The following is a 288,358-nucleotide window of genomic DNA, read 5'->3' on the forward strand; positions in this document are numbered from 1 at the left end:
ATAGGCCATAGTGGCAAAATAATTACAATTTAGCATTAACACTGGAGTGATAGATGTGCAGATGATGATGTGCAAGTAGAGGTGCTGCGGTGCAAAAGAGCAACAAAAAAATAACAATATGGTGATGAGGTAGTTGGGTGGGCTATTTACAGGTGGGCTGTGTACAGGTACAGTGATCGGTAAGCTGCTCTGACAGCTAATGCTGTCAGTCTACAGTATCTCAGGGCCTGGTGTAAAGTACTTAAGTAAAACTACTTTAATGTACTACTGAAGTAGTTTTTTGGGGTATCTGTACATTCCCATTTATATTTTTGATTACTTTTACTTCACTACATTCCTAATGAAAATGATGTACTTTTTACTACATACATTTTCCCTGACACCCAAAACTACTTGTTACATTTTGAATTCTTAGCAGGACAGGAAAATGGTCCAATTCATGCACTTATCAAGAGAACATCCCTCATCATCCATACTGCCTCTGATCTGGCATACTCACTAAAGACAAATGCTTCATTGGTAAATGATTTCTGAGTCTTGGAGTGTGCCCCTGGGTATCCGTAAATAAAAATAGCAAATATAATTGTGCTTTCTGGTTTGCTAAATATAAGGAATTTGAAATTATTTATACTATATTTTAGTAATTACATTTACTTTTGATACTTAAGTATATTTAAAACCAAATACTTTTAGACTTTTATTCAAGTAGTATTTTACTGGGTGACTCACTTTTACTCGAGTCATTTTCTAGCAAGGTATCTTTACTTTTAGTCAAGTTTGACAATTTGACACTTTTTCCCCCACTGATTTGATTCAGGAGCATGGCACTCTAAAGAGATTTCCATTTAGCACTGACACAGAAAATCTATCCCACCATGCCATAAATGTGCCACTGCCTGTACTGTGACATCCACATCCACCCATCTAGAGGCAGCTTCGGCCCAGGCTGTAGTGGAGAAAAGCCACTGTGGCTGACAGCTCCACTCTCACTCAGTCACAGGGATTGAACTGATAAAGGGATCATATCTAACCCCGAAGGACAGCCGTGTCACAGCCATGACACAATGCTGTATGATCTCCCCTCATGCCCAATGGCTGACCGTGGAAATAGTTATCATAAGAAAACAAAGACAAAAGTTACACAAAGATCGTCCAGTAGTGACCTCTGAAAAGTTAATTAAACAGTTGTGTTAAAATCACTGCCTTGGTTAGAGTGGATCCTGACAGGGAAACCAAAATGCTGCCTTTTCTTCCACAAGACATATTCTTTGGTCACTTGTAACCATATGGAAAGGAATATCCTTGGAGGATATGTAATTTTTCTGGATCTTATACACCCTAGAGCCTGGATTCTTCCCAGAGATTCCTACTGATATACAGTGGGAATGGAGAGTTGGAGCTTTGTCATAAAATTTAACTGAGCTGAAGTTGTAAACAGAATGCTATCAATCACTGGTTGAAAAAAGGTGCTAGTTGCGAATGGCACTGCAATGGGTAGCTGCCGTTTTACGGGCTACTGACCACTTTTTTTGTACATTATGTTCCGCCATCATTTCTAGGACCGAAAAGACCTTCTGAACATCAGAACAGTGTTCACTAAACTCGATTTGGATTAATAATTTCTACTTCAATGAGTCGGTGGCGCAAGACATACTGCTCACCCCAAACCAGGCCTTAATCCTGACCCTCTGAAAAGGAAGAGACGGCGTAAGACATCTCGACGTGCAAGCACCCTGACGAAACTACATCGGCGAGTAAATAAACAGCCTCTACCCTCCGTTCCACTGGCGAACGTACAATCACTAGAGAACAAACTGGATGAGCTCCGTTCGAGACTATCCTATCAACAAGAAAGGAAGAACTGTAATATCCTATGTTTATCAGAATTGTGGCTGAACAAGGACATGGAATTTTTTTAATGTTTTATTTCACTTTTATTTAACCAGGTAGGCTAGTTGAGAACAAGTTCTCATTTACAACTGCGACCTGCCCAAGATAAAGCAAAGCAGTGCGACACAAACAAAAACACAGAGTTACACATGGAATAAACAAGCGTACAGTCAATAACACAATCGAAAAAAAAGAAAGTCTGTCACGGCTGTTGAAAGTAGAGGACCAAGGTGCAGCGTGGTCAGCGTACATTTTCTTTTATTAATCAAATTGACGCCGAACAAAACAAATAACACTACAAAACAAACCGTGAAGCTCAAAGGCAATGTGCCCTAAACAAAGTCACCTTCCCACAAAGAAAGGGAAAAAGGGCTACCTAAGTATGGTTCCCAATCAGAGACAACGATAGACAGCTGTCCCTGATTGAGAACCATACCCGGCCAAAACATAGAATGCCCACCCCAAATCACACCCTGACCAAACCAAATAGAGACATTAAAAGGCTCTCTACGGTCAGGGCGTGACAGTCTATACAAAGTGTGTGCAAATGGTGTGAGGAGGTAAGGCAATAAATAGGCCATAGTAGAAAGTAATTACAATTTCACAAAATTAACACTGGAGTGAAAGATGTGCAGATGATGATGTGCAAGTAGAAATGCTGGTGTGCAAAAGAGCAGAAAAGTAAAATAAAAACAATATGGGGATGAGGTAGGTAGATTGGATGGGCTATTTACAGATGGGCTATGTACAGCTGCAGCGATCGCTTAGCTACTCGGATAGCTGATGTTTAAAGTTAGTGAGGGAAATATATGTCTCCAGCTTCAGCCATTTTTGCAATTCGTTCCAGTCATTGGCAGCAGAGAACTGGAAGGAAAGGTGGCCAAAGGAGGTGTTGGCTTTGAGGATGACCAGTGAGATATACCTGCTGGAGCGTGTGCTACGGGTGGGTGTTGTTATCATGACCAGTGAGCTGAGATAAGGCAGAGCTTTACCTAGCAAAGACTTATAGATGACCTGGAGCCAGTGGGTCTGGCGATGAATATGTAGCGAGATGCCAGCCGATTAGAGCATACAGGTCGCAGTGGTGGGTGGTATATGGGGCTTTGGTGACAAAACAGATGGCACTGTGATAGACTGCATCCAGTTTGCTGAGTAGAGTGTTGGAGGCTATTTTGTAAATTACATCGCTGAAGTTGAGGATCGGTAGGATGGTCAGTTTTACTAGGGTATGTTTGGCGACGTGACTGAAGGAGGCTTTGTTGCAGATTAGAAAGCCGATTCTAGATTTAATTTTGGATTGGGGATGTTTAATTTGAGTCTGGAAGGAGAGTTTACAGTCTATCCAGACACCTAGGTATTTGTAGCTGTCCACATATACAAGTCAGAACCGTCCAGAGTAGCGGGTGGGGGCAGCGAATGGTTGAAGAGCATGCATTGAGTTTAACTAGCATTTAAGAGCAGTTGGAGGCCACAGAAGGAGTGTTGTATGGCATTGAAGCTCGTTTGGAGGTTTGTTAACACAGTGTCCAAAGAAGGGCCAGATGTATACAGAATGGTGTCATCTGCATAGAGGTGGATCAGGGAATCACCCGCAGCAAGAGCAACATTGTTAATATATACAGAGAAAACAGTCGGCCCGAGAATTGAACCCTGTGGCACCCCCATAGAGACGGCCAGAGGTCCGGACAACAGGCCCTCCGATTTGACACACTGAACTCTGTCTGAGAAGTAGTTGGTGAACCAAGCGAGGCAGTCATTTGAGAAACCAAGGCTGTTGAGTCTGCCGATAAGAATACGGTGATTGACAGAGTCGAAAGCCTTAGCCAGGTCCATGAAGACGGCTGCACAGTACAATCTTTTATCGATGGCGGTTATGATATCATTTAGTACCTTGAGCGTGGCTGAGGTGCACCCGTTACCAGCTCGGAAACCGGATTTCACAGCGGAGAAGGTACGGTGGGATTCGAAACGGTCAGTGATCTGTTTAATTAACCTCTTGCTCCTACTTGAGACGCAGACGTCCCAACTAGAGCTCTGGAAATGCAAATGCGCTACGCTAAACGCTAATAGTATTAGTTAAAACGCAAACGTTCATTAAAATACACATGCTTGGTATTGAATTAAAGCTACACTCGTTGTGAATCCAGGCACCAAGTCAGATTTTTAAAATGCTTTTCGGAGAAAGCATGAGAAGCTATTATCTGATAGCATGTAACACCCCAAAAGACCCGTAGGGGATGTAAACAAAATAATTAGCATAGTCTGCGCTACACAAACCGCACAATAAAATATAAAACATTCATTACCTTTGACCATCTTCTTTGTTGGCACTCCTTGATGTCCCATAATCAATACTGGGTCTTTTTTTCGATTAAATCGGTCCATATATAGCCTAGATATTGATCTATGAAGACTGTGTGATAAACGGAAAAAAATAGCGTTTCATAACGTAACGTCATTTTTTAAAAGTTAAAAAGTTGACGATAAACTTTCACAAAACACTTCGAAATACTTTTCTAATGCAACTTTAGGTATTAGTACACGTTAATAAGCGATAAAAATCATCAGGAGGCGATGTAAATTCGATAGGTGGTCGTCTGGAAAAAATGTCTGGAAAAAACTCAGCCAATACATCAAGTTGGAGGTCGGAGGGAATCGGTTCCCTTGGGTCGGTTCTACCAAGAATCAAATCCGAAGCAAATGAGAAGACTCTAGACATCCTGTGGAAGCTGTAGGTACTGCAACCTCGGCCTCATTTAATACGGTTCACCTTTAACAATGGGTTGAAGTGGCGCATGGATATTTTTTTCCACTTTCAGTGATCAGATTTTCCTGCGCTTTTCGATGAAACAGACGTTCTGTTATAGTCACAGCCGTGATTTAACCACTTTTAGAAACGTGAGAGTGTTTTCTATACACACATACTAGTCATATGCATATACTATATTCCTGGCATGAGTAGCAGGACGCCAAAATGTTGCGCAATTTTTAACAGAATGTTCGAAAAAGTAGGGGGTAGGCTTAAGAGGTTTTAACTTGGCTTTCGAAGACTTTAGAAAGGCAAGGTAGGATGGATATAGGTCTTTAACAGTTTGTGTCTAGTGTCTCACCCCCTTTGAAGAGGGGGATGACCGCGACAGCTTTCTAATCTTTCGGGATCTCGGACTATACGAAAGAGAGGTTGGTAATAAGAGGCTGGTAATAAGGTTTGCAACAACAGCGGCGGATAATTTTAGATAGAGAGAGTCCACATTGTCTAGCCCAGCTGATTTGTTTGGGCCCAGGTTTTGCAGCTCTTTCAGAACATCTGCTATTTGGATTTGGGTGAAGGAGAAATGGGGAGGCTTTGGCAAGTAGCTGCGGGGGGTGCGGAGCTGTTGGCCGGGGTTGGGGTAGCTAGGAGGAAAGCATGGCCAGCCGTAGAGAAATGCTTATTAAAATGATCTATTATCGTGGATTTATCGATGGTGACAGTGTTACCTCGCGTCAGTGCAGTGGGCAGCTGGGAGGAGGTGCTCTTGTTATCTGTTTTGAGCCAGTTGTTTGAGTAGGTTAAATTACCTAGCTGGATTTGATAGCTAAGTAAGTAAGCTCCCTCTTTCTCTCGCTACTGCTTCTCCTTACATGTTTAAGAAATTAATTTGTTCAAAACAGTTCAACTATTTCCTTTCAATCTCTTTGAGTCAACTACTAGTCAACTACATTTTATGCACTGCAGTGCTTTCTTGCTGTAGCTGATGCTTTCAGTACTAGATTCATTCTCTTATCCTTTCATTGGGTGGACAACATGTCAGTTAATGCTGCAAGAGCTCTGATAGGTTGGAGGATGTCCTCCAGAAGTTGTCATGATAACTGTGTAAGTCTATGGGAGGGAATGAGAACCATGAGCCTCCTAGGTTTTGTATTGAAGTCAATGTACCCAGAGGACGACGGAAAATAGCTATCCTCTGGCTACACCATGGTGCTACCCCAGATAGTGCTGTTGAGGCTACTGTAGACCTTCATTGGATGTTACAGTCTTGTCCCATCGCTGCTACTCTCCTACAGACTCGGGAGAGGAGAGGGTCGAGAGCCATGCGTCCTCCGAAACACGACCATGCCAAGCTGCTAGAAGCACCAATGTGTCTGTAATGACAAAAGTATTACTTTTTTAATGTTTCAATATTTTTTTCTTCCTGAAATTCACTGAGTAGGATGGTCCTCCTCTGAGGAGCCTCCACTGCTCGACACACAGAAATGCATTCAAATCTCTCCCTCGCCCTCCATTTGGCAAATCTGACCATAACTCTATCATCCTCATTCCTGCTTACAAGCAAAAACTCAGGAAGTACTAGTGAAGAACTCAATGCGGGAGTGGTCCGATTAACTGGATGCTAAACTACGGGTTTTGTTAGCAGAGACTGGAATATGATCCGGGATTCATCCGATGGCATTGGAGGAGTTTACCACATCAGTCACCGGCTTCATTACTAAGTAGATCAACAATGTCGTCCCTACAGGATGAACGTTGGGAGCAATTGCCAAACGCCTAAAGGTACCACATTCATCTGTACAAACAACAGTATGCAAGTATAAACACCATGGGACCAAGCAGCCGTCATACCGCTCAGGAAGGAGACGTGTTCTGTCACCTAGAGATTAATGTAATTTGGTGCGGAAAGTGCAAATCAATCCCAGAACAACAGCAAAGGACTTTGTGAAGATACTGGAGGGAACTGGTACAAAAGTATCTATATCCGCAGTAAAACAAGTTCTTCATCGACATAACCTGAAAAGCCGCTCAGCAAGGAAGAAGCCACTGCTCCAAAACCGGCAAAAAAAGCCAGACTACGATTTGCAACTGCACATGGGGACAAAGATCGTGCTTTTTGGAGAAATATCTTCTGGTCTGATGAAACAAAAATAGAACTGTTTGGCCATAATGACCATCGTTATGTTTGGAGGAAAAAGGGGGATGCTGGTAAGCCAAAGAACACGATCCCAACCGTGAAGCACGGAGGTGGCAACATCATGTTGTGGGTGTGCTTTACAGCAGGAGGGACTGGTGCACTTCACAAAATAGATGGCATCGTGAGGCAGGAAAATTATGTGGATATATTGAAGCAACATCTCAAGACATCAGTCAGGAAGTTAAAGCTTGGTTGTAAATGTGTCTTCCAAATGGACAATGACCCCAAGCATACTTCCAAAGTTGTGGCAAAATGGCTTAAGGACAACAAAGTCCATGTATTGGAGTGGCCATCACAAAGCCCTGACCTCAATCCTATAGAAATTTGTGGGCAGGACTGAAAAAGTGTGTGCGAGCAAGGAGGCCTACAGACCTGATTCAGTTATACCAGCTCTTTCAGGAGGAATGGGCCAAAATTCACCCAACTTATTGTGGGAAGCTTGTGGAAGACTAACCGAAAAGTTTGACCCAAGTTAAGCAATTGAATGGCAATGCTACCAAATACTAATTGAGTGTATGTAAACTTCTGACCCCCTGGGAATGTGATGAAAGAAATAAAAGCTGAAATAAATCATTCTCTTTAATATTAGTCTGACATTGCACATTCTTAAAATTAAGTGGTGATCCTGAACTGAGTTTAAATGTACCTGGCTAAGGTGTATGATAACTTCCGACTTCAACTGTATGTGTGGGAATGAGTGATTATTATTATTATTCTTTTTAGATATGGACCCAAATAGCTAATTCTGCATAAGGAGCGGCCATCCTGAGACTGTAGCAGCATGAGGAGGAGGGACCACAGTTTGATATCCTGTCTGAAGTTCCGCTCCCCAATAGAAAGGAACACAGCAGCGACTTTGGCTGACTGGCACCATATGGTCTCTGTGTTCTACCAGCTGGGCTCAGTTCTGTGTGGCTGCATTTCAATGCTTAGTCCTCTGAAAACAAAACATGGAGCTACTCAACTGCAGCTAGGATGACATTACATTCTTGGGAGAGAGAACATTTGTATAATAATACAACTCCGTTCCCATAAGATTTGCCTTACAGTATGTTTAATTGAGTGGTCTCGTTCTCAAATAAACGTTTCACCCATTTCCAATTGGTATGATAACTGCTACAGCACTGCTATAAATGAGCACATTGCTCTAGACATATTTTACAGTACAAGTACAGTGCTCCTATCCGTTCTGTCTTTGTGTGCAGTGTCTTAGCAGTAACACCTGTCCAGTTCTCCTCCTCCCATTATTTAATTTCCACTCACCCGGGCTTCTCCGGGCATGGACAATCATTAGATCAGTAAATGTCAGTGTTAGATTCATTTCCTGGCACAAGCTGTCGCTCTGCTCTGCTCAGAAAGAACAGCCGGCTGGCCTTTGGGGACGGAACCAGTCATTTCCTCCACTCAAAGTGTCTGGTTAGGGGATATATTTCAGCAGAGAGGTTCGGTGCTTCTCAGTTAGACCCATATGCAGAGATTGAAGGAAATGGAGTGGTACTTTGTGGTATATATGTGGATGCATGCAACAGGAAGCTGATGAGGGGAGGATAGCTCATAATAATAGCAGGAATGGAGTGAATTGAATGGTATCAAAAACATGGAAACCATGTGTTTGATGTATTTGATACCATTCCACTCATTCCGCTTCAGCCATTACCACGAGCCCGTCCTCCCCAATTAAAATGCCACCAACCTCCTGTGGTATGTGCGTGCTGACACACAGATGTAGGATCTTAATTTGATCACTCACACTTTGAGTTTTAAAAAGGCTTCTAAGGTTTGTAATTTCCACATTGAATTTCAGACTTGCTATGCCTTATTAACGAAAAATGTGTCCAGTAAATTAAAATCCACAAAATAATTTACATTTACTGTTGCTATAGGATAATTTTCCTGCTGTAGAAAACTGACTCAAATTAAGATCCTACATCTGTAGTGTGGGTGTATGAGTGTATAATGCTACATGTGTGCAGATCAACACTGCCTGGTGTGTTTATGTGTTTGCCAACATGGATGCATGTACATGCACTAGCATGTGTGTGTGTGTTTACCGGAACAGATGGGTGTTAATCGTGTGTAGGGGACAGAAATAATGGCTCAGGTTAATACTTCTGATTAAGTGCCAGCTTAACAGATGATGTCTGGCTTTGTTGAGCAGTGTTGAGTCAAGGCCCTTTTTGCCAGGCGGATTTTTCCAGGGAAGGATGCACATTGACATATCTGTTACGAATATCAATATGTATTTAAGCCATTTAAAATACTGATTGACTTTCATTCAGTGGTTTCATATAATTATTCACCTATCAGTGATGAGGACCGCAGTCCCATTAGAGAGCATGTGTGCCAGTAAAATTACTGCTTGAGTGACTGGTTTTAAATGTGCTGAAGTACAGTGGTGAAAAAGTACTCAATTGTCATACTTGAGTAAAAGTAAAAAGTACAAGTAAATGCTATTCATCAAATTCCTTATATTAAGCAAACCAGATGGCACAAGTTCCTTTTGGGGGGGGGACAGCCAGGAGCACACTTGCAGAGCACACTTGCACAAAATGCAGTTTTTGTGTTTAGTAAGTCCGACAGATCAGAGGCAGTAGGGATAACAACGCATTATATTAACAGCTGCATGAATTGGACCATATTGCTGTCCTTCCTGAGCATTCAATATGTAACAAGTACTTTTAGGTGTCAAGGGAAAATGTATGGGAGTAAATAGTGCATATTTTATTTTGGAATGTATTGGAGTACAAGTAAAAGTTGTCAAAAATATAAACAGCAAAGTACAGATACCAAAAAACGACTTAAGTAGTACTTCAAAGTATTTTTACTTAATTACTTTACACCACTGGGAAATATCCATGACGTAGTTATTGAACCAATAGTTACAGTACACTTCTCATGGAAACTAAAACATAATGTCACAGACTGGATATGCTTGGATAAGAATAATAAAGTTTAGTAATCGTTGCCACTTTCTTGTCTCTTTCAATATGCATACAAAGTAAATGAGTTTTCAATTATACATGAACCCAATTCAGGTACCATTATTTATCATTGACCGCAAATATGCTGATTTTACATTTTCTCCTTGAATAGGGGAGAGTGGTGTAAATTTAGTTAAGCTGCCCCTTGTTTCTAGGAAACCATACACTAAATTAGTCAGGTGACCAAATATTTAGAAAGAGGTCATCATTTCATGGAGTCTGTGAAGGATGAAAACGTGGAAAAGGTACTTAGCAAGTTAGGTCCAAGAAACAGATTTTCAAGTCAAATGAATGAATTGTAGGTTTAATTGTAGGTTTAATGATGCTTGTATCTAAACCAAAGTAGATTGTTTTAAGAATGTTTTACACATCAGTTGGGGTCTCTATCAGCTACAATATGAGGTCCTAGACCTAGCATGAAAGTGTGCTTCCTTATAACTGTGTTGGCTAATGTAGTCAAAAAGGTTGCCTTGGGGTGAATAGAGTCAATGGTCACCATACCCCATACCAAATAATGATTACAAGAGGAGGGAGAGAGGGAGATGCAGGAGAGGAGATGAGATAGAGATCAGGTGAAAGAGAGTGCAGGAAAATGAAAGAGAAAGAGATTTGTGCTGGATTTGAGCTACTTTGCATATAGGATTTCTCTCATCCCTGGAAGACTCCTACACAGCTGGAGTGAGAGAGTGATGAGAGGGCTTCTTCGTGTGAACAACGAAACACAGACATAAACTAAATGCTGGAGAGAAAAGAAATGCTTACAGCACAGCAAGTGAAACGGAAGCATAAAACAACAATGATTTTTACCATTTTTATAACCTCCGTATTTGACTGACACATCCTACAAAATGGATCTCATAGAGGGATACCACCAAGTTGACTCACAATGCAAAGCATCATTGAGCTCTGACTAGTTAGTTTAACCTGAATAATACATAAAAATACAGAGTTACATATACCACAACCTATATACCTTTAACCCTAATCCTAGAAGGAACCTGTAACCACTTTACTCAAACAGAGAAGTGCCTGTAATCAGCAATTCAACATCAGAAAAGATAAGAAAGATAAACAAGAAACAAGCTATCACTCCTTTACTCATAATTGGATGTTAATCTGTCTGCAAACTCGAACTATTGGCTCGTATGTTATTAGCAAAGAGTAAACCTGCATATCCAATGAAAAGTGCTAGGGAAGATACATTAACAAACTAATAAAACGTGAACAGGTCTTGGCTCCCAGAAAAGTTGTCCAAGGCAAAGACATCAAGCTCCGTAACCACAAAACCTCCTCTTGTATATTCCCATCTTCCCATCTAGGAATATTTTCTCGGCCCCCGCACTGCAGGCAATGCCAAACCACCAGCTTGATCCCAATGAGCCACTGTGCTTGAACCAGCTCTCTCATTTCTCTCTCCAAGAACCACAAATAGAGAAACTGAAACAGATACTACACTAACTCTCTGATTGAGATGAAGGGTTAATTTCAGGGGCAATGTTTTTCAGTTCTGTAAGATGACAGGGGTTGTTTATGTGTACTGTGCATAAGAGGCCATTATGGTTGCAAATCACTTGGGAAGTAGGACTCGTTCCCAGTGAGCACAGAGCGTTGAATCAATGATCTGCCTGTGCTGTAATCAATTTCCATAATGGCCCTTGAAGGCCATCAAAACCAAATTGTAATTGAAAAATCCAATAAGATTTCAAGAGACACAATTACTAGAGAAACAGCAGGTGGGAGTAGGGATTAAGTGGAATATAGTACCTGTCTGTCTTTTCTCAACGTACTCTTCACAAAACAGAACTAAGTGAACACAGTAGATGGTACCTTGGAGAGCTCCCAAGAAAGGAATGAGAAGCCTTCCATTTAAATCTTTTTGGCCACCATTTAGCTTTTGTCCAATGGGAGCAAACACCCCAACAGGACTTATAAACAAATGTTGAGCTCCAGAAGGTGTGAATTAGCCCAGCAGTGTTCCCGTCCCCCCTCCTTCACACCCCCAAACCCACCATTCACAACACACCTCCTCTGGAAACCTCTACAACCTTGGAGTGTGCTAGATCAGCTGCCCTCAGTGAGAGGGAGACACTTAAAGGTAAGACAGGGGCCACAGTGCAGGTGGCCGTGTTAAAACGCTTCTTGCAGGACACCGTCAGTATGATTAGGCTTTAGCCCTGTTGCTGCTGAGTGACAGATGTTTTTATTTTCCAGCAGAAAGCCTTTGGCTCCCGGAGGTGGGCCTCTTGGATATCACACTTCTGTGATATCCAAGAGGTCCCCTTATACATACCCCTCCTGTCAGATGGGGGGATCATAGTGGATGAATTGTGTGTTCTAGTTAAAGTGACAGCCATCCACTCCCTAATGTTGGTAGCCTAGTGGTTAGCGTGTTGGGCCAGTAACCAAAAGGTTGCTGGATCGAATCCCTGAGCTGACAAGGTAAAAAGATGTTGTTTTGCCCTTGAGCAAGGCTGTTCCCAGGGCATCAAAGACATGGAGGACGATTAAGGCAGCCCCCCGCACCTCTCTGACTCAGAGGAAGAAGATTCATTTCATTTGAAGGCATTCAGTTGTACAACTGACTAGGTATCCCCATTTCCCTAAGGTGACCAAGAATAGACATTAACGAGGGACAGACTTCACATCAAAAAGGCTCGCCACAGAGGATTGCAATGAAGACGATTTGTTATTGAGACAAGGATCTACGATGGGTTGCGTGCCCACCTTTAATGAAGAATGACAGTGAAGTAGATAGGACTAGAATAGAATGACTGGGGAAATAGAAAGCATTTAGTTAGGCATATAAGGATTACAGCTACAGATAATATTTTACTATGGCCGTAAGACAAACCATTTTGTTGCTGTCACAGTCAAGTTTAAGATGAGTTAGCCTTGTGTAGCCTACCAGCCATGAAAGATCGTTTTTTTTAAATTAGATTTTACTGCTCGCTTGAGTTACTTGATGTGGAAGAAAGTTCCATGTAGTCATGGCTCTAGGTAGTACTGTGCATTTCTTGGGGACTGTGAAGAGACCCCTGGTGACATGTCTTGTGGGGTATGTATGGGTATCTGAGGTGTGTGTTAGCTTTAAACACGTCAATACCTCTCACAGAGACAAGAAATCTCTGTATGTCAGAAGAGACTGACATACAGTGCCTTCGGAAAGTATTCAGACCCCTTGACTTTTTCCACATTTTGTTAGGTCACAGTCTAATTTAAAAAGTTTTTTTGTCAAATTCCTCATAAATCAAGTATTCAGACCCTTTACTCAGTACTCGGTTGAAGTACCCTTGAGTCTTCTTGGGTATGACGCTACAATACATCTGTATTTAGGGAGTTTCTCCCATTCTTCTCTGCAGATCTTCTTGAGCTCTGTCAGGTTGGATGGAAAGTGTTGCTGCACAGCTATTTTCATGTCTCTCCAGAGATGTTTGATCGGGTTCAAGTCTGGTCTCTGACTGGACCACTCAAAGACATTCAGAGACTGTCCCGAAGCCACTCCTGCGTTGTCTTGGCTGTGTGCTTAGGGTCGTGGCCTGTTGGAAGGAGAACCTTCTCCCAAGTCTGAGGTTCTGAGCGCTCTGGAGCAGGTTTTCATCAAGGATCTCTCTGTAGTTTGCTCTGTTCATCTTTCCCTCAATCCTGACTAGTCTCCCAGTCCCTGCCGCTAAAAAACATCCCCACAGCATGATGCTGCCAACAATATGCTTCACCGTAGAGATGTTGCCAGGTTTCCTCCAGATGTGACGCTTGGAATTCAGGACAAAGAGTTCAATCTTGTTTTCATCAGACCAGAGAATCCTGTTTCTCATGGTCTGAAAGTCTTTAGATACCTTTTGTCAAACTCCAAGTGGGCTGTCATGTGCCTCTTACTTCTGAGTGGCTTCCGTTTCGCCACTCTACCATAAAGGCCTGATTGGTGGAGTGCTGCGGAGATGGTTGTCCTTCTGGAAGTTTCGCCCATCTCCACAGAGAAGCTCTAGAGCTCTGTCAGAGTGACCAGGCCACTGTATTCTTGGGAACCTTCAATGCTGTAGAAATGTGTTGGCACCCTTCCCCAGATCTGTGCCTCGACACAATCTTGTGTCTGAGCTCTACGGACAATTCCTTCGACCTCTTTGCTTGGTTTTTGCTCTGACATGCACTGCCAATTGTGGGACCTTATATAGACAGGTGTGTGCCTTTCCAAATCATGTCCGATCAATTGAATTTACCACAGGTGGCCTCCAATCAAGTTGTAGAAACATCTCAAGGATTACCAATGGAAACAGGATGCCCCTGAGCTCAATTTCGAGTCTCATAACTGAATACTTCGAGTCTGAATACTTATGTAAATAAGGTATTTCTGGTTTTGTGTTTTAATACATTTGCAAAAATTCATAAAAAATATTTTTTCTCTTTGTCATTATGGGGTAATGTGTGTAGATTGCTGAGGATTTTTATTCATTTAATCCATTTTAGAATACGGCTGCAATGTAACAAAAATGTGGAAAAAGTCAAGGCACTGTACATGTTATTGATATTAGCCCTCTGTGTACATTTAAGGGCCAGCTGTGCTGCTCTTTTCTGTGCCACATTTAATTTGCTTATGTCCTTTCTTTGTGGCAGACCTCTCCCCATCTTAGCTACCGTTGCATCAATATGTTACAATCTAGAGTTACACCAAGCAGTTTAGTGTGTTTACTGTGAAATAGCATTTTATCTGGTCAAAAAGGAGGCTGATTGCTCAGCTGTTTCAACCAGTAAAGGTGCTTTGCTATTCTTGGGTAGCAAAATGACACACTGGGCACACACTTTGGATAGGGTACAGAAAAGGGCAAGCAAGATAGCAACAAAAACCAGATACTCCCCACTGACCCTTCCGCCACTAGAGTCGCGAAGAGAGCAAGCAGCAGTAAGATTGGTAACTGGGATGCACCAACCTGACCACCCTCTATGATCTCCTACCACAGAGAAGGGAAGACAGTACTTGCATAGTCCCCCGAAACAAGAACCAACTGTCCAGCATCAACACAAGGACAAATAAGCTGAGCAATTCCACCATAGCCACTTCCAACAGACTTTTTAATAACCAAATGTGACTTTTTTAACTGTCATTTCTTGTAAGATAGCATATTTGTTATTTACTGTAATATCTTGCGTTTTTTAACGTATTTTCTAAATGTGCATTCTGCATAATTCAGTCTTGTCGACTGCAAGCATGAAGGCAATAAATCAAATCAAATGATCTGTGTCTTCTGCAGTTGAATTACTTATTGATGTGGTCCCCTTGTCTGGACTTTGACTTGTTTTTTTACCTTCTGGTTCAGCCTGGTCTCATAGACTAGATGTAACATAGTGAAAGTAAAGCCTGGACACTTAAATAAGTATGATATGTTACGTTTGGTATGGTTACATAAGACAGTACGGTGGTTGGTCAGGGTGGATGGGTGTATTTTATTATAATTTATTTTATTTTATTTAACCTTTATTTAACTAGGCAAGTCAGTTAAGAACAAATTCTTATTTACAATGACGGCCTACCAAAAGGCAAAAGGCCTCCTGCGGGGGCGGGGGCGGGGAATCAAAATATAAATATAATAAATAAAAATATAGGACAAAACACACATCACGACAAGAGAGACAACACAATACCACATAAAGAGAGACCTAAGACAACAGCATAGCATGGCAGCAACACATGACAACACAGCATGGAAGCAACACAACATGGTAACAACATGGTAGCAACACAACATGGCACAAAACAGTGTACAAACATTACTGGGCACAGACAACAGCACAAAGGGCAAGAAGGTAGAGACAACAATACATCACGCAAAGCAGCCACAACTGTCAGTAAGAGTGTCCATGATTGAGTATTTTGAATGAAGAGATTGAGATAAAACTGTCCAGTTTGAGTGTTTGTTGCTGCTCGTTCCAGTCGCTAGCTGCAGACAACTGAAAAGATGAGCGACCCAAGGATGTGTGTGCTTTGGGGACCTTTAGCAGAATGTGACTGGCAGAACGGGTGTTGTATGTGAAGGATGACGGCTGCAATAGATATCTCAGATAGCCTGAAGCTTTGATATGTGCTGAGAGAAGGACAGTGTACCATCTAGCCATACTCCCTTGTATGAGGTGACTACTTCAAGCTCTAAACCCTCAGAGGTAGGAATCACACCTGTGAGGAGAGGTGCATTCTTCTTACCAAACCACATGACCTTTGTTTTTGAGGTGTTCAGATAAAGGTTAAGGGCAGAGAAAGCTTGTTGGACACTAAGAAAGCTTTGTTGTAGAGCGTTTAACACAAAATCTGGGGAGGTGCCAGCAGTGTATTAGACTGTATCATCGGCATATAAATAGATGAGAGAGGTTCCTACTGCCTGGGCTATGTTGTTGATGTAAATTGAGAAAAGCGTGGGGCCTAGGATCGAGCCTTTGGGGGTACACTCTTGGTGACAGGCAGTGGCTGAGACAGCAGACTTTATACACTGCACTCTTTGAGAGAGGTAGTTAGCAAACCAGGCCAAAGACCCTTCAGAGACACCAATACTCATTAGCCGGCCCACATGAATGGAATGGTCTACCGTGTCAAAAGCTTGGGCCAAGTCAATAAAAAATAGCAGCACAACATTGCTTAGAATCAAAGGTAATGGTGACATCATTGAGGACCTCTAACCTTTTTACATGTACCAACAAACGGGTGTGATCATTCTATAGTGGTCCCTGTTGCATAAGATCAAACCGGTGTGATTAGAACGCTTGATTAGAATGCTTATTTAGAACATCCATTTTCAATTGATGCAACAATTAGCATTTGAGCTGGCAACAGAAACATTTTGCACAAACACGGTCATTACAAAGTTATGTCCAGAATGTGATCAGTTTATTTTTGGATGCAATGTTCAGACATTCACAGAAGTAGCTACAGCATAACACAATCATCCAAACCGGAAAATGTAGGTTACATTTGCCCTTGTGCTAACTGAGGAAAGATTGACCTAACACAAACAGTCATATGTTTATAACTCTCGGCTGACAGAAACTACGATATGAATTATCTAATAGCAATTACTATTTATAATTCATTCACATCACGGGCGAGCTCACCATTGATTGAAATAATTGAGTAAAACACTTTAGAACACTAGAAATCAAAAGTAATCCATGCCTGGAATGTTGTTTTTTGGCATCAACCAAAGATAATAAGAGGAGAGACAAGATGACTGGTCTGTTTATAGTATGCATGTTGAAGGGGGTGTGTCGTCTATGATCATCCACTTCCTTTCATTCACTTCTGGAAGTTTACCCGAAAGATGAGTGAACCATTCCTTCACCTCATTATAGCATCTTTGGTCTGACAGATTATGTGACACCCAGAATGCATTGTATAATGCACCATGTTTGTTATCTTTGGTTGATGCGAAAAAACAACATTCCAGGCGTGGATTACTTTTGTTTTCTAGAAAGTGTTTTATTCAATTATTTCGATCAATGGAAGGTAAGCTAGCAAATAGCTTAGCTCATTATAATCAGTACAACCTTTAAAAAAAGTATTTTACACACATCATAGGTGTCCATTACAATATATGCAATAATCAGAATGACTTATTGGTCACCAGTACTTGTGAATAAAACTGTAAATAAATGATGATACATACATACATACATACATACATACATACATACATACATACATACATACATACATACATACATACATACATACATACATACATACATACATACATACATACATACATACATACATACATACATACATACATACATACATGTGGGGAGAACAAGTATTTGATACACTGCCGATTTTGCAGGTTTTCCTACTTACAAAGCATGTAGAGGTCTGTCATTTTTATCATAGGTACACTTCAATACTTATTTTCCACCATAATTTGCAAATAAATTCATTAAAAATCCTACAATGTGATTTTCTGGATTTTTTTTCTCATTTTGTCTGTCATAGTTGAAGTGTACCTATGATGAAAATTACAGGCCTCTCTCATCTTTTTAAGTGGGAGAACTTGCACAATTGGTGGCTGACTAAATACTTTTTTGCCCCACTGTATATGTCTGCCCTTCATATAACCAGACTGGGTATCATCAATGATTTGGTCAAGACAGTTTTTAAGTCTTTCTGCAAAAATGGATGCAATTCACTGATAATGCCATCATTCCCTGGAGATTTGTTCTCTTTTAACTTGCTGATACATTTTTTTTATTTCATTGATAGAAATAATTTCATCACAATACTTTTGGAAGTCTTCAACTATGAATTTTGCATAGTCTTTGACAGAGTCTAGAAAGGCAGATACGTCAGTAGTAGGACAGGCATTAACTGGTATAAACGTTACCATAGAATTCTGAAACATATTTTGAAATATCTTTGGGGTTTTCATTTTCTTTGCCATCTATATTGAGCTTATGAATAGATGTAAATTCAGAATTTTTTCTTTCTAAATTGTAAAAGTATTTTGTATTTCTTTCACCTTCCTCCAACCATCTCATTCTTGATCTTACAAATGCCCCTTTTGCTCTCTCTTCATACATTCGGTCCATTTCTAGTTGTAAAGAGAATAACTGACCTTCTTCATCAAGGTCCCCATAGAGTTTAGAGAAAGTATTTCCTTAACAAGTTTATCTTCCCTCAATCTTTTAAGTTTATCAATTTCTTTGCCTCTCTTCATGGCTGTTTGTCTTATTTCATACTTCATTAATTCCCAATATTTCCCATAAGACTTAAATAGTTGGACTTTCCTCCAATTGTCTTGTATAATATCTTTGGCATCCATCTTGAAATTATAATCTTCCAACAGTCTACTATTGAGTTTACAATAACTCCGATTCGGTTTAACTTCAGATCCAATCATATTTAAAGATAAGAATATAACTTCATGATCAGTAATAATTGATGGTTCAATTGATACCTTGACTAAAGAATTATCTAATTAATTAGAAATCAACCAGAAGTAATTTCTTGACTGTCTGGACATGTCCTTGTTACTCCAAGTGAATTCCTTTTTATCAGGATATTTTCCCTGCCTTTCGAGCTGCAGCCAACATCGGCCATAGTTTCTCTCTTGTGAATTTTACCAATGAGGTCAGATCCTCCGTGAACTTCAATTTTTGCTTGATGAGGAATTCACAATTCTTCACTCGCCTCCAGAGAAGATCCTGTGTAGATCTGTTGGTGAACCAGATGATTGTTGTCCTCGGTCTCTTGTCTTGATACTTGAGTCTCCCAAACGATAGACGATGTCTACATTTTCCATAAGTTCAGCTTTTGAATTGGGAATGATAGCTCCACAAATGTCAACAACTCTGCATTTGATGTCCGCACCCGCCTGCTCTGGAATTTCATGGAGCCTCAGGTTCCACCTGCGCTGGTATCTCTCCGCCTCATTCACCTTTTGCTCGAGTTCAGCCACCTTCTTTAAATTTTCCTGGCAGATAACTTCCACTTTCTTCATGTCACTTTTGAGGGATTTCACTTCTCCAAAGATAAAGTCAACAGATTTTTTAATGGCCCCAATTTTCATCGTATTCTCCCTAACCATGACCTCCAAGCCATTTGCCCTTTCATCTATCTTTGCTGTCAAAAGCATTACAATATTGCTTTGCATCTCAAGAAGTGACATACCCTCTTGGCCTCTCATCTTTTTCCGAACGTACATGGAAACTTCCACGACCAAACTTTGCCTCCAGCTCTGCCTTACAGAACTACCCACTAGAAATGGACCAAGCAGCGTGGTAACCAGGAGCAGATGGTTCTGGACTCCTGGACTTGGGAGGAGATAGTGGAAGGCAAGGGACCCTGGGCACAGGCTAGGGAATATCGCCGCCCCAAGGCAGAGCTGGAGGCAGCGAAAGCTGAGCGGTATGAGGTAAGGCAGCGCAACAGGCATGAGAGGCAGCCCCCCAAATTTTTTGGGAGGGGGCACACGGGGAGATTGTCAAAGTCAGGTAGGAGACCTGAGCCGTGTTATGCGGTGAAGCGCACGGTGTCCCCAGTTTGCATGCATAGCGCGGTGCGCTACATCGCAGCCCCCCGCAAGTGCCATGCAAGAGTGGGCATCCAGCCAGGGCATGTTGTGCTGGCCCAGCGTGTTTGGTCTCCGGAACGCCGTTTCGGCCCAGGGTATCCTGCGCCGGCGCTGCGTGCTGTGTCTCCAGGGCGCTGGGAGGGTGCAGTTCGCCCTATGCCTGTGCTCCGCCTGTGCCGGGCGAATGTGGGCATTGAGCCAAAGGGAGAGGTGCGAGTGGTATGCACCAGATCTCCAGTGCTCACCCACAGCCCGGTTCAACCTTATTTTCCACCATAATTTGCAAATAAATTCATTAAAATTCCTGCAATGTGATTGTCTGGATTTTTTTTTCTCATTTTGTCTGTCATAGTTGAAGTGTACCTATGATGAAAATTACAGGCCTCTCTCATCTTTTTAAGTGGGAGAACTTGCACAATTGGTGGCTGACTAAATACTTTTTTGCCCCACTGTATAACCATACAAACGTAACATTTCAGACTCATTTTAGTGTTCCGGATTTACATTTACTGTTACATCTAGTCTATGAGACCTTGCTGGTACAACACAAACATCTAGCAACTTATTAGCAACTTTTCAACTACTTACTATTTTTTAGTTACTTTGCAACTACTTAGCATGTTATCTAAACCTTCTCCTAACCCTGACTTTAACCATTTAAGCTAACTCTTCCCCTAACTCTAACCCTTTAACCAAACTCCTAAACTTAACTTTAACTTTAACCCCAACTCCAACCCATAGCCTAGCTAATGTGAGCTAGATAGCTAACGTTAGCCATCTAGCTAGAATTTGTAACATATCATATGTTTTGCAAATTCGTAACATATTGTACATTTTTGCAAATTCAGAACACATATTACAAATTGTTATTCATAACATATCATACTAAATGGAACGTCTCGGATTTACATACAGAATAATACTAAATGCTCTGAGACCAGGTTGCCTGGTTGGGTTGCTTCCACAGATCCTCTGTGATTTCCTCAATACTCATACACTTCTTCATGACAGCTCTGTCCATACACAACAACCTGGATCTCAGCTATTTGAAGTCCTCCTCCCCCTCTCCCGCTCTTTCTTTCTCTCTCAACCCCTGTCCCTCTTTACACACAAATAGCCTACTCTCTCCCTCACTCAGACTTTCTCTCGCCCATTCTCTCTCTCTCTCTCTTCATACTTGGCCGAGCTCAAAAGAAGGGGACATAACAGAATGAAAGGAGATGGATTTTTCGACGAGATGTGAGGGGAAAGGTGAAATTAGCAACTCTTAGCCTACGTTGCCCCTATGTGAAACGACAATCTTAATTGTTCAACAGAATGAATGAATAAGAGCGGCGTCTATCAACAAGGTAGGTTATGTAAACTGGTTTATTTCACCCCGGACGTTAGACTGGTTTTGTGGTGACTGAGAAATTACGGATAATATAAGTGGGGGAGTGGGTGATTTTACATAACACAGTGCACCGTTTCCCCTTTTTATCTTTCGTAAATTGTACAAGTGAACAAGAGTATCCAGTTATCATTGCAATGAAAAAGCAACAAGCTTTGAGTGTGAGGTCTCGTTTATAACATGCACTTGCCGCACGTGAAAAAGGAACAGTGGAACCTTATACAGATGGTTTCCACATGATCTCTTATCTATCCTTGCATTCTCATTTGTCAGACATTATTAACAGTAATTGAATAACGTGTGTGCTTTATCAGAAAAATCTGTCAAAAGAGTATTTCCATAGATTTGTGTTGGCTACTTAGCCTATAGGCCTATGTTCCACAGAATATTAATGAAGCACTTTATTTTCCTTGAGGTCTGTGGGTTAATTGTGTTTTCAACCTTTCTAATAATGTTAGTATACCATAAAACAAAAACATTTAACTATCAGTTATTGCATTTTCCATTAAATTGCGTCTTGTTCTTTCAAACACAGGCCTGGCATTTTTTAATGTTCTAGAATATAATCTTTTTCTAGAATCAGCTTCTATCTAGAGAATACTTTCTCATTAAATTAGTGATCACGGCAATAAGGCATTTTTGTCGTCAAAGCAAATGCTGAAGGGGCCGGCTTGGTGAAGCGTTGTTGCTAATGAAGCGATACCTATTATTTTCTGGATAAGAGCTCCCTCCATCTCCATGGCGACGTGGAGATCTTACATTCAAAACCATGGAGTGTGCGCGCAGCTTTCTCGCTTGAAGGGGATCGGTTCGATGGCAGGACAAAGCGAAAGGTAGAGCCCTCTACCTTGCGGAAGAAAAGATAAACGATAGGATCTGTTTTGGGGACGAAAAGGGGAACAATTCTGAGACACAAGTCATCTTCATAGGAAAGGAGCCGGGTGAGTGAACTGAGTAAGGTTAGACTATTGTTTAAGAACAATGCCTGTTGCTTGCTACCCTATCCTGGGAAATGTCATTTTTTTAGGCTATAGGTCTAGCCTCCAGACTGTTGCCTTTCTGCAGCAGCGCAGCCCAGTGGGCATACGATGTGATAAAGACGTATGTTACTGGTTGAAATAATGTTTTTTTGACGTCATGAAAAATACATATTATTTTGGGTAATATCTGTTTTTTGGTTGAAATCTGATTGAACTACTGACCAGTTATCTAAATGCTACACCAATCTTATATAAACATGTGCATAGTGTTTGTAAGCCATGCACCCAGTGCAAATAAGACATTAGAACCATTACAATTATTACAGTTGGAGTAATGTTTTTTTTCCAGAAGTGTTTGCATGATTCAGCTTAGCACATTTGGCAAACAACAGCTGGCAGAGGGCACCAAAGCAGGTTAGGGTCTCATGGCATACTGTACCCAGTCAACATGCTGGGCTCGGCCCTATTCCGTTTTGACACTCTGCATGGACTCGTACTCGGTGGGCTTCATGCAGGCCAAGCTTTTTCAGAGTCTGGCAGAATGATATTACTCTGGGCTCCGGTTAATGGTACTCTGGCCGAGTCCACTTCAGCTTATCCAGCCCAATTCACTTTTTCAGGAGTAGGGTCATTTGAAGCTTTTATTCAGCAGGTGATGAAATACCAATTTTAAAAAATAACAAAGAATTGTGATATTTCACCTCCAGGTCATCGAATTTGATAGGTCATTAAAAGCTAACATTAGTGACAGTCTCTGCGGTCCTATAGCTATCAGAAATGATCCCTAAATTATAGAATCTCCGATGCTATAAATGCTTTTGCTTTTACTACAGGCTATGGCAGTGTTTTTCATAGTTGCAGGCCACCCAATTGAAAAGTGCACATTCACTTCCATAACATTTGTTCTTGGCTACCAGCATGGAAGATAAATATGTACAATAATACAAAAATGCGGTAAACCTGCAGTACATTGAAATAATTGTTGTTTAATGAATGATATCTGGTAGCTTGCTGTGTCTGTTGGCTTCTAATGATAATCTTTTGTTGATGTTAATTGCAATATTTATTGTAGTGCACATTTTCTTCTGTTCCACTGAATGCAATTTGCTGTTCTATTATGACTAACTACATTTGCTTTCAGAATTTAACAAATAACACATAGGCCTATGTCTTTTATTGCAATATCCTACTACAATCCACCAGGATTTACAAAACCCTATTGTTATCCCATTTATTTCCATCAATAATTACAAAAGCATTATTGCACCTGAATTTGACCCTGAGAATATGACAATTGCTTTTAAGCAATTAACATAATGCATGCAGTAATTTTATTTTAATTTCAGTAACTAAGTAAGGATGTAGGCATATCAGTTCCAGCTAAAACTTGGATTGGAATCTGTGCCTCGCGCAGCAATAGATCTGTGAGCGCAGGCAGCCTGCTTGCTTGAGCATATTGCTCGAGCGTCAACATTCCATACAGCATGTTGGGACAAAGTGCCCGGTAGGCTACACAACAACATCACTGGGAAACAACATCAGTTTCTCGAAATGTACACAAAAAAATTTGAAAAGATTAGACTGCTAAGTGGTAGTGCCTGTTCTCCTGCATTCTTGTTTTATTTTAAAGCGGCGGTTTGTTGGGGAGAAGAACATCAAGAAAAGTGTTGCTAGCTAGCTGGCTAGTTTTAGCTAGCTAATGTTAGCTCTCTGGCTAATCCTCCATGGACATGGTAAGTTTAAATTGTTACCTGTTGTAGCTAGCTAGCTAACATTTTGATATCTGTTTAGTTAAAGTGGAATTGTCAGCTTTTTAACTACATTGCAGATATGAAACAAACAGACAATCATAATATCATCCCAAAATTGAACATTTCCAGTTTATGCTACAAAATCAACTTTATAAAAGCTTTTAAAAATAGGTTATATTTGCAGTAACATTTCATGATGTACACTAAGGCATTGTTGGCAGAGTAGATGGATGCAGTTCAATGCATGATTAATATAATTCACCAATGCATTTCTTGGTACTCCAAAAAATATTGCGATCAGGTTTAAATCGACCAGTGTCAGTAAACGTAAGAAAATAAATTAATAGTTAGTCATGAACGCTCTAGATAACATGTAAACAGCCTGACCAGCTTTGCTAGGGTGAGTAAAATGGTCAGTAAGATGTTCTCTCGTTTGTGTCTAGAAGTAGCTAGCTAGCAAGCTAGCCAACTTTAGCCAGTTAGCTTTGGGAACTTGGTTGGGACAAGCATGTATTGTTAGCAGGCACGCTGAAGAAGGAGGAGTAGGCTACAATTCCCCACTGTTTATCAGTGCAATTTTGACTGTCAATTAAATGAAAAAGTTTGAGAGAGTTTATCTAATGTTCCTTCGTTAGATTTTAGCTCACCTTTCTCTGGCTAGCATTAGTTGTTGATTTTTTTGTTGATGTGCATAACTGAGGGAGAGAAAGCCTAACTTTTCATGGTTGTTTGATCAATAGGACTGTTAAGTTCCCAAATGTAAGAGGACTCCCAAGTGGTATTGACATATTTGCAGAAATGTGTTTTGTGACTTTTTGAGACGCGAATGCGTTTGAAATATCTTAAGTCTTGCTGTTGCAACTGCCTGTAAACAAACAGTCCAATTCAAAGTGAATGGCAGGCCTGTGTGGAAAATACAGCTCTACTGTAGCTCTGATTGGCTATCTGCATAGACTCTGGTCCTGGACGAGACAGATGGTTTTATTAGGTTTTATTTACTGCAGTTAATTGTCCAAACGCACGGCCGCTTTCCCACTCTATATTGCTAGGGAATTTTCACAAAAGCCTTAGTATACGTAATTCACAAACATTCTAAGAATGTATGAAAATTACAACATCTAAGTGCTTTCTTGTCAGAATTAATTTGTTTAAGTGTCATATTCTTCCTGGGGGTGTATATGAACAGATTTTAAGATTTCATGTTGCTAAAATGCTGTCAGTTCCACTTGAAATGACAGTACATTTCTGTGTCTGTGTGTATTCTCTCTGTGTGTGTGTGTGTGTGTGTGTGTGTGTGTGTGTGTGTGTGTGTGTGTGTGTGTGTGTGTGTGTGTGTGTGTGTGTGTGTGTGTGTGTGTGTGTGTGTATAGAAAACATTGTCATGTCAATGTTGTCTTGCTATCTATGTGCGTGTGTGTGTGTTCTGTGCATAGTTTCCATTAGCCAGTATTAGCCGGCTTTTGGCAGATAAAAAAAATAGAAAAGCAGATAAACAAAATTGGTACTGGCCAATTGTCTGGGAGAAGAAAAAATCCCATTGTGAAATAATGCTTTTTATCCTATTCATTGATGTTAATACCAGTCGATGTAAATACACTTGACCAGTCATGCTTATCGGTCTATAGGTTTATAGCATACAGATACAGAGCCTTTGAGCAGAAAATCTGTCAGACAGCGCAACAGCTACAGTATCTCAAACCACTTTGTAATGAGCTGGAGGCAGTATGCATTTTGAAAACATATACTTAATGGTTGCTTCAAAGTACCTTGCTTCAAAGTAACCCAGCCAAAATCAGACCATATCCGTGGAGGCAATTATTTTATATAAACTTTCTTTCATTGTCCAGTAGCCAAATGCACAATCCTAGCACCCCATGTTCGTTGTTGTATATCAGATCTCCCCTCTTTCTAAATTTAGAAATTATATTTTAATCTCTGTCACATGAAATGTCTTGTTGGCATCAGAATTCGGTAAGACGGACCGCACATCGTTGCATCCTCAACTTGCAGGTTCTGTTAAGATGAATTACCATAATCTAAATGTGATTTCTGTCATTCTGAGTACCTTGAGTACCTCAAAAGTTAAAATGCTGCCGGTCAAATGTCCGGGGCCCCATTTTCGTATTGGAGAAAGGGGGAGAGAGATGATGATCACAAAAACATATTGAAAATATTTTCATCATGTCAACATTGTGTCATGCCAGCTGTGTGTGTGAGATAGTGTCTGAGAGAGAACAAGAGAAATTGTGTGTGTGTGTGAGAGAGAGAGAGAGATATTTTAAGATAGCCTAATTCTTGAAACGTGTACACCCCATTTGGAAGTGAAGTTTTTCTTGATTCATCAGGGATACTGGTATTTTGTATTTGACAACACAATACATTTAGCCTATCCCAGCTCCCCCTCAACACTCATTCTAACGTTACAACTTTCAACTGCCTTTTTCAATTCTTGGTTTTCTTTTTTGCAGGAATCTTCTAGCTTGGATGGCAGGATAGAGGAGGGAACAAAAGGAAGGAATACAGAAGTTATCCTAACTAAGAAATGTACGTAAATAGCCTATGTTTTGCTGTCTCTCTCTCTCTCTCTCTCTCTCTCTCTCTCGAGCTCTCTCCGTATGTCTGCCTGACTGGCAGATTGCTGAGGGGCAACATAGTCAATGTACTTTCTATGCTAAGTCTAACTTAGTGAAGACCTTAGGTAATGGTTAATCATGATTTGTCTCTGTCGTTACAGTTCCTGAAAAATGTCAATGACCTGATGCATGTCCTCTACAGCAGTGCTTGGCCACACACTCAGTGGAAAGGAGAGAGCAGCACCACCACTCCTTAAATCAATAGTCAAGTTTTGTGTTTTTTTCTTCTGTTTGATACTCTGATCTTCAATGTGTATTGATTCCTATTAGCCAGCTTTGTAAGAGCTAGGTTTGTACTAGCTATGTTAATGATCATTACAGTTTTTTTCTCTGCATCTGGAGAGAAACTGGATTCCCCAAGAGAAAAAAAGATGCCATCTAGAACCTAAAAAGGTTCATCAAAAAAAGTGCCATCTAGAACCTAAAAGAGTTCTCAGCTGTCACCGTGAAGAAAAGGATGGAGGTTTTTACATAATTTTACTGACCACAATATTAAGTATTTTTCTGGCCATGATACAACCAGTTGGTCATAATTGTGACCACTATTATGTGCTATATTATGTACTGGTCATAGTTAAGACCTCATCGTAACCTGGTAATGACCACCTGACTACAGCTTATTACCTACCCTAAAAAGTATTGTAGAGGAACAAGTTGGATATTGAAAACATTTCATATTTATTTGTTTACATAGGCACCAATTAAAGTTTAAATCTGCAACATATTCTTACATTTAAAATAGATCAAGTAATGGCAAAAACAAATCATAACTCACCCACAGACATTATATGCATAGAAATACTGGGAAACAGATGATATAATGGCCCATTGTATTATTTTTTATTAATGATTAATAAGAGTGGTGTGATGGGGTAGATCCTCATCAATTCCACTGTCCGCAACCACAGGGCTCTCCAGACAATGGTGTGGTCAGCCCAATGCATGCCTGCCCACCAGGACATCTACAGCATCCGGGGTCACAGAATGGCCAAGAAGATTATCAAGGACCTCAGCTACCCGAGCTACGGCCTGTTTATCCCACTACCATCTAGAAGGCGGGAAATGTAATTAGCGACAAAACACCATTCTCAAAAGCGCACCGCATGAGAATGGGGAGATCTAAAGATGCATCAACTGGGTTACTGATTTGACTAGGATTATGCCTTTGGCTGCTGGACAATAAAATAACATTGATTTGAAAACCAATAGATAATGCTGGTTTTAATGGCATATAAAGTGTTTATAAAATAATAATTCCCCCAACATGTCTATGATTGTATTTTGGCTTGGCTAGGCTACTTTAAAACAAGATATGATATGCTTCATAAAATGACATGAAACATCCAGGTTTTAAACAATTAAGATTATGGTTAAATAGTTTCAAAATGCTAACCGCCTCCGCTCAGATTCAAGGTAAAATGTTATTTGTTATTTGTCACATGCTTCGTAAACAACAGGTGTGGACTAACAGTGAAATGCTTACTTACGGGCCCTTCCCAACAATGCAGAGAGAAAGAAAATAGATAAATTATAGAAAAGTTAAACATCTAATAATAAAAGTAGTAATAGATACACTATGAATATAGATAACTTGGCTATAGACAATGGGTACCAGTACCGTATCGATGTGCAAGGGTACGGGGTACTGTAGATATGTACATATAACTAGGAATAAAGTCACAGAAAGTAAACAGCAGCAGCACCATATCTGATGAGTCAAAAAAAGTATGCAAAAAGGGTCAATGCAGACAGTCCGGATATCTATTTGGTTAACTATTTAACTAACTGTTTAGCAGTCTTATGGCTTTGGGGTAGAAGCTGTTCAGGGTCCTGTTGGTTCCAGACTTCTGTACTGCTTGCCATTGATGAACGTGAAGCTCTCGACCCACTCAACTACAGCCCCGTTGATGTTGCTTTTCTCGAAGCAAGGCATTTAGCTTGTCTGGAAGGCTTGTGTCATTGGGCAGCTCGCAGCTGGGTTTCCCGTTGTAATCAATGATAGTTTACAAGTCCTGCCACATCCGAGGAGCATCAGGGCCAGTGTAATAGGATTCAATCTTAGTCCTGTATTGATGCTTTGGCTGTTTGGTGGTTCGTCGAAGGGCATAGCGGGATTTCTTATAAGTGTCCAGGTTAGTGTCCTGATCTAGGGTGTAATCATTAGTCAATCTACTGTATAAGTCTATGGAAGGGGGTGACAACTACGCGCCTCCTAGGTTTTGTATTAAAGTAAATTTACCTAGAGGAGAACGGAAACTAGCTGTCCTCTGGCAAGTATTAATGAGGCCGGTGACCGACATGGTAATTTCCTCAATGCCATCGGGTGAGTCCCGGAACATATTCCAGTCTGTGCTGGCAAAACAGTCGTGTAGCTTAGCATCTGCTTCATCGGACCACTTCCGCATTAAGCTCATCACTGGTACTTCCTGTTTGAGTATTTGCTTGTAAGCAGGAATAAGAAAGATAGAGTTATGGTCTGATTTGCCAAACGGAGGGCGAGGGAGAGCTTTGTATGTGTCCCTGTGTGTGGAATAAATGTGTTCAATAGTTTTTTCGTTTCTAGTTGCAGAAGTGACTTGCTGGTAAAAATGAGGTAAGACAGTTTTCTGTTTCCTGCATTAACCCTTTGATGTGTACTAACCAGAACAACCTTCTAAAATGCATTTTACACACATTATATGTGTCCATTATAATCTATGCAAGAATCGGAATGCATGACATGTTACCAGTACTTAAAACAGTAAATAAAAAATGTATTACCACACAAACCAATTTCTGATAGTGATTTATTGATACAAGTGGCCCGTGCCAGTGTTATGAAAACATTACTGAGGATTTGTCACCACAGATGGTCTGTTTAAGTTTCTACCATTGTAGCTAGATGGAGTCGCTAGGCCAACAACAGCTCTCTTTTTTTAAATGTATTTTTTTACCTTTATTTAACTAGGCAAGTCAGTTAAGAACAAATTCTTATTTTCAATGACGGCCTAGGAAGCGGGTTAACTGCCTGTCAGAACAATAGATTTGGGGATTTGAACTTGCAACCTTTCAGTTACTAGTCCAACGCTCTAACCACTAGGCTACCCTGCCACCCCTAGGGGTCATGTCGGAGACAACAGTTGTTGACAACTGTAGCATTGTAATTAAGCCTATCCCGAACCCTCTTCCTAACCTTAACCTCATTCTCGTAACCTCCTATGTTAATTTACCTAACCTGCTGCTTTAGTTATCCTAACCTGACACATTAATTACATTAACCTGCTATGTAAACAAACCATCTGTGGAGACAAATCATCAGTATCACCACACCAGCCAATCACATCACCCCTAACACTCACTTGGAGCCATTCAGTCAAAAAAGCGGAAATTCTGGAGATTTTTGTCCATTCTGACAATGATTCTGACTATGACAGTGAGGAGGAGGAGCAGCAGCCCCCGCCCCCCACCTTGTGGCCAGTGAGAACCCTGATTCTGAGGACACCTTGTCCACCGACAAAGTCCCAGGTCCCTCTGAAGATGCTGGTGGTTTTGGAGGCACACCAAAAGTGGGTGAAGTACGGAAGTCTGCGGTAGCTGGAAGGCCTCCTGCCATTTCACTCCTCCTGGCCCTGTTGTTGGCTTTGATAAGCCAGTCTGGAGTGCAAAGCCCCTTGCCATCTCCCTCTGAGGCAGAATGCTTCAAGCTGATTCTGACAGGGGATCGATCTGGTGGGAGACAGTGTTGGAGACCAATTGCTATGCCTTGGAGCTACAGGAGAAGAGACAGCCATGGGGAAGGTGGACCACCTGACAGGAAAGAGAACGATCAAACCAGACTGTATGCTTGACTTTAATCGCAAAATGGGGGCAGTGGATAAAGCGGACATGATAAACAGCTTTGTGACATGCACTCGGAAAACCACCAAGTGGTATAAGAAGATATTTTTCCATCTGATCTACACTGCTGTCCTCAATGGCCACATAGTTCACCGCCATCTAACATCTAGATGATTACTGAACGTTTTTTGTAATTGGACATAGTTCACATACCAATCAAATGCAGTTCTATTATGCAATTATATTGACAATATCTCACCCACCTCTCCACTCCCTCATCATCCTCTCCACTCCCTCAACTTCCCTACTCCCTCTCCAAACAGTATGTTGCTAGCATACAAAAGCTGACCTCAATCTTCTGCACGTGTTCAGTTCCAGTTATGATGTTGGCAGGTTTTGTTCAATACTGTGTGTATGTGGCTTCTGAAAGTACAGAATAAAGAGGAATTATTAGTAATTAGAATAAAATATATTCAATAAAACAATATTACAATAACTGAAGAGCTCCACAAGGGCTTCACAAGGGGGCAGGGCAGACCTATGTAGACCAAATGAATACACAGGACAATGCAATGGTAATGATAAGGCCAAGGCAGCTTCCAAGGATACAACACAAGCTAATACTTCTTTGGAGCAATTAGCATTGTTTTACAGAACTAATATAAAAATATAACTACATAAGCACAATTGAGTATAACACCAAAGTTTATGAAATCAATACGTCACTTGTCTGCAGTTATAAATGAATACACACATAATACATTATGCTCCATATATAAATATGGTGTGCTACAGTAGAAATGACATAACATGTTACACAGAAACTGTGTTATGATAAGGTAATACGGCACTTACTTTGACAGGGATGCATAGTAATTATTATTAAGGAAAACAACAATGAAGGCAATGCGGGTGCCAGCCAGAAAATGCACCAGGGGGAAAAAGTTCGGGCAGGTTCTGTTTTTTATTTCTATTTATTTTTACCTTTATTTAACTAGGCAAGTCAGTTAAGAACAAATTCTTATGTTCAATGACAGCCTAGGAACAGTGGGTTAACTGCCTGTTTTGACTGGAGATGTGCAAATGGCTGCATACTTGACCTGAGGAGACACTGGAGTGCTTGGGCTATCATCGAAGAGAGAAGTTTCATCTAGCTAATCCTCACCTTACATTAGCATGGCATGTCTCAAACATTAGTTGAAATTGCTACTTCTGTGTGAATTAATAAGGAGGCAGGACATAGCTAATTTCAAACTGCTGTTAGAAAATCATGTAAAATGTAAAAGTTTAAACATAGCCTATAGATAATTAGCAAGCCGTGCCTTGGTTTGAGGGCAGCATGGGTTAACTGTCCTGTTGCGTAACAGTCACAGTGAGTGAATTGGAACAGTGAGTGAATTCTGACATCATGGCATAAGAAAACTCACGCTGGGGGGACCGTTAGAGATATTTGGAACTCATATGTGAAAAGATTAAAATCACCGGCCACTAGGAGAGCTGCCTCTGGATAGGCATTTTCTTGTTTGTTTATGGCCCTATACGTTGAGAGCATGCTTAGTGCCAGCATCGGCTTGTGGTGGTAAATAGATAGCTACGAAAAATATAGATGAAAACTCTCCTGGTAAATAGTATGGTCTACAGTTTATCGTGAGGTAATCTAACTCAGGTGAGCAGAATTTTGAGACTTCCTGAACACTGCTCCCCCTTGAACTTACCCGACGCTGATGGTCTGTCCTGCCGATTCATAGAAATAACAGCTAGATTATTATCCATGTCCTAGTTCAGCCAAGTTTCCAAGAAACATAAGTTATTACAGTTCTTCAGATCCCGATGATAGGATAGTCTCAAATGGAGCTCTTCCAGTTTGTTCTCCAGTGATTGTACATCCGCCAATAGAACAGAGGGTAGAGGCCCACGACGGCCTCTTATATCGCTCTCTTTCTCTTCCAAGTGTCAGGAATTAGGGCCTGGTCTGGGGTGAGCAGTATATCCTGTGCCGCCGGCTCATTGAAGTAGAAATCTTCATGCAAATCGAGGCTAGTGGTCTCTCTTCTGATGTTCAGAAGCTCTTTTCGGTCAAAGGAAACGATGACAGAAACATTATGTACAAAAAAACTTAAGATCAACGCCTAAAAAACACAAAATAGCAGAATTGGTAAGGAGCCTGTAAAATGGCCGCTATACATTCCAGCACCATTCTCCTTTATCACAGGTGAGTGATGTGCAGTGCGCAACAGGCACTGTCCTTCACTCTCCGATTTTGTAACCATTTGATCTGAATGAACCATACCTCAAGTATGTATGTCGACAGAATCAAGCCTTTAAACATGAATGTTAATTATCCTTCATTAGATATATTTTTTTATATAGGACTCAATCTTCCCATGATGTCAAGCAAAGAGGCACTGAGTTTGGAGGTAGGCCTTGAAATATATCCACAGGTACACCTCCAATTGATGTCAAATGATGTCAATTAGCCTATCAGAAGCTTCTAAAGCCATGACAATTTTCTGGAATTTTCCAAGCTTTTTAAAGGCACAGTCAACTTAGTGTATGTAAACTTCTTACCCACTGGAATTGTGATAAAGTGAATTATAAGTGAAATAATCTGTCTGTAAACAATTGTTTGAAGAATGACTTGTGTCATGCACAAAGTAGATGTCCTAACCGACTTACCAAAACTATAGTTTGTTAACAAGAAATTTGTGGAGTGGTTGAAAAATTTGTTTTAATGACTCCGACCTAAGTATATGTAAACTTCCAACTTCAACTGTACATGTGAGAGTTTGATTGAGTTTGAGTGAGGGAGTGACAGGGAGAATGAGCAAGAGAGAAATAGGAGAAACTGCATGACTCACCAAGGGAGGTGTCTGTTGAATTATATTATAATTATGAATGATATACCCTAATTAGCCTACTCCTGTCTATTTTTGTCTCACCTTCTCGTAAGCCTATTATATGGACAATGTTGCTTTTATTGATCTGTTTGTCAGAGTCAACAGTGTAGGCTACCCTGTAATTTGACGTATTAAAAAATATTCTGCTAACGTCTCCAGTCATACAGTGCATTCGAAAAGTGAAGAGGCGACTCCGGCATGCTGACCTTCTAGTCAGAGTTGCAAAGAAAAAGCCATATCTCAGACTGGCCAATAAAAAGAAAAGATTAAGATTGGCAAAAGAACACAGACACTGGACAGAGGAACTCTGCCTAGAAGACCAGCATTCCAGAGTCACCTCTTCACTTTTGATGTTGAGACTGGTATTTTGCAGGTACTATTTAATGAAGCTGCCAGTTAAGGACTTGTGAGGTGTCTGTTTCTCCATCTAGACACTATAATATACTTGTCCTTATGCTCAGTTGTGCACCGGCGCCTCAAACTCCTCGTTATATTCTGGTTAGAACCAGTTTGCACTGTTTTGTGAAGGGAGTAGTATACAGCGTTGTACGAGATCTTCAGTTTCTTGGCAATTTCTCGCATGGAACAGCCTTCATTTCTCAGAACAAGAATAGACTGATAAGTTTCAGAAGGAAGTTATTTGTTTCTGGCCATTTCGAGCCTGTAATCAAACCCACAAATGCTAATGCTCCAGATACTCAACTAGTCTAAAGAAGGCCATTTTTGTTGCTTCTTTAATCAGAACAACAGTTTTCAGCTGTGCTAACATCATTGCAAAAGGGTTTTCTAATGATCAATTAGCCTTTTAAAACAACAAACTTGGATTAGCTAACACAACTTGCCATGGCAACACATGAGTGATGGTTGCTGATAATGGGCCTCTGTATGCCTATGTAGATATTCCATTACAAATCATTTCCAGCTACAATAGTCATTTACAACGTTAACAATGTTTATACTGCATTTCAGATCAATTTTAGGTTATTTTTATGGTCAAAAATTGAGCTTTCCTTTCAAAAACAAGGACATTTCTAAGTGACCCCAAACCTTTGACCGGTAGTGCACGTCTCGTGTTTAAGCCATTGAATTGCGACTCCACTTTGTCTCTATACTAACACTTTGCTTGTTTGATTGCCTTATGGAGGGAATAACTACACTGTTTGTATTCGGTCATGTTTCCAGTCACCTTTCCATGATTAAATGCGGTGGTACGTGCTTTCAGTTTTGCCCGAATGCTGCCATCAATCCACGGTTTCTGGTTAGGGAAGGTTTTAATAGTCACAGTGGGTACAATATCTCCTATACACTTCCTTATAAACTCCCTCACTGAGTCAGCGTATACATCAATGTTATTGTCTGAGGCTACCAGGAACATATCCCAGGCCACGTGATCGAAGCAATCTTGAAGCGTGGAATCCAATTGGTCAGACCAGAGTTGGATAGACCTAAGCACGGGCACTTCCTGTTTTAGTTTTTGGAGCAACAAGATGGAGTCATAGTCAGACTTGCCAAAAGGAGGTTTGGGGAGGACCTTGTATGCATCGTGGAAGTTAGAGTAGCAGTGGTCGAGTGTGTTACTCACATGTGTACTGCAATTGATATGCTGATTGATATCAGATTAGTTTGTTAAAATCCCCAGCTACAATAAATGAAAACCTCAGGATTTATGGATTCCAGTTTGCATAAAGTCCAGTGAAGTTCCTTGATGGCCATGTTGGTATCCGCTTGCGGGGGGTCTGCTAACTGCTAAACTGCCGGGGCCTGGTCTGCTAACTGTTAGCTTGCCTGCCCGGTCTGCTAACTGCTAGCCCTTGCTAACTGCTTGCTTGCTAACCAGGTCTGCTAACTGCTAGCTTGCCTGCCCGGTCTGCTAACTGCTAGCCCTTGCTAACTGCTTGCTTGCTAACCCGGTCTGCTAACTGCTAGCTTGCCCTGGTCTACTAACTGCTAGCCCATGCTAACTGCTTGTTTGCTAACCCGGCCTGCTAACTGCTAGATTGCCCTGGTCTACTAGCTGCTAGCTTGTTTAGCTCCGGCCTACTAACTGTTAGCTTGTTAGCCTGCTAACTGTCTGAATCGCCGTGTCCCCAGCCAGCCCAACCACTCACTGGACCCATATGTTCACTTGGCTACGCATGCCTCGCTCTAATATCAATATGCCTTGTCCATTACTGTCCTGGTTAGTGATTACTGTCTTATTTCACTGTAGAGCCTCTAGCCCTGCTCAATATGCCTTAACCAACCATGTTGTTCCACCTCCTACATATGCGATGACATCACCTGGTTTAAACATCTCTAGAGACTATATCTCTCTCTTCATTACTCAATGCCTAGGTTTACCTAGGATGTACTCACATCCTACCGTACCTTTGTCTGTACACTATGCCTTGAATCTATGCTATCGTGCCCAGAAACCTGCTCCTTTTACTCTCTGTTCTGAACGTGCTAGACGGCCAGTTCGTACAGCCTTTAGCCGTACCCTTATCCTACTTCTCCTCTGTTCCTCTGGTGATGTGGAGGTTAATCCAGGTCCTGCAGTGCCTAGCTCCACTCCCACCCCCCAGGTGCTCTCATTTGTTGACTTCTGTGAACGTAAAAGCCTTGGTTTCATGCATGTTAACATTAGAAGCCTACTCCCTAAGTTTGCTTTATTCACTGCTTTAGCACACTCTGCCAACCCAGATGTCTTAGCCGTGTCTGAATCCTGGTTTAGGAAAACCACCAAAAACCCTGAAATCTCCATTGCTAACTATAACGTTTTCCGCCAAGATATAACTGCCAAAGGGGGCGGTTTTGCAATCTACTGCAAAGATAACCTGCAGAGTTCTGTTTTACTTTCTAAGTCTGTACCCAAAAAATTTGAGCTTCTACTTCTAAAAATTCACCTTTCTAGAAACAAGTCTCTCACTGTTGCCGCTTGCTATAGACCTCCCTCTGCCCCCAGCTGTGCCCTCGATACTATATGTGAACTGATTGCCCCCCATCTATCTTCTGAGCTCGTGCTACTAGGTGACCTAAACTGGGACATGCTTAACACCCCGGCCATCCTACAAACTAAGATTGATGCCCTCAATCTCACACAAATGATCAATGAACTTACCAGGTACAACCCCAAATCAGTAAACACGGGCACCCTCATAGATGTCATCCTAACTAATTCGCCCTCCAAATACACCTCTGCTGTTTTCAATCAAGATCTCAGCGATCACTGCCTCATTCCCTGTATCCGTAATGGGTCTGCGACCAAACGACCACCCCTCATCACTGTCAAACGCTCCCTGAAACACTTCTGCGAGCAGGCCTTTCTATTCGACCTGGCCCGGGTATCCTGGAATGACATTGACCTCATCCCGTCAGTAGATGATGCCTGGCTATTTTTTTAAAGGGCCTTCAGCACCATCTTAAATACATGCCCCTCTCAAAAAAACATGCCCCTCTCAAAAAATGTAGAACTAAGAATAGATATAGTCCTTGGTTCACGCCGGACCTGTCTGCCCTTGACCAGCACAAAAACATCCTGTGGCGTTCTGCATTAGCATTGAATAGCCCCCGTGATATGCAACTTTTCAGGGAAGTTAGGAACAAATATACACAGGCAGTTAGTAAAGCTAAGGCAAGCTTTTTCAAACAGAAATTTGCATCCTGTAGTACTAACTCAAAAAAGTTCTGGGACACTGTAAAGTCCATGGAGAATAAGAGCACCGCCTCCCAGCTGCTCACTACTCTGAGGCTAGGAAACATTGTCACCACCGATAAATCCACTATAATTGAGAATTTCAAGAAGCGTTTCTCTACGGCTGGCCATGCTTTCCACATGGCTACCCCCTACCCCGGTCAGCTACCCTCCACAGCAACCCGCCAAAGCCCCCACTATTTCTCCTTTACCCAAATCCAGATAGCCGATGTTCTGAAAGAGCTGCAAAATCTGGACCCCTACAAATCAGACGGGCTAGACAATCTGGACCCTCTCTTTCTAAAATTATCCACCGAAATTGTTGCAATCCCTGTTACTAGCCTGTTCAACCTCTCTTTCGTATCGTCTGAGATTCCCAAAGATTGTAAAGCTGCCGCGGTCATCCCCATCTTCAAAGGGGGTGACATTCTAGACGCAAACTGCTACAGACCTATATCTATCCTACCCTGTCTTTCTAAGGTCTTCGAAAGCCAAGTTAACAAACAGATTACTGACCATTTCGAATCCCACCATACCTTCTCCGCTATGCAATCTGGTTTCAGAGCTGGTAACGGGTGCACCTCAGCCACGCTCAAGGTTCTAAACGACATCATAACCGCCATCGATAAGAGACATTACTGTGCAGCCGTATTCATCGACCTGGCCAAGGCTTTCGACTCTGTCAATCACAACATTCGTATTGGCAGACTCGACAGCCTTGGTTTCTCAAATAATTGCCTCGCCTGGTTTACAAACTACTTCTCTGATAGAGTTCAGTGTGTCAAATCGGAGGGCCTGTTGTCTGGACCTCTGACAGTCTCTATGGGTGTGCCACAGGGTTCAATTCTCGGGCCGACTCTTTTCTGTATACATCAATGATGTTGCTCTTGCTGCTGGTGATTCTCTGATCCACCTCTACGCAGACGACACCATTCTGTATACCCCTCCTTGGACACTGTGTTAACTAACCTCCAGACGAGCTTCAATGCCATACAACTCTCCTTCCGTGGCCTCCAGCTGCTCTTAAACGCAAGTAAAACTAAATGCATGCTTTTCAATCGATCACTGCCTGCACCTGCTCGCCCGTCCAGCATCACTACTCTGGACGGCTCTGACTTAGAATACGTGGACAACTACAAATACCTGGGTGTCTAGTTAGACTGTAAACTCTCCTTCCAGACTCACATTAAGCATCTCCAACCCAAAATTAAATCTAGAATCAGCTTCCTATATCGCAACAAAGCATCCTTCACTCATGCTGCCAAACATACCCTCATAAAACTGACCATCCTACCGATCCTCGACTTCGGTGATGTCATCTATAAAATAGCCTCCAACACTCTACTCAACAAACTGGATGCAGTCTATCACAGTGCCATCCATTTTGTCACCAAAGCCCCATACACTACCCACCATTGCGACCTGTACGCTCTTGTTGGTTGGCCCTCGCTTCATACTCGTCGCCAAACCCACTGGTTACAGGTCATCTACAAGTCTCTGCTAGGTAAAGCCCCGCCTTATCTCAGCTCACTGGTCACCATAGCAGCACCCACTCGTAGCACACGCTCCAGCAGGTATATCTCACTGGTCACCCTGAAAGCCAATTCCCCCTTTGGTCATCTTTCTTTCCAGTTCTCTGCTGCCCATGACTGGAATGAATTGCAAACATCTCTGAAGCTGGAGACTCACATCTCCCTCACTAGCTTTAAGCACCAGCTGTCAGAGCAGTTTACAGATCACTGCACCTGTACTTAGCCTATCTGTAAACAGCCCATCTATCCACCTACCTCATCCCCATACTGGTATTTATTTATTTATTTTGCTCCTTTGCACCCCAGTATCGCTACCTGCACATTCATCTTCTGCCGATCTACCATTCCAGTGTTTAATTGCTATATTGTAATTACTTCGCCACCATGGCCTATTTATTTCCTTAACTTACTTAGCTTTATCTTGGCCAGGTAACTGTTGCAAATGAGAACTTGTTCTCAACTAGCCGACCTGGTTAAATAAAAGGTGAGAAAAAAAACATGGCTTTCACTATAACTGAGGAGAGTTCTCTTGGGAGATAAGACGGTCGGCATTTGATTGTGAGGAATTCTGGGTCAGGTGAACAAAAGGACTTGAGTTCTTGTATGCTGTTACAATTACACCATGAGTCGTTACTCATGAAACATACACCCTCACCCTTCTTCTTACTAGAGAGATGTTTATTCCTGTCGGCACAATGCACTGAAAATCCCGTTGGCTGTACGGACTCCGACAGCATGTCCCCAGCTAGCAATGTCTCCGTGAAACAGAGTATGTTACAATGCCGGATATCTATTTGGAAAGCAACTCAATGTCAACTGATGTCAATTAGATTGAAGCATTCATGGATTTATGACATTTTTCTGGTGAGCAAGGGTTTATTTAGTCTTATAGGACAGAAGAGAAGCTACATGTATTTAATTATAGACAAGTTGACTAACCAAAGTGTCAGAAGTTTTAAGCAGATACGTATCTAAATTAAGCTTAAAAAAAGATATCCCTACCCCCTGTCAAAAAAATATTCTGCCGTCTCTGGCTGTACAGCGCATTTTTTGATTTATCACATATAATCTGGCGGCTGCGGATGGATTAATAGCAATTGTGGGCGGGTGCGTTGAACAAACAGCTGACCCCCACATCACTGATGTGCATGTGTCTTAATGTGTGCATCTACGTATGCATGCGTGTGTGTGTGTTGCGCAAGTGCATGAGTTTGTGCTTGTGTGTTATAGTCCTACATTTGTGAGAGCACGTGTGTGTGCACCTGTGCATGTAATGGTATAGGCCTACTGTGCAGTATGTACATAATAATGTATCTCAGTCTGGGCTGTGAGGAAATCCATTAGGATTTACCAGGCTAAAGGAAGATGCTGCCTCACCACAGCATGATTGGTTCTGGGGCTCCTCGCCTGGTGGCTACAGCTGATTAATGGCTTTGTGGCTCACTATAGTTTTAGTGAGGGACCGTGGAAATGAATTTAATGTAAAAAGTGAGCGAGTGGAAAGGAAGAGCTTGGGTCAGAGACGAGAGCTCTTAGCTGGACATTATTATTGTTTTTTTAACCCTTTTTCTCCACAATTGGTAGTTACAGTCTTGCTGCATCGCTGCAACTCCCGTACGGACTTGGGAGAGGCGGAGGTCGAGAGCTATGCATTCTCCAAAACACACTTCTTGACACAGTGGCCACTTAACCCAAAAGCCAACCACACCAATGTATTGGAGGAAACACTGTATACCTGGCGACCATGTCAGGGTGCATGTGCCCAGCCCAACACAGGAGTAGCTAAAGCATGATAGGACAAGGACATCCCTGCTAGCCAAACCTTCCCCTAACCAGGATCTCTAACGGCACAGCTAGCTGCAATGCAGTGACTTAGACCACTGCGCCACTCAGGAGGCCCTAAAATGGACAGTTATAACTGCTGTCATGATTTAAGGTCATCATTTTTGGGGTAATTTGTTTTGCTCCCTTGGGCGTGAATCCTGCTGCCTATGGCCCCAGAGCCAGCAGGTTATCAAAAAGATATGCACACCATCAGCTGGCTTCTCACAGGGTGTTAACCCAAGGACATTTCATTACGAAAACCCACGGTTTAAGAAGTGTTTTCGAAGGAAAGGGGGGTTAGGACTAGGTGTTTCAGGTAAATAGACATTGTGTCTCGCCTGGGAGGAAGTGAGAAGTACATGCACTGTCTACTAGATGGCTCCTTATATTAGACCGCAGCCTCAGCATTGCATCTCTCTGGCTGTCCCTGACACATTATTACTGGCAGGCTCATTTCCTTATGAGCGAGGATGATATACTGTTAAACAAGCACAGTACCATCCGTCACACATGCAACAAATATGATTTAGCGCTAGTTCTAACAGTGTGAACACAGTGAGCTAGAATTATAATCTATTTTGTTAATTTCTATGTGAAAAGGCTGCGTGATTATGTTCCCTTGTTGTAATTTTACAGATCTGCCTTTACTTGCTATTGTGCTACGGTTTCATTTGGTGAAAATGCAGCTCTGGTTTTGTTGACTGAGCCACCGAAGGAAGAATATTGATTTTTTTTTATTTCACCTTTATTTAACCAGGTAGGCTGGTTGAGAGCAAGTTCTCATTTGCAACTGCGACCTGGCCAAGATAAAGCAAAGCAGTGTGACACAGACAACAACACAGAGTTACACATGGAGTAAACAATAAACAAGCCAATAACACAATAAACAAGTCAATGACACAGTGGAAAAAAAGAAAGTCTATATACAGTGTGTGCAAAAGGCATGAGGAGGTAGACAATAAATAGGCCATAGGAGCGAATAATTACAATTTAGCAGATTAACACTGGAGTGATAAATGAGCAGATGATGATGTGCAAGTAGAGATACTGGTGTGCAAAAGAGCAGAAAAGTAAATAAAATAAAAACAGTATTGGGATGAGGTAGGTAGATTGGGTGGGCTATTTACAGATGGACTATGTACAGCTGCAGCGATCGGTTAGCTGCTCAGATAGTTGATGTTAAAAGTTGGTGAGGGAAATAAAAGTCTCCAACTTCAGAGATTTTTGCAATTCGTTCCAGGGACTGGCAGCAGAGAACTGGAAGGAAAGGCGGTCAAATGAGGTATTGGCTTTGGGGATGATAAGTGAGATATACCTGCTGGAACGTGTAATACGGGTGGGTGTTGTTATACGTGACCAGTGAACTGAGATAAGGCGGAGCTTTACCTAGCATAGACTTATAGATGACCTGGGGCCAGTGGGTCTGGCGACGAATATGTAGCGAGGGCCAGCCGACTAGAGCATACAGGTCACAGTGGTTGGTGGTATAAGGTGATTTGGTAACAAAATGGATGGCACTGTGATAGATTGCATCCAGTTTGCTGAGTAGAGTGTTGGAAGCTATTTTGCAGATGACATCGCCGAAGTCGAGGATTGGTAGGATAGTCAGTTTTACGAGGGTAAGTTTGGCGGCGTGAGTGAAGGAGGCTTTGTTGCGAAATAGAAAGCTGATTCTAGATTTGATTTTGGATTGGAGATGTTTAATATGAGTCTGGAAGGAGAGTTTACAGTCTAGCCAGACACCAAGGTATTTATAGCTGTCCACATATTCTAGGTCGGAACCGTCCAGGGTGGTGATGCTAGTCGGGCGGGCGGGTGTGGGCAGCGAACGGTTGAAAAGCATTCATTTGGTTTTACTAGCGTTTAAGAGCAATTGGAGGCCACGGAAGGAATGTTGTATGGCAGTGAAGCTCGTTTGGAGATTAGTTAGCACAGTGTCCAAGGAAGGGCCAGATGTATACAGAATGGTGTCATCTGCGTAGAGGTGGATCAGGGAAATCGCCCGCAGCAAGAGCAACATCGATGATATATACAGAGAAAAGAGTCGGCCCTAGAATTGAACCATGTGGTACCCCCATAGAGACTTCCAGAGGTCCGGACAACATGCCCTCCGATTTGACACACTGAACTCTGTCTGCAAAGTAGTTGGTGAACCAGGCAAGGCAGTCATTCGAAAAACCAGGCTATTGAGTCTGCCGATAAGAATACGGTGATTGACAGAGTCGAAAGCCTTGGCCAGGTCGATGAAGACGGCTGCACAGTACTGTCTTTGGTGGTGGTTATGATATCGTTTAGTACATTGAGCATGGCTGAGTTGCACTCGTAACCGGCTCGGAAGCCAGATTGCACAGCAGAGAAGGTACGGTGGGATTCGAATTGGTCAGTGAGCTGTTTATTAACTTGGCTTTCGAAGACTTTAGATAGGCAGGGAAGGATGGAAATAGGTCTGTAACAGTTTGGGTCTAGGGTGTCACCCCCTTTGAAGAGGGGGATGACCACGGCAGCTTTCCAATCTTTATGGATCTCGGACTATATGAAAGTTAGGTTGAACAGGATGGTAATAGGGGTTGCAACAATGGCGGTGGATAGTTTTAGAAAGAGAGGGTCCAGATTATCTAGCCCAGCTGATTTGTACGGGTCCAGGTTTTGCAGCTCTTTCAGAACATCCGCTGTCTGGATTTGGGTGAAGGAGAAGCCGGGGAGGCTTGGGCAAGTAGCTGCGTGGGAGGAGGAGCTGTTGGCCGGGTTTGGAGTAGCCAGGAGGAAGGCATGGCCAGCTGTTGAGAAATGCTTATTGAAATGTTCAATTATCATGGATTTATCAGTGGTGACCGTGTTACCTCTGGCTTCAGTGCAGTGGGCAGCTGGGAGGTGCTGCTCTTGTTCTCCATGGACTTTACAGTGTCCCAAAACTTTTTGGAGTTAGAGCTACAATATGCGAATTTCTGCTTGAAAAAGCTAGCCTTTGCTTTCCTGACTGACTGCATGTATTAGTTCCTGACTTCCCTGAACAGTTGCATATCGTGGAGACTATTCGATGCTATTGCAGTTCGCCACAGGATGTTTTTGTGCTGGTCAAGGGCAGTCAGGTCTGGAGTGACCCAAGGGCTATATCTGTTCTTAGTTCTGCATTTTTTGAACGGAGCATGCTTATCTAAGATGGTGAGGAAATTACTTTGAAAGAATGACCAGGCATCCTCGACTGATGGGATGAGGTCAATATCCCTCCAGGATACCCGGGCCAGGTCGATTAGAAAGGCCTGCTCGGAGAAGTGTTTTAGGGAGCGTTTGACAGAGATGAGGGGTGGTTGTTTGGCCGCGGACCCATAGCAGATACAGGCAATGAGGCAGTGATTGCTGAGATCCTGATTGAAAACAGCGGAGGTGTATTTGGAGGGCAAGTTGGTCAGGATAATGTCAATGAGGGTGCCCATGTTTACGGATTTAGGGTTGTACCTGGTGGGTTCCTTGATGATTTGTGTGAGATTGAGGTCATCTAGCTTAGATTGTAGGACTGCCGGGGTGTTAAGCATATCCCAGTTTAGGTCACCTAACAGAACAAACTCTGCAGCTAGATGGTGGGCGATCAATTCACAAATGGTGTCCAGGACACAGCTGGGAGCGGAGGGGGGCCGATAGCAGGTGGCAACAGTGAGAGACTTATTTCTGGAGAGGTTCATTTTTTAAATTAGAAGTTCAAACTGTTTGGGTATAGAACTGGAAAGTATGACAGAACTTTGCAGGATCTCTGCAGTAGATTGCAACTCCTCCCCCTTTGGCAGTTCTACCTTGACGGAAAATGTTGTAGCTGGGTATGGAAATCTCAGAATTGTTGGTGGCCTTCCTAAGCCAGGATTCAGACATGCATGAAACCAAGGTTTTTTCGATCACAGAAGTCAACAAATGAGGGTGCCTGGGGACACGCAGTGATGATAAGAGAGGTTGAGAGGTTGTATCTCTGGATAAGCTGGTTATAATGGGTGAGGTCACCGTATGTGTGGGAGGTGGGACAAAGGAGGTATCAGAGGTATAATGAGTGGAACTAGGGGCTCCATTGTAAACTAAAACAATGATAACTAACCTAAACAACAGTATACAAGGCATATTGACATATGAGAGAGACATACAGCGAGGCATAAAGTAATCACAGGTGTTGATTTGGAGAGCTAGCTAAGACAACAACGGGTGACACAACAACAGCTAATCAGCTAAAACAACAACAGGTAAAATGGCGATGAATGGGCAGAGAGGGTCGGTTAACTACACACAGAGCCTGAGTTTGCGGCTGGGGCCGACAGATAAATTTTAAAAAAAAATACAAATAAATAAACAGAATGGAGTACCGTGATTAATGGACAGTCCAGTAGCCAGTAGACAGTTAGTAGCCCGGGGCTAGTAGAAGCGTCTGCTCCGACGTCCGACGGAGGCCGGTTGAAGGCATAGCGGATGGCGTATTCGGCGGCAGACCTTTCTTGTTGGTGCGGCCGGGAGCGGTGTCGACTAAGGATCCAAGCCAGATGGCGAAAGAGATATTGTAGTTGTATTAATTTAGTTTGCTAGCCGGGATATGCGCCTGGCTCACGGCTAACTGGTGCTAGCTTCGGGGCAGGGGCATTAGCCACTATAGCCACTCGGTAGCAGCGGTGATCTGGTTGCCAAGGTCCAGAGCTTACGCTAAGGATCCGGTGGAGTAGTGTGTTCTAGCCGTGTTTGGGTGGAGTCCGGGTGAACAACTGAGTAGGCCGGGAGGTGGGCCTCAGGGATAGTTTCGGTACTGGGTAACTCGGTGGGTGCTAGCTAGCTGTGAAGATCAGGAGAATGGTCCAGGGATTACGGCAGGAATCCGGCGTTGTGGTGGAGAGACAGTCCGTTACTGGTAGGCTGGCGAGTACAAGCTAAAAAAAAGGGCTGGTACCTGTGCAGAAGGCAAAGGCCGCTAGCAGTGGCTAACAATGACTAAATAGCTTGTAGCTAATTAGCTGGTTAGCTTCTGATGGCTAGGTGGTTCTAGAAAGGGTCTAAAAATTACAAATATTAGCGGTTCCGTATCACATTGGGTGAGGCAGGTTACCGGAAGGTATAATTGAACTAGAATGGAGAAGAGATTGAAAATAAAATTGAAATATATACAAAAAAGACAAAAAAATACAAAAGTACACAAGAGGACGAACAAAACACGTCTGCACTGCTACGCCATCTTGGAGGAAAGGAATCATCGCATGTGAGCCTTCTTTTGGGTTTTTTTCTTTTTTTCTTTTAGGTTTGGGGGAAGTCTTTGTAGACTGTTTTGCTAACTCTGTGTTAATTCGTCTTGAATACTCCACTGAATAGTCCACAGTCTATGGTTTGATAAAAAGTCTGTTTCAAAAATACTTTAAATGTGCAACATGCTGCGCCTTAGCTTTGTGCCTCTCCCTCAGAAAAGTGTGCAAGAAGTCATTGTGCACATTGTTCAGTCAGATAATCCTTCCAACTCTATTACTGGATTTATTCTGTTGGATCGAAGCCTCTGTTCTGAATGCGTGTTAATTCATTTATGTTGAGACCACTCAACGCTTGCTCCTGCCATGTCTTTCCTATATACAGTATATACTGTATTGTCACAGGGACTAGCCTAGTAAGAGCAACCTGTTGAGTAAGCCTAGAATTCCAGCCTCTAGATGGCCAAATCATATCCAGTGCATGTTCCCTGCCAAAGTATGCTAAATCTAGGAACAGTCATCAAGCTGATAATCCAGGAACTGTCACCAAACTGAGATGCAGCAGTGTGTCCCTGTGCTCTGAGTGGCACTGATTTCAGGGAAACTTCCCTATGCTCCACAATATGTCGCCACAATATTATATCACCCTGCTAATATGATATAGTCAGAGTACCAAGCTTAAATGAATGGCTGAATCATTAATTTAAAAAAGGGGGTGAATCGCTAATCTAATTTCCTATCCCCCGCGGTTCTGTACGTCTTGTGTCACAGCGTCACAAACATTGTGTTTTTCTGTTCTCTCTGCCCCTGTTTCTCGCTTTGGCTCTGGGCTTTTTTTTCTTCAGGACAGTGGTCTAAATACAGCTGTCTGTTGGAAGAGGATTATTCACTCCCATCAGTGTCAATCTCAAACCTACCTACCTCTGTCTGTGGGTCTCTCTTTGTGTGTCTGTGATTGTAGACGCATCCACAGGATACTTTGGAACATGAACATTAAACATTATCTCCCATCGGTGGCAGTCAGTGCCGTTTAAGATGAGGCAGGACAATTTTTTTTATTGAGCATTGCCTTATTTCTATTGTATGACTCTCATTCATATTCCATTCACCCAGTTCAATGTAACCAGGATATATTTAGGCTACTACATGATACTCTACTTTTCCCTATACCCATCATGAGGTTGCTACAACCTAGCCTATTAATGAAAGTTTACAACGTAGGTGCACACAGGTCGAGAGACACATTTGAGGTGACAAACAGTGACATTCAATACCAACTTGCACACTCTTGCTTGCATCTAGCTGATATAGGGTGCTTCTGTTTAAGAAATGTTTTTCAACAGAATCAGCGGAATGAATACACCTCTGATCACACATACACAGTTCACTTTCATAGCAGCCTCTCACCTCTTCCCTTCGCTAGTGGACTTCAATGCACAACAGCTGTACGTGACCAGGCCAAAAAAGCTTTCCAAGCCAAACCGCTGCCCACAGTATACATCGTTGTATTAGCTAAAGCAACTTATAGTCAGCATAGCTAATAGAACTAACGCGTTAGTAAACCCGCTACAATCATGCAGTAACATCAGTAAACAGTTACACCGGTGGGCCCCGGTGGCAATAAGCAAGTACAGGGGGCTTTACTTTTCTTAGGTAGGGGAATAACTTTTGCTTCCCTCCAGGTGTGAGGGCACATACTTTCTAGTAGGCTTAAATTGAAGATATGGCAAATAGGATTATCCTCAGTAATTTCCATCCAAGTTCTCAGACCCCGGTGAGAACGTTTTTTTTTTTTACCTCTTCCACACTTACTTTACAGAATTCAAAATGACAATACCTGTCTTTTATAATTTGGTCAGATACAGTACCAGTCAAAAGATTGGACACACCAACTCATTCAAGGGTTTTTCTTTATTTGTACTAATTTTACATTGTAGAATAATAGTGAAGACATCAAAACTAAGAAATAACACATATGGAATCATGTAGTAACCAAAAGAGTGTTAAACAAATCAAAATATATTTTATATTTGAGATTCTTTAAAGTAGCCACCCTTTGCCTTGACAGATTTGCACACTCTTGGTATTCTCTCAACCAGCTTTATGGGGTAGTCACCTGGAATGCATTTCAATTAACAGGTGTGCCTTATTAAAAGTTCATTTGTGGAATTTCTTTCCTTCTTAATGCGTTTGAGCCAATTGATTGTGTTGTGACAAGGTAGGGGTGGTATACAGAAGATAGCCCTATTTGGTAGAAGACCAAGTCCATATTATGGCAAGAACAGCTCAAACAAGCAAAGAGAAATGACAGTCCATCATTACTTTAAGACATGAAGGTCAGTCAATCTGGAAAATTTTAAGAACTTTGAAAGTTTCTTCAAGTGCAGTCTCAAAAACCATCAAGCGCTATGATGTAACTAGCTCACTTGAGGACCGCCACAAGAAAGGAAGACCCATAGTTACCTCTGCTGCAGAGGATAAGTTCATTAGCGTTACCAACCGCAGAAATGTCAGCCCAAATAAATGCGTCACAGAGTTCAAGTAACAGACACATCTCAACATCAACTGTTCAGTTGCAAAGAAACCACTACTAAAGGAAACCAAGAAGAAGAAGAGACTTGTTTGGGCAATGGACATTAGACCTGTGGAAATCTGTCCTTTGGACTGACGAGTCCAAATTTGTGAGATGCAGATAGGTGAACGGATGATCTCCGCATGTGTGGTTCCCACCGTGAAGCATGGAGGAGGAGGTGTGATGGTGTGGGGTTGCTTTGCTGGTGACATTGTCAGTGATTTATTTAGAATTCAAGGCACACTTAACCAGCATGTTGACTACAGCATTCTGCAGCGATACACCATCCCATCTGTTTGCGCTTTGTGAGACTATCATTTGTTTTTCAACAGGAGAATGACCCAACACACCTCTGGGCTGTGTATGGACTATTTGATCAAGAAGGAGAGTGCTGCATCAGATGACCTTGCTTCCACAATCACCCAAACTCAACCAAATGGGATGGTTGGAGATGAGTTGGACTGCAGAGTGAAGGAAAAGCAGCAAACAAGTGCTCAGAATATGTGGGAACTCCTTCAAGACTGTTGGGAAAGCATTCCAGGTGAAGTTGGTTGAGCGAATGCAAAGAGTGTGCAAAGCTGTCATCAAGACAAAGGGTGTCTACTTTGAAGAATCTCAAATATAAAATATATTTAGATTTGTTTAACACTTTTTTTGGTTACTACATGATTCAATATGTGTTATTTCACAGTTTTGATGTCTTCACTATTATTCTGTAGAAATTTAGAATATAGTCAAAATAAAGAAAAACCCTTGAATGAGTAGGTGTGTCCAAACTTTTGACTGGTACTGTACCTGGATGTGTAGTGTCAGCATTTGTTGCTGGCATTTGAGTTTACTTTTCTTGCCAATTAAAAAATCATTAAAGTAGTTGGCAATATCAGTGTGTTTTGTGATGAATGAGCCATCTGATTCAATAAATGATGGAGTGGAGTTAAATTTTTTGGCCAAAATTTCATTGAAGGTGCTCCAAAGCTGTTTCTTATCATTCTTTGTGTAGTTTCTTCTTTTTATTCAATTATGTTACGTGATTTCTCAATTTGCATTACAGTTTCCAATAGGTTGTAAAGCCAAACCTATTTGCTATCTCTTTTGCCTCATCCCTCTCAACCATATTGGCTATCATCCTGGATTCACCTCTTCACTGTAGACGTTGAGACTGGTGTCTTGCGGGTGCTATTTTATTTTAATAGACTAAAAAAATGCTTTTCTTTAAAAAACAAGGACATTTCTAAGTGACCCCAAACTTTCGAACAGTAGTGTAGATGAAGATAAGATCACATATTTTATGATAAATTTATGCAGAAATCCAGGTAATTCCAAAGGGTTCACATGCTTTCTCTTGCCACTATATGTCCTTAATCAGTATAAAGGAGGACATATTTCTTACTTGTTGAGCAAAATCAAAGCTGTAATGCATCCTATGTCTTTGCTTGCTGGTTCAGGAGGGGCCCCCAGAGACAGCTGCAGGTCTTGACAGATGGTCTTGCAGTCAGCAACCATCCTCTGGTAGACAGACCGCTCACTCTGAACAAGTGCTTGCTTGGACCAGCTCCATTTTTGATGGGGGGCATTAGACCGTTCTCCTTTTATGACTGGTGGAGGAGAGTCAGGCGTGTTCTACTGATGCTGAGAGACAAATTCCAGATACAAATATTTTTGCATTATTATACAATAGATAGCCGTAATCACCGTTGGACACACCTGGCTAACTTGATGGGTCATGTAATCATCTGGCGAAGTGGAGTCTTTTGTTTATTCCAGTCTTGTGGTATGACATTGTGGTCCCAGATCTTGCGAGAGAGGTCAGTCAGCACCTTGGTAGCCTGCAGAGAGTCAATACCTGGTGCTTTGCCACTCTTCATAGCCTTGATGGCTGCTTGGACCTCTGTTTCAACTGGTGGGCCAGTTTCAATACCATCAATCTCATCCGAGGCTGGTGCTTCTGCTTGAACCGGTTAGTCGAGGTAATATGTACAGTGGGGAGAACAAGTATTTGATGCACTGCCGATTTTGCAGGTTTTCCTACTTAGGTTTTCCTACTTTTGGAATGGGCCCTTGAGGATCTGAGGGCCCATGCCAAATCTTTTCAGTCTCTTGAGGGGGAATAGGTTTTGTCGTGCCCTCTTCACAACTGTCTTGGTGTGCTTGGACCATGTTAGTTTGTTGGTGATGTGGACACCAAGGAACTTGAAGCTCTCAACCTGCTCCACTACAGCCCCATCGATGAGAATGGGGGTGTGCTCGGTCCTCTTTTTTCAGTAGATCACAATCATCTCCTTTGTCTTGATCACGTTGAGGGAGAGGTTGTTGTCCTGGTACCACACGGCCAGGTCTCTAACATCTTCTTTATAGGCTGTCTCGTCGTTGTCGGTGATCAGGCCTACCACCGTTGTGTCATTGGCAAACTCAATGATGGTGTTTGAGTCGTGCCTGGCCGTGCAGTCATGAGTGAACAGGGAGTACAGGAGGGGACCAAGCATGCACCCCAGAGGGGCCCCTGTGTTGAGGATCAGCGTGGCGGATGTGTTGTTTCCTACCCTTACTACCTGGGGGCGGCCCGTCAGGAAGTCCAGGATCATTGTAGAGGGAGGTGTTTACTCCCAGGTTCCTTAGCTTATTGATGAGCTTTGAGGGCACTATGGTGTTGAACGCTGAGCTGTGGTCAATTAACTTCTTAATATATAGGGGACGCTTGCGTCCCACTTGGCCAAAAGCCAGGGAAAATGCAGCGCGGAAAATTAAAATAAAATGATATAAAAATCCAACTTTCATTAAATCACACATGTAAGATACTAAATTAAAGCTACACTCGTTGTGAATCCAGCCAACATGTCAGATTTAAAAAAAGGCTTTTCGGCGAAAGCATAAGAAGCTATTATCTGATGATAGCACAACAGTAAACAAAGAGAGTAGCATATTTCAACCCTGCAGGCGCTACACAAAACGCAGAAATAAAATATAAAACATGCCTTACCTTTGATGAGCTTCTTTTGTTTGCACTCCAATGTGTCCCATAAACATCACAATTGGTCCTTTTGTTCAATTAATTCCATACAAGTATATCCAAAATTTCCATTTATTTGGCGCGTTTGATCCAGAAAAAAAATTGCTTCCAATTTGCGCAACATCACTACAAAATATCTCAAAAGTTGCCTGTAAACTTTGCCAAAACATTTCAAACTACTTTTGTAATACAACTTTCGGTATTTTTAAACGTTAATAATCGATCAAATTGAAGACGGGTCTATCTGTGTTCAATACAGGAAGACAGCAAACCAACGCTACTTTTCAAGTCTTGCGCAACTCTCAACAGTGTTACTTCTTCATTGAACAAAGGAATAACCTCAACCAAATTCAAAAGACTGGTGACATCCAGTGGAAGCGGTAGGAACTGAAAATAAGTGCCTAAGACATATAATTTCCCAATGAGAACTCACTGAACAGACAGAGACCTAAAAAAAAAAAATCGGAACGGTTAGAGGTCTGGGTTTTGCCTGCTACATAAGTTCTGTTATACTCACAGACATGATTCAAACAGTTTTAGAAACTTCAGAGTGTTTTCTACCCAAATCTACTAATAATATGCATATCTTATATTCTTGGCATGAGTAGCAGGAAGTTGAAATTGGGCACGCTATTTATCCATAGGTGAAAATGCTGCCCCCTGTACCGTAAGAAGTTAATATCATTTTCACATAGGTGTTCCTTTTGTTCAAGGGCAGTGTGGAGTGCAATAGAGATTGCATCATCTGTGGATTTGGTAGGGCGGTATGCAAATTGGAGTGGGTCTAGAGTTTCTGGGATGATGGTGTGTTGATGTGAGCCATGACCAGCCTTTCAAAGCACTTCATGGCTACATGCGTGAGTGCTACGGGTCGGTAATCATTTAGGCAGGTTACCTTAGTGTTCTTGAGCACAGACACTATGGTGGTCTGCTTAAAACATGTTGGTATTACAGACTCGGTCCTGGTAATCCGTCTGGCCCTGCGGCCTTGTGAATGTTGACCTGTTTAAAGGTCTTACTCACATTAGCTGCAGAGAGCGCGATCACACAGTCTTCCGGAACAGCTGGTGCTCTCATGCATGTTTCAGTGTTATTTTCCTCGAAGCGAGTTTAGAAGTAGTTTAGCTGGTCTGGTAGGCTTGTGTCACTGGGCAGCTCTCGGCTGTGCTTCCCTTTGTAGGCTGTAATGGTTTGCAACACCCTACGAGCGTCAGGGCTGGTGGAGTACGATTCAATCTTAGTCCTGTATTGACGCTTTGCCTGTTTGATAGTTCGTCGGACGCCATAGCAGGATTTCTTATAAGCTTCCGAGTTACTCTGAGTAACGTTCAACAAAACTGCATGCATGTTATCACGTTTTGCTCTCCTGATTGTAGATAACTTGTCAGATTTATCTAGTTTTGCGTGGACATCGTCGTATTTAGTTTTGGCTAAATCGAGTGGATCCTGTAGAATACGATTTTGTTCCTGAAGAATACAATTTTGTTGAAGAATTTGTGCTCGTTCATTGTCATAAGTTTTTGCAAATACATTAATTAAATTGTTCAGTCTTCAAACGCAGTTCCATAGCTAGCATAATTTGTCCCTTTTCTGCTTTTGTCATTAGTTTCCCTGTTCTCTCCACCTGTCCCTTTATGTCTACCATTTCCTGCTCGTGCTTCAGCTGTGCACTGCGGTATTGGCCCGATGTCAATCTTGGATGGCAAGACATCAGGGCTAAACTGGAGAGAACCTTTACAAGGCATGCGCCCGAAGGTTGATTTCGGAAAGAGTTTGTTGTGATTTCTACAGTTTTTCCGCCAATGACATAGTTAGGGTTGGTATCGTTGCTGAGGTCAGAGATCAATCCTTTAATGGGCGAGAGTTCACAAATGAGTGGGGGAGTGGAGACCACCCCCTCTGATAACTTGCACATTATTTGAAAGATTGAGAGGAAAAAGTTTCCTATTTTTTTCAAAGTTTGGGTTGAGAATTCATTGGAAACTGCAAAAACTATTTTAATCCATTTCTAGATGTTAATGAACAATCACTACTGTATCCGGAATGTTGGAGTTGAACGTGAATGAATTTGCAAAGCAAATTGAATTGATTAATCAATGATAATGATTAATCATACCTGGTTAGGCTATCTGGGAATTCAACTTTAATTAACCTGAGAAGTTGGTTCATCTAGGTTAATATGGGAATGTTTAAAATGTCTCATTTAATTGGAAGAACCTGAAAAGGTATGTTCGACAATTTAACTTATTAAATTTCATGAGACGATGACATCTTATCAATTGAGATTAGCTGGATTATCAGAAGTGTAAACAGTATTTTAAATGTTAGGGTACTGTAATGCTCGTCAGAAGAAGTGGAACAAGGTGCAGCGTGATAAGTGTTCATACTTTAATTACAACTGAACACTAAACAGAACAACAAAAGAACAACAAACGTCACGTTCTGAAGGCTACACAGAGCTAACAAAAAACATCCCACAACCTAAGGTGGCAAAACAGGCTGCCTAAGTATGATTCCCAATCAGAGACAACGATAGACAGCTGTCCCTGATTGAGAACCATACCTGGGCAAAACATAGAAACACAAAACCTACAAATAAAGAACATAGAATGCCCACCCAAATCACACCCTGACCAAACCAAAATAGAGACATAAAAAGCTCTATGGTCAGGGCGTGATAGGTACATTCATCACCAGGTTCACATATCCCTAAGGCTGAAGCCACATGGGATTCCTGCGAAGGCGGGACTTCCGTCAGTACTGGGGGTTTGTACTCAATGAGCTTTGCAAAAGCAAATTTGACTGATTAATCAATGTTAACGATAAATCAAACCTGTATAGGTTATTTGGGAATTAAACTTTAATTAACCTGAAAGCGTAGCTGTATCAAGGTTAATGTGGAAACGTTTCAATTGTCTCATTTGTACAAAACAATCAATTTGAATATTATTTCAAATGTCCATTTGAAAAAGGTAATTCTTGCAATTTTACCTCTTAGTTAAATTGAATGAGGCAATGATATCCAGTCAGTTGAGATTGGCTGGATATCATAAGTAACCACTAGTTAAACGTGATACACGTTGGGTGTCACATAAATAATATATATTTTTAGATTACTGCCGATTCTTCACCACCAGGGGTCACTGATCACAGAAAGCTGAAATCAAAAGGAAGTACAAAGCGCGGGACTTCAGTCGCCCAAGACCGAGGAATTTCAACATGACATAGGAAAAACTAAATGGCTGCTCTCCCTTTGTTAGCTCTAGCATCTCGTGCAAGCCAATCCTACTTTGTAGACTTTCAAGCATAATATAGGATCCCCTTAAACAAGGGAACGGTTTTACTAGTAATTGTCTTACATTCTAACGTTTTCTGTGTTATTTTTTGTGATGTATTACCGGAACTCGCGGTAAACAAAGAAATATAATGTGGCCTACTCACGCTACTGAAAACGCGAGGGACAGAGATGATTATCGCTTGGTTAGCTAATATCTCAAATTTCATTTGGCTGGCCCTATGTACTGGGTAGTTTTTAATAGTCACAGTGGGAACAATATCGCCTATACACTTCCTGACGAAGTCAGTCACCGTGTCCGTGTATACGTCAATGTTCTTCTCGGATGCTACCGGGAACATATCCCAGGCTGTGTGATCCCAGTCCACTCAATCTAGAAGCATGGATTCCGATTGGTCAGCCCAGCATTGAATAGACCTTAGCACAGGTACTTTCTGTTTGAGTTTCTGCCTATAGGAAGGGAGTTAGATGGAGTTGTGATCTGATTTGCCAAAGGGATGGCGATATTTGTACTTTTACTCAATTATGACAATTAGGTACTTTTTCCCACCACTGAGGAGTACTTTAAAGTATTTTTACTTAAGAAATTTAAACCAAGGGTTCTGCCTCACTGGCCAATTCCTAGAGAACGGCTCTCTTATCCATTAGAGCAGGTATTCCCAAACAGGGGCACGCGCAATGCCGTCGGGTGACAAAAACCTCACACTCGTTCTCATGTTTAATAAATGTATGGTATAGTGTGTGTGTGGCAGGCAGGCTTACAATAATGGCAAAAACAACATTTGAGAGTGTGCTGACCCTGATGCTAGAGAGGGTACGCAGCTGATGGTTGAATGTTTGAAGAGGTAGGGGACTATAAACATTTTGGATCCACTGCCTTAGAGCACTCTTTTTTACCTTTTTGTCCTTGGTCTTATATTCTTGCTGTGCTCACTCAATCATTTTGTGCTCCGCAGTTTATCTTTGGCCAGCTTTCTCTCATCTAGTTTCTTCCATGTATCTTGTGTTAACCACTTCTTGCCCTTTTTCTTTAAAATGCCAATAACTTTCTTTGCGGTTTCTGTGTACTCATTCTTGATGTTACTCCACGTGGTTTCAACTGTGCCCTGGTCTTCTTCCTCTGCACTGGCTAATGGACTGAAGCGATTTCTTCACTCAACGGTTAAAGCTTTTATTTATTTCAGGAGATGTGAGCTTGTTGATGTCAAACACTTTAATTCGGGCCAGTAGCTTTCAGTTGGCACTGGCAAATTTACCTGAATGTCAAGCTCTGGCTTTTACACTCTTCGGGGAAAAAAAAGGTGCTATCTAGAACCTTAAATGGTTCTTCGGCTGTTCCCATAGGAGAACCCTATGAAGAACCCTTTTTTGTTCCAGGTTCCCTTTTGGGTTCCATGTAGAACCTTTTCTACAGATGGTTCTACATGAAACCCAAAAGGGTTCTACCCGGAACAAAAACAGGTTCTGCCTGGAACCAAAAAGGGTTCTCCTATGTGGACAGCCGAAGAACCCTTTTTTATAAGTGTGCATCTTTTTTTGAAAGGCTTTAGGAATATTAGTTATTTTTGTGTTGTATTTTTCAATTTCTGTCTGTGACAGGACATTGACACCCAACCACATAGCATAAAAGAGGTTAATCATTTGAGCATTTGGATAAAAATTTGCTGGATGTGAAATGCTCATAACAAACCTTAAAAGTTCAGTGTTAGTGTGTAAGAAGAGGAAAAGAGGAAATGCAGCTACAGAACGAGTGTTATGCAGCGAACATTATACACACACACACATTAAATAACTCCCTTATGCATGGCATGATGACATCATCCCTCTTCAGCTCCTCTTCAACAGAAACCAATCGAGTCAGTGTGTCCAAACTTCAATTGCCTCCTATTGATAGGAACATAATTACAAAACCTTTCTGTAAGCCCCTCTTTAGATAGATAGACAGAGGCAGGAGGCTAACAGGAGAGTGACAGGAGCTAACAGATCAGATCTGAGCTGAGGAAAGACAAACAGTTAGCAGGAAAGAAGGAGTAGAGGGTTGTGCCTCAGCATTCATTTCAATCTTCACAGAGAAAGAGGGTGAGAGACAGGGAGAGATGGAAGGAGGGAGTGAGAGAGTGATGACATGAATGTGCTGGACTCAGGTGATGGCCTGCTAAACAGCGATCGAGGAGGGAGAGAGAGAGGGATCTAATTAATCACAACAAATGTTTACACATCTGCTGCTGTGCTGTGACCATATGCCCTCTATTCAATTAGGAGAATGAGACTTACTTCATGGCTCCACTACAGAGAATATAGGCCTACTTTGCTGGTTCATAATGAAACTAATAGTAGTCAATGCGGATACAAAATCAATATGACAATGTAGGTACTTAAGGTTAGAGCTTACCACAACTGGCATAGCTGTTAGATATGAGTACATTTTGCATGATGTTATGTAAGGCTAAATTTTCCAGGATTATCTACAGAATTTAAAAAAATCCTTGCCACTCGTGCCCACGATGCTGAATCTAGCATGCGTTAACCTTTGACGGCGTTGCTATTTTTGGGTCCGTCTCCGATGCTAGTTTTAGTGTTTTTAGCATAGATTTGATTGCTGCTTTAAATCATCTACTCTTTTGGCTCGTTGGAACATCACGATGTCATCCATTGTGGAAGACTAGGGAAACAATCTACAAAAGAAACCTCCATAGGATTTATTGACAATCTCAAAGTTTGATTTGATTGGTTGACCTCACACGATCTAACACAAAACAGCCCAACACATGAGGACCAAAGATAAGAGGATGTTTCTTCAGCTTCATCTCCGCCTCTTGCAGTGCAGAAAAGCAGCAGAGAACACAGACTCAATGTGGTGGATTGTTGCTCCTAATCCTTGGAGTGACGATTGAAAAAGTATACACCTGATACAGGCTATATTGGGTTTCTGAATTCTTCATATCTGAAGTCTTTGCTTTATTGGATTTAGCCAAGTCGGTGCCGTTTAAAATTAGGGAGGCCAGGTTTTTTTGGATGACTGTCATTCATATTCCATCCACCCAGCTCAATGTAAACATCGATAGGCTTAGGCTACTACATGATACTCAAATTTGCCCTATGCCCATCATGAGGTTGCTACAACTGTACTCTCGCCTGCATCTAGCTGATCTGGAATGTAATCATTAGTCCAAACAGTTGCAAAACGTTCCATTCTGAAACTAAAATAATAGCTTCTATTGGACAAATTCGGGTAGGTCCCTCCCCTTTTCATTCCGCTTGCTTCCATTTAAGAAATGTTTTCAAATCGGCAGATGGAATACACCCCATATCACCTGCACACACAGTTCATTTTCATAGTAACCACATACCGCATCATCACTTTGTTTGTTATATAATTCCTTCTCACATCTATGTGCTCTCTTCCTCTCACCTTTTCCATTCGCATGTGGACTTCAGTGCACAACACAACAGCTGTCTGTGACCAGGCGCAAAAACCTCTGAAGCCAAAACTTCATACCATAACCTCTAACCACTACACAGCCTACGTCGTAAACCCACAATCCAATCCATGTGTACAACAGCAAGTGTTACGCCCCTGAAAACAGGGGAGAAATCATCACGAGAGTGATACGGTGTTGTATTCTCAATTCAACTTTTAGTTCAATCATTTCACAAAAGTAACACATTACAAAACAACAGAAAAACCATTATACAAATAACACAGCAAAATATCTTATTAACAACGCACATATTCATTCACAATCGACATAAGATGGCAGCTACTCTCAGTACGATGCTATTCTTCGCTACAACCGAGCAGGGCTAATATTACTCTCTGCAAACTTAACTCTAACTTCCTCAAGATGTTACTAAGACACACCTTAAACACTCTTAACGTTAGCGAGTTATTACATTTAAATTACTCCTTTTTTATCATCAATAAAGTACCTGAAAACAGGGGAGAAATAATCACGACGTTGTTGTATTCTCAATTCAACTTTTAGTTCAATGAGAAAATACCGCGATTTCCCCAGGAAATATGGGTGGAGACCAGAGCAATCGATCTCCGGCTCATAGATTAAGAGCATTTCGTAGATCACAGATTAACACTTTTAGGCACCACAAAATAAAGTAATCAATATAACATTTACACATTACTCTCACAATTCGTACCCTTTGTATGCTTGACGGATTTGAACTTTAACACAATTATATGAATGTTATCAATCTCTATCAACTAATACTGAATGCATCTGTTTAACCTTAGATGTTTTAAGATCCTCACATACTATGAACTTACTAATACTTTTTAATGTATAACAGGCTATGAATATTTCCTTTAACCTGTCACACAAGCAGTACATCAGTTACACCTGTGGGCCCCGGTGGCAATACATTAAGAAAACCAAAAGCTTACCTTGACTTGGAAGAGTTGCTGTGTTGGATAGCCTTAGCTAGCTAGCTATCATAAATAACATTCCTCTCTGTTTGTTGAGTGGGATAAATTTGCTGCATTAGCTACTAAAGTGAAAGGTAAACTAAGAAGAAACAAATACAATGAAATATGGCTAGCTAGCTCTCTCTCTTTCTCTCTCTCTCATTCTGCTACTTCACCTTAATTTTTGAAGAAATACATTTGTTCAACTATACATACACTGTTCAACTATTGTCTTTCTCTCTCTTTGTGTCAACTACTCACCTCACTTTATACTACAGTGCTAGCTAGCTTTAGCCTATGCTTTCAGTATTAGATTCATTCTCTGATCATTTGATTGGATGGACAACATGTCAGTTCATATTGCAAGAGCTCTGATAGGTTGCAAGAGCTCTGATAGACATCCTCCAGAAGTTGTCATAATTGCTGTGTAAATCTATGGAAGGGTTGAGAACCATGAGCCTCCTAGGTTTTGAATTGAAGTCAATGTACCCAGAGGAGGATGGAAAATAGCTCTCCTCCGGCTACATCATGGTGCTACCCTAGAGGGTTCTGTTAAAACTACTGTAGACCATTGTATAACAGCGTGTTTTAATCAGTTATTTGGTAACGTGAATATGTTTAGTATAGTTTTATCCAGTTTATTATTATTATTTTTTTAGGAAATTCACTGAGTTGGATGGTCCTCCCCTTTGTCCTCTGAGGAGTCTCCACTGCTGCAGAAGACTTAGGGAAATTCTAAGACTCAATACTTGAAATGTAATGACGTGATTTCCAGATTTTTTTAATGATATTTTCACACTATGAGGTTGAAATAACACTCTGAAATTGTGAAAATTATGATAATGGCCTTTTAGTGTAAGAGGTTTTGGAGAGAAAAAACTGCCTGTTCAGGTGGGATAGAGTTTTTGGCCCAGAGCATGACATCACAATCTGATCTGAATATTCTGACCAATGACCAGTCATGTTTTATTTGCATATGCATCCTCCTGTTTTGAAGGCGTAAGCAGGATAGGCTTAATAGTCTAGATGATCCCATCTGCCAATCTGGGCTGTGTATGTAAATATATTTCAATTTGTATCAACACGCCACACGATCAGATTGAGCATTTCAATGGCAATACCTGGCTCTGGGAAATAAATTAGAAAAATATATTTAGAGTTATTTTCATGAAATAAACACACACAGAGATTGATTAGACATACATTGATGATTGAAACACTTAAAACACTGCATGGGGGCTTTAAATGTTACTTCAATTGCAATTTCCAGTTAATTCTATGTTTATTTATTCCATACAGTTTACTTTGAGTCAGAGTGAGCACTGCAAAGGGAGACCTGACCTGATTCTTGCAGGTTCACACGATTAGATATATCATCTCATTTGTCTGTGTGCTGCTTAGCATGAATGGTGTGACACCGATAAGGATATCTCTATTTCTTTGGATGTCCCACCAAGCTTTCCCCACTAATCACAATTAATTTAATACACCATTGCCCGCACCCTTCAAACAGGATTCTCTCTTGGCCTCACTCTCACAAGGGTAATAGGGAGGTTGAAAGGGCTCTAGATGGAACCCAAAATGGTTCTACCTGGAACCAAAAAGGGTTCTTCAAAGGGTTCTGCAATGAGGACAGCCAAATAACACTTTTAGGTTCGAGATAGCACCTTTTTTTCCAATCCACTTTGTTAATGCACAGAAGCTAATTGACATTTGTGTAAATGCATGTTATTAACACTATTTGAAAATCAAAGCATGTAAATCAGTAAAGGTATACTGTATAAGCACAATGTGCTAACTGGTAATATTGTTAAAGGAAAGTTCACTTTTTTTTATTAATCAAATGTCTTTTTTTATGTAAATTGGAATTTCACTTAGTTTTGAGAAACTTACCCCACCAGTGATAAAAATAGAGATTTGTTTTAAAAAAAAGATAACTTGACCTTTAAGCTTTTTAACATAACTACACTATACACACATATAAACACAACATGCAACAATTCCAGCGATTTTACTGAATTACAGTTCATTTAAGGAAATCAGTCAATTGAAATAAATTCATTAGGTCCTAATCTATGGAAACCAGTCAGTATCTGGTGTGACCATGAGGTGATGGCGGCAGATGAATGGCACGACAATGGGCCTCGGGATCTCGGGATCTCGTCACGGTATCTCTGTTCAATCAAATTGCCATTGATAAAATGCAATTGTGTTCCTTGTCCGTAGCTTATGCCTTCCCATAACCCCACCGCCAACATGGGGTGCTCTGTTCACAACGTTGACATCAGCACACCACTTGCCCACACGACGCCCACGCTGTCTGCCATTTGCACAGTACAGTTGAAACCAGAATTGATACGTGAAGAGCACACTTCTCCAGCGTGCCAGTGGCCATCGAAGGTGAGAATTTGCCCACTGAAGTCAGTTCCGACACCGAACTGCAGTCAGGTCAAGACCCTGGTGAGGAAGACAAGCACACAGATCAGCTTCCCGAGATGTTTCTGACAGGTGGTGCAGAAATGTGTCTGTTGTGCAAACCCACAGTTTCATCAGCTGTTTGGGTGGCTAGTCGCAGACGATTCCGGAGGTGAACAAGCCAGATGTGGAGGCCCTGGGCTGGCGTGTTTACACATGGTCTGCGGTTGTGAGGCCGTTTGGAAGTACTGACAAATTCTCTAAAACGACATTGGAGGCAGCTTATGCTAGAGAAATTAACATTCAGTTATCTGGCAACAGCTCTGGTGGACATTCCTGCATTCAGCATGCCAATTGCTCGCTCCCTAAAAACTATATCGCACATCCGCATCTGCGGTGAAAGAGCTAGAGCGATGTTTGTCAGACCATGAAACATCTTGAAAATGTTTTTTCTCATAAAAACGTCTGTTGTGTCTTAACGATTTGGCTTACTGTCATGAACGCTATGGTGTTCTCCATTTTGCCATACGAGTGTCTTGGAACTCATCTGAATTTGGTACAGCTGATCTGCCAACTTCTGTCTGTAGCGTCCAAACAGTTTGGAATACACACTAATATAACCACTTTGTTGAAAGGTGAGACTCTCATGAACACGTACATGTCGATTGTTTTGCCCCCTCACAAGACTTGTCTGAAGGTTTCCTGGTGCCAGCTGAAAAAATGCATGGAGACTGTTTAGTGCCAAAAATAAGAGGTTGTGGCGCAGTGGTCTAAGGAACTGCATTGTAGTGCTAGCTGTGCCACTAGAGATTCTGGGTTCGAGTCCAGGCTCTGCTGCAGCCAGGCCGCGACCGGGAGGCCCATGGGGCGGCGCACAATTGGCCCAGCGTCGTCCAGATTAGGGGAGGGTTTGGCCGGCAGGGAAATCCTTGTCACATCGTGCACTAGCGACTCCTTTGGTGGGCCGGGCGCAGTGCACACTGACACAGTCGCCAGTTGTCCAGTATTTCACCCGACACATTGGTGCGGCTGGCTTCCGCGTTGGATGGGCATTGTGTCAAGAAGCAGTGCGGCTTGGTTGGGTTGGGTTGGGTTGTGTTTCGGAGGACGCATGGCTCTCGACCTTCACCTCTACCAAGTCCATACGGAGTTGCAGCGATGATACAAGACTGTAACTACTACCAATTGGATACCACGGAATTGGAGAGAAAAAAAATACAAAAAACAAGGGGTTAAGTACATGTCCTTTTTGTATTTTTTGGGGGACTCTCTGTCGTTCCGTGTAGTGAATTTGTTTTTTTATATTTGTTTTTGATACTTCAAGGGGTCTTAACATTCTAATTCAAATAGCAAAATTATCCTTGGTATGACCTTCTTAAAACAATTCCATATAGCTTAGTAGAACTTAAAAGACCCCAGAAATTCTACTATTTCATCTCATGAAACATGAGACCAACACTTTATATGTTGCGTTTATATTTTTGTTCAGTATATATCCTTCTTTACTTAAAGGGGCAATCTGTGATTGCTGCATCATTTGTTTTATCTTTAAATTCATGATATATACCTATTGATTCTTGAATAATATAACTTATACATGCCGAATGAGCTTAGTTCAATTGTGTTAGCCCATCAGAACCCAAAATATAAGCTTGTTTTACTCCTTTGTTTGTAAACAACATAACCATGTAAACAAACACTGTATTGCCTCAAACATGGGGTTACATTTCTCCAGGCCCATCCTTCAGCTATTTACTCAATTATTGTTTAAACTACATATAGCTCCTTTAAAGAAAAACCTATGCATTTTAGTGCATTCCATAAGTATATTCCATTCTTTCATGCTTTACCAACAGTTGTGTGATATGGTCATTTTCTTCAGAAAGGAGAGTGTGGCTAGCAACAGCATTGTGACAGCCAATGTAGCATTTGACTAGGCGTAAATTTACTTGATATCCATAATATCATCATTATTACATCACTCGCCATCAATGTGGGATGTGTCTTCTCTGTGTCAGCCATGATAAGCCAGGCATTCTGTGTTAGTCCCCATCATCACCTTGTCTGTCACTCAACAATTCCACCATTAAACCATCCTCATGCCTTCTCTCAGATTCTCTCTCTCTCTTTCTCTCTCTCCCCTTTCCATTTATCATGCACTCATTATTCATTTGTTCTCTCTATCTCTTTATTTCACACACACAACCATACAGTGCCTTCGGAAAGTATTCATACCCTTTGACTTGTTCCACATTTTGTTGTTACAGCCTTATTCTAAAATGGATTAAATAAAACCATTTCCTCATCAATCTACACACAATAACACATGATGACTAAGAGAAAAACGTTTTTATTTTATTTTAGCAAATGTATTAAAATAAAATAAAAACAGAAATACCTTATTTGGGGCGGCAGGGTAGCCTAGTGGTTAGAGCGTTGGACTAGTGACCGGAAGGTTACAAGTTCAAACCCCCGAGCTGACAAGGTACAAATCTGTCGTTCTGCCCCTGAACAGTCAGTTAACCCACTGTTCCTAGGCCGTCATTGAAAATAAGAATTTGTTCTTAACTGACTTGCCTAGTTAAATAAAGGTAAAATAAAAAAATGTACATAAGTATTCAGATCCTTTCTTATGAGACTCAAAATTGAGCTCAGGTGCATCCTGTTTCCATTGATCATCCTTGAGATGTTTCTACAACTTGGAGTCCACCTGTGGTAAATTAAGTTGATTGGACATGTGGAAAGGCACACACCTGTCTATCTAAGGTCCTATGGGTTGACAGTGCATATCAGAGCAAAAACCAAGCCATGAGGTCGAAGGAATTGTCCGTAGAGCTCCAAGACAGGTTTATGTTGAGGCACAGATCTAGGGAAGGGTACAAAAAAAGATTATACAGCATTGAAGGTCCCCAAGAACACAGCGGCCTCCATCATTCTTAAATGGAGTAAGTTTGGAACCACCAAGACTCTTCCTAGAGCGCTCAGGACCTCAGACTGGGGCGAAGGTTCACCTTCCAACAGGACAACGACCCTAAGCACACAGCCAAAACAACACAGGAGTAGCTTCGGGACACGTCTCTGAATGTCCTTGAGTGGCCCAGCCAGAGCCCGGACTTGAACTCGATCAAACATCTCTGGAGAGTTGTGCATCTCTGAAAATTGCTGTGCTGTAATGCTCCCCATCCAACCTGACAGAGCTTGAGAGGATCTGCAGAGAAGAAATGGAAGGAACTCCCCAAATACAGGTGTGCCAAGCTTGTAGCGTCATACTCAAGAAGACTCAATGCTGTAATCACTGCCAAAGCTGCCTCAACAAAGTACTGCGTAAAGGGTCTGAATACTTATGTAAATGTGATTTTACAATTTTTATGTTTTTATAAATTAGCCTACATTTATAAAAAATAGTTTATGCTTTGTCATTATGGGGTATTCTGTGTAGATGAATGAGGAAAAATAACACTTTTATGGGGTATTATGTGTAGATTGATGAGGAGCCAAAAATCTCAAGTGTGGACTCATCAGACCAAAGGACAGATTTTCCACTGGTCTAATGTCTGTTGCCCGTGTTTCTTGGCCCAAGCAAGTCACTTCTTCTTAGTGTCCTTTAGTAGTGGTTTCTTTGCAGAAAATCGACCATGAAGGCCTGAATAACAGTCTCTGGACAGTTGATGTTGAACTCTATGAAGTATTTATTTGGGCTGCAATCTGAGGTGCAGTTAACTCTAATGTACTTATCCTCTGCAGCAGAAGTAACTCTGCACCTTCCTTTTCTGTGGCGGTCCTCATGAGAGCCAGTTTCAACATATTGCTTAATGGTTTTTGCAACTGCACTTGACGAAACTTTAAAAGTTCTTGACATTTTCCATAATGACTGACCTTCATGTCTTAAAGTAAAGATGGACTGTCGTTTCTCTTTGCTTATTTGAGCTGTTCTTGCCATAATATAGACTTAGCCTTATTTGGTAAAAGACCATCTTCTGTATTCCACCCCTACCTTGTCACAGCACAACTCATTGGCTCAAATGCATTAAGAAGGAATGAAATTCCACAAATGAACTTTTAACAAGGCACACCTGTTAATTGAAATGCATTCCAGGTGACTACCTCATGAAGGTGGTTGAGGGAATGCCAAGAGTGTGCAAAGCTGTCATCAAGAGTGGCTACTTTGAAGAATCTATTTTCAATATATTTTGATTTGTTTAACCCTTTTTTAGTTACTACATGATTCCATATGAGTTTTTTCATAGTGTTTATGTCTTTATTATTATTCGACAATGTAGAAAATATTAAAAATAAAGAAAAACCCTGCAATGAGTAGGTGTCCAAACTTTTGACTGGTACTGTATATGGAGTTTTTTTTATCCATTAGGTAGCTGTCTTTACTCTTGTTACCACTACTGATTCAAAACCCCAGCAGTGCTTTTATAATGACTTATTTTCAGTGACTTTTGTGTGGAAAAATAGCATATATCTAGAGGTTACAGTAATTAACTGGAACTTTTTTTTTTAACAGAACTTTTTAAATAGTCTTGTGTACTTGGACGTTGGATGTAAAACATGGCTGGTGTCACCTAACTGTTCTCACATTAATCATTCGTTCACACTCTGGCTGCAACAGAGTCATGTAAGGAGAATTAAAGGCTTGTCACATGTCACCATGGCTGACACATTGCTACAGTCACCTTTGTACACAGACTGCAGGAAGCCTTTACTGTGGGAGAGGTGGAGCAGACATGGCTGGCATTGCACTGAGTAGCCCAGAGTGAAATGTCAGTAGTTTTTGTACTTTCTGTCTTTCTTATCAGTGTTCGCTTCCAGACAGACATAAAACCAAAAATATAACCCTCGTGTTACTGAAGTCCGTTCAAAACATCTTCACCATGGCTTGATAAGAAAAATGTAATAAGAGAAAAGGAACAGCTAAGTCTCCATTATTTATTTCACGGAAGTGAAGGAGAAGCCGAGCTCAAATTATTCTCAACCATTGTAATATCACAGGGCAAATCCTGAACAGGTCAGATTTGGTTTGAGGGCTCTTTCACGTTTTCACAGAGATAGAAAGGGAAGAAGAGTTGACAAGCTGGGTTTGAAAATGGCAGCCAGACCGGTAAGCTCTTTCCCTGGCAAAATGGGTGATGTGACATGATATGACGTGAAGTCCGTATTGACAGACAGTATACCGAAAATCTAGGGTTGCAAAGCTATGGTAATTTACCTTCTGTAATTTTGGTTATTAACAAGTAATCTATGGCAATCTATGGTAATTTTGGTACTTTATAAATTACTAACTTTAAAAATATATATATGTTTCCATGAGATTCTTGTGGAAAGACCATATGTTTCAAGAGAAAATGGCCTAATGAAAAAGCATATAATCAACAATGACATTATTTTCAATTAACTCAGCAACTTTGGCCACAGAACATTTACAACAAAGACATATTGACATATGTCATTGTTCCCCAGAAAGAAAAATAATTATCCCGTTAGTTTCTATGGAGAAACTCATTAACTGGTATATGTTGAAGTAAATGGGCAAGAAAATGGCTTCCGAGTCACATACGTTGCGCGCTGTGACAGACATAGAATTGAAGTCGGAAGTTTACATACACCTTAGCCAAATACATTTAAACTCAGTTTTTCATCATTCCTGACATTTTGTCCTAGTAAAAATTCTCTGTCTTAGGTCAGTTAGGATCACCACTTTATTTTAAGAATGTGAAATGTCAGAATAATAGTAGAGAGAATGATTCATTTAAGCTTTTATTTCTTTCATCACATTCCCAGTGGGTCAGAAGTTTACATACACTCAATTAGTATTTGGTAGCATTGACTTGTTTAACATGGGTCAAATGTTTCAGAAAGCCTACTACAAGCTTCCCACAATAAGTTGGGTGAATTTTGGCCCATTCCTCCTGACAGAGCTGATGTAACCGAGTCAGGTTTGTAGGCCCCCTTGCTCGCACACGCATTTTCAGTTCTGCCCACAAATGTTCTATGGGATTGAGGTCAGGGCTTTGTGATGGCCACTCCAATACCTTGACTTTGTTGTCCTTAAGCCATTTTTCCACAATTTTGGAAGTATTGTCCATTTGGAAGACACATTTGCGACCAAACTTTAACGTCCTGACTGATATCTTGAGATGTTGCTTCAATATATCCACATAATTGTCCTCCCTCATGATGCCATCTATTTTGTGAAGTGCACTAGTCCCTCCTGCAGCAAAGCACCCCCACATGATGCTGCCACACCTGTGCTTCACGGTTGGGAAGGTGTTCTTCGGCTTGCAAGCCTCCCCCTTTTTCCTCCAAACATAACGATGGTCATTATGACCAAACAGTTCTATTTTTCTTTGATCAGGCCAGAGGACATTTCTCCAGAAAGTTCTCCAGAAAGTCTGCCTTTTCATGGCAGTTTTGGAGCAGTGGCTTCTTCCTTGCTGAGCGGCCTTTCAGGTTAGGTCGATATAGGACTTGTTTTACTGTGGATATAGATACTTCTGTACATGTTACCTCCAGCATCTTCACAAGGTCCTTTGCTGTTGTTCTGGGATTGATTTGCACTTTTCGCACCAAAGTACGTTCATCTCTAGGAGACAGAACGCATCTCCTTCCTGAGCGGTATGACACTTGCGTGGTCCCATGGTGTTTATACTTGCGTACTATTGTTTGTACAGATGAACGTGGTACCTTCAGGCGTTTGGAAATTGTTCAATACTGAATGAACACTTACAGTGCCTTGCGAAAGTATTCGGCCCCCTTGAACTTTGCGACCTTTTGCCACATTTCAGGCTTCAAACATAAAGATATAAAACTGTATTTTTTGTGTGAAGAATCAACAACAACTGGGACACAATCATGAAGTGGAACGACATTTATTGGATATTTCAAACTTTTTTAACAAATCAAAAACTGAAAAATTGGGCGTGCAAAATTATTCAGCCCCCTTAAGTTAATACTTTGTAGCGCCACCTTTTGCTGCGATTACAGCTGTAAGTTGCTTGGGGTATGTCTCTATCAGTTTTGCACATCGAGAGACTGACATTTTTTCCCATTCCTCCTTGCAAAACAGCTCGAGCTCAGTGAGGTTGGATGGAGAGCATTTGTGAACAGCAGTTTTCAGTTCTTTCCACAGATTCTCGATTGGATTCAGGTCTGGACTTTGACTTGGCCATTCTAACACCTGGATATGTTTATTTTTGAACCATTCCATTGTAGATTTTGCTTTATGTTTTGGATCATTGTCTTGTTGGAAGACAAACTCCGTCCCAGTCTCAAGTCTTTTGCAGACTCCATCAGGTTTTCTTCCAGAATGGTCCTGTATTTGGCTCCATCCATCTTCCCATCAATTTTAACCATCTTCCCTGTCCCTGCTGAAGAAAAGCAGGCCCAAACCATGATGCTGCCACCACCATGTTTGACAGTGGGGATGGTGTGTTCAGGGTGATGAGCTGTGTTGCTTTTACGCCAAACATAACGTTTTGCATTGTTGCCAAAAAGTTCAATTTTGGTTTCATCTGACCAGAGCACCTTCTTCCACATGTTTGGTGTGTCTCCCAGGTGGCTTGTGGCAAACTTTAAACGACACCTTTTATGGATATCTTTAAGAAATGGCTTTCTTCTTGCCACTCTTCCATAAAGGCCAGATTTGTGCAATATACGACTGATTGTTGTCCTATGGACAGAGTCTCCCACCTCAGCTGTAGATCTCTGCAGTTCATCCAGAGTGATCATGGGCCTCTTGGCTGCATCTCTGATCAGTCTTCTCCTTGTATGAGCTGAAAGTTTAGAGGGACGGCCAGGTCTTGGTAGATTTGCAGTGGTCTGATACTCCTTCCATTTCAATATTATCGCTTGCACAGTGCTCCTTGAGATGTTTAAAGCTTGGGAAATCTTTTTGTATCCAAATCCGTCTTTAAACTTCTTCACAACAGTATCTCGGATCTGCCTGGTGTGTTCCTTGTTCTTCATGATGCTCTCTGCGCTTTTAACGGACCTCTGAGACTATCACAGTGCAGGTGCATTTATACGGAGACTTGATTACACACAGGTGGATTGTATTTATCATCATTAGTCATTTAGGTCAACATTGGATCATTCAGAGATCCTCACTGAACTTCTGGAGAGAGTTTGCTGCACTGAAAGTAAAGGGGCTGAATAATTTTGCACGCCCAATTTTTCTGTTTTTGATTTGTTAAAAAAGTTTGAAATATCCAATAAATGTCATTCCACTTCATGATTGTGTCCCACTTGTTGTTGAATCTTCACAAAAAAATACAGTTTTATATCTTTATGTTTGAAGCCTGAAATGTGGCAGAAGGTCGCAAAGTTCAAGGGGGCCGAATACTTTCGCAAGGCACTGTATTTTAACTTAATACAATACATCAATAAAATCAATTTAGCCTCAAGTAGATAATGAAACGTGTTCAATTTGGTTTAAATAATGTAAAAACAAAGTGTTGGAGAAGAACGTAAAAGTGCAATATGTGCTATGTAAGAAAGCTAACGTTTCTGTTCCTTGCTCAGAACATGAGAACATATGAAAGCTGGTGGTTCCTTTTAACATGAGTCTTCAATATTCCCAGGTAAGAAGTTTTAGGTTGTAGTTATTATTGGACTATTTCCCTCTATACCATTTGTATTTCATTAACCTTTGACTATTGGATGTTCTTATAGGCACTTTGGTATTGCCAGTGTAACAGTATAGCTTCCGTCCCTCTCCTCGCTCCTTCCTGGGCTCGAACTAGCAACACAATGACAACAGCCACCACATCGAAGCAGCGTTACCCATGCAGAGCAAGGGAAACAACCACCCCAAGGCTCAGAGCGAGTGAAGTTTGAAACGCTATTAGCGTGCGCTAACTAGCCAGCCATTTCACTTTGGTCACACCAGCCTCATCTCGGGAGTTGATAGGTTTGAAGTCATAAACAGAGCAATGCTTGACGCACAACGAAGGGCTGCTGGCAAAACGCATGAAAGTGCTGTTTGAATGAATGTTTACGCACCTGCTTCTGCCTACCACCGCTCAGTCAGATACTTAGATACTTGTATGCTCAGTCAGATTATATGCAACACAGGACACGATAGATAATATCTAGTAATATCATCAACCATGTGTAGTTAACTAGTGATTATGTTTGATTGTTTTTTATAAGATAAGTTTAATGCTAGCTAGCAACTTACCTTGGCTTACTACATTTGCGTAACAGGCAGTCTCCTTGTGGAGTGCAACGAGAGAGAGGCAGGTCGTTATTGCGTTGGACTAGTTAACTGTAAGGTTGCAAGATTGGATCCGCCGAGCTGACAATGTGAAAATCTGTCTTTCTGCCCCTGAACGAGGCAGTTAACCCACCGCTCCTTGAAAACAAGAATGTGTTCTTAACTGACTTGCCTAGTTAAATAAAGATTAAATAAAGAAATAAAGAATAAAAAATCGGCGCCCTAAAATACAGATTTCCGATTGTTATGAAAACTTGATATCGGCCCTAATTAATCAGCCATTCCGATTAATCGGTCGACCTCTAATACACAGGTACACCTCCAATTGACTCAAATGATGTCAATTAGCCTATCAGAAGCTTCTAAAGCCATGACATGAGAAATGGACAAAAATGAATGGGAAAACATTGGCATTGGACAAACCATATACACGGTGTCCAATACCACCCAATCCAGCGTTGATTCGTGTAAAGTTGATTGCAAATGCCATATGGCAAATGCCAGTTGTAACACTTTAAAAATCCAACAGGGGGCGAGTGCGCTCCACCTTGGTTTTTCATATTGGAAATGCAACACAAGTCAACATCCAAAAGCAAAATTTTGAAAATGTGAATTTTTTTTCAAAAACTTATCACCCCCCCAAAAAGTGCTTTCTGGACCGTTTTTCGAAATTCTTTTGATTTTTTTTGTCAATTACACATGTGTAAGAACTGTATGAATATACTTTTGTCCAATTTTATTATCATAATTTTTTTTTAAATTGTACTTGTGCACAAGGAATATGTTTTGTTCATTTGCAATATGATTTCATAGGAAGTCAAAAGTCAAAAATAGCAAAATTTTATCAAAAACTTCACACACCCTTAAAAAAGTGCTTTCTGGACCGTTTTTCAACATTCTTTTGATTTTTGTGTCAATTACACATGTATAAGAACTGTATCAACATACTTTAGTCATATTTTATTATCATCATTTTAAAAAAAAATTTTTTACTTGTGCATAAGGCATATGTTTTCTCCATTTGGAATATGATTTCATAGGAAGTCAAAAGTCAAAAATGTGAACTTTAAAAAAAAAAACTTATCACCCTCGTAAAAAAGTGCTTTCTGGACCGTTTTTCGAAATTGTTTCGATTTTATGTCAATTAATCATGTGTAAGAACTGTATGAATATACTTTTGTAAAATATTATTATCATAATTTTTTTTTAGTTGTGCATAAGGAATATGATTTGTCCATTTGCAATATGTTTTCATAGGAAGTCAAAAGTCACTTTTTTTGGTGCCAAATGCCATAAGAAATTTGACATGCTCAAAAATCCTGCAGAAATGCTAAATTCACTGGCCTGATGAACTCGAGATGGCCGGGCAGTGATAGTTGTTCCTTTCCATCACTCGTTGTGTTGATTTCATCATGTCCATTTGGTGATGTTTTTTTCACTATAGAATCATTTTGCAAATGCACGTGCATTTGCAATATGTTTCAATGGGCATTTACCATCACGAATTTGGCATGCTCAAAAATCCTGCAGAAATGCAAAATTGACTGGCCTGATGAACACAGGATGGCCGGGCAGTGATAGTTGCTCCTTTCTCTCACTTGTTGTGTTGACTTCATCATGTCCATTTGGTAATGTTTTTTTACTGTTGAATCATATTGCAAGTGCATGTGCATTTGCAATATGGTTCAATGGGCATTTACCATCCCGAATTTGTCATGCTATAAAAATCCTGCAGGAATGTGAAATTGACTGGCCTGATGAACTTGGGATGGCTGGGCAGTGATTGTGGTTCATCTCAATCGCTCGTTAGGGTTGATTTCAGAATGTCACTTTGGTGATGGTACCTCACTGTTTAAACATATTGCAAATGGACAAGAGTCACCAGCAAGTCACCGTCCATCAGTCAATTAGATATCATTCTGACACCAAACTGATACAAACTGACACCAAACCCACTTTTTCCAACTCGTTTAGTAGCCAACTATCGCATACTTCAGAGCTGGCCCAAAATTCACAACGCCTTCAGTTCAAACCATAAAAAAAAACGTAAAACACGTAGTTACGTTCGAGCCGCGGGTCCAGTTCTGATATTATGTGTAGGCCTAGCTGAGGCGACCCCGAATCCCAAGTTTCGGCTCGATAGGTAATTTGGTGTCCGAGCAAGACCCTAATTGGTGCTGAAAATCCACTTTTTTCCATGACTTGCAACGGAGTCCTTGAATGAGCTATCGGACAGAAACGTTGGGGTCCATCTATATGGGCCGAGACGGTCGCAATGCACCTAGTCTTGCGACTCTGGGACATTTCTAAATGTCGTCATTTTCGTGATGCAAAAATGAATTGAAGTCATTGCAAATGTACGAGGCTGTTTCTCGGCCCGAGAACCTTCTAGAGCCACGTAACTCACCACGCACTATCGACCTGAGGTCTAGAACAGGATTCTAAAGTTTTGGAACTCTAGTCCTGACGGTTCTTTAAAAGTTCCAACAAGGTTAACTAATGCAGGCAGTGTATGTCTCTACGCACCCCAATGGGTCCCTCCTTCCAAGCTGTGTGTGTGTGTGTGATTTAGTTTTCCTTTGAAATTTTATGGGAAAATGACTGATTTACAGTTCATGGGGGTTGCCTAATCACACATATGAAGTTTTGGACAGATCTGACTTTTTTAACCCCTCGAAACAGCCCCTGAGACACCAATTATGGCACTTCCGGTTGGCACAGGAAGCTATAAGTCAACACATATCCCCATTGGGGTATGCTTTTACAGAATCCTGAGTTTTAAGTCTTTACGTTAAGAAGGGACTAATTTACACAGGGTTGAATGCACTATGTCTATCAAACTGCAGGCAGGGTATGGATAAACACTTTTAGGGTGATTTTAACCACTTCCGGCTGGTCCAGGAAGCTTAGAATCAACACAGGTAGACCTCGTAGTGTCCTGATGGACTGTTACCGAAGACAGGTTCATACGGCATTCATAACCCATATAGGCTTCAGGTTGAATTTAGGAGTGCAGGCAATGTATTCCTATGGGGAGAGAAGTCGCATTGTGCTTCTCACCCTAACGGTTCTCTCACTGTCACCCAAAAGCAAATGACGTTGTGGGGCAGGCTTCATTTTGGGCCTACTATTCTAATGGTCGCTGCGCTTAGACCGAGCGAGCTACGGTCAAGCGGGATATCTCGTTGAACTCGGGCACGGACTAGGGATTATGGCAATGTCATTGCCTGCTCTCTGTGTCTTTAAGCACCGCACTTTTTCACTCCATCCTTCCTGTGTGTGTGTGTGAGTGAGCTTTTCTTTGAGATCTGTTGGGAGAAATTACGGATTTACAGTTTCGGAGGGTTACCTAGTCACACATATGACGTCTTGGAGAGATGTGACTTTTCTAACCCTTCAAAACAGACAGTGTGACCCAATTAAAGCCACTTCCGGTTGGCACAGGAAGCTATAGGTAAACACATGTTTTGAATGAGGTAGCCTCTTACAGAATCCTGAGTTTTAAGTCTTTAAGTTAAGAATAGACTGATCTACACAGGGTTGAATGCAGTCATTTTCACATTTGCAGGTTATGTACATTAAAATACCTTTTGGGTGAATTTAACCACTTCCGGTTGCTCCAGGAAGCTTAGAATCAACACAGGTAGACCTCATAGTGGCCTGATGGATTGGCATTGAAGACAGGTTCATAAGGCATTATTAACCCACATAGGCTCCAGGTTGAATTTAGGGGAGCAGGCAATGTATTCCTATGGGGAGAGATGTCATTGTAATCTGTGAGATCAAAAAACCCTGTTTTACTGTTAAGGGTTAATGCCACACGGTCAAGGTTGGGCTTGCACAGATCGGGAGGACCTTAGGAACATTCCTGTGGTTGAATTGTCCTTCTAAACCTAACGGTTCCGTCGTTTCGGACAGAAACGTTGGGGTCCGTCTGTATGAGCCGAGCCGGTTTCAATGCACCTAGTCTTGTGTCTCTGAGACTTTTCTAAATGTCGTCATTTTCGTAATGGTCTAAATGAATTGAAGTCATTGCAAATGTACGAGGCTGTTTCTCGGTCCGAGAACCTTCTAGAGCCACCTAACTCACCACGCATCGACCTGAGGTCTAGAACAGGTTTCTAAAGTTTCGGAACTCTAGGTCTGACGGTTCTTTTTTAGCTCGAACAAAGCTAACTATTGCAGGCACTGTCTGTCTCTACGCACCCCAATACGTCCCTCCTTCCAAGCTGTGTGTGTGTGTGATTTAGTTTTCCTTTGAAATTTTATGGGACAAATGACTGATTTACAGTTCATGGGGGTTGCCTAATCACACATATGAAGTTTTGGACAGATCTGACTTTTTTAACCCTTCGAAACAGCCCCTGAGACACCAATTATGGCACTTCCGGTTGGCACAGGAAGCTATAAGTCAACACATATCCCCAATGGGGTATGCTTTTACAGAATCCTGAGTTTTAAGTCTTTACGTTAAGAACTGACTGATTTACACAGGGTTGAATGCACTATGTCTATCAAACTGCAGGCATGGTATGGATATACACTTTTAGGGTGATTTTAACCACTTCCGGTTGGAAGCTTAGAATCGACACAGGTAGACCTCATAGTGTCCTGATGGACTGTCATTGAAGACAGGTTCATAAGGCATTCATAACCCACATAGGCCTCAGGTTGAATTTAGAGGAGCAGGCAATGTATTCCTATGGGGAGAGATGTCATTGTAATCTGTGAGATCAAAAAACCCTGTTTTACTGTTAAGGGTTAATGCTACACGGTCAAGGTTAGGCTTGCACAGATCGGGAGGACCTTAGGAACGTACCTGAGGTCGAATTGTGCTTCTCACCCTAACGGTTCTCTCACTGTCACCCAAAAGCAAATGACGTTGTGGGGCAGGTTTCATTTTGGGCCTACTTTTCTAATGGTCGCTGCGCTTAGACCGAGCGAGCTACGGTCAAGCGGGGCATCTCGTTGAATTCAGCACGGCCTAGAGAATATGGAAATGCCATTGCAGGCTCTGTTTGTCTTTAAGCACCGCACTTTGTCACTCCATCCTTGCTGTGTGTGTGTGTGTGTGTGAGAGAGAGCTTTTCTTTGACATCTGTTGGGAGAAATGACTGACTTACAGTTTATGGGGGTTGCCTAATCACACATATGAAGTTTTGAAAAGATCTGACCTTTTTAACCCTTGGAAACTGCCACTATGACACCATTTAAGGCAACCCCGGTTGGCACAGGAAGCTATAAATAAACTCATATCCTGATTGGGGTATGCCTTTACAGAATCCTGAGTTTTAAGTCTTTACGTTAAGAACTGAGTTATTTACGGAGGGTTTAGTGAGTGTGTGTTATTTCAGAAAATCATAGAAAATCACAGAAATCTCGCAGAGCTCCGCAGCACACTTTAAAAAGATTCGTATGAACACCCTGCAACTGGATCTGTAACTGTTGAATAACCCCCCCACCTATCTTTGAACATCACCAATTTGTCATTGTACGATTTCTCTTAAATGACGATAGATAAATGGCTGGTTCTTTTTTTATTGACACCGGAGGCTCCTTGACTTTGACGTGAAGTGGAAAAATCATTTCTCTATTTTCACTTTGGACCTTTAATCCCAGAGAAATGGCCATAACTCAAAAACCATTGAGGCCTAGACGCCATCTTGTTTGGGGCCAACTGCCCATTATGCCAAACCTACGCTCACCAAGTTTCGGCTTCAAAATATTTTCCGTTTTGGAGATAAGGCCGTCGTGATTCGTGATGTTTTGTAAAATTGCAATACGATTGCTTATGCCCTCTTGTGGGATTTTCCAGGACAGCGGAAAAATGACCAAAATTTGATTATTTTATAAAACGGAAACCGAATGTCTGAGAAAGTTCGTTTGATGACTTCCCGGTGGGTCCGGCCCTACCGCACGGCCCGACGCCGACCGCGAATTTTACAAATGTTTTCGGACGTCTAGTAAGGGACCGTACATTTGCAATATGGACTTTCTCACTAACCATACAGCAAATGTCAAAATGTTCAACTGTATATAGAAAACACATCAAAGCCTGGGATAAATAGTCAACAAATAGGGGATGTCTGCATTTTGAAGTGTTGAGGGCTGTGCTTCATAATGTTTTGTCCCTCGTCTTTGGACGGTACCTGGGGGCTGACATCACTTGACAGGATGTGTGGGTGTTGGAATGTTGGCTGTTCCCTTGGGCAGAAACAGAACACATTTGGCCACCATTCTGTCAAAACTAGACTGCAGCGGTGCGGCAAGCCACCGAAACGAATCATCATCATAATGCAAAGGCAGTTTCGTATGTGCAATGGATGGTATAGTGGTCATTTATTGGCATTGATGTTGCTGCTGCCTGAGCTGTTGCGTAGGTTTGCATCGTTTTGAGCCAAGCTAGAAGTTCTTTGGTGTATGGTATAAACAAGCATGAGGGGAATCTATTAAACATGGCACAGACATATTTTAACTTCTCATATTATACTGTATATTCAAAGTTGTCTGAGATTTTCCAAGCAGATTGTGTGATTGTGTATATACTTTGACTCTAACATGGTCTGGTGTCAGTGACTCAATGCATGCAGCTTTGTCCTCGGCCACTCTGCCTATACAATACTATATTTGTCCAGTTGCCTCAGTGTCATTTAGATCTTCCAGGGCCAACTTGTATTATATATGTCACAAGCTGTGCCTGAGCTGGAGCACTGTAGACATGGATTGGTCCAGCTATGATGACCAAGGTCAATAGCCTCATCAGTACCTCAAAGTGTTGCAGTGGTCTTTTTCCCCGGCTGAGGGGCACGGGACGTGATTGTATTTTCAGGTAGGAAAGCATACTGAAACAGGTTTCCCTCTAGGAATTTTCCTGTGCTTAGCTCTATTCCGTTTCTTTTTATCAAAGAAAATCCTTAGTCCTTGCAGATGACAAGCATACCCATAACATGATTCAGCCACCACTATGCTTGAAAATATGTGTGAGTGGTACTCAGGGATGTGTTTTGATGGGTTTTATTCTGGACATAAAGTTAATTTCATTGCCACATTTTTTGCAGTTTTAATTTAGTGCCATATTGCAAACAGGATGCATGTTTAGAAATGTTTGTATTCTGTACAGGCTTACTTCTTTTCACTGTCAATTAGGTTTGTATTGTGGAGTAACCACAATGTTGTTGACCCTTAGTTTTCTCCTATCACAGCCAATAAACTCTGTAACTGTTTTAAAGTCACCATTGGCCTCATGGTCAAATTCCTGAGTGATTTCCTTCCTCTCTGGCAACTGAGTTAGAAAGGACTGTATCTTTGTAGTGACTGGGTGTATTGATACACCATCCAAAGTATAATTAATAACTCAAAGGGATATTCAATGTCTGCTTTTTAATTTCTACATATCTACCAATAGGTAGCCTTCTTTGCAAGACATTGGAAAACCTCCCTGGTCTTTGTGGTTGAATCTGTGTTTGAAATTCACTGTTTTTGACTGAGGGAGCTTACAGATAATTGTATGTGTGTGGTACAGAGATGAGACAGTCATTCAAAAATCATGTTCAGCACATTTTTACTCCTGAACTTATTTAGGCTTGCCAAAACAAAGAGGTTGAATACTTATTGAACCAAGACATTTTAACTTTTCCTTTTTAATTAATTTGTAAAAATTTCGAACATGGGGTATTGTGTGTAGGCCTGTGACAAAAAAAATCTAAGTTCTGGCTGTAACACAACAAAATGTGGAAAAAGTCAAGGGGTGTGAATTCTTTCTGAAGCCACTGTATAACAACGCTGTATATCACTGTAGGTCAAAATTCACAACAGACTGGAATATGTTCCCGGGATTCCTCCGATTGCATTGAGGAGTACACCACATCAGTCATTGGCATCATCAATAAGTACATCGATGACTTCATCCCCACAGTGACCGTACGTACATACCCCAACCAGAAGCCATGGATTACAGGCAACATCCGCACTGAGCTACAGGCTAGAGCTGCCGCTTTCAAGGAGCGGGACTCTAACCTGGAAGCTTATAAGAAATCCCGCTATGCCCTCCGACAAACCATCACACAGGTAAAGCATCAATACAAAGACTACAAAGGGAAGCACAGCCGAGACCTTCCTAGTGACACAAGCCTACCAGACCAGCTAAACTACTTCTATGCTTGCTTCAAAGCAAATAACACTGAAACATGAATGAGAGCATCAGCTGTTCCGGAAGACTGTGTGATCACACTCTCCGCAGCTGATGTGAGTAAGACCTTCAAACAGGTCAACATTCACAAGGCCGCAGGGCCAGATGGATTACCAGGATGTGTACTGCGAGCATGCTCTGACCAACTGGCAAGTGTCTTCACTGACATTTTCAACCTCTCCCTGTCCGAGTCTGTAATACCAACATGTTTTAAGCAGACCACCATAGTGCCTGTGCCCAAGAACACTAAGGTAACCTGCCTAAATAACTACTGACCCATAGCACTCACGTCTGTAGCCATGAAGTGCTTTGAAAGGCTGGTCACGGCTCACATCAACACCATTATCCCAGAAACCTTAGACCCTCTCCAATTTGCATATCGCCCCAACAGATCCACAGATGATGCAATCTCTAATGCACTCCACACTGCCCTTTCCTACCTGGACAAAAGGAACACCTATGTGAGAATGCTATTCATTGACTTACAGCTCAGCGTTCAACACCATAGTGCCCTCAAAGCTCATCAATAAGCTAAGGAGACTGGGACTAAACACCTCCCCCAGCAACTGGATCCTGGACTTCCTGACGGGCCTCCCCCAGGTGGTAAGGGTAGGTAACAACACATCCGTCATGCTGATCCTCAACACAGGGGCCCATGCTCAGTCCCCTCCTGTACTGCCTGTTCACTCATGACTGCATGGCCAGGCATGACTCAAACACCATCATTAAGTTTGCTGAGGACACAAGAGTGGTAGGCCCGATCACCAACCACAACAAGACAGCCTATAGGGAGGAGGTCAGAGACCTGGCCATGTGGTGCCAGGACAACAACCTCTCCCTCAACGTGATCAAGACAAAGGAGATGATTGTGGACTACAGGAAAAAGAGGACTGAGCATACCCCCATTGTCATCGACGGGGCTGCAGTGGGGAAGGTTGAGAGCTTCAAGTTCCTTGGTGTCCACATCACCAACAAACTAACATGGTCCAAGTACACCACGACAGTCGTGAAGAGGGCACGACAAAACCTATTCTCCCTCAGTATACTGACAAGATTTTGCATTGGTCCTTAGATCCTCAAAAGGTTCTACAGCTGCACCATCAAGAGCATCACCGCCTGGTATGGCAACTGCTCGGCCTTCCGACCGCAAGGCACTACAGAGGGTAGTGCATACGGCCCAGTACATCACTGGGGCCAAGCTTCCTGCCATCCAGGACCTGTATACTAGGAGGTGTCAGAGGAAGGCCATAAAAATTGTCAAACACTCCAGCCACCCTCGTCATAGACTGTTCTCTTTGTTCCCACACAGCAATCGGTTCCGGAGCGCCAAGTCTAGGTCCAAGAGGCCATTAAACAGCTTCTACACCCAAGCCATAAGACTCTTGAACACCTAATGAAATAGCTACTCAGACTATTTGCATTGCCCCTCCCCCTATCTCCCCCTCTTTTACACCGCTGCTACTCTCTGTTGTTATCGTCTATGCATAGTCCCTTTAATAACTCTACCTTCATGTACATATTACCTCAACCGGTGCCCCTGCACATTGACTCTGTACCGGTACCCGCCTGTATATAGACTCGCTATTATTATTTTATTGCTGCTCTTTAATTACTTGTTTCTTTTATTTCTTATACAGTGAGGCAAAAAAGTATTTAGTCAGCCACCAATTGTGCAAGTTCTCCCACTTAAAAAGATGAGAGAGGCCTGTAATTTTCTTCATAGGTACACTTCAACTATGACAGACAAAATTAGAAAAAAAAATCCAGAAAATCACATTGTAGGATTTTTAATGGATTTATTTGCAAATTATGGTGGAAAATAAGTATTTGGTCACCTACAAACAAGCAAGATTTCTGGCTCTCACAGACCTGTAACTTCTCCTTTAAGAGGCTCCTCTGTCCTCCACTCGTTACCTGTATTAATGGCACCTGTTTGAACTTGTTATCAGTATAAAAGACACCTGTCCACAGCCTCAAACAGTCACACTCCAAACTCCACTATGGCCAAGACCAAAGAGCTGTCAAAGGACACCAGAAACAAAATTGTAGACCTGCACCAGGCTGCGAAGACTGAATCTGCAATAGGTAAGCAGCTTAGTTTGAAGAAATCAACTGTGGGAGCAATTATTAGGAAATGGAAGCCATACAAGACCACTGATAATCTCCGTCGATCTGGGGCTCCACGCAAGATCTCACCCAAAGTGATCACAAGAACGGTGAGCAAAAATCCCAGAACCACACGGAGGGACCTAGTGAATGACCTGCAGAGAGCTGGGACCAAAGTAACAAAGCCTACAATCAGTAACACACTACGCTGCCAGGGACTCAAATCCTGCAGTGCCAGACGTGTTCCCCTGCTTAAGCCAGTACATGTCCAGGCCCGTCTGAAGTTTGCTAGAGAGAATTTGGATGATCCAGAAGAAGATTGGGAGAATGTCATACGGTCAGATGAAACCAAAATATGACTTTTTGGTAAAAACTCAACTCGTCGTGCTTGGAGGACAAAGAATGCTGAGTTGCATCCAAAGAACACCATACCTACCGTGAAGCATGGGGGTGGAAACATCATGCTTTGGGTCTGTTTCTCTGCAAAGGGACCAGGACGACTGATCCATGTAAAGGAAAGAATGAATGGGGCCATGTATCGTGATATTTCCTTCCATCAGCAAGGGCATTGAAGATGAAACGTGGCTGGGTCTTTCAGCATGACAATGATCCCAAACACACCGCCCGGGCAACGAAGGAGTGGCTTCGTAAGAAGCATTTCACGGTCCTGGAGTGGCCTAGCCAGTCACCAGATCTCAACCCCATAGAAAATCTTTGGAGGGAGTTGAAAGTCCGTGTTGCCCAGCAATGGCCCAAAACATCACTGCTCTAGAGGAGATCTGCATGGAGGAATAGGCCAAAATACCAGCAACAGTGTGTGAAAACCTTGTGAAGACTTACAGAAAACATTTCACCTCAGTCATTGCTCGAAAGGGTATATAACAAATTATTGAGATAAACGTTTGTTATTGATCAAATGCTTATTTTCCACCATAATTTGCTAATAAATTCATTAAAAATCCTACAGTGTAATTAAAAATAAAAAAAATCTAATTTTGTCTGTCATAGTTGAAGTGTACCTATGATGAAAATTACAGGCCTCTCTCATCTTTTTAAGTGGGAGAACTTGCACAATTGGTGCTGACTAAATAATTTTTTGCCCCACTGTACATATTTTTTTTAACTGCATTGTTGGTTAGGGGCTCGTAAGTAAGCATTTCACTGTATTCGTTGTATTCGGCGCATGTGACTACAATTTGATTTCATATCATGATGCCTAGTCACCTTACATACATACAGTGCCTTTGGAAAATATTCAGACCCCTTGACTTTTTCCCCATTTTGTTACAGCCTTATTTTTTTTTTAAATGTAAAAGGTAAATTGTTTGTTTTCCTCAACAATCTACACACAATACCCCATAATGACAAAGCAAAAACTGTTTAAAAAAAAAATGTGCTGATTTATAAAAATAAAAAATAAAAAACTGAAATATCACATTTAGAGTCACAGGCTTGATGTAGTCATTGCATGCTAGGAATATGAGGCAGAATGCTAAACTTTAGACTACTTTAGTACACTTAAGTGAATTTGTCCAAATACTTATGACACCTTGAAATGGGGGGACTTTCCGATGGCACTGTATATACCTCTATCACTCCAGTATCCCTGTACAATGTAAATATGCTATTGGAACTGACCCTGTTCTTCTTTTTTCTTGTGTTTTTCTTGATTTATTTATTGTGTGTTTTTGTTCTACCTTATGTTATTTTTAGTGCTACATTGATATTGATTACGGCATTGTTGGGTTTGGAGCTTGCACTGTACTTGTGCACATAATATTAAAACTTAAAACTATATCACCAATCACATCTCAAATCTAATCTGCCCGGGGATGAAAGAGGGGGACATTTGGAAAAGCTTGGATCAGATTGCCTTGGGTTGATTTGCCAGATAAAATTATCCAGTTAAAGTAAGATTCTAACAGTAATCAGCACCACTTATTGGCTCCCAAGACAGGGCCTCCATCACACTGTTGGAGTCTGGGCCAGAGATACCCTGAGTTGGTTCAGTTATCCTGCTCCTTGGATATCTGTCGATGCATATATATTCATTTATCCTAGCATTCAAACCTCTTGAGATGCAAGCAATATAAGAAATGTAAATACTTAGTGTCGTGATGGGCAGGTCCATCTTAGGAGATTGGCTGACGGATGAAGAACGAGAGCGAAAGAAAGAAGATAGTTTGTATGGCAGAGATCTGGAGGAGTTCTTCCACAAGGGAGTCATGGTAATCTGTCTCAGTCAGTGTGCCGTTACTGTGAAGGTAGACACTCTGGGACCTGGGCAATAGAGTGGTCATATCTCCTAACTCGTGACTGCATTGGTGAAGAAAATGCAAGGAAGATGATTAGGTGGGTGAGTGAAGTGCAAGCAGATCCGCAGGCAGGTGGGCTGCCCCGAGGTCGGACCTCTTTGACAGCTCGGTGGGAGTTAACAAACTTGGCGTGTGTTGTGACATAAACCTTTGGCCCGGCAGCTTTACAGATGTAGCACAAAGGAGCCATCATAATGTCCCTCAACAGAAAACCCTGCGCCACTAATATTATTTGATTGCCACGTGAAATGGCATGACCTTTAAGAAGAGCGATTGTTTTCGGAGCGTTTCTCCCTCCTCTGAAGCCGAGCTTGAACACAGCCAGCCTCCACACTTGTTCTTTAAAAAAAAAGGAAATAACCGTGACATTTTTGTAGAGTTTATTATTACAAAACTGACACATGTACACAACACACACACACACACACACACACACACACATTTACACTCATAATTTGCTGCTGCTGCTCTATTCTTTATTTTACCATTATCTATCCTGATGCCTGGTCACTTTACCCTGCCTTCATATGCATATCTACCTCAAATACCTCGCACCTCTGCAATTTTATTCCTCGTGTTACTATTTCATTTTTTAACTCTGTATTGTTGGGAAGGGATCGTGAGCAAACATTTCACAGTCAAGTCTACACCAGTTGTATTCGGTGCATGTGACAAATATAATATATTTTGATTTGATTACAGAGGGAGAGATACTCTCTATGGGGTGGGTGAGGGATGTGAGTATGAGCAGCGGCGGTGGCTGATTGACTAAATAAACTGGGTGCAAGATGATTGGAGTTGTCAACAAAGCAGCATCACAGAAATATGATGCCAAGTTTTCAAACTACCGGTAGTTTATTTGAGAAGATATATAAAGCAACCTGTGCATTTCAACAACAGCAGAAATGCACCTATTGCACTTTTGTATGTCAAAAACCGAATGACCACTGCTGCACATGCTGCCACTGTTTTGAACAGATTAGATTATACTATTTAGAATGACCAAATCAGCTCATGAACGAGCGAACAAGGAAGAACGCAACAAGCACGCAGATGCAAAGGGGTCCAGGGTATCTGGGATTAGGGAGTTTGTGTGTGCCATTACCAGCCTTTCAAAGCACTTTTTGATTTCAGATGTGAGTGCTACGGGGTGTTAGTCATTGAGGCAGGTTACCTTAGAGTTCTTGGGAACAGGAACAATGGTGGTCAGCTTGAAACATGTTGTGATTAGACTGGGAGTTAAAAAATGTCAGTGAAGACGCTTGCCAGCTGGTCTGTGCATGCTCTGAGGACACGCGCACGGGTATTCCTTCTGGTCCCGCGGCCTTGCTAGTATTAACCCTTTTAAAAGTCTTACTCATGTCAGCCACAGAGAAGGAGATGAATACACTGAGTGTACAAAGCATTCAGAACACCTTCCTAATATTGAGTTGCCCCCCTTCGCCCTCAGAACATCGTCAATTCATCGGGGAATGGGCTCTACAATTTGTCGAAAGCATTCCACGTGGATGCTAGTCCATGTTGACTCCAATGCTTCCCACAGTTGTGTCAAGTTGGCTGGATGTTGTTTGGGTGGTGGACCATTCTTGTTACACACGGGAAACTGTTGAGCGTGAAAAACCCAGCAGCGTTGCATTTCCTGACACAAACCAATGCACCTGGCACCTACTACCATACCCTGTTTAAAGGCACTTCAATCTTTTGTCTTGCCCATTCACCCTCTGAATGGCACACACACACAATCCATGTCTCAATTATCTCAAGGCTCAAAAATCCTTCTTTAACCTGTCTCTTCCCCTTCATCTACACTGATTGAAATGGATTTAACAAGTGACATCAATAAGGGATTATAGCTTTCACCTGTATTCACCAGGTCAGTCTGTCATGTAAAGAGCAGATGTCCTTAATGTTTTGTACACTCAGTGTATCTATCTATCTTTAAGCTACCTCTGGGTGAAACTATTTGCACCACACCTGAAAAAGGCTGCATTTGGCTGTTGCAGTTGGCACTTCCAGTGTGTGTGTTTTTGTAGATGTGATGTAGTCTAAGCAGCGCTGTATGGATTTTCCTGTTGTGTTTGTGCTGTGGAGAGGGTATTTGATATTTATCGAAGACAGCGGGGTCTCACTCGGGGACAGGGCCAGCGGGAGGGCGTTAAGGTAGGGTGAGGGTGGTGAGTCTAGAGTTGAGAAGCAGTTTGGGAGTGAAGGGAGTATAAAAGTGAGGGAGACGATAGTTCACAGAATGTGTAGGCCATCAGTGGTTAGGCTTTGCTGTGAGTTGACACACTATGTCCTGTCTTATTATACTCAAGCTGCCTTACATACAGTCGGCATCTCAGATACACTGCAGGCTTCGCCTCTCACACCTTCCCTGTAGCACACAGACACACAGACAGACAGACAGACAGACAGACAGACAGACAGACAGACAGACAGACAGACAGACAGACAGACAGACAGACAGACAGACAGACAGACAGACAGACAGACAGACAGACAGACAGACAGACAGACAGACAGACAGACAGACAGACAGACAGACAGACAGACAGACAGAGACAGACAGACAGACAGACAGACAGACAGACAGACAGACAGACAGACAGACAGACAGACAGACATTATGATTGCCACTTCCTTCTGTTACATATATGATGGAAGCCTTGAGTATGTTGCCTCGAGGATTAGTTACATAGCAGAGTTATACGTACATAGCTGTATTAGTAACTTCATTGAATAATGCATGAATGGTTAGAACAACACTGACGCAAAGGTATTTGCTGGGATTAAAGTGACAGAAACTAGGCTGATTCATGTTTTAGTTTTTCATTTCTGATCATGTTCCTGACGATTTTTATTAGATTTCAACCTAGTCCATGGCCATGCATCTAGGGACCCAGGGTTGGAGAGAATATCCCTGACATATTAATAAACCAGAAATATAAGAACGGCATCCAATAGCAATGAATATAAGTACACAACTCCACCATTTCAGGTTTCTGTGTCATCCTATTACCTTTTCCACTGTCATCTATATCCCATTTCAGAGTTGTCAACTGCATGGTCTCAAGTGCCTCTCATCCCAAAATCCTGTATTGTGGGTTTCTGTAGAAATGGAGTGGCACACAAGAGGTAGAAGGTCAGGGGTGGGTTATTTGATGACATTGATTGAAACTGGTGGTCTCTTCTTCAGCTGAATAATCAACGACAAACCCTATAGGATCGATGGATAGAACATGCATCTAGTGCTATTGAATCATTCATCTGTCCATTGCTTATTCTACTATGAATCTCATTGAGATTGAATTGCTTTTTTTAAATGAGATTTTGACCATGAGGTGCCCACGCAAGCATTAGCCTTAGCTACAGTTCAACCATTCATTCTAAAGAATCTCTCTCCTCTTCAGTGTAAATGAGACATCATGCTGTGGCTCTCTGGCTCTCTGATGGTGGCCCGTTATGCGTGTGATTCTGCTGTTCTTCATCACCAACTAAATATGAACAATGGCCTCTTTATGGCCATACTTGTTGTGGATTTCTTCTTCATGTTGATCGGGAAACATAAATGTGGCCTAGACACAGGGACCCTCTTGATTTCGAATGCAGAGAACATGATGTCTTCTCCTATGGACACAGTATTTATGGGCCATTAACTCTCCTACATGCTCTGCCTGTAGGGTTGTTCCATATGATTTCAATCACATTCTGACCTGCACCCATTTTGATTTGAACAAAACCTTCCATAAATGTTTGCCCAGGGCCGGTCCTGGACATTCTGCCAACCTAGGTGAGATAAAAATAAATTCTCAGCTAAAAGTCAGAGGAACATAATAGCAGCCCAATTAATAGGCCTATGCTACAAATTAAACACAATTTTTAACACATCTGGTTAGTAGGCTATATAAACAGTTCAATGTCAATAACTTAACCTAATATTTTCAATCTGATTACATTGATAAAATCACCAATGCCCTGGACTGCTGCTGCCATAGGCAGGACCAACATTATTACATCTTAGACATCCTTATGAATCTAAGCATGGCACTTTCAAAAGTTACCTTTCCACCCAGACAGACTCTACTGATGTAGAAAACTGTAAGCTTCAATTGCTGGCTACTCGTCCGTTGTATAACCCAATAACAGAAGTGCTTCCCTAAAAGCTGCCTGGGTTTAAACAAACATATTATCTTTTCAGAAAGAGAAAAGCTCAAGTAATAGGGACAAATTTGCAAACTCAATGTTTTTATCTCCTCGAATATTATAGGCTGCAGTTTAGCTTCAGATCGTCATAAAGAGGAATCAATATCCCCATATGCATCGGAGTCACGTCTTTCGCGGGCATTTAACAGTTTGTTTCTACCATAAAGGCATCACCGAGTTAAGCATTGTTGTAGAACGCTTGATGTAATCTGGATACGTTTTATGTATTTATTTCAAAATATAAAGCAAACAATTTACATCATTTTTGCCCTTTTCTTTAAAACAAAGAGTATGTGAGACCCTCACTTAATTCGAGCCCTGGTTTTAGTCAAGCACACCAACCCCTTCCCAGACACCGAAGTATTTAATCAGTGCATGTGACAGTATTGGAGTATTTGGCTATACTGTACCGACATCTATGGATTGGATAATTGTGTCTGTCAAACAGGTAGGCTTGACCACTTATTTTTTGGAAGATGAAGAAATAAGCTCCAAGTATATATGTAATTATATGTTTATGCCCATAAAATGTTTGGTGCACGCGTGCACATATAGGAGGTCCCTTACCAGGCAGAATGGATTGTACTGCATCAAAGAATTACAATGTTGCTATCACTATGCAACCTACTACCTATAGTAGGAAAACGAGTTTCTTACATGCTTGACCCCATCGTTGTTACAATTACAATTACAATAAAAAATAACCCTTTATATAACATATTTAACATATATTTTAATATTCCTGTAGAACTGTAAAATAGAGTAAGATCATTTGAGCTTTGGAAACAAGTGCTTTCATGAATGCATGGCGGGCCTCGTTTCGCTGGAGCAGTGTAAAATAAACTTTATGTCAGTGACCCAGCCTTAACAAGGTTTGTTTATTTACATATCCAATTTGATTGTCCAACATCAGTTTCAGCATTTATTTATTTTGTCTCCACCAAGAGTGGCCTCTTTCCTTTCCTGTGGTGCTGCATTGCAGTCAGCGATGTTTTCTGTCGGTAGATGTCCATGGTCCTGAAATCAAATCAAGTTTGCTTGGACTCAAGCCTGATCACCAGCTCCTTCCACCTCTGGAAACTATCTAGGTAGTCATGCGACTTCTCATGCGAGCTGAGGAGGAGGCACGGATTCTTCCAGTCCCTGGTTCCATCCCTGACCATTACAGATTTGCACTCGTGTGAAAACAGAAGGCTGCAACGTTTTGCTTGGAATAGACAAGCCTTGGTCTCGCCACTCTCTCCCGGTTTGGCATCCTCCAATTGTAGTGGGCCACCGACAACTTCCCTTGCTCCTCGTCTCTTCGGAAATTCCCCTCCTTACCCTGATGTGGCCCAGCCTGCACTAACATATCCCGTAAAGATCCATACATATATTTTGGCCACTCACTGGGATCTTTTATGTTTTTTGTCTGGTAGTTGGATTTAGCACCACCACCACCACTGTCATTGGGGACGGGGAGTGACGAATCTGAGTCTGGGCATTGTTTGGAGGTGATTCTAGGCGTGGTGCGACCACCTGTTCTTGTCCAGCCAGAGAGCTGTCATCGTCGGTGGAAGTGCATGACTCGGAGTCCTCCGTTTTGCCGTCTTCGCTACTAGAATCAGCGTGTTCTCTGCGAATGAATGGCCTTTCCTTGTAGGCTTGTCATTCTCCATACCAGTTGATGGACATTGCTGCACGCTGATACATTTCACCAGCAAATGTCTTTGGATTAGAGATTGTGCTTCTTTTATCATTGTTTTTAAAAACATATTCACTTCCTGATGGATTTTGTCTCTTAGACATGGTAGCAAATTGTTTCAAATCTCTATAGATTACTTTTAGCTGAAATTATATCCACTAGTAGTAGTTAGCTAACCTTAACAGGCTAGATTAGGCTACTGCTGTTACGGTTTTCTAGGTGTGAAGGAGAGTCGGACCAAAATGCAGCGTGTAGATTGCGATCCATGTTTAATGAACGAGCGTAAAACACGAATCAATAACAAACACTACAAAACAAAGAACTTAACGAAAACCGAAACAGCCTATACTTGTGTAAACTAACACTGAGACAGGAACAACGACACATAGGACAATCACCCACGACAAACTCAAAGAATATGGCTGCCTAAATATGGTTCCCAATCAGAGACAACGATAAACACCTGCCTCTGATTGAGAACCACTCCAGACAGCCATAGACTTTGCTAGATAACCCCACTAGCTACAATCCCAATACATACACACCAAAAACCCCAAGACAAAACACACCACAATACAAAAACCCCATGCCACACCCTGGCCTGACCCAATACATGAAGAAAAACACAAAATACTTAGACCAGGGCGTGACAGAACCCCCCTAAGGTGCGGACTCCCGAACGCACCTCAAAACAATAGGGAGGGTCCGGGTGGGCGTCTGTCCATGGTGGTGGCTCCGGCGCGGGACGTGGAACCCACTCAGTCAATGTCTTAGTCCCCTCTCCTCGCGTCCCTGGATAGTCCACCCTCGCCGCCGACCATGGCCTAGTAGTCCTCACCCAGAAACCCACTGGACTGAGGAGCAGATCGGGACTGAAGGACAGCTCGGGACTGAAGGACAGCTCGGGACTGAGGCAGCTCGGGACTGAGAGGAAGCTCGGGAGTGAGAGGAAGCTCGGGAGTGAGAGGAAGCTCGGGAGTGAGAGAAAGCTCGGGAGTGAGAGAAAGCTCGGGAGTGAGAGAAAGCTCGGGAAGGTAGGTAGATCTACCAGATCCTGGCTGGCTGGTGGTTTCAGCAGATCCTGGCCGACTGGCAGATCCTGGCCGACTGGCAGTTCTGGCAGATCCCGGCTGACTGGCGGATCTGGAAGAGTCTGGTTGACTGGCAGATCTGGAAGAGTCTGGCTGACTGGCAGATCTGGAAGAGTCTGGCTGACTGGCAGATCTGGAAGAGTCTGGCTGACTGGCAGATCTGGAAGAGTCTGGCTGACTGGCAGATCTGGAAGAGTCTGGCGGATCTGGAAGAGTCTGGCCGACTGGCGGATCTGGAAGAGTCTGGCCGACTGGCGGATCCTGGCAGACTGAAAGATCTGGCTGCTCCACGCTGACTGGCGGCTCTGGCTGCTCCACGCTGACTGGCGGCTCTGGCTGCTCCATGTAGGCTGACAGCTCTGGCGGCTTCTTACAGACTGGAAGCTCTGGCGGCTCCGTGCAGACTGGCAGCTCCTTACAGACTGGCAGCTCCTTGCAGACTGACAGCTCCTTGCAGACTGACAGCTCCTTGCAGACTGACAGCTCCATGCAGACTGACAGCTCCATGCAGACTGACAGCTCCGTGCAGACTGGCAGCTCCTTGCAGACTGGCAGCTCCTTACAGACTGACAGCTCCTTGCAGACTGGCAGCTCCTTGCAGACTGACATCTCTGGCTGCTCCATGCAGACTGACAGCTCTGGCTGCTCCATGCAGGCTGGCAGCTCTGGCTGCTCCATGCAGGCTGGCAGCTCCGGCTGCGCTGAACAGTCGGGAGACTCCGGCAGCGCAGGAGAGGAGAGAGGCTTTGGCTGCGCTGAACAGGCGGGAGACTCCAGCAGCGCTGTAGAGGAGAAAGGCTCCGGCAGGGCTGAACAGACGGGAGACTCCGGCAGCGCAGGAGAGGAGAAAGGCTCCGGCAGCGCTGGAGAGGCGAGGCGCACTGTAGGCCTGATGCGTGGTGCTGGTACTGGTGGTACTGAACCGAGAACACACACAGGAAGCCTGGTGCGGGGAGCTGCTACCGGAGGGCTGGAGTGTGGAGGTGGCACAGGATGGGCTAGACCGTGAAGGCGTACTGGAGATCTTGAGAGCAGTGCTGGCACAGGACGTGCAAGGCTAGGGATGTGCACAGGAGGCCTGGTGCGTGAGGCTGGCACCAACTTCACCAGCCGACTAACACGCACCTCAGGACGAGTATGGAGCGCTAACCCAGGTGCCATCAAATCCCCGACACGTTCCGTCGGGCGAATTCCATGCAAAAAGCACCAACACAGCAACTCCCTCATTTCTCTCTCCTCCAATTTCCCCATTAACTCCTTCACAGTCTCTGTTTCGCTCACCTCCAACACCGGCTCTGGTTCTGGTCTCCTCCTTGGCTCCTCACGATAAACAGGGAGAGTTGGCTCAGGTCTGACTCCTGACTCTGCCACACTCTCCCTGAGACCCCCAAGAAAGTTTTGGGGCTGACTCTCAGGCTTCCTTCCGAGTCGCCGTGCTGCCTCCTCATACCAGCGCCTCTCCGCTTTCGCCGCCTCCAGTTATTCTTTGGGCGGCGATATTCTCCAGGCTGAGCCCAGGGTCCTTCTCCGTTTAGGATTTCCTCCCATGTCCAGAAATCCTTATAGCGCATCTCCTCTTTGGGCTGCTCCTGCCTGTTGACATACTGCTTGGTCCGTTGGTGGTGGGTGATTCTGTTACGGTTTTCATGTGGTGAAGGAGAGTCGGACCAAAATGCAGCGTGTAGATTGCGATCCATGTTTAATGAACGAACGTAAAACACGAATCAATAACAAACACTACAAAACAAAGAACTTAACGAAAACCGAAACAGCCTATACTTGTGTAAACTAACACTGCGACAGGAACAACGACACATAGGACAATCACCCACGACAAACTCAAAGAATATGGCTGCCTAAATATGGTTCCCAATCAGAGACAACGATAAACACCTGCCTCTGATTGAGAACCACTCCAGACAGCCATAGACTTTGCTAGATAACCCCACTAGCTACAATCCCAATACATACACACCAAAAACCCCAAGACAAAACACACCACAATACAAAAACCCCATGCCACACCCTGGCCTGACCCAATACATGAAGAAAAACACAAAATACTTAGACCAGGGCATGACAACTGCCTTAATCACACAAACATGAACATAAATACAACCATTTAATTGGCAGATTCATTTTTATTAATGTTTCACAATTGGATAATCCCATATAAAACACACACATCACCATAGCTGCCAAAGATAATAGGAGTGAACTTCGGGAGAAGCGGGAATGGGGTGGGGGCGGGAACTGCAGCAACGCTATGAGCTGGTGGCTGGGGTGCCGCGGGCGGTGTAGTAGCCGATCAGGGGCTCGGAGGGCGGCCTAATCTTGCCCAATGTTAGGGCCAGCCCTGTGTTTGCCCATGGGGGAAGTGTTGACCCATTTTGACCCAAAATGGACCCATTTTGCACACCCCACTTTACCATGAAACACCCGTGTCTTAAAGAAGGTGTGGCGGAGGTGTGTCTACACCGTATGCTGACTTTGACCTAATTCCCTAATAATTCCACCACCTATACACACGAGACAACCATTTAATAAGGTCTAACAAACCTACCGGTTCCAAGTAGAAAAAGCAAGCATCAACAATAACAAAAATCCAGAAAGAAATAACTCCATTCTCCATGCACTGTAATTTACATCTTGATAAGAACTATTGATAAGAGCTTTATAAATTAGTAATTTGTTTGGATATGGGACTTGTAAATATAAATGACACTTGTTTTAGATCTATTTTACCTTATAGTCGCTGGAGACAAAGCATTTGGCAGCAAACTGAAGCATATTGTCACGGATCCCCCGTACTGTTGCTCATTCCGTTTACCAGCTCCGGAGGTCTAGTCACCGGCCTTCTAGGTGTCACTGAACTGGATTCATTACCACCAACCACGGATTGTCTTGTCTCATTACGCACACCTGGTTCCCATTCCCCCGGATTAGTATGTGTATATATGTGCCCTTTGTTCCCCATTCTCCTGGTCGGTTATTGTCCCCATGTCCGTTGATCTTGTGAGTACCTGTGCGCTGTTGTAGCGGCTTTCGTGCTACGTGTTATTGTGCACTTGTTATTACGGGTCTCCTCCCATGTATTATTTAGAGGTTTTACACCTCGCTCTTTTGTTTGGGTTACATCCCTGTTTTTATATATATGTGTGTGTGTGTGTTTTTGGGCTTATCCCTGTCGTTTTCATTACGTACTTTATTTTTGGTGGAGAAATAAAACACCCTATTACGTATTCCTGCGGCTGTCTCCTATCATTATACAGCGTGACAGAATAATCGACCCAGTGAAAATATAGACGGTGGGAAAGGCCGAGCTGTCGACCGTTGTTGACAGTCCTCATGACGCTGGACTGTCTCAAGACTCGGCAGCGCCATGGACAGCGTGCTGGCAACCATTCTGCGTTTGGAACCGAATGAGCAGCAGTACCGGGGGATTTGTAATACATCAACTTTCCCACATTAAAGTTAATTCCATTATGCAGAATTGAAATTGTACATCATTTTAACTTGCAGGGATGGGCACTCTTGAATGTCTTATAGGCTACACCGGCTTTACAACAGTTACAGAGATTATTGGTTGTGATAGGAGAACTGAAGATGGATCAACATTTTAGTTACTCCACAATACTAACCTAATTGATAGAGTGAAAAGAAGGAAGCCTGTAAAGAATAAAAAATATTCCAAAACATGCATCATGTTTGCAACAAGGCTCTAAAGTAACACTGCAAAGAAATGTGGCAAAGAAATTTAGTTTTTGTCCTGAATACAAAGTGTTATGTTTAGGGTAAATCCAACACAACACATTACTGCGTACCACTCTCCATATGTTCAAGCATAGTGGTAGCTGCATCATGTTATGTGTATGCTTGTAATCATTAAAAACTGGAGAGTGTTTCAGGACAAAAAATAAACAAAATGGAGCTAAGCAACTGGCAAATTCCCGAGAGGAAAACCTGGTTCAGTCGGCTTTCCAACAGACACTGGGAGAGGAATTCACCTTTCAGTAGGACAATAACCTAATACACAAGGCCAAATCTACACTGAAGTTGCTTACCAAGAAGACAGTGAATGTTATTGAGTGGCCAATTTACAGTATAGACTCAAATCTACTTAAATCAATGCAAGACCTGAAAATGGTTGTCGAGCAATGATCAACAACCAAATCTTTTGAAAAGAATAATGGTCAAATGTTGCACAATCCAGATGTAGAAAGCTCTTAGAGATTTACTCAAACTCACAGCTGTATTCACTGCCAAAGGTGATTTTACAAAGTACTGACTCAGGGGTGTGAATACTTATGTAAATTCCATATTTCTGTATTTCATTTTCAATAAATTAGCAAAAATGTCTAAAAACATGTTTTCACTTTGTCATTATTGGGTATTGTCTGTAGATGGGTGAGATTTTTGAGATTATTTAACGCAACATAATTTGGTCAAGTCAAGGAGTTTGAATACTTTCTGAAGGAAGTGTATTCAACTGCCAATGTACTGATAGTTCCATTCCGTTGGTATAGCCTACATTATCATTCCATTTATGTTGTTTGGTTAATTTGTTTCCTCTAAATGCCGTCCTGGCGTGTGGTTGTTGATGAGGACCATAAGTAACAGTTGACAATATTTTAAAAAAGACATGTAGGTTAATTAAATTGTTATGGAGCAGAGCACAGGCCAAGCCGTAACATTTTGAAAGCTACGCATGGTGTAATACTTGGCCATGTCATCACACAGTTCCATGGTTAGTGCAAGCAATAGACAAGGGTATAGCCTACTATTGTACACTATTCTCTCTATTATTATATGTACACTAATCTTCCAATATTACCATGGTTTAAAGAACTGAATGTGGCAATTTGCAGAATGAATCGAACCACCATTTTCTTTCTTTTGTGACTAAAGGCTCTCTAAACCTGTTTTTTGAGATTCATAGAGTAAATACTTCCATAAACGTAAATAATTTACAAGAACAGAGTATTGATGCTGAAACTGAGACAAATATGCATATATTTAGATGGATTTTTCATTGATCCCTAATATTCTGAACCCGTTCTCTCAATACATTCTCGTGAATCTGTCAACAAAAGTCAAACTTGCACCACGAATGGCTTAAGACAAATGTACTGAAAACCCTATTGAATGAAAACTCCACGAGAATATCTGTTGACCAGCAAGTGGTAGGACTTTCAGCGGTTGAGTTAAATTTATTCAGAGTGTGCAAGGTAGCCACACCTGCAGAGTGCTTTACGCCACTGAATAAGATGAGTCTGAATACTAAATACTGAGGTGTGCGTAGGAAAGTCATAAATTCCTACGTCTGAGGCTTAAAAGTCTTTGAGAAGTTCTCACTTGTATGGAGTGAGAAAACTAGTCTTATAAACTATCAAACCAAACATTACTGACCACAACATGGCTTCTTCCCTAATTGACACACCCACTTCCTTTTTCTTCTCCTTCATTGGGGTTTAACTGCGGTTGGCATCCAATATTAATGTTGCATTACCGGAACCAACTGTATCTCCACTTCTTCTACTCTTCTGTTAGCTAGAAATCATCCAAACCCATACAATCCACCCAAACTACATACACTACACTGCCCACTAGTCATACGACAGAGATCAGGTAAATTAATCCCTCCTCTGCCCATGGGCCGGGGAGGGTAGCACTTCTTCTTCTTACATCTTCTGTAGATCCTATAATAATGGCAATTTTTATAATATGCACAATTCACGACCATCGCAATGAAGGCCAAGAACCTGTATTTGTCAACACACAGATTATGTACCCACTTTCTAATTCATTTAAACCAGGAATTGACTATGGATGTGGCTAGGGAGTGACCGGGGCTAAGGCCACAGCCTATACACATCTCAAGGAACCATAGTGTGTGTGGCCTCCACATGCCTGTATGACCTCCCTACAACACCTGGGCATGCTCCTGATGAGGTGGCGGATGGTCTCCTGAGGGATCTCCTCCCAGACCTGGACTAAAGCATCCGCCAACTCCTGGACAGTCTGTGGTGCAACGTGGCGTTGGTGGATGGAGCGAGACATGATGTCCCAGATGTGTTCAATTGGATTCAGGTCTGGGGTACGGGCGGGCCAGGCCATAGCATCAATGCCTTCCTCTTGCAGGAACTGCTGACACACTCCAGCAACATGAGGTCTAGCATTGTCTTGCATTAGGAGAACCCAGGGCCAACCGCACCAGCATATGGTCTCACAAGGGGTCTGAGGATCTCATCTCGGTACCTAATGGCAGTCCGGCTACCTCTGGCGAGCACATGGAGGGCTGTGCGGCCCCCCAAAGAAATGCCACCCCACACCATGACTGACCCACCGCCAAACCAGTCATGCTTGAGGATGTTGAAGGCAGCAGAACGTTCTCCACAGCGTCTCCAGACTCTGTCACGTCTGTCACATGTGCTCAGTGTGAACCTGCTTTCATCTGTGAAGAGCACAGGGCGCCAGTGGCGAATTTGCCAATCTTGGTGTTCTCTGGCAAATGCCAAACGTCCTGCACGGTGTTGGGCTGTAAGCACAACCCCCACCTGTGGACGTCGGGCCCTCATACCACCCTCATGGAGTCTGTTTCTGACCGTTTGAGCAGACACATGCACATTTGTGGCCTGCTAGAGGTCATTTTGCAGGGCTCTGGCAGTGCTCCTCCTTCTCCTCCTTGCACAAAGGCGGAGGTAGCGGTCCTGCTGCTGGGTTGTTGCCCTCCTACGGCCTCCTCCACGTCTCCTGATGTACTGGCCTGTCTCCTGGTAGTGCCTCCATGCTCTGGACACTACGCTGACAGACACAGCAAACCTTCTTGCCACAGCTCGCATTGATGTGCCATCCTGGATGAGCTGCACTACCTGAGCCACTTGTGTGGGTTGTAGACTCCGTCTCATGCTACCACTAGAGTGAAAGCACCGCCAGCATTCAAAAGTTACCAAAACATCAGCCAGGAAGCATAGGAACTGAGAAGTGGTCTGTGGTCACCACCTGCAGAACCACTCCTTTATTGGGGGTGTCTTGCTAATTGCCTATAATTTCCACCTGTTGTCTATTCCATTTGCACAACAGCATGTGACATTTATTGTCAATCAGTGTTGCTTCCTAAGTGGACAGTTTGATTTCACAGAAGTGTGATTGACTTGGAGTTACATTGTGTTGTTTAAGTGTTCCCTTTATTTTTTTGAGCTGTGTATATATGAATGTAGGTGCTACAATAAAATAAAACAATTGTAATCATGTTAAGGTGGGTCAGTCACTGCATTGCTGGGTGTAAAAGAAATGTGTGTCACATTAGATAACAGTCAGTGTAGGTCATTTCATTGACCCATATACTCTTTTGGTGGACGGCTGTAAAAGACCATCATAAACGATACTCAGTGTCTGAAACATGATGAGTGTTGTTCCACAAGGCCACATCCACTGGATCCCCTTATCTTTGGCAGTTTGAATCATTTCAACTGTCGCTGTGAAAAGGAGATTACCCAGTTCTATGGATTTAGAGTGATGGTGACCCAGAGATCGTTTGAAGTCGTTTGAAATAGAAGACATGGCTACGAGTGGAAACAGATGCTGGTCAATCAGGATAAGGGCAGGAAAGAGCATACATACATTCTCTCTATGCAGCCTACTGACAATGCTGAAAATAATGAAGGGGAGAAGAACCACTGTAAGGCGGTTGTAATTAAATTGGGTCCAGCCAATTAAAGCTAAATATAGCATACATTTCTAGGACAAAAATAACAACGAAGTTACAGCAACAAAATTAAATCTGTCCATCAAGACAATACCATTACGCTGAATGTGTTTATTTGTGTCTTTTGAAGACAAAAATGTAAGGACACACTCCATGTTGTGTATTGTACTCATCTCCACAAAGAACTGTTGCTCAACATCCATCTCCATTTTGCCCTAGCTGGAGCTCTGATGCAGATGACAAATCTGAGGGATGTGAGGAGGGCCTAGTGAAGCTGGAGTAATTGAATTACCTGGCTCTAGTCTGTATGACTGCCGGCAGCCAGTGAAATAGGGATAATTCATGGGCACAGAAGCCTCCCTGCCCCTCACTCTCTATGAGCCAGGGCCACAGCTTTGTTTGCCAAGGCATATCTGCATTTTGCTTTCTAGTCTTTCATCAGATCTGTAACGCATGCTAAGCCTTTGCTGACCTGAGCAGTTTGACACTCATGGAGGCCCAGGGGCAGTAAAGGTGAATTGCCCTCTGAAAAGACTCAATTTGTTGTGGCATGGATTCTACAAGATGTCGAAGGCATTCCACAGGGATGCTGGCCCATGTTGACACCAATGCTTCCCACAGTTGTGTCAAGTTGGCTGGATGTCCTATGGCTGGTGGACCATTCTGATACACAGGGGAAACTGTTGGACATGAAAAACCCAGCAATGTTGCGGTTCTTTACACAAACCAGTGTGCCTGGCACCTACTACTATACCCCATTCAAAGCCACCTCAAACTTTTGTCTTGCCCATTCACCCTCTGAATGGCACACACACAATCCATGTCTCAACTGTCTCAATGTTTAAAAATCCTTCTTTAACCTGTCTCCTCCCCTTCATCTACACTGATTGAAGTGGATTTAACAAGTGACATCAATAAGGGATCATAGTTTTCACCTGGATTCACCTGGTCAGTCTATGTCATGGAAAGAACAGGTGTCCTTAATGTTTTGTACACTCAGTGTATGTCTATATTTTCAACAAAACACTTGCTTAGCGACCTTTAATAAAAACTTTGGAGAGAAAATAATCCTGCGATGACTACTTAAAGTTTGTGGAATTTAATAGATATCTCTTCAAAAATATTGTGGAAAAGCAACAAAGGACCGAGACCCCGGTTGAATTCTTGACTCATCCGACTAATTGGAATAGAGTAGCTTTAATTTCAACATAGTGAGCATTCATTTGATCCTTCTTGGCAGTTCTCTCAGAGACAGAATGGACTGTGACCGGTCTCTAATCTGGTGGTATCCAGAAGCGCAGAAGAGGGAGATGTGGTCATGGTTTAACTGGACGACCGTCCATCTGCCCAAGACCTCAAAGGACCCCATGTGGAGAGAGTTAGAGGGTTGGTTGGGGATTGAGCAGAAGCCTCGCTATAACCTTACTCATCACTCCTCTCAGCCCACGATGACCTAACCACTACCAGTTCCATAGTTCTACTGGTGAAAAAATCCCTATAACACTCTCTGCCAGCCTCTTCAAAGTTGAAGCACGACAGAAAATGTTATAAATTGAAGAGGATCTTCAAAAGTGCTGTGGGGATACTGTTTTGGTAAATATCATGGAATTTAGAGAGTAGCATTGGAGAGCCAGTATATTAACCTTTTGACCTTGACAGATTATCTATTTTTTAGGCCCCTCATGATCAAAATCTGTCTGAGATTGTCAGCAGTAAAACATTTGTCAAATAAACATTATATTTACTGTGTTGTGTCTTGCACTGTATGAAGACTAGGAATTTAGAGCACAGATTTTCAAAGAGAAATAAAAAGTCAGAATTGTATAAGATAAATCAAACCATAGCAAGGTCCTACCACAGAACTTGAAGTGTGACATAGTGAGATCTAGGATGAAATGACCATCACAAGGTTTATAGGTCCCACTGGTACACCACATAATTTGGTTGAGACATTGATCAGTGAGATTACAACCAATATCCGCCCACTCAAAAAGACAGACATACATTAATTGAATGTCTAATTTGATGTCACTATGTTTTAACCATCTAAAAGCACAACCAAATTCCAATTGTAAGATTTTTGGTTCAGTGGTCACCCAATTATCTATCATTGCTTATTCCACCATTTAAAACCATACAATAGACTAATATGTTATCACTGTGCTTCAGAAATCGATCAATCAAATTTGTTTATAAAGCCCTTTTTACATCAGCAGATATCACAAAGTGCTATACAGAAACCCAGCCTAAAACCCCAAACAGCAAGCAATGCTGATGGAGAAGCACGGTGGCTAGGAAAAACTGCCTAGAAAGGCAGGAACCTAGGAAGAAACCTGGAGAGGAACCAGGCTGTAAGGGTGTGAACTGGCGGCAGAGAAATCAGACGCAGGAGAGAAATAACTGTGTTTCCAACTGCGCAGTTTATTTACAGGAACACACCGGAAAACATAATAGTAAAAATCAATGAGTAACATAACCCGAAGCACAGCAGTACAGACGTACAGATACACTACAATAAACAATCACCGACAAGGACATGAGGGGAAACATAGGGTTAAATACACAACATGTAATTGATGGAATTGGAACCAGGTGTGATGGAACACAAGACAAAACCAATGGAAAATGGATTAGCGATGGCTAGAAGGTCGGTGACGTCGACCGCCGAACACCGCCCGAACAAGGAGAGGGACCAACTTCGGAGGAAGTCGTGACAGTGGCTCCAGCCCTTGACACGTGGCTCCAGCAGCTCGTCGACACCGACCTCGGTGATGACCTGAAGGGTAAGGCGCAGGGCGGTCCGGATGGAGACGGTGGAACTCTCGCAACATAGAAGGATCCAACACGTCTTCCACCGGAACCCAGCATCTCTCCTCCGGCCCATACCCCCCCAGTCCAGGAGGTACTGAAGGCCCCTAGCCCGACGTCTCGAATCCAGTATGGAATGAACAGAGCACGCCAGAGCCCCCTCGATGTCCAGAGGGGGAGGAGGAGCCACCCGCACCTCAGACTCCTGGAGCGGGCCAGCCACCAACAGCCTGAGGAGACACATGGAACGAGGGGTTAATGCGGTAATTGGAGGGAAGCTGTAACCTGTAACATACCGCGTTCACTCTCCTCAGGATATTAAATGGCCCCACAAACCGCGGACCCAGCTTCTGACAGGGCAGGCGGAGGGGCATGTTTTGGGTCGAAAGCCAGACCCGGTCCCCCAGTGCGAACACCGGGGCCTCACTGCGATGACAGTCTGTGCCAACATTCTGGCGCAGCAAGGCGCGCTGAAGGTGGACATATGTGGCATCCCATGTTTCCAGGGCATGAACGCTGCCCACTCCCCCGGCGGCCCTGGCAATAGGACCTCAGAAACCTACCCACATCCTGGTTAACTCTCTCCACCTGCCCGTTACTCTCGGGGTGAAAACCTAAGGTAAGGCTGACCGAGACCCCCAGACGTTCCATGAACACCCTCCAGACCCTTGACGTAAACTGGGGACCCCGATCAGAAACTATATCCTCAGGCACCCTGTAGTGCCGGAAGACCTGTGTAAACAGGGCATCCGCAGTTTGAAGAGCCGGCGGGAGACCGGGCAACGGGAGGAGACGACAGAAAAACGATCCACAATGACCAGGATCATGGTGTTACCCTGTGAAGATGGAAGATCGGTGAGGAAATCCACCGACAGGTGTGACCACGGCCGTTGTGGAACGGGTAAGGGTTGTAACTTACCTCTGGGCAGGTGTCTAGGAGCCTTGCACTGGGCGCACACCAAGCAGGAGGAAACATAAACCCTCACGTCCTTAGCTAAAGTGGGCAGCCAGTACTTCCCACTAAGACAGCGCACCGTCTGACCGATCCCAGGATGACCAGGGGAGGATGATGTGTGGGTCCAATAGATCAGCAGATCGCGGACAGCAGACGGAACGTACAGACGCCCGGCTGGACACTGAGGTGGAGCGGGCTCTGCAAGTAACGCCCGCTCAATGTCCGCGTCCAGCTCCCACACTACCGACGCCACCAAACAAGAGGTGGGGTGTATGGGACTGGGATCCATGGCCACTCCTCTGTGTCATACAGCCGGGACAATGCACCTGCCTTAACATTCTGGGAGCCTGGCCTGTAAGAAAGGGTAAACAAAAAACAGGTGAAAAACATGGCCCACCTTGCCTGGCGAGGGTTCAGTCTCCTCGATGTACTCCAGATTGCGGTGGTCAATCCAGATGAGAAAAGGGTGTCTAGCCCCCTGAAGCCAATTTCTCCACGCCTTCAGGGCCTTGACGACAGCCAACAACTCCCGGTCCCCCACATCATAGTTTCGCTCTGCCGGGCTGAGCTGCTTCGAGAAGAAAGCACAAGGGCCGAGGTCCGGTGGCGTATCCGAGCGCGGAGAGAGCACAGCTCCTATCCCAGCCTCGGATGCGTCCATCTACACTATGAATGCCAAAGAGGAATCTGGATGGGCCAGCACGGGAGCCGAGGTAAACAAAGCCCTCAAGTGACTGAAATCCCTGTCCGCCTCAGCTGTCCACTGCAAGCGCACCGGGCCCCCCTTCAGCAGTGAAGTAATGGGAGCCGCTACCTGACCAAAACCCCAGATAAACCTCCGGTAGTAGTTGGCAATCCCTAAGAATCACTGCACCTCCTTAACCGTGGTGGGAGTCAGCCAATTACGCACGGCTGCAATGCGGTCACTCTCCATCTCCACCCCTGATGTGGAAATGCGATACCCTAGGAGGGAGACGGACTGAACAGGCATTTCTCAGCCTTGACGTACAGGTCATGCTCCAACAGGCGACCAAGCACTTTGCTCACCAGGGACACATGCTCGGCGCGTGTAGCGGAGTACATCAAAATGTAATCAATATACACCACTACACCCTGCCCGTGCAGGTCCCTGAAAATCTTGTCTACAAAAGCTTGGAAGACTGATGGCGCATTCATCAACCCGTACGGCATGACGAGGTACTCATAGTGCCCAGAGGTGGTACTGAAAGCCGTCTTCAGCTCGTCTCCCTCTCAGATACACACCAGATTGTAAGCGCTCCTGAGATCTAGTTTGGTGAAGAAGCTCGCCCCGTGCATTGACTCTATCGCTGTAGCTATGAGCGGTAGCGGGTAACTATACCTCACCGTGATCTGATTTATACCCCAGTAGTCAATATACTGACGCAGGCCTCCCTCCTTCTTCACAAAAAATAAACTTGAGGAGATGGGTGAAGTGGAGGACCGAATGTACCCCTGACGCAGGGATTCGGAGACATATGTTTCCATAGCCTCTGTCTCCGCCTGTGAGAGGGGATACACGTGACTCCTGGGAAGTGCAGCGTCTACCAGGAGATCTATCGCACAATCGCCCCGTCGATGAGGTGGTAATTGAGTCGCCTTATTTTTAGAGAAGGTGAGAAGCAAATCGGCATATTCAGGGGGAATGCGCACGTGGAGACCTGGTCTGGACTCTCCACCGTAGTAGCACCAACGGAAACCCCTAAACACCTACCTAAGCAGTCTCGCGACCACCCAGTGAGAGTCCTCTGTGGCCAAGAAACAGTGGGGTTATGACAAGCTAACCAGGGTAGGCCCAGCACCACGGGAAACGCAGGAGAGTCAATAAGGAAAAGACACATTTTCTCCACGTGACCCCACTGAGTCACCATATCCAAAGGAGCGGTGACCTCCCTAATTAACCCTGATCCTAATGGTCGACTATCTAAGGCGTGAACGGGGAAGGGCACATCCACAGGAACAATGGGGGTCCCTAAACTATGAGCTAACGCTCTATCAATTAAATTCCCAGCCTCACCTGAATCTACGAGCGCCTTATGCTGGGAATGCGGGGAAAACTCAGGAAAAGGGACAGACACAAACATATGTGCAACAGAGGACTCTGGGTGAGAATAGTGCCGGCTCACCTGGGGTGACGCCAGAGTGCCCTGCCTGCTGCTTCGATTCCCAGAGGACCCCACCTGGCACAGACCGGAAGTGTGACCTCTGGGGCCACAGATGGTGCACGAGCGGGTACCCCCTCCGGTCTCCCTGCGCACCGCCCCTCCCAGCTCCAGGGGTATCGGAGAGGGGGTGCGGGAGGATGGAACCACCAGACCCCGATCTGGACGTCCGCGAGTAGCCAGCAGGTTGTCCAGTCGGATGGACTGTGAGGGTGGTGTCTCTGCAGGCCAGCTCCCGACGGACGTCCTCGCGCAGACTGCAGCGGTAGTGGTCTGTCAGGGCCCTGTTGTTCCATACCATGCCGGCAGCCAGTGTCCTAAACTCCAGAGCAAACTCCTGTGCGCTCCTCGTCTCCTGTCTCAGATGGTAGACGCGCTCACCCGCCGCTCTGCCCTCGGGTGGGTGATCGAAGACTGCCCGGAAACGGCGGGTGAACTCCTCAAAATGGTCCAACGCCGCATCTCCCTCTCTCCACAAGGCGTTGGCCCACTCCAGGGCTTTCCCGGTGAGGCACGGGACGAGGGCGGACACCATCTCGCGGTCCGATTGAGCTGGGTGGACCGTGGCCAGATAGAGGTTTAGTTGGAGGAGGAAACCCTGGCAGTAGGCAGCACTCCCGTCGTACTCCTGTGGCATGGAGAGACGGATCCCACTGGGTTCAGGCGGGAAAGGGGCTCTCAAGAGAGACAATGGGCCTCAGGATCTCATCACGGTATCTCTGTGCATTCAAATTGCCATCGATAAAGTGAAATTGTGTTCATTATCCGCAGCTTATGCCTGCCCATACTATAACCCCACCGCCACCATGGGGCACTGTTCACAATGTTGACATCAGAAAACCGCTAGCCCACACAACGACATATACGTAATCTGCCTGGTGCAGTTGAAACTGGGATTCATCTGTGAAGAACACACTTCTACAGCATCGAAGGTGAGCATTTGCCCACTGAAGTTGGATACAACGCCGAACTGCAGTCAGGTCAAGACCCTGGTGAGGACAACGAGCATGCAGATGAACGAGCATGCAGATGAGCTTCCCTGAGACGGTTTATGACAGTTTGTGCAGAAATTCTTCTGTTGTGCAAACCCACAGTTTCATCAGCTGTTCGGGTGGCTGGTCTCAGATGATCCCGCAGGTGAAGAGGCCGGATGTGGAGGTCCTGCACTGGCGTGTTTACACGTGGTCTGCGGTTGTGAGGCTGGTTGGAAATACAGCCAAATACTCTAAAACTACGTTGGAGGCGGCTTACGGTAGAGAAATTAACATTAAATTATCTGGCAACAGCTCTGGTGGACATTCTTGCAGTCAGTCAACCAATTGCAAGCTCTCTTAAAACTTGAGACATCTGTAGCATTATGTTGTGTGACAAAACATTTGATTTTTGATTTTATTATTATTTATTTTTTTATCTTTTTTCTCTCCAATTTCGTGGTATCCAATTGGTAGTAGTTACAGTCTTGTCTCATCGCTGCAACTCCTGTACAGACTCGGGAGAGGTGAACGTCGAGAACAATGCGTCCTCCAAAACACAACCCAACATAGACACACTGCTTTTTGACACAACACACATCCAACCCAGAAGCCAGCCGCACCAATGTGTCGGAGGATGCACCGTACATCTGGAGACCTGGTCAGTATGCACTGCGCCCGGCCCGCCACAGGAGTCGCTAGAGCGCGATGAGACAAGGATATCCCTGCCGGCCAAACCCTCCCTAACCCGGATGACGCTGGGCCAACTGTTCGTCATGGACCCATGCGGGCGTGGCCAGCGGCGACAGAGCCTGGGCTCGGACCCAGAATCTCTGGTGCCTTAGACCACTCCTCCACCCAGGAGGAGACAAGATATTTTAGAATGCTATTTTATTGTCCCCAGCTCAAGGTGCACCCGTGTAATGAGCATGCCGTTTAATCAGCTTCTCGATATGCCATACCTGTCAGGTGGATGGATTATCTTGACAAAGGAGAAATGCTCACAAACAGGGATGTAAACAAATTATCAGGTTTCAGGTAAGACCCAAATACAGACAAATACAGACAGCAACAGGGGCAGGCAAATGGCAGGTCAAGGCAGGCAGGGGCCGAGAATCCAGAGTTGTGGGCAACTGTACAGGACGGTAGGCAGGCTCAGGGTCAGTGGTAGGCAGAGAGGTCAGGCAGGCGAGCTCAGAGTTAGAACAGGCAAGGGTCAAAACCAGGAGGGCAAGAAAAAGAGAGACTGGGGAAAAGCAGGAGCTGAGACAAAACACTGGTTGACTTGACAAACAAGACGAACTGGCAACAGACAGAGAACACAGGTATAAGTACCCAGGGGATAATGGGGAAGATGGGCGACACCTGGAGGGTGGAGACAAGCACAATGACAGGTGAAACAGATCAGGGCATGACACAAATGTGCACACATATTTAGAGAAATAAACTTTTTGTGCGTATGGAACATTTCGGAGATCTTTTACTTCAGCTCAAGAAATATGGGACCAACGCTTTACATGTTGCATTTAGATTTTTGTTCGGTGTGGATGGGGAGAGGCGGTGAACAGTGAAAGTCTTTCCACAGATTTTCAATGGGATTCAATTCTGGGCTTTGGCTGGTCCACTCAAAGACTTTCACATTCCAGCATTCCAGCATTGCTTTGGCTGTATGCTTGGGGTCATTGTCCTGTTGGAACGTAAATCTTCGCCCCATTCTGAGGTCGTTTGCACTCTGAAGCAGGTTCTCATTAACCTCTCTGGGACCGTTCGGGACGTGAGCGTCCCACCTCTCAACAGCCAGTGAAACTGCAGGGCGACAAATTCAAAACAACAGAAATCCCATAATTAAAATTCCTCAAACATAGAAGTATTTTACACCATTTTATAGATAAATTTCTCGTTAATCCAACCACATTGTCCGATTTCAAATATGCTTAGGTCATCAACTAGTCACAGAAAGCATTCAGCCATTTTCCAACCAAAGAGAGGAGTCACAAAAAGCAGAAATATAGATAAAATTAATCACTAACCTTTGATTATCTTCATCAGATGGCACTCATAGGACTTCATGTTACACAATACATGTATGTTTTGTTCGGTAAAGTTCATATCTATATCTAAAAATCTGAGTTTACATTGGCGCGTTACGTTCAGTAGTGCCAAAACATCTGGTGATTTTGCAGAGAGCCACATCAATGACAAAAATACTCATAATAAACATTGATAAAAGATACAAGTGTTGTGCATGGAATTTTAGATAAACTTTTCTTTAATGCAACCGTTGTGTCAGATTTCAAAAAAACTTTACCGAAAAAGCACACCATGCTATAATCTGAGTAGAGCGCTCAGAGCCTATACATATACCCGCCATGTTGTGGAGTCAACATTAGTCAGAATAGCATTATAAATATTCACTTACCTTTGATGATCTTCATCAGAATGCTCTCCCAGGAATCCCAGTTCCACAATAAATGTTTGTTTTGTTCGATAATGTCCATCATTTATGTCAAAATAGCTCCTTTTGTTAGCGCGTTCAGTCCAGTAATCCACATTCATAAAGCGCGTTCACTAGTTTCAGACGAAAACTCAAAAAAGCTCTGTTACAGTTAGTAGAAACACATCAAACGATGTATAGAATCAATCTTTAGGATGTTTTTAACATAAATCTTCAATAATGTTCCAACCGGACAATTCCTTTGACTTCAGAAATGAAGTGGAACGTAGCTACCTTTCACGTGAGCGAGCGAGACTGAGCTTGTGGCACTCTGCCAGACCACTCACTCAAAGAGCTCTTTTGAGCCCCTCCTTTAGAGTAGAAGCATAAAACAAGTTTCTAAAGACTGTTGGCGTCTAGTGGAAGCCATAGGAAGTGCAAAATTACCAATATCCCACTGTGTATTTGATAGGGGCTGAGTTCAAAAACTACAAACCTCAGATTTCCCACATCCTGGTTGGATTTTTTCTCAGGTTTTTGCCTGCCATATGAGTTCTGTTATACTCACAGACATCATTCAAACAGTTTCAGAAACTTCAGTGTTTTCTATCCAGAACAACTAATTATATGCATATTCTATCTTTTATGGCTGAGTAGCAGGCAGCTTAATTTGGGCACGCTTTTCCTCCAAAATTCCCAATACTGCCCCCTACCCCAAAGAAGTTAAGGATTTTCTGTATTTGGCTTCATTCATTATTCCCTCTTATCTCTACTGGTCTCCCAGTCCCTGCCGCTGAAAAGCATCCCCATAGCATGATGATGCCACCACCATGTTTTAGACAGATGATGGATGAGCTGTACCTGTACCTTTTCTCCAGACAAAGCTATTTGCATTCAGACCAAATAGATATATTTTTGTCTCATCAGACCATAGACTCTTTTGCCTTATGCTCTCAGAGTTATTCACATACCCTTTTGCAAACTCCAGACGTGCTGTCATGTGACTTTTTCTCAGGAGTGGCATCCATCTGGCCACTCTCACATGAAGCCCAGATTGGTGAAGTGCTGTATAGACCTTCTGGCAGATTCTCCTATGGCCTCCCTGTTGCTCAGTTTGGTCGGACAGCCAGCTCTAGTCAATGTCTGTGTAGGTCCATATTTTTTTTAATTTCCCAATGATGGAGACCAATGTGCTCTTGGAAACTTTCAACACTCTAGAAATTGTGTTATACCCTTCCCAAGATAATTACATTTTCCACAGTTGTAGTGACATCTCAAGGATGATCAAAGGAAATTGGATGCACCTGAGCTCAAGTACCAGTCAAACATTTGGACACACCTACTCATTCAAGGGTTTTTCTATATTTGTATTTTTTCTACATTGTAGAATAATACTGAAGACATTAAAACTATGAAATAACACATATGGAATCATGTAATAACCAAAAATGTGTTAAACAAATCTAAATATATGTGAGATTCTTCAAAGTATCCACCCTTTGACTTGATGACAGCTTTGCACACTCTTGGAATTATCTCAACCAGCTTCACCTAGAATGCTTTTCCAAAAGTCTTGAAGGAGTTCCCACATATGGTGAGCACTTGTTGGCTGCTTTTCCTTCAATCTGCGGTCCAACTCATCCCAAACATTCTTAATTGAGTTATGGTTGGGTGATTGTGGAGGCCAGGTCATCTGATGCAGCACTCCATCACTCTCCTTCTTGGTCAAATAGCCCTTACACAGCCTGGAGGTGTGTTAGGTCATTGTCCTGTTGAACTTCTAAAAACATATATATTGAATACATTTTGAACTCAGGCTGTAACACAACAAAATGTGGAATAAGTCAATGGGTATGAATACTTTCTGAAGGCACTGTAGGTAGATGTTTCCTGCAGTCAAATTACCAAATTGCCCTGTAGTGGCCTCATGGGTGAAATGTTATTCATATTTTTCATAATTTCATAACCCACCGAAAATCCAGTGTTTCTATGTCAAACGGTTTGGTTATATTTCAGTGATGTATATAGAGTGTAATATTGGGATGCAAACTCAAAATGTAATACATATCCACGCTATACAGTGCCTTGCGAAAGTATTCGGCCCCCTTGAACTTTGTGACCTTTTGCCACATTTCAGGCTTCAAACATAAAGATATAAAACTGTATTTTTTTGTGAAGAATCAACAACAACTGGGACACAATCATGAAGTGGAACGACATTTATTGGATATTTCAAACTTTTTTACAAATCAAAAACTGAAAAATTGGGCGTGCAAAATTATTCAGCCCCCTTAAGTTAATACTTTGTAGCGCCACCTTTTGCTGTGATTACAGCTGTAAGTCGCTTGGGGTATGTCTCTATCAGTTTTGCACATCGAGAGACTGAAATTTTTCCCCATTCCTCCTTGCAAAACAGCTCGAGCTCAGTGAGGTTGGATGGAGAGAATTTGTGAACAGCAGTTTTCAGTTCTTTCCACAGATTCTCGATTGGATTCAGGTCTGGACTTTGACTTGGCCATTCTAACACCTGGATATGTTTATTTTTGAACCATTCCATTGTAGATTTTGCTTTATGTTTTGGATCATTGTCTTGTTGGAAGACAAATCTCCGTCCCAGTCTCAGGTCTTTTGCAGACTCCATCAGGTTTTCTTCCAGAATGGTCCTGTATTTGGCTCCATCCATCTTCCCATCAATTTTAACCATCTTCCCTGTCCCTGCTGAAGAAAAGCAGGCCCAAACCATGATGCTGCCACCACCATGTTTGACAGTGGGGATGGGCTGTGTTCAGGGTGATGAGCTGTGTTGCTTTCACGCCAAACATATCGTTTTGCATTGTTGCCAAAAAGTTCCATTTTGGTTTCATCTGACCAGAGCACCTTCTTCCACATGTTTGGTGTGTCTCCCAGGTGGCTTGTGGCAAACTTTAAACGACACTTTTTATGGATATCTTTAAGAAATGGCTTTCTTCTTGCCACTCTTCCATAAAGGCCAGATTTGTGCAATATACGACTGATTGTTGTCCTATGGACAGAGTCTCCCACCTCAGCTGTAGATCTCTGCAGTTAATCCAGAGTGATCATGGGCCTCTTGGCTGCATCTCTGATCAGTCTTCTCCTTGTATGAGCTGAAAGTTTAGAGGGACGGCCAGGTCTTGGTAGATTTGCAGTGGTCTGATACTCCTTCCATTTCAATATTATCGCTTGCACAGTGCTCCTTGGGATGTTTAAAGCTTGGGAAATCTTTTTGTATCCAAATCCGGCTTTAAACCTCTTCACAACAGTATCTCGGACCTGCCTGGTGTGTTCCTTGTTCTTCATGATGCTCTCTGCGCTTTTAACGGACCTCTGAGACTCACAGTGCAGGTGCATTTATACGGAGACTTGATTACACACAGGTGGATTGTATTTATCATTATTAGTCATTTAGGTCAACATTGGATCATTCAGAGATCCTCACTGAACTTCTGGAGAGAGTTTGCTGCACTGAAAGTAAAGGGGCTGAATAATTTTGCACGCCCAATTTTTCAGTTTTTGATTTGTTAAAAAAGTTTGAAATATCCAATAAATGTTGTTCCACTTCATGATTGTGTCCCACTTGTTGTTGATTCTTCACAAAAAAATACAGTTTTATATCTTTATGTTTGAAGCCTGAAATGTGGCAAAAGGTCGCAAAGTTCAAGGGGGCCGAATACTTTCGCAAGGCACTGTATATGCCATGTATTATTTTTGTAAACCCATAGCCATGTGTGTGAGGTGTATTCTTTCGTTTCAAAGTCGATTTGTTTGACTACCAATAAACACTTTTTGTGACTGTCACGTATACTCCCTCTCTGGCCTCTAGGTCACCAGGCTGCTTATTATGACGCACACCTGTCACCATCCTTATGCGCACCAGCACGTCATCACACTCACCTGGACTCCATCACCTCCCTGATTACCTTCCCTATATATGTCACTCCCTTTGGTTCCTTCCCCAGGCGTTATTGTTTCTGTGTGAGTTTCCTGTCTGTACGTTGTTTGTGTTTCTTGTTTTGTATTATGTTTCATTTATTTATAAAATTACTCACTCCCTGAACTTGCTTCCTGACTCCCAGCGCACACATTACAGTGACCCTGATTTAGACAACTGCAGTAAAAGTTTAACGTACAAAATATATAAGCAAGCAAAAACACAGACACAATAAAAAATAAACAAGCATAGAAAAAAATGCACTTTAAATAAAGGTTTATTAGATTTAATCCTATTCTTTACATGAGATTTTTGTTTGAGATGGAGACGTTAATCCAACATATCAATTAATTTGTTGACACACTGAAATTAAATCCAGACTAAGTCAGTGGCACAGATGGAACTATCGAAGCAGAAGATACATCTCCTGGTACATGTAGGATATTTGGTTGCGTTGGAATCAAACACAATTCAGTATCACTCAATATCATTACATTTGAAATACACCAGAGCTTGAAACCCTGTTAAATTGTTTATTTTTTGTTGAATTCCGAGTTGAATTAAAATATATATATCTCTTGATGACAAATGTTATATAGCCCTAAATATCATTATTGATTAAGTACAGTTGAAGGCGGAGGTTTATATACACCTTATCCAAATACATTTAAACTCAGTTTTTCACAATGCCTGACATTTAATCCTAATCCCTGTTTTAGGTCAGTTAGGATCACCACTTTATTTAAGAGTGTAAAATGTCAGAATAGTAGAGAGAATGATTTATTTCAGCTTTTATTTATTTCATCACATTCCCAGTGGGTCAGAAGTTTACATACACTCAATTAGTATTTGGTAACGTTGCCTTTAAATTGTTTAATTTGGGACAAACGTTTCGGGTAGCCTTCCACAAGCTTCCCACAATAAATTGGGTGAATTTTGGTGCATTCCTCCTGACAGAACTGGTGTAACTGAGTCATGTTTGTAGGCCTCCTTGCTCATAAACACTTTTTCAGTTCCACCCACAATATTTCTATAGGATTGAGGTCAGGGCTTTGTGATGGCCACTCTAATACTTTGACTCTGTTGTCCTTAAGCCATTTGCCATGACTTTGGATGTATGCTTGTGGTCATTGTCCATTTGGAAGACCCATTTGCGACCAAGCTTTAACTGATGTCTTGAAATGTTGCTTCAATATATACACATAATTGTCCTCCCTCATGATGCCATCTATTTTGTGAAGTGCACCAGTCCATCCTGCAGCAAAGCTCCCACACAACATGATGCTGCCACCCCGTGCTTCATGGTTGGGATGGTGTTCTTCAGCTTGTCCCCATGGGTCCCCCTTTTTCCTCCAAACATAACGATGGTCATTATGGCCAAACAGTTTAATTTTTGTTTCATCAGACCAGAGGACATTTCTCCAAAAAGTGCGATCTTTGTCCCCATGTGCAGTTGGCTTTTTTATGGCGGTTTTGGAGCAGTGGCTTCTTCCTTGCTGAGCGGCCTTTCAGGTTATGTTGATATAGGACTCGTTTCACTGTGGCTATATATACCTTTGTACCTGTTTCCTCCGGCATCTTCACATGTTCTGGGATTGATTTGCACTTTTCGCACCAAAGTACGTTCATCTCTAGGAGACAGAACGCGTCTCCTTCCTGAGCTTCCTGAGGTCCCATGGTGTTTATACTTGCGTACTATTGTTTGTACAGATGAACGTGGTACCTTCAGGCGTTTGGAAATTGCTCCCAAGGATGAACCAGACTTGTGGAGGTCTACAATTTATTTTCTGAAGTACTGGCTGATTTCTTTGGATTTTCCCATGATGTCAAGCAAAGAGGCGCTGAGTTTGAAGGTAGGCCTTGAAATTCATCCACAGTTACACACCTCCAATTGACTCAAATGATGTCAATTAGCCTATCAGAAGCTTCTAAAGCCATGACATAATTTTCTGGATTTTTCCGAGCTGTTTAAAGGCACAGTCAATTTAGTGTTTGTAAACTTCTGACCCACTGGGATTGTGATACAGTGAATTATAAGTGAAATACTCTGTCTGTAAACAATTGTTGGGAAAATTACTTGTGTCATGCACATAGTAGATGTCCTAACCGACTTACCAAAACTATAGTTTGTTAACAAGACATTTGTGGAGTGGTTTATAAAATGGTTTTAATGACTACAACCTCAGTGTATGTAAACTTCTGACTTCAACTGTATGAGTGTAATGAACACGGGGGAGACAGTTTCAACACGGGGCAGACTGGTTTCAAGCGCAGAGCGCAGCAGGTGTTTAATGAAAGAGACCATAGGAGGAGGCAGGTAGCTGGGTCCAGGGGCAGGCAGAAGGTCATACACGGTAGGTCCAAAAATGGCAACAGTACAGGCAGGGAATAGGCAAAAGGTGTCGTGAGTGAGGTAGGAAAAAACTGTCATACACAGGAGGAGAGAAGGATGGGGGAAAACATTACTGTGCAGCCGTATTCATCGACCTGGCCAAGGCTTTCGACTCTGTCAATCACCACATTCTTATTGGCAGACTCGACAGCTTTGGTTTCACAAATGATTGCCTCGCCTGGTTTACCACTACTTCTCTGATAGAGTTCAGTGTGTCAAATCAGAGGGCCTGTTGTCCGGACCTCTGGCAGTCTCTATGGAGGTGCCACAGGGTTCAATTCTTGGGCTGACTCTCTTCTCTGTATACATCAATGATGTCGTTCTTGCTGCTGGTGATTCTCTGACCTACCTCTACGCAGACGACACCATTCTGTATACTTCTGGCCCCTCTTTGGACACTGTGTTAACTAACCTCCAGATGAGCTTCAATGCTATACAACTCTCCTTCCGTGGCCTCTAACTGCTCTTAAATGCAAGTAAAACTAAATGCATGCTTTTCAATCGATCACTGCCCGCACCTGCCCGCCCATCCAGCATCACTACTCTGGGCGGCTCTGACTTAGAATACGTGGACAACTACAAATACCTAGGTGTCTGGTTAGACTGTAATTTCTCCTTCCAGACTCACATTAAGCATCTCCAATCCAAAATTAATTCTAGAATCGGCTTCCTATATAGCAACAGAGCATCAATCACTCATGCTGCCAAACATACCCACGTAAAACTGACCATCCTACCGATTCTCGACTTTGGCGATGTCATCTATAAAATAGCCTCCAACACTCTACTCAACAAATTGTATGCAGTCTATCACAGTGCCACAGTGCTATCACAGCCCCATACACTACCCACCACTGCGACCTGTACGCTCTCGTTGGTTGGCCCTCGCTTCATACTCGTCGCCAAACCCACTGGCTACAGGTGACTGGAACAATGACTGGAACAAAATGCAAAAATTACTGAAGCTAGAGACTCATACCTCCCTCACTAGCTTTAAGCACCAGCTGTCAGAGCAGCTCACAGATCACTGCACCTGTACATAGCCCATCTGTAAACAGCCCATCTATCTACCTCAGCCCCATACTGTATTTATTTATTTATCTTGCTCCTTTGCACCCTTTGCATCTCTACTTGCACAGTCATCTTCTGCACATCTACCATTCCAGTGTTTAATTGCTGTATTATAATTACTTGGCCACCATGGCCTATTTATTGCCTTACCTCCTTACCTCTTTTGCACTCACTGTATATAGACTTTTTGTTATCTTTTTTTCTACTGTATTATTGACTGTATGTTTTGTTTATTCCATGTGTAACGCTGTGTTGTTGTATGTGTATGTGTTGCTATGCTTTATCTTGGCCAGGTCGCAGTTGCAAATGAGAACTTGTTCTCAACTAGCCTACCTGGTTAAATAAAGGTGAAATAAATAAAACATAAAAAAATAAATCCTGTGTTTAAAATTTCAACCACAGGATTATTTTTCACATAGATTCTACGTCACAATAGGTTGACAAATTACATGGAAACAACATTGATTCAACCAGTTTGTGCCCAGTAGGGTTGTGCAGTACATTAGCTGAACAGCAATCTAACCTGCCCTTTTTGTTTTGTTGTCTTCTCTCTCTCCCTGTAGGCTTGACTCCTTCTAAAGCCCCAATGGAGCAGGATGTGGAGAGTCCGGCAATCACCATCCGAAAGGCCAAGCTCCCCAAGCAAGCCTGTGAGGACCTGCCCAAGCAGCTGGGGGACCAGGTGCGAGCAAAGAGGAAGATTCAGCGGTATGTCCGTAAGGACGGCAAGTGTAATGTCCACCATGGCAACGTCCAGGAGACCTATCGGTACCTAACGGATATCTTCACCACACTGGTGGACCTCAAGTGGAGGTTCAACCTCTTCATCTTCGTCTTGGTGTACACAGTGACGTGGCTTTTATTCGGCTTCGCGTGGTGGCTCATCGCCTATGTCCGTGGTGACCTGGAACACATAGGGGACAACCAGTGGACTCCCTGTGTCAATAACCTCAATGGGTTTGTCTCAGCCTTTCTCTTCTCCATAGAGACAGAGACCACCATAGGGTATGGCTATAGGGTTATAACAGACCAATGCCCAGAGGGGATCCTTCTGCTGTTGATTCAGTCGGTGCTGGGGTCCATAGTTAATGCCTTCATGGTGGGCTGCATGTTTGTTAAGATCTCGCAGCCCAAGAAGCGGGCGGAGACGTTGGTATTCTCTACCAACACTGTCATCTCCATGAGGGATGGCCGGCTGTGCCTGATGTTCAGGGTGGGGGACCTTCGGAACTCGCACATCGTGGAGGCCTCCATCAGGGCCAAGCTGATCAAGTCCAAGCAGACCAAGGAAGGGGAGTTCATACCCCTCAACCAGACAGACATGAATGTGGGTTATGACACAGGGGACGACAGGCTCTTCCTGGTGTCCCCGCTCATCATCTGTCATGAGATCAACCAGAACAGTCCCTTCTGGGAGATCTCCCAGGCCCACCTGGACAAAGAGGACCTGGAGATCGTGGTCATTCTGGAGGGCATGGTGGAGGCTACAGGTAAGCAGCATCAAACATATAAATTACAGGTTTAATTAACCAATTTTTCTTTCACTTTGTTTCCTTATTAGCAGATTTCACCTAGTTAAACTGAAACTTTTCTGCAGTTTGATAATATATATTTAATTTGTGTGTTGGTGTTGTATTAGCTATGACAATAATTCTAGTCATTTTATACAGTAGCAAAGACCATGCTCATCGTCCAGTCATATGTTACCACTGATTTGCATTAGTAGTTCATGGATTATGCAGAAGTGAACAAGGATGTTTCATCTCTTATTATAATAATGAATTCATGTGTACTTGTCTCCTCTCCTTTTCTTCGTACCTTGTTTTCCACTGAGGTTTGAGAGGGAGTCATTGAAAGGCATGAGGGAAAACAGACAATGTGATATAATTAAAATAATCTAGATTCAGCCCTTATGTGCACAGGGCCAGATTATGAAATCATAGGCCTGGGGCTTTTTTTATTCACTGTTGAAGAAGAACAACTTTTATAATAAAGCCATAATAATATTTGCGATGTGGCATAGGCTACAGTTGAGCAGAGGCATTTGTAGGATTTCCACACATGTGGAACATTTGTTAGCAGGGTCTCCCCCCAAAAAATGTGCCTTTTAAAAAACGCATTTCACGCAATTCTATGTCATTTATATGACAGAAGACATTAGCTGAATCTTTTTTAATACCACACAAATGACCGGAATTAGTAACTACTCTGACAAACTGAGATCAAACTGGTCTTGAATTCTAACAAACAATAGCCCAGGCCATTGAAGCAACACACAGCAGAAACCATAGGCTATTACTCATGGTAATGGCCGATGCGCTCCTCTTGGCAATATCTCAAGATGAGCTACTTTGAAAAACAGTGCTGCTGTTTGCAAAAAATTGGGAGTTGTTGAGAAAAATACATTATATTAGTTCTACAGACAGATTAATCTTCTCTTTTCAACGGTAGGCCTTTGCTTTCCAAACTATGTTTTTCCAGCGATGGTATTTTGAAATTTGAAAAGGGTAAACAGACAGCCGCAACCAACCATAGAAATATATTCCATAGATGGCAGTTCCCAGACAGTCAGGACTGGCAGCCGTTGCTAGTGTACCCATGACTTTAACACCAGGGTAAGTGGCCCCAAAACCCTTCTATGGATTATATGTCTATTCCCACAATGCAACAAGCTGTATATTTGGCGCGAATGCTGCCCAAATTGCGGGCCTTCCCGACTGTAGGCAAAATAAAGGAAACACTTGAGTAAATGAGGGATACAAAGTTTATGTTATGGTGTGTGGGGTGCATTTTTCTGGCATGGTTTAGGTACACTTGCTGTTCTGGCAGCTCATTGTGGCCCAACACCCTTTTAAGACACTTTATGTTGGTGTTTCCTTTATTCTGGTAGTTACCTGTACGCTTGTGATAATTTTATCCACAGTTATTTTTCAGAAACTATTGATCCTCTGTGGCTAAATTATGCTATCTGGTGTATTTTGAACATTGAGAGCGAGCTTCTATAGTTGGATAAAAAATTATATTCATAATAAAAAAATTATAAAAATATATACTTTTATCACATTTATTATGCAGTTTATTTATTTTATATTTATTAATCAGTTACAAAATCAAGGCAGTGCCCCCCGGTTACCCACTTGGGCCCCCTACCTCCTCTCCACCCATCTACCAGAACGGCAGCAGGCTGTATATATTAATTGAGAGCCTGCTCCTGAATCCTACTGTGGTTTGTGGTTGCAGTAAAAAAAAATACATTAAAAAAAAAAAATATATATATATATACTACATATCCAATATATACTGTATAATATATACTGTCTATATGTTTTATTTCTTAATTTTTTGCTGCCTCTTGGGTTCCCCACGGGCCTGACCCCAGGGTCTTCAGCCCCAGTAAACCCCTGCATTGATCCGGTCCTGTATGTGCACCATGGGGTTGCCCCACAACCTTTTGTTAGGTTATCAGCTGCACAATAAGCTTATTGTGCAGGAGATGCAAAAAAGATCAGACGTTATTACCAATAGGAAAAGGCTGGTGCATCCCTGGTTGTGTAACCACATGGACCATTGTAAGCACTGTCTGCAGACACTTTTGCTTGATTACACAAGCAGTAAAGAGTGTTCAGTGTGGAATAAAACTAAGAGGCACAGTGCAGCCAGCCAGGTGTTACAGGTTAGAGAGCACAGATTTCTTTCCTTTGGCATTTATATGAAAAAACATACACTTATTACACACACAAACTATTTAACACAAACATACACACAAGACAGGTATTCATTGTATCCATTGTGAGGTGAATATGTTTTTCTTGCCTCAATTTGCTATTTGTTGGTTGGTCTAGCTTTGCAGCATTTGATTTGGCTTGACCTCAGTGCATGTCCGTGCCGTGTCTTTACTATCATTAAATTGAAGACTTAGTTTTTATCAAAGATTCTCTATAATTAGTATTACGCGATCAAACTGATTAATCATGTAACTGTAATTAACAAGGAAGTCGGGGCACCAAGGAAATTATTCAGATTACAAAGTTATAATTTCCTAATATAACCTTTCAGATATTTTCATATCTGATCCATAGTCTTCTGATTAATGAATTATTTACTTTACCTCACGTTAGTCTCATTCCAAATGTCGTAAATTGTTGGTTATCTGCACAAACCCAGTCTTCACTATGAGTCAACCATACATCAATTGTCTTAAATCATTTATTTATTACTAACTAAGTAATTCACAGAAATTCATAAACAAACAAAGTAAATATGGTTACAAGAAATGATAGGAGAATGTGCCCTAATGGGCTAAACCGGCATGGCGGATTGTTAGACAAAAGGGAAGTGGGGGTCGACTAAGAAGTCACTACAGAGTTAATAATTATAACAATTGAAATGCTAATCCTTTACACATGAACGCTCACTCATTCGGGAACAATTGCAATCAATATATATATATTTATGCTCAGTGTGTCGTCTTAATCGCTGTTGAAAAGTTTGTTTCTGTTGGAGAGTTTCCGTCCTCTCTCTCTCTCTCTCTCTGTCTCTCTCTCTCTCTCTCTCTCTCTCTCTCTCTCTCTCTCTCTCTCTCTCTCTCTGTCTGTCGTGGTTAGAGGGGATAGTTCAGAGCGACATTCATTAATGTTGTTGTAGAATGGATGTTTCGGCGGTTGTCCTTCTTCGCGTTCAATGATACCAAATTCCTAGCTGCAGACTAGTAATTAATATCAAAGACTTGTTCTTATTCTGTTGGTATCAATAGTCTAAGAGTTTAACCACGTGGTATGGTTCAAAGATTCAGCAATGGTCTGCAACCTTTGTCCTCCCGTGATTGAGAGAAATATGGTCTACTGAGTTGGGTTTTATTCGGAATTGCAGAAAAGGGCTGTTCCAGGATGCCTGACCCTAACTGGGCTCATGGGCGGTCCTCTGATTTAGTTAAAAGGGAATTGGAGTTTCCTTCATTGAACAGTCCAAAATCACATTACACAATTTTACAAACAGTATCATACTCACTCATTCATCTTATACAACAATTAGATGTAAACCTCATATCTGAGGCTATTATATAAACAGCGTTATGGTAATGTGGCCGCACCGTCTCCCATGAGTTTCCCCAAGTTGTAACAAACGGACCGGTTCGTAGCTGGATTCTTCACCGATCTTTTATACCTTCTCCAGAACATGAAATTTGTTCGGACCTCAAGTTCTGTGAGGTGGAAGAAATTCCTTTGTTCTCTATGAAACTTCACTCTATCTCTACTGTGTGGCCATGAGGCAGGGTCTTCCCTAGGAATTTATGACCTCACTCTGACCACAGCAGTCTGGTTGTAGAAGCAGAGAGCGGGGATGGTGCTTGCTGTACCCAAATAGGGAAACGTCATGATATCCATGTGTTACTGAAATAAAGTGCAATGCCTTTCCAGAATTCCAGACTAATTATTTCCAGTCCAGATACCAGATGTATTGTGCATCTTGCTAGAAGACCATTTTATCCTGTTGTTGGGAGGAATTCAATTACTTTTTCTTTGAAGGTTATGTTTACCTTGAGTTTCCTTGACTTTCACTTAGACAAAACAAAACCTTGGAAGCAAGACATGGTTGTCAGAATAAACAGAGTAAACACAAACACACACTTCATAAATTTAAACTGTTTCAAAGGAGCTTCAGTGAGGATTTGCTAAGGCTGAGTGACTTTATCTTTTCAGAGGCAGCAGAAAAGCAGCTAAGTGACTTGATGGGGTGAGAAGCAGGTCTCCACATGTGCTTCGGCCTGTGAATTCTCATGTTGAGTTAGTGAGGTAACATTAATGTGAGTGAGTCACTCTCTATCAGGCACAGAGGGCCTTTCACTGCACAGCTCCAACGCAACACATCACACAGGGATCTACTGTAACAGGGAAGCCCTGAAGAGGGATAGACACGATTGAATTTGGCAGCTTGTCAGAGGCTGTGCACACACATTCAAAACACAGGGCCTTGTTTAACATTTTTGCAAACAAAATGCTAACACACTAAGGACATTTGCATTCAAGATTTTTTCTGGAACAATATTTCTGTAGATGGTATCCCTGAAAAGCGGTTCTAAAGGTACCTAAGCGTTGCAGGGTGTCGTACTGTAACTGCGCTTGTGTGATTTGAGCTGAAGAGTAAGACAATTGAGCTAAGAGTAAGGTCTGTTTGTTGCACATTATTATGCAAAGCAGGAAGTGTGCTTGTTTGTCTGTAAATCACATTCGATTTTTGTATTGTGTTCCAGGGAAGGTCTGACTGCAACTTTCTATTTTAAATCGCACAGGCTGCAGTGAGAGTTTATCTGGCCTTGCTGTAATGTGAGAAATCATTGCACTGCAGTTTCTGGGCTGATACTGTTGTTTTTTTGTAGAACAGAAGGAAAATCCTAAGAAAAAGGGCACTTGATAATGGGAGCTTGAATGCATCCATTCAAAACAGGCCCATTTAAAGGTTGGGTCAAAGAGTAAACTAGAAATGATCCTGCTAGGAAACTGCTCTGAGAGTTATCTGTCCCCAGCTTCTTGACTCATCCTGTAGCTCTCTGGCTTGTTTCTGGAGCGCAGGCCAAACAAATCAATTCCTTTCCTCCGTCTTCCAATTTCCTCCTTTCTTGTCTTTGTGGCTGATATGAGCAGATACATGTCAATTAGTCAAATGAGCGAAGCTGTTTTGAAAGCAGGTTGGCATATTGGGATGACTCATGTACTGGAGGCGGCTCTGATGGCACAGCCACAAAGTCATAAAATCAGAATTTAAACCTAACCCTTAACTTAACCCTAACATTAACCACACTACTAACCATATAAACATTCATGTTCATACATTTTTATGATACAGTGGCTTGCGAAAGTATTCACCCCCCTTGGCAATTTTCCTATTTTGTTGCCTTACAACTTTGAATTAAAAAAATGTTTTTGGGGGGGGTTGAATCATTTGATTTACACAACATGCCTCCCACTTTGGTGGTAACATGCCTACCAGCAATCTTTAAGTCATACCACAGATTCTCAATTGGATTGAGGTCTGGGCTTTGACTAGGCCATTCCAAGACATTTAAATGCTTCCCCTTAAACCACTGAGTGTTGCTTTAGCAGTGTGCTTAGGGTCATTGTCCTGCTGGAAGGTGAACCTCCATTCCAGTCTCAAATCTCTGGAAGACTGAAACAGGTTCCCCTCAAGAATTTTCCTGTATTTAGCACCATCCATCATTCCTTCAATTCTGACCAGTTTCCCAGTCCCTGCCAATGTGTTCTCGGTGTGATGAGAGGTGTTGGGTTTGTACCTGACATAGCATTTTCCTTGCACCTGACATAGCATTTTAGTCTCATCTGACCAGAGTACCTTCTTCCATATGTTTGGGGAGTCTCCCACATGCCTTTTGGCGAACTCCAAACGTGTTTGCTTATGTTTTTCTTTAAGCAATGGCTTTTTTTCTGGCCACTCTTCCGTAAAGCCCAGCTCTGTGGAGTGTATGGCTTAAAGTGGTCCTATGGACAGATACTCCAATCTCCGCTGTGGAGCTTTGCAGCTCCTTCAAGGTTATCTTTGGTATCTTTGTTGACTCTCTGATTAATGCCCTCCTTTCCTTGTCCTTGAGTTTTCATGGGTGGCCCTCTCTTGGCAGGTTTGTGAGTTTTGGTGGGCGGCCCCTCTTGGCAGGTTTGTTGTGTTGCCATATTCTTTCAATTTTTTAATAATGGATTTTATGGTGCTCCGTGGGATGTTCAAAGTTTCTGATATTTTTTTATAAACCAATCCCGATCTGTACTTCTCCACAACTTTGTCCCTGATCTGTTTGGAGAGCTCCTTTGTCTTCTTGATGCCACTTGCTTGGTGGTGCCCCTTGCTTAGTGGTGTTGCAGACTCTGGGGCCTTTCAGAAAAGGTGTATATATACTGAGATCATGTGACAGCTCATGTGACACTTAGATTGCACACAGGTGGACTTTATTTAACTAATTATGTGACTTCTGAAGGTAATTTGTTGCACTAGATCTTATTTAAGGGCTTCAGAGCAAAGGGGGTGAATACATATGCACGCACCACTTTTACATTTTTAATTTTGTAAAATATTTTGATACAAGTATTTTATTTCACCAATTTTGACTATTTTGTGTATGTCCATTACATGAAATAAAAATAAAAATACAATTAAATTACAGGTTGTAATGCAACAAAATAGGAAAAACGCCAAGGGGGATGAATACGTTTGCAGGGCACTGTATACTATATAGCCAATTGTCACGGTTGTCGTAAGAACGGGACCAAGGCGTAACGGATATTGAGTTCCACATATTTATTCCAAAGTGAAACTTTAGCCAAAAACAAATAAATCAAATAAACGAACAACGGAACGTGACTACGTGGTGCACATGCACAAACACAAAATAATATCCCACAAACACAGGTGGGAAAAATAGCTACTTAAATACAATCCCCAATTAGAGACAATGATTACCAGCTGCCTCTAATTGGGAATCATACAAAACACCAACATAGAAAAAATAAACTAGAACACAACATAGAAATAACAAACAAGAATACCCCCTAGTCACACCCTGAGTTTTTACACCATAGAGAAACAATGGCTCTCTATGGTCAGGGCGTGACACAATGTTGACTTTGCAGCTGTCCCATCAAGTATCTAGAGGAAATCTCTCAGCTTTTGCCTCCTGTATAAGAATCATGTCAATAAATAATTAAATGTTTTATTTGATATTTTCGCAAGGTTGGTTTAAATCATATCAGCACTTTGAAGATAAAACAGAAATAAAATACCAATGTAATTATGTGGGTTGTAAAATGTGCATTATCTTCTCTCTTAAAAAATAAAACCTTTTCACAATGAACATTTTCCTTCTCTCAAGTCTGCTGGCGTTTACAACAAAAGGATTCTCAGAAAATTATGAAAGGGATCATTTAGAAATGGAAGCAGCAGGAATTGCTTGATCATTCTAATCTTCCAATGGTCCTTATCAGCTGTTAATAAATAAGAATACCCTCTTATTTGAGGACCCATGGTGTTAAGGAGTTGACTGATTGGCTCTGGTATATCATCTAGCTCCCAATATACTGCAGTTCATTGTTTCTGAACTGTTTAAATGTCCAAGAGAGGATGGCTATACTGGCTGGCTGACTTTGGGGTGGCAGTCGGCAGGCCATTAGACATCCCAGCTGATTTTTCACTCTTATTTTTGATACTGTACCTAGCATACCGTATATCTAGCAAACCAATAAAGTAAAGAGAAAGATGTATAGTTCAAATATAGTCAGATTTGGTATCAGAATAAACCAGTCAGATAGAAATATTTTAAGCTTTGTGGCTTTCAGTGACAAGATTCAAAGCTGCAGCACAGGCAGTGTAGTCAGATGGCATGCCTGGCAGACATCAAGTGCTTAATCTGACAGGAGCCAGTGGTCACGCTGTATACATGATGAAGTGGTGGTTAAACTATTTTCGAGTCGGTTCAATGAACATACATCTGTTACAGTCTATGTTTCTCTGAGAGATTACCACAGCAAGCAACATTGGCTGCATAATATATGTTCATTCATAACATAATGATGGATTATAGCAGTGAACAATACAATGGAAGCTACAAAATCAATTGGCTATTGCTCCTCAGAGGAGTGGAGGCCTGATAGCTTTTACGTCATGTTGATGTAGCCGTGAACATTATTCTGTCATTACTCTCCTTCTCAGAAAACATGGGAAGCACATGTATGGCCACAAGCACTGAGTTATAGGAATAGCAGACAGGTTATTGTGATAGGTTGGTTGATGTTTTTGGTTAAATTTTGTTGTACCCATAGTAAATACGTTACAGAAAGTTAGAATGGGATTGTGTGGCTTCAATGTCTCGGCGGTCATTCGGTCAAACAGTCAACTGTTTCAAACATTCACATTAGTCTTCCGTAAGTGGATGGACTGATGATGTGGAAATAAAGAGTGTAGAGATACAATATAGAAGCAGGCTTCTGGTTTGCTGCATTTTGCCCTTTTCTCAACACTCAAATCAATACCAGTGGTTAATATCTCAGGTTTACTATACCTCGGGTACCAACACAACAGGCCGGTAAGCACTTTCTATTGACTGAGATATACACTCACCGGCCAGTTTAAATGGTACACCCATTTAGTTTACAGCGCTACTGTAAATAAACACTTGCACTTACTTGTAAATGAAGTCCAGCCGTCTATCTTTCTGGGTAAAGGCATCAGTGGTGGAACTGTAAAAATACTCCCTGTTGGCCCTCAGTGTTAAAAGTGTCTCAGTGTCGATGAGATGGAGATGATAGCAAGGGATGGGAGTTGTCCTTGATCGGTCTGGTTTCGACTGTATATCTTCATTCATTTCAATGCAGAAAATGACCTCTCAACGGATGCTGTTGTGGCTGGTATAGTGAGGACCAGCTGCAGTAACTTTGTTGCCTTGGGGACAGTCTGTGTCAGGTCATACTGGAACAAAAAGCTGAGGAGCTGTCCAATTTGTCTCAAAACATTTTTACTGTACAATCCGACAAGATCAGGCTTAACTCAAACAAAATCTAAGTACTTGGCATATTTTACAGGCTCTCGTTTGCTGTGTCGAACTTTTGTGACATTGTTTAAAAAACAATTCAGTCCACTAAGCGAAGGAAATTAAGTTCACCAAAGTGCTCAAACCTGGCTCTCAGCTAAACATTGATATTTACTCTGATCGGCTGTTACTATGAGTTTTGCTTTCTGCCAGGCCCAGTTCATTGCATTTCTGCTCAAATCGCTCATAGAAACTCTCAAAATCTTGCTTTTTTATGTGTCCATTAGTAGGCAGTATAAGGTAGTTTGGAGTTTGAAGGGTGGAAGAAAAACACATGGCAAGGTTGCCTTTCCCCTGGCCTCCATGAGCATTTTGTACCAGATCACCACTAATTTGTACTAGTTCCAAAATCAAATTTATCATGCAGAAAAAACAAGGCAAAATGATTGATAAAAGGTATATTTATTTTTCATTACAGTTCCCTTTTCATTTATTTTCACCTATCCTGCCTACCTTGACTGCACATTACTGGCAGCATGTAACCTAGCGGTTAGAGTATTGGGCTAGTAACTGAAAGGTTGCTAGTTTGAATCACCGAGCCGACAAAGTGAAATATCTGTTTATGTGCCCTTCAGCAAATCACTTAACACTCATTTCTGAGGGTGGCCCAGGGAGAGTTCGAATATGCAAAAATAACATTTCCAATTCTGAAATGTGTATAATACACACTTGTTTGAAATAAGACAAATATAAGCACACACCAAATGATTATACAGGTAATTCTTTAGAGCAGTGCTCTCTGTATCCTATTCTACAGTATATGTGTCTACAGTACAGTGAATAATCCAGTTAGACATGAACACAGGGCTGCAGACATGGCTAATTCCCCATCTTGTTGTTGGAACATAAGGAGAAGTCAGTCCTCCCTCCGCCTGCTTCTATTGCTCTCTCTGAGCAACCATACAATCATTTTCGGTGGTTTGTGAGGTTGCCATGGCAACTGAAGTGTGCCCATGTAAGATGGACAGAGAGAGAGAGAGAGAGAGAGAGAGAGAGAGCGGGTGAAACTTGAATGATCTCTCTGCATTTTGCATAATTATGATGACGTGGCCGGAGACACTTAGCTTTTCAAGTCCAATATCTTAAAAACTCGACTGCCGGCATACTTGACAATATCTTAAAAACTCGACTGCCGGCATTCTTGACAATATCTTAACTTGACTGCCGGTACTAATAAACAAAATACTAATGAACAAAATACCCCAAATATAGTTTATTTTTATGATACAAGGCGAGACCCAGATGCAGACACAGGAGACAGATGGATGGAGTCTTACAATATTCATTAATCCAAAAGGGTAAAGCAAGAGAATGGTCGTGGACAGGTAAAAAGGTCAAAACCAGTTCAGAGTCCAAAAGGTACCGAAGGGCAGGCAGGCGGGGAAATAGTCCAGAGTCAGACAGGGGTCAAAACCGGGAAGGCTATCAAAAAGAGAAAAGCAAAAGGCGAAACGGGAAAAATGCACTGCATTTTGACTTGACTAACATACAAGACAAACTGGCACAGAGAGACAGGAAACACAGGGATAAATACACTGGGGAAAATAAGCGACACCTGGACAATCAACAATGTTTTTAATAGCTTGCCCAGGGACTGTGGTTGAAAATTAGCCTGCTGGCTAAAACCAGCACTTTTACTGAAACGTTGATTAATGTGCGCTATTCCTGTAAAAATGTAAATAAACGAAAATCACAGGAACAGGTGAAACAGATTAGGGTGTGACAGCTTTTGAGTGGGGTTTCCCCACTCCCCACGCTTTAAGCAGTATTATCCAAACAGCAAGCCACACCAGCCAATAGCTATTAGATATTATGTTCCACCAACTCTGCACATGGGTGGTTGCTTTATTGTAGGCGAGGACTTTGTTCTTACAGACAAAGATTTATTGTACTGCACAAGTTCTACTTTAATTGTTTTTGATATGGCCAATACTTTGATATGGTGTTGCCATGTGGTACATGGTTGTCTCAAATTCTGTCACTGAATATATAAACCCTCTAATGACAATGCAGGTGGAGATACAGGCTGCGTGTGCCTTGTGCTGCTTTGTGTTAAGGTAGAGAACAGTGGTTGTCAACTCTCTCTTGAAATGTTGTCATGACTGGTGTCAAAGAATAACAAAAGGTAAAATAATGTATTTGAATTGGGGCAGGGGGATGGCCCATTTGTCCTCATCTTGGCATTCTGTGGTTTGATGGCTTAAAAGGTCATCTGTGGTACCACCTGTACATGTTGGTAAACTAATCTTGCATGTAGACTAAACAATAACTACAGCTACTCCCCTCCAATACTACTTTCCCAAAGCAATTACTGCCTTTTGTCTGACCCTTGTAATTAGCTCAACATTTAGAAAAAGGTGATGCACTTTTCACCCTGACCCAAACCCCCCAGGTGTGAAGGGCTTTGGGCAGAAGGGGGCACACAGTATTCTGCCATTTTGTCTAATTCGATAATGAGTGTTTGCGAAGGGGCAGGCTGCATTTGTAAATGGAGGGGGACGGAAGGGTTTTTGCGGGTTGACTGACTGCCGTAACTACTTTCTGGCAGACTCAACATGCATAGACAAGTTTGTGGTCATAAGCACATCCTTAAAAACATAGGTGCTGGGCTAATAAAGAATACTATTAAAGAACAAGAAGGCCCGCACACTGTTAAAGCTACAAATTCACAGATTTATTGACAACGTTTCGAACCGAAACGGATCTTCATCAGGTCAAACAAATTGAGTGCTCACATCCCAAAATATACACATTTCACCTCACATGACCATTGCGGACATGACGCATGGTGGGTGCAAAAGCAATTTGTGTACCTCTAATCATTTAATAACAATGAGATGGGTACATGTAGTAGTTCCAGAAAATAATATATATTTACAAAATGACCAAGTGGGTTACCTGGAAGGCAAGACAAATCAAAGTGACATATTCATGTAAGAAATGGTCTGATATCAAACTCTTGGTTCAGACCTCTAGGAGACATGGTACACAAATGGTGAATCCAATACAATTCTCTTCTCAATAATAGATTATCAGTATCTCTCCCCCTCCTAGGAGTCTTAACATGTTCGATGCCAATGTCTCTCAAAGAGCTAATGGTGTGACAAGCCTCCATGAAATGCGCAGCCATCGGGTTTCTCTGGTCAAGTGTCCTGATATTACTCCTGTGTTCTGCTATCCTTGTTTTCAGAGCTAATTTTGGTTTTCCTACATAGCATAGACCACAAATACACTTGATCAGGTATAGCACATTTTTTGTGGAACATGATGGCCTTAATCTTAATGGCCTTGCCCGTAATAGGGTGAGAGTGACACCACAATGGGTTTTTAGAAAGAAATCTACAAAAGCAGAAATATTTTCAGTCAATGAGCTAATGGAGGCCACAATAGGTCTCCCTGGTGGCTTATCCAGTAGTTTGTGTATTTTGGTAAGGCATGAATAAAGATAATGACTGGATAGTCTACTTTCATGAACTCATATTCTTTTTGCATAATGTCTCCACTTTCCACAAGAGACTTCAGCTTGCAGTGAATCTCTTCTTTGAACAGTGGTGTGGGGTCATGTGACAATTTCTGATAGAAAGTGGTGGTGTTCAATTGTCCCCAGATCTCATTCACATAGTCATCACGGTTTAACAACACCACAGCTCCGCCCTTGACAGCAATTACGTACTATCAAAGTGGAATCATTTTTTAAAACATCCGATGCTTGTCTCTGTTTAGGGAGATTATTGCAGACTCTGTATTCTCACTTTAATATTCCAAATCTGAGACATCTTTTTCCACCAATCTGCAGTATGTTTCTAGGGAGGGATTTCTGTATCTGGCCGAAAAAAGGTGGATTTGGCTCAAAACGGGGCATTCGTTCTGGTGGAAATGTCATTCTCTATTGTGTCACCCATAGTCTGAACACTCGTCTCACCCATACTTGACACATCCACATTTGGAAATAATTTCTGAAATTCTATTGTGGTGTCAAAGTTACATGATGCAGTGGGGATGAAAGATAAACCCTTACTCAACGCCAACTCACATGAAGTGATGATGGGACGTGAAGAAAGGTTAATCACACTCAGGCATTCTGACTGCGTGTCCAATTGCAGCCTTGCTCCTCCGTTCTTCTTGCCCCTCCTACACTTCCTCCACATCCACGGTGCTGCTGACCCCTGTCGGGCCATTGAGGGTATCCTCTTCCCCCTCGCTTGCGTCCTAAAAAAGATCCACTCCCATGGGAATCATAGCTGTAATCTGAATCTGCATCAAGAGAAGATGCACTTAAGTGTGGAGGTAGGGTAACCTGTTTTGGGTAGTCTCTGACATCACTGCATGTCCTCGATGTGGATTCCCTCTCTACAGATACACCTCATTTTGTTCATAGTCATTGGAGTGCTGCTCAAACTTCTTAATCTTCCTCGCTGTGATGTCCTGCTCCTGGTAATTCTTGAATTTCAATAGTGTGCTCTCCATATTTGTGCAACCAGTTTACTATGTGTCCCCCAATGCCCAGACAGATGGGGACACGCACCAGGCATGAGTGCACAGGGCATCAGTCTTTCTAATCTCTATATGTTGAGGTAACTACAGGTGTCAGGCAATCGATCAATCACATTTATTTATAAAGCCCTTTTCACATCAGCAGATGTCACAAAGTGCTTATACAGAAACCCAGCCTAAAACCCCAAACAGCACAAATGCAGATGTACTGTAGAAGCACAATGGCTAGGAGAAAATCCCTAGAAAAGCAGGAAGCTAAGAAAAAACCTAGAGGATCCAGACTTTGAGGGGTGGCCAGTCCTATTTTGACTGTGCCGGGTGAAGATTATAAGAGTAAATGGCCATTAAAGCCAGATCGTTCTTCAAGATGTTCAAATGCTCATAGATGACCAGCAGGGTCAAATAATAATCACTGTGGTTGTAGAGGGTGCAACAGGTCAGCACCTCAGGAGTAAATGTCAGTTGGGTTTTCATAGCTGAGCATTCAGAGGTCGAGACAGCAGTTGCGGTGGAGAAAGAGAGAGAGAGGGAGAGAGAGAGAGCGAGATAGAGGGAGAGAGAAGAAGGGAGAGAGTCGAAAACAGCAGGTCCGGGACAATGTAGCATATCCGGTGAGGCCAGAGTTCCATAGCCGCAGGCAGAACAGTTGAAACTGGAGCAGCAGCACGACAAAGTAGCACGTCTGGTGAACAGGTCAGGGTTTCATAGCCACAGGAAAAACATCAGAAACTGGATCAGTAGCACGAACTGGTGGCCTGGGGACAGGGACATCCAGGAGTCATCAGGCCAGGTAGTCCTGACGCATGGTCCTTAGGCTCAGGTACTCCAGGAGGGGAGAGAAAGAGAGAGAGAGAGCGCGCGCGAGAGAGAGAGAAAGCGAGAATGAGAGAGATGGTAGAATTATAGGGAGCATATTTAAGTTCACACAGGACAACAGATAAGACAGGGGAATTTTACCAGATAGACAGACTGACCCTAGCCTCCTGGCACATAGACTATTGCAGCATACATTCTATAGGCTGAGACAGGGGGGGGCCGGGACACTATGGTACTGTCAGACGATACCCCCGGACAACACTAGAGGGATATCAACAGACCACCAACTTACTACCCTGAGACAAGGCTGACTGTAGCCCACGAAGATCTCCTCCACCGCACGAGCATGAGGGGGGCGCAAAAATCGGTCAAGAAGGTTACGTCAGTGACTCAACCCACTCAAGTTGAGTATAGCGGGAAAAAAGCCTGGCAGATGTGACGCACCCCTCCTAGGGACGGCATGGAAGAGAACTAGTACTAGTTTGATTTTAATTAATTAATTAATATTTATTTATTTGTAAGCCAGTGACTCAGCCCCCGTAATAGGGTCAGAGGCAGAAAATCCCAGTGGAGAGAGGGGAGCCGGCCAGGCAGAGACAGCAAGGGCAGTTCATCACTCCAGTGCCTTGCCATTCACCTTCGCACCCCTGGGCCAGATTGTACTCAATCATAGGATCTACTGAAGAAATTAGTCTTCAGTTGAGATTTAAAGGTTGAGACAGAGTCTGCATCTCTCACATGAATAGGCAGACCATTCCATAAAAATGTTGCTCCAGATTCTGAAAACTCTGGCTCCAGCTGTTTGCTTAGGAATTCTAGGGACAATAAGGAGGCTTGTGAACGTAGGGTACATGTAGGTATGTAAGGCAGGACAAAAGTATAGAGATAGGCAGGAGCTAGTCCATGTAATGCTTTGTAGGATAGCAGTAAAACCTTGAAATCAGCCATAGCCTTAACAAGAAGCCAGTGTAGAGGCTACCACTGGAGTAATATGATAACATTTTGGGGTTCTAGTCAAGATTCTAGCGGCCGTACTTAGCACTAACTGAAGTTTATTTAGTGCTTTATCCGGGTAGCCAGAGTGTAGAGTACTGCACTAGTCTAATCTAGAAGTATTCGCTTTTCTGCATAATTTTTGGACAAAATGTTTAGATTTTTGCAATATTACTGTCAAGGCTCAGGAGAAGACCCAGAAGCAGACAGTTTAAAAGTAACAAAAGTTATTACAAAAACAGGGGGGACAGGCAAACAACAGGTCAAGGGCAGGCAGAGGTCAGTATTCCAGAGCAGAGTCCGAAATGTACAGAACGGCAGGCAGGCTCAGGTTCAAGGCAGGGCAGGCACAAGTCAGTAATCCAGGGAGGTGTTACAAGGTACAGAACGGCAGGCAGGCTCATGGTCAGGGCAGGCAAAATGGTCAAAACCGGGAAACCTAGATAGCAGGAACTAGAGAATACAGGAGAATACGATGGTGGGTTTGAAGAAAAACAAAATGAACTGGCAACAGACAAACAGAGAACACATAAATACACTGGGAATAATGGGGAAGATGGGAGACACCTGGAGGGGGTGGAGACAATCACAAAGACAGGTGAAACAGATCAGTGTGACAGTTACGAAAAAAAGCTGCCCTTGAAATATTTTTGATATGTTCGTGAGAAGAGAGATCAGGGTCCAGAGGAACGTAGAGGTTCTTCACATTTTTATTCAAGAAGACTGTACAACCATCAAGATGAATTGTCAGATCAAACAACAGATCACTTTGTTTCTTGGGACCTAGAACTAGCATCTCTGTTTTGTCTGAGGTTAAAAGTTAAAAAAAATGCCCCATCCACTTCCTTATGTCTGAAACACAGGCTCCCAGGGTAGCACATTTTGTGGCTTTACCATGTTTAACCAGAATGTACAGCTGTGTATCGTCTGCATAGCAGTGAAAGTTGACATTGCGTTCCCTAATGACATCACCAAGAGGTAGAATATATGGTGAATATATAGAATATATAGTGAAAACAATAGCGGTCCTAAAACGGACCTTTGAAGACAAACCATCCACAGAGATATCTTCCCGAAAGATAAGATGTAAACCAGGCAAGAACTTGTCCGTGTAGGCCAATTAGGGTTTCCAATCTCTCCAAAAGAATGTGGTGATCGATGGTGTCAAAAGCGGCACTTAAAATCTGGGAGCACGAGGACAGAAGGTAATTCATCACATTCACAAGTGCAGTCTCAGTACTATGACGGAGTCTAAAACCAGACTGGAGCGTTTCATATACGTAATTTATGTCTTCAGGAAGGCAGTGAGTTGCTACACAACAGCTTTTTCTAAAATGTTTGAGAGAAATGGGAGATTCAAGGGAAGTCATTGTTTTGGGGAAGTTGAAGGTGAGTAGTTGATATTGTGTAGACTAAATACAAGACCAGATTTACCAACGTGGACAGGTGCTACAACAGGTGACATTTGAAACCATCAATTCACTCCCTCCCCCCATAATTTAAAGGTACTATACTTTGGAAAAAGAGGTGAGATGTGAACTTTGTGAGGCCAGACTCAAAGTTGAATAATTGTTCGAGTGTACCATGCACTGTGTGTTATTGGGTCAGTGGCCTGTTTTGCATGCTCGGCTGAAGTAATAGTAGGCGGACAGTCGGAGCGGTGGCCTGTCATTCAGCCCAAGGGCCTGTATAAGCCAAAGCAGCAGTGGCGTAAAGGAGAATGTTCTGGGTGAAAGGGGAGAGGTCGAAAGGTTGTGGAAGGCATGATGCGAATCAGGAACAGCTTGTGGCCATTGTCACGGCTGACCTGTTCCGTCATATGAGGGCTGTTAGTGTTCAGTACGCAACACAAACACATATACACATGTATCCACAGCAGGATGAGCAAACTGTGTGGTTATGTAGAGCATGTCAGAGCATGCGCAGACCAGCTGGCCGGTGTGTTTACGGACATATTCAACCAATCCCTATACCAGTCTGCTGTTCCCACATGCTTCAAGAGGGCCACCATTGTTCCTGTTCCCAAGAAAGCTAAGGTAACTGAGCTAAACGACTACCGCCCCGTAGCACTCACATCCGTCATCATGAAGTGCTTTGAGAGACTAGTCAAGGACCATATCACCTCCACCCTACCTGACACCCTTGACCCACTCCAATTTGCTTACCGCCCAAATAGGTCCACAGACGATGCAATCTCAACCACACTGCACACTGCCCTAACCCATCTGGACAAGAGGAATACCTATGTGAGAATGCTGTTCATCGACTACAGCTCGGCATTCAACACCATAGTACCCTCCAAGCTCGTCATCAAGCTCGAGACCCTGGGTCTCGACCCCGCCCTGTGCAACTGGGTACTGGACTTCCTGACGGGCCGCCCCCAGGTGGTGAGGGTAGGCAACAACATCTCCTCCCCGCTGATCCTCAACACTGGGGCCCCACAAGGGTGCGTTCTGAGCCCCCTCCTGTACTCCCTGTTCACCCACGACTGCGTGGCCATGCACGCCTCCAACTCAATCATCAAGTTTGCGGACGACACAACAGTGGTAGGCTTGATTACCAACAACGACGAGACGGCCTACAGGGAGGAGGTGAGGGCCCTCGGAGTGTGGTGTCAGGAAAATAACCTCACACTCAACGTCAACAAAACTAAGGAGATGATTGTGGACTTCAGGAAACAGCAGAGGGAACACCCCCATCCACATCGATGGAACAGTAGTGGAGAGGGTAGCAAGTTTTAAGTTCCTCGGCATACACATCACAGACAAACTGAATTGGTCCACTCACACAGACAGCATCGTGAGGAAGGCGCAGCAGCGCCTCTTCAACCTCAGGAGGCTGAAGAAATTCGGCTTGTCACCAAAAGCACTCACAAACTTCTACAGATGCACAATCGAGAGCATCCTGGCGGGCTGTATCACCGCCTGGTATGGCAACTGCACCGCCCTCAACCGTAAGGCTCTCCAGAGGGTAGTGAGGTCTGCACAACGCATCACCGGGGGCAAACTACCTGCCCTCCAGGACACCTACACCACCCGATGCTACAGGAAGGCCATAAAGATCATCAAGGACATCAACCACCCGAGCCACTGCCTGTTCACCCCGCTGTCATCCAGAAGGCGAGGTCAGTACAGGTGCATCAAAGCTGGGACCGAGAGACTGAAAAACAGCTTCTATCTCAAGGCCATCAGACTGTTAAACAGCCACCACTAACATTGAGTGGCTACTGCCAACACACTGTCAATGACACTGACTCTACTCCAGCCACTTTAATCATGGGAATTGATGGGAAATTATGTAAATATATCACTAGCCACTTTAAACAATGCTACCTTATATAATGTTACTTACCCTACATTGTTCATCTCATATGCATACGTTGATACTGTACTCTATATCATCGACTGCATCCTTATGTAATACATGTATCACTAGCCACTTTAACTATGCCACTTGGTTTACATACTTATCCCATATGTATATACTGTACTCGATATCATCTACTGTATCTTGCCTACGCTGCTCTGTACCATCACTCATTCATATATCCTTATGTACATATTCTTTATCCCCTTACACTGTGTATAAGACAGTAGTTTTTTTTTGGAATTGTTAGTTAGATTACTTGCTCGTTATTACTGCATTGTCGGAACTAGAAGCACAAGCATTTCGCTACACTCGCATTAACATCTGCTAACCATGTGTATGTGACAAATAAAATTTGATTTGATTTGATTTGATTTGTATCTGCCAGACATTCATGTTCCAGGTTTGTCTTTCAAACCCCCCCTCTTTGTCCCCATGTGCAGTTGCAAACCGTAGTCTGGCTTTTTTATGGCGGTGTTGGAGCAGTGGCTTCTTCCTTGCTGAACGGCCTTTCAGGTTATGTCGATATATGACACGTTTTACTGTGGATATAGATATTTTTGTGCCTGTTTCCTCCAGCATCATCACAAGGTTGATTTGAACATTTTGCACCAAAGTTCGTTCATCTCTAGGAGACAGAACACGTCTCCTTCCTGAGCGGTATGATGGCTGTGTGGTCCCATTGTTGGTGGCAAGGAAGTCAGGCGCAGGAGAACGAACTTGGTATAAACTGAGTTGTTTAATAAATTCTGACAAAACTCCAAAACAACCGACATGTACAAAATAACAAAGTGGGTACAAAACCCGTCGCACATCACATACAATCAAAACAATCTCTGACAAGGACATGAGGGGAAACAGAGGGTTAAATACACAACATGTAATTGATGGGATTGGATCCAGGTATGAAGGAGGAGAAGACAAAACCAATGGAAAATGAAAAATTGATCAGTGATGGCTAGAAGGCCGGTGACGTCGACCGCCGAACACCGCCCGAACAAGGAGAGAGAGGGACGGACTTCGGCGGAAGTTGTGACACCCATGGGGTTTCAGGCATTTGGAAAACTCAAGGATGACCCAAACTTGTGGAGGTCTTGGCTGATTGTTGGAGGAAATTATGGTTGAAATGACTAATTATGTATACATTCCAATCAGAACTGACTAGTCCATATGCTATAATGTACTGTACATATATGAATTCTCTCTCTTTCTCCCATTCCCAATTGTATATAATGTAGTCAGGAGTTTAGTAACAATGATGGTCTGTTCCTTGTACAAATGAATGTACTATCTCCAGGTGGCAGGAACGGACTATCTCCAGACTGTCTAGAATGCTGATTTATACTGACTGACCTTGGGTTTAGGAGAGGAGGCTCGAGAACTATGGGGCCTCTCTACCGGTGTTATGAAGAGATAGAACATTTAGGAAAAAGCTGACGTCATTTTCAGTTTATAACCTGTGGTAAAATGTGTATGTAGGCAGTACTCTCTTGTAATAAACGCTGTTACCTGACTTTTAAGACTGGTCTCGATCTATTTCATGCATAATTAATGAATTTACGACTCATTAATGAAATAGAGAGAGTGCGAATTTGATTTTTGATTTAAAACATATAGGAATTTAGAATTCCTCTAACACTGATTTCTTTAGATTTTCTCATGATGTCAAGCAAAGAGGCACTGAGTTTGAAGGTAGGCCTTGAAATACATCCACAGGTACACCTCCAATTGACTCAAATTATGTCAATTAGCCTATCAGAAGCTTCTGCAGCCATGACATCATTTTCTGGATTCTCCAAGCAGTTTAACGGAACAGTCAACTTGTTTATGTAAACCTCTGACCCACTGGAATTGTGATACAGTGAATTATAAGTGAAATAACCTGTCTGTAAACAATTGTTGGAAAAGTGTGATGCACAAAGTAGATGTCCTCACCGACTTGCCAAAACTATAGTTTGTTAACAAGAACTTTGTGGAGTGGTTGAAAAACTAGTTCTAATGACTCAAACCTAATTGTATGTAAACTTCCGACTTCAACAGTATGTATATCCAATTCCACCCCCTGGATGTCTTCAATGAAAACATTGAAATGTTTTAGCCCATGAAATGCGTGTGTTGTACTGTGCGGCCTGGAATTTAGGGTCTGACATGAAAGAAATCAACATTTTGTAATGGTTTCTTTCCAAGCAGGATAATTATATCACTTCTTTTACATTTTCTGTAAATTCATACTTTTTTGGGCTGTAGTTTTAGAAACCTATGTGTTAGACCTCATAGCAGCAGGCTTTCTTCAGCATCCATGCTGCTGGAGCCCTGAAGGTACGCCATATCCTTTCTGCAGCGCACCAGCTGCTCATTGGAGCTGCACATTTTCAGCATCATCAGCCAAATGAAACTGCAGTACGAGATGTACCAGTCCTTCCTCCCCTACCATGATACAGACACACACACACTTGATATAGTCCTTTATACCGTCTCTTCGCTTTACTCAATATCCTGTTGATGGATTTGCTCCAAAACACCAATTATTTTTTTAATCACATGTTCATTGCCTTGTTGACCTCCCTCCACTTTATAAATATTTTTAAATCTCAATAATTGTGCCATTTTGATGCCCTGCAGCATTGCACGTGTCAAAGGGACATTGCTTGTCATTCAGTGTTAGTTTAACGGTTTCTTATTAGGATGTCTTATGAAACCTGACGGATCAGAAAAAAAACATAACTCACAGCTGTAGGCAAAAGAAGTTTAATGATTAATGGCTCTTCTTCTTGTGTAAGAATCACTGTTTAAAGTCTTTCATCTAATGTTTTAGACGTTCCCCTTCTAAAACAGTTCTCCTTATACGTGAAAAAATATTTTTAACTGCCAACTTGAAATTTCTCTAATTCTGTTCTCTAAGAATGTAGCTTTCTGTTGTAATGAGGCAAGGAATTCAGACACTTTCTAGAGTAATTATTAACATGTCATTATATTTGACCCAACAAATTATTAAGTAGTGAGAAAGCTGTTTTCCTTGAGAAATATATTAGAGGACGGCTTCACTTACCCTACACACAGAGCCTAGCAGCACCATTCATTCTAATGTGACAATAAAATCTGGGCAAAGTGCTTGAGGTACAATTACAATGTACTGCTGCATGAAAGGTAAAATGGTTAGTGGCTATGTTCATAATTAAGAGTTATTAATAGTCTCTGTACAGTATGTTCAATACACCAACCCTTCCTGAGTGTTGGGTGGACTGGATAGGGCTGTATATATTAATGAGTGCTCAGTTTTCCACAGCTATAGTGTCCAACTGTATTGACATTTAATAACTTACTCACTCCCAACACATACGGCCCTAGCCAGAGATCGCCGATACTAACACCTAACAATGACATGATAACATGTTATAACATTATTTCTCATAAAGTGCTTGTAGACCTGTGTCATTATGTTGTAATGACTCTGACATTGAATGAGTCATATCCACAACTAGACAGTGTTTTTTTGTCAACTCTAGAGGAGGCTAAGTTCTCTCGTCTTCTCTCTGTCCCCACAGGGATGACTTGCCAGGCCAGGAGTTCGTATGTGACCAGCGAGATAAAGTGGGGCTACCGCTTCATGCCGGTGCTCACCCTGGAGGATGGCTTTTACGAGGTGGACTACAACAGCTTTCACGACATCCACGAGACCAACACCCCCAGCTGCAGCGCCCGAGAGCTGGCTGAGATTAATTGCCGCATCCACCTGCCCTTCACCTGGTCTGTGGCCAGCAAGCTCAGCCAGCAGGGGGTGCTGGAGCCCGAGGGCCGCGAGAAGAAGCATACTACACTGGTAACCCAGGAAGAGGGGCTAGAGGAGCAGACAGAGAGGAACGGTGACATTGCTAATATAGAGAGCGAGTCCAAAGTGTAGAGGGGAGAGAACTTAGGCCAGAGGGGCTGTGTGGGGCTTACTGTGGTGTCTCTACTCCTCATGGCTGTCTGACCAGGTGAGCTGGTCCCAGGTCAAAGGTCAGGGCCAGGGCAGAAAAATGGGGAACCTGAGTTCAAGGATGGTCTGGTCCTAGGAACCCTGCAACAAGGACAGCTTTAGCCCTAAACAGGTCATTTGCCCCCCAAAGATAGATGGTACATGACAATGGCTGGACTGAAAAGCTCTGTAATTGCATGTTTTGATAACATCGTTTTTTTCTTGAAGATATCAATTAATATTATTTCGGTTTTTTTATTCAAAGATTAAAACCTATACATATAAACATATATATTCTAGGATATTTGTATTTGTATTTTTTGTACATACTATCTGTTATGTTGCCAAAGTGTGAATATTTGACAAGAAGATGTTTGATACTGATTAATTTAGACCAGGTCTGTACATATTCTATGCCTTATGTACAAAGCTTTCCTTACATTAGAGTTTTAAGAAATATATAAGCATGTACAAAAACTCACTGTAGTTAATTTATTATATATTGTGTACATATGAGAATAATGGTGATTGTAATAGGCATGACAATATAACTCTTATTAACAATTCTGGATGAAAGCCCTATAGAATATTCAGCCTGGCCTAATGGACTAGTTACTTTAGACAGAATGTAGGGAGGTTGGTTGGGGAGGATGGGTAGGCATAATACGCATCCTTCTAACAAATCCACAGGTTGCGTGTTCAGGTTGCGTCTGGGACAACTGTAGCATTTTAGCTAAAACATCTCCTAACCATTTTCTTAGCTTATGCCAATTCACCTGACCTGCTGCGTAAAGTTGCCTAACCTTTGTTGTTTTAGTTCTCCTAACCTTTTAACGTAAATGTCCTAACCTTTGTTAGTTCCCTTAACTGCCAGCATAAATTATCTTTATAATTCTTCTACTGGTGCAACAAGCAACCTGGTCTCAGAGGAGGACGTCATCCAAGATACGTTATCCAAGCAGCAGAACGTTTATTTTATACTAATACAATTGCTCAGAGAAATATTTTATTTATAAGTAATACAAAAAATATAAAAAAGAAAGGAGTAAAAATTGGCACGACACTGAGCCTTTCTCTAAAATGTTTTATGAGATTGGAGAACATGATGGGAGGGATCTTAGACCATTCCACCTTACAGAATCTTACCAAATCCTTGATATCCTTCATCTGCTCCTATGGACTGACCTCTTCAATTCAAACCACAGGGTTTTCAAGTCCTGGCAGAGGCATCCGGGTTTTAGGCTAAAATGTCCTGGTACTTGGTAAAGTTCATGATGCCTTTAACCTTAACAAGGGCCACAGGACCAGTGGAAGCAAAATAGCCCCATAAGATGAAGCACTTTTCTCCATATGCTTCCGTTTTTCGACGCCAAATCCACCGCTGGTGTGCATGGCCAAAGAGCTCTATTTTCATGTCATCTGACTATAGCACTGCCTGGAGTTTGCTAAACGGAATTGGCACTTGGATTGGAACCGGTGAGAAACATGCTCACTTTTCTAATATGAAGGACAGGCTTCCATCTTTCAATGTGTCTCTGAAGTGAACCCCACTGTAGTGTCCGGCCCATAGCGGACAAATGAAAGCACACTGGTACTACGAAAGAAGCCATGTGAGGGGAGCTTGGGGAAGAGCATCAAGGCCTACTCTAGCACCTTTAATTTAACTAAGTGCAGCCCGAGGGTGTTCATTTTCTTCTTTTTACATATTTAGACCTATTTATTTCTGCTGCAAAACTAAGTTTCTAAAAGCAATTTCTTTGTGTTTCCGGCAAAATGTTTGATTTGAAATAAAACAGTGTAATGTAACCTTACAATGTTATCACTTTACAAAATGGTTCTATTGCTTGTGCTGAAGATCCATATACAGGGCTCAGACAGCTACAGTGTGTAATTTTGTTACTGCAGAACGTTCTAGCTCTGCATGTCACCGATAGCACACCTGTATAACTTTGGCTTCTATGTGTCAATGAAAAACATTTGGGTAACACTTATTAAGTTACCCATATACAACGCAGTTAGTCTATAGCTAATTAAATGTTTTTATTTGTGATCCATATTTGTTACAGGTGTAGGTACTGTGAAGTTATTGGTAATTAATCAGATGTTATCAAAGGGGTAGATATTTCAGCTATGTGGTATTTCAACAGCTTAATGTAAAGCGTTATAAACATGCAGGCATCATTGTTTAATCTGACTTCTGTCCAATCGCTGAACAAAGATTGAACGAAAAAGACATGTTTATTATATCGACTCTTTTATTTGACTGTTTGTATTCATTTGTAATTATTAATTGTATTAGGTTATATTTTCAACATTACACTGAATTGCAAAATACTGGTTCATAAATCATCTTCGATAATACTTTAACTAATACTTCTCACTCTCTTTTATTGATACAAATCGTATTTTACCTTGTGTTGATTTAATGAAATTGAGAAATATATTCACTCTGTGGTCAATAATTGATTGAAATGGACAATCATATTCGATCTAAAGGGCACTTTATGAAACCATGTGGTACAGGACCAAGAAATGGTGGTACAAAAAATATAGAGTTTGGGAGGACCCAATGTTTTGGGTTGGGGTGTCATACTCAAACCCTGAAGGTTGCACAGTATACCACAGTATACCAACCCATTATTTATGGGAACTCAAGTCCTTTTGTTCTCCCAATTTGGAATACCTCACTATCAAATGCCAACCTCATTACCTCCTGAGAGAATTCTCTTCGGTCGTGTGTATATTCCCCCTCAAGCCGACACCGCAACGGCTCTCAAGGAACTACACTGGACTATGTGCAAAATGGAAACCGCATATCCTGAGGTGGCATTTATTGTAGCTGGGGACTACCAAAGTTTTATCAATACATCGCCTGCAATACTCGCTCATCAAGAATTCTTGACCATAGCTGCTACCCCTTCTGGGACAGCTACAAGGATATAAAAAAAACATGGGTAGATGGCAGCATTTTGCAAAAAAGAAAGTGCAAACCACCACATTACCACAACAAGGTGACTGGGAACATGGATGAGTACAAACAGTACAGCTATGCCCTTCGTAAGGCAATCAAACAGTCAAAATGTTAGTACTGAGACACAGTGGAGTAGCAATTCAACGACTTAGAACCGAGATGTGTGTGGCAGGGACTCCAGACAATCACGGATTATAAAGGTAAAACCAGCCACATTGCAGACACCGACGCCTTGCTCCGGGACAAGCTAAATACTTTCTTCGCCCACTTTGAGGAAAACACAGTGTCACCGACGTGGGCCCCCGCCGCTCAATAAGACATTTAAGCGTGTTAACCCTCGCAAAGGCTGCTGACTCAGACCGCATCCCTAGCCGCATCCTCAGAGCATGTGCAGACAGGCTGGCTGAAGTATTTATGGACATATTGAATGTCTCCCTATCATTCAATCAATCAAATTTATTGATAAAGTATTTTTTACATCAGCCGATGTCACAAAGTGCTATACAGAAACCCAGCCTAAAACCCCAAACAGCAAGCAATGCAGACATAGAAGCACGGTGGCAAGGAAAAACTCCCCGGAAAGGCAGGAACCTAGGAAGAAATGGAACCAAGAAAATGCATATTCTTGCTTCAGGGCCTGAGCTACAGGCAGTTAGATCTGGGTATGTAATTTTAGGCGAAAATTTGAAAAAAAAAGTGTCCGATCCTTTAAATAGTCACCACTAGCCGGCCTCCACCCAGTATCCTGCCCTGAACTTTAGTCACTGCTCCTAGCCAGCTATCACCCAGAACTCAACCCTGCACCTTAGAGACTGATGCCCTATGTACAGTGAGGGAAAAAAGTATTTGATCCCCTGCTGATTTTGTACGTTTGCCCACTGACAAAGAAATGATCCGTCTATAATTTTAATGGTAGGTTTATTTGAACAGTGATACAGTATAACAACAAAAAAATCCAGAAAAACGCATGGCAAAAATGTTATAAATTGATTTGCATTTTAATGAGGGAAATAAGTATTTGACCCCCTCTCAATCAGAAAGATTTCTGGCTCCCAGGTGTCTTTTATACAGGTAATGAGCTGAAATTAGGAGCACACTCTTAAAGAGAGTGCTCCTAATCTCAGCTTGTTACCTGTATAAAAGACACCTGTCCACAGAAGCAATCAATCAGATTCCTAACTCTCCACCATGGTCAAGACCAAAGAGCTCTCCAAGGATGTCAGGGACAAGATTGTAGACCTACACAAGGCTGGAATGGGCTACAAGACCATTGCCAAGCAGCTTGGTGAGAAGGTGATAAACAGTTGGTGCGAATATTCGCAAATGGAAGAAACACAAAAGAACTGTCAATCTCCCTTGGCCTGGGGCTCCATGTAAGATCTCACCTCGTGGAGTTGATCATGAGAACGGGGAGGAATCAGCCCAGAACTACACGGGAGGATCTTGTCAATGATCTCAAGGCAGCTGGGACCATAGTCACCAAGAAAACAATTGGTAACACACTACGCTGTGAAGGACTGAAATCCTGCAGCACCAGCAAGGTCCCCCTGCTCAAGAAAGCACATATACATGCCGTCTAAAGTTTGCCAATGAACATCTGAATGATTCAGAGGACAACTGGGTGAAAGTGTTGTGGTCAGATGAGACCAAAATGGAGCTCTTTGGCATCAAATCAACTCGCCGTGTTTAGAGGAGGAGGAATGCTGCCTATGACCCCAAGAACACCATCCAAACCGTCAAACATGGAGGTGGAAACATTATGCTTTGGGGGTGTTTTTCTGCTAAGGGGACAGGACAACTTCACCGCATCAAAGGGACGACGGATGGGGCCATGTACCGTCAAATCTTGGGTGAGAACCACCTTCCCTCAGCCAGGGCATTGAAAATGGGTCGTGAATGGGTATTCCAGCATGACAATGAGCCAAAACACACGGCCAAGGCAACAAATGAGTGGCTCAAGAAGAAGCACATTAAGGTCCTGGGGTGGCCTAGCCAGTCTCCAGACCCTAATCCCATAGAAAATCTGTGGAGGGAGCTGAAGGTTCGAGTTGCCAAATGTCAGCCTCGAAACCTTAATGACTTGGAGAAGATCTGCAAAGAGGAGTGGGACAAAATCCCTCCTGAGATGTGAACAAACCTGGTGGCCAACTACAAGAAATGTCTGACCTCTGTGATTGCCAACAAGGGTTTTGCAACCAAGTACTAAGTCATGTTTTGCAGAGGGGTCAAAAATTATTTCCCTCATTAAAATGCAAATCAATTTATAACATTTTTGACATGCGTTTTTCTGGATTTTTTGTTATTCTGTCTCTCACTGTTCAAATAAACCTACCATTAAAATTATAGACTGATCATTTTTTTGTCAGTGGGCAAACGTACAAAATCAGCAGGGGATCAAATACTTTTTTTCCCTCACTGAACATAGTCATTGAAAACTGGTCACTTTAATAATGTTTAAATACCATTTTAGCCACATCATATGTACAGTTGAAGTCAAAAGTTTACATTTACTTAGGTTGGAGTCATTAAAACTAGTTTTTCAACCACTCCACAAATTTCTTGTAAACAAACTGTAGTTTTTGCAAGTTGTTTAGGACATCTACTTTGTAAATGACACAAATAATTTTTCCAACAATTGTTTACAGACAGGTTATTTCACTTATAATTCACTGTGTCACAATTCCAGTGGGTCAGAAGTTAACATACACTACGTTGACTGTGCCTTTAAACAGCTTGGAAAAATCCAGAAAACGATGTAATGGCTTTAGAAGGTTCTGATAGGCTAATTTACATCATTTGAGTCAATTGGAGGTTTACCTGTGGATGTATTTCAAGGCCTACCTTCAAAATCAGTGCCTCTTTGCTTGACATCATGGGAAAATCAAAAGAAATCAGTCAAGACCTCAGAAAATAAATTGTAGACCTCCACAATTCTGGTTCATCCTTGGGAGCAATTTCCAAACACCTGAAGGTACCACGTTCATCTGTACAAACGATAGTACGCAAGTATAAACACCATGAGACCATACAGCCATCATACCACTCAGGAAAGAGATGTGTTCTGTCTCCTAGAGATGAACGAGCTTTGGTGCAAAAAGTGCAAATCAATCCCAGAACAACAGCAAAGGACCTTGTGAAGATGCTGAAGGAAACATGTACAAAGGTATCTATATCCACAGTAAATCGAGTCCTATATCGACATAACCTGAAAGGCCGCTGAGCAAGGAAGAAGCCGCTGCTCCAAAACCACCATAAAAAAGCCAGACTACGGTTTGCTACTACACATGGGGACAAAGATTGTACTTTTTGGATAAATGTCCTCTGGTCTGATGAAACAAAAATGGCCATAATGGTCATAATGACCATCGTTAGGAAAACGGGGGAAGGGGGCTTGCAAGCCGAAGAACACCATCCCAACCGTGAAGCACGGGATTGGCAGCATCATGTTGTGGGGGTGCTTTGCTGCAGGAGGGACTTCACAAAATAGATGGCATCATGAGGTAGGACAATTATGTGGATATATTAAAGCAACATCTCAAGACATAAGTCAGGAAGTTAAAGCTTGGCCGCAAATGGGTCTTCCAAATGGACAATGACCCCAAGCATACTTTCAAAGTTGTGGCAAAATGGCTTAAAGACAACAAAGTCAAGGTATTGGAGTGTCCAACACAAAGCCCTGACCTTAATCCTATAGAAAACTTGTGGGGAGAACTGAAAAAGTGCATGCAAGCAAGGAGGCCTACAAACCTGACTCAGTTACACCAGCTATGTCAGGAGGAATGGGCCAATATTCACCCAACTTTTTGTGGGAAGCGTGTGGAAGGCTACCCAAAATGTTTGACCCAAGTTAAACAATTTAAAAGCAACGCTTCCAAATACTAATTGAGTGTATGTAAACTTCTGACCCACTTTTTACTCAGATTAAATGTCAGGAATTGTGAAAAACTGAGTTTACATCTATTTGGCTAAGGTGTATGTAAACTTACGACTTCAGCTGTAAATACTGTATTCTAGTCAAGGCTCATCCTATATAACTACTGCTCTACACACCTTTTCTATTAATATACAGTGCATTTGGAAAGTTTTTAGACCCTCCCCTTTTTCCACATTTTGTTACGTTACAGCCTTATTCTGAAATCGATTAAATAAAATGTTTTCCTCATCAATCTGCATACAATACCCAATAATAACAAAGTGAAAACAAGTTTTTAGAATTTGTTGCAAATTTATTAAAAATAAAAAACTGAAATACCTTATTTACATAAGTATTCAGACCCTTTAGTATGTGACTCGAGGTGCATCCTGTTTCCATTGATCATCCTTGAGATGTTTCTACAACTTGATTGGAGTCCACTTCAATTGATTGGAAATCATTTGGAACATGTCTATCTATTTGTATTTATTATGGATCCCCATTAGCTGCTGCCAATGCAGACGCTAATCTTCCTGGGGTCCAGCAAAATTAAGGCCATTGTACAATTTTAAAAACATTACAATACATCCATAACAGATTTCACAACACACTGAGTGTGTGCCCTCAGGCCCCTACTCCACTACTACATATCTACTACACAAAATCCATGTGTTTGTGTGTGTTTAGTGCATTTGTTATCATGTGTGTGTCTGCACCTATGTTTGTGTTGCTTCACAGTCCCCGCTGTTCCATAAGGTGTATTTTTATCTGTTTTTTAAATCTGATTCTACTGCTTGCATCAATTACCTAATGTGGAATAAAGTTAAATGTAGTCATGGCTCTTACTTAGGGACTTTGAAGAGACCTCTGATGGCATGTCTTGTGGGGTATGCATGGGTGTCCGAGCTGTATGCTAGTCGTTTAAACAGACAGCTCGGTGTTTTAAACATGTCAATACCTCTCATAAATCCAAGTAGTGATGAAGTCAATCTGTCCTTCACTTTGAGCCAGGACAGATTGACATGCATATTATTAATGTTTGCTCTCTGTGCACATCCATGGACCAGCTGTGCTGCCCTGTTCTGAGTCAATTGCAATTTTCCTACGTCCCTCTTTGTGGCACCTGACCACATGACTGAACAGTAGTCAAGGTGCGACAAAACTAGAGCCTCTAGGACCTGCCTTGTTGATAGTGCTGTTAAGAAGGTAGAGCATCGGTTTATTATGGACAGACTTCTCCCCATCTTAGCTTCTATCAATATGTTTTGACCATGACAGTTTACAATCCAGGGTTACTCCAAGAAGTTTAGTCACCTCAACTTGCTCAATTTCCAAATTATTTATTACAATATTTAGTTGAGGTTTAGGGTTAAGTGAATGATTTGTCCAAAATACAATGCTTTTCGTTTTGTGAAATATTCAGGACTAACTTATTCCTTGCCTGCAGCTCTTTCTTAAGTGTTGCAATCATTTCAGTCGCTGTCGTAGTTGACATGTATAGTGTTGAGTCATCTGCATACATAGACACACTGGTTTTACTCAAAGCCAGTGGCATGTCATTAGGAAAGATTGAAAAAGGGTTAGTAACAGACTGATTGGTCGGCTATTTGAGCCAGTAAAGGGGGATTTACTATTCTTAGGTTGCGGAATGACTTTTTCTTCCCTCCAGGCCTGAGGGCACACTAGTAGACTTAAATTGAAGATATGGCAAATAGGAGTGGCAATATCGTCTGATATTATCCTCAGTAATTTTCCATCCAAGTTGTCAGACCCCTGTGGCTTGTCATTGTTGATAGACAACAATACTTTTTCCACCTCTTCCACACTCACTTGCTAATCTTGCCAAAGAAAAAAATCGTTAAATTGGCAATAGCAGTCAGCTTTGTGATGAATGATGGAGCTGAGTTTGCCTTTTTCTTTATGTAATTTATCTTTGTTTCATTGTGTAGTTTCTTCTTTTTATTCAGTTTAGTCACATGATTTCTCAATTTGCAGTACGTTTACCAATCGGCTGTGCAGCCAGACTTATTTGCCATTCCTTTTGCCTCATCCTTCTCAACCATACAATTCTTCAAATCCTCATCAGTCCACTGGGATTGAACAGTTTTACAGTAATGGGTGCATGCTTATTAAGCAATTTTATAAATGTGATAAGCAATTTTATAAATGTGTAAAGTGCAACGTCTGTTTGCTCCTCATTACACACCATGGACCAACAAATATTATTTACATCAACAACATAGGAATCAAAACCTTTGTGTATGACCTCTTGTACACTATATTAGGCCCATCGGAACTTTGGTTTTCCTAGATATGGCTGCTATATTATGATCACTACATCCGATGGATCTGGATACTGCTTTCAATAACATTTCTGCTGTAATTAGTAATTAGTAATTAATACATATTGATGATTTCATTCCTGTGCTGTGTTGTGACGTTGTATTAATTAATGTGACGACTGTTGTTCATCGAATGATTAAAAGTTTCTAATTGCGTGATTAACTGAATCAAGCAATTATTAACTCATTAACCTGGGGCAACATGGGAAACTAGTTTTTATTGAGTTTCTATTTCCCAAATTAACTCAAAGAATATCAGAATATCGATTTTACAACAGCCGCTAATTAACCAGTTACCTCTACAATCTCGTTCTGAACGTCCGTGAATCTGCACGGACCCGGGTCTCACCAATGAGTTCGTACCACACCAATCTTAGTTGAATATTTATTTACTAGAAATTTACTAGAAATTACGTGGGGAAGACCTCCAAGGATTCTCTGCGTGGACCGTTCAGGGGACCGTTCTGGCTGCTCGATGACGCACTTCTCCGGCGCACCTTTCTGGTCGTCCTCACAATGTTAGTGTCCTTTTGGCTTAGGAGTCTGTTCCCTCACCCTTGCTCTGGAAGGGGTCCTCTGAGGACAGATAGCTCTGTAGCTCAGAGCTCACAGCATAGAAATGAAACCGTTTATATACCACGATTCGCTGGGATTGGATGCTAGGGGGTCCGGCTTGAATTCACCCGCTTAGACACAGCTACTCATCCGTAGCTTGGAGAGAAAAATATTTCTTTGTCTTCAAACTTGTGTTGCGTTCTGGGTTCGTTGACTTTTTAAGACCTTGGCTGCAGCTTGGGTCACGTAGTCTTATCTGTAAATTCTTCACCCACAGGTTTTATACCCTCGGGTCAGAAGTGGGCGTAACCACCTTTAGGGCAATTCTCTGGACATATCAAGTTATGAGGCAAGGTCTAGATTTTACTCAAATCCAATTTTAGACGAACAACTTCACATTTCATCTTTACCACAACATTCTCTTTGATTTGGACATTTTCCATACAATGTACAATGTATAAACATCAAACATATACTGGGTAAACTGTTGACGTTACAATGTTTTCGTAATAACGTCATCTATTAACCTTTAATATCAAAACTAAATTGACATACATTTTCATATTCCATCTATCATCATGACCACCATTGTGGCTGACGGAAACCATTGTTCCAAAGTCCCTTTATTACATGTTTAATGTTCTGAGGCTGGTTCTCCATAGTAACAGGACAAAGTAATTTGTCTGTGGCCTGAGATTTACCAGGGATGTGAGGGGTCATAAAACCCCCACATCTTCAGACCCCTGGATCTCTCCTCCTCTGTTGGGGTTGAGAGATAATCTGTAGGGTTGTGGTCTCCTGTAACTACCATGGTAGGTTAACTGACAACCAGGTTGCAGGCACTGGTTACAGTTTGAAGCTTTTTCTTGAGTGTACAGCTTGATAAAAGCCAGTCAATATTTAAATTACCCAGAAAATATACCTCTGTTGATATTACATACCTTATCAAGCATTTCACACATGTTATCCAGATACTGACTGTTAGCATTTGGTGGTCAATAGCAGCTTCCCATTAGAATGGGCTTTAGGTGAGGCAGATAACCTTGTATTGCTACAACTGTATCATCAAAGGTACTGTCTAAGTGAGTTTCAGAGATAGTCAGAATATGAATGTCATCTGTTACTAGCAAGTTATTAATTTCGTGAACCCTGTTTCTTAAATTACATATGTTAACGTGGCCTATTTTGTTAACTTTTCTGGGATGCTTGCTTGTTTTCCTTGCTTTACTGGGAAGCTTTTCAGAGGTAGATATTCTCAGGTTATTTATGTAAGTGCAGGGTGAGCTGCACACAATGGACTTCCTACTAGGGCACACTGCCTCAGTGCTAACAGCATAAATCTGGTTCATAGGCACATGATTGCTACAATAGCTGTAGGATCAGCAGAGGCATTCATGGCAGTTAGAGGGACATAAATTAGGTTACTGTAATGGCTGTCGTGGGAAGAAGAAGGTGAGGACCAAGGTGCAGCGTGGTAAGTGTTCATGATTTTTAATAATAATCACCACTGAACACTGAATAACAAAAAACAACAAAGAAACAACCGAAACAGTTCTGTCTGGTGCAAACACACAAAGACTGAAAACAACCACCCACAAAACACAATGGAAAACAGGCTACCTAAATATGGTTCTCAATCAGGGACAACGATTGACAGCTGCCTCTGATTGAGAACCATACCAGGCCAAACACAGAAATAGAAAATCATAGACAAACTAACATAGACAACCCACCCAACTCACACCAAGACCATACTAAAACAAAAGACAAAACAAAGGAACTAAGGTCAGAACGTGACAGTTACTTACATTGTGTCTACCAATTGCGTTAATGTCTGAACACACCATCATATAAATATATAGTGCCTTCAGAAAGTATTCACACCCTTTGCATGCAATAATAGTGTTTAATATGATTTTGAATTACTACCTCATCTATTTAACCCACACATCCAACTATCTGTAAGGTCCCTCAGTTGAGAAGTGAATTTTAAACACAGATTCAACCACAAAGACTAGGGAGGTTTTCCAATGCTTCGCAAAGAAGGGCACCTATTGGTAGATGGGTAAAGTACAAATAAAAAGCAGACATGGAATATCCCCTTGAGCATTTTCCATGTATTAATTACACTTTGGATGGTGTATCAATACACCCAGTCACTACAAAGATAAAGGCCTCCTTCCTAAGTTGCCGGAGAGGAAGGAAACCACTCAGGAATTTCACCATGAGGCCAATGGTGACTTTAAAACAGTTACAGAGCCTGTGATAGGAGAAAACTGAGGATGGATCAACAGCATTGTAGTTACTCCACAATACTAACCTAAATGAAAGAGTTAAAAGAAGGAATAAAAATATTCCAAAACAATGTTTGCAATAAGGCACTAAAGTAAAACTGCAAAAATATGGCAAAGAAATTAACTTTATATTCTGAATTCAAAGTGTTATGTTTGGGGCAAATCCAACACAACACATCACTGAGTACCATCCTTCAAAATGTCAAGCATGGTGGTGGCTGCATCATGTTATGGGTATGCTTGTCATTGGCAAGGACTAGGGAGTTTTTTTTGGATAAAAAGAAACGCAATCGATTTAAACACAGGCAAAATCCTAAATGAAAAATGTACATTCTTTAACCCTTTTCTTGTACCTATGTTTGTCCTCTGTTGCTGCATGCCTTTCTTTAGTTTAAAAAAACCAAACATATTATTAAATAAAACTTGTCAATTACCGACCATTTCCTCGTATCGACTGACAGTGACTCGATGTAGTCTGAGGTGTACTACGCCCACATTTGTGGCACCCAACTCCACCAAGATGTACATATCATGGAGTTGAGGAGCCCAGCTACTATACAGTATGACTTTTGTGTATGATGAACTGCTCTTCTCTGCATTGTGTTGTGTGTAACAATAAGGTTATGCTTTGAAAATAGGCAAGAAGAGGTGCCGTGAACCGGGTTGGGTATAGAGGTCTTCAAAAACGGACACCTGTTCCGCATGGACCCAAGGACAATCAGGCCCGTTCCAAAATGGCCTGTGGAAAAATAAATCCAAACAGACCCTTGTCAGTTTGGATTAGAGAGACCTGTTCAGACCTGAGAATAGAAAGCGAGAAAGAAAGAAACCTCCAACTGGGTGCAGCCAGTGCCATCAATAAAGAGCGATATTGGTCAAATGATCCACAGTTACTTGTCCTTAAAAACTCACTATAACAAATTACAAAATAAATACTAATTGTGTTTCGATGTGTAGCATATTCAAAACTTTATAGCCTATTCTGCCCTACCAAGCAAAAAGGCAGTAACTGCTCATAGCGTGGAACTGAGAAAAATTGCTTTTATTTATCTTAGTTTCACAGTAACATGGTAACACATAATACAATAGAGGCAGGATACTTGTCCACATGATTAAGCATGTATTTAATGTGGCAAAAATGACATTAACTCATTTTCAACCAAATGAGCTGTTACTGCCTTTTTGCTTGGGAGGGCCGCTTTCGGAGATTTGAGCACAAAATGCATCAGGGCATTGCATGCATATAGGCCTATGCGTTCACTGTATATTAATATTTAAAAAATATATATAAAGGAAGAGAAGCTTAAGCGCCATGTTCCCAGCACCAACATGCATGCCTATCCTTGTCGGATAAGCTACTACAGTACTGCTATGCAGATGTAGATGTACAGAAGGAGGATAATTACATTTTTTATCTGAATATTTTTTATAAAGATAACCATTATAGTGTTAGATTAAAAGAGTAAGAAGTTCAACTGTCGGAGTCAATTGGACCTCCGATGTGAACTGCCTTCATAGGCATGCAGTAGCTAAGCCAAATAATAGCCATACCACACCAAACCTTCACAAAGGTTTCTTAACTTTATTAGGGTAATATAAACATTAAGTCCAGTCATTGTTTATGGGGAAAATACAAACAGATTATTATTATTATTTATTGCGGCATTAAATTAAGATTAGCATCTCTTTGGTTTTTCCTTTCCATGGTTTGAGTGCGAGTAGCCCTATAGTAGGCCTACCGGTAATTCTATTATATTGCGGCAAACACAACATTACAGTTGTAACTTAATTTGGCCGGAGATAATGGCTCAACAGAATTAAACAAACACTTGTTGCATATTTAAACATGCACTATGCAGAAATCACTCTGCCGTTTCCTGGTTTCTAAAATTCTAATAGTTCTAATAATTTCAGTTTATGTGACAAAACAAGCAAGTATAGTGTAGAGAATCATGATACCATCTAACCTGCTGTGAAATATATTTTCCATAACCAAAAATATAGTATTTTCATCTATTTGAAGCTGGTTTTCCAAATCAAAATTAAATAAACTTAAGAACGAGAAGCATAGAAATAGCGCACATACTGTAGAACAGATTATCCTTCTTAGACTTGCTTTCAATGAGAATGACAGCTCTATAACATATATTTCTGTGTATTTGGTCCGTCACCCAAAAAGTTACATATTGCAGCTTTAAAGAATCATTTTGTTTTTCTCTCATTGACTTCTCAAACCGTCCCTGGAAATCTTGTGATGTTGCGCCTTTGGGTTTAGAAACACTGTGATACTGGACCTGTCAAGAATAAGAAAAAACTATCGGGGGAGGATTCTGTTCTGCACTGTTCAACAAATCCAGTAAATGGAGATCTGTATATAATGAGGATATGCTCATGTCTCTGCCCTAACAATGAGTTGTCCCAAAGGCAGGAAGGCAGGCGACAAGCTTAGGTCCCAAATAATCATATAGAAACGTATTGGGCTTACTTTGCACATATTTTGGAGGAAGTGAAACCTCTTCGCCTCTTCCTCTCTGGTGTCACCTTATTAATTAACAACCAAAAGTGGAAGTTGTGTCACAGGCTCTCTTTCCACGTGTCACAGGCTCTCTTTCCATTTCCCCTGAAAAGTGGAACATCCGGTTGGTGGCAGATAGCCTTTTCCAACACCTCCATGTAAAGATTCATGTTGCCTCACAATATGACTTCAATGACGAAGTTTTCCATCCAATTGGCAACAGATTTTCATGCAAATATTCTAAAATCTGCATTAAAACAATGTGTGCATTTTCCCATCCAATTTACTTGTTGCAGATAAAAGGCTGTGCATGATGACGTAGAGCACATAAAAATACCTTAAATTAAATTCCCATATACCGAATAAAGATACAAGCATTTTAAGATCCACTAATGGTTTTCTCTCAAAAAAAATTGTTATATAACACGTGTGCCCACTGTGGTATTGGCACATGCGCTCTAGCCTACAGCATGCATATACCATGCTGTTGACTAGAGTGCATCAAATCATTTACATGATGAGATTATTATGGACAAAAAGAGAAAGATTATGTTAATTTGTCAAACGGCAGCCAAGCATCGATAATCATGTCAACAGAATAAGACCCTCAATGTTTATTGGAAAGGAATATCAAGCTCATCACTTTGCACTTTCACCACCCTGTAAAGTTCATCATACACTGAACAAAAATATAAACGCAACATGTAAAGTGTTGGTACCATGTTTCATAAAATGACATAAAAGATCCCAGAAATGTTCCATATGTGCAAAAAGCTTATTTATCTCAAATTCTGTGTATGAATTTGTCTACTTCCCTGTTAGTGAGCATTTCTCCTTTGCCAAGACAATCCATCCACCTGACAGGTGTGGCCTATCAAGAATCTGATTTTGATCATTACACAGGTGCGCCTTGTGCTGGGGACAATAAAAGGCCACTCTAAAATGTGCAGTTTCGTCACACAACACAATGCCACATATGTCTCAAGTTTTGAGGGAGTGTGCAATTGTCATGCTGACTGCAGGAATGTCCACCAGAGCTGTGGCCAGAAAAGTCTATGTTAATTTCTCTACCAACGTTGTTTTAGAGAATTTGTCTGTACGTCCAACCGGACTCACAACTACAGACCACGTGATTGGCGTTGCGTGAGTGAGCGGTTTGCTGATGTCAACGTTGTGAACAGAGTGCGCTATGGAGGCGGTGGGGTTATGGTATGGGCAGTCATAAGCTACGGACAACAAACACAATTGCATTTTTATCGATGGCAATTTGAATGCACAGAGCTCCCGTGATGAGATCCTGAGGCCCATTGTCGTGTGATTCATCTGCCGCCATCACCTCATGTTTCAGCATGATAATCTACGGCCCCAAGTCGCAAGGATCTGTACACAATTCCTTGAAGCTGTCCCAGTTCTTGGGAACTGCATACACACCAGACATGTCACCCGTTGAGCATGTTTGGGATGCTCTGTATTTATATTTTTGTTCATTTTAACTTATTTCAACTGTAGCCTAAACTGAATGCTTTCCAGAGACATAGTGGGAGGACCATACAACATGTCATCACATGACTCTAAGTTTACTTGGAGATGATGGTTATTATATCAGTATTTGCGTTTCCACCAACATATATCGCATAATAAATTTAACCGACATAAAAAGATCCCCCTTGTCGACCGTATTTTTTTCATTGATATTTGGAAGGTTTACTGAAAAATGTTCTGTTACCATTAGGCCTGTGATGACATTTTTTTACCCGACGTACTTTACTCACATAAAAAGGTTGGATGGAAACCTGGTTTGAGCCTCAAGAATCACTACTGTAGAACTCCCCCAACCTTACATCAATACATGTCACTGTTTACTGGTGACTTTGGCACCAATCTCTTTTCAAGGATTACCTTTTCTCTCTCATTGTGAAATTCCTTCCACTGACTTACAAAGTCTCCATGCTGGTCTTTTCTTTTCTCTGGTTTTACCCTGCTTGTCTCTGACACTGACCACTCCAATCTCTGCCGCCCACCCCAGGCCCATGCAGTTGTTCTTTTAGTGTGATACTGCAGACAATTGATGGATGATAAGCATGGTTTATATGAAAGCACAATAACTGTACAAAAAAAACTTAAATGACTACATTGCCATTTAAAAAAAATGAATTGATAAAGTTTGTTTGAAATAAATATGTGTTTGATTTACCCCCAAATCAAGAGTAAAGATAAAGTGATTCGGAAATTATTCAGACCCTTCACTTTTTCTGTTATGTTAACAGCCATATTCTAAAATGAATTAAATAGTTGTTTTCCTTCATAAATATACACACAATACCCCATAATGACAAAGTATAAAAAGGGTTTTAGACATTTTTGCAAATGTATTAAAAAAAAACTGAAATATCACATTCACATAAGTGTCCATACCCTTTACTCAGTACTTTGTTGAAGCAGAAGCGCCTTTGGCAGCAATTACAGCCTTGAGTCTTCTTGGGTATGATGCTACAAGCTTGGCACAGCTGTATTTAAGGAGTTTCTCCCATTCTTCTTTGCAGATCCTCTCAAGCTCTGTCAGGTTGGATGGGGAGTGTCACTGCACTGGAGGTGTTTCTCCAGAGATGTTCGATCGGGTTCAACTCCAGGCTCTGGCTGGCCCACACGAGGACATTCAGAGACTTGTCCCGAAGCCACTCCTGCGCTGTCTTGGCTGTGTGCTCTATGTCGTTGTCCTGTTGGAAGGTCAACCTTCGCCCCCAGTCTGAGGTCCATAGCTCTGTGGAGCAGGTTTTCATCAAGGACCTCTCTGTACTTTGCTCTGTTCATCTTTCCCTTGATCCTGACTAGTTTCCCAGTCCCTGCTGCTGAAAAACATCTCCACAGCATTCCTACAGATGTGACGCTTAGCATTCAGGCCAAAAAGTTTCATCAGACCAGAGAATGTGCCTTTTGACAAACTCCAAGCGATGTGTCATGTGCCTTTTACTGAGGAGTGGCTTCCGTCTGGCCACTCTACCAGAAAGGCCTGATTGGTGGACTGCTGCAGAGATTGTTGTCCTTCTGGAAGGTTCTCCATCTCCACAGAGGAACTCTGGAGCTCTTTCAGAGTGACCATCGGTTGTTGGTCACCTCCCTGGCAAGGCCCTTCTCCCTTGATTGATCTGTTTGGCCAGGTGGCCAGCTCTAGGCAGACTTGGTGGTTCCAAACTTCATCCATTTAAGTATGATGGAAGCCACTGTGTTCTCGGGGACCTTCGATGCTGCGGACATTTTGTGTACCCTTCCACAGATCTGTGCCTCGACACAATTCTGTCTTGGAGCTCTAAGGACAATTCCTTCGACCTCCTGGCTTGGTTTTTGCTCTGACATGCAGTGTCAACTGTTCGACCTTTTATAGACAGGTGTGTGCGTTTCCAAATCATGTACAATCAATTGAATTTACCACAGGTGGACTCCAAACAAGTTGTAAAAACATCTCAAGGATGATCAATGGATCAATTTCGAGCCTCAGAATAAGGCTGTAACGTAACAAAATGTGAAAAAGTTAAGGGATCTGAATACTTTCCGAAAGCACTGTAAGTGATATGAATCAGCATACTTGTCATGGGGCTGTGGGTTAGATGTTGTTAGGGACTGAGAAGCCATGAGACATACACAAGGAACATAAACATAGTTAATATCCATTAAACAAAAAACAAGCAAGGAAATATAATTCCTCAACTGCATATCCATTTTACTGGTGAGATGTTCACCACATTTGTGTTAGAATACCCTCTTGTGACTGAAATATGTACTGCACTTTAAGGAATGGTTACAATATTTCAGTCGATTGCAAATACTTTCAGGAGCATGATATAGTAGTGATCAATGTCATTAAGTTGAGAGGGAAGACTTTTAAATACATAGGCACAAGAGAATGTTGAAAGTAACAGTTAAAGCTATGCAATTGGTGACAAAGTACTGTAAATCAAATCAAATCAAATGTCATTGATCACATGCACATATTTAGCAGACGTTATTGCGGGTGTAGCGAAATGCTTGTATTCCTAGCTCCGACAGTGCAGTAGTATCTAACAGTGCAGTATTATCTAAAACAATTCACAACAATACACACAAATCTAAGACTTAAAGAATGGAATTAATAGATATATAAATATTAGATTGAGCAATGTCGAAGTGGCATTCACTAAAATACAGTAGAATAGAATACAGTATATACATATGATATGAGTAAAGCAGTATGTTAACATTATTTAAACATAATTAAAGTGACTAATGTTCCATTATAAAAGTGGCCAGTAATTCCAAGGGCAGCAGCCTCTAACGGGCATGCTTGAGTAACCGGGTGGAAGCCGGCTAGTGATGGCTATTTAACAGTCTGATAGCCTTGAGAAAGAAGCTGTTTTTCAGTCTCTCGGTCCCAGCTTTGATGTACCTGTACTGACCTCACCTTCTGGATGATAGCGGGGTGAACAGGCCGGATGGTTGATGTCCTTGATTATCTTTTTGGCCTTCCTGTGACATCGGGTGCTGTAGATGTCCTGGAGGGCAGGTAGTTTGCCCACAGTGATGCGTTGGGCAGACCACACTCCCCAATGGAGAGCCCTGCGGTTGCGGGTAGTGCAGTTGCCATACCCAGCCCGATAGGATGCTCTCAATTGGGCATCTGTAAAAGTTTGTGAGGGTCTTAGGGGCCAATCCAAATTTCTTCAGCCTCCTGAGGTTGATGAGGCACTGTTGCGCCTTCTTCCACCACTCTGTGTGGGTGACTATTTCAGATTGTCAGTGATGTATATGCCGAGGAACTTGAAGATTTCCGCCTTCTCCACTGCAGTCCTGTCAATGTGGATACAGGCGTGCTCCCTCTGCTGTTTCCTGAAGTCAATGATCAGCTCCTTGGTTTTGTTGACATTGAGTGAGATGTTATTTTCCTGGCATCACTCTCCCAGGTCCCCCACCTCGTCATTGTTGGTAATCAGGCCTACTACTGTTGTGTTTCGTCTGCAAACTTTATGATTGAGTTGGAGGCGTGCATGGCCACGCCATCATGGGTGAACAGGAGGGTGCTGAGCACGCACCCTTTTATTTATGTATGAACCAGTGCGCCACCCTATGGGACTCCTGATCACGGCCGGTTGTGATACAGCCCGGGATTGAACCAGGGCTAATTGAACCAGGGTCTGTAGTGACGCATCTAACACTGAGATGCAGTGCCTTAGACCGCTGCGCCACTCGGGGGCCCCTGTGTTGAGGATCAGTGAAGAGGTGTTGTTTCCTACCTTCACCACCTGAGGGCGGCCCGTCAGGAAGTCCAGGACCCAGTGGCACAGGGCAGGGTTCAGACCCAGGGCCCCGAGCTTAATGACGAGCTTGGAGGATACTATGGTGTTGAATTCTGAGCAATAGTCAATGAACGGCAGTCTTACATAGGTATTCTTCTTATCCAGATGGTATAGGGCAGTGTGCAGTGTGATGGCGATTTTATTGTCTGCGGATCTATTGGGGCGGTAAGCAAATTGAAGTGGGTCTAGGGTGTCAGGTAAGGTAGAGGTGATATGATCCTTACTAGACTCTCAAAGCACTTCATGATGACGGAAGTGAGTGCTACGGGGCAGTAGTCATTTAGTTCAGTTACCTTTGCTTTGTTGGGTACAGGAACAATGGTGGACATCTTGAAGCAAGTGGGGACAGCAGACTGGGATAGGGTGAGATTGAATATGTTGGTAACTGTCCAGCCAGCTGGTCTGCACATGCTCTGAGGACGCGGCTAGGGATGCCGCCTGGGCCGGAAGCCTTTCAAGGGTTAACGCGCTTAAACGTCTTACGTCAGCCACGGAGAAGGAAAGTCCACAGTTCTTGGTAGCGGGCCATATCAGTGGTACTGTGTTATCCTAAAAGTGGGCTAAGAAGGGGTTTATCTTGTCCGGAGCAGAGTTCAGGGGGTAGACCAAACAAGTCCCTCACCTTGACCATTAGGCCAACACCAAGGTCTGAACCGGTTGATGAGATCTTTGGTGTTGATTAGATTTCTGATGTTACACTACCCCTTTTCTTCCCACACGTAACTATCTCAAGTCGATAACACCTGGGCACACCTCCGATGGACTTACAGTAGCGCTATCCCACTTCTAACACCAGTACAATCCTGCTGTCTGCCACACCTTAATCATTACACCAAATACATTAATTCACAGGTGTCACACAAAAGAGGATGCCGCTCTACAGTATATCAAGCAGGAAGAAAACAGCAGCTGCAAAATGTATCAAATGTTAATTTCACCAGACATCATACAATAGTTACCTGTAATGAAAGTCACAGCAAGCAAGTATTAAATTGATTGCAAAGGTAAGGGGCTTGGGTCTTTCCATCATTTTGTCTCACTTTCTGCAGTGTCTAAACATTCTGTTCTACTTGGTTCTTCAGTGCCACTGTGACTTTTCCCCATTTTTAAGGATGGAAATCCCTTCATAACAATCAAAGGACCAAGTGGGGAGAAGGGTTAACACCAATGCTTTATATACACATCTGGTTAATATGGCTAACACACGTTCAATGTCATTGTGTCAAAAGGGATAGCAATCCATGCTTTGGTTTAGTTTCTGTATCGATGTGGTATGTGTGGCAATGGCGGAATAACATTAAAAACTTGTTAACTATGATTGATGGTGATGGTCGTATTTGCTCGCTGTAACCAACTAATAGTTTCCTTCCCACATGCTAACGTTTTAGCATTTGTGGCACATATCCCATGCAAGTCATGGGCCTGATATTAGCATCTTTCGCATGTTCAAAAATCTAAAATTGACTTTGTTGAGCTTCACAATACATTTTTGATACTTTCAGATTTGGACATAACATACTTGGATTTGGGTCTTTTTAAGATTGCATTCATTACTGAAGCATAAAATTGTCATGATGGGAACTAGACTAGTTCAAATGCTTGGGTTGGCATTCTAGACAGGTCTGCTGTGATTGAATGTTAGTCCTGTTACCCAGTGAAAAGGAAATAAAAAGAACAGACTCAGTACAAGTTAATGAACTTTTTTATATCATACATACGACCGCTTGAATATAATACAAAGGGCTTGTCCATTTTGTATCTTTTTGTAACATCATATACACAGCAAGTATTGACTAGATCTTACAATCTGTGGACACAGGTACTTCCCCATGCCGTTTAATCTTAACAGTGCATGTCAGATGTCCTGTAACCAAACTATGTTGTCAATCACTCAAAATCAGACTGGGGGACAGAAAATAAAGGGTGGCAAGTAGGACAAAGCTTTTTATTTGAATGAAACAGGGAGCAGAGCAGAAATTATACTGAACACTTGGGAGTAAACGTTGGATGTTTGTTGACTGGTTATATGGTGACGATCATGGCTTTCACACACATGTATCAGTAGCCTGACTTCAAATGGACCCACGGTTGAAGCTTATGCCAATTTTAATGCAACTTAAATTAGTTCCTGTAATACGCACATCATTTCTTATGTATTTGTTATATATTAAAACACAGCTGTCATTCAGGTTCGTAGACATACACCCACACACTATACCCTGTCTATAATATTTAAGGTATGCATATCTATTGTCCTGTTTAAATTTAAACCCTACAAGTTTTGCATTTGTACTGGCATTGTCAACTACTTTGGCCTGGAAGCACTGTTACCCATTGACTAATATCACAGAATAACTTCCACTGCATGGTCTCCACATTGACTTAAATGTACTCAAAATACCATTAGGAAAAAAGTAGTGAGTTCTAAACTTCCTTTATTAAAAAAATATAAATATATACATAAATTCTATTTCAACTATTAAAATGGGGTTGAAAAGTAAACACCTGAAGCCTGTGTTGTCATGGACACCTTTCCTCTAGCTGTTGCCGCCCCGTTCCATTTGCAACTGGTACAAAACGTTGGCCAGTTCTCTCGTATCCTCTGGCATCACACGAGGAGACTGGAGTATGACGCTCCAGCAGACAGGGCTCACTTCTCACTCCATCCATCCCTACTAGTTTCCTTTTGGATTTAACACCCATGGTGAGAGCTTCAGTCAAACACGTGAATTTGAGCTCATTTAGAGCAGTACCCCATCTCCAAAACCATCTAAACATGTGGATGTGTACAGTGCTTCTGCTAGCTAGGTCAAATAGAGTTGCTTCAAAATTGAGGGGGGAAAAGCGGTACCATTTTAGCCACTACCATAAAGACTGCCAAAAGTCATTTTAAGGCAGCTTTACCCAGATAGATAGGCATGTTTGAAACAGCCTCTAAATCCCAGGTCTCAAATTGAAGGATTAATGCAGTTAACATTTTTTCCCTCTCGACTCATGAATACGAGGACTTGCCTCGACTCATAGCCACCATACTGATACTCCGGAACCCGCAGAGTAGCAACCAGCGTTGGCATCTATTGTCCCTCAAGTCCTTGATAACGGGAAAAAAAGTTATACCAATGAGAGATTGTTTTTGTCTTTTTGTCTTTTTTTGAGAACCTTACAACCAATTCTGTCGAGGATACAGCTAACAGTAAATGTATTGAGTTCAACAACAGTTCCAGTTTTGCTAAAGCAATAGATACAGCCATTTTTACTGACATTTAAAAAAGGTCTTGATACACCTTGTGTCAAAGTGCAGAACTGCTACATTATTTGTTACAGACATCTATGTGCTATAAAAAACAGCTTTGGTACAATAAATTATCAAAAGGGAAAATAAATCTTTGTAAAATTCACAGCATAATTGTGAGACAAATAAAATCAGTCACATAAAACTCTGCATGTTTTCATTTTCAAGAAGAACCGAAGACATTTGTGCAGAAGCTCTGTTGGAGGAACCACATGCTGAAGAAACAAAGCAAAGAAAAGCAAGTAAAAAGCAGGAAGGGACACAGTCGTAGCTAATTCCATCCATCTTGCAAAAACACCACTGTGAACTTGCAAGGCCCTGCAATCACTGGGCCTTGCAAGTCATACATTTTAGTTAAAGGCCTCTTAAATTAGCATTCTCAAAAACACCTTTTCTTCCTATTTTAAATTTTTAAAGATTTTTTTTTGTTTTTATCCATACTTCAAAAATACAGGAAAGCTATTTTCTCATTTAAACGATAATGTCCAGCTTCTTTCACCCACCCTCATTTCAGAGTCAAAAAAATCATAAGGCCAAAGGGTTATCTCAAAAAACTGCTACTGCCCGGACATCTGTACTTTAGTTTTGGGCAGGACCGGCCCTGGCTGCTGATCCCCAGTAGATCTCGTCAGTGTGACCCTGTTCCAGGGACCTGGTCAGGGCCCACCTTCACTGCTCTGGGGCCTCCCAGCTCTCTGCTGCCCAGCTGCACACATGTTGACCTCGGCTAGACAGCGCCGGCCCACAGTACGCATCGGCACCCATCTCAAACAGAGAAAGAGTGACACGGACAAACCCAGCGGGACAGAACCCCCCTGCATAATGCTTCATTCCTCTGCAACCCTACAGGTCTCACAACTCACAGGTGGAATTGCACAACTGAACAGAGAAAATCAAATGAGAACAAAAAGTACAAAAGATAAAATAATTCTTGCCAAAGACAGGGGGAAAAAGGCAAATGTGTGGATAGGAGTTGCTGGAAGTGTTATGGTACTGTAGCAATTTCTTTACTAAATAGCCGTTGGCAAAAGAGGGCCACGTAATTTTCTAACCACACACTTCTAAGCTCTCAGCTGACAATAACAAGGAATAATGCAAACCATGCAGTCAAGTGAGAGGTGAATGTGAAATGTATGGGTGTTTCAGTACTGTTGTGAAGTATGCAATGCGAGACAGTTTGTAGTAAAAATCTGTAATTCCCTGTGAACACTGAAAATGGTAAATCCAAAAATCCCATTTGAAAACCAAAGTAAATAGAGAAACCCAAGTGTGGCATGGGGAAGAGTAGTTGGAGAGATGGTGGGCTCTGCACTGTGGTAGCGGTGATAATCGCCCCTCTAATTATAAGCAGCTTTTTGATCTCTATGCACTTTTTTGTTGAAAAAAACACCACCTAAAAAAATACAAATAGAAAAAAACAAAAACATTCTCAGTTTAGTCATGAACTGGCGACAGAACTCTGCTGTACACAGACTCCCGCCATGGGCGACTCCTCCCTGTCTATGCCCTGTCTCATGCCCATGGGGTAGGTGGGGTGGCCCGCCATTCCAGTCTCTTGTCTGGGGTTGGAGAAGGCACCCAGTCCCATGGTCATGCTCCCATTCCTACCAAAGTCCAAGGCTGCGTTGGTGGGGAGCGGGCGCAACTGGTAGGCCTGGTTGCCCTGGGCCCCGGTGGAGGAGGAAGATGTGGAGGAGGAGGAGGCAGAGGAAGACAGGGAGGTCATGGACAGGTGGCCGTGCACCACCTCCATGGAGTTCTCCGTGGAGGCGCTGTTGGTGGGGGAGCGGTATAGGCGGGGCCGGGGCCGTGCTGGCAGGCCCTGTTGTCCATGAGGATGATGGTGTCCATGGTGATGGTGTCCGTGGTGATGGTGGTGATGGGTGGAGGAGATGTTGCCGGGGGCTAAAGGGTGGATGGCTTTGGGCGCCTGGGGAGGCACGTGGAAGGTGGTCTCCTGGACGGGATGGGTCTCCACCGTCACCGTCTGCACCCCTTCGCCACCAGCCCAGCCCACGGGGGGAGGGAACGGCTGCCTCGCCTAACGCACAACAACAACACAGTCAGTTTGAGTAACTAACAACTGATAAGAGGTCATTTAACTCTGTCTGAATAAACACACATATGTTATGAGAACCCAACACTTCCCCTGTGGCTATGGGACTCATCTAGCTCAAATGGTTGATGTAAAGGTTGTCAACCTGGGTTATAAGTTGGCCAGGAGCAATAGTGTATGTGTGTTTGTGTGACTTGCCTGTGGGCAGAGATTTTCGCAGTCCATGACCTGCACGGAGGCGCTGAAGTGACCTCCGCTGTGCCGGAGCTGATGCGTGGGGTCCGAGCGAGCCCGCCCACTGGTGCTTGTGCCAGATGACCCTCCTGCAGGAAAGATGCAAACAGAAGCAGGTTGACATTCAATTTTGAACGATGTTTTCAACAATGTTGAACCTTTGAGACAGTTCCATTCTGCCTGATGGCGCTGCACTACTGTACCTGAGCTGTTAGTTCATTGCTATCATTTCATCATGTCTGATCCAGGGTTTGAAATCCATTCCTGAGGGATTCCCAGTGTGCTGGGCTAGAACAAACAAAGTGAACACCCTGGGGTTCCCCCAGGATTGGACAGAGACACGGGTCTAACGTCATGCTAAAGCTTCAACATGAACACCCACTTCTCCTAGCAGTGTCGCGGCTGCAGTGCTCTCCCTACCTGAGCTGGAGGAGGTGCTGGAGGTGGTTCCCGAGGACTGGGACTGCTCCAGCGCTGGGCTGGTGGACACACTGCTGCTCGTATTGGTCCCCTCATCCGCCGTCTTCTTGAAGAAGCTATGCTGCAGAGCGTAGTAGGGCTGGATGCGGCTCTTGGGGTCGTAGTCCAGCATCCGCAGGATTAGGTCCTTGAACTTCAAGTAGTCGGCTACAGCGTGGCCAGACTCGCCTGCCCGCCGCCCCCCAGGACCCCCCGCCTCCACACCCAGGATGCTGTGCAGCTTCCGCGTACCCGGCGGCTTATACTGCACACACACACACACACAGAGAGAGCAGAAACTTTAGGAGGATGCATACTATTGCAAAGAAGAGTTATGACATCACAACACAACATAATTGACAGAGTGATTTGTTGAACTCACCCTTTTGCCATCTTTGGTCTTCTTTGCACCCCACGTACTGTCAGACATCTTCTCAAAGAACTTCCTGGCCTTGGGGGCCTGGTCTAATATGTAATTGGGAGGGACGCCCAGCACTTCCACTATTTTGTTCATTTGATCAATCTGAAAAATCAGGAAGACATGATTGAGAACAACATCTTAACCTCTTCGGGACTGTACTGGAGTTTTAAATTGCCTGTTCCTCAGAGTTTAAAAACCTTGATATTTTTTAAAATATACAAATATTGATAAAACATAGAAATAACATTTTTCAAAACTAAAACAACTCAAATAGGTGAAAAGTTGAGTCATGTCTACTACTAAAAAGTTAAAAAGCATCACAGCTCCCTCTGTTGGTCATTATAAGGTTCTCACTCCCTATGCCTGCCATCTTCATGATGGCAAAAACTGAAAATCTCTCATGAGCACAATAATGTTGCAGGACAGCATAATCTGACAAGTTATATCATCCCAAATAATGACTGCATCATTTCATTCCATAAATCCTACCTCGTTGGCCCCACTAAAGAGGGGCTCTCCGGTGTGCATCTCCACCAGGATGCAGCCCAGGGACCACATGTCAATGGCCAGGTCGTAAGGCATGCCCAGCAACACCTCTGGGGATCGGTAGAACCGACTCTGGATGTACTGGTAGATCTGAGTGATAAGAAAGGGGTCACGGCTGTTAGGACATGGCATTTATGTTCTCCTTTTGTAGGAGGTCAACTATAAAGACAAACAGATGGCAGGTTTTCAGCAGAAATAAAGTTTGTTAGCTACAGCGGTTGCTACAATTTGGTACTTATGTCATCATATGTGTAGGGTAGGCCATGTAATGTGCAATCTTTTCCACACAAATATGAATGAAAAATATTTGTTAATTTTCTTTCCACATCATACTCTACCAATCCATCTATCCAATAATAAATTAATCCATTAAATACAGAATCCATAGTGGGTCACAACAAGTGATGCACCGACATTACATTTTTGGCACATACCGATATATTCCTTGCCAAAAGAAAAACGATACCATTTTTTTAGCAGCCTTATAAGCATTCTAGTACAGTTAAATAGTTATCACACACACATGGACGCTGCGGTCTAAGGCACTGCATCTTTGTGCAAGAGGCGTCACTACAGGCCCTGGTTCGAATCCTGGCTGTATCACATTCGGCCGCGATTGGGGGTCCGATTAGGGCAACGCACAATTTGCCCAGCGTCGTCCGGGGTAGGCCGTCATTGTAAATAAGAATGTGTTCTTAGCTGACTTGCCTAGTTAAATAAAGGTTACACACACGCATGTCAAATAAGCTTGATGACCAATCAGGACATGAATATGACCGCACGTCACATAATAATTAAATGCATTTATTAATTTTTTATTTAGTTATTAGACATTGATTACACTAATCACTCGTATTTCGTATGTCACAACGATTCATCGATACGTATGCTATGACACTGGTAAAGTTGTCTAGCGCACCTACAGTGCTGGTCATAAAAAATAAACTAGCTAGCTCATGGATGCAAACAATGCTCTTCCCCAAAAACATAGCAAAACGACAACCTGTTTCAGTAGCTATAGTTACCTAGCTGTCATCATCTAAAATAACCCTAATTTATAAGACGGTTCTTATTTGATTAATGGTGGTCGGACCAATCTACAGTGGGGAGAACAAGTATTTGATACAAATCAAATCAAATCAAATTTATTTATATATCCCTTCGTACATCAGCTGATATCTCAAAGTGCTGTACAGAAACCCAGCCTAAAACCCCAAACAGCAAGCAATGCAGGTGTAGAAGCACGAGTTCACTGCTGATTTTGCAGGTTTTCTTACTTACAAAGCATGTAGATGTCTGTAATTTTTTATCATAGGTACACTTTAACTGTGAGAGACGGAATCTAAAACAAAAATCCAGAAAATCACATGGTATGATTTTTAGGTAATTAATTTGCATTTTATTGCATGACATAAGTATTTGATCACCTACCAACCAGTACCAACCAGTAAGAATTCCGGCTCTCACAGACCTGTTAGTTTTTCTTTAAGAAGCCCTCCTGTTCTCCACTCATTACCTGTATTAACTGCACCTGTTTGAACTCGTTACCTGTATAAAAGACACCTGTCCACACACTCAATCAAACAGACTCCAACCTCTCCACAATGGCCAAGACCAGAGAGCTGTGTAAGGACATCAGGGGTAAAATTGTAGACCTGCTCTGTGACCTGGGTGTCACAGAGTAGACTGATACCCCATTTCATTGTTTCACATTCCAACCTTGTTTAACATTATCTAATCTAAATATGGCATGATTCCACCAATTGTAACCTTCTGCATTACTTTTGCATTATTTTGAAGGCAAACCACAAATTCCACTCTTGTGCCTAATCCTTATTGTGGCTAGCTTCACAACACATAACACGGTCCGGTCGAGACTCACTAGCCAGATGAAGCTAGCTGGCTGCTTATTACGTTAGCTTTGGGTAGAAGCCCCAGAAGTTGCGGTCGAACAAATAATGCTTTATTACCAACGCGGTATTGTAAACACATCGTTCGTAGCCGGTGTTTGCTTGTTTAGACTTTTTTGTACAGCTTTGACAGGGCTACTGATAGTAGTGGTGGCACTTTGCTTGCACCTGCAAATTCAGAACACACAACATTCTATAATAGAACTGTTATTTGACACGTCAAGTGTATATTTTTTCACGCACAAAGACCCAAACGGCGTTCCATAGTATGCCTACTCCAGTAGGGCAACATGTGTTCCGGTGCTCAACCAGTCGGCGAAAGCCAACATCACCCATGACAGAGAACGGTTGATTGTCATGGGCAATGAACTCCATTATCGTGCCGTTAATGGATTTCCCCTTTGAGTTGTCTCAGTGAATGGTTCTTACTCTTTCAAATTACTTGTTGACTGCTCGATCCACACAGCATACATTGTGGGCTAGGTTAGGAATGCTGTGTTGCACGTGTAGCGCAACATTTTACGTGGAGTCATTACGTCATGTACCTACGTTACACAGGTATGCACGTCAGCTTTGACATCGGTTTTGCACATCGGGGTTAAACTAGATACCCGATGTTGGCATTTTTTAGCTAATATCGGAACGATTCTGATATGTTCACCGATATATCGTACATCCTTAGTCACAACAGTTTCATCCAATACTTTTTCTATGGCCTGTCAGTTCTAAAATTCACCACATGAACCAAGAAAAAACAACATCCTCATTTACCCACCCTCTGTCCCAGCTGACAGGAGCTGCCAAAGTCCACGATCTTGATGGCGCTCCTCTTGGGGTTGCACAATAGGATGTTCTCGGGCTTCAGGTCACAGTGGATGATGCTGAGCTCGGGGGTGGCCAGGAACAATAGAGCCGTGCACATCTGCTGGGCAAACTTGCGTGTGAGGTTGAGCGAGACGCCGCGGAAGTTGGTGTTCCGCAGCAGGTCGTACAGGTTGTAGGAGAGCATCTCAAACACCAAGCACAGGTGGCTCCGAAACATGAAGTGGCGCTTAAGGTGAACTGGAGGGAGAGGGAGAAGAGAGAGGAGATATGAGAGAGAAAAAGAGAGAAAGAGAGAAGAAAAAAAGACTAATGCGCATGTGTTGGTGAGATGGATTTGCACAAAATACTAGTGATGTTAAACATACACAAGGCAATTGGATACTCTTGTCATTGACAATGGGCCTGCTTCCCGGACACAGATTAAGCCTCATCCTGGAGTAAAACACATTTTCAAATGGGGTGTCACCCCCGAAAAATGCCCCAATGTGTCTATCAAGTAGATTGCGCACTAACAACAAGATGCCTTGGGGTCTTTCTGGTATTTCTATGGTAAATACTCCATCACAAAGTTGAACAGAGGTCAAGTGTATGTACAGTGCATTTGTAAATTATTCAGACCCCTTGAGTTTTTCCACATTTTTTCCACACAATCTTATTCTTATTTTAAAATAGATTTAAGGATTTCTTCCCCTCATCAATCTACACACAAACTCCATAAGGAAAAAGCAAAAACAGGTTTAAAACATTTTCTAGCAAATGTATTACAAATAAAAAAAGAAATACCTCACATAAGTATTAAGACCCTTTGTTATGAGACTTGAAATTGATCTCAGGTGCATCCTGTTTCCATTGATAATCTTCGAGATGTTTCTACAACTTGGAGTCCACCTGTGGTAAATTAAATTGATTGGACATGATTTGGAAAGGTATACACCTGTCTATATAAAGGCCCCATAGTTGACAGTGCATGTCAGAGCAAAAACCAAGCCATGAGGTCTAGGGAATTGTCAGTAGAGCTCCGAGACAGGATTGTATCGAGGCACAAATCTGGGGAAGGGTACCAAAACATTTCTGCAGCATTGAAGGTCCCCAAGAACACAGTGGCCTCCATCATTCTTAAATGGAAGAAGTTTGGAACCACCAAGACTCTTCCTAGAGCTGGCCACCCGGCCAATCTGATCGGGGGAGAAGAGCCTCGGCAGGCTGGTGACCAAGAACCGGATGGTCATGCTGACAGAGCTCCAGAGTTCCTCAGTGGAGATGGGAAAAACTTCCAGAAGGACAACCATCTCTGCAGCACTCCACCAAATCAGGCCTTTATAGTAGAGTGGCCAGACAGAAGCCACTCCTCCGTAATAGGCACATGGCAGCTCGCTTGGAGTTTGCCAAAAGGCACCTAAAAGACTCTCAGACCATGAGAAACAAGATTGTCCGGTCTGATGAAACCAAAATTGAACTCTTTGGCCTGAATGCCAAGAGTCACGTCTGGAGGAAACCTGGCACCATCCCTACGGTGAAGCATGGTGGTGGGCAGCATCATGCTGTCGGAATATTTTTCAGCGCCAAGGACTGGGAGACTAGTCATGCTCGAGGGAAAGATGAATGGAGCAAAGTACAGAGAGATCCTTGACGAAAACCTGCTCCAGAGCACTCAGGACTTACGACTGGGGCGAAGATTCACCTTCCAACAGGACAACAACCCTAAGCACACAGCAAAGACAACGCAGGAGTGGCTTCGGGACAAGTCTCTGAATGTCCTTGAGTGTCCCAGCCAGAGCCCGGACTTGAACCCGATCTAACATCTCTAGAGAGACCTGAAAATAGCTTTGCAGCGACGCTCCCCATCCAACCTGACAGAGATTGAGAGGATCTGCAGAGAAGAATGAGAGAAACTCCCCAAATACAGGTGTACCAAGCTTGTTGCGTCATACCCAAGAAGACTCAAGGCTGTAATCGCTGCCAAAGGTGTTTCAACAAAGTACTGAGTAAAGGGTCTGAATACTTAAGTAAATGTGATATTTTAGTTTTTTTTTAAATCAATTTGCAAAAATGTATAAAAACCTGTTTTTGCTTTGCCTTTATTGATATTGTGTATAGATTGATGAGGGGGAAAAAAACTTTCATCCATTTTAGAACAAGGCTGTAACCTAACAAAATGTGGAAAAAGTCAAGGGGTCTGAATACTTTGGTACCATCAGTGCTACCAATGATTTTCATTTTTTATTTAGAGCCCTGACCACCTAATGAATATGATCTCTTAGCTGGAGGTAAATAATGCATGAACGAGAGAAGAGGGAGAGAGAAAGGTGTATAGAAAGGTGTATAGAAAGAAGGGGAATCTGGCCTCACCTATGTAGTACTTCATCTCCGTGTCATGTTTGTTCATGAGCTCGAGGAGCCGCACTTCAATCTGGGCTTGATTTAGAAAAGCCTTCTTGTTCTTGATGATCTTAATTGCTACCCACTCCTGCTCAACACGGTCATATGCTTTTACAACCTGGAGAGAGGGGGAAGCCAAACACAAATCATCGTAAACACAATGAGCCGGGCGGAAATGCGTGCACTGAACACGGGGGGTGGGGTTCTGGTTAATCAAAGCCTCTTCAGTCTCAAACACACACACACACACACACACACACACACAGTGTGGACGTATGATTAAACACTCATGCATCGTTTTTTAAATCAAACATACGATTAAGCATTTCACTGTTATTCTACACCGGTTGTTTACGAAGCATGTGACAAATAAAATGTCATGTCAATCTTAATGACCATGTCTAGCCCATTAAAGACCTGGTGTGGTGGTGAGTGAAACAATACCAGGTGAGCTTGGAAACTGCTCCACTGGTGGTTGACAATACATTTCATAATGAGACTCACCTGTCCAAACGAGCCTTTGCCTATCAAGGAGTCGATCTCGTAGCGGTCCATCCATTTCTCCCCATTCTTGACGATGTAGTCGTAGTTATCGTCATCGTAGCCGTCGTTGAAGACCTTCCTCTCCTTTTTGTGACTGGAGTCGTCGCCCTGGCCCTGTTGGTGTCTCCGCTTCTTTTTTGCATAGTATACCTGCCGACAAAAAAAAGTGTTCCTACTAGATTACCCATCAGGTTGGTTGCTAAAAAGGTAGGCCCTAACCAACACTGTGCAGTACAAGTTGGAGATTGCATTGGATCTTGTAACTATTTCATTCAAATTTAAGAGGCTCAGTGCAGGCCTGATTCTACCTTCTTCAGGCCTGCCAGTTGTGTTGTCCACGAAAATGTTATGAAATCACAACAATTCTGAGTAGTGATCCATCCTTTTGTGTATGTGTGTACGCCCCCCCCCCTGGCCTTGAGCGACCAGAGTTCCAGGTACAGGTGTAGTGTGTGGCGGAGGGAGAGTGGTGGAACTTACCTCATTGATGCATTTGTAGGTTTTGATCAGGTCAATAGAGAGCTTCCTCAGGGGAGCCGAGGACGGGTCGCGAAAGCACTGGGGCATGCGCCTCTGTAACATGACAACATCAGGGGTCACCTTAAAACACAGACGCACCAAACACAGAGAACATCACCTTTTCAGAAACACAGACACACTCACCTTGTCTATCTCATCAAAACGATTCATTAGATCACCAGTCTTCAGCTACCTTCAAGTGCATCTGTTTTTATGTGGCAAATGTTGCTATTCATGATGTCATTTGTTCACCATACTGAAGTGGGAGGATTGACACACACATGGGGGAAATATACAGTAGGATTAAACTATCACGTAGGGAACTCAGTGGAGTGGACCTACATTTGAGCTTTGAGGGCCTGATATCAGAGACCCACACACGTGGGCAGCAGCCACTGTACACCGAGGTCATGGGCGTGTTTGACAGCCCCCCCACAGCTTATTTTGGTAACTGTCGCCAGTAATAAAATCAAGTGGAAAATCACACTGTTTATTATTAGTCCACTGTCCTGGACACGCAGGCCGTGATGTTCCCTGTACAATAAGAATAACCCCTCACACAGGGTCGGAATACATTTTGAGAAGTGCCCTTTGCTAGGAACAGAAAGGCCAACCACAAGCGGTGTTGTGTAAGGCAGGCACAGGCCACAGGGCTTGGGGTTAGCACCACTTTGTGTGCGAGGGGATGTTTTTGGTCTCTGTGTGTGTATTTATGTCAATGTGTGTGAGTATGAGTGCATGCTTATGTGTGTGTGTGTGTGTGTCGGTATGATTGTGTGCATCAGTGTGCGTGTAAGTGTACACGTGAATGACCGTGTGTTTTGTCTCTACCTGGCTGGTGATAGACTGCTGCGCCTGCTCGCTGTAGGGCAGAGCCGGCACAGACTTGTCAGTTGTCTGCTGGTGCCGCTCACTGTACTGCTGGTGTGAATGGGGCATGGGAGCAGCCATCTGAAGCCCAGCAGCGTTGAACGAAAACGAGGGGGCAAGCCGGACAGATGAAGGTTTGCATGCTGAAGTCTCTCCTCCTGAAAGAGAGGGACACCTTCTGATCAACACACATTCAATAGGTTCTCACAAGACCCCATTCTCAGTAATCTCATTGTGAACCCTTGCGACGTTGTTCCTTTAAATAAATAATACAACTTAAGAAATTATGTAATTGTGGTTGGAATAATCCGTGTTTGTATACTAGAGCAAGTATTTTTCCATCATTCTTTTACCAGTGATTATTCCATAGGCTACCATCAACAGACTTCCCATTTCTCAGAAAGTTGTACCCATTTCGGAAGATAGCATCCTACACGACCCAAAATGCATACATGAAAACATGCATCACCATAAACCTACCGACAAGAAAAAAAAACTACAAAAAGGACCATGGCAGGGAGATGATGTAATACCTGCACACTACTTCAACACATCCCTGCACGATGGCCAGAAAAAAAAAGAATCCCTTGTTCACCAGATATTAAGTGAATAATTGATTGGGGAAACTATTACAAAAGCCCCAAAGCTGATTAAAGAAATTCTGTAGCAAAGTGCTCCAGGGCAAAAAAGTACAAAGTCCCAAATAGCTAGCTGACAATTGCCAGTGCATTTAAAATGTCAATGAACTGTGAATGAATAATGGCACAGTTTTAGTTTTCTACAGCATCTTGAGTCTCATCTGGATTCATGGCATATGAGACCTTTGAAGGAAACGATATATTCCAGGAAATATTCTAAATATTGTAAAGATAGCTTTTGAAATTAAATCCTAAAATACGGAGAGTTGCTCCTTGGCCAGTGTCATGCAGGATGAAATCAGATCACAAAAAAGCAGCAGCACATGATGATGACGACAGAGTCTAATGTGTCCTACAGCACTGCGCGACTCTCTGGAGTCTTTGCTCCATCGCCCTCAGATCAGGTTCCATCCCAAACAGGAGGGACCCAGAGGACACAGCCATGCTTTTGTCACAAGGTTGCTCTCACCAACACTCCAGATGGTCTCTCAAATAGCTGGAGAGATTTGCCAGCAAAAAGTCAATGGAATGATTAGCAGTCAGTTACACGGCGAAATTAAACATAGCTAGGGCTCATGTGGAAAGGTTTGTGCATTAAGCTTTTTTAGTCAGGGTTACCAGAGGGGGGAGGGGGGGTAACCTTTGATCATGCTTGGTTAAATCAAAGAAGAGGGATGAGGGGAGCTGTGGAGGCTCTCAGTGAGTTGGACTCTCTCAGTCGGAGTTGTCTGCTGGCTAGTGACTCAGCATCAAGATGGGAGCATCAGCCGAACTCAGACCTGCCTGCCTTTTACCTACTCTTCCCCCTCCACCACCTCATCACACTGAGGGCTGGGAAACCGCTGCGTCACCACACACACAACTCATTCCCAAAAGCTGCTCTGGCAGAGTAGCCGAGAGAGAGAGAGAGAGAGGCAAAAAGAGAGCACAACGAGCTGCTGTCTGATGCTATAAACAGCAATCGGACATCACCTTTCCCCTTAAATCCCTGGGTAACGTCATCTTTCAACACATCACTCTGGATTATATTTTTCTAATCCCTGCTGCTGCAATTACTGTTCAGTTTCCCTGTTGCTGTAGTCAAGGAACTTAAAGAACTGCCAAAATACTCAAAATGAAAGATTGAGGCAGCGTTTCAAAAAGTGAAAGTAGGTTTAAAAAAGGTCATGCTTTTATCAAGTAGGCAATATTCTTTGACTAATGACTACAAAATCAAATCACATCTCCCGCAAGTAGCTTTCGAACAGAATAGTGCTTGGTGTGAACATTGCTTCATATTACCCCAACCATATTGTTAATTTTGTGTGTGTAGAGGGACCTTAAAAATTATATAATTGAAGAGTACAATCAATGACTGTGTTAGGGGTGGCCTAAAAACGGGCAGCTAGCGTCTATGCTAATGGTTAGCATTATCGCTAGGTAGCATTTTTCTATTTGCTTACACACACAAAAGTTAACAATGTGGTTGGGGTAATATGAAGCAATGTTCACACCCCACTATTCTGTTGGAAAGCTACTTGATTGTGTGAGGTGTAGTCATTATTCAGAAAGCATATTGCACAAATACTCATGATATGCTAAAATCATTATCAAACCGTAAATCCATCACTGTAATATCCCAAAAATATTTCACTTTGATTGACACGGGCACTAAACTGCTGTAATACTAAACCGCTGCCTACAAATCTACCATGAGAAGGTGGAGAGTCATGCAGATATTATGTAGCCTATGGTAGTGCGTATGGCCTAATACATCACCGGGCCAAGCTTCCTTCCATCCAGTACCTATTTTCTAGGCAGTGTCAGAGGAAGGCCCCACGGCTTTTGTGGCGTGATAGGTAACGATGCTTCGTGAGTGACTGTGGTTGATGTGTGCAGAGGGTTCGAGCCCAGGTTGGGGCGAGGAGAGGGAAGGAAGCTATACTGTTACATTCACATACAGGAAATGTGTGATTTTCCAAGTAGTGTTATTTAGCAGTCATTGAAGGCACAATCTGGGATACTTAATTTTGTGTAATGGTCATGTAAATTAACAACATATGCCCCCACACCACAACCTTAGTACAACTGTCTTACCCTATGATAACACAAAATATAAAATTGCATTTGTTGGCATACACCTACAGCTTTCAAATATGCTTAAAACAATTGTGTCGATCTCTGGGACAGTGGCAGGGCTCTGCTGCTGGGTTGACTAAGAAATATAGCTTTAAATACAGGCTTGAGTTACGAGTAGAATTACATTACACATATACACTGAGTATACAAAACATTAACAACACAAGGTGTCAAAAGCGTTCCACAGGAATGGTGGCCCATGTTGACGCCAATGCTTCCCATGTTGACTACAATGCTTCTCACAGTTCTCAAGTTGGCTGGATGTCCTTCTTGATACACACGGGAAACTGTTGAGCGTGAAAAAACCCTTAGCGTTGCGGTTCTTGACACAAACCAGTGCGCCTGGCACCTGCTACCATACCCCATTCAAAGGCACTTCAATCTTTTGTCTTGCCCAGTCACCCTCTGAATGGCACACATACACCATCCATGTCTCAGTTGTCTAAAGGCTTAAAAAACCTTCTTTAACCTGTCTCCTCCCCTTCATCAACACAGATTAAAGTGGATTTAAGAAATTACATCAATAAGGGATCATAGCTTTCACCTGGTCAGTCTCATGGAAACAACAGGCGTTCATAATGTTTTGTACACTCAGTGTATATCACAAGGTTACATTTTTAATATGATCAAAGCCAGCTAAAAATATGTGGCCTATTTTGTCATTAATTCAGATTACTTTTAAGGACTTCTGAGGTTCGGTAAATTCTCCCCAAAAATATTGGTGCTTTGACTGAACACTTTTCCAAATGATGTCTACTGAAAGCATTCACACACAGTAAAATCTCATGTCTCATCACATGTAAAAAATAATTATATGGCATGTACACATGTATCTGGCAATCAAAAATGTAAAAGGAATAGGGTAAAAAATAAGTAGTTAAGACAGATATTAGCAAAGACAGTCCAGTTGCATCAGTTGTTTTACTTGACTGATTCAACTCAGCAGTGAAAGCAAGCCTATAGCCCTGTAATCGAATCTTCTCAGTTCTATTTTGAAATCTCAGTCTGTCTGCAGTGAGTGGGAATTCTGCAGATCATTAAGTACTCATTTATCAACGTCTCTCACCAGGCAACACAATGCAGCAGAATCACAGAGAGTAACCAGCCTTCTGAACCCCAGCAACAGTACCTAATTAGCATAGCCTACCACCAAGAAGAAACTGTGTGATTGGCTTGTGCTTTCTCCGGCTTGCCCAATCAGAAGACAGCATGCAAATACCATACTTTTGTTGCTAGGGCAGAGCTCCGCTCTATTGTCCAATAGGAAAACAAGTAATAAACAAGAAATGGAAAAATCACTGTCAAATTTCCAGGCTTTTTTTTAACACATTATTTGCTGGATGAAATGAATGTAGCAGTTTAGAACCTGGAGCCAGAGTCTCCAAGAACAGAGCTCTAGCAAACGTCCAACCTAAGATAAGGGAGTGGAGCCGAGTACCACAACCGTGATGGGAAAGAGTGACATATTCTGAATCTTTTTTGCCTGATACTATGAACTTGGTAACCAGAATGAAATTATATTTAGAAAACAAAATCTTGAGTTAAGTTTATAATCCCAGAACACAATGTATTTGCTTCTGACAACACATCATGAATAACAGCATTAAAACATTTAATAATAAAAAGAGACAGTCATGGTGACTACACAGTTGAAATACTTTCCTATTAACATTTAGTCTAAGCTATTGTTCCTTTTAATAGAGAATCAATATACACTACTGTATTTCTGGTGGAGAATTTTGGACAGCTTCAATACAATCTCAGCAAAATACATTAATGCACAATTTAAAGCTCGCTTGGTTGATTCTACTAGACAGCATGAGTATGCTGTTGGGAAATCCAACCGGGCTGAGGCAGCACATTTACGATTGCTTTTACAGTAAACTGGCATTCCAATTTTTTCTTGACAGGCAGGTGTAATCTAGAAAAAAAAAACACCCTGAAAAGCAGAAAAGGTGAGGCCATGTCTTCTTCTCCCTCAAAACTGGGCCGAAGTTCAGTGACAACTAAAGTTGAGTTGAGGTCCACCAGAGGTCAATTGAAACTACAGCTACAGCAGTTTTAATTGATTCATCAATCACGGGAGGAGTTTCATAATTACACAAACAAACTTAGCCTAAGAGTCAAACCTGGTGTCTGTTCATCAATGAATTTATGTATTTATTTATTTGTACATTATTTACCCATTTCTGCCTTCAATATGATAATACATTTTTATCCTTTTTTGTAGATACTTTTGTCCTAAGTGCCAGATCAATTCCCACTTTTTACACCAGGCCTGATGTCAGGGCTGGGACAATTCTGGAATTTTGGATAACGATTAATTGTTATGCAAATTGCACAGTTGTCAAAATTGTAATTTTTACAAACAAAATAAATAAAGTGTAATGCATCTTTGAAATTTTGCTACGACATACAAAATGAATACAGCACCTCTTTGGTGACATCCACGTCACAAAAACGAATGGTTTTGACCACTTGGAACTTTTGGAAATTAAGCTTTTCCTCCCAACTGTGCCGTTCTGCTCGTAAAATGATTACCAATTTGACCTACTTCATGTAAAAACTAACTGCTATTGGGTAAACTGCTTGAATAAAAAGTTGAATTCTCCCTTCTCCTAAAATTAAGGTATTAAAGCGATGATAAATATTTTCGGGTTCACGGTTATTGTCCATAATTCTTAGTTGCACGATTATCCAATAATTGTGCCAGCTCTACCCGGGGTTTGAAACAGCAACTTTTCCACTACTGGTCATCATCCAACCTCTAAGCTACCTGCAGCCCCAAAAATAATGATGAGCAGTGCTGTTCTGTCACACCATTAGCTAATCAATGTCAAGGAGTAGTAAGCCTACTCAAATATGTTTCACTTACTCTGGCAAGACGGCATTGCAGAGCTCCTTATGTCGCTACAACTAACTAAAACAGTTAGACTTGAGGGCTCTATTTTTGGCTAGCGTTAAGGCAGCGCTATTGTGAAACACACATTAGTTGCCAATTTTGGATTGTAATACCTGGCGCTTTGGCATTTTCCAACCATTGCAGCATGGTTGGCATTTACCTGTAACATCAACTCAGTTGCGGTGAGGTGGGAGGAGTGGCAATATCTAACGTGTGTCCTTAAAAACAAGGACATGTCTAAGCGACCTCAAATATTAGCGTGAACTAAGCTAGAAGAGGAAATCAATCTCCTAAAAAAGAAAACATGAATGTCCTTGAGTGGCCCAGTCCTTCAGACAAGGTGACTGAAAATGTTTGATGAAAGAAACCACTTTACAAAATAAAATGCTTTATTATTCCCATACCATTATTACACAGAATCAGACAAATTATGCTACCCTCTGCCTATTGGCTACTTAGTCTATTCAAGCCTGTCTCAAAATACAACATTGCCAATTTAAGAAAGAAAAAGGGCTCTTTACTGGACTGGCTTTTCAAAGATGTCTATAAAAGTAAACGTTTTGTGGTCTTGTAGGAAGCAATCACTCCCATATGGCTGTCTACAAATTATCTATAACTGGGCTAATAACTCATTAACTAGCAAAGGATATGAACAAAATGTGCACACGTGGCTACATGCAGCTCTTTCTGTTGATCTCAAGACAAGTGTATCTACTCACGACCACAGCTGTAAACACAGTCCAGTTCATCCATATATGGCAATGGTCTATTGGAATATAGGCCTACAGTAGCTCTGATTGGTTATGCCCCACAGGTCTGTGTAGAGTACAGGCTGAGTCATGCACAATAGAAACTTTCTCTGATATGTTCTGCCTACAACAATCTCTTGCATAGTTCCTTTTGTTTCTGTATGTTGCATTGAAAGTGGCTAATATTGCATTGATTCGATCACAATTTCCACAGTAAAGGGAAACGTTGATAGTGTTAACTAACAGGGAAAAACGGTAGAAAGTTGAGTGACGTTCAATCTCATCCTCTGTGGGCTGACATTTCTTCTGCGCTCTGCACGGCAGTCCCGTCTCTGGGCTACTGCACGCCCGCGCGCAGCTTAGAGAGAACATTGGTCCTCTCCGCATACCCATAACATGATGCAGCCACCACTATGCTTGAAAATATGGAGAGTGATAGTCAGTAATGTGTTGTATTGGATGTGTCACAAACATAACTATTTGTATTCAGGACAAAAAGTTCATTGATTTGCCACATTTGTTTCTATATGACTTGACTGTGATTTGAATGACTACCTCATCTCTGTACCCCACACACAAAGATAGATATTTGTAAGGTCCCTCAATTAAGCAGTGAATTTCAAATATATATTCAACTACAAAGACCAGTCAATGCCTCACAAAGATGGGCACCTATTGGTAGATGGGTAAAAAAAAAGGCAGACACTGAATATCCCTTTGAGCATAGTGAAGTTATTAATAACACTTTAGATTGTGTATCAATACACCCAGTCACTACAAAGATACAGGTGTCCTTCCTAGGAAGGAAACCGCTCAGGAATTTCAATATGAGGCAAATGGTGACTTTAAAATAGTTTGAGTTTAACGGCTGTGATAAGATAAAACTGAGGATGAATCAACAACATTGTAGTTACTCCACAATGCAAAGCATGAAAAGGAGGAAGCCTGTACAGAATAAAAAAACTCCAAAACATGCATCCCGTTTGCAATAAGGCACTAAAATAAATTAACTTTATCCAGAAAAGCGGTATGTTTGAGGCAAATCTAACAACATCACCGAGTACCACAATTCATATTTTCAAGCATGGTGGTGGCTCCATCACGTATTACAGGCAAGGACTAAGGAGTTTTTTTTATTTTTTATAAAAAGAAACTGAGTAGGTAGAGTGAAGCACAGGTCAAATCTGGTTCAGTCTCCTTTCCAACAGACAAAGGGTCACAAATTCATCTTTCAGCAGGACAATAACATAAAACACAAGGCTAAATATACATTTTGTTAATTTACAGCCTTATTCTAAAATTAAATAGTTTTTCCCCCCTCATTGATCTACACACAATAGCCCATAATGACAAAGCAAAAACAGGTTTTAACCTCTTAAGCCCACCTGACACGCAGACGTCTCATCTAGCCATCAGCAAATGCAAATGCGCTACGCCAAATGCTAATAGCACTCGTTAAAACTCAAACGTTCATTAAAACCTCTTAAGTCGACCCTCTACCTTTTCGAACATTCTGTTAAAAATCGCGCAACATTTCGGCGTCCTGCTACTCGTGCCAGGAATATAGTATATGCATATGATTAGTATGTCTGGATAGAAAACACACTCACGTTTCTAAAACTGGTTAAATCACCGCTGTGACTATAACAGAGCGTCTGTTTCATCGAAAAGCGCAAGAAAAACTGATCACTGAAAACTGAAAAAAATATCCATGCGCCACTTGCATGTATTGTTCAAGGGGCACGAAATTAAATAGGGCCGAGATTGCAAGTCCTACAGCTTCCACACGATGTCACCACTCTTGTCAATTGCCTTCTCGTTGTATCTTGGTCAAACGAGGAAGAGAGACCACTTTCCATCCGGTCTCCGACAGGAAGTTTTGGAAGAGAGATTTTGGAAGATGATTTGAAAGCGTGGAGCTATTGAATACACATCGCCTCGTGATCAATTTGATAGATTATTAACGTTTACTAATACCTAAAGTTGGATTACAAATCAAATCAAATTTTATTTGTCACATACACATGGTTAGCAGATGTTAATGCGAGTGTAGCGAAATGCTTGTGCTTCTAGTTCCGACAATGCAGTAATAACGAACAAGTAATCTAACTAACAATTCCAAAAAACTACTGTCTTATACACAGTGTAAGGGGATAAAGAATATGTACATACGGATATATGAATGAGTGATGGTACAGAGCAGCATAGGCAAGATACAGTAGATGATATCGAGTACAGTATATACATATGAGATGAGTATGTAAACCAAGTGGCATAGTTAAAGTGGCTAGTGATACATGTATTACATAAGGATGCAGTCGATGATATAGAGTACAATATATACGTATGCATATGAGATGAATAATGTAAGGTAAGTAACATTATATAAGGTAGCATTGTTTAAAGTGGCTAGTGATATATTTACATCATTTCCCATCAATTCCCATTATTAAAGTGGCTGGAGTTGAGTCGGTGTCATTTACAGTATGTTGGCAGCAGCCACTCAATGTTAGTGGTGGCTGTTTAACAGTCTGATGGCCTTGAGATAGAAGCTGTTTTTCAGTCTCTCGGTCCCAGCTTTGATGCACCTGTACTGACCTCGCCTTCTGGATGACAGCAGGGTGAACAGGCAGTGGCTCGGGTGGTTGATGTCCTTGATGATCTTTATGGCCTTCCTGTAGCATCGGGTGGTGTAGGTGTCCTGGAGGGCAGGTAGTTTGCCCCCGGTGATGCGTTGTGCAGACCTCACTACCCTCTGGAGGGCCTTACGGTTGAGGGCGGTGCAGTTGCCATACCAGGCGGTGATACAGCCCGCCAGGATGCTCTCGATTGTGCATCTGTAGAAGTTTGTGAGTGCTTTTGGTGACAAGCCAAATTTCTTCAGCCTCCTGAGGTTGAAGAGGCGCTGCTGCGCCTTCTTCACGATGCTGTCTGTGTGAGTGGACCAATTCAGTTTGTCTGTGATGTGTATGCCGAGGAACTTAAAACTTGCTACCCTCTCCACTACTGTTCCATCGATGTGGATGGGGGGGCTGTTCCCCCTCTGCTGTTTCCTGAAGTCCACAATCATCTCCTTAGTTTTGTTGACGTTGAGTGTGAGGTTGTTTTCCTGACACCACACTCCGAGGGCCCTCACCTCCTCCCTGTAGGCCGTCTCGTCGTTGTTGGTAATCAAGCCTACCACTGTTGTGTCGTCCGCAAACTTGATGATTGAGTTGGAGGAGTGCGTGGCCACGCAGTCGTGGGTGAACAGGGAGTACAGGAGACGGCTCAGAACGCACCCTTGTGGGGCCCCAGTGTTGAGGATCAGCGGGGAGGAGATGTTGTTGCCTACCCTCACCACCTGGGGGCGGCCCGTCAGGAAGTCCAGTACCCAGTTGCACAGGGCGGGGTCGAGACCCAGGGTCTCGAGCTTGATGACGAGCTTGGAGGGTACTATGGTGTTGAATGCCGAGCTGTAGTCGATGAACAGCATTCTCACATAGGTATTCCTCTTGTCCAGATGGGTTAGGGCAGTGTGCAGTGTGGTTGAGATTGCATCGTCTGTGGACCTATTTGGGCGGTAAGCAAATTGGAGTGGGTCTAGGGTGTCAGGTAGGGTGGAGGTGATATGGTCCTTGACTAGTCTCTCAAAGCACTTCATGATGACGGATGTGAGTGCTACGGGGCGGTAGTCGTTTAGCTCAGTTACCTTAGCTTTCTTGGGAACAGGAACAATGGTGGCCCTCTTGAAGCATGTGGGAAAGCAGACTGGTATAGGGATTGATTGAATATGTCCGTAAACACACCGGCCAGCTGGTCTGCGCATGCTCTGAGGGCGCGGCTGGGGATGCCGTCTGGGCCTGCAGCCTTGCGAGGGTTAACACGTTTAAATGTCTTACTCACCTCGGCTGCAGTGAAGGAGAGACCGCATGTTTTCGTTGCAGGCCGTGTCAGTGGCACTGTATTGTCCTCAAAGCGGGCAAAAAAGTTATTTAGTCTGCCTGGGAGCAAGACATCCTGGTCCGTGACTGGGCTGGGTTTCGTCCTGTAGTCCGTGATTGACTGTAGACCCTGCCACATGCCTCTTGTGTCTGAGCCGTTGAATTGAGATTCTACTTTGTCTCTGTACTGGCGCTTAGCTTGTTTGATAGCCTTGCGGAGGGAGTAGCTGCACTGTTTGTATTCGGTCATGTTACCAGACACCTTGCCCTGATTAAAAGCAGTGGTTCGCGCTTTCAGTTTCACACGAATGCTGCCATCAATCCACGGTTTCTGGTTAGGGAATGTTTTAATCGTTGCTATGGGAACGACATCTTCAACGCACGTTCTAATGAACTCGCACACCGAATCAGCGTATTCGTCAATGTTGTTGTCTGACGCAATACGAAACATCTCCCAGTCCACGTGATGGAAGCAGTCTTGGAGTGTGGAGTCAGCTTGGTCGGACCAGCGTTGGACAGACCTCAGCGTGGGAGCCTCTTGTTTTAGTTTCTGTCTGTAGGCAGGGATCAACAAAATGGAGTCGTGGTCAGCTTTTCCGAAAAGGGGGCGGGGCAGGGCCCTATATGCGTCGCGGAAGTTAGAGTAACAATGATCCAGGGTCTTTCCACCCCTGGTTGCGCAATCGATATGCTGATAAAATTTAGGGAGTCTTGTTTTCAGATTAGCCTTGTTAAAATCCCCAGCTACAATGAATGCAGCCTCCGGATAAATCGTTTCCAGTTTGCAGAGAGTTAAATAAAGTCCGTTCAGAGCCATCGATGTGTCTGCTTGGGGGGGATATATACGGCTGTGATTATAATCGAAGAGAATTCTCTTGGTAGATAATGCGGTCTACATTTGATTGTGAGGAATTCTAAAATCAGGTGAACAGAAGGATTTGAGTTCCTGTATGTTTCTTTAATCACACCATGTCACGTTGGCCATAAGGCATACGCCCCCGCCCCTCTTCTTACCAGAAAGATGTTTGTTTCTGTCTGCGCGATGCGTGGAGAAACCCGCTGGCTGCACCGCTTCGGATAGTGTCTCTCCAGTGAGCCATGTTTCCGTGAAGCAGAGAACGTTACAGTCTCTGATGTCCCTCTGGAATGCTACCCTTGCTCGGATTTCATCAACCTTGTTGTCAAGAGACTGGACATTGGCAAGAAGAATGCTAGGGAGTGGTGCACGGTGTGCCCGTCTCCGGAGTCTGACCAGAAGACCGCTTCGCTTCCCTCTTTTTCTGAGTCGTTTTTTTGGGTCGCTGCATGGAATCCACTCCGTTGTCCTGGTTGTAAGGCAGAACACAGGATCTGCGTCGCGAAAAACATATTCTTGGTCGTACTGATGGTGAATTGACGCTGATCTTATATTCAGTAGTTCTTCTCGACTATATGTAATGAAACCTAAGATGACCTGGGGTACTAGTGTAAGAAATAACACGTAAAAAAACAAAAAACTGCATAGTTTCCTAGGAACGCGAAGCGAGGCGGCCATCTCTGTCGGCGCCGGAAGTACAAAAGTATTTCGAAGTGTTTTGTGAAAGTTTATCGTCGACTTTTTTAATTTAAAAAAATGACGTAGCGTTTTGAAACTGTGTTTTTTTCTGAATCACACAGTTTCCATAGATGGATATTTTGGGTATATATGGACCGATTTAATCGAAAAAAAGACCCAATAGTGATGTTTATGGGACATATAGGAGTGCCAACAAAGAAGCTCGTCCAAGGTAATGAAAGTTTTATATTTTATTTCTGCTATTTGTGTAGCGCCGGCTACGCTAATTCTTTTGTTTACGTCGCCTTCAGGTATTTCGGGGTGTTGCATGCTATCAGATAATAGCTTCTCATGCTTCTCATGCTTTCGCCGAAAAGCATTTTAATAATCTGACTTGTTGGCTAGATTCACAACGAGTGTAGCTTTAATTCAGTGCCCTGCATGTGTGTTTTCATGAACGTTTGAGTTTTAACGAGTGCTATTAGCATTTGGCGTAGCGCATTTGCATTTCCAGATGCCTAGATGGGACGTCTGCGTCTCAGGTCGACGCAAGAGGTTAAAACACACATGCAGGGTACTGAATTAAAGCTACACTCGTTGTGAATCTAGCCAACAAGTCAGATTATTAAAATGCTTTTCGGCGAAAGCATGAGAAGCTACTATCTGATAGCATGCAACACCACGAAATACCTGAAGGCGACGTAAACAAAAGAATTAGCGTAGCAGGCGCTACACAAATAGCAGAAATAAAATATAAAACATTCATTACCTTTGACGAGCTTCTTTGTTGGCACTCCTATATGTCCCATAAACATCACTATAGGGTCTTTTTTTCAATTAAATCGGTCCATATATACCCAAAATATCCATCTATGGAAACTGTGTGATTCAGAAATAAACACCGTTTCAAAACGCAAAGTCATTTTTTTAAATTAAAAAAGTTGATGATAAACTTTCACAAAACACTTCGAAATACTTTTGTAATCCAATTTTAGGTATTAGTAAACGTTAATAATCTATCAAATTGATCACGGGGCGATGTGTAATTCAATAGCTCCACGTCTTCAAATCATGTTCGGAAATCTCTGTTCCAAAACTTCCTGTCGGAGACCGGAAGGAATGGGCTCTCTCTAACTCGTTTGACCAAGAAACAACGTGCAGGCAATTGACAAGACTGGCGACATCGTGTGGAAGCTGTAGGACTTGCAATCTCAGCCCCATTTAATTTGGTGTCCCTTAGACAATACCTGCAAGTGGCGCATTGATATTTTTTCCAGTTTTCAGTGATCAGTTTTTCTTGCGCTTTTCGATGAAACACACACTCTGTTATAGTCACAGCCGTGATTTAACCAGTTTTAGAAACGTGAGAGTGTTTTCTATCCACACATACTAATCATATGCATATACTATATTCCTGGCATGAGTAGCAGGATGCTGAAATGTTGCGCGATTTTTAACAGAATGTTCGAAAAAGTAGGGGGTAGGCTTAACAGGTTTTAAGAAATGTTTGCAAATGGTTGTTTTTAAAAAAAAAAACTGAAATATTACATTTACTTAAGTATTCAGACTAGAGGTCGACCGATTATGATTTTTCAACGCCGACACCGATTGGAGGACCAAAAAAAAGCAGATAGCGATTAATGAGACGATTTATATATATATATATATATATATATATATATATATATATATATATATATATATATATATATATATATATATATATATATATATATATTTCTAATAATGACTAATAATACTAATACTGAATGAACACTTATTTTAACTTAATACATGAAAATCCATTTAGTCTCAAATAAATAATGAAACATGTTCAATTTGGTTTAAATAATGCAAAAACAAAGTGTTGGAGAAGAAAGTAAAAGTGCAATATTTGCCATGTAAAAAAAGCTAACGTTTAAGTTCCTTGCTCAGAACATGAGAACATATGAAAGCTGGTGGTTCCTTTTAACATGAGTCTTCAATATTCCCAGGTAGGAAGTGAATGAATGCTTACGAGCCGCTGCTGCCTACCACTGCTCAGTCAGACTGCTCTATCAAATATCAAATCCTAGAATTATAATATAACACAAAGAAATACGAGTTTTAGGTCTTAATATGATAAAATCCGGAAACTATAATTTCGAAAACAAACGTTTATTCTTTCAGTGAAATACGGAACAGTTCCGTATTTTATCTAACGGGTGGCATCCCTAAGTCTATATATTGCTGTTACATTGCACAACCTTCAACGTTATGTCATAATTATGTACAATTCCAGCAAATTAATTACTGTCTTTGTTAGGAAGAAATGGTCTTCAGACCGTTTGTTACGAGCCAGGCAGCCCAAACTGCTGCATATACCCTGACTGCTTGCACAGAACGCAAGAGAATTGACACAATTTCCCTCGTAAAAATAAATTAATCTTAGCAGGCAATATTAACTAAATATGCAGGTGTAAAAATATATACATGTGTATTGATTTTAAGAAAGGCATTGATGTTTATAGTTAGGTACACATTGGTGCAATGACCGTGCTTTTTTCACGAGTGCACACATTGGTGCAATGACCGTGCTTTTTTCGCGAGAGCGCTTGTTAAATCGTCAACCATTTGGCAAAGTAGGCTTTGATTCGATGATAAATTAACAGGTACCGCATCGATTATATGCAACGCAGGACAAGCTAGATGAACTAGTAATATCATCAACCATGATAGTTAACTAGTGATTATGTTAATATTTATTGTTTTTTTATTGGATAACTTTAATGTTAGCTGGCAACTTACCTTGGCTCCTTGCTGCACTCACATAAAAAGGTAGCCAGCCTGCCACGCAGTCTCCTCGTGGAGTGCAATGTAATCGGTGTCCAAAAATGCAGATTACCGATCGTTATAAAAACTTGAAATCGGCCATTCCGATTAATCGGTCGACCTCTAATTCAGACCCTTAACTCAGTACTTACATTTAAAAAAAAATTTTTTTTTTCATGTATCACCTTTGGCAGCGATTACAGCCTCTAGTCTTCTTGGGTATGACGCTACAAGTTTGGAACGAAAGTATTTGGGGAGTTACTCACATTCTTCTCTGCAGATCCCCTCAAGCTTTGTTAGGTTGGATGAGAAGCACAGCAATTTTCAGGTCTCTCCAGAGATGTTCGATCGGGTTCAAGTCAGGGCTCTGGCTGGGCCACTCAAGGACATTCAGAAACTTGCCCCGAAGCCACTCCTGCTTTGTCCTGGCTGTGTGCTTAGGGTCATTGTCCTGTTGGAAGGTAAACCTTCGCCCTAGTCTGAGGTCCAGAGCGGTCAGGAGCAGGTTTTCATCAAGGATCTCTCTGTACTTTGTTCCATTCATCTTTCCCTCGATCCTGGCTAGTCTCCCAGTCCCTGCCTCTGAAAAACAAACCCACAGCATGATGCTAACACCACCATGATTCACTGTAGGGATGGTGCCAGGTTTCCCTGTTTCTCATGGTCAGAGAGTCCTTTAGGTGCCTTTCGGCAAAATCCAAGCGGGCTGTCATGCGCATTTTTACAGAGGAGTGGCTTCCGTCTGGCCACTCTCCCATAAAGGCCTGATTGGTGGAGTGCTGCAGAGATGGTTGTCCTTCTGGAAGATTCTCCCAGAGGAACTCTGGAGCCATATCAGTGATAATTGTATTCTTGGTCACCTCCTTGACCAAGGCCTTTCTCCTCTGATTGTTCAGTTTGGCCTGGCGGCCAGCTCTAAGAAGAGTCTTGGTGTTTCCAAACTTCTTCCATTTAATAATGGAGGACGCTGTGTTCTTGGGGACTTTCAATGAAGCAAAAAAAAATTGGTACACTTCCCCAGATCTGTGCCTTGACACAATCCTGTCTCAGAGCTCTACGGACAATTCCTTAGACCTCATGGCTTGTTTTTTTGCGCTGACATGCACTGTCAACTGTGAAACTTTATATAGACAGGGGTCTGTCTTTCCAAATCATGTCCAATCAATTGAATTTAACACAGGTGGACTCCAATCAAGTTGAAGAAACAAAAATGATCAATGGAAACAGGATGTACTGGAGCTCAATTTCAACTCTCATAGCAAAGGGTCTGAATACTTATGTAAATACAGTATTTGTTTTATTTTCTATTATAAATTTGCAAAAATTGCAAAACTCTTTTTCGTTTTGTCATTATAGGGTATTGTGTATATGAGGAATTTGTATTTATTTAATCAATTTTAGAATAAGGCTGTAACGTAACAAAATGTGGAAAAGGGGAAGGGGTCTGAATACTTTCTAATGCACTTTACGTTGGAGTTGCTTACCAAGACGACATTGAATGTTCCTGAGTGGCAGAGTTACAATTGACTTAAATTGTCTTGAAAATCTATGGCAAGATTTTCACTCCCGCCAGATTGTTCCAGTCAGTCCTGGGATTCAAACCGGCAACCCTCTAATTACTGGCCTGCCTCGCTAACCCCGTGGCTACCTCCAACCCCGTATGAAGCCTACAGTGCCTTGCGAAAGTATTCGGCCCCCTTGAACTTTGCGACCTTTTGCCACATTTCAGGCTTCAAACATAAAGATATAAAACTGTATTTTTTTTGTGAAGAATCAACAACAAGTGGGACACAATCATGAAGTGGAACGACATATTGGATATTTCAAACTTTTTTAACAATTCAAAAACTGAAAAATTGGGCGTGCAAAATTATTCAGCCCCTTTACTTTCAGTGCAGCAAACTCTCTCCAGAAGTTCAGTGAGGATCTCTGAATGATCCAATGTTGACTCTGTCCATAGGACAACAATCAGTCATATATTGCACAAATCTGGCCTTTATGGAAGAGTGGCAAGAAGAAAGCCATTTCTTAAAGATATCCATAAAAAGTGTTGTTTAAAGTTTGCCACAAGCCACCTGGGAGACACACCAAACATGTGGAAGAAGGTGCTCTGGTCAGATGAAACCAAAATTGAACTTTTTGGCAACAATGCAAAACGTTATGTTTGGCGTAAAAGCAACACAGCTCATCACCCTGAACACACCAATCCCCACTGTCAAACATGGTGGTGGCAGCATCATGGTTTGGGCCTGCTTTTCTTCATGGAGTCTGCAAAAGACCTGAGACTGGGATGGAGATTTGTCTTCCAACAAGACAATGATCCAAAATATAAAGCAAAAACTACAATGGAATGGTTCAAAAATAAACATATCCAGGAGTTAGAATGGCCAAGTCAAAGTCCAGACCTGAATCCAATCAAGAATCTGTGGAAAAAACTGAAAACTGCTGTTCACAAATGCTCTCCATCCAACCTCACTGAGCTCAAGCTGTTTTGCAAGGAGGAATGGGAAAAAATTTCAGTCTCTCGATGTGCAAAACTGATGGAGACATACCCCAAGCGACTTACAGCTGTAATCGCAGCAAAAGGTGGCGCTACAAAGTATTAACTTAAGGGGGCTGAATAATTTTGCACGCCCAATTTTTCAGTTTTTGATTTGTTAAAAAAGTTTGAAATATCCAATAAATGTCGTTCCACTTCATGATTGTGTCCCACTTGTTGTTGATTCTTCACAAAAAAAATACAGTTTTATATCTTTATGTTTGAAGCCTGAAATGTGGCAAAAGGTCGCAAAGTTCAAGGGGGCCGAATACTTTCGCAAGGCACTGTAGGTAAGGATTTATCTGAGGCATGTAAGCATATTAATGTAATCAGTATTAGGCTGCTATGACATTTTTAAGGTACTGCACACCAGTGATGTAAAGAAGGCATGAAACATATGTCCATAAGTCACGGACAGTATTTCCCTACATTTAACAAAAAAAGTGAGAGAAAGGAAGAGAAAGCGAGAGATCAGCAGCTAACCTGTATGCATTGTCTCCTGGTAACTCTCATATCATCCTGGCAGGAGAGTCCAGCAGCACACCACAGCTCACTGGAGAAAGACAAACAATTAACTATATTAGCCTTAGTGTATTTGTGCTTGCAAGGCTATTTCCTGTTAGGCTATGTCGTAACCTTGATTATTACCTATATCTAATTATTTTCTGGTGCTGCACCTTCCAACCATAAAAGCCCACCCACTTGGGAGCCAGGCCCCCACCACCGGGGAGTGAGGCCCAGCCAATCAGAATTACTTTTTTCCCACAAAAAGGGCTATATTGCAGACAGAAACACTCCTAAATTTCAGCTGCTGCCTGGGTGGCTTGTCTCAGACGATTCTGCAGGTGAAGATGCCGGATGTAGAAGTCCTGGGCTGGTGTGATTGCACATGGTCTGCGGTTGAGGCCAGTTGAACGTACTGCCAAATTCTCTGAAACAACGATGGAGGCGGCATATGGAAACATTAAATTCTCTGGCAACAGCTCTGGTAGACATTGCTGCAGTCAGCATGCAATGCATTGTACGATACCTCAAAACTTGACATCTGTGGCATTGTGTTGTGTGACAAAGTTGCACATTTTAGAGTGGCCTTGTATTGTCCCCTGCACAAGGTGCACCTGTGTAATGATCATGCTGTTCAAACTTCTTGATATGCCACGCTTGTCAGGTGGATAATTATCTCTGCAAAGGATGTAGACCTGATAATTGTTCTGTCTAATTCAGTGGTTTTTCCCAAATTAAGTTCTGTTTGTTTTTCCAGGTTTCAGATTTTTTCCTGTTGTTCATGTTTTTGTTCAGAAAAATCACACTTAAAAAAAAAATAGAACATCCACATTTGTTGATTTTTCTAAGTCCACAATGTTTAAACCACATCAGTAGACCACTTGAGTTCAGGGAAAAATCCACTTGAGTTCAGGGAAAAGTTCAGTGATAAATTCACCTCTGAAGGTGAAATATGTACTTACATTCTGAAATCTTGCTCTGATTTATCATCCAATGGGTCCCAGAGATAACATGAAGAATAATTTTGTTAGATATAATCCTTGTTCATATCCTAAAAAGGTCCACAAAGCATGCACGATCGATCTTGTATTTCCACTTGAATTTGCAAAGAAAGAAAAAGAAAGATCTAACCCTAAACGTTGTTTCAACCAGTCAAATGACGTTCGTATGTATTCCTCAGAGATCCTAGAATGTAACCAGACTTCCCTATATCATTAGGGGTGTAGTATAACCTATAGGACACCAAATTTGGTCAGAGAGCGACACCTTCATGGCACACCGATGACGCGGGCGGTCTTCACTTGATCGACTCTAACTTTGTCAAATAAGCACCAATCGGGGTCAAACAAAGCTAGCTAGATAGCCAATGAACTGGGCTTTACGGGAGTATCCCATAAAGTAAACCCTGTATCTGTAGCAAAATGTAGCTGCTTTTTCTTTTTGGACAAAAAATATTCAAATATTCAGAGTTATGACGTTATGAAAACTGGTTGTTTTGAAAATGTTGAAATGTAGTTCAATCATGTTGTCATGTAGTTCAATCATACGTCAAGTGAAAGTTTGCACATACACTGCTGTCATCTTGAGGATACCATCAGAATTACAACCAGAGTGATGGCTGGACCTTTCTGTTGCATTACAAAGATGGTGGTAGGGGGAAAAACTTTTTTTTTCTTTGTATTTTCTTCTACCAGATCTATTCTGTTATATTCTCCTACATTCGATTCACATTACCACAAACTTCAAAGTGTTTCCTTTTCAAATGGTACCAAGAATATGCATCTTTGCTTCAGGGCCTGAGCTACAGGCAGTTAGATTTGGGTAGGTCATTTTAGGCGAAAATTGAAAAAAAGGGTCTATCCCTAAGATTTAATAACAAATTCTTATTGACAGTGACGGACTACCCCGGCCAAACCCTAACCAAGAAGACGCTGGGCCTATTGTGCGCCGCCCTATGGGACTTCCAATCATGGCCGGTTGTGATACAGCCTGGAATTGAACCAAGGTCTGTAGTGACACCTCTAACACTGAGATGCAGTGCCTTAGACTGCTGCGCCACTCGGGAGCCCGAGTTTGCTAAACAAATCACCACTGGATTGATGCAAATAATCATGATATCATTCTTCCAGGTAGGCATAGACTTTTGAGTTTTTTGGGGAACGCCTTTCCACCTACCAGAAGACTGTTGTCATTAGCACCATCACTAATGGCTACACATAGTACTAGACACATACAGACAGGGGCATTCCTGGGCCATTGCCTCTTCAGAAAGTTGGTAGGAAAATACAAATCGCTTATGCATTTCTAAATGTCTTATCGTAATCTTGGGCAAATTAATAAATGTTCTAATAAATTCAATACATATAGTAGATTTCCTACTATTCAATACATTTTTGAATATTGTTGAATTCCGTTTTAATGTCTGGATTCCATGATTCCAGATTTTATAGGGCCCTAGGCATTGGTCTTTAAACCACCAATGCCATTTTCATGAGATAAAAAAATCTCATGCTAATTGGACAGCAAATAATATTCTGATGAAAATCAATACATTTAGTATCCTCTTCATATATCGCATTAGCTGTGCATGGAGATTGAGAAACGACGTGAACCAATCGTATTATCTTTCTACTCTGACCGTCTGTTTTGGGCTCGGTCTCGCTACCAAACATGCAATCTTTTTTTAACAGAATTGGAATATGTTCAAAATCCCCACTTGCGCCTCCATTATCGGTAATAATGGGCATACCACATATAGCATCTGTCGGTTATTGCTCTGGGTATACCTCAAACAGCAAAGTGCACAAACCTGGCCACGCTTGATACATCAAACTTTTGCTATAGCCAGTTGACAGGCATGCTATAACAGCTCTTTTGCCAGTCAACATTTTTAAACAACTGTTGCAGTGGCTTAAACGAAGGGACGGAATGGAAATTGTTACGAAATAGCAGCGTCGCTAACATGCCACATCATCATGAGCATTAAAACAGAATTCAACGATATTCAAAAATGTATTGACCTTAGTAGGGAATCAACTAAACTTATTGAACATGTATTAATTAATTTGCCCAAGTTTATCATAAGACATGAACAGAATGAATCAGTGAATCTTATTTCCAACTTTCTGAAGAGGCAAAGAGAATGCCCCTGTCTGTGTGTGTGCAGAGCGCGCGTCAACCATTGTGTAACTGTTCGCGATGATGTTAATGAAAACAGTCTTCTGATAGGTACTCCAAAAACATTCTCAATTAAATGTTAATTACAAAGCAGCCTATGCTTACGTGGCAGAATGATATCATGATTATTTTCACCAATCCAGGGGGTATTTGTCTTGCAAACTCTACCATAATGTGTGCTACAAAAACACAGCTAAAACAATAGCCTCTTGCTAGGTGCACACTTGAATTAAAAGTTTACACACAAAAATCGAAATTTCTCAGATTTTTCCCAGACCTCAAAAATAGTCTCCTGATGTAGTTTAATTATTGTTGTGGACTAAGAACATCAAATGGGAAAATAGAAAACAAAAACAGAGAAAACAAAATTTGGCACAAAAAAATCTAACAGATTTACCTTATAATTTGAAATACATAAGGCCATGCAAAATCACAAATATACTATACTTAACACTTATTTTTTCTTTTTTTCAAGATGTGGGCTATTACTTACTTTTTTTGTGGTAATAAAACACATCGTTTGAAGAAAACATCAGTTGCAATTCATATATAAGTAAGACTTTAATCTCAGGAGAAGACTGGTTAAATGTTAAACAAGGATCAATGTTCTTTTACTTAGAAAATAGAGGTAAGCAAGCACTGGCAAATCCTAGAGGAAAACCTGGTTGTCTGCTTTCCAACAGGCAGACACTGGGAGATGAATTCCCCTTTCAGCAAGACAATAACTTAAAAAACAAGGCCAAATCTACACTGGAGTTGCTTACCAAGACAGTGAATGTTCCTGAGTGGCCAAGTTACCGTTTTGACTTAAATATCTATGACAAGATATGAAAATAGTTGTCTAGCAATGATCAACAACCAATTTGATAGAGATTGAAGATTTTTTTTTAAATAATAAAAATGGGCAAATGTTGCACAATCCTGGTGTGGAAAGCTCTTAGGGACTTACCCAGAAAGTCACTCACAGCTGTAACAGCTGGGGTGTTGGTTAAATTATCTTTTTAATCAAAAAAATGAACCGAGCAGCAGTTTCTTTCCCTGTCATCGCCAGAGTGGGGAAAGTTCATTGAGACACGGAGTGTGTGCAAAGACCACTCCATGTGGGATTTCAAACTGCTCAACCGCTCACATATTCTGACTGGTAGGATGTATGACACGCTTTTCACATTTGTATCCCAAACCATTATCTTTTATCATGCATAAAAGTTAGCCTGGCTGATGCAACCCCACGTGACTCTCAGCGCTAATCTGTAAAGAAGGCCGTTTGGAAATGCAATATTCGCTCAGAAATTGTGCGACAGGTTTGATTGGTTTTCTTTTTTTATATATATATAAAAAAATCTGAGAGGTAGATCTCAGCTTTCTTTTTGACTGCTAAAGTGATTATGACTCAAAATCGGTTGGTGACCACTGTCATAGACTATTCATGGCACCGGTATCGCCAGGATATAGCGGTATCTTTGGGAAAGCCTTGCGAGCACGCTTTGTCTTCGTGGGGGGGTGTTTTTGTCTTATAATATGAAATTACAGTAGGCTACCGGTAGCCTGTATTGATTACCCTTTTCAGACATAATGCAATGTGGCCCCTTGAAAGCGCCTCGGCTACGTCATGTTTGTCTGTTAGGGTAGGCTACACTACAGCTTTTTAAATGCCGACACAAAACCTCTGGAGAGATGAACGGGCATTTTACTTGTCTGTAAAGGAATGCAGCTTCTGAAGCAGGACCAACGTCCACTAGGCGACCACAACTGTTAATCAAATAATCTCAAACTGCTGCGCGCAGCCTGCCTGCAGACCACCCTTTCCTAAAAAAGTTTGTTAAGTACCGTGATTTACCAAGACATTTACTAGAAAGAAAACATTTAGCTACCCAACCATTAAAAAAAACAGCAGCACATAAATCAGGAATGTTTGTTGTTGTTAGGGAAACAATACAAAACATTCTACGCCGGAGCAGAATTGTAGTGTCTGAAAAGGTACAGACGCGTCAAATTTGTATGAATTATTATTGTCTAAAAAGTTGCAAATGGTTGCTATCAACATTTTACTGTAGCTGCATTTTATGTCTGTGAACAGTCACGGTGGATATAACTTCATTGCCCGAACCTTAAAAGGTCATTCATATGTTACAGGGCCATTATTCTGCATTGTAAATTGACGTGGAATTGTATGAAACAGATTTTTTTTAAATGGCAGTTTAAATGTTAAGCTAAATTGGCCATTTGTCACATCCCTTATATCTAGTAGAGATGGGTATTTGAAATCTATTTCACTATTAAAATAATATGACATGTTTACAGATATTCGGATAGTCTAAATAAATAAAAAATGCTCTTAGATCTCCTGATCAATCAGAATGACGCAAATACCGGTACCACAACAGCTGGCGTGGTTGTTTTTTGACTGCTATTCTCCAGTAGTTTTGGCTAACAGTCAGCAACAATGAAAGAGAAGTCTGATTTTCACCATGATAGAAATGATTCTGTTTCAAAAACATTTTCTGGTGAGTGTTTTGCATTGATCTGTGTTATCAGTGTTATCACTAGGCTATTTGAAGTTGACAAAATACCATAGGCTACCATTGTTAGAACTGACTGAAGGGCTACATGTAATATGAAAATAAAGCACCTTTGTTTAAAATGCAACCTGAATGAGAGAAGAACATGTTTGCCATAACACCACCAAAAATGGATGAGCATGCTTTGTATTGTTTATAAAACTAGAAATGTATTACTAGTAATAAGTAATGTGGTATATTGCTCAAGCCTTTTGACCAAGAGCCATAAAGTATTCACACCCCTCGACTTTCCACATTCTGTTTTGTTATAAAGTAGGATTCAAATGGATTTAATTGCCATTTTTGGTCAACGATCTACACAAAATACTCTAATTTCAAAGTGGAAGAAAACTTCTAAACACAGATGACGTTCTACAACTGAACATCAAGAATCAACAAAGTGCCTGCCCTGTCACAAAATGCTGAGTGATACAGCATATTTATTATTATAGTTTATGACTCCACACTGACATTTTTCGCTGGGCGATATGGCCAAAATATATCACAGTATTTTTCAAATTTTTGACAGTATAAACATATGAGAAAGTATTTCATGTTTCTGAATAAGAAAAATACTAACAAAATGTTTACACCTTTATTTAACTAGGCAAGTCAGTTAAGAACACATTGTTATTTTCAATGACGGCCTAGGAACGGTGGGTTAACTGCCTTGTTCAGGGGCAGGACGACAGATTTTTACCTTGTCGGCTCAGGGATTCAATCTTACAACCTTACGGTTAAAAGTCCAACGCTCTAACCACCTGCCTTATATTGCACTCCACGAGGAGTCTGCCTGTTACGCAAATGAAGTAAGAAGCAAAGGTCAGTTGCTAGCTAGCATTAAACTTATCTTATAAAAAACAATCAATCATAAATCACTAATTAACTACACATGGTTGATGATATTACTAGTTTATCTAGCGTGTCCTGCGTTGCATATAATCGATGCGGTGCGCATTCGCGAAAAAGGACTGTCGTTGCTCCAATGTGGACCTAACCATAAACATCAATGCCTTTCTTAAAATCAATACACAGAAGTATATATTTTTAAACCTCCATATTTTGCTAAAAGAAATCCAGGTTAGCAGGCAATATTAACCAGGTGAAATTGTGTCACTTCTCTTGCGTTCATTGCACGCAGAGTCAGGGTATATGCAACAGTTTGGGCCGCCTGGCTCGTTGCGAACTAATTTGCCAGAGTTTTACGTAATTATGACATAACATTGAAGATTGTGCAATGTAACAGGAATATTTAGACTTATGGATGCCACCCGTTAGATAAAATACGGAACGTTTTGTTTTCGAGATGATAGGTCATTAATATGGTCGAATCCGGAAACTAAGGCTCGTATTTCTGTGTGTTATTATGTTAAATTAAGTCTATGATTTGATAGAGCAGTCTGACTGAGCGATGGTAGGCACCAGCAGGCCCGTAAGCATTCATTCAAACAGCACTTTCTTGAGTTTTGCCAGCAGCTCTTCGCAATGCTTCAAGCATTGCGCAGTTTATGACTTCAAGCCTATCAACTCCCGAGATTAGGCTGGTGTAACCGATGTGAAATAGCTAGCTAGTTAGCGTGGTGCGCGCTAATAGTGTTTCAAACATCACTCGCTCTAAGATTTGGAGTGGTTGTTCCCCTTGCTCTGCATGGGTAACGATGCTTCGAGGGTGGCTGTTGTCGATGTGTTCCTGGTTCATTATCGGTGTTTAAAAAATCATAATCGGTCGACTTCTAGTGCCAACACATACATTCTAAGTGATTTCAAAATGGGGCTTTCTCCATTCTGATTGTTTTTTAATGCGGATGACAAATTTCAGTTGAATGCATTCAGGTGTACAACTGACTAGGTATCCCCCTTTCCCTTCACACTGTTCAATTAAACTTCAACCAAACCTAATTTTTTATGCATTTTCAACCATTTCTGCACACATTTGAGATCATTTCCACATAGGGCTGCATGAAAAAAAGAAATGGAGGCCATTGTGATTTGATTCGCAATTTAGATCTAAACACTTGGGTGAACTGTTGGAATCATGGAGTTGGGGCGCATAAGCTATTTACTGTGCTTTAATTGAGGACCGAATAGCAAGCAAGGGTTACGTTAAAGGCAGGATTCTACATTTTTCATGCAGAAAATGAAAGATAACGCAGAAAAATATCTTGCTGTGTTTTGTAAACGCAGATCTAAAATATTATTATTGGAAATTCTGCTCAGCTTCAGTCAGGAGGGTTCGCTCCAAATCATGAATGTAAATGTAGTAATTCCGTGCTTGAGTAACACTTCTCCACCCAGATGTTCCTGACTGGCATAGTTACAGCTTTGACTTAAATCTGCTTGAAAATCTACAGCAAGATTTGAAATTGGCTGTCACGCAATGATTAACAACCAACTAGACAAAGCTTGAATAATTTTTTAAAATAATAATGTGCAAAATCCATGTGTACCTAGCCTGAAATGTAATGTAGTGTAGTCCGATGCAATTATACAATTCCGAGGTGCATATTGGAAGAACTGGTCACATTTACTTTTCGTCAGCCAACAAGATGAGTAGGCCTAACGAACAGCAAACAATCTATTATCCCCATAGTACAAAAGTCGACCTATTCTATTCTGTAAAATAAATTCATATTCCAAAAATAGTCTGGGACAGTTGTGGGATGCAATAGATCCCAAATTAAATACAACCACAAGCAACAACAAAAAACATATTTATGCAATGTAGCTGACACAACAGATCAGAACGTTTAGCTTAAACTGTTCATAAACTATTAGGCTATTTCTTTATTATAAGCACAGCAATGCGCACATGGTAGTAGGCAATAAGCGCCAATGTTCCATTAGCGGAAAACACCATTATCAAAAGTGAACACAAAAGCAATTATGCATGTAATGCTTTTATTATAAATGAGCATTTTTATGGTGAAAATGATCTTCCCCAAACTTGAAACTCAGTCACTGCTTATATATGCCAGATAGGCACTACACCCCTTGTAAAGCAGATTAATGTGCTTAATTTTAAGAAGTTATTTGGCCACTAGTTGTGATGCAACCCTTATTCAAACACATAGGCCTATGGGCTAAGGTACATGAAGTGTGTGACTATGATTCAAAAAAGTTGCACAAAAAAAAGGTATTGTTTCTTATGCTGGGCATCATTCACAAGTGACAATATATAATTCACAAGTGATAGGCAAATAGTCACCCACCAGACTGTTCTTGATTTAATCATGTCTTTACATATACAGAATAATATATGTGTGACATTTGTTCGGATTTAGAATGGACCATTATCATGCACCTGTATCGAAACAGGGGCAGCGGGAAAACTACACGTTATCTATGCACTTATATGGCAAATAGAGGATGCTTTCACCATGGTTTTGTTCTCGCCAGCCAAGTAGGCTATACTCATGTTGTAAATATAAGCAATGTGCTAAATATGACAAAAATTTAGAAATAAATATAGTAGGCCTAGCCTATAGAAAGCTGATGGAGTACTCATCTTTATATTAGTGGCCATTGGGGTTGCACATTTTGGGGAATATTCAGAGATGGAAACTTTCCGTGGGAATTAACGGAAATGTATGCAAATTAATATTAATACCATTTAAATGTAGATGTTTTTTTGCATTGGATATATTTATGATATCATATGGAGAGAGAAACATAAGACGATTACAATTATGTCTCCTTATGATAAGGTAAATTATTAAATCCTTCCAATAGAAAAAAAACAAAAAAACAATTTAGTAATGAATTGAACTTTAATTAATTGAGTTGACACATGGGATGATTTCACTGAACAACAAAAGAAACTAAAGCTTTGGTTGTCTTCCTCTCAGGCTTCCATGTCTTCTACCTGGACCTCCTCAATGTCCACCTCTTGAATATCATACTGAGGCCTCATCTTCACTGTCACTTTCCAACCTTGTTGAGGATGGCTAATTGTCAGGCTCAAAAAGCCTCAAATTTGCCCAGATGGCCACCAATTTTTCAAACCTTGTAATGGTCAGCCTGTTGCGTGCTTTGGCATGTGTGTTCCCAAACAAGGACCAGTTGCACTCTGTGCCGGCTGATGTTGGTGGGATTTGGAGGATGATGGAGGCAACAGCGGAAGACCCTCATATCCATAAAGTCCCTTCCACCAGGTGGCTGACGAGATATGTTGGCACAACTGCCATATTGCATCTCCATTCCAAATCCCTTGCTTGGAAGTATACTTTGCCAGTCTGCCAATAACCTTGCCCTCATCCAGGCCAAGGTGGTGAGACACGGTAGTGATGACACCATAAGCCTTGTTGATCTCTGTACCAGACAGGATGCTCTTAACAGCATACTTGGGGTCAAACATGTATGCTGCAGCGTGTATGGGTTTCAGGCAGAAGTCTTCACGCTTTTTGATGTATTTCAGAACTGCAGTTTCCTCTGCTTGGAGCAACAGTGAAGTGGGCAGGGCAGTACGGATTTCTTCTCTTACATCTGCAAGCAGAGTCTGAACATCAGACACAATGGCATGGTCGCCCTGAATCTGTGCAATGGCTACTGCTATAGGTTTCAGGAGTTTCAGGCTGCTTACCTCTCTCTCTCTCAAAATACATAATCCAGGAAGATCCTCTTGATGGGGCTGTCCATATCGGCAGACTGTGATCTAGACATTTCTTGGAGAGACTCCTCCCCCTCCAGGAGACTGTCAAACATGATGACAACACCACCCCAACGGGTGTTGCTGGGCAGCTTCAATGCGGTGCTCTTATTCTTCTCACTTTGCTTGGTGAGGTAGATTGCTGCTATAACTTGATGACCCTTCACATACCTAACCATTTCCTTGGCTCTCTTGTTGTATGTATCCATTGTTTTCAGTGCCATGATGTCCTTGAGGAGCAGATTCAATGCATGAGCAGCACAGCAAATGGGTGTGATGTGAGGGTAGGACTCCACCACTTTAGACCAAGCAGCCTTCATGTTCGCAGCATTACCTGTCACCAGCACAAATCCCTTCTGTGGTCCAAGGTCATTGATGACTGCCTACAGACCGGTGTGTCTGTTGTCCCTTGTGTCTGTGCTCTTGTAGAATACTGGTTGAGGGGTGGAGATGATGTAGTTAATTATTCCTTGCCCACAAACATTCGACCACCCATCAGAGATGATTGCAATGCTTTCTCTATGATTTGCTTGATATTCACTTGAACTCTGTTGAACTCTGCGTCCAGTAAATGATTAGATAAAGCATGTCTGGTTGGAGGGGTGTATGCTAGGTGAAGAACATTCAGAAATCTCTTCCAATACACATTGCCTGTGAGCATCAGAGGTTAACCAGTTGCGTACACAGCTTGAGCAAGACATTCATTCGCATCTCTACCTACATTCCTCCATTGAGTTAAAAAAAAAATCAGATTCCAGGAGAACCATGAGCTGTTGCAATCGATAAGATGTCTGATTCATCATTTTCAACTTGAATAGAAGTAGAGGGACTTTTGTCAGCGTTTGCTTGTTGTGAGCACCGAGGGAACTTTATGCATTTGGCTAGATGATTCTGCATCTTTGTTGCATTCTTCACATATAATTTGGCACAGTATTTGCAAATTTACACAGCTTTTCCATCTAGATTAGTTGCAGTGAAATGTCTCCACACATCAGATTTTGTGGCATTTTCCTGTAAAGATGAGAAAAAAATGAGTAGAAAAAAATACAATTCCATGTACAAATAAATAGTTAAGCAGTTAGATTAAACAACTCCTTTGTAAGATAAATGTTTTAAAAATGAAACATGTATGGAAACAGGTGAATTAACACTCCTCAGTTAGCAGGCTCAAGCAAGCTAAAACCCACATGGTAGCAAAAACTAACTAGCAAAAGTTGTTAACAAGTTAGAAATTATTTAAACACACGTTGCTGTAGGCTACTATTTACTGGTTAACAAAAAAGAATGTCTTATAAAATATATTCACCCCACCCAGTATTATAATCAAAACTTACCAGAAAGCATGTAGTCCTTGGCTCAGACAGAGTAGTAGGGTGGGCTCAATAGCATCTCATTAGTGTGCAAGATTTTGAGAATCAGTTGTACATGTGATGGAAGAGTGCACCGCACATGTGTTGGAAGAATGCACTGTGCATGCAGAGGGTTGCAATTCCATTGAATTGGGGATAGTTTAACCAAAATATGCCACAACACCTAGAATTTCCTTATGTGTATCCCACAAAAACGTTCACTGTTATAAGCTAACTTTTTTGATGAATTTAAGCAAAATTCCTAAAATTCCCAGGTTTAACTTCCCTTTAAAAATGTCCAGAAAAATTCCAAAAATTTACCGGAAAGTCTCCGACCCTTCACGCAATAGCATAGCCTATAGCATAGCCTATAGAAATGTTGCACAACATGAGCTCATGAAGTGTTTGATTAGATTATTGAATACATTTGCATTGATGTCAGAGTGATTAGAGGGACAACAGAGTTCTGAGCTAAGGCAGTTAGCAAGTTTGTTAGGCTACTAATGACCAGCAGCCGCATCAGAGCTTGGAGAAGCCTAATTGCTGAGACTAAACGGTCATGTGGAATTTGACTGCCTTCATGACTCGTGACCGCCGGTGTGGTGGTAATACGGTCACCGCAACAGCCCTAGGCATAACTAGCATCAAAACTAGGAAGTAATATGTAAATAAAGGATTAATGTTAATTGGTCTATTATAATCAGATCGCAGGGTGACATGCGGCGGGCCAGAATTACATCCCACCCGAACAGGCAGAAATTTTCTCACCAAACAGCTCTTACACAAAAAGGGCATTATCATAATTTCAATGTTGTTATTTCGACCTCAGTTTGGAAATATTAGGGCTGTCTCCGACAAAAACGTTCAGTGTATTTTTCCATATAGACACCCCATATGTGTTTAAATAAAATCAACTATATGCACTGAGCTTGTCTGATGCTTTAAGCGCACTGTTTGAATAAAAAAATTACTGAAGGGGGAGTCAGAGATCAAGATAACCAGAATAAAACATTTAAAAACAACTGTACCCTAAAGGCTACAACCTTTATGTGGAATGCCAATTTATCGTACAATGTTTACCAATCTGCGTGTCAGTTATGGTTTCCATATGCACTGTGGGTGGTCTAGGGCGCTGTACTGCAGCGCCAGCTGTGCCATCAGAGACTCTGGGTTTGCGCCCAGGCTCTGTCGTAACCGGCCGCAACCGGGAGGTCCGTGGGGCGACGCACAATTGGCCTAGCGTCGTCCGGGTTAGGGAGGGCTTGGCCGGTAGGGATGTCCTTGTCTCATCGCGCACCAGCGACTCCTGTGGCGGGCCGGGCGCAGTGCACGCTAACCAAGGATGCCAGGTGCACGGTGTTTCCTCCGACACATTGGTGTGGGTGGCTTCCGGGTTGGATGCGCGCTGTGTTAATTAAGAAGCAGTGCGGCTTGGTTGGGTTGTGTATCGGAGGACGCATGACTTTCAACCTTCGTCTCTCCCGAGCCCGTACGGGAGTTGTAGCGATGAGACAAAACAATTGGATAACACGAAATTGGGGAGAGAAAAAAGGGGTAAAATTCGAAGAAAAAAATAAATAATAATAATGTCTTCGTACCTCAAAATCATTATCATGTGATTAATCAAAATTCGATCTAAATGGAAATTATACAATTTTTAATGCATAACTTCTATTGCCATTGCCAACTATGTAAAAATAGCCTACATAAAGCCAACAAATATGAACATTGCAGCCTTCAGGTAAAGAATATCCTGATAAAAATATCCTATGAATCACATTGGCTACACATGGTCGGTCTGCAACGAACTTGAAACATTGTATAAACTATCAACTGGGTCCGGCCCTAAATTTGACCTAGCAAACTTGCAACATTGCATAAAATATTCTTGGCCCTCAAGAGTTTCTGCACCAGTGGGCTCCAGAAGTTATGGGAATTCATTAAATACACAAGATTATGTGGATACCCCTTCAAATGAGTGAATTCGGCTACTTCAGCCAAACCTGTTGTGGCTAAGGTGTACAAAATCTAGCAGGTGGATGAAATTGAGCACACAGGCATGCAACCTCCATAGGCAGTAGAATTGCCTTACTGAAGAGCTCAGTCATAGGATGCCACCTTTCCAACAAGTTGGTTTGTCAAATATCTGCCCGGTCAACTGTAAGTGCTGTTATTGTGAAGTGGACATGTCTAGGAGCAACAACAGCTCAACCGCGAAGTGCTAGGCCACACAAGCTAACAGAATGAGACCGCCGAGTGCTGAAGCGCGTAAAACTAATCTGTCCTTGGTTGCAATACTCACTACAGAGTTCAAAACTGCGTCTGGAACCAACGTCAGCACAATAACTGTTCGTCGGGAGCTTCATGAAATGGGTTTCCAATGCCCGAGCAGCTGCACAAAGCTAGGTCAATACAGAAATAGTTTGTTGAGACCGGTGTGGAAGAACTTGACTGGCATGCACAGAGCCCTGACCTCAACGCCATCGAACACCTTTGGGATGAATTGGAAAGCCAGCTGCGGGGCAGGCCTAATCGCCAAACATCCATGCCCAACTTCACGAATGTTCTTGTAACTGAATGAAAGCAAGTCCCCGCAGCAATGTTCAACATCTAGTGGAAATCTGTCCTAGAAGAGTGGAGGCTGTTATAGCAGCATATATATATATATATATATATATATATACCCCGATTTTTTTTATGTCTTTTTTTGTGTTAACAGCTTCTACCAAGCCATAAGACTGTTGAACAATTAATCAAATGGCCACCCGGACTATTTGCATTGACACAGCCCCCCTTTGTTTTTACACTGCTGCTACTCACCATTTATTATCTATGCATAGTCATTTACCTCAACTAAACGTGTACCCCAGCACATTGACTCGGTACCGGCTACCCCTGTATATAGCTTCGTTATTTTATTGTGTTACTTTTTATTTTATACTTTAGTTTATTTAGTAAATATTTTCTTAACTCTATTTATTGAACTGCATTGTTGGTTAAGGGGTTGGGGTTGTAAGTAAGCATTTCACGGTAAGGTCTACACCTGTTGTATTTGTAGCATGTGACAAATAACATTTGATCACTACACACGATAGGCGGATTTTCTTGCCGTTTACCGCAGCGCGTCTGAAGACCTTTGGGATAGGGGGCAGCATTGTCACTTTTGGATGAATACTGTGCCCAGAGTAAACTGCATCCTACTCAGTCCCAGATGCTAATATATGCATATTATTACTATTGGATAGAAAACACTCTGAAGTTTCTAAAACTGTTTGAATGATGTTTGTGAGTATAACAGAACTCATATGGCAGGCAAAAACCTGAGAAAAAAATCCAACCAGGAAGTGGGAAATCTGAGGTTTGTAGTTTTTAAACTCAGCCCCTATCGAATTCACAGTGGGATATGGGTTATGTTGCACTTCCTAAGGCTTTCACTAGATGTCAACCGTGTTTAGAACATTGTTTCAGGCTTCTACTGTGAAGTGGGACCGGATGAGAGCTCTTTGAGTCAATGGTCTGGCAGAGAGCCACGCACTGGTCACGCGCATTTCACATGAGAGCGACCTGCATTCCATTGCTTTTCTAGACAATGGAATTCTCCGGTTGGAACATTATTGAACATGTATGATACAAATATCCTAAAGATTGATTCTGTACTTAGTTTGACAAGTTTCTTCAACCTGTAATATAACTTTTTGAACTTTTCGTCCGACTGGACCTGAACACGCTTTTGGATTTGTTTACCAAACGCCCTAACAAAATAAGTTTTTTGGACAGAAATTATGGACATTATCTAACAAAACAAACATTTATTGTGTAACTGCGATTCCTGGGAGGCCATTCTGATGAAGATCATCAAAGGTAAGTTAATATTTATAATGCTATTTTTGACTAATGTTGACTGCGCAACATGGCGGATATTTATTTTGGCTGGTTTGGGGTCTGAGCGCCGTACTCAGATTATGGTTTTTCCGTTTAAATTTTTTTAAATCTGACAGCGGTTGGAGAAGTATATCTAAAGTTCCAAGCATAACACTTGAATTTTCATCAACATTTATAATGAGTATTTCTGTGAATTCATGTGGCACAATCACCGCATGTTTTAGAACTACTGAACGTAACGCACCAATGTAAAATGAGATTTTTTTATATAAATGTCAAATCAAATCAAATTTTATTTGCCACATACACATGGTTAGCAGATGTTAATGCGAGTGTAGCGAAATGCTTGTGCTTCTAGTTCCGACAATGCAGTAATAACGAGCAAGTAATCTAACTAACAATTCCAAAAAAAACTACTGTCATACACAGTGTAAGGGGATAAAGAATATGTACATAAGGATATATGAATGAGTGATGGTACAGAGCAGCATAGGCAAGATACAGTAGATGATATCGAGTACAGTATATACATATGAGATAAGTATGTAAACCAAGTGGCATAGTTAAAGTGGCTAGTGATACATGTATTACATAAGGATGCAGTCGATGATATAGAGTACAGTATCAACGTATGCATATGAGATGAACAATGTAGGGTAAGTAACATTATATAAGGTAGCATTGTTTAAAGTGGCTAGTGATATATTTACATCATTTCCCATCGATTCCCATGATTAAAGTGGCTGGAGTAGAGTCAGTGTCATTGACAGTGTGTTGGCAGTAGCCACTCAATGTTAGTGGTGGCTGTTTAACAGTCTGATGGCCTTGAGATAGAAGCTGTTTTTCAGTCTCTCGGTCCCAGCTTTGATGCACCTGTACTGACCTCGCCTTCTGGATGGCAGCGGGGTGAACAGGCAGTGGCTCGGGTGGTTGATGTCCTTGATGATCTTTATGGCCTTCCTGTAGCATCGGGTGGTGTAGGTGTCCTGGAGGGCAGGTAGTTTGCCCCCGGTGATGCGTTGTGCAGACCTCACTACCCTCTGGAGAGCCTTACGGTTGAGGGCGGTGCAGTTGCCATACCAGGCGGTGATACAGCCCGCCAGGATGCTCTCGATTGTGCATCTGTAGAAGTTTGTGAGTGCTTTTGGTGACAAGCCGAATTTCTTCAGCCTCCTGAGGTTGAAGAGGCGCTGCTGCGCCTTCCTCACGATGCTGTCTGTGTGAGTGGACCAATTCAGTTTGTCTGATGTGTATGCCGAGGAACTTAAAACTTGCTACCCTCTCCACTACTGTTCCATCGATGTGGATGGGGGGGGTGTTCCCTCTGCTGTTTCCTGAAGTCCACAATCATCTCCTTAGTTTTGTTGACGTTGAGTGTGAGGTTATTTTCCTGACACCACACTCCGAGGGCCCTCACCTCCTCCCTGTAGGCCGTCTCGTCGTTGTTGGTAATCAAGCCTACCACTGTTGTGTCGTCCGCAAACTTGATGATTGAGTTGGAGGCGTGCATGGCCACGCAGTCGTGGGTGAACAGGGAGTACAGGAGAGGGCTCAGAACGCACCCTTGTGGGGCCCCAGTGTTGAGGATCAGCGGGGAGGAGATGTTGTTGCCTACCCTCACCACCTGGGGGCGGCCCGTCAGGAAGTCCAGTACCCAGTTGCACAGGGCGGGGTCGAGACCCAGGGTCTCGAGCTTGATGACGAGCTTGGAGGGTACTATGGTGTTGAATGCCGAGCTGTAGTCGATGAACAGCATTCTCACATAGGTATTCCTCTTGTCCAGATGGGTTAGGGCAGTGTGCAGTGTGGTTGAGATGGACCTATTTGGACCTATTTGGGCGGTAAGCAAATTGGAGTGGGTCAAGGGTGTCAGGTAGGGTGGAGGTGATATGGTCCTTGACTAGTCTCTCAAAGCACTTCATGATGACGGATGTGAGTGCTACGGGGCGGTAGTCGTTTAGCTCAGTTACCTTAGCTTTCTTGGGAACAGGAACAATGGTGGCCCTCTTGAAGCATGTGGGAACAGCAGACTGGTATAGGGATTGATTGAATATGTCCGTAAACACACCGGCCAGCTGGTCTGCGCATGCTCTGAGGGCGCGGCTGGGGATGCCGTCTGGGCCTGCAGCCTTGCGAGGGTTAACACGTTTAAATGTCTTACTCACTTCGGCTGCAGTGAAGGAGAGACTGCATGTTTCCGTTGCAGGCCGTGTCAGTGGCACTGTATTGTCCTCAAAGCGGGCAAAAAGTTATTTAGTCTGCCTGGGAGCAAGACATCCTGGTCCGTGACTGGGCTGGGTTTCTTCCTGTAGTCCGTGATTGACTGTAGACCCTGCCACATACCTCTTGTGTCTGAGCCGTTGAATTGAGATTCTACTTTGTCTCTGTACTGGCGCTTAGCTTGTTTGATAGCCTTGCGGAGGGAATAGCTGCACTGTTTGTATTCAGCCATGTTACCAGACACCTTGCCCTGATTAAAAGCAGTGGTTCGTGCACTTTATCAAACAAAACATACATGTATTGTGTAACATGAAGTCCTATGAGTGTCATCTGATGAAGATCAAAGGTTAGTGATTAATTTTATCTCTATTAGTGCCTCCTCTCTTTGGCTGGAAAAATGGTTGGGTTTTTCTGTGGCTTGGTGGTGACTTAACTAGAGGTCGGCCGATTAATTAGGGCCGATTTCAAGTTTTCATAACATTTGGAAATCGGTAATTTTGGACGGCAATTTTTTTGGGGTACACCTTTATTTAATCTTAATTTAACTAGGCAAGTCAGTTAAGAACACATTCTTATTTTCAATGACGGCCTAGGAACGGTGGGTTAACTGCCTTGTTCAGGGGCAGAACAACAGATTTTTACCTTGTCGGCTCAGGGGATCCAATCTTGCAACCTTACAGTTAACTAGTCCAACGCTCTAACCACCTGCCTCACGAGGAGCCCAGCTGTTACGCGAATGCAGTAAGAAGCCAAGGTAAGTTGCTAGCTAGCATTGAACTTAATCATAATCACTAGTTATAACTACACATGGTTGATGATATTACTAGTTTATGTAGCGTGTCCTGCGTTGCATATAATCGATGAGGTGCGCATATGCGAAAAAGGACTGTCGTTGCTCCAACGTGTACCTAACCATAAACACCAATGCCTTTCTTAAAATCAATTCACAGAAGTATACATTTTTAAACCTGCATATTTAGCTAAAAGAAATCCAGGTTACCAGGCAATATTAACCAGGTGAAATTGTGTCACTTCTCTTGCGTTCATTGCACGCAGAGTCAGGGAATATGCAACAGTTTGGGCCGCCTGGCAGAATTTTAGGTAATTATGACATAGCATTGAAGGTTGTGCAATGTAACAGGAATATTTAGACTGATGGATGCCACCCGTTAGATAAAATACAGAACGGTTCCGTATTTCACTGAAAGAATAAACTTTTTGTTTTTCACATTCGACCATATTAATGACCAAAGGCTCGTATTTCTGTGTGTTATTATATTATAATTAAGTATATGATTTGATATTTGATAGAGCAGTGACTGAGCGATGGTAGGCAGCAGCATGCTCGTAAGCATTCATTCAAACAGCACTTTTGTGCGTTTTGCCAGCAGCTCTTCGCAGGCACAGCGATGTTTATGACTTCAAGCCTATTAGCCCAATGGCTGGTGTAACCGATGTGAAATGGTTAGCTAGTTAGCGGGGTACGCGCTAATTATGTTTCAAATGTCACTCGCTCTGAGACTTGGAGTAGTTATTCCCCTTGCTCTGCAAGGGCCGCGGATTTTGTGGAGCGATGGGTAACGCTGCTTCGAGTGTGGCTGTTGTCGATGTGTTCCTGGTTCGAGCCCAGGTAGGGGCGAGGAGCGGGACGGAAGCTATACTGTTACACTGGCAATACTAAAGTGCCTATAAGAACATCCAATAGTCAAAGGTATATGAAATACAAATGGTATAGAGAAAGTCCTATGAATACTATATTAACTACAACCTAAAACCTCTTAACTTCTTAAGGTATAGGGGACGCTTGCGTTCCACTTGGCCAAAAGCCAGGGAAAATGCAGCGCGGCAAATTCTAATAAAATAATATAAAAATCTAACTTTCATTAAATCACACATGTAAGACACTAAATTAAAGCTATACTCGTTGTGAATCCAGCCAACATGTCAGATTTTAAAAAGGCTTTTCGGCGAAAGCATAAGAAAGAAGCTATTATCTGATGATAGTACAACAGTAAACAAAGAGAGTAGCATATTTCAACCCTGCAGGCGCTACACAAAATGCAGAAATAAAATATAAAACATGCCCTACCTTTGATGAGCTTCTTTTGTTGGCACTCCAATATGTCCCATAAACATCACAATTGGTCCTTTTGTTTGATTAATTCCGCCCATATATATCCAAAATGTCAATTTATTTGGCGCGTTTGATCCAGAAAAAAAACGCTTCCAATTTGCGCAACTTCACTACAAAATATTTCAAAGGTTGCCTGTAAACTTTGCCAAAACATTTCAAACTACTTTTGTAATACAACTTTAGGTATTTTTAAACGTTAATAATCGATCAAATTGAAGACGGGTCTATCTGTGTTCAATACAGGAAGACAACAAACCAACGCTACTTTTCAAGTCTTGCGTAACTCTCAACAGTGTTACCCAGTTCCTAGATGGCCGTACTTCTTCATTGCACAAAGAAATAACCTCAACCAAATTCCAAAGACTGGTGACATCCAGTGGAAGCGGTAGGAACTCAAAACAAGTGCCTAAGAAATATAGTTTCCCAATGAGAACACACTGAACAGACAGAGAACTAAAAAAAAAAATCTGAACGGTTAGTCCTCGGGGTTTTGCCTGCTAAATAAGTTCTGTTATACTCACAGACATGATTCAAACTGTTTTCGAAACTTCAGTGCTTTCTATCCAAATCTACTATTAACTTCTTGGATATAGGGGGCGCTCTTATAATTTATGGATAAAAAAAACCTTCCCGTTTTAAACAAGATATTTTGTCACGAAAAAATGCTCGACTATGCATATAATTGACAGCTTTGGAAAGAAAACACTCTGACGTTTCCAAAACTGCAAAGATATTGTCTGTGAGTGCCACAGAACTAATGCTACAGGCGAAACCAAGATGAAATTTCATACAGGAAGTGCCCCAGATTTTGAATGCGCTGTGTTCCAATGTCTCCTTATATGGCTGTGTATGGCTGTGTATGGGTCACGAATGAGCTTAGACTTTCTGTCGTTTCCCCAAGGTGTCGACAGCATTGTGACGTATTTGTAGGCAAATCATTGGAAGATTGACCTTAAGAGACTACATCTACCAGGTGGCCGCTTGGTGTCCTCAGTTGCAATTATTGCATAATATCCAGCTGCGTGTATTTTTCGTTTGCATCGAGGAGAAACACAGCTGCCACAAATGATTTATCATCGAATAGATATGTGAAAAACACCTTGAGGATTGATTCTAAACAACGTTTGCCATGTTTCTGTCGATATTATGGAGTTAATTTGGTAAAAGGTTCGGCGTTGTAGAGACTGCATTTTCAGATTTTTTTCTTAGCCAAACGTGATGAACAAAACGGAGTGATTTCTCCTACACAAATAATATTTTTGGAAAAACTGAACATTTGCTATCTAACTGAGAGTCTCCTCATTGAAAACATCCGAAGTTCTTCAAAGGTAAATTATTTTATTTGAATGCTTTTCTTGTTTTTGTGAAAATGTTGCCTGCTGAATGCTAGGCTTAATGCTATGCTAGCTATCAATACTCTTACACAAATGCTTGTGTAGCTATGGTTGAAAAGCATATTTTGAAAATCTGAGATGACAGTGTTGTTAACAAAAGGCTAAGCTTGTGAGTGAATATATTTCTTTCATTTCATTTGCGATTTTCATGAATAGTTAACGTTGCCTTATGGTAATGAGCTTGAGGCTATAATTACGCTCTCAGATACGGGATTGCTCGACACTAGAGGTTAATATGCATATCTTATATTCTTGGCATGAGTAGCAGGAAGTTGAAATTGGGCACGCTATTTATCCAAAAGTGAAAATGCTGCCCCCTATACCTTAAGAAGTTAACTTGGAATATTGAAGACTCATGTTAAAATGAACCACCAACTTTCATATGTTCTCATGTTCTGAGCAAGTTACTCAAACGTTAGCTTTTTTACATGGCACGTATTGCACTTTTACTTTCTTCTCCAACACTTTTGAACATGTGTCATTATTTATTTGAGGCTAAATTGAATTTTATTGATGTATTATATTAAGTTTAAATAAATGTTCATTCAGTATTGTTGTAATTGTCATTATTACAAATAAATAAAATATATATTAAAAAAATTGGCAGATTACTCGGTATCGGCTTTCTTTGGTCCTCCAATAATCGGTCGACCTCTAGTATAAATATTCACTTACCTTTGATGATCTTCATCAGAATGCACTCCCAGGAATCGCAGTTCCACAATAAATGTTTGTTTTGTTTGATAATGTCCATCATTTATGTCCAAATAGCTTCTTTTGTTCGGGCGTTTGGTAAACAAATCCAAAAGCGCGTTCAGTTCCAGCCAAACGTCGGACAAAAAGTTCCGTTACAGCCCATAGAAACTTGTCAAACTAAGTATAGAATCAATCTTTATGATGTTTTTATCATAAATCTTCATGAATATTCCAACCGGAGAATTCCTATGTCTGTATAAAAGCAATGGGATGAGAGCTAACTCTCTCGTGACCGTGCCTCAGAGCCTGTGGCACTCTGCCAGACACCTGACTCATTCCTCTCTTATTCGGTCCCACTTCACAGTAGAAGCCTCAAACAATGTTCTAAAGACCGTTGACATCTAGTGGAAGCCTTAGGAAATGCAACATAACCAATATCCCACTGTATCTACAATAGGGGCTGAGTTAAAAAACTACAAGCCTCAGATTTTGCACTTGCTGGTTGGATTTTTCTCAGGTTTTCGCCTGCCATATGTGTTCTGTTGTACTCACAGACATCATTCAAACAGTTTTAGAAACTTCAGAGTGTTTTCTATCCAATACTACTAATAATATGCATATATTAGCATCTGGGACAGAGTAGCAGGCAGTTTACTCTGGGCACCTTATTCATCCAAGCTACTCAATACTACCCCCCTGTCACCAAGAAGTTAATCCACTTCCCCAGAGTCAGATGAACTCGTAAATATAATTTTTTATGTCCCTGCGTGCAGTTTGAAGGAAGTTGCTAACTAGCGCAATTGCTAACTAGCGTAAGCACGACTAGAAGTCTAGCATGCTAGTAGATACCCACAGACTTCCAGTCATTGCCCTAACACTAGTTAGCATTGGCACACTAAACTTCCTCTAACTTCCTTCATACTGTACACGAGAAACATAAAATGGTATCCACAAGTTCATCTGACACTGGGGAAGTAGATAAAGGGCATTGGCAAAATCCCGAAGTATCCCTTTAATTGTAAGGTACTTTATTGTTGACGCAGAAATTATTTTATAGAGATAAAACGGCTGCATTGGACATTTTAAGCTTTTGCGCTGACAACCATTGTGCTACGTTTTTGCCCATTGAAGAGCATTCAAGAAGCCTACAAAAGTAAAAAATAAACTACAAGGCTACTTTCCACGTTACTTTCAAAGCGTGTTCTACTGTAAAAATAGACATTCCATCACAGAGATAGACAATGAATCTCAACCGATTATGATATGGGGAAAATACAGTTTATGCCTACGTTTGAAAATCCTTCCAAAGTTGGTGCAGTAACTTTGTTGGTGTAGTAATTTCCATCAACATCCGTGTACGTGCAGACACGGTTCTCATGAATGTTGAATATTGGCCTAATGTTCATTAGACCGTTTTGTGTTGAAAATTATCGTTTTTACTTTCTTTTTCTCTCTTGGCTATTACCCATACACAGCCAAAAACAGACAAATATGAACCGGCATAGAAATTACTGGCAGGAATCTTAAAATACAGACGCCCGTGTAATCACTTGTTGAGGAGTTTGCTGCTATGATTAAAGTCAAAGGCAGAGAGAACACAAATGCTTATTGTAAAGTACACTCAGCATGGAAGTTTTCTATAAGTAGCCTAAATAAAGAATGTGTCCCTAAGGTAATTCTGTTTCCAAGGAATCAACCAGGTCATGAATGAAGCAGAAGCCCCTTTCAATTTGGGATGCATGATATTTCGGTGAGCATATCAGAATCAGACAATATTAGCTAAAAATGCCAACAACGGCCCAATGTCTAGTTTAACGCCGATGTGCAAAACGGATGAAGTGCAAAACCGATGTCAAAGCTGACGTGCTTAGCTATAGAACTTAAGTAGCTGACGTAATGACGCCACGAAAAATACAGCGCTACACAGAACAAAATCAGAAAAATACCAAGCGCACATCTCCAACTAAACAAGTTCAAGTCGAGCAGTCATTTGAAAGAGTAAGAACATTTCAGCGAGACAACTGAAAGGCAAAATCCATTAACGCCAAGATAATGGAATCCATTGCCCTTGACAATCAACCGTCCTCTGTCGTGGATGATGTTGGCTTTCGCCGACTGGTCGAGCCCCGGTACACACTATTTTTCAGATTTGCCCCCACCAGTTACACAGTATTGTTGAAACGTACATCTATGAGCTACTTGCTATGGGCGTCACTGCTATTAGCTTCACGGCTGACATTTGGACCAGCGATGTCAGCCCCATGCGCATGCGGAGTCTGACAGCACAGTGGGTCGACTAGGATTTCGTACTGATGAAAGCCGTATTACATACTCAGGAATGTGCTGGTTCTCATACTGCTGCTGCCATTTCAATGGCATTTGAGAACATGTTTGAAAAATGGACACACTCCTAGCGCCATTTGAACAACTGACTCGAGAATTAAGCTAATCAACTGTGTCTGCAGCAGACGTGATACCCTCTATCATGGCATTGAAACGCCTGCTCAACAAAACTGCCGACACAGACCGTGGGGTTAAAACTTACAAAAGTACTCAAGGCTGTGGACAAGCGATTCGGTGGCATTCTCTCTGAGCCTCTTTACTGTGTCACCACCATGCTCGATGCTAGGTACAAGGACCACTACTTCGATGTAGAGAAGAAACAGGGTTTACGTGAAATGTAACACAGCTGGACATACAGTGCACAGTGACAGTGTGCACAGAGGAAGAGAGGCCACAGACAGAGCTGAGACTTCACTGCTTGACATGTATAATTAAATTGTGGTTGAGAATAAAACAACTATTATTATTTAATCATTATTTAACCAGGCAAGTCAGTTAACCTGTTGTCACTAGGGGGCAGTATTTTCATTTTTGGAAAAATAACGTTCCCAAAGTAAAACGGGATATTTTGTCAGGACAAGATGCTAGAATATGTATATAATTGACAGCTTAGGATAGAAAACACTCTAAAGTTTCCAAAACTGTAAAAATATTGTCTGCGAGTATAACATAACTGATATTGCAGGCGAAAGCCTGAGAAAAATCCAACCCGGAAGTGACTCATCTTTTGAATGCTCTGCGTTCCGATGCGTCTTTATTGAGCAGTGAATGGGCTATCAACCAGATTCCTTTTTCTACATATTCCCCAAAGTGTCTACAGCATTGTGACGTAGTTTCTCGCCTTTATGTTGAAGAATACCCGTAAGCGGCTACATTGCGCAAGTGGTCACCTGATGGCTCTCAGAGTGATTCTTGTGTAAAATACAGGAGGTAGCCATTTTTCCTATCGCTCCTACTGAAAAACCAATTGTCCCGGTGGATATATTATCGAATAGATATTTGAAAAACACCTTGAGGATTGAGTATAAACAACGTTTGCCATGTTTCTGTTGATATTATGGAGCTAATTTGGAATATTTTTCGGTGTTGTCATGACCGCAATTTCCAGTCGATTTCTCAGCCAAACGTGAAGAACAAACGGAGCTATTTCGCCTACAAAAAAATTATCTTTTTGGAAAAAAGGAACATTTGCTATCTAACTGAGATCGTGAGTGAAAACATCCGAAGCTCATCAAAGGTAAACAATTTAATTTGATTGCTTTTCTGATTTTCGTGACCAAGTTACCTGCTGCTAGCTGGACATAATGCTATGCTATGCTATGGATAAACTTACACAAATGCTTGTCTTGCTTTGGCTGTAAAGCATATTTTGATAATCTGAGATGACAAGGTGATTAACAAAAGGCTAAGCTGTGTTTCAATATATTTCACTTGTGATTTTCATGAATAGGAATATTTTCTAGTAATATTTATGTCCTTTGCGTTATGCTAATTAGTGTCAGATGATGACAATGATCCCGTTCACGGGATGGGAGTTACAACAAGTTAAGAACACATTCTTATTTTCAAAGACGACCTAGGAACGGTGGGTTAACTGCCTCCTTAAGGGGCAGAACGACAGATTTTCACCTTGTCAGCTCGGGGCATCCAATCTTGCAACCTTAAGGTTAACTAGTCCAACGCAATAACGACCGTTGCACTCCACAAGGAGACTGACTGCCTGTTACGCGAATGCAGTAAGCCAAGGTAAGTTGCTAGCTAGCATTAAACTTATCTTATAAAAAACAATCAATCAATCATAATTACTAGTTAACTACACATGGTTGATGATATTACTATATATTATCTAGCGTGTCCTGAGTTGCGTATAATCTGACTGAGCATACAAGCATACAAGTATCTAAGTATCTGACTGAGCGGTGGTAAACATGACTGAGGCGCGTAAACATTCATTCAAACAGCACTTTCATGCGTTTTGCCAGCAGCTCTTCGTTGTGCGTCAAGCATTGCGCTGTTTATGACTTCAAGCCTCAACTCCCGAGATGAGGCTGGTGTAACCTAAGTGAAATGGCTGGCTCGTTAGCACACGCTAATAGCGTTTCAAACGTCACTCGCTCTGAGCCTTGGGGTGGTTGTTTCCCTTGCTCTCCATGGGTAACGCTGCTTTGAGGGTGGCTGTTGTCGTTGTGTTCCTGGTTCGAGCCCAGGGAGGAGTGAGGAGAGGGACAGAAGCTATACTGTTACACTGGGAATACTAAAGTGCCTATAAGAACCGTCAATAGTCAAAGGTTAATGAAATACAAATGGTATAGAGGGAAATAGTCCTATAATTCCTATAATAATGACAACCTAAAACTTCTTACCTGGGAATATTGAAGACTCATGTTAAAAGGAACCACCAGCTTTCATATGTTCTCATGTTCTGAGCAAGGAACTTAAATGTTAGCTTTCTTACATTGCACATATTGCACTTTTACTTTCTTCTCCAACACTTTGTTTTTGCATTATTTAAACCATATCGAACATGTTTCATTGTTTATTTGAGGCTAAATTGATCTTATTGATGTATTATATTAAGTTAAAATAAGTGTTCATTCAGTATTGTTGTAATTGTCATTATTACAAATAAAAAAATCTAATAAAAATCTGCCGAATAATCGGTATCGGCTTTTTTGGTCCTCCAATAATCGGTAGAGGCGTTGTAAATTCATAATCGGTCGACCTCTACTCTGAAGTTTCTAAAACTTTTTGAATGATGTCTGTGAGTATTACAGAACTCATATGGCAGGCAAAAACCTGAGAAAAAAATCCAACCAGGAAGTGGCGTATCTGAGGTTTGTAGGTTTTCAAGTCTTTGCCTATCCAAGATTTAGTGTAAAATTGGTCCGATTGCACTTCCTAAGGCTTCCACTAGATGTCAACTGTCTTTAGAACATTGTTTCAGGCTTCTACTGTGAAGGGGGGCGAATAAGAGCTGTTTGACTAAGAGGTCTGGCAGAATGCCATGAGCTAAATCATGCGCACGGCTGTGAGAGCGAGCTGCATTCCATTTCATTTCTAAAGACAAAGGAATTGTCCGGTTGAAGCATTATTGAAGATTACTGAAGATTATGTTAAAAACATCCTAAAGATTGATTCTATACATCGTTTGACATGTTTCTACGAACTGTAATATAACTTTTTTTACTTTCGTCTGGACTAAGTGCCTGCGCCTCGTGAATTTCGATTTGTGAACTAAACGCGTGAACAAAAAGGAGGTATTTGGACATATATTATGGACTTTATCGAACAAAACAAACATTTATTGTGGAACTGGGATTCCTGGGAGTGCATTCCGATGAAGATCATCAAAGGTAAGTGAATATTTATAATGCTATTTCTGACTTCTGTTGACTCCACAACATGGCGGGTATCTGTATGTCTTGTTTTTGGTCTCTGGGCGCTGTTCTCAGATTATTGCACGGTGTGCTTTTTTCGTAAAGCTTTTTTGAAATCTGACACAGCGGTTGGAATAAGGAGAAGTATATCTTTAATTCCATGTATAACACGTGTATTTTCATCAACATTTATTATGAGTATTTCTGTAAATTGATGTGGCTCTCTGCAACATCACGGGATGTTTTGGAAGCAAAACATTACTGAACATAACGCGCCAATGTAAACTGAGATTTTTGGTTATAAATATGAACTTTATCGAACAAAACATACATGTATTGTGTAACATGAAGTCTCATGAGTGGCATGTGATGAAATTCATCAAAGGTTAGTGATTAATTATCTCTATTTCTGCTTTGAGACTCCTCTCTTTGGTTGGAAAAATTGCTGTGTATTTCTGTGACTAGGTGCTGACCTAACATAATCACATGGTATGCTTTCATCGTAAAGCCTTTTTGAAAATCGGACACTGTGGTGGGATAAACAACAAGTTAAAATGGTGTGTAATACTTGTATGTTTGAGGAATTTTAATTATGAGATTTGTTGTTTGAATTTGGCGCCCTACACTTTCACTGGCTGTTGTCAAATCGATCCTGTTAACTTCTTACGTGTGAAATCCCGTTAAGAACAAATTCTTATTTACAATGACAGCCTACCCCGGCCAAACCCAGACGACGCTGGGCCAATTGTGCGCTGCCCTATGGGACTCCCAATCACGGCCAGATGCGATACAGACTGGATTCGAACCAGGGACTGTAGTGACGTCTCTTGCACTGAGATGCAGTGCCTTTGACCGTTGTGTCCGTTGGTTAACTATTTAAATGTTCTAGAATGCTTAAAAGGGAGCTAAAATATTGGTTATCGGTATCATTTTTTTTGGCAAGGAAAATATTGGATATCGGTATCGCCCAAAAATGTAATATCGGTGCATCCCCACTTTCAATACAATCACGCCATTGCTGTGCATGACTCTTGTAGCTGTTATAGTAGGCCTAAATTAGCAACTCGCTGATTCAACCATGAGGTTGATATGATATTATGTACTAAGAGACCAAGAGAGTGACTATGAACTGAAAACTTCAGAGACCAAGAGAGTGACTATGAACTGAAAACTTCTCCTGGTGGGCAGGTGCTACTACATAACAATGATCAATTGACTGTAAATGTAAAATATGGGCCTTATCCAATACTTTTGAAGAGGAGGAATTTTAACAACAAGTTACATTGTCCTAAAAAAGTTACATTTCTGACTTGATCAACAACAAAAAGCCTTCAAGCTCTCTACAAAAACTCAGTTATTTAACCCATCAAAAACATACTAGTGCCTGCTATGTATGAATTTCATTCACAAAGTCATGGGTACTTGCATGACAGCAGAGGCGGTCTACCTCATGTGAGTTCTCAAATTAATAAGTTTAGTTTCCCCCACTGAACTTGATGCTTCAGTCAATTAATACTTTTGTCAACAAGTGTATCATGTACTGTGATCTGGAACTTAAATTAAACTGTTCGTGTCAGCTACAAAATTCCTTATTCAATTTCAATTTGTAAATAACCAAGTCAGTGGCTAACATCAGCCCAACTGAACTATGACCATGATTACACTAGGGTCAACATGTTAGCTAGCGAACTTCATCAGCAGACACACTAGGTCAATGTGAGCATATTAGCATTAGTTAGCTAGTTGATAACACAGTATCAAGAATGAATGTGTTGACGTAGATAAGCTCTCCATCCTTATGACTAGCCGTTAGCTGACTATCAATCAATACTTGCATCTCTTTGGAAACTGATGACATGTCAAGTTAGCAGGTGTTTGCTAGCTGGAAGGCAACATATGATTGGTATCGCCTCTATTGAACCCAGCTGCCTGGGGTGGAGTTACTCTTTGTAGCCAGCTTACCCTATCAATCATGTTACTAAAGCAACAAGATCATCAACACAACGGGGCCCTGCTAATGTTAGCTAGCTAACATTAACCAAGTTGGAATGATGCCTTATCAAACAGTAGAGAAGCAGTAGGTAGCTAGTAGCCTCTGCCAAGTCCCCAACAACCGGATGTTCCGGTTTTCAGGGCCCATTAAAAGAGAGCCTGTGACGCGAGTTCCGCTTTTTGAAGTTTTGAAGGCAATACTCCATCCTAACTCCTCCACATTTACTGGATTGGTTGAACAGTACAGAAGAGAACCTCCCCCGACAGTTTTTCTTCTTCTTGTCAAGACCAGTATATATGGCGATCTAGTTTCACGCGTGTATTTTAAGCCTGCTACGCTTTCACACGCTACTATCTATGTAGCTAACGTTAGCTAGGTAAATAGCAAACTAACGTTACTTACCCAAAAAACGTAATGACCTAACTAGTTAATGTAATCTATCTTGCTAAAACAGCAAAGGTCCAGCTAGCAAGCAACACTGCCTTCCACTGAATTACATTAAAGGCAAGATGCTACTCTAGGTAGTTAGCTAAGTTTTCATATCTATCCATGTTAGCCAGCTGCATTGAATAAAGGTTAGCTAGATTGCTAGCTAACGTTACTGGAATGGAGTAAGACTAGGGTTCTAGCTAGCTAACGTTAAGTTAACTGTGGCAAGGGAAAGTTAGCTAACAACTACACCAACATGGCCTAAGCAGTTACAGTAGCGAGTTACCGTTAAACTTAGCAATGTTATTAACGATTCATATTGTTAACTAGGCCTGATGTTACGCGTTACTGCTTGTCATCGTATTGTCAATATGTGGGTGCACGTTTTCCCACCAAAAATAAGAAACATTATAGAACGTTGAATGGTCATGTCATTACCAGCTAACGTTAGCTAGCTAGCTAGTTTGTGTGTTAGACCATTACAGTGGTAACGTTAGCACTGTAACTGGCTAGTATGGCTAGCTACAGTTAGAACGAGAGTACAAACTTACCTTTGTCGCTGCCTGTCAGTCTTCCTATTCCAGAAAAATATCCTCATTTACAATCCCCAATGCCTTACGGCGAATTATTGAATACAGTCTCTTCTCCATGGAGCCCCCCCCAGATTTCCCAACGTACAACCCTCACTCCTCTGAGTAGATGTCAATTCTGTTTCCAAATCAACAGCGCCTCTCCGTCAACTCGCCACCACCGTCAACAGCAGAAACTTACTGTATTCGATCTGACCATAGAGAAACCAACATTTCGATGTAGGCATGTACACCATTAGTTGGTCGATACTTCCATTTCAGGGAGAGTAGCGTTGCTTCCAAAGCATTTTTTTTAATACGGAAAAAAAACTTGGAAGACCCTGTTTTCTTGAAGAAACCTTTTTTTGTAAATGTCACAAAATGGCGCGCGTTCCAAACCTGCGCAGCGTACCGGCCCGGCGGAAGACCATAGAAACTACAGTAAACCAATGTACTCAGTAAGCGCCGTTGTAGCACATCTACCAACCCCTTTCATTATATTAACCAATTTCTGTCTGGGCATAAGTTTCAATGTACATGTCATTGCTATGATCAGTGGATTTACTATTCCGGGAAGAAGGTACATTTTGGGGGGAAAAACGAAAGTGGCTAACAAAATGGAGGCTGAATAAGAACGTTACCATGACGACTGTCTATCAAACGAAGAAGTTCCCGTATGGACCAATGACGCAGAATTAGACCGTGCAGTTGTCATAGAAACTGCCAATCAAAATATTTGAAAGGGGGCGGGTCATAGGAGTGATTGTGGGAGCTAAACCAGAGATACTCCTTTCGCTATTCTCTCTGGCTAAACTCCTTGACGCGAGAAAGTGTTCAGTTGGGTCACCATCGAACGGGGGAAACAACACCTGGGACATCATTCATTACCTACCCAACAATGCTGAGTGTACAAAAACTAGATTAGATGTCGATGTCTAACCCTTCTTTTTACGGTCTATGGTCTAACACTATGGGGAGTCAGTCAACAGGGGAACCGCTGCAGCCTGATCTCATAGCATTTTGTATTATTCTGTACTTAAATCCAAACACTATAAAGTATGATACAGTAAATTTAAGTTTCGTCAGTAGCGGTGGCGTGGGCAAAATCACAGGGAAAGCCAAGCCAGGGAAAAAAAAAAAATCATATTACAACCTGTGTTGTGATAATTGCATTGTTTGCTCTATAATCCTGTTAGTTCATGTGCATTGACACAGTGATATATAGGCCTAAAGCCGGGACAATAAGAAGAATAAAGAATCAATTCAACCACATATTCGTTTCATTACAAAACCGGAGATCAACATCTTTCCTGTGAAGTCCACAATACATATTGCATGTAACAAACAGTTACAGTTGAAGTTGGACGTTTACATACACCTTAGCCAAATACATTTAAACTCAGTTTTTCACAATTCCTGACATTCAACCCTAGTAAAAATTCCCTGTCCTAGGTCAGTTAGGACCACTTTATTTTAAGAATGTGAAATGTCAGAATAATAGTGCAGAGAATGATTTCTTTCAGCTTTTATTTCTGAACAGCTATTTTCAGGTCTCGGATCGGGTTCAAGTCCGGGCTTTGGCTGGGCCACTCAAGGACATTCAGAGACTTGTCCCAAAGCCACTCCTGCATTGTCTTGGCAATGTGCTTAGGGTCGTTGTCCTGTTGGAAGGAGAACCTTCGCCTAAGTCTAAGGTCCTGAGCACTGCAGAGATGGTTGTGCTTCTGGAAGGTTCTCCCATCTCCACAGAGGAACTCTGTCAGAGTGACCATCGGGTTCTTGGTCACCACCCTGACCAAGGCCCTTCTCCTCCGATTGCTCAGTTTGGCCGGGCGGCCAGCTGTAGTAAGAGTCATGGAGGTTCCAAACTTATTACATTTAAGAATGATGGAGGCCACTGTGTTCTTGGGGACCTTCAATGCTGCAGACATTTTTCGGCACCCTTCGCCAGATCTGTGCCTCGACACAATTCTGTTTCGGAGCCTTGGTTTTTGCTCTGACATGCACTGGCAACTGTGGGACCTTAGATAGACAGGTGTGTGCCTTTCCAAATCATGTCCAATCAATTGAATTTACCACAGGTGGACTCCAATCAATGAATACTGAATACTTATGTAAATAAGGTTTTTCTGTTTTTTATTTTTAATACATTTGCAAAAATGTCTAAAAGCCTGTTTTCACTCTGTCATTATGGGGTATTGTGTGTAGATTGATGAGGAACATTTTTAATGTAACGAAATGTGGAAAAAGGGAAGGGGTCTGAATACTTTCCGAATGCACTGTCCATTCAGCCTTTTGTGAATATAAGGACATTTACGATAGATAAATGCAAGATAAATTATTTAGTATGTTTTTCCCCTTTTTTCTATTTTTTTGTGGAAGACTGCTTCCCTTGGCATCACTGAATACACGCCACTGCGTTTCGTATAGTATGTTTTAATTTGTGAATGTCCATCACCCATTTTGTATGATATGTTACAAATTTGCAAAATGTACAATATGTTACGAATTTAAAAAACGTAGCTGTTACGAATTCTAGTTAGGTGGATAACGTTAGCTAGATAGCTAATGTTAGCTAGGCTAGGGGTTAAGGTTAGAGTTAAATTTAGGAGTTAGGTTAAAGGGTTTAGGTTCGGGGAAGGGTTAGCTAACATGCTAAGTAGTTGCAAAGTAACTAAAAGTGTTTTAAAAGTTGCTAATTAACTAAAATGCTGAAGTTGTCTGTGATGAGATTTGAACTTGCAACCTTTGGGTTGCTACAGGTCCATGTTATATTCCCGACCAAATACCTTACATTTTGATTTTTGTCTTCAGTAACCATCCGTCTTATGTAACCATACATAATTTAACATACAATATATTTACAAAAGTATTTGGATACCCCTTCAAATTAGTGGATTCAGCTATTTCAACCACACCCGTTGCAGACAGGTGTATAAAATCAAGCACACAGCCATGCAATCTCCATTGACAAATATTGGCAGTAGAATGGCCTTACGGAAGAGCTCAGTGACTTTCAATGTGGCACCGTCATAGGATGCCACCTTTCTAACAAGTCAGTTTGTCAAATTGTTGCCCTGTTAGAGCTGCACCGGTCAACTATAAGTGCTGTTATTGTGAAGTGGAAACGTCTATGAGCAACAACGGCTCAGCCTCGGAGTGGTAGGCCACACAAGCTCACAGAACGGAACCGCGGAGTGTTGAAACGCGCAGCGTGTAAAATAAATAGTCTGTAACACTCACTATAAAGGTCCAAACTGCCTCTGGAACCAACGTCAGCACAATAACTGTTCGTCTGGAGCTTCATGAAACGGGTTTCCATGGCTGAGCAGCCATACACAAGCCTATGATCACCATGCGCAATGCCAAGCATCGAGTAGAGTGGTGTAAAGCTCGCCGCCATTGGACTCTGGAGCAGTGGAAACGCGTTCTCTGAAGTGATTAATTACGCTTTACCATCTGGCAGTCCGACGGACAAATCTGGGTTTGGCGGATGCCAGGAGAACGCTACCTGCCCGAATGCAGAGTGCCAATTGTAATGTTTGGTGGAGAAGGAATAATGGTCTGGGACAGGCAAATACAGGTCACCTTGGCCTAGAGAGATTTACACTTTTGTCAAAACGTCACGCCAGGGTAAGCCTACACGAAACACAGCCCTTATTTTAAGTGTTTCAAAAATCCCTTAAGGGAAAAATGAATGGTGGAAAACAATTGGAACCATTTCCCTGTTAGACCACTAGGTTTATGGGTATTATGACTCATACTGTGGTCATTCACGATTGGCAGTGACGATGGCCTATTTTGAAAATGAGGTATGTCTCATATGGTGTTTGAGGGTATAAAAAATTGAAACATTTCTTAGACAATATGTGTGGGCATAGGCAGACATTGCAGTTGGGGGATGCATTTTATGCATATTTTAAAATAATATTGATTAGGCTAAACAGTCGGTTCAAAACTTTGATTGAGAAATTAAGTAATAAATAGTGTTCCTGCACTGAAATAAAAATGTGCACTACACTACTGGATAAGATTGTTGCTCATGAGGCATTTCTCAGTTACAGTCTTAAAGTATCAATGGATAATAATTTAAAAGTTAAAAAAATGGGTGTACCCTCTCCTCCTCTCTTTCTCTCTCTCTCTCTCTTGCTCTCTCTCTCTCTCTTTATTCTCTAATCCCCTATTTCCATCACTCTTTCTCTCTCCTCTCTCTCTTTCTTACTCCCTCTTCTCTAATCTCCTCTCTCAATCACTCTCTCCTTCCACTCTTTCTCCCCCTCTCTCTCCCTCCTCTTTATATTACAGAGGATGGAACATAGTGTTTTTGTGTAACTACAGGGAGAAAATGAAGAACCATGTTGAGGATGAATTAAGCCACATCCAGTTTCCAAAAGAAGGTGAACCTCAACACAGGGCATCCCTATAAGGTCACGGTGGGTTGTGTGCAAGGACGGTTAGCTAGCTCAATCGCAGTCCACAGAGGCGTCATGGTTATGTAAGGTTCGTAGGTAATGTTTTCTATGGAAGAAAGGCCTTGTTCTCTGTGAGACAAAGTTAATTTCAGGTGTAGGCGTGCGTTCATCGGGAGCCTCTGCTGAATGATCCCATATGTGAATTGTGTTTCTAGCTTCAACCATTTTACCAATGTCACTCAAAAGCACATTAAGGCCTACATTGCTGCCATGTAGTGGGGGAGGAGCAAATTCATTCAATGTTAATTGGATTATGGTTCTGTCTATGGTTGAGGCCCTAACCCTATCTTCAACTCCACTCCCAGCTCAATCCTAACCTGACAGACAAATAGACAGGCAGGCAGACATTCAGACTCTAACCTCAACCCTAAACCTAAGCCTAGCTTCATGTCCACATCCTGGCTCAAACCTTACTCTATCCTCGACCCTAAACTTAACCCTAGCTTCATGTTCCACATCCCGACTCAACCCTAGCCATAGGGTTATGGTTGAGGTTGGAGTTAGGGTTGAGAAGGGATGTGGGCAAGAAGTTAAGGTTAGGCTTATGGCTACAGTTAGGACTGAGCCGAGATGAAGCGCGCGTTAGGGTTGGTGTTAGGGATGAGTCTTAGGTGAGGGTTGAGCCGAAATATAGACTTGAAGCTAGAGTTAGGGTTAGGGCCTCAACCCTAGACCAGTGGCCGTTGGTGCCATTCAAGATTAGGGAGGACACATTTTTTTTAATGAGCATGGCCTTATTTCTATTACAGCATATTGGTTGACTGTCATTAATATTCCATCCACCCAGCTCAAAGAAACATCAATAGATTTAGGTTACTACATGATACTCGAATTTGCCCTATACCCATCATAAGGTTGCTACAACCTAGTCTACAAATGAAAGTTCATAACGTAGGTGCACAGGGCAAAAGACAAATTAGAGTAATCAAGGTGACAGACAGTGACACATTCAAGATTGCATTGCACACTTTTATCTGCATCTAGCTGATCTGTGGTGTAATCATTAGTCCAAAACGTTGCAAAATGTTCCATTTTATAACTACAACGACAGTTTACTGGACAAATTCAGGTAGGTCCCTCCCCATTTCATTCTGTTTGCTACAGTGTAAGTAATGTTTTGCAACATAATCAGTGCATTGAATACACCCCTGACCACCCGCACACACAGTTCACTTTCATAGCAGCCACATACAGCACAATACAATCACTTTGCTCATTGTATAACTCCTTCTCGCATCGAGGCGACTCCTCTTCTCACCTTTTCCCTTCGCTTGTGGACTTTAGTGCTATTGCTATTACAGCGGATGAAGGAGCGGAAAGAGCATGGAGATGTGGAAATGGACAGTGAGGAATAATGAATGAAGATGAGTGTAGATGGAAGGGGTGTGGTGAGGAAGATTGGCGTGAAGTACAAAATTAAAACAAAAACGTACTCCGATAGCTCAAAAATGTAACCTGATAAGAGTGAGGATGAATTTCTTGCTGTGGCAGGTGTGGTGAAGACTGCACTGTTTGGGTCTCGTCCCAATGATGACAAGTGGGCGTGAGATTTTTGAGAGGATCCCTGTGAGTAGTAGATTCGTGCCAGCACGGAGGGATCGGCCAACGAGTGATAAAAGCTTCAGTAAGGTTGACCTCAGCGTTCATAGCAATGGTTATCAACTGTACCGCAGAAATGTAACGTAAATCACAAAACAATTGATATTGTGGTGGCAGCTGCAGAGAAGTATTTGGGTATACGAAATTTGACATCAGAAGAGTTACAGGGAATGTTGAGTGGTGGTGTCCCGTCATCCCAGGCTGCCGGTATGGTACAGGAGCAGATAGGGTCAAAGTAGTGGAATGGGGTAGTGGAATTTGAATGTGTGCAGGGTTAGATGGAAGGGTGATTTTTTGTATGATTTACAACACTCCACTCTCCTTCATGGTCAAATAGCCCTTACACAGCCTGGAGGTGTGTTGGGTCATTGTCCTGCGTAATGCTGCAGAATGCTGGTTAAGTGTTCCTTGAATTCTAAATAAATCACTGACAGTGTCACTAGCAAAGCACACCATCACACCTCCTCCATGCTTCACAGTGGGAAACACACATGCAGCGATCCGTTCCACTACTCTGCGTCTCACAAAGATACGGCAGTTGGAACCAAAATTCTCAAATTTGGACTCATCAGACCAAAGGACAGATTTCCACCAGTCTAATGTCCATTGCTCGTGTTTCTTGGCCCAAGCAAGTCTTTTATTTATATTGTTGTCCTTTAGTAGTGGTTTCTTTGCAGTAATTCAACCATGAAGGCCTGATTCACACAGTCTCCTCTGAACAGTTGATGTTGAGATGTGTCTATTACTTGAACTCTGTGAAGCATTTATTTGGGCTGCAATTTCTGAGGCTGGTAACTCTAATGAACTTATCCTCTGCAGCAGAGGTAACTCTGGGTCTTCATTTCCTGTGGCGGTCCTCATGAGAGCCAGTTTCTTCATACCGCTTGATGGTTTTTGCTTTTGCAACTGCACTAAAAGAAACTCAAAGTTCAAAGTTCTTGAAATTTTCCAGATTGACTGACCTTCATGTCTTAAAGTAATGATGGACTGTCATTTCTCTTTGCTTATTTGAGCTGTTCTTGTCATAATATGGACTTGGTCTTTTACCAAATAGGGCTATCTTCTTTATACCACCCCTACCATGTCACAACACAACGGACAAGTTTTTGAGATCAGAGACAAAATCCCCATGTTGTTGCCTACTCGGGAAGCACGACCACCACCGACGCTCGTTTGATGTGAGTGGGTCAGAGATGCAATCTAAGGGCTATCGATCCCGTTTTTAGCAGTCCCAGACGTCCCGATATTTTCAAACAAGTTTGATTTTATCGGCACAAAATCTGCAATGCTCTTGTAGTGTGAGATGTGCGAGTTTTGAGAATGGTGAGAAGAAGCCAATGAGATGATGATGTTGTTTCGCATCACCCAGAATTTGGTGACTCGAGCAGGAGCAATGACTACTACTAGTATGCATTGGTACTTGCCTTTAACCAAAGCCAAAGTGTGACATTTTTACAGCTCTGAAGTTCACATGCAATGTTATTCCATTTAAAATGTTGGCTAGATATTTAATCTCTATATAGCAAACATGAATTTCTGATTGAAAGCGTTTATAAGGCTGCTTTGAGCCACAGCTCATTCTAGCTACGTTAACAATCTAATCACGTCATTTTTTTCTCGAGACAGCGTGGTATCAACAATCCTCAAGATCAAGTGAAGAATCTTGTAATGTGTGAACCCCCGTCTGTGCCAGATCATTTAATGTGTGCACCACTAAGTTGGCAAGACAAAAAAAATACAGGAAAGACAGTTGTTTTATGTGAGAGGCTCAGCGACCCGGGATAAGAAAAGGAAATGCAATAAAATATACTGTAGTTCTCCCCCTCTCTGCTGTTCCTCAATTTCTGAAAATAATTAGTTCAAAACCCATTCAACTATTATATTTTTAGTCTCTGAGTCAACTACTCACCACACTTTATGCACTGTGGTGCTGGCTAGCTGTAGTTTATGCTTTCAGTACAAGATTCATTCTCTGATACCTTGATTGGATGGACAACAGAGAGAGAGGTCGAGGTGGGAGAGAGGGGAGGGAGAGAGAAAGAGATAGATGAGAGGAAGGGAAAGGGAAGTAAAGGAGGGAGAGAGAGAGAGAATGGAGAGGGTAGAGGGAGAGAAGGGGGAGTGTGAGGGAGGGGGAGAGAGCGTGAAGGAGGGAGGGGGAGAGCGAGATGAGAGACATGGGGATAAGGAAACAAAGGAGAGAGATTGAGGAAAATAATAGAAGGGGAAAAATAGAAGAGAGCGAGGGGGGGTGTAGGGGGTGAAAGAAGGGGGAGGGAGAGAGAAGGAGGGGATAAAGGAGGTAGAGGCAAAGAGAGAGAAGAGAGTGATTTGGAGAGGGGGATTAAATCATAGAGAAAGAGAGAGAGAAGGAGGAGGGAGAAAGAGAGATAGAATAGGGTATAATACATACATGTGTCATGAAAGGATGTGTGTGGATGTCTGGCCTGGCAAAGTGGTTTTATGCGCTGACTGAACAAGGGCTGATAATTTAGTTTTTTACTCCACTGGGCCTTCATTTATAAACCTTGTATATGTGCAAAATATGCCCCAAAACATGCTGTGCACCAGCATCTTCGACCAACCTCTAGAGGGGGAGGTGAGTGAAATTTTCAGATCCGGCATGGTGCCCAGACCGCTGCGAAGTACACCCTCACCTTTCGGACTGTGGCAGCTTCCAGCAGATGGAATGAGCCGGTGCTCCGCACTCTATACCATAGTGGACTTCGCAACGAAGAGTTCCAGACGGAGTTGGCATGTCGGGATGACAATATTTCCTTGGACGCTCTCACTCATCTCGATGGCAATTCGTCGGATAACCTTCTGCGGGAGTGCCGGTGTCCACTTCACCACTCGCCTCCCTCCTTTGACTGTCCTGAGCCAGAGCCTGAACCTATGGAGGTAGGGGCAGAGCAGCGTCGCCGGATTCAGCTGGGGCTCTGTCCCTATTGCGGCCAGGAGGGGCACCAGTTTCAGTGGTGTCCAGTGTGCCCTCATGACCTTCCATCTCCCAGGGTAGGCATGAGTATCCCATTTTCATAGTTTTCTGACAAGCCCTTTAAGGTGCCTATTTCACTGGCTGGCTGTCCCTCAAGTGTTGTCTCTACAGCTCTAGTGGATTCTGGTGCCGTTGGGAACTTCATCGACCAGGCCCTCGCCTCCTCCCTGAACTTAATTTCATACCCACTCTCCTCTCCTTTTCCTATTCAAGCTCTGGATACACAATCATTGGGATCCAGCACACACATCACCGCACCACTCACCCTCATCGTGGGACACATGCACCAGGAAAGCCATTCCTTCTTTATCGTTTCCGCACCTGTACACAAGGTAATCCTCAGCCTCATGTGGCTCCAACGTCACAATCCCACCTTCACATGGTCAAGTATGAAAATTACCGCCTGGGGACCCGGATGCCGGAGGACCTGCTTTCCCATATCCTGTGGTTCCACGCCGGATGAGGGCCTGTGAATTCCCACCAGCCTATCAATCGGTCCTTGCGTATCATTGGGCCCATATGTTGGGACGTAAATGAGGACATCCGCCATGCTCTGGAGCGGGAACCCGCTCCTGCCACCTGTCCTCCGGAGCGCATATACGTTCCCACAGGGGTGAAAGATCAGCTGTTAACCTGGACACACACATCCCTCACCGCTGGACACCCAGGTATCACCCGCACTATCCAATCCCTGTCCGAAAAGTACTGGTGACCCACCTAGGTGCAGGACGTCACCCACTATGTCAGTCTCAAACTCCCCACCAACTACCGGATCTCAACTTCCTTGTTTCACTCCTCAGGCCGGTGGTTCCAGGTTCCCTGGCTGATGCCATCCCCCATGACAGCCCACCACCTCCACTGGACATCCAGGGGACCCCTGCCTATGCTGTTATTTCCCTCCTGGTCTCACAACAATGAAGGGGTCGGCTCCAGTACCTAGTGGACTGGGAGGGATACGGTCTTTAGTGCTCTTGGGTCCCAGTGGCGGACATCCTGGACCCCAACATCATCTGGTATTTCCATCGCCGCAGACCGGAACGTAAAGTGTTTGATGCAGAGATAAAGTACATGGGGAACGTATGGTGGATGGTTGGAAATGGCGGCGAGTAGTGCAGACGAAGTGGAGGAAATGGAGAAAAGGTTGGGAGAAGCAGCTGTGCTGGAATGTGATCAATATGGGTGACAGCTCTGATGATATGGAGCGGGAGGATGAGGGTCAACGATCAGAATGGTCTGTAGTGGAAAGACATAGGAAGAAGAAAGATTATGATACTGAAAGGAGTCTAGTCTAGTATAGAAAGCATAAAGAGGGCCAAGGTCAGAAGCAAGAGTAATAATGTGTCAGAGTGGAAAGTTGTGATGGTGTTTGATGAGACCACAGGGCCTCATTTACACCCTATCCGATTAACCAATGCCGTAGAGAGAGATTGTTGAAGTCAAACTAGCCCGGTTCATTGGAAATGGTAGATTGCTATTATTTTGTGGTAGCCATGCCCAGCAAGGGAAGATTCTTCAAATGGAAAATCTTAATGGGAAGAAGATTAAAAGCTATGTCCATGGTGCTTATGCTAGGTTGAGGGGAGTCATCACTGGGGTCCCAATATCTATGTCCATAGGTGATACTAAAGAAAATGTGAAGGGAGGCAGAGTGATTGAGGCTAAACAGTTGATCAGTAGGAAATAGGGTCAAAGAAGTGAAAGCTTATCAGTGCTGCTGAGGTTTTAAGAAGGTTTTGCCTGGAAAAGTATAGATAGGATTCCTTAGTTTGTCCCATCCCCATTGCAGTGTTTTAAATGCCAAAGAACGGGACATGTAACTGGTCAGGAAAGAAAATATGTGCCAAGTGTGGAGGGGGACAACATTATGGTAAATGTGAAAGCAATGTGAAGGTTAAGTGTTGTAATTGTGTGGGGGGACATATACAGAATTTGGTGGATCCCAGGTGCAGAGAGGCTAGAGAGGCTCAGAGATATACAGTAGAATCAATCATGATGTATCATATGCAGAGGCTGTAAGACAGATTGCTGGTAATCAGGATTTATTTGTTTTTTACATTTGATTTTCTTAGTAGTACAGAATTAGGCAGAGCATGATTGATCGCACACTCCAGCACAGTAGCTGGCGGCATGCACCTTGAACGTTTGTTTGCGGAATGCCATGATATTATAGAAGAAGAAGATGCGGCACGTGTATAACTACAACCAGTTAGCAAGTTGGACATTTCAGAGTTCCTAGTTCAAGTAGCATGTGAACGCAGCATCGACGCTAGCACGTCGTAGAACACACCTTTCACGTAGTTCATTATTTTCCATAGAACGCACAGCCCCTCGTTGGAACACGCGAGAGTTTGACGAAACATGAAGAAATCCGGTGGAGGTGGATGAGCAACACTGCACTGTGACTGGAGCAGAGATGGATGGAAAGGTAGGGGGTTAGGAGTTGAGGATGGGGTGGAGTGTAGTGGTGGAGTGGAAAAAGGTGGAGGTAGGGTAGTCAAGGTTAATAAGAAGACAAACCCTGAAGTGCCTTTGTAGGTCTTCTCAGAGAGTATTGATGAGAGAAGTTCGGTTTGTAATGTTTTGACTGAGATAAGAGGAGTTCAAAGTGAAATTTAAGGACCAACGTGGAGTCACATCGGCAAGTTCGATCGCCTTGATATGGGATTTGAAGAGTATAGTAGGAGAAGTTGTGTCTGCTAATGTTCTTTGTGTGCTAAACTGTATGACAAGGCGCTCAAACTGAAGCAGGTACGGTGCATTCGTTAAGTCTTCAGACCACTTGACTTTCTCTACATTTTGTTACGTGACAGCCATATTCTAAAATGGATTCATGTTTTTAGAAATTTTTGCAAATGTATTAAAAATAAAAAACAAAAACCTTTGCTATGAGACTCAAAATTGAGCTCAGGCGTATCCTGTTTCCATTGATCATCCTTGAGATGTTTCTATAACTTGATTGGAGTCCACCTGTGGTAAATTCAATTGATTGGACATGATTTGGAAAGGCCCACACCTGTCTATATAAAGGTCCCACAGTTGACAGGGCGTGTCAGAGAAAAAACCAAGCCATGAGGTCGAAGGAATTGTCCGTAGAACTCTGAGACAAGATAGTGTCGAGGCACAGATCTGGGGAAGGGTACCAAAAAATGTCTGCATCATTTAAGGAACACAGTGGCCTCCATCATTCTTAAATAGAGGAAGTTTGGAACCACCAAGACTCTTCCTAAAGCCAGCCGCCTGGCCAAACTGAGCAATCGGGGGAGAAGGGTCTTGGTCATGTGACCTCAAGGACCTGTTTCCTCCAGCATCTTCACATGGTCCTTTGCTGTTGTTCTGGGATTGATTTGCACTTTTCGCACCAAAGTACGTTCATCTCTAGGAGACCTGCAGCGCGTAACTACCCATTACCTTTCAGAGTAGTACATGTCACAGACATATTTGATTACCTTTTTTTTACCCCCTTTTTCGTGGTATCCAATTGTTGGTAATTACTATCTTGTCTCATCGCTACAACTCCCGTACAGGCTCGGGAGAGACAAAGGTCGAAAGCCATGCGTCCTCCGATACACAACCCAACCAAGCCGCACTGCTTCTTAACACAGCCCACATCCAACCCGGAAGCCAGCCGCACCAATGTGTCGGAGGAAACACTGTGCACCTGGCGACTTTGGTTAGCGTGTACTGCGCCCAGCCCGCCACAGGAGTCGCTGGTGCGCGATGAGACAAGGATATCCCTACCGACCAAACTCTCCCTAACCCGGACGACGCTAGGCCAATTGTGCATCGCCCCAAGGACCTCCCGGTCGCAGCTGGCCTGGGCACGAACCCAGAGTCTCTGGTGGCACAACTGGTGCTGCGATGCAGTGCCCTAAACCACTGCACCACCCGGGAGGCCCCTGATAACCTTTTTAAGGCTAATTTTACCCCTCTCCTTACTCTGGTGGAGAAAGATTTTACCTGGTCAAAATTAATACCTTTCGTAAATTCACCTCTTTCAATGTATGCCTATTTTCATTCCCACATTTTTTTTTCTGCAAACATGATGGGATTATCTCAGACTTCATCTGGAATATTTAAAACATCCAAGAATCCGCAAGGTTTTCCTGCAAAGGCCTAAACCCTTTGGGGGCATGGCTCTACCTAATTTCCAGTTCAATTAATGGGCTGCCAACTTCTGTGTAATTCCGTACTGGATCCCTGCAGATACCCCACATATCATTCCAGCATGGTTGAAGGTATAATCTTCCTAATGTATGCCATCCTCAATGGCTGCTTTGGCACATTCCCCTATTCATTCTGCTACTTCAAATTATACCAAAAACATTTTAGTAAAAACTACTCTCAAAATCTGAAACCAGCTTAAACTTCACTTTGGTTAGCAAACCTATTCATTAATGGCCCCTCTACTCAGAAATCAAGTTTTCCATCCATCCCTAGTTTGCATTGTTCCAACAACTCTCAGATAAATTCCACCTTCCGAAGTAATTTCCTTAGATATCTACAAGTGCGCAGCTTTGTACGTGACATGACCTCAATTCCCCACTCTTCCGGTGGCCCCTCCTACTGATTCATTTGACACCATTTCCAACAGTAAAATGTATTATTTCTTATAGCTATGATAAAATGTACTCTTCACAATCCTTCATTCGCAGCTATTAAAACCTTATGGGAACAGGATCTAGGTGATGAGTTTACTGATGACAAATGAGAAGATTCTGTACCATGTCCACTCCTCTTCTATTTGTGCTAAACGTTGTTTGATCCAATGCAAAATCCTCCACCGCACTCACTGGACTAAACTCAGGCTCTCCAAGATCTACCCTGATGTCGACCCTGTTTGCGACAGGTGTAAGCTCCTGCTTCATTAATACATATATTTTGGTCCTGCTCTTCTCTACATAACTATTGGTCTGCCATCTTTGATACCATATCTAAAGTATTACAAGTGCCTTTTGCACCTACTGCCAAAACATCCATTATTTGGGGTAATACCTGATACTATTACACTACCAAAATACACATATTTGTAGCCTTTGAGTTTGTTGGCAAGAATGTGGATTTTACTTCTGTGGAATTCGCCCTCTCCTCCTTCTCATTTTGTGTGGATTAAAAATGTAGTAAATTGGAGAAGATAAAATGTACCCTTCTGACAAATTCTACCAAATGTGGCAACCTTTCTTTACCTATGTAGAGACACTGAAATTTCCCTCCACTCTACAGTAAACTGCTGACCTAAGCTGTGTATTTAATTTATCTACCTTTGTGTGTTTAATATTATCCTGTCTTTTTATACATTTCTATTCGTTTTGAAGACTGCACAAAAAAACGTGGCTACTTTGTTGTTTCTAATGTATGTTTTGTTATGAAAGTATTACTTAGGTATTTTACATTTTTGATTTTGCCTATACATTCCTATCTAGTAAAAAAAAATGCATGTTATATCGAATGTATAAAAATCACATGTGCAATGTACTGTATTTCAAGCATTGTTTACTGTAACTGAAAAAAATACTAATAAAAAGAGTAAAAACAAAACAACAAAAAATACAGTTTCTTGAGGAGTTACCAGCCAAACCTGATGTGATATGTCTCCAGTAGACATGGCTTAAACCTATAGACCTACAGTCTATAGAGAGGGTGGCAGGAGGAGGGTGTGCTACATTTATAAAGCGGGCGATCCCATATAGGTGTGTAGGAGAGGGAGTTGAACAGTATGTAGTGATAGTATGTAGTGGTAGAGGTGTGTTGGGAGGGGGGAATATAGTAATAGTTAACTTTTACAACCTATGTAAGAGACTAGAGTTGATGGCCCTTGGGAATGTAGAACGTCAACATAAGATATGATAAGTAAGATGGTGTGGGGATTTCAATGCTCATAGTACGCTCTGGGGAGGGTTACGGACTGATGTAAATGGACAGGATGAGCTACTGGATGGCCAGGAATGACCCCGTAACTGGGAATGAATCTGCTCTGGATCTAACTTTGATATCAAGATCAATGGCAGGCAATTGTAGTTGGGAGGTTTGAGGAATCTACAGGGGGTAGTGATCACTATCATATGTGTACTGTAGGATTGAGGGTTTAAGAATCAGTTGGAAATTGATTGAGATGGATATTTGAGCCGGGTAGAGTAGGTTCAGTTTCAGGAGTTGAGTGAACAGGAGCTGCCTAAGGCTGATATCAAATCAGTTATAGAAACAGTGAATGGAGTAAGAGAAGCAATATTAGGGGCCACAAGGCAAGTGATTCCTAAGTGCACAGGGAGGAGAAAGAGTGGACTGAGGAGTGTAGAGAAGCTGTGACGCGTAGGAACAGGACTTTCAGAATGTTGAAAAGGTCCCATAATTACCAGCACCTGATTCAGAATAAACAAGCACAAGCAGTATTAAGGAGGATCATTAGGACAGCTAAGAGGGAGTATTGGCACCGGTTCTGTGGAAACATAGGCAGGATCACTCCTGTGGTATGGGGGATTATTAAGAGGATGTGTGGGGTCAGAAGAGATTGGGATCTACCTGTGCTGAAAAGTGGGGAGATAGTTGCAGTGAGAGCTACTGAGAAGGCAGCGACGTTAGCCCAGGCATTTGTGAAGGTGCACAGCTGATTATAATCTGACAGAAGAGGGGCAGCGTGGGAGAGATGGGGTCAGAGGAGAACATCCAGGGTTCCTGGATCAAAGAGATGGTGGGGGATGCATTAGCTAAAGCTGGGATAACATCTCCTGGGAAGGATCAGATGTGTTACATCACGATGGCTCATCTCAGTGACACTGCAATGGGGCCTTTACAATAAAGAGTGGAAGGAAGGGAAACTGCCTGGAAGTTGGAAGCAGCCTGTAGTGGTGCCGATGCGGAAACTAGGGGAAAACCCTACTAGTGCTTCAAGCTACAGTGGGGCAAAAAAGTATTTAGTCAGCCACCAATTGTGCAAGTTCTCCCACTTAAAAAGATGAGAGAGGCCTGTAATTTTCATCATAGGTACACTTCAACTATCTTTTTAAGTGGGAGAACTTGCACAATAGGTAGCTGACTAAATACTTTTTTGCCCCACTGTACATACATACATAGTACCAGTCAAAAGTTTGGAAACGCCTACTCATTCCAGGGTTTTTATTTAGTTTTCTATAGAATAATAGTTCAGACATCAGAACTATGAAATAACACATATGGAATCATGTAGTAACCAAAAAAAAGTGTTAAACAAATCAAAATATATTTTACATTTGAGATTCTTCAAAGTAGCCACCCTTTACCTCAATGACAGCTTTGCACACTTGGCATTCTCTCAACCAGCTTCATGAGGTAGTCACCTGGAATGCATTTTTAATTAACAGGTGTGCCTGGTTAAAAGTTCATTTGTGGAATTTCTTTCCTTCTTAATGCTTTTGAGCCAATCAGTTGTTGTGACAAGGTAGGGGTGGGATACAGAAGATAGCCCTATTTGGTAAAAGACCAAGTCCATATTATGGCAAGAACAGCTCAAATAAGCAAAGAGAAACGACAGTCCATCATTACTTTAAGACATGAAGGCCAGTCATTCTGGAAAATGTCAAGAACTTTGAACGTTTCTTCAAGTGCAGTCACAAAAACCATCAAGCACTATGATGAAACTCCACAATCACCCGACCTCCACCCAATTGAGATGACTTGGGATGAGTTGGACCGCAGAGTGAAAGAAAAGCAGCCAACAAGTGCTCAGCATATGTGGGAAGTCCTTCAAGACTGTTGGAAAAGCACTCCGGGTGAAGCCGGTTGAGAGAATGCCAAGAGTGCAAAGCTGTCATCAATGCAAAGGCTGGCTACTTTGAAGAATCTAAAATATTTTTAATTTGTTTAACACTTTTTTTGTTACTAAATGATTCCATACGTGTTTTTTCATAGTTTTAATGTCTTCACTATTATTCTACAATGTAGAAAATAATAAAAATAAAGAAAAACCCTGGAATAAGTAGGTGTGTCCAAACTTTTGACTGATACTGTTGATTGTGCCCAACAAAGTGAAGGTAACCTGCCTAAATGACTACCGCCCCATAGCTCACGTCAGTAGCCATGAAGTGCTTTGCTCACAAAGCTCATCACTAAGCTAAGGACCCTGGGACTAAACACCTCCCTCTGCAACTGGATCCTGGACTTCCTGACAGGCCTCCCCCAGGTGGTAAGGGTAGGCAACTACACATCTGCCACGCTGATCCTCAACACGGGGGCCCCTCAGGGGTGCGTGCTTAGTCCCCTCCTGTACTCCCACAACTGAGTGGTCAAGCAGGACTCTAACACCATCATTAAGTTTGCTGACGACACGACAGTGAGATAACGATGAGACAGCCTATAGGGAGGAGGTCAGAGACCTGGCAGTCCGGTGGCAAGACAACAACCTATCCCTCAACATGAGCAAGACAAAGGAGCTGATTATGGACTACAGGAAAATGAGGGCCGAACATCGACAGGGCTGTAGTGGAGTGGGTTGAGAGTTTCAAGTTCCTTGTTGTCTACCTGAACAACAAACTATCATGGTCCAAACACATCAAGACACTTGTGAAGAGGGCACCACAACACCTTTTCCTCCTCATGAGACTGAAAAGATTTGGCAGGTGCTCAAACAGTTCTACAGCTGCACCATCGAGAGCATCCTGACCAGTTGCATAACTGTTCGGCATTCGACCGGAAGGTGCTACAGATGATAGTGTGTACGGCCCAGTTCATCTCTGGGGCCAAGCTTCCTGCCATCCAGGACCTATATACTAGGTGGTGTCAGAGGAAGGCTCAAAAAAGTGTCAAAGACTCCAGTCACCCAAGTCATAGACTGTTCTCTCTGCTACTGCACGGCCAGCAGTACCAAGTCTAGGTCAAAAAGGCCACCTTAACAACTTCTACCCCCAAGCCATAAGACTGCTGAACAATTTATAAAATGGCCACCCGGACCATTTACATTGACACCCCTCTCCCCTTTGTGTTTACACTGCTGGTACTCGCTGTTTATCTAGGCATAGTCACTTTACCCCTACCTACATGTACAAATGGCCTCGCCTGACCTGTACCCCCGCACATTGACTCGGTACCGGTACACCCTGTATGTAATCTCGTTATTGTTATTTTATTGTGTTACTTATTTTTTACTTCAGTTTATTTTGTAAATATTTTCTTAACTTTATTTATTGAACGGCATTGTTGGTTAAGGGCTCATAAGTAAGCATTTCACAGTACAGTCTACACTTGTTGTATTTGGTGCATGTGACAAAAAACATTTGATTTGGTTTAGATACTGGTAGCTAGCTAACGTTATACCAAATACAGAGCTCTAAGTGAAAAGCAAAATGTTACGTTAGCTAAAATACCTACCGTCATCTCTGCCAAAGAACACGCACTGAAAGTTTGAAACACAACGGCCAAAGCAGCCCCAAAAATGGCATTGATTGGCAACAAATTATCCCAATTGGCAATGCTTCTTCTTCTTCTATGGTATAATGGCGTTCACAACAATTTTATGTGCATTTCACCACCAACTGTACGGGTGAATAATAAGAATCCCAAAAAACAAAATAATGTGGGTCAAATAAAACAAATATCATACAAACTATAAAAAAATGTATTAACTAAACAAAATCAACCTGCTTTTCTGTAAAAATGAATTCATACATTCTAATCAGGTCCATCCACAGGCTCAAAAGACTCCTGTGAGGACGGGACATTTCCTAGCGACAATAGTCCTTGCAGTGCTTCATGGAGCCCCAAAAACTTCTCGGCTGCAAATATAGTGATCTCCAGCTTCTTAGACCCTTGTGCTGTACAATTAATCACTGTGGCTATAAATGCCACAAAATCCACTTTCTTCACAATGAGGGTATCCAGATCACTCAATTGACTTAAAACATTAGGAACTGGTTGCAATGTATTCACTGCCATATCTTCAACACTATTGCCTCTTGCCACTTCAACTCTCTTCACCGTCTCCACATAGGTGATCTGCTGCACAGCCCTGAACCTTGACACCTCTACATCCTTCACCCTAATAGGGCACTCAAGGAAGTCCGGACAGAATGACAGATTCTTCAATATTATACTTCTCCTGCCTGAAAAAATTTGACACATGACCATATCCTTTACAATTCCCACACTGTAATGGTTAGTACACAAATGCTCTCACATATCCAAGCTTCACATATTAAGGTAGAGTCTCCTCAAACAACAATATCGATAGGCTTTTCTCCTTCCTTCCATTTATCATACCTGACCCGTGGTCAGGCAATGTGCACTGACAACTCCTGTGATTTTGTGACTATGGTACTTGTCATCTATATCCAACGAGACTCCAGCTATAACTCCTTTGGCAGGTGCCCTGCTCCGAAGAGCAATATGTTACTTCTGATGTGGACAATTTTGCCAGATCTAGTGCATGCTTCTTCTGTTCTCCATTAACACAATTAACCAAAACAAGGCTGCTTCTAGTCACCTTGATTCAATCCACTGCTTTCTTCACAGTCCTCGATATTACAAATAGATTTTCCAAATGAATCTCCTTGTCCAAAAAACACAGTCCAATAAGAAAAGCATTATTGGACAGGTCCTTGTCTTCTACTGCAACTTTTGCTCGTTTTGTTCCATTCTTTGATTTCACTATTTTCCATTAATTGTCACACACTTTACTTGCCGCACTTTCAGATTCAAGCACAGTAGCCATTTCCTCTCTTTCCACCCAACTGTCACTGATCTTGATTGTCCCATTTCTCCCCATCCTCCCACTTCTCTCGACACGCCCATTATGAGTCACTCCAGCCAGGCAGCTACCTAAGATTCAGCGCGAGGGTTGATAGGGTAAAAATAATGCGATTAGACTGCTGGCTCTGACTCTTGACGCGTTGACGTACCAGTCGGAAGGAGGAAACTTGGACATTTCCGACTTGCTAACTGGTTATAGCTATACACGTGACGCAGACGTGACGCGTTCAACGAATCAGCAAGTCAGACATTTCCGAGTTTCCTAGTTCCCGACTAGCATATGAACTCGCCAAATTCTCTTAATTTGGGAGGCGGACATAGCAGGTCGGCGTATTGGTCACATGACATATCTACAATTTATCACATGACCTGTATAAGGAAATATCGCAGCTGAAGAGGAGAAAGGTGGATTGTCTTTGCTTTACATTTTGATCGATATCCGCCAAATCGTCGAAAATGAGTGCTAGTTTGGACATCAGACTGAAAAGAGCAAATAAAGTATATCATGAGGGGGTAAGGGTCAATTTGCCTGAAATGTACATAGTAAGATATACAGTATAACTATCGATGCTACCAAACTGTAAGAAGCGATGACATTGTGTCACGCTTGTTTGGGTATAAAGCAGCTCACGTACTCAGCAGAAGTCATTCCAAATGGTATAGCTTGAACAAGTGCATCAGTGACAGGTGATACAGTGAAGTGTGAAATAAGTACTTAACCACCCGTATTTTAACCTCTTCTACCCTCGACATGTTCTGTTACTAGCTCGTGTTGACCATTGTTTTACTCCAATTGTATCATTAACTTCACAATACAGTGGCTAGATTAACCTTGAGTTAAATTGCTGTGCTTCGTAGCTCTGGCAACTTGGCAAGTCGTGTGCATAACGATTGTTTTGCTTACTACAGAGCAACCTTTTATTTGTTTGTGGTGAAGAGATGATAATGATTATTTTGACTGATCAGCAGTTATCAATTTCTTCAACGTGTAAGGTTTCTACTGCCCTCTAGTGGATGTCCTGCGTTGTCGAACATGAGTTTTTTTTTATTTTATTTGACCTTTTATTTAACCAGGTAGGCCAGTTGAGAACAAGTTCTCATTTACAACAGCGACCTGGCCAAGATAATGCAAAGCTGTGTGACACAAACAATAACAGAGTTACACATGGAATAAATGAATGTACAGTCAATAACACAATAGAAAAGTAGTCTATATAGAGTGTGTACAAATGAAGGTAAGGCAATAAATAGGCCGTAGTGGTGAAATAATTACGATTTAGCAAATAAACACAAGTGATAGATGTGCTGAAGATGAATGTGCAAGTAGAGATAATGGGGTGCAAAGGAGCTAGAAAATAACAATATGGGGATGAGGTAATTGGATGGGCTATGTACAGGTGCAATGATCTGTAAGCTGCTCTGACAGCTGATGCTTAAAGATAGTGAGGGAGAAATGAGTCTCCAGCTTCAGTGAGTTTTGCAATTAATTCCAGTCATTGGCAGCAGTGAACTGGAATGAAAGGCGGCCAAAGGAGGAATTGGCTTTGGGGGTGACCAGTGAAATATACCTGCTGGAGTGCATGCTACGGGTGGGTACTGCTATGGTACCAGTGAGCTGAGATAAGGAGGGGCTTTATCTAGCAAAGACTTCTCGATGACCTGGAGCCAGGGGGTTTGGCGACGATTATGAAGCGAAGCCAGCCAACGACAGCATACAGGTCGCAGTGGTGGGTAGTATATGGGGCTTTGGTGACGAAACCGATGGCACTGTGATAGACTGCATCCAATTTGCTGAGTAGACTATTGGAGGCTATTTTGTAAATGACATCGCCGAAGTCAAGGATCGGTAGAGTAGTCAGTTTTATGAATTTATGTTTGGCAGCATGAAATAGGAAGCTGATTCTAGATTTAATTAAGATTGTGAAATAGGAAGCCAATTCTAGATTTAATTTTGGATTGGAGGTGCTTAATATGAGTCTGGAAGGAGAGTTTACAGTCTTTATTTTTGATTTATTTAACCAGGTAGGCTAGTTGAGAACAAGTTCTCATTTACAACTGTGACCTGGCCAAGATAAAGCACAGCAGATTGACACACAACAACACAGAGTTACACATGGAATAAACAAACATACAGTCAATACAGTAGAAAAAAAGTATATGCAGTGTGTGCAAATGAGGTAAGACAAGGGAGGACGGCAGGTGCGGGCAGCGATCGGTTGAAGAGCATGCATTTAGTTTTACTTGTGTTTAAGAGCAGTTGGAGGCCACAGAAGGAGAGTTGTATGGCATTGAAGCTCGTCTGGAGGTCAGTTAACACAGTGTCCAAAGAAGGGCCAGAAGTATACAGAATGGTGTTGTCTGCGTAGAGGTGGATCAGAGAATCACCAGACGGAGCAACTTCATTGATGTATACAGAGAATAGAGTCGGCCGGAGAATTGAACCCTGTGGCACCCCAATAGAGACTGCCAGATGTCCGGACAACAGGCCCTCCGATTTGACACACTGAACTCTGTCTGAGAAGTAGTTGGTGAACCAGGCAAGGCAGTCATTTGAGAAACCAAGGCTGTTGAGTCTGCCGATAAGAATGTGGTGATTGACAGAGTCGAAAGCCTTGGCCAGGTCGATGAGTACGGCTGTACAGTATTGTCTTTTATCGATGGCGGTTATGATATCGTTTAGGACCTTGAGCGTAGCTGAGGTGCACCCATGACCAGCTCGGAAACCAGATTGCTTAGCGGAGAAGGTACGGTGGGATTCGAAATGGTGGTGATCTGTTAACTTGGCTTTCGAATACCTTAGAAAGGCAGGGTAGAATAGATATAGGTCTGTAACAGTTTGTGTCTAGAGTGTCTCCCCCTTTGAAGAGGGGGATGATCGTGGCAGCTTTCCAATCTTTGGGAATCTCAGACGATACGAAAGAGAGGTTGAACAGGCTAGTAATAGAGGTTGCAACAATTGTGCCGGATAATTTTTTGAAAGAGTGGGTCCAGATTGTCTAGCCCAGCTGATTTGTAGGGGTCCAGATTTTGCGGCTCTTTCAGAACATCAGCTCTGGATTTGGGTGAAGGAGAAATGGGGGGGGCTTGGGCAAGTTGCTGTATATTGGTTCCTAACTTCCCTCTGAAAAGTTGCATATCGCGGATGATGACATACAAGTAACTGCCAAAATAAAGGAAACACTTGAGTAAAAGAGGGAAAGAAAGTATATTGAAAGCAGGTGCTTCCAAACAGTTGTGGTACCTAAGTTAATTACGCAATTAACATCTCATCATTGTGTGTGTGTGTCGTCTCAACCCAATTGAACACTTATGGGAGATTCTGGAGCGAAGCCAGAGACAGTGTTTTCCATCAACAAAACACCAATTGATGGAATGTCTTGTGGAAGAATGGTATCGCATCCCTCCAATAGTGTTCCAGACACTTGTAGAGAAAAATGCCAACTTGCACTGAAGCTGTTCTGGTGGCTTAAGACACTTTGCTGGTGTTTCCTTTATTTTGTCAGTTATGTGTATCTTTTCACCAAACCCTCTGGTCATAGTACCGCTTTATGAACATCCTAAACACCAAGAGTGTGATACTTTTTGCATTTCATATTTGTAATATAATTTCCGGTTTATTATGTCAGGAGGTCCTTGCCGGTGTTGTGGCGATAGTTAGTAAGGAGGCGGTCCAGCACCAGGGCATCACTCTCACCATGGAGGGAATTGTCAACCTACAGCTTAGCTCCAAGAGTGTGGGAGTCTTTGAGGCCTTCTACAACTCTGTTAAGGTGAGAGTCCAACGGTATTCCCCAAGCCCAAGGATCACCACACATTGAACTGCCTCTTTCACATGATTAGATTATGTTGTTGTTGTCATGGACTGTTTAGTGCCAACATGGAGCATAGATACCTTACCTAATTCTGTATATCAATGGCTCTGATGTCACAGATTGATCTCTCCCCTCTTTCTGTAACAGCCCATTCAACTTATCACGAGCAACATTGAAGTGGTAAAGCAAGGCAAGGTGCCTGGAGGCAAGACAGAGATTCCCTTTGAGTTCCCCCTGCACACAAAGGGCAACAAAGTGCTGTATGAGACCTACCATGGCGTTTTCGTCAACATTCAGGTAATGACCACAGAGCTGGGGCCTGCCCTGCACTTTGCAAATGGCTGTCTTCTGTGTTTTCAGACTATGACCTATATTCTTCATGTCAGACAAGGACCAGCCAGGGAACCATACTATACCTCCCAAAGCAGATATTTCAGTGTCCAAAATTGATTGTGTATGCATTTTGTCTGCCATCTTTGGGTCAGACCTGCTTCAGCTGACGCAGTGCCCATGCTATTTCTAATGACAATTTAAAAGATCCCTTTTATTATCATGTCATCTGGAGAAATACAAAAACAACTGTGATTGTAAACCTCTCTGACGCTAATGAGGTGTAATTATAGAGACAGTGGCACAGATTGACATTCCCTGTCTTCCAGTCGTTGTCTCAAGGAAACTGCAACAAAAAAAATACAAGGAAGACTAAATGTTTGCTTAAAAAAACATGTTTTCATCACTGCAGATGTATAGGCCTAAGCAATGAAATAATGTTATTAGCAGATGCTGAAAGGTCAAGTTCAGCAATCTTACATTTTCCTGGAGTAAAAATAAGCCGAGGCATTTTTACTCTCAAACTGGAGTTTTTTTTTGTCCCCTGAATCAGTCAAGCTTCAGAAAGGATCTAGATGTTTGTTCTGTTGTCTGCAAAATCAATGAGGTGTAGACCAACATTTCAATAGTGTAACGCTTGAGCATTAAACCTTTGGAGAAAAATTCTCTAATAGGCTTTGTTTTTGTCCAATAAGAATGTTTACCCTTGAAAAGCTATGTCTTCTGAAACAGTACGATCTAGTAGATTAGGTATTTTTTATTGCTTTCCAGAATAAGCGAGGCATTCGAAGGACAGAGGGGAGGCTCTGTACTGCATCTAATATTAGACCTAAACTTCAGATAGTACTGATGAGGAACCTCATGGGGGGGGTGACTTATCAGTCTCAATTCTACCACTGGAAAAGGTATCCAGCTTTATTTTAAGGCAGGCTTTTAACAATCATATATGCCTGTTTCTCCTGACAATATCATGTGTGGGAAAATGATTTGTATCCACAAAAGCCTTTACTAAGCGTTACTAATGTTAATCATTGTATGGTGTTTATTTTCTCAGTACACCCTCCGTTGTGACATGAAGCGCTCCTTGTTGGCCAAAGACCTGAGCAAGACCTGTGAATTCATGGTGCACTGTCTGGTGAGATCAACCATCATCCTGACTCAGACCAATATCTAATCTCTTCTGAGAATACCATACAAAAACACCACCATAACATGATCTGACGTTGCTTGATTTTAAGTTTCATGTAGCTACAGTAAGAAACAGGCCTGTAGTTTCTCATAATTTTCTTCAATATAGATGAAGTTACAAGTGAAGTGATGTTGTAATCTATAGTTACACAATGACATCATACATGATTACTAGGGGACTGTTCCTTCTCTGGGGCCATGCAGACCATTTGCTCATGGTTAGACTGTCCATTTTCTCTTCTCTCAGCCACAGAAAGCCAAGCTGCAACCCACCCCGGTAGACTTCACCATCACGCCAGAGACCCTGCAGAATGTCCGCGAGGTACAGCAGACCTGTTGGGAATATGACCAAACACCTACAAAATGTTAAATTACATTTCATCTACACTACATGACCAAAAGTATGTGGACACCTACTTGTCGACCATCTCATTCCAAAATCATGGGCATTAATATGGAGTTGGTCCCCTTTGCTGCTATAACAGCCTACACTCTTCTGGGAAGGCTTTCCACTCGATGTTGGAACATTGCTGCGGGGACTTGCTTCCATTCAGCCACAAGCATTGGTGAGGCCTGACTCACAATTCCAATTCATCCCAAAGGTGTTCGATGGGTTGAGTTCAGGTCTCTGTGCAGGCCAGTCAAGTTCTTCCACACTGATCTCAACAAACCATTTCTGTATGAACCTTTCTTTGTGCATGGGGGCATTGTCATGCTGATACAGGAAAGGGCCTTCCCCAAACTGTTGCCAGAAAGTTGGAAGCACAGAATCCTCTAGAATGTCATTGTTTGCTGTTGAGTTACGATTTCCCTTCACTGGAATTAAGGGGCCTAGCCCGAACCATTATTCCTCCTCCACCAAACTTTACAGTTGGCATTATGCATTCGGGCAGGTAGCGTTCTCGTGGCATCTGCCGAACCCAGATTTGTCTGTCGGACTGCCAGATGGGAATGCGTGATTCATCACTCCAGAGAATGCGCTTCTACTGCCAATGGAAGAGAGCTTTACATCACTACAGCTGACACTTGGCATTGTGCGTGATGATCTTAGGCTTGTGTGCGGCTGCTTGGCCATGGAAACCCATTTCATGAAGCTGCCTACAAACAGTTATTGTGCTGACGTTGCTTCCAGAGGAAGTTTGGAACACGCTAGTAGTGAGTGTTGCAACCAAGGACATATTTTTACATGCTTCAGTACTCAGCAGTCCCGTTCTGTGAGCTTGTGGCCTACCACTTCGCGGCTGAGCCGTTGTTGCTGCTAGACGTTTCCACTACACAAAAACAACACTTACAGTTGACCAGGGCAGGTCTAAGCAGGGCAGAAATTTGACGAACTGACTTGTTGGAAAGATGGCATCCTATGAAGGTGCCATGTTGAAAGTCACTGAGCTCTTCAGTAAGGCCATTCTACTGCTAATGTTTGTCTGTGGAGATTGCATGGCTGTGTGCTCGATGTTATACACCTGTCAGCAACAGGTATGGCTGAAATAACTGAATCCACTAATTTGAAGGGGCGTCCACATACTTTTGTGTATATATACTGTTGAAGTCGGAAGTTTACATACACCTTAGCCAAATACATTTAAACTCAGTTTTTTCACAATTCCTGACCTTTAGTCCTAGTAAAAATGCCATGTCTTAGGTCAGTTGGGATCACTTTATTTTAAGAATGTGAAATGTCAGAATAATAGAGGAGAAAATAATTTATTTCAGCTTTTATTTCTTTCATTACATTCCCAGTGGGTCAGAAGTTTACATGCAGTATTTGGTAGCATTGCCTTAAACAATTTAAACTTGAGTCAAATGTTTTGGGTAGCCTTCCACAAGCTTCCCACAATAAGTTGGGTGAATTTTGGCCCATTCCTCCTTACAGAGCTGGTGTAACTGAGTCAGGTTTGTAGGCCTCCTTGCTCGCACACTCTTTTTCAGTTCTGCCCACAAATTGTCTATAGGACTGAGGTCAGGGCTTTATGATGGCCACTCCAATACCATGACTTTGTTGTCCTTAAGCCATTTTTCCACAACTTTGGAAGTATGCTTGGGGTCATTGTCCATTTGGAAGACCCATTTGCGACCAAGCTTTAACTTCTTGACTGATGTCGTGAGATGTTTCTTCAATATATCCACATAATTGTCCTGCCTCATGACGCCATCTTTTTTATGAAGTGCACCAGTCCCTCCTGCAGCAAAGCACCCCCACAACATGATGCTGCCACCCCCGTGCTTCACGTTTGGGATGGTGTTCTTCAGCTTGCAAGCATCCCCCTTTTCCTCCAAACATAACATTGGTCATTATGGCCAAACGGTTCTATTTTTGTTTCATCAGACCAGAGGACATTTCTCCAAAAAGTATGATCTTTGTCCCTACGTGCAGTTGCAAACCGTAGTCTGGCTTTTTTATGGCGGTTTTGGAGCAGTGGCTTCTTCCTTGCTGAGCGGCCTTTCAGGTTATGTCGATACAGGACTTGTTTTACTGTGGATATAGATACTTTTGTACCCGTTTCCTCCAGCATCTTCACAAGGTCCTTTGCTGTTGTTCTGGGATTGATTTCCACTTTTCGCACCACAGTACGTTCATCTCTAGGAGACAGAATGCGTCTCCTTCCTGAGCGGTATGATGGCTGCGTGGTCCCATGGTGTTTATACTTGTGTACTATTGTTTGTACAGATGAATGTGGTACCTTCAGGCATTTGGAAATTGCTCCCAAGGATGAACCAGACTTGTGGAGGTCTACAATGTTTTTTCTGAGGTCTTGGCTGATTTCTTTTGATTTTCCCATGATGTCAAGCAAAGAGGCACTGAGTTTGAAGGTAGGCCTTGAAATACATCTACCTTAGCCTATCAGAAGCTTCTCAAGCCATGACATGATTTTCTAGAATTTTCTAAGCTGCTTCAAGGCACACTCAACTTAGTGTATGTAAGCTTCTAACTCACTGGAATTGTGATACAGTGAATTTTAAGTGAGAATCTCTGTAAACAATTGTTGAAAAAATTACTTGTGTCATGCACAAAATAATGTCCTGACCGACTTGCCAAAACTATAGTTTGTTAACCAGAAATTTGTGGAGTGGTTGGAAAAATAGTTTTAATGACTCCAACCTAAGTGTATGTAAACTTATGACTTCAACTGTATAGTGTACCTTTTGGCATTCTAGATGTTGGTTTCCTGGGTCTTAATCGGTCTACTCCATCATTGATCAAAATTATTTGAGGGAAACCAGCAGACACCGTAGCGGGAATGTTCAGACCGTTAACATCATCCCATCTTTGTATTACTCACCATCTCCCTCAGAGGAGTTTGCTGCCCAAGTTCCTGATCCGGGGCCACCTGGATGCCACCAACTGTGTGATCACTAAGCCCCTGACTGGAGAACTGGTGGTGGAGAGCTCTGATGTGGCCATCAAGAGCATCGAGCTACAGCTGGTCCGCGTAGAGACCTGCGGTGAGTCTGGCGTTACTTACTGTAGCCCATCTACACTGAACAAAAATATAAACACAACATGCAGCAATTAAATATTTTACTAAGTTGCAGTTCATATAAGGATATCATACAATTGAAATAAATTCATTAGGCCCTAATCTACAGATATACATCTATTGGTCACATACCTTTTTTTAAAAGTAGGGGCGTGGATCAGAAAACAAGTCAGTATCTGGTGTGACCACCATTTGCCTCATGCAGTGCGACACAGCTCCTTCTCATAGAGATGATCAGGCTGTTAATTGTGGCCTGTGGAATGTTGTCCCACTACTCTTCGATGGCTGCGTGAAGTTGCTGGATAATGGTGGGAACTGGAACATGTACGTCGATCCAGAGCATCCCAAACGTGCTCAATGGGTGACATGTCTGGTGAGTATGCAGGCCATGGAAGAACAGGGACATTTTCTGCTTCCAGGAATTGTGTACAGATCCTTGCGACATGGCCCGTGCATTATCATGCTGAAACATGAGGTGGTGGTGGATGAGTAGCACGACAATGGGCCTAAGGATCTCGTTATGGTATATCTGTGCGTTCAAATTGCCGTTGATGAAATACATTTTTGGTCATTGTCCGTAGCGTATGCCTGCCCATACCATAAACCCCCCCTTCACCATGGGGCACTCTGTTCACAATGTTGACATCAGCAAACCACTCGCCCACACCATACACTCTGTCTGCCATTTTCCCAGTACAGCTGAAACCGGATTCATCTGTGAAGAGCACACTTCTCCAGCATGCCAGGGGCCAATGAAAGTGAGCATTTGCCCACTGCAGTCAGGTCAAGACCATGGTAAGGGTGACAAGCACGCAGATGTGCTTCCCTGAAACATTTTCTGACAGTTTGTGCAGAAATTATTTGGTTGTGCAAACCCACAGTTTCATCAGCTGTCCCGGGTGGCTGGTTTCAGACGATCCTGCAGGTGAAGAAGCTGGATATGGAGGTCTTTGACTGGCGTGATTATACATGGTCTTTGGTTGTAAGGCCAGTTGAATGTATTGCCAAATAATCTAAAATTACTTTCGAGGTGTCTCATGTTAGAGAAATTACATTCAATTCTCTGGCAACAGGTGGACATTCCTGCAATCAGCATGCCAATTGCACACTCCCTCAACTTGAGACATCTGTGGCATTGTATTGTGAGACAACTGAACATTTTAGTGTCCTTTTATTGTCCCCAGCACAAGGTGCACTTGTGTAATGATCATGCTGTTTAATCATCTTCATATGACACCCCTGTCAGGTGGATGGGTTATCTTTGAAAATGAGAATTGCTCGCTAACAGGGTTGTGTACACAATTTGAGAAGCTTTTTGTGCGTATGGAACATTTCTGGGATTTTTTTTATTTCAGCTCATGAAACATGGAACCTACACTTTACATGTTGCGTTTTTATATTTTTGTTCGGTATATTTAGAGGGCAGGCCCTGGTAGAATACTGTAACAATGCTTCCTTTGAGGGTATCGTTCATCGGAACTGTACGTGATTGAATGAAAGTAAGATTCCCATTACTTTGCTTTCACCAATCCAGATTAGTGTCTAAACAGGGCCCTACCCACTCCTATAGAAGTTAATGGTGTGTTTTTCCATCTGCGCCAGGCTGTGCTGAGGGCTATGCCAGAGATGCCACAGAGATCCAGAACATCCAGATAGCAGAGGGAGATGTCTGCCACAGCCTCCCCATCCCCATCTACATGGTCTTCCCCAGGCTCTTTACCTGCCCTACCCTTGAGACCATCAACTTTAAAGTCGGTGAGTTCACCTGTAATAAATACAAGTCGAATAGTGCAACAGTTTGTGGTTTACCGATGGCTGACAGATGCGATTCTTTGTTCCTCTGTAGAGTTTGAGGTGAATGTGGTGATTGTCCTCCATGACGAACATCTGATCACTGAGAACTTTCCTCTGAAGCTGTGCCGAGCGTGAGAGCCCAGAGCTCCACTACAATGGAGGATGGTCAGAGGATAGTGCCTTTGACATGCCTGGGCAAGAACGACCTGAAGTGACCAAGGACTCAAAGTCCAGAGAGAGCCAAGCCTACAAGTCCTGGCAGACAGCCATATCTGTTGGCTGGGCTTCCCTGCTCTGAATGACAGTCTATAAGTGCATATGTTATATGGATGTATGTCTCCAGTTCAGAAAAAAAAGACTGAAAAAGCAGAGGATGTTCAAGATTGTGGGCTACCATTCAATATAATAGTGCAAATGTCAAAATGGATCAAGTAACATAATTGTGTATCAATTCATGATATCGTTGAAGCCGCATTGTTGCATTTCAGAAGTCTTTTGGGGAGACATTGCCCATCATTAGCAGTAATGTGGTCAATTTCTAACTGAATGTTGGCACTGTCAAAATGTAGCCCAAAGAACATTCTAAATGGAGGCCTTTCAAACTAACAAGGTATTCAAAATCAACCGTGTTATTAAATGCTATTTAACATTCCAGTTATGTTATCATTGTAAATTGTGTGAATTGGCTTAACACCAAAGACCTTGCTCAAGGAGTTAAGCAGCTTCAGTAAAGATTGACACATTTTAGACTGAATCCATATTCCCAAACCATAAGATCAGAGATGGCTGGCTAAAAGTAATGATCCGGCTTTCTGATATACTGTACCCCCCACCCAGGACTCGGACGTAATGTCCCAACATCAGATGAAATTCACTTTCAACGTAAGCCTTAAATAACAGATTTTAATGCTGGGCTAAGGACCTGATGCATCTGGAGGAAACTCCCATCTTGGTAAATAAAAAGTAGCTACTTGCATCACACAACTCACAGAAATGTTTTTGCAGACAACACAGGAAACAATGCTTTGGACCTTCAGTTGAGTGATGCCTACTCTCTTGTGGACAGACTACAAACAAATGCATCTGACCAAATTACATTATTTTAATCTCTGTTAACCCAGAACTAAGTCATACACATGACCAAAAGTATATTCATTTGTATTTATTATGGATCCCCATTTAGCTGCTGTCAAGGCATCAGCTACTGTTCTTAGGGTCCGGCTAAATTAAGGCAGTTATACAATTTTAACTTTACAATACATTCCACAACACACTAAGTGGACACCTACTCGAACATCTCATTCCAAAATCATGGGCATTAATATGGAGTTGGTCCCCCTTTGTTGCTATAGCAGCCTCCACTCTTCTGGGAAGGCTTTCCACTAGATGTTTGGACTTGCTTCCATTCAGCCACAAGAGCATTCGGGATGTTGGGCGATTAGGCCTGGTTCGCAGTCAGCATTCCAATTCACCCCAGGCCAATCAAATTCTTCCACACCGATGGACAAACCATTTCTGTATGGACCTCACTTTGTGCACAGGGGCATGGTCATGCAAGGGCCTTCCCCCAAAATGTTGGCAGCACAGAATTATCTAGAATGTCATAGTATGCTGTAACATTAAGATTTCCCTGGAACTAAAGGGCCTAGCCTGAAACATGAAAAACAGCCCCAGACCATTTGTATTTGTATTTATTATGGATCCCCATTAGCTTCTTCCAAAGCATCAGCTACTCTTCCTGGGGTCCAGCAAAATTAAGGCAGTTTATACCATTTTAAAAACATTACAATACATTCACAGATTTCACAACACACTGTGTGTCCTCAGGCCCCTACTCCACCACTACCACATATCTACAGTACTAAATCCATATGTGCGTATAGTGTGTATGTTATCGTGTGTGTGTATGCATGTGTCTGTGCCAATGTTTGTGTTGCTTCACAGTCCCCGTTGTTCCATAAGGTGTTTTTTTTAATCTGTTTTTTTTTTTTAATCTAATTTTACTGCTTGCATCTGTTACTTGATGTGGAATAGAGCCATGACTACATGGAATTCTATGTAGTACTGTGTGCCTCCCATAGTCTGTTCTGGACTTGGGGACTGTGAAGAGACCTCTTGTGGCATGTTTTGTGGGGTATGGATGGGTCTCTGACCAGTGTGCCAGTAGTATAGACAGACAGATCGGTGCATGCAACATGTCAATACCTCTCATAAATACTAGTGATGAAGTCAATCTCTCCTCCACTTTCAGCTAGGAGAGATTGGCATGCATATTATTAATATTAGCCAGCCGTGCTGCCCTGTTCTGAGCCAATTGCAATTTTCCTAAGTCCTTTTTTGTGGCATCTGACCACACGACTGAACAGTAGTCAAGGTGCGACAAAACTAGGGCCTGTAGGACATGCCTTGTTGATAGTGTTAAGGCAGAGCATCGATTTATTATAAACAGACTTCTACCCATCTTAGCTACTACTGCATCAATATGTTTTGACTATGAGTTTACAATCTTGTGTTACTCCAAGAGGTTTAGTCATCTCAACTTGCTCAATTTCCACATGATTTATTACAAGATTTAGTTGAGGTTTAGGGTTTAGTGAGTGTTTTGTTCCAAATACAATGCTTTTAGTTTTAGAAATATTTAGGGCTAGCTTATTCCTTGCCACCCACTCTGAAACTAACTGCAGCACTTTGTTGAGTGTTGCAGTAATTTCAGTCGCTGTATTAGCTGACGTGTATAATGTTGGGTCATCCACATACATAGACACAATGGCTTTACTCAAAGTCAGTGGCATGTCGTTAGTAAAAAATCGTCTTTTTTTTTAAAGCAAGGGGCCTAAACGGGTACCCTGGGGAATTCTTTGTGTAAGTGCTTGTTGAGTGTCCTTCCCTATAAGCAAGCTGAAATTCTGTTGTCAATTTGTTTACTGTAAAATAGCATTGTATCTGGTCAAACACAATTTTTTCCAGAAGTTTACTAAGGGTTTGTACAGGCTGATTGGTCAGCTATTTGAGTCAGTAAAGGTGGCTTTACTATTATTGGGTAGAGGAATGACTTCCCTCCAACAGCCTAGGAGCAGTGCCTTTTGTTCAGGGGCAGAACTACAGATGTTTACCTTGTCACTGTAAGGATTCGATCTAACAACTGTTCTGTTAAAGGCCCAACGCGCTAACCTCTAGGCTACCTGTCGCCCCAATTCATTGTGACACCATTACAGGATTCCACCTTTCCAACAAGTTAGTTTGGCAAATTTCTGCCCTGCTAGAGTTGCTCTGGTCAACTAAGTGCTGTTATTGTGAAGTGGAAACGTCTAGTAGAAATAACTGTTGAAGCGAAGTGGTAGGCTGCACAAGCTCACAGAATGGGACCGCTGAAGCGCATAGTGTGTAAAAGTAATGTCTTCACTTGCAACACTCAATACTGAGTTCCAAACTGCCTCTGGAAGCAATGTCAGCACAAGAACTGTTCGTCGGGAGCTTCATGAAATAGGTTCTGTGGCCGAGGAGCCGCACACAAGGCTAAGATCACCATGCACAGTGTCAGCTTGAGTGGCTTAAAACTTGCTGCAATTGGACACCGGAGCAGTGGAAACGTGTTCTCTGGAGTGATGGTAGTCCGACGGACGGACGAATCTGGGTTTGTAGATGCCAGGTGAACGCTACCTGCCCTAATGCAATGCCAACTAAAGTTTGGAGGAGGAATAATGATCCAAGACCAGCTAAGCTAATCCCTACTATTGTGACAAAGAGTTGTCATAATGCTGATTTTAGGGGCACTGGCAAACACAATGTAAGTAACTTAATGTATTCAGGGCAATTAGGGGGGCATCTGTTGCAAGCCGTAATCATTAGCCTACAAACCAGAGTTACACTGAGGCGGTGTGGAATAGTAGGAAGATAACTTTATGAAGCTCACCCTGCACTATAAGCTCCATGAAAATAATGAGTAAGTCTACCTCTGATAAGCTTCCCAGTAAAGCATTAAAAACGATCAAGGAACCCAGAAAAGTGCAAAAAACAGCCCATATTAAAATATGTAGCCTAAGAAACAAGGTCCATGAAGTGAGTAACTTGCTTGTAACACAGGACATTCACATTCATCTCTGAAACTCCCTTAGATAATACCTTTGATGATACAGTGGTAGCAATTCATGGTTATAACATCTACCGAAAAGACAAATGTAAACGCAGGTGGTGTTGCAGTCTATATTCAGAACCACATTCCTGCAAAGCTTAGAGAAGATCTGTTAAATACTGTTGAAGAAATATGGCTACAGGTTCATCTGCCTCACCTAAAGCCCATTCTTGAGGGAAGCTGCTATAGACCAAGTGCTAACAGTCAGTACCTGGATAATATGTTTGAAATACTTGATAATGTATGTGATATCAACAGAGAAGTATATTTTCTGGGTGATTGAAATATTGACCGGTTATCATCAAGCTGTCCACTCAGGAAAAAAACTTAACTAGTGCCTGCAACCTGGTTCAGGTTGTCAACCTACCAGGGTAGTTACAAACAGCACAGGAATTAAATCATCGACATGTATTGATCACATCTTTAACACTGCAGATATTTTCTTTAGAGCAGTATCCAAATCCATAGGATGTAGTGATCAAAATATAATAGCCATATCTAGGAAAACTAAAGTGCCAAAGGTTGGGCCTAATATAGTGTATAAGAGGTCAAACAAGAAATTTTGTAGTGATTCATATGTTGATGTAAAGAATATTTACTGGTCTGTGGTGTGTAATGAGAAATCAGACGCTGTACTTGACACATTTATTAAACTAAACTACTTATTCCAGTTACTAATAAGCATACACCCATTAAGAAAATGATTAAAACTGTTAAATCCCCTTGGATTGATGAGGAATTGAAAAATTGTATTGAGAGGGATGAGGAAAAAGGTATAACAATTAAGTCTGGCAGCCCAACTGATTGGCAGATCTACTGCAAATTAAGAAATCATGTGACAAAACTAAAAGGAAACTACACTATGAGTCAAAGAAATTATGTAAAGAATGATAGTAAAAAGCTTTGGGGCACCTTAAATGAAAATTTGGTTTAAAAAAAGCCAACTCTGCTGCTCCTTCAGTCATAGAATCAGATGGGTCATTCATCAAAGCCCACTGATATTGCAAAATTCTTTAAGGATTTTCATTGGCAAGATAAGCAAACTTAGGGATGACATGCCAGGAACAAACACTGACAGTACACATCGGATCAATTTATGAAAGACAATAATTGTACTTTTGAATTCTGTAAAGTCAGTGTGGAAGAGATGAAAAAAAGTATTGTTTATCAACAATGACAAGCCACCGGGGTCTGACAATTTGGATGGCAATTACTCAGGATAATAACGATATTGCCACTCCCATTGGTCACATCTTCAATTTAAGCCTACTAGAGACCATGTGCCCTCAGGCCGTCATTGTAAATAAGTATTTGTTCTTAATTGACTTGAATAGCTAAGTAAATGGTTGCATTAAAAAAAAATGTATAGTCACTGAGCTCTTCAGTAAGGCCATTCTACTGCCAATGTGTCTATGGAGATTGCAATGGCTGTGTGCTCAATTTTAAATCACCTGTGAGCAACGGGTGTAGCTGAAACCAAATCCACTAATTTGAAAGAGTCTCCACATACTTCTGTGTATATACACATACACACAGTGTACCCGTCATTCTATTAAAAGAAGGAATCACATGCTTTTTATCTGATAGGGAACAGTTGTAGGGGTCTCGTTGAAAACAAACTGAAAGCCATGAGTTCGGTTAAAAACAGGTTTTTTCCTGAGATTCCAACAGATGACAGCAGTTGTCAGGAAAATCCTTCAGGCTACAGCTGACTGCTTTCAACAGCATAGAACTTGTATGAAGAAGTCTGATTAACTCTTCATTTTAAGATTGACAGATTTTAATTAACTATACAAAAATGTGGTAAATATTTTTTAAATTGCAGTTGGTTCTTTCCTCCAGTTCCAACTTCTCAAACAAAGTAACTGGCAATCAAACTTTATTACACCAGGCACAAGAATCTTAAGACTTTCAGAATTAGCTCAACCCATAACCACACTTAAAGTACACCGGGCCCAACTAAACCACTCCTTACTCAAACATGTGTCTAATGACAACGCTGTGATTAATGGTTATGAACATATTTAACACAAACGTTGTCTACTACAAAAAAAATTGCTTAAGTAAAAAGTCTAAACAATATAATGGCACATACGATAGACGCAAAATAAAAAGCTCAACATTCATTGCATGATGGAGTATAAACCAATATAATCATAGTAAGGAGATCGCTCGATAACTGGTCCATCGCACTTGACTCTCGTCCAATTTCTTTATCACCACATTGACAGAAATTGAGCAGTTGAACATATACTGGGAATCAATCTGTGTTTAGAATTCAGGCATAAGGGGGTTGGTAGCTGGGGGTGTTTAAGAGAAAGCAGCGGGCGTGTGGCCCCTGCGTATTCTGCCAGGTAGCAGAGGGAAATCCTCAGGCAGGAGAGCGTGCTCTCTGCAGGTGGGACAGGTGCTCTGCTCCTTCAGCCACGACTTAATACACTAGAGGGAGAAGGGGAGAGGAAAAGATAAGTGGTAGAAAATGACTGACTGTCAAACCAATCCCAAATGCTAGAACAGGAATTCCCAGTTTCTGTGTTCTACTTGCCCTAAATAACCACAGGGCCATAGATAAAAGCACTGGGCAAACTCAGTTGCAGACTACTTAAGGGTGTGATGAAGTGGCCTTACATCTCTGTGGAAGCTGTGTCTGCACTCCAGCACACACAGGTCCTCCTGGGACATGTCCTCATGGCAGATGATACAGGGATCCTCCATGTTCAACTGTACAAGACACACATACATCAGAATCAAAAAGTCCTTGTAGTACACAACAGCAAACCCTACAATCTACGCACTATTTAGGCTTCGGCATCTGTACATCCATGTTAATGTCTGACCAGGAGAGTCGAGCCCTGCTGTCATTACTGTGCGCGACTCAGTGTGAAGTGCAAGCTGAACTCACCGCCTTTGACTTGGAGTGTCCTTGGGCACCCACACTCTTCCAGACATGGGCAGGGGGTCCAGTAGAGTGGACAGAGGCTGGAGAGTCAGAGCGCGAAGGGGGCCCAGCAGTGTCACCCGTAGCAGCACTGCTCAGCTGCTCCTGGACACACAAACACGTTAGTTCACATGGAAGCCAACAGTTGTGGGCATATTTTAACCGTGAATAAGGACACGATACGTTTTCAATTGATGCTTCCATTCAATATACTTTGAGATCCCTTTAGTTCAAAATCTCGCTAAACATAGTGATAAAGATCATCTCTGATAGAGGGGATACAGAACTAGCGCAAGTATGAAGACATTTGCCAACAGGTGTAGTATGGTCCTAGTCCTTGGTGCAGGTTACTTTGGGGCTCTTACTCTGGTGGAGTCCTGGTGGTCCAGGATGAGCTGGGCCACTCTGTTGATGACCTCCTGGTAGGACAGGGAGTTCAAGCAGCCTCTGTTGGCCGTGCGCATCTCCCCAATGAACTTGGACAGCACAGGCCTGAAATGACAAATCAGTATTGAATACTAGAGCGCTCGTACACCCATAATTGCCATTTGTGTGCACACGTTTCTGTTACGTTACCTGCTATAGTGAGGGAACATGACGCTGAGCCGATCTACGATTCTATCGTACACATTGGTGGGCTGTGGGGCCGGTGGCCTGGAAGCCTGGTTCGGCCTTGTGATAGGACGGTTAGTGGTAGCACTAGCTGGAACTCGAGCCATACCGGAGGGCAGTGCAACACTCTGATCCATGGCTGGGGCAGGAGGGGCTCTAGGCAACCCCGGGTGACCGTAGAGGGGGGCTCTCATGTGCACTGGAGGGCAAGGGAGCTGCTGGTGAGCCTGGGGTGGGAACAGCATCAGAGTGGGAGCCGGTTAGTAAGACCACTTGACAGGAGATTACAACGGAAATGTTCCAAAACACCTTGACAAACTGACATGGGGCAGAGGTAAAGCCTGGTGAGATGGTAGAGCTGTGTGTACATGTAGAAAGTGAGTTCTGTTCCTAACTCAGGGTCTTTTTCAAGCAACATTGACTAGATTGTGGGCTACCCCACATAAGAGACATCTCTTCCCTGAGAGCTGCTCTGCCTCTAGCTAGCTGCCTGCTCTGGCCCCAGGGACCCTCTAATGGGGAAGTGGAGCCCCAGGACCTGCCTGCCGTGTGAAGCCTGCACTGCATCTCAAGCCTGGCACCACTAGGGGAAAGCTCAGGCCTGGGGGCGGATGGATGGGACAGAGGGGAGGCAGAGGGGTACCAGGGACAGGTCTTCCTCTGGGACAGAGTATATCTGGGAGAAGCAGGGCACCACAGGCCTCACTCATCTGACAAACAGCTTCAAGGTATAGGCTGAGAATAGCCAATGCAGTTTCAAAGCATGTTACTAGGTGTTTATGGTCACAATAGCACCCTTACAATTTTATTGTTTTTAAACCCGACAAAGGCTGCTGAGCTAACATGCTGTTTGTCAGAATGGACAACAAAATAAAGACATCAGAAAAGTAAACCTTTGCTTAACTTAAAGTCTGGTTGTGCTGCATCTTACCGGTACAGGTGGGGGCCAGGGGGCACTGGGGACTGCAACTGGGGGTAGAGTGCACAGCCTGGTCCCCCTCTTCACCTGTTCCATCTGATCCTGGTACTGTGCCTGTGGAGAACAAAGCTGTCAAACAAATAGACCAGCCCTCAAAAGCCTGTGCACCTTATGTCCAATGTCTTCTGTAATGGTCACATTGGAAATGGCATCCCAACAGTTGAATCTGTGTTTGTTAGCATTGTTCTTTTGTACCTCAGTTGAGCGGATTTTCTCCTCTGCTTCTTGAGCACATGCTATCCAAGCCTCTGTGGCTGACTGGAGAATTTGGGAAGGTAATCTGAGGAGGATGAAGGAGAGAAGAGATTGAAACTGCTAAACTGGTTCTGGTGACAGCATGCAAGTGACTCTACGGGCCCTCGGTCTGTCCTGTGTTTAGTGTAACCAACACCTACCTGGGTGAGACTTCCTTGAGTTTGGCGAGGACGGCCCTGGCATCAGACAGAGACCTGTAGAGGCAGCGCAGGCCACGGCTACGCTGGTTCTCCAATATAGACAGCTAGGGAACATGTCAGTTGGGAAAGAACATTAGAGCTACCAATGGTATGAGAAACACTCACTACCCACACTAACAGAATTCTGAGGAACATGCAGGCATCTCAACATACACATTCAACCCACATACCTCTGCTCCCTGAGACCTCCTAGTTGCCTTGGCACACAGGTCTCTGCACCGCTTGATCTCATCCTCCAGGCTCATCTTCTCAGCAGCTGACTGGTTACTATGGGAAAGAATCACTGCACATTTAGCACAGCAGCAGCACAATGCTCAGAAGAGTTAGTGGCATGTTAACCTAAATGCCACTCATTAGGACGCATGTGAAAACACTGCAGGTGTTGTGCTGCTGTGTGTTTAGAAACATGTCAACATGCCTCAGCTCCAGGAAGTTATTCAGCTGGGTCTCATACTCCTTGTTCTTCTTGTGGATGTTCTTAGAAATGCTGTGGAAAATGAAAACAAAAAGTTAGAATCAAAGTTCATTCGTCACTCTCACCTATATAGACAACCAAATGTGCATTTATCAATGACTCCAATGAAGATCATGTTGAAGGTCCCTTTGACGTTCACTCATGGTGCCCATTTGGATATACACAGGGCAGGGCTAGACAGCGTTGGCCATACCTCTCCTGTGACTCCGCCAGCTCCTTTATCTCAATCTTTAAGGCCTTCAGTGTTTCCTGATTCTCTTTCTTCTCCTGTTGGTCCTTCTTCACCTCCTCCTCTAGCTTCTGCTGGAACAGGCCCAGCTCTTTATGGATGATCTGGAACACAAAACACCATCAGTCACTGGGCAAATCATCATGGACCTCTTCCGCCCACACTAAAACAGTAGTTTCAACTGCTCTTCCAGACAGAAGTAGGGTGAAGTGTTGCCCATAGACAATGATCTTGGGTCAGTTTTGTATTACTCCACTAATGATTAAGGTTAGGGAAGCTGATCATAGAGCTCTACCTAGGGAAACTTCACCCTGAGCCTTCCACACCAGTATGGGAGTACGCCTTTCTACCTGTATTGAAAGGTTGATTTCCTCTTGCTCTCCTTCTAGGGCAGATATCGCCGTTTGGCGTCTTTGCTTCACAGCGCCGTAATCCTGCTTCATTTGCTGGATCTGCTGCTCAAACTCTGCATTACTCTTCTCTTTCTTGTTCATGTCTCCCTAGAGCATGGAAACAGGAATGATAGAGGTCAATGATAGAGCACAATGTATTAAATACAAAGGCTTATTAGTTATTCAAAACTCACATTATTCCCTTCAAAAGGCTCATAAGGCTCCGTGTTAACAGCCACTTCACTAAACGTGTCACAAGTTACTACCTATAGAAAGGGAAAAAAACGAGACATTACATTTGGCCTTGTGATCGGTGATCTTAGAAACTTTCAAATGGAGTGAGGACAATCCCCCACCTGTACTTCCACTGCAGTCTTTCCAGGTGCCTTGGCAAAGAGAACAGGAGCATAAACAGTCTCACACAATCCCTGTTCATCCACACCGCTAATATAAAGGTCAAACGCCTCAAGGTTACGTGGATCATGGTTATTATATGACATGTCCTCCACTCTCAGAGTTCCAATGGCATGTGCTATTTCGTTGGCAGGCGGGGCTGGTGGAGCACCAAAAACAGGTAAAACATATGGGCTGGGGAGATTGGCGATCACCTCAAGATAGCCAGTGAATTCAACCGGGTTAGGCCGCACATTAATGGCAAAAGGCTCTTCATCATAATCCCTAGGTCCAGAGTCATGAGAGTTTGGGAGGAACTCCATAGCAGAAGGGTTTAGAGAGAGTCCATTGGTGATATCCCCTATGAAGTCTAGATTGTCCATTCTGTGAGTGTTGGTATCCTGCAGTGACACAGCGTGCTTCATGAGGCCCAGGAGGTTGTCGGTCATGACGAAGCGCAGCGACTCAAGGAGGAAGTGTTCAAGGCCACCTGCCTCCTGGATCTTCTGCTGGGCATCAGGAGGGAAGTTGTCCAGCTCACCGACCAGCAAGGGGTCCTGGGCCCCTAAGGGACCGTACTCTTCCAGGATCTGGGCAAAGTAGCTGGGAGGAAAGGCAGACTTACAGGTTAGAGGAGCCAGAGTCCATACACAAGGATCAGCATGACATCTGAATACACAACCAATACTTCAGGTCATTGCTTGGACTTGTGCATCCTCATGAGTCATTGATACAAGTTATAACACACATTTTCTGCAGACTAAGACCCTGCTGTCCAATACCCAAAGGAGAAATACCTGAGGCACTTACTCGTACAAACTCTCCTTAGTTGGGTCAGGGTTGTTGTCCAATATTCTATTGTAGTGGCTACTGCGACTGCCAATGTTGTACTGTCCCTCAAACTCTGCAACCTGATTTCGAAGATGATTGGGAATGCTGAATGGGTCAGTGGAGTCAAGGAACATTCTGCAGAGAAATTATGAGCTGGTGAGAACAATGTGGGGGTGTTCAATGGGCAGACTTAATGAAGACAGTGTTCTACAAAATAGGTAACTTACAAAGAGTCATGTAAAAAATCCTCGTCGTCCTCCTCTCTTGAGGTACCACCTCTCATTCCCGACAGGACAATAACGGACTAAGTAACAAAATAAAATTAGATTGGATGTCCAGAAAACACACAATAGCCTACTTCTCTAAGTTAAAGGCTAGAGTTACACAAAGCAACTTTCACGTCACTTGCAACTGCAACTAAAATTGCATTTCAAAACAACTTTGCTATTACATGAAGCAACTCCAAAGCAATTAAAATTGCATCCAACAGCCAATCAAATTGAAGCTGCTTGTTTAAGAACTCTAAACTCAACCCATGCGATCTGCTGCATTATATCATGTTTTCACAAATTAGTTGTTTATCCAACTGTTTGATTATTCTAACAGCAAGGATATAGAAGAAAAACAGCCTGTACAACCAACAGCTAACTAAGCTAGCAAGCAAAGTTCATGGTGGACAATCTGTTTAGGGAGAAGTTGGGGTTCGTCAAAATTAGACTGCTAAACCATGTACAATAATTTGTATACATCTCCTGTTCTGTCAACCCTGATTCGTTTTTGCTGCACAGCACTGAAAGCTGTGTTAACGTAACTGGGTCAGTAATCCAAACCTTCGAATGGTTCATGTGACAAGTTTGTTTTGATTGGCTGTTGCACGCAACTAGTTGCAAAAATTAGATGCAGCCAAGTTGCAGGGGTGTGTTTTTCGAAGCAACTAAAATAGCGTGGAAGTTGCATAGTGTAATAGCCTAAGTCCTAATGCTCACCCCCTTTGGCTCCTTCTGCTTTTTTTTGCGGTTTCTGTTCTTAGTCTTAATAGGAGAATTCTGAAATTGAGGGTGTTGATTATTAGTATATTATGCCTTACGTCAAATGCAACATTAAGACAGTTGGCTTTAAAAAGGAAATTATACAAATGTGGCATCCAACCATCAATACTTACAATTTCATTTTCAATCCCTGTCTTTTTAATCACTAAACAATGCCCGTCTGAAAGAGGTGGAAACAGTTAAGTTAACACGGCTGGAAACAGGAACAAGAAGAGCAGCAAAACTTACTGAAATGTTTGCTTCAAGTGGACCTTTCCCCTGGTAAGGAAGGTGTGCGGGTCCAAACGCTTACCCATTAATTCAAAATAATCATCCAGCACAGTGTGGCAGGTGGTGTACTGGTCTCTGTGCTCCTCCAGAGTCCAGATAAACAGCCTCATTTCCTGGGAAGGGGCCTGCTTCAGGTACTCCGTTAGAGTCAGGCCTAGGCGGCTAAAAAACTCAGGCATGGTCCCAAACTTCTCTATGAGCATGTCCTGCAGGGGGGCAAAATTTAGCAAAGGAGCGAGGTTGAGCTGCTCCAGATGGTCTGCATAGCGGTCAATGAACAGTGCTGCTGAATTCAGACCTGGGGAGATCAGGGGAAGACAGAAAATTAGCCAAGCTGGCCCATAAAGCATAGTCATGCCCAATTGTGTTGTGGCTGAGTACCTGAAGAGAACCAGTAATCTAGTGGTGAGAGGGTACAAAGGTATACAGCTGGGGAGGTCAGCATTGACCTTCAACACATGTTGAAAATGCAAATGTGTGCTGACCTGCGCTGTTCAGTTGGTGGGCCCAGTCGTGCAGCTTGGGGCTGGTGACCAGGCAGCTGCTTAGGCCATGGATAAAGACACGGGCCCACACCCGGTTCTTCTTTTCCAGGAGGAGCTCTACAACATCCCCCAGGGTCTCCACCTGCCTCTCAGTGTAAGAAGTGCCCAGCTTGTTCCCCTTGATCTGATCCAGGTCCATCCATGGCTTAAGGTTCTCCATCAGGACAGAGATGTTGTGGCTCTCAGCCCTGAATAGATCTATACGCTCACTGATCTGAAGCAGAACACGGTCCCCGTAAGCTAGCCAGGCGGGGGATGAAGCTGGAGAAGGGTGTTCAACAGTTAGAAACTGAGGATAATGTGACTAAGAGAAACTTTGGTGTGGTCAAAACAACATTTGGAAAGTAACAGTGATGTGGATTGCATCATGCATTTACACCGAACAAAAATATTAACTACTGACGAGTTAATAAAGGAAAATCAGTCAATTTAAATTCCTTAGGCCCTAATCTATAGATTTCACATGACTGGGTAGGGCCGCAGCCATGGGTTGGTCTGGGAGGGCATCGTCCCACCTACTTGGGAGCAAGGCCCAGCCAATCAGAATTATTTTTTTGCGTACAGAAAGGGCTTTATTACAAACAGAAATACTGTTTCATCAGCTGTCCAGGTGGCCGGTCTCACACAATCTCACAGGGGAAGAAGCCACATGTAACCACGCCAGCTCAGGACATCCACATGTGGTTTGTGGTTGAGGCCAGTTGGACATACTGCCAAATTCTCCAAAATGGATGTTGGAGGTGGCTTATGGTAGAGAAATGAACAGCAAATTCTCTGGCACAGCACAGGTGGACATTCTGGCAGTCAGCATGCCAATTGCACACTCCTTCAACTTGAGGCAACTGTGGCATTGTGGTGTGTGACAAACCTCCACATTTTAGAGTGGCCTTTTATTGTCCCCAGCACAAGGTGTACCTGTGTAATGATCGTGCTGTTCAATCAGCTTCTTGATATGCCACACCTGTCACGTGAATAGATTATTTTAGCAAAAGTGTTCAACAGGGATGTAGACATTTGTGCACAACATTGAGAAATAATATTTTGGGCGTATGGAACATTTCTGGGATCTTTTACGTCAGCTCATGAAACATGAGAAAGACTTTACATGTTGTGTTTATATTTTTGTTCAGTGTAGTCACAACTTTACATCCTTTAAGGGTGATGTCATTGAAACAGGTTCCTTTAGAAAGGAACATGTTGAATGTACATCCGTAGGAATATAATACATGTAAGATGTGTGTACCCTTCTGTTCTATGACAATGGTTTCCCCGTTCTCCAAAGGTATTTGATCATTCTTGGCTTGCGTAGACAGAGAAGCATCTTGCCTATGTTGCTTCCGCCTGAGTTTACGATCCTCTCTGGATTTTAACTTCTTGAGACTGGCAAGCAAAATGAAAAACATTGAAAAGATAGAAACCATTGCGATTGTGTAATAGTACTGCCTTGGTTAAAGATACGCTTGACATACAAATTGTGTTGTCTGTTCAGTAGGCAGTCTGATAAAATTAGTTGGGTATGGACATTAAGAGAAACTTGAACACAAAATTATTTAATCTCACCTTGTACATTTCTGATTTACTCTCAATGTTGCTTTACCCATAGGTTTGTCAATAGATGCTTCAAACTAAAGACAGAATAACATTCATTAGCGTGTTCTCCAAATTTGCAATGACTTAATAACGTGACAACTTTAGAAAAATTCCTTACCTCACATTTGACAAGCCCTGTTGAACCATAGATTTTAATATGACAGATTCTACCCCCACAGTCTGGAGTAAAGCACATTCCCTGCAGGAAATCCTGTGGGTAAAAACAGACATGAGTATACCAGAGGCAAGAGTAACGTAAAATAAAATTGGTATGCACTTGACCGTTGTAAATAGATGTTACCTTTTCATTCTTATCAGAGAATGCGGTTGCTTTTAACTTCTTCCAACAGTTGATATGGTACTCCACTTTGCAGCTTTGACAGCAAACCATCCGAATGAAACCCTATGAGTAAAGACAGCAGTTTGAGTGCTTAGTGAACATGTTAGAGGTCTGACTTTCATGGAGGCAATTTAGGTTGAACACATTTGCCTTTAACCTTGAAATCTGGATCTGTGAAGTAGATTTCTATTTTGGAATGTCCGTGGCAATTCTGATGCCGACAAATGGCATCTGGTTTAGGTGGAAATTTGCACATCTCTATGGATTCTTCTAGCAGCTCCTGGTTTGGGGTTAAAATAAAACAGAACAAAATCTAAATGACACTAAGCAATGACTTCTCCTGCCTCATTTCAACAGTTGAGTTGACCCAAACCCAAGTGAGATCAATGAAAACATACCTTGAAATAGTCCAGCTTACTTTCCTCAACAATAACTTTAGTAGTGGGCCAGGTCAGTTTACCAGGCGTTATCTTTTTCTTAACCATTTGCATAGAATCAGAAAACTGTTCCAGAGCAAGTGGAAATCTACAGGGGTGGAGGAAAAAAAACATTTCAGTTTAACCAGTGATGTGCAGCTAATTTCAGCGTGATCTATAAGTATTATTCCATTTGTATCTACCGGTTCTCCTTCTGATATGCCTTTCCAATGCCATAAAAAACCAGGCACTGAAACTTCCGCTCTTCAAAATGTTTGATCTTTTCAAGGTCTTTATGAGCTTCAGCAAGTTCCTAAATAGGAAAAAATACATTAGTACAAAGCCTGATGAGTGCAAATTTGATTTGCAGACCATATCAAAAAACCTTCAAAAGCAGTAACATTAGCCTCCCTTTGTAGCTAGCTATCACACAGAATGTTTCTTACCTCTGGTTGACCAATCTCTATCAGAGCTGAGGCATGGCCATAAATCAGTACAACTTGGTCAAGAGTACAGAGGCCAAGTTCCTGGGGAGAAAAAAAAAAAACAAGTTAATCAGCTGCTAGCTAACTTAGACCACCGCTACACTACATGACCAGAATTGTGGACACTTGCTCGAACATCTCATTACAAAATCATGGGAATTAGTTTGGAGTTGTACCCCCCCTTTGCTGCTAGAACAGCCTCCACTCTTCTGGGAAGGTTTTCCACTAGATGTTGGAACATTTCTGCAGGGAATTGCTTCCATTCAGCCACAAGAGCATTAGTGAGACGAGGCACTGATGCTGGCCGATTAGGCCTAGCTCACAACTCAAATTAATCCCAAAGGTGTTTCAATGGCGTTGAGGTCAGGGCTCTGTGCAGGCCAGTCAAGTTCTTCCACACCAATCTTAACTTTCTGTATGGACTTCACTTTGTGCACAGGGGCATTGTCATGCTGAAACAGTAAGGGGCATTCCCCAAACTGTTGCAAGCACCGAATCGTCTAGAATGTCATTGTGTGCTGTAGCGTTAACACTTCCCCTCATTGAAACTAAGGGGCCTTAGACTGAACCATGGAAGAATTATTTTTTTAAATCCAAACTTTAGTAGGCATCACACATTGGTGCAGGTACGGTTCTCATGGCATCCGCCAAACCCAGAATTGTCCATCAGACTGCCAGATGGTGAAGCGTGATTCATCATGCCAAAGTCCAATGGCGGCGAGCTTTATACCACTCCAACCGAGGACAGATGATTTTTACGCCTCAGCAGTCCCGTTCTGTGAGCTTGTGTGGCCTACCACTACGCGACTGAGCTGTTGATCCTAGACATGTCCACTTCAATACCAGCACTTGAAATTGATCCGGAAAACATGCTAGCTAGTTAAAATGTGTTGGTTAGCCACCTAAAGTGTCAAGACTTGGTTGTAGAGGAAATAAATAAATATCTGCTTCGCACTTGAGAACGCGCACCATGGCTTCACCTCCACATCTGAACAAGGTCTAGCAATGTTCTCTAAAAAAGCCCAGCGATGTACTCATTCTGCCAGTTACATTGAAAAAGTGTCTTAGAACAGAAGCAAATGGACAATAGAAACTCTTGCTACATTTGCGTTTAATATCAGTTAACAAATACACCCCAGTTTCCAGTTATGCTGCACCCTTCCTAATGCACACCCCGTGAAAGTATCCCTTTGTTACATTAGCCTTATTCTAAAAACGATTAAAATCTTAATCTACACATATTACTCCATAATGACAAAGCGAAAACCGGTTTAGAAATATGTCAAAATAAAAAGCTTAAATATATTACATTTAAGTATTCAGACCCTTTGCTGAGACTCAATTGAGCACAGGTGCATCCTGTTTACATTGATCTGAGACATTTCTACAACTTGAGTCCACCCGTGGTTAATTCAACATTTGGAAAGGCGCACACCCACCTGTATCTATTAAAAAAATAAAATTTAAGTACCACAGTTGACAGTGCATGTCAAGCAAAAACCAAGCCATGAGGTCAAAGGAATTGGCAGTAGAGCTCCGAGACAAGATTGTGTCAAGGCCCAGAATTGGGAAAGGGTACCAAAACATTTCTGCAGCATTGAAGGTCCCCAAGAACACCGTGCCCACAATTCTTAAATGGCAGAAATTTGGAACCACCAAGACACTTCCTAGAGCTGATCGCCCTGCCAAACTGAGCAATCGAGGGGGAAGGACCTTGGTCAGGGAGGTGACCAAGAAATCAAGCAACTGACAGAGCACCAGAGTTCCTCTGGAGAAAGAACCTTCCAGAAGGACAACCATCCCTGCAGCATTCCACCAAATCAGACTTTTATGGTGGAGTGGCCAGACCGAAGCCAGTCTTCAGTAAAAGGCACATGACAGCCCGCTTGGAGTTTGCCAAAAGGTACCGAAAGACTGACCATTAGAAACAAGACTATGGTCTGATGAAGCCAAGATTGAACTCTTTGGCCTGAATGCTAAGCATCACATCTGGAGGAAACCTGGCACCATCCCTACGGTGAAGCGTGGTGGTGGCAGCATCATTCTGTGGGGATGTTTTTCAGCGGCAAGGACTGGGAGACTAGTTGGGATTGAGGGATAGATGAACAGAGCAAAATACAGAGATCCTCCAGAGCGCTCAGGACCTCACTGGGGCGAAGGTTCACCTTCCTACAGGACAACCACCAAGCATACAGCCAAGAAAACACAGGAGTGGCATCGGGACAAGTTTCTGAATGTCCTTGAGTGGCCCAGCCAAAGCCCACACTTTAACCCAATCGAAAATCTCTGGAAAAACCTGAAAATAGCTGTGCAGCGAAACTACCCAGCCAACTTGAGGCTCTGCAGAGAACCTCGCCAAATACAGGTGTGCCAAGCTTGTAGCGTCTCACCCAAGACTTCGAAGCTGTAATCACTGCAAGAGGTGCTAAAACAAAGTACAAAGTTCCAAACAGCCCCTGGAAGCATCAGCACAAGAATGGTTTGCCAGGAATATTCATGGGTTTCCAAGGCCGAGCAGCCGCACACAAGCCTAAGATCACCATGTGCAATGCCAAGTGTCGGCTGGAGTGATGTTAAGCTCGCCGGCATTAAACACTGGAAACGTGGTCTCTGGAGTGAATTTCAAGTCAGTGTCTGGTGTGGCCACCAGCTGCATTAAGTACTGCAGTGCATCTCCTCATCATGGACTTTGCCAGTTCTTGCTGTAAGATGTTCCCCACCTCTTCTCTTCTACCAAGGCACCTGCAAGTTGCCAGCCATTGCAGAACACTGACATTCCCGTCTTGCAGGATATCAAGCACAGAACGAGCAGTATGGCTGGTGGCATTGTCATGCTGTGGAGGGTCATGTCAGGATGTGCCTGCAGGAAGGGTACCACATGAGGGAGGATGTCTTCCCTGTAACGCACAGCATTGAGATTGCCTGCAATAACAAACTCAGTCCGATGCTGTGACACCACCCCAGACCATGACGGACCCTCCACCTCAATCCGGCTCCAGAGTACAGGCCACGGTGTAACTCTCATTCCATCGACAATAAACGCGAATCCGACCATCACCCCTTGTGAGCCAAAACCACGACTCGTCAGTGAAGAGCACTTTTTGCCAGTCCTGTCTGGACGGTGGGTTTGTGCCCAACGTTGTTGCCTATGTCTGGTGAGGACCTGCCTTACAACAGGCCTATAAGCCCTCAGTCCAGCCTCTCTCAGCCTATTGTGGACAGCCTGAGCACTGATGGAGGGATTGTGCGTTCCTGGTGCAACTCAGGCAGCTGTTGCCATCTTGTACCGGTCCTGCAGGTGTGATGTTCCGATCCTGTGCCGGCGCTGTTACAGTCTGCCGCTGCGAGGACGATCAGCTGCCCATCCTGTAGCGCAGTCTTAGGAGTCTCACAGTACAGACATGGCAATTTATTGCCCTGGCCACATCTGCAGTCCTCGTGCAGCATGCCTAAGGCACGTTCACACAGATGAGCAGGGACCCTGGGCAGCTTTCTTTTGGTGTTTTTCCAGAGTCAGTAGAAAGGCCTCTTTACTGTCCTAAGTTTTCATAACTGACCTTAATTGCCTACCGTCTGTAAGCTGTAAGTGTCTCAACGACCGTTCCACAGGTGCATGTTCATCAATTGTTTATGGTTCATTGAACAAGCATGGGAAAAAGTGTTTAAACCCCTTTACAATGAAGATCTGTGAAGTTATTTGGATTTTTACTAATTATTTTTGAAAGACAGGGCCCTGAAAAGGGGACGTTTCTTTATTTGCAAGCATTTATAATGTTGCTATCTTGGATGGTCATTATTTGCACCCATAGCTATCTATGAATTTGAGAGTGGTTACATTTCTCCAGCCTCATCCCTCAGATTTTTAGCTAAACAGGGGAACCTCTTATAGTTTCAACTGCTGATTGTTGCTTAACATTTTTTTTTAAAAGGGCAGCAGTGCATTTTGAACGCACAACCCCTCCACGTTTTTCAACTAAACGCTCAGACCACTACCGTTTGCGATTAACTGAACGTTATACTACGTTTTTCCATACTGAACACAGCCCGGAGGATAATCTCATTTTGGGAACCTATTAAAACATTCAGTGAAAATATAAGGGTGTTAATTTTATCAATGACTAATTATGTATACATACACACTAGTCAGAATACTATTATGTTACTGTATATGTACTAGTCAGAAAACTATTATGTTACTGTATATGTATGAATTTTCTTTCTTAATACTAGTACTGAATATAATGTGTGTAAATATAATCAAGAATTAGAACAATGACTGTGTTCCTTGGTAGAAATGAATGAACTATCTTCAGACTGGCTAGAATGCTTATCTACACAAGACCTTGGCTCGACCATAAATTAAATTGGTAGGGAGACTATGTGGGAAGGCTTGAGATACTGCCTTTGTACCAGGGTGGGAGAAGAGACGGGTTGGTACTGGAACTAATGACGTCATTTTCAGTTTATAACCGGTGGTAAACTGTATCGTGTTCAGTACTCTCGTGAATAAACTCGGCTGATTTACTTTAAGACTGGGCTCTGTCCATTATTATAGAAGGGTCTTACAAATCCTTATGAATTGACAGTGTTTAATTTTAATTGGGTATTAAAACAGAGCAATTTAATTCCTGTAACATAAAGGCAGTTTAAAACTACCACTGACAAACATTGAATTTGATAGAAAGTTATTTCAGTGGAGTACAATTTGAGCTGAAGTTGCCGAACTCTAACACATCTCTGATAGTGTCACTGAGGGCTGATTGTGAGAGGAACACTGTTCTGTGCTGTACCTTTGGTGTGCTGGTCACCAGGATGCTGAGGGCCTGGGAGAAGGCCTGCTCTGCGTTGCGGCATCGCTGGTCGGCCAGGGCCATGTGGGCATCCTGCACAGCTGACATCAGTGCATCCCGCACACTAGGGTCTCTGGAGCTGCCGGATACCGCCTGAGTGGGAAGGGGTATCAGTGAGTCACTAATATCACACAAGTTGGTTTAGGAAAAAAAACTTTCCATGTGAAAACTACTTCAGGAGATCATGCATCAATCCTAGCTGACGTGTTCTGTGGTAAAAACAATTATGGGATGAATATACAAACTGTTTCAGAGCCAGGGAGGTGGTGGGTTAAACTCGCAGGAGGAAGGTACGGAGGCCACAGTACATTTGCATGCCATTAGTAATGTACAGTTATGGCAAGAAATACAAGGAAGGAAAAGCATCCAGCGTTGTGAAATCCTGTTTGACTTGTGACAATGACCTCATGTTACATGACGGTCTACCTTTTCCTTTGACTGCTGGTTTCTGTTCTTCCCTTTCGTTTTCTCTGAAGAGCAGGGCTCCAGTTTGCTGCTATTTTTATCAGCCATTTCACTGAAAAGAAACAGATCACTTTTAGGTGTTGACAATGCTAACTTCTGAGTAGCCTACCGTCAATTGCACAACACAAAAACTTAACTGAATATCTCCGGTGTTACTTGAGGCAGACCAAAAACAGGAAATCACCCAAGTATGCAAGGGTGTGCACAGAGCAGTAGGCAGTTGGTGTGCCACGTGATTCGACAAGCACTGTCAAGCATTAATCAAGTTGGCAAGAAAGTACATACCACACAACTTGCAAACAAAGGTGCGCCGTATGTGCTTTCCCTATACACAATTTTAAAAGAACAGATTCAGATTCTTGGTAGCGTTCAATAAACCAGAAAATATCCACTGCTTCCGATAAAGCCTCAATTATTTTCCACTGTTCGGGTGGACCAAAAATCTTAAATTTGCCATCACTGTTGTCATGATAACAGAATTTTTGGTATCACAATTCCAAGGCAGAAAGGCATATTATTAGCCGTAGTCATAGAATGCACTTGACCCAGCTACCAGTATCATCTTGCATTTTAATGTGTTCTAGCATGTAATGGAAAATCTTTACCGGTAAGAGGCATTAGAAGACATAAATTAATATTACAAATTGAACAACATCTATTGAAGAATAAAAATCAATGTCAGCGTTTACATAGCTGGCCATAAATGGTGCATTTTACTCTATGTAGGCTTCTAACACATTGCTTTCAACTACATAATACAATTAAGATATAGATATATCCACACATTAAAAACTCAATCAGTAAATGACATGAAACATTTGACAGATGAACCGAAAGTAAAAATCTAGTACCGAACAACTCATGTTCTAGTATCGAAAAACTGAAGTTTAGGTATACCGTGCAACACCCTACTGTTCATACACATTAACACACTAGTAATGCCCGTTTGGGGTCAATATACTCCTTTAAAAATCATTCATCCCCAATCAACAGCAGACCTGGTCTTTTGGTCTGGCAGTGAGGTGAGCCTAATGTATTACAAACCCGGAAAACAAAATCGAACATAAAACTCACACTTTCATCTCTTTAGGCACCTTGGTATTATCCACCGAATGTGCTCTTCTTGTACCTTTCACCAAGGAGAAAAGGGTTAGCTTCTGAAAACATGAGGCTCCCAGTGAAAAAAAACAGCAACTTGGCAAAGAAAGTGGCAGCGTGTGTTCTTAAAGGGACAGCTCAAGGAAGTCAAAACAACCAAAAAGGTGATGATAGGCTGAACTTGTTAGGTATTGACATACGCAGCTGACTCATATCAAAAGCATCTCATGGAACTTAAAAAGCTGCATTGTATTTACCACAAAAACTAAAAGGCCAAACTATATTTGCTTCCATTTATACTGTACAAAAATAAACTCAATTTCAAACACCTTGCTGAGTTATATGAACTAAGGAAATCAGTAAACTGACAAAGTCATTAGGCACTAATCTATGGATTTCACATGACTGGGCAGGGGAGCAGCCAACTGAGGAGCCAGGTCTAGCCAATCAATGATTTCCCCCCACAAAATGCTTTATTACAGACAAGTACACACCCCCCCCACACACACGTAATGATCATATTTAATCAGCTTCTTGATATGCCACACCTTTCAGGTGGATGAATTATCCTGACAAAGGATAAAATGCTCAGAGGCATTAAAACGAGCACAAATTGAGATAATAATTTTGTGCACAGAACATTTCTGGGATCTTTTTCAACTTATGAAGCATGGGACGAGCACATAACACAATGACTTTATATATTTGTTCAGTGGATATCAACCCAAACAGAAGACTTAATTTAGAGCAAAACAGAAATAGCCAAAAACATCCTACCTGGTTGTGTCTGGCTTTCCACCTTGACTTCCAAGCCCTGTGTTCAGTGACATGAAAAACATCAGAAATAAACAATAACTAAAACATGAGGGATGACAAACACTGAAAAGAATATTGAAAAAACACAAGATGCAACCATATCCGTTTGTTCATATATAATCTGTCAATTGGAGAGAAGAAAAAAAAAATCAGTAGACCCTAATATGGATTTCATATGACTGGGAATACTGGTATAAAAATCAGTTTATCACAGATAGCGTAAAAAAAAATGTAGGGGCATTGATCAGGAAACCAGTCAGTATCTGGTGGCCACCATTTGCCTCATGCAGCACGGCATCTTTTGCATAGAGTTGATCAGGCTGTTGATTTTGACCTGTGGAATGTTGTCCCACTCCTCTTCAATGGCTGTGCCAAAATACTGGATATTGGCAGGAACTGGAACACGGCGATCCAGAGCATGCCAAACATGCTCAATGGGTGACCGTGCAGTCAGAAAGTATTGAGACCTCTTTAGTCACATTACAGCCTTATTCTAAAATTGATTCAATTAGAATCTCTTCTACACACACCATAAAAGTGAAAACAGGTTTAAAAATAAAATACTGTATTTACATAATTTCTCAGACCCTTTGCTAGGAGACGGAAAAGTCTCAGAAAGTCCTTGAGTGGCCCAGCCAGAGTCCAGACTTGGACATCGCTAGAGAGACCTGAAAATAGCTGTGCAGCGACGCTACCTATCCAACCGGAGTGCTTGAGGGGATCAGCAGAGAAGAACGGCAGAAACTCCCCAAATACAGGTGTGCCCAGCTTATAGTCATACAAGAGACTCGAGGCTGTAATCGCTGCCAAAGATGCTTCAAAGTACTGCGTAAAGGGTCTTAATACTTATACATTTTATATAAAGTTTACTTTTGATCAATTCTAAAAACCTGATTTTGCTTTGTCATTATGGGGTATTGTGTGTATATTGAGGACATATGTAACCTGTGGAAACGTGAAGGCATCTGAATACTTCCCAAATGCAATGCATGTCTGGTGGGTATGCAGGCCATGAACGAACTGGGGCATTTTCCACTTCCAGGAATTGTGTCCAGAGCCATGTGACTGTACATCATCATACAGAAACAATGGGCCTCAGGATTTCATCCCCGGTATCTCTGCATTCAATTTGACATCGATAAATTGCAATTGTGTTCGTAGCTTATGCCTGCTAATGCCATAACCCCACCATGGGGAACTCTTCACAACTTTGATGTTAGGATACCGTTCACCCACATGACGCCATCTGCCCGGTAGAGTTGATTTAGCCGTGAAGAGCACACTTCTCTAGTGTGCCAGTGGCCATCGAAGGTGAGAATTTGCCCATTGAAGTCTTATGACGCAGAACTGCAGACAGGTCAAGACCCTGGTGAGGATGACGAGCACACAGATGCGCTTCCCTGAGACGATTTCTAACAGTTTCTGGGTTTGCGCAACAAAATAATTTCTGCAGTTTCATCAGCTGTCCGCGTGGCTGGTCCCTGGCCATGCCGCAGGTGAAGCAGCCGGATGTAGAGGTCCTGGGCTGGCGTGGTTACACATGGTCTGCGGTTGAGGCCGTTTGGACGTACTGCCAAATTTTCTAAAACATTCCATTCTCGTAACAGCTCTGGTGGACATTCCTTCAGTCAGCATACCAATTGTAATCTCCCTCAAAAGATTGAGATGTGGCATTGTGTTGTGACAAAACTGCACATTTTAGAGTTGCCTTTTGTACCGAGCACAAGGTACAGCTGTGTAATGACCATGCTGTTTAATCAACTTCTAGTGGATGGATTATCTTGGCAAAGGAGAAATCCTCAAACAGGGATTTAAACATTTGTGAACCAAATTTGAGAAATAAGGTGTATGGAAATTTCTGGCCTCTTATTTCAACTCATGAAATCAGTTACACATGTTCTGTTTATATTTCTTCAGTGTATTTGGTCTGCATAACAGTATTACTCACAAACAGGACTTTAGAAACATTAATGTCCATGAGATGACATCAATGCTTTAGCTTATCAAACAGCTCACTGATCAGTGCACAACACAGAGCAATCACCAGTTGCTGTAGTTGAAACTACTCTTGGATTAAGTCCTGTTTGTACTCTACAAGGACTGTTGGACAAAATGTGTCATCCTGAATGCAATTCATAAATTAGGGTACTGAAAGTTGAGGCTCGGGTCTGAGTAACTGACCTTGTTCTCAGGAACAGTGTTTTTAGCAGAAGGCTCAACCTTACTGGTGGGTTTAGCAGCCTGTTGTGACTCTGTAGTGTCTGCTCTGGTGTTACTCTCTGTCCTGTAGATAACAGTAAAACATCAGGTTAACAACTTCAAAATTATCAACAAATGCATGATTGCCGTTGGTTCGTAAACACTTGTATAATACTGTACATACCTTTTACTTGAAACTTTCTTAGCTGCAGTTTTATTTGATCTTCCAGCTAGAAATGAATAGATTGTAAACATGAAAACATAAAATCAAAGATAATACATAGACAATGATCTAGCAAAACCAGACTACCTCCAAACAATTATAAACTTAGAACAATTGAGGAACAAGCAGGGATGCAAACTGGTGAGAGCCCAACAAGGTGACACTTTGCGTTGCACTGAAACATACAACAAAAAAGAATCCCTGCTAAGGGGGAAACGCAGATTAATTAAAACATATGCACTACATGATCAGTCTAAAATAAAGTGATTAACGTAACCCTAACTCACAGCTAAAAAAAAATTGTAAGGAAAGCAATGTTGTTGCTTAGACTATTGCAAGTAACTCATTTGTATCTTGCAGTCAGCCGTGACAGCTTTTATAATAGGTGTGTGGTCACAAGTGCTCTAAGTATTGCACTTAAGGAAAAAACATCTTAAGTAGAAATGTAATTAAACAGGCATTATATTTTTGCTCTATTATAGTGCCCACTACAGTAGACGTCGATCAAGTGCACAAGGCTACATGTGTGCAAAAAGAACATTCACAGAGTAAAATAATTAATAATCCCCTCTCACGCGTTACTGTCAAGTTCAACACAAAAGCAATATCTTTGGGCTACACTGCACGTTATTACATTGTACACTTCTGCCTGTGGACATCTGTTCTACAATGTGCCAGCAGAGCATGATACCCTTAGTTGGCATAATTGATCTCATCGTCTTTCAGGCAGAGAGTACACCTGCCATACCCATTTTTATTCACCGTATTTAAGAGGGAAAGTGTGGCATTTCCTTCACCTATATTGGCATCCAGCATAAGCCAGGCCCAGCTACACTTGCTCTCCAAATCCACTTGTTTAACAAGTAATGCCTCATTTTGACCTAATTCTCTCACTCTGAAAACAAACCACATACTGTAGCGGGAAAACAGTAGTTAGTACGTTAACATGTCAGATTGCCAGGTTCCAGTAAGTAATGAACGCATTGTAACATGAGGAAAGGTGTTGTGCCGAACTACTACCCCCCTTTGTGTGAACGCGCACGCACTCAATTCTTTATTGCTGCAACTTACTTGCTAGTTGAGATTTCTGCTCTTCACTGCGTTGTCAGTTAAACCTACATTTCACTGATCTCAGTAGAAAGCACTTTGTTTGTCCTCTGATTGCAGGGGAGGCAATAACGTCTGCAGTTTGACCATTTGTTTCAAGTGTAGTCTATAAATAAATCTGCCAAAATTCATCTTGCCCATGTCTTATTTGACTAGTAGTTGATCTGAAATGTTTATAGCTTGCCTACATTTGACTCCCTCTGTTTAATACACATCCATTAATTATTCGTTTAGGTTGACTATCCTGATGTGAAATTTGTTCTGTAGAAAGTATTTGACTAATTGAAATTAGAAACGAAGCATATTTCAGCAAAGCCATTCTTGCCTGCTGAATTCTCCCTTCTATTTTGGGGACTGCAAGGCCTGGCACACTTCAGAATAATTTTGGTAGCTCATGTTGACCAGTAGTGTGCCACAGAAAGTATTTGACTAGCCATAAAATTAAGTTACTTAGACGGCAGGGAGAATTTCAGCAGGCAAGAAAATGGCCTTGCCGAAATACTCTTCTCCCCCACTTCTAATTTCCTTAAATTGTCACTAGAGCCAAAAACGTGTATAGAACCAACTTTACATCCAGACAGGCAACCAAAATGTATCATTAAAATCTGTGTGTTATTTGTCTAATTTTTAGACAAACTCAATTATTTGATCAGCTAAATTGGCTCATTTTTCTGACTAGCTAACAGATTATTCAATCCAGCTACTATAGCAAGATACTTAACGTTAACAACACTTGTTCCACCACACTTTCTCCCGCACCTCAAACTTTCCAAATGCCAATTGTTCAGTTACAGGTCATGAATTAGGCTTCATCAACTTATCACCCGTCTCCGTGGTCAGGCTTCTCGCCTACCGCTTGTTCGGTCTCGCGCTGGTTTACAAACGCGCATCACTCGCTGGTTTATGAGACTCAACTGAGCTCAGGCACATCCTGTTTCCATTGATCATCCTTGGTGTTTCTAAAACTTGATTAGAGTCAAGCTGTGGAAAATTCAATTGATTGGACATAATTTTGAAAGGCACACCTGTCTATATATGGTCCCACAGTTGACAGTGCATGTCAGAGCATAAACCAAGCCACGAGGTCAAAGGAATTGCCCATAGAGCGCCGAGACAGGATTGTGTTGAGGCACAGATCTGGTGAAGGGTACCATAACATTTCACAGCATTGAAGGTCCCCAAGAACACAGCAGCCTCCATTATTAAATGGAAGAAATTTGGAAACACCAAGACACTTAGAGCTGGCCGCCAGGACAATCTGAGCAATCAGGGGAGAAGGGCCTTGGTCAAGGAGGTGACCAAGAACACAATGATCCCTGACATGGCTCCAGGGCTCCTCTGGGAGAACCTTCCAGAAGGACAACCATCTCTGCACCACTCAGGACTTTAAGGTAGTTTCCAGACGGAAGCCACTCTTCTTAAAAAAAAAAAAAAAATTTTAAATTGTTTTTTAAGAAGGTACGACAGCCGGCTTGGAGATGACCAAAAGGCACCCAAAGACTCAGACCACGAGAAACAAGATTCTCTGGTCTGATGAAACCAATTGAACTTAAGCCTGAATGCCAAGTCTTGAGGAAACCTGGCACCATCCCCAATTCATAGATACGCATGCTATGATGCAGGTAAAGTTGCCTCGCACACCTACAGTGCTGGTCATAAAAAAAGCTAGCTCATGGGTGCAAACAATGTTCTTCCCCAAAAATATAGCTTTCTATAGCTACCGAAACAGCTATTTAGTTAGCAAAACAACATCTAGGTGTCATCTAAAATAACCAATTTATAGTTTGATTAATGGCGGCCGGACCCATCTATGTGAAGCTAGCCACAATGAGGATTAGCCACAACAGTGAACTTTGCAGTTAGCCTTCATTAAAAGTATGTCATAATTATATATTTGTATTAATTTGCATCACTGTCAATGACACTTATTTTGAAGGCAAACCGCAAATTCGACTTGTGGCTAATCCTTGTGGCTAGCTTAACACATAACCCGGGCCAATCGAGCCTCACTTGCCGAATGAAGCTAGCTGGCTGCTTATTACATTAGCTTTGGGGAACAGGGTTAAGTAGCTAGCCAGCTACTTAATTTCATGAACTAAAGTTACATTTCAATAGAAGAATACTTACAAGGATTCCTAAATCATTACTAAGAATGGAAATGACTGCAGGTTCTACTGATCATTGTTTTCATGCTGTTGTATTGGTGCAACCTAGGTACCAAGCTAAAGCTAGCTACCCCAGAAGTTTCGGTCGAACAAATGATGCTTTATTACCAACATCGTTCATGGCCGGTGTTGGCTGACTTTTGTACAGCTTTGACACGCAAAGTCCCATAGAATGCATGTCGTGAAGCTATTACTGTGCAACTCCGGTAGGGTAACATCAGAAAAATAGCGCACTTGGTAGTGTTAACCAGTGCTCGACCAGTCGGCGAAAGCCATCACCACCCACGACAGGACAGTTGATTGTCAAGGCCAATGAATTCTATTATCTTAACTTTAATGGATTTCAAAAATTGAAATTGTTACTCTTCAAACAACTGCTTGACCCAAACAGCAGACATCGTGGGCCAGTTTAGATGCTGTGTTGCACGTATAGCGCAACATTTTACATGGTGTTGTTACGTCATGTACCTTCGTTATATTAGGGTTGCACGTCAGCTTTGACATCGGGCGTTAAACTAGACATCGGCTGATACCGATGTTGGAATTTTTAGATAATTTCACCCGATTCCGATATGTTCACCAATATAGCAGAGCATCCCTAATCTGAATACTTATGTTTAATACATTCCTAAAAACCTGATTTTGCTTTATCATTTTGGGGAATTGTGTTAAGATTGAGGGAAAACAATTTAATGCATTTTAGAATAAGGGTGTAACATAAAATCTGGAAAGAGTCAGGGTGTCTGAATACTTTCCGGACCCACTGTAAACAAAGTTTGGATTAGCCACCCCCACTTCCTGCTATTGGATATGCAAAAAATCTATGGCAGTGCATCGGTCTTCGCATGAAGAATGATTTGCAAATGGGACAAGCTCTTGTTGGGAGGGTTTTTACCCACCCCTTTGATTTGTCATGGTAAATCACTAGGAGATTTACAAGGCGCCAAATTAATCTTGGTAACCACGAGCCAAGTCTTACAATCATCTCCAAATGTATCCTAGTAATTATGTTTCCCTACATGATCAGTTGGTTTTAATATGAAGTTCTGTGGGCAAATTTCCCCGTTACCTTTGCGTTCCTCTGCCCGGTGGAACTTGCTCTCCTCTATCTCTATGTTGAACTTGTAATGTTGCTGCAGCAGGTCCTTCATGCCCTCTGGGTCAGCCTTGCACAGGGTCTGGCCCCACTCGTTGGCCTCTATCGCCTGCTTGTGTTCCCCCAGTAGGAACAGCGCCTCACAATACCGGTAGTGACCCTGCCATACACAGACCACAGAGGAAGGGAAGATGCCATCATTCACAGCATAGACATTTTAGGAATGATAGTACTTTGGGCATTAACATTCCATTACAATCACACACCATATCCTTTTTGTAGAATGTTGAGCATTTCATGCCACACACACACAAAAAAATATATATTTCAAATCAATAGAACTAGCTTGCTGGTCAGTCAGAACATAGAGCTGACTAAAATGTATTCATTTCAACACCAGTGGGTTTGATCTTGGGATAGTTAGGGATTTTGGCAACGAAGCCACTTATCTACTTCCCCAGGGTCAGATGAACTTGTGGATACCATTTGTCTTCGCATTTGAAGTTTCCAACTAGCTTTAGCAGAATTGTTAACTAGCATTAGCACAATGACTGGAATGGTATCCACAAGTTAATCTGACCCTGGGGAACTTCATGAATCTCTAAATATCCCTTTAAACTGAGGGCAATCGTAATGGAAATTCAGATGTGGCCGTGGGATAATTGCATACCTTTGCCCACTCTGGTTGTATTAAAGTGGCTCGTTTTCCATCCCCAACAGCTTTTCTGTAACAAATGATGCCTTGATCATTAAACATGTTTAATGGGTCTGTATAAGTGTCCTACACAAACAGGTTTGTTTATCATATGTTTATAGTTTGAAAGACTTACAGATATTTTTCACTACGGATATAGCAAAGTGCTCGGTTCCCATAGATAATGTGGTTTTCAGGGCTGAAAAATAGATAGGATTATGTTATCAAACAAGAACTCCTTGACATACAAAAAAAATATTATTTATGAGTAGTTAAGTACACCATTCTGGTCCTTTGATAGACCAAATGGGAAAGAGAGTCATGATAGTGGTGGTCAAAGTATCATTTACACTTCAGAGACATTTATGGTGCCATAAATGAACATGTTCAGCAGGGTGTTAGTCACTTGAATAAACAATTAAAATCAAAAAAGGTACCGTGACAAACACATTGGGAAGCGGTAATGCACAGATAAGAGTATATGGGAAACAGCCTGACTTGATGCAATCACAGGCGTATGTTATATTGTCCTCCAACATTCCAATAGTACGTAAATCCAATGTTAAAACCACCACTTACTGATATTTGATGGCTTTTGAGTAACACTTGACTGCTGCATCATATTTCTTTTTCTGAAACTGATCATTTCCTCTAGTCTTCATCTCTTCACTTTTCTGAGGAAAGGAAAAAAATAGTTTTTTTAAATCCGACAAATCCTAATTGTCAGCATGTCAGAATTAACCTACCCATAAAACTTAGTTCATAAAAATAAAACATTACTATCAGGGGTTGGAACCGGTTCAGGGAATAGAACAGAGGACTGGAAAATAACATTGAAGGAACAAAGAAAGTGATCCATAATCTTCCGGAAAATAACCGTTATTTTAGAAGCATGGGAACTGGTTAATAAAGTGATTTTACGTTCTAGGTATTTTTAGTCCCACAAAACTTAAGTGCCTATGCAAAGCCCACTGTTACTCAGAAACTCTAGTATCTACCTGTAATATGAAAACCGTTGCATGTTTAGGATACCTGCCCCTCCCAAAGAATAGACTACTGTCTTGATGTTACAAGCTTGATTCAGAAGATCGTTATGTTTAATTAGCTACAGAAGATTAAATTAGTATCCTTTACTAGCATTGAAAAAGTTAGGGCTAGTTAACACATTGGATTTATTAACTACAAAATGGTAAAATGCATTTTAAATTCTGGTGCCGCTCTGCACACATACAAGACTGTTTTGCTAGTTAACTCAAAAAGAAATGCAAAGTTCCACCACAGAAGCCACTCCTATGTATAATTATGTGGCCCCAATTCAAATAATGAATGTCATAAGATGCCCAGCGCTTCAAGCCTCCTCAACCCTCTTTCTACCCACCCGCAAAATTTGACAAATTTTGCACCATAGGCTACTTGTCTGTCCACCAAATGTAAACTAGTTTGCCTGCTCTATCCACTGATTGGTAATTCAATGAGCTAAATAAAAATGCATTTTACAGGTAAAACGATACAGTACTTTTTGGTTCGAACCGGTTCAGAACATTATTTTGATGATCGGAACGATTGTAGTAAATTTCCCAAATCGTCCCCATTTTCACATAAAATAAGACGAGGCCATGAGTCCTTCAAGGTTGACAACATAAATTACAGGTTCTTACCTCAATAGACCATTGGCTGGGGTCCTGTGCAAGCTCTCGCATCATTTTTTTTCTGTCGACTCCCATGGCCTGTGTATAGTGGGCATCTGAAGAGAGAAGTTCATGTTTGTATTGGGACCCATTCACTGCTAACCAAGTTGCCAGAGTAGGATAAACGATGTCATATTTAATTGCACAGTGGTATTCTAGCCTATAGCCCAGTAATATTCAAAGTCGGTATCACACGGGAATTGGGGAGGGGGGGGACAAAACAGTTAACAGAGATCAAAGCAAACTTTGCCACATGCGCCGAATATAAGTGTAGACCTTACTTGTATTCGGCACGTGTGACTAAACAGTTAAGAATAGAAATTGTATGGGACAATATACAAATGTTTCAGAAATAATATTTAAGGCATTTATTGGTTCTTAATTTTGATTAATTATGTAATGAATTGAATGTTATTTATGTAATAAAAAAATAAAGAGATTCACAATTTAAGGTAGTCATTAGATTTGGGTGGTCTCCAGAAATTCTGGCTTAAAAAACAAGGCCCCTGCCGATAAAGTTTGGCTATCACTGCCCATCTACCATGTTTCACCTTTCAGCCTCCACAAGCTACCTACCACTAAGCCCTAAACAGACCTCAGTAGGTTAAGATCTAGTGTGAGAAGGCTGTAAAAACATCGGTATGAGGCTTACAGACAGTACATCATCACACCACCATATTAACAGCAATGGAGGACACACTGCCCAGAAGTGGTTCTTACACTCAGTGAAGATGAGCTGCAGGGCAGCAAAGCAGTTCCCCATGGGGCCCAGCTCCTGAACCCGCAGCTTGATGCGGGGCTCTCCTGTCCGCTCCAGCCAGCGTATCGCATCGTCCAGGACCTCCGGCACATGCTGGCCACAGAGAGGTACCAGTCAACAAAACACCTCTAGCCTTCACCATCATAACAACGTGTATAGCGCTGATTATTACAGAAAATTCTCAAAGCAAGAAAATCAATTGAGATGGTACAGATGGGAGATTAAACACCCCCATTTTGGCTTCAGATGAAAGGGTGGGGTTTGAGAGAGTTTGTGTTGGAAAGACTGTAGCTTCAGCATAGGGGGCATTGATGGTACAGCCAGAGAAAAAGTCTGACAAAAAGGCCCAGACCACATCCGCTTCTCCGGCAGACAGTTTCTCCATAGGTACAGGTCCTCAATTGCCAAACATGTAGCACCCACTTGGGTGACGCCACAGCTGCTGAAAAGCACATGAATATCCACCACATCTTGGCTGTGGTTAAGAACAGTTCCTGAGCCTCTTCTCCCATCTCTGGACAGCATGCAGTACTTTCTGTAATTCTTCCCGACAGATTAAACAAAGCCAGGGCTACATTATTTGAATCCAAACAGCCATCTAGCAATGAGACAAATATATACACATCCTTTACCCCAATTCTGCAATGGAGTCAAGACCAAAAAAATGTAATGATAATTATGTACAATATTTACAGAGCTCTCTGCCTAGGCAACTCCACAAGACAATACACCAAATCGGCAGGAAGTTCATGCGCACCGGGTTGCTAGATATCCCACGTGACAAATCAGGTTGAGCTAGTCTTATAATGTAATCAACGATTCAAATGTAAGAGCACAGAACAGGATGTTTTGGTGTCCTTTGCTTGGCTATGTACCAGCAGGGTGTATAATAATTTTTTGTTGTTGTTATATATATAAAGAAATTTTAAAAATCACTGAGTTGTTAAAACAATTAATATTGGCACCCCACTCTTTGGCTACCACAAACCGTAAGTAGAATGTTGCCCCATTTTTTTAGGCATTAAGAGAACATTCTTGTATTCTTATGAATAATTACTGTGCTGAGTGGATAGTTCCATATTAGAAAAAGAAACCATGTTGCTATATTAGGTAAGATATGAGCAAGAGAAAGCAGTGATACAGCATATTTGCATTTTCAGTGCATACATTACACTTACCAAGTTAAATTTATTGCTTATCCAGATCATATGCCTTGTTTGATCTTCTAATAACTGGAAGAGAAAAGAAGTGACAACGTGAGCCTTCAGGTTCACCACTGCAATTCCTGTATGGTTCCATTTATAGTAACAAAGACCTTACACATCCTTTTTCCATCGCTCTGAGGATAGCCTCCAATATTTCTATCTTGTGCAGTCTCTTCAGACTCAAGTCATTGCTGACACTAGAGAAAGTGAAAAGATATAACCATGCACATTAACACTACTAAGGAACAACAAAATGTGAGACAGGAGAGTTCATTAATTTGCAAGTCATTTCTTACTTTGAGTCTAAGAAGCCAACTTGCACAGCCCAGCGTGTGGTGTTGTGATTCTCTTGACGCAGCAGAATGTGGTACCAAAAGGCATACAATTTCATTAACTGGGCCGCCTTCTTTTTCAAAATGACAGGGATTTTATTCCATCGCTCATATATAACATCTGCAACATTAAACACAGTGTGATACAAGTGAAAATGTATGTTATTTTTTCCATGTAATTGTCAACCTCCACCTTGAATAGATATGTTTTTAGTCTGATAGTGGAGGATCTGAGTCACACCTGTCCACTCCCAATAGCCTTTCCACCCACAATTAGTGTGAGTCAGTGCTAGCTAGGTATTTGTGTATAAGGAACTAGCTAGTGTTCTACTTCTTACCTGGAGGTTGCAGGGCTACAAAGGGACTGTCTTTGTCATAGATCTGAGGAAGAACAAGAGGTTAATAATGACGTACTGCCACGTATTTATTGCATTAGTAGTCCATTTTCAAATGGATCTAGTTAGCTCACCGGTCCTAATTTACTTCACCATTTAAAATTACAGTCAACCATCCTCGTTTACTCACAAGTTTCGCCCCGTGTCTGATGTCGCAGTCCAAAAACTCTGGACCGGAGTCGGAATCTGACATTTTGGGAAGTCTGAAACAAGAATCATGATAATTTAGCCCAATGATAATACACAATAACGTTAACTAAATAACATAGCTAACTGCGTTGTCAAACTAGCTATTATTACTCAACGAACGTGTACCAAGTTAACGTACCACATGTGAATATACAGCTAACGCGGGCTAACTAGCTAGCTATGTTTGGAGATGACTAACGACGTTAATAACGTTACTTAACTAAACCAAAATTATAGCTAACGTTAGTTCCGCGGAAAAAAATAACTTAGCTAACTAAGTTTACGTTAGCTAACGTTACAACTAAATTGTGTTTCCGAACGATATCCATCTAATGGAGTCATTGTTTGGTTAGCTAACTGCAGATGGGGGAAGGGAACATCTGTCTGACTGCCAGAAGCCTCGAACTCACCTTGAAAGTTAGCTAACGTTAAGCAATCGTTTGGCTAGCTAGCAACTTGGCGCGGTTTTTTATTGGCTTTGCAGTGAAAAAAAAAACATTTAGAAATGTGGACACCGCGAACATGAAATACTGTTAACACGCTACAAAAAAAAAAGGGACGGCACACACGGACCTACCTTCTTGTTCACTTGTCTTTTATGGCAACATGCTCAGTTTACTACAGAGCAGGCGTTGCTGATCATACGGCTACATTTCAAAATAAAAGTCCCGTATATTTTTTATTTTACTTGAACGTTACAGGACGTTTTTCTGATTTAAAATCACAATTGTTCAAAGTGACTTAAATATACATGTACTGAAAAAAATATATATTATTGAAATCAATTAACAAAGATCGTTTTACTGTCTCACTTTTTAAGCTAGTACACCAGTTAAATACCCAAATCTAACTGCCTGTCGCTCAGGACATGCATATTATGATACCATTTGAAAGGAAACACATTGACGTTTGTGGAAATGTGAATTTAATGTAGGAGGATATAACACATTAGAGCTGGTAAAAGATAATACAAAGAAAGAAAAAAGCCTTATTTTTTTTGTACCATCATCTTTGAAATGCAAGAGAAAGGCCATAATGTATTATTCCAGCCCAGGCGCAATTTAGATGTTGGCCACTAGGTGTCATTAGTGTATGTGCAAAGTATCTGTTCAAAATGTGTCTGTTCAAAATGTTTTATCAAGACTGCCCAAATGTGCCTAATTGGTTTATTATTACATTTTCAAGTTCATAAGTGTGCACTCTTCTCAAACAATAGCATGGTATTATTTCACTGTAATAGCTACTGTAAATTGGACAGTGCAGTTAGATGAACAAGAATTTAAGCTTTCTGCCCATATCAGATATGTCTATGTCCTGGGATTTTTTGTTGTTGTTGTTGCTTACAACCT

At 42.2% G+C, this 288,358-nt stretch overlaps 4 protein-coding genes across 14 annotated transcripts; 2 read left to right on the plus strand and 2 right to left on the minus strand.

Moving 5' to 3' along the window:
• The first annotated feature begins 20,877 nt into the window (after positions 1-20,877).
• Positions 20,878-141,116, plus strand: LOC112257950 (G protein-activated inward rectifier potassium channel 2-like). Of its 2 annotated transcripts, none has more exons than XR_006084090.1 (3): positions 20,878-21,212; positions 26,453-26,528; positions 26,719-29,013. XR_006084090.1 is itself a non-coding variant. In XM_024431904.1 (3 exons), the coding sequence occupies exons 1-3, from the start codon at positions 21,185-21,187 to the stop codon at positions 138,697-138,699; spliced, it is 1,311 nt and encodes a 436-aa protein (XP_024287672.1). In that variant the 5' UTR covers positions 20,878-21,184; the 3' UTR covers positions 138,700-141,116. The 2 variants fall into 2 exon arrangements, 1 of the variants encoding a protein (XP_024287672.1); XM_024431904.1 differs by lacking the exons at positions 26,453-26,528; positions 26,719-29,013 and adding exons at positions 115,108-116,034; positions 138,344-141,116.
• Positions 141,117-160,357: 19,241 nt separating this feature from the next.
• Positions 160,358-221,846, minus strand: LOC112257951 (dual specificity tyrosine-phosphorylation-regulated kinase 1A). 6 transcript variants are annotated; one of them, XM_024431909.2, is made up of 12 exons: positions 221,414-221,845; positions 190,425-190,494; positions 172,689-172,885; positions 171,819-171,938; positions 171,300-171,488; positions 170,766-170,913; positions 168,367-168,653; positions 165,625-165,771; positions 165,097-165,237; positions 164,676-164,979; positions 164,220-164,344; positions 160,358-164,006 (listed from the first exon to the last, which is right to left on the minus strand). In XM_024431909.2, the coding sequence occupies exons 2-12, from the start codon at positions 190,432-190,434 to the stop codon at positions 163,404-163,406; spliced, it is 2,271 nt and encodes a 756-aa protein (XP_024287677.1). In that variant the 5' UTR covers positions 190,435-190,494; positions 221,414-221,845; the 3' UTR covers positions 160,358-163,403. The 6 variants fall into 6 exon arrangements, with proteins under 6 accessions (XP_024287677.1, XP_024287678.1, XP_024287676.1 ...); XM_024431910.2 differs by having other exon boundaries at positions 171,819-171,911; positions 221,194-221,844; XM_024431908.2 differs by having other exon boundaries at positions 221,194-221,844.
• A 19,410-nt stretch (positions 221,847-241,256) lies between these two features.
• Positions 241,257-252,250, plus strand: vps26c (VPS26 endosomal protein sorting factor C). Of its 2 annotated transcripts, none has more exons than XM_024431913.2 (8): positions 241,257-241,398; positions 244,620-244,763; positions 244,953-245,102; positions 246,190-246,270; positions 246,571-246,645; positions 249,617-249,767; positions 251,405-251,557; positions 251,649-252,250. In XM_024431913.2, the coding sequence occupies exons 2-8, from the start codon at positions 244,689-244,691 to the stop codon at positions 251,729-251,731; spliced, it is 768 nt and encodes a 255-aa protein (XP_024287681.1). In that variant the 5' UTR covers positions 241,257-241,398; positions 244,620-244,688; the 3' UTR covers positions 251,732-252,250. The 2 variants fall into 2 exon arrangements, with proteins under 2 accessions (XP_024287681.1, XP_024287680.1); XM_024431912.2 differs by having other exon boundaries at positions 241,289-241,506.
• A 4,109-nt stretch (positions 252,251-256,359) lies between these two features.
• Positions 256,360-287,663, minus strand: ttc3 (tetratricopeptide repeat domain 3). 4 transcript variants are annotated; one of them, XM_024431915.2, is made up of 46 exons: positions 287,587-287,663; positions 286,951-287,023; positions 286,764-286,806; positions 286,390-286,546; positions 286,209-286,290; positions 286,067-286,120; positions 284,849-284,981; positions 284,099-284,184; positions 283,020-283,114; positions 282,577-282,639; positions 282,417-282,471; positions 281,720-281,906; positions 277,340-277,385; positions 277,138-277,240; positions 274,918-274,954; positions 274,117-274,171; positions 273,004-273,094; positions 272,518-272,670; positions 267,689-267,769; positions 267,446-267,555; positions 267,225-267,351; positions 266,984-267,106; positions 266,788-266,889; positions 266,605-266,697; positions 266,457-266,521; positions 266,140-266,276; positions 264,837-265,157; positions 264,374-264,649; positions 264,195-264,241; positions 264,019-264,078; positions 263,260-263,336; positions 263,012-263,167; positions 262,165-262,804; positions 262,003-262,074; positions 261,767-261,916; positions 261,381-261,520; positions 261,131-261,199; positions 260,883-260,979; positions 260,653-260,756; positions 260,453-260,537; positions 260,210-260,311; positions 259,243-259,505; positions 259,032-259,158; positions 258,631-258,771; positions 258,357-258,449; positions 256,360-258,167 (listed from the first exon to the last, which is right to left on the minus strand). In XM_024431915.2, exons 2-46 carry the CDS (start codon positions 287,011-287,013, stop codon positions 258,039-258,041), a joined length of 5,490 nt encoding a protein of 1,829 aa, XP_024287683.1. In that variant the 5' UTR covers positions 287,014-287,023; positions 287,587-287,663; the 3' UTR covers positions 256,360-258,038. The 4 variants fall into 4 exon arrangements, with proteins under 4 accessions (XP_024287683.1, XP_024287682.1, XP_024287685.1 ...); XM_024431914.2 differs by lacking the exon at positions 287,587-287,663 and adding an exon at positions 287,420-287,555; XM_024431917.2 differs by lacking the exon at positions 287,587-287,663 and adding an exon at positions 287,149-287,337.
• Between the last annotated feature and the right edge of the window lie 695 nt (positions 287,664-288,358).

Source organism: Oncorhynchus tshawytscha, linkage group LG09 (genome assembly GCF_018296145.1).
Source record: "Oncorhynchus tshawytscha isolate Ot180627B linkage group LG09, Otsh_v2.0, whole genome shotgun sequence".
NCBI lineage: Eukaryota > Metazoa > Chordata > Actinopteri > Salmoniformes > Salmonidae > Oncorhynchus > Oncorhynchus tshawytscha.

Bases quoted from the DNA above. Each gene is read 5' to 3' on its own strand.
- LOC112257950 (XM_024431904.1), top strand. From the start codon at position 21,185: ATGAATAAGAGCGGCGTCTATCAACAAG. The intron at 21,213-115,107 runs GTAGGTTATGTA...CTCTCCCTGTAG, and splicing joins GAGCGGCGTCTATCAACAAG to GCTTGACTCCTTCTAAAGCC. The intron at 116,035-138,343 runs GTAAGCAGCATC...CTGTCCCCACAG, and splicing joins GGGCATGGTGGAGGCTACAG to GGATGACTTGCCAGGCCAGG.
- LOC112257951 (XM_024431905.2), bottom strand. From the start codon at position 221,468: ATGGTGTACATGCCTACATCGAAATGTTGGTTTCTCTATGGTCAGATC. The intron at 171,939-172,688 runs GTAGAGACAAAA...CTGTGTTTTAAG, and splicing joins AGCAGTCTATCACCAGCCAG to GTGACCCCTGATGTTGTCAT. The intron at 165,772-168,366 runs GTGGGTAAATGA...CTTATCACTCAG, and splicing joins CCTGTCAGCTGGGACAGAGG to ATCTACCAGTACATCCAGAG.
- vps26c (XM_024431912.2), top strand. From the start codon at position 241,450: ATGAGTGCTAGTTTGGACATCAGACTGAAAAGAGCAAATAAAGTATAT. The intron at 245,103-246,189 runs GTAATGACCACA...TTATTTTCTCAG, and splicing joins GCGTTTTCGTCAACATTCAG to TACACCCTCCGTTGTGACAT. The intron at 246,271-246,570 runs GTGAGATCAACC...CTCTTCTCTCAG, and splicing joins AATTCATGGTGCACTGTCTG to CCACAGAAAGCCAAGCTGCA.
- ttc3 (XM_024431915.2), bottom strand. From the start codon at position 287,013: ATGTCAGATTCCGACTCCGGTCCAGAGTTTTTGGACTGCGACATCAGA. The intron at 267,107-267,224 runs GTATGTTTTCAT...ACCCCAAACCAG, and splicing joins GTAAGCTGGACTATTTCAAG to GAGCTGCTAGAAGAATCCAT. The intron at 260,757-260,882 runs GTATGTGGGTTG...CATGTTCCCTAG, and splicing joins GGAGGTCTCAGGGAGCAGAG to CTGTCTATATTGGAGAACCA.